Source organism: Neoarius graeffei, chromosome 4, assembly GCF_027579695.1.
Source record: "Neoarius graeffei isolate fNeoGra1 chromosome 4, fNeoGra1.pri, whole genome shotgun sequence".
Classification (NCBI taxonomy): Eukaryota; Metazoa; Chordata; class Actinopteri; order Siluriformes; family Ariidae; genus Neoarius; species Neoarius graeffei.
The window spans coordinates 84,064,463-84,325,509 of record NC_083572.1 but is presented as its reverse complement, the minus strand read 5'-3'; the positions used below and the strand labels follow the sequence as shown (position 1 = coordinate 84,325,509).

General features: G+C 41.7%; 1 protein-coding gene and 1 non-coding gene across 2 annotated transcripts; both read right to left on the bottom strand.

Annotated features, from left to right (window-relative positions):
- Window positions 1–15,668: 15,668 nt before the first annotated feature.
- Window positions 15,669–15,832, bottom strand: LOC132885556 (U1 spliceosomal RNA). Its single transcript, XR_009654606.1, has one exon. It is a non-coding gene; the product is annotated as a U1 spliceosomal RNA (small nuclear RNA).
- Window positions 15,833–50,267: 34,435 nt separating this feature from the next.
- Window positions 50,268–180,590, bottom strand: shroom2a (shroom family member 2a). The gene is made up of 11 exons (XM_060919875.1): window positions 180,572–180,590; window positions 179,584–179,825; window positions 117,805–117,953; window positions 74,892–75,014; window positions 72,296–74,792; window positions 71,825–71,907; window positions 58,597–59,145; window positions 55,267–55,827; window positions 54,575–54,767; window positions 51,808–52,080; window positions 50,268–51,397 (listed from the first exon to the last, which is right to left on the bottom strand). The coding sequence occupies exons 2-11, from the start codon at window positions 179,791–179,793 to the stop codon at window positions 51,125–51,127; spliced, it is 4,911 nt and encodes a 1,636-aa protein (XP_060775858.1). The 5' UTR covers window positions 179,794–179,825; window positions 180,572–180,590; the 3' UTR covers window positions 50,268–51,124.
- Window positions 180,591–261,047: the final 80,457 nt, after the last annotated feature.

Here is a 261,047-nt window from a genome sequence, read left to right as displayed (position 1 = left end):
CCTTGTTAAAGTCACTCAGATCCTTACGCTTGCCCATTTTTCCTGCTTCCAACACATCAACTTCAAGAACTGACTGTTCTCTTGCTGCTTAATATATCCCACCCCTTAACAGGTGCCATTGTAATGAGATAATCAATGTTATTCACTTCAGTATAAAAAAAAATCATACAACATGAAGGTCAAAGATGAAAAACCTGTGCATATACGAGTCTTTAGCTAAATCACTCAAAAATAATTCCAGACAATAGTTAGACATGCTTCTTTGAATAAAGCAAGAAGAAATAAGACGTTTCCTGGTGGGGAGAGAGATTTTCTTGCAATGTCGAACAAAAGATAAAGAATGACAGAAATTGTACTGGATTTTTTTTAACAATTACAATTAGGTTCTATCCTCAACTTCTACCATTTTTAGCTTTTAACACGTCTCAAATTGTGTTAGATGTTCCTAGTTACAGAGATATTCTTCAATAAAAGCTTCTAGCTGTCGCTTCTGTTCTTGTTTAATTAGTTGTCATGAACATTTCAGGAACCTCAACAGTTTACACACAGTAAAAAATGATTATGTCAAACCACAGAACCTAATTTTACACTAATCCCACATGACTACTCTGTGTAAATTAAACATTTTCTTGCTGTTTGATAAAATCTAATTAGAAGATTAGTACAATGTAAGAAAAGTCAATAAAGGAGACCTTCACCTCAGCAAATGTCGCAGTCTGAAGTGACAAAAACCACACATTCCTAACGCAACTTCCACGTCTCAGTCAATAATGAACTATACGTGAACTTAAGTCACGCAGATCACTGCTCTGACTTAACATGAGAAGATTAGAAGTGTAGTCAATAATTAATCATCTGATTTATTAAAGCTAAGCAAGCAAGGAATTGCTCAGTCCCGTCAATTTAGAATAATCTGCATGGTTTTCACTTGTCTTTGAGTTCTTTTCTCTTTTGTAATATGATGTATTGTTCTGCGAAGCATTTCATGCTATGGTGTTGTCATATTCACAAATTTCAAAATGTTTTCCGTGATATATAAGTGTAATATATTTTTATTGCATCTTTTAAATCACACTATACTGTTTTGAGCACATTATACTTTGAACCTAACCTTGAAGGCTGATACAAGGGTCACTGGCTTCATTTAAAAAAAAAAACTCATAAGGAAAGCACTTGATTGATTGATTGCTTTATTCCGAACAGTAAAGAAGATATAAAAACAAACCAAAAAAAAACAAAAAATAAAAAATGCAATCATCAAAACATTGTCATAAACAGAATAGCGTAGCCACAAAGCAGTAACATAATAATGTTCGGAAAGGATTAGGAAGAAGTAAATAACTTATCAAATCCTAACCCTCTATACCACCGTTAATCAAACGTCACTTTCCACCATAATAAACTATATATACAAAAGAAAGCAAAATCAACAACAACAAAAAAAAACATACCAACATACCAAGACATACCAACATGGTATAATATCACCCAAATCAAATCATATATATACAAATACTTATGCTATGCATATATACATACATACATACAATACACATATACAGTACATACATATACACATACCTATAACTATACACATCCATACGTACACAGACGCCATATCATAATTATGCATATTATGCTTATATATTATATACAATTATAAACTATATACACACACACACACAAATACTCACTTTTTATATAATATATCCGAATGTACCCATACCCACATATATACACTTATATTATCAATAGCATGTTATTGTAATTCCTCCTCCCTATACCTCATAAAGATCTGTTCCTTATACCTTTTTTTGAACTGGTTTATAGTTGTACATTTCATGAGCTCCACATTCAAACTGCTCCATAGCTTTACTCCACAAATAGAGATACTGAACATTTTTAACGTTGCCCTAGCACTGTGAATTTTACATTTCAATTTCCCCCTAAAATTATAGCCCCCCTCTCTATCCGAGAACATTATTTGGATATTCCTTGGTACTTTATAATTCCTTACTTTGTACATTACTAAGGCAGTTTTATATTATATAATATCCCTGAATTTTAAACATTTTGAATTTAAGAATAGTGAATTAGTATGATCTCGGTAACCAGCACTATGAATTATTCTTATAGCTCTTTATTGAAGTATAGTTATTGCATGAAGTGAACATTTATACGTATTTCCCCACACCACTGAGCAGTAATTTAAGTACGGTAAAACCAGGGAACAGTAAAGAATGCGGAGTGAATTATAGTCCAGGACATGCTTAGCTTTACTCAACACAGATATGCTTCTTGATAGTTTCATTAGTGTGTATTTTATATGTGATTTCCAATTAATTCTATCATCTATTATTACCCCATGAAATTTATTATTAGAAACTCTTTCAATATCAACACCATCTACCTGTACATTTATTGCACTATTTTTTTTATAATTATTAAATAACATGATTTTTGTTTTAGACAGATTTAATGACAATTTATTTCGATCAAACCAACTTTTTAACCTGCACAATTCTGAAGAGATTATGTTTTCTAACTCATGTAAATTTGTTCCAGAACAAAACATATTTGTGTCATCTGCAAAGAATACCATCTTAAATATCTTTGATACATTGCACATATCATTTATATAAAGAATAAACAGTTTAGGACCGAATACTGACCCCTGAGGGACACCACAATCAATATTCAAACGAGTTGAGACAGAGTCACCCAACTTCACAAATTGTGTCCTGTTGCTCAAATAACTTTGTATCCAATTTAATACAACTCCCCTTATCCCATATTGTTCCACCTTATTAATTAATATATCATGATTAATAGTATCAAAAGCTTTTTGAAGATCACTAAATATCCCAGTGACATGTTTCTTATCATCTATAGAGTTACTGATTTCTTCAATTGATTCCATTAGTGCCATCTCTGTTGATCTATTTGCTCTAAATACCATATTGGCTATCACTGAGTAGTTTGTATTTTTCAATGAATTTATCTAATCTGTTATTGAATAGTTTTTCAAGAATTTTGAAGAATTGAGGAAGTAAAGAAACAGGTCTGTAATTTGTGAAGTTGTGTTTGTCCCCAGATTTATACAATGGAACTACTTTTGCTTTTTTCATATTGCTTGGAAATGTATCGGTTTGAAATGACAAGTTACAGATGTATGTTAATGGTTTAGAAATACCCCCAATAATAGTTTTCACTAGTTTCATATCAATATCATTACAATCTGTGGATATTTTATTACTACATTTATTAACTATATCAATAATTTCCTTCTCATCTACTGGTGTAAGAAACATAGAACAAGAATTCCTCTTTATAATATTATCTATACAATCATCATTTGTTACTGGATCAGAGATATTTTGAGCTAATCTTGGTCCAACATTAACAAAAAAAATTATTAAAACTATTAGCAACTACATCCATGTTATAATTTTTTGATATCTTTGTCATTAAAGTAGGGTAATGTATTTGTCCAGAACCATCTTTAATAATACTATTTAATATATTCCATATTCCTTTAATATTATTTTATTATATATTAATTTACCATAATAATCCTTCCTACATCTCCTTATGATACTTGTTAACTTGTTTTTATATTTTTTATATTTATTTTCTGCCTCTTTGGTTCTTAATTTAATAAATTCTCTATATAAAGTGTTTTTCTTCTTACAGGCATTTTGTAATCCCTTAGTAATCCAAGGTTGGTCATTATAGTTTTGTTTTGTACTATATTGCTTCAGTGGGCAATTTTTATCATATAATAATTTGAATATATTTAAAAAGTTATCATATGCTCTACCAATGCTATTCTCTATATAAACTGATTCCCAGTCTTGTATTAATAAATCATTATTTAATGCAAACATGGCCTCCTCAGTCCGAACTCTTCTATACTTAAGTTTATGCTCTGTCACATTTCTCTTATGATTACAGTCATAAATTGTAAAAACTGGTAGATGATCACTAATATCATTGATTAATATTCCACTTATAATGTTATTATCTATATCATTGGTAAATATATTATCTATTAAGGTAGCACTATGGTCAGTAATTCTGGTGGGTCTGGTAATTTTTGGGTGGAGACTCATACTGTACATGGTATTAATAAATTCCTCCGTCATACTGTGCTTATCAGGGTTCAACAGATCAATATTAGTATCCCCACAAATGAAGATAACTTTTTTATTATCTACTGTAAATGTCTTTTCTATCCAGTCCTTAAACGCCTCTATACTAGTTTCTGGTGCTAATTAATACATTTCTACTTTTTTCAATATTAATTTCGATTGTTAAACATTCTAATAAGTTATCAATCACTGTTGTCATGCCATCTATTAACTTATAATTTAAATTACAGTCCACATACACCGCCACTCCTCCTCCACCTTTATTTTTCCTGTTTATATAATTAAATTCATATCCAGCCAGTTCGAAATCCACTCCTTTCTCCAGGTCAATCCAGGTCTCCGATATGGCAATTATGCTGAATGGATGAGTAAACTGGGCGGCACGGTGGTGTAGTGGTTAGCGCTGTCGCCTCACAGCAAGAAGGTTAATTCAACACTGCCACTTCGAGCCCCGGGGCCGGTGAGGGCCTTTCTGTGCGGAGTTTGCATGTTCTCCCCGTGTCCGCGTGGGTTTCCTCCGGGTGCTCCGGTTTCCCCCACAGTCCAAAGACATGCAGGTTAGGTTAACTGGTGACTCTAAATTGAGCGTAGGTGTGAATGTGAGTGTGAATGGTTGTCTGTGTCTATGTGTCAGCCCTGTGATGACCTGGCGACTTGTCCAGGGTGTACCCCGCCTTTCACCTGTAGTCAGCTGGGATAGACTCCAGCTTGCCTGCGACCCTGTAGAAGGATAAAGCGGCTAGAGATAATGAGATGAGATGAGTAAATTTCTTGATGTGTTTGAAGTTAGTGTACATGCTTCTGCTGTTGAAGTGTATTATTGATAATTTCCCCACAGCCTCAGTGGACTGATTGTACTGTTCCTCTGTGTAATATAGTGGCAATTGTCATTAATGGTTGAAAAAAAGTTATTGTCCAGGTCGATGTCATTTTCTGTATCCAACAGTTTATGGTCAGTGAATTCATGTGCACAGCAAATTCCTCAGTGTTGAATTAACACCCAGAGTGTTTATATAGGTCCAATTGGATCTATACAAACACTCTGGGTGTTAATTCAACACTGGGAATTTTGCTGTGATGGTTTCAGTTCCAGGTTTTCATAATCAACAAGCATTTGTGTGAGCCGTGTTCCGAGTAATGGATGAAAGAGTTATTTCGGTGTGTCATGGCTGGGTTTGGTGTAGTGTCAGGTCGGTATTGATTACCGTACAGTCCCGATATTTGTCCAAGTCCTCGATGTTCCGTATGACCAGAACTCTCGCCTCCTCCGGTGTCCCGTTCAGCTTGATGAACACTTTGCAGTTGGTGATCCATGTCGATTGAATTTTATTTTCCTTCTTCACATGTCGTGCTTTTCTGGTGATGTCAGCATTGCGTTTTGTCAGGCGCTCTTTGATGTAGACGTTTGTCCCTTTCAGTTTCCTTCCTTGTTTCAGAAATGTAGCTTTTTGTTTCCGGCTGATGAATCTCATGATGATGGTCTGTTTGTCTCTGTTTGGCTCCTTGGTAGCGGGTGGCAAGCCTGGATGTTATCGCAGTCCAGGTGAATTCCCTTGGACTGCAGGAAAGCAGCTACCTGCTGCTCCGTGGAGCTCCCATCCAGCTCCCCCGGCTCCTCCCCGCTGATAGCGGTCACCGCCCGAGCGTCTGCCGAGGTTTTACCTGGAGGAGCCCGGTGACGACAGCGTCCTTCATTCTGGAGTATTAATGACTTGAATTGTGCACTGAAATTATTAGGGACTTTTTAAGATATACACAAATCCAAAATAACTCTGGGTTTCTCATCTCATTCTCCTGTCTTCTGAGCACCATGTTAACTCATCGGCAAATTTTTTAGCACCAAATTATCAAAATTTATCTCTGCTTGAGGCAGAACATATTTTAACATAATTACTGGGAGACCAAATGATCTCCCAGTGGCCAGATTTGGTCTCCTAGTCAATGCCAAACCAGCTTCACTGGGAGACCAAATTTTAAACCAATTTATGTCTTATCATTTGGTTCAATCACTTGCAATTAATTAACCCTTTGATGCAAAACATATGCACACCCCTTCTAATGCACAACATGGGTCAAAAATGACCCGCATTCATTTTCCAGGTTATTTCATGCTGACTGAGTTTTTCTTTGCTCTATCTTTTGAAATCAATTTATTTTATGATTGAATATTCCAAGTATTCTTTAAATATCTTGTTTTTAATTACCACAGATCATTAATTTAATTTTTTCTTTCCTACTTTATGAACAAAAATACTTTTTATATTACTACACATGGGTCATCCAAGTGTGATTTAAAATTAAATGTCTTAATACTATAATAATAATTTGTTTCAAGTAATTACTTTAGCAGTGAATGGGGTCAGTTATTTATTTATAGTTAGCTAAGCCAACTACAATAAAATTAGCTAACTAAAGTAGAATATGTCAACAGCTCGGTAGCTAATAGTAATTACTCGAAACTTTCTGACAAGTAATCTACTCACTCTCAAGGTAACCTAAACATAATCAGTTTTTTTCTATGGTGATGTTAGAACAATTGAAAAACATTACTTACATGTATGAGATGGGCAAAGGGTGCTGTGCTGAGCTGTGAAATGTCTGACACAAGCACAATTCACAGTTCCCACCAAACGCTGTAGTAAATGCATGCGGGTCGGTTCTGACCCATGTGTGTAAACTTGATGTAGAATTACAAAAGCTGTGCTTGTTCATAACTTAAGAAAGGAAAAATAAAAATGATGATTTGTGCTAAACAAAAACAAGATATTTACTGCATATTTGGAAAAGTAAATGACAAAATGAATTTATTTCAAAAGTATATCATAGAAACACTCAGCCATACATGAAATAACCTGGAAAATTAATGCAGGTCGTTTTTGACCCATGTTGTGTATTAGAAGGGTAGTAATACAAAAAGGGTTTTTATTCAAAAAGTAAGAAAGGAAAAAATAAAATAAGGATGTATGATGATCAAAAACAAGTTAATTGAGGAATACCTTGAATACTGAATGATGGAATTAATTTATTGCAAAGATATAGAAGAAAAAAACTCAGCCGGGTCACTTTTGACCCATGTTTTGCATCAAAGGGTTAACCAAGTACCATGTATACATTTAACAAGGAAAATGAAGATCTATGTTATAAGATATACACCCAAGATCATGTTGGTTAAGAAAAACAAAACTAAAATTTGGTTACTGAGATGGCCGATGTCAGAATCCGATGTCATTACTGTGTAACTTTGAGTGTCTTTGACATAACATATTTGTGCTTGGTAATTGCTCTTGATAGCTGTGTAGACTGTAGTGTGTTTGTCTATATGGTGATTGGTGAACCATTTTGCATCACAGAATATGCCGCAGCGGTGCAGCCGCATGGACTCTGGGGCCTGTGATTGTATTGCCCAGACCAGTTGGTCTCCTAGTGGAAAATCCTTAAAAAATGCTCTGGCTTGAGGACATCTAAGGATCTCTCAAACCTTGAGAGTGAGGCATGACAAATGTCCAGGTTGTTTTTTTTTCCTCTTATTTTTATTTGTGCAAGGGTACCACAAAGGAGGTTTTTAATTTGCCATCACTACTTTCTACAAATGTGTCTATTATTCTCTCTCCAGCACATACAGAAATGACAAAAAATACACTATGGTATTTACAAGACCAGTCAAAAGTTTGGACACACTTTCTTACTTAATGTTTATTTTTTATTAATTAAAAGACACTTCATGACTTAAAGTAACGATGGATGTCATTTCTCTTTACTTAGTTGAGTGGTTCTTGACATAATATGGATTACTACAGTTGTGGAATAGGGATATTTACTGTATTTTTATTATTTACTATTTGATCTCAAACACATTAAGAAGGCAAGAAATTGCACTAATTAACTTTTGACGAGGCACGCCTGTTCATTGAGAAGCATTCCAGGTGACTACCTCATGAATCTGGTTAAGATAATGCCAATGGTATGCAAAGTGTCATCAAGGTAAACACTGGCTACTTTGAAAAATCTAAAATATGAAACGTTTTGTTTTTAACACTTTGTTTACCACATAATTCCATATAGATTCCATATGTTATGTCATAGTTTTGATGTCTTCAGTATTGTTCTACAATTTAGAAAATAGTCAAAATACAGAAAAACCTAAGAATGAGTAGGGGTGTACAAACTTTTGACTGGTAGTGTAGATGACAGTAATATTTGCCCTAAAGTAAATTATTAAAGAACATTTTTATAATTAGGTACATGGTGATTTATTTTCTTGTATTTCTAGAAGTTTAGTGCATGTGGCAAGGAAGGCAAGCCATTTATTAAGCTAGGTTATGTATGAACGGTAGCACTAGAGCCCCATGGCATTTATTTATTTATTTTTTTCTGCACCTGAGGCTCAGTGTGTGAAATTGAGAATCTGATCAGAAAGGATTCAAACTAAAACCATTTTAGGAAATGAAGAACTTAACAAATATGAAGAATCCTTTTTCTAAGGATGTACAAATAAGGGTGCACACACACACACACACACACACACACACACACACACACACACACACACACCAACCACTGCCATGACCACACTTTCTTCCCAAACCAGTCTTAATTCTCATCAAAGTAATAAACTTCATACAAATGTAGATTTGGATTTATTCAATCCAAGGAAATCAAATTATATTGAATCACAGGGCCTGGATTATATTTTTGAAAGTTTTTATTTGGAAACAAATTGTAAACAAGTAAGCATAACTTATTTACTTATCATTAGTCCAAAAAAAAGTGGTTTGTTTAAAGACTCTTAATAATGAAAGTCCTACTGTATATACAGTTGTGATTAAAAGTTTACAGACAGCGACATGAATGTCATGGCAATATTGGGCTTTCAGTGGTTTCTTTGAACTGTTTGTTTTCTGTGGTAGAATGATTGCGCAATATACACCTTTATACAGGACAAAGCGGCTAGAGATAATGAGATGAGATGAGATATAATAACCAAGAACTTGGTGCACAGGTTTTAATTTATTTTGGGGTTTCTGAAATCAACACAGGGTCAAAATTATGTTGCAGCAAAGTAAGAGAGCAGTTACCTTATCCTGCCTTGAACCCAGGTTTACAGGATACCAAACCTGCACCCTGACCACAACACCCAAGAGCCAGGCTCATTAGTATGGCACTCAGAGCACATACTCAACTGCAGTGACGGGCACTCCCATACACACACACATATATATATATATATATATATATATATATATATATATATATATATATATATATATATATATATATATATAACACAGTGTAAAAAATATACATGGAGCTCACCTAATATTTGGTTACATGTCGCAGTGTCTTAGCACAGTGTCTCTCAACCATTAGTGGGCCGCACTAATTTCACTAGGTATTGTACCATCGATTAAACAAAAACGAACTAAGCACTACATACCCACTAATTTGGAATTAAACATTACAGAGAGCAACAACTGGGCCATGCTAGATTGAAAGTTTTGAATATTAATGGTTTGTTTGTTTGTTTGTTTGTTTGTTTGGTGCTTTGTGGCCATTAGTGAGCTGCAAAGCACCATCTAGTGGGCCGCAATTGTTTTTTCAAGTTGAAGCTAAGTTTTACTCGTAGTACAGTACAATTGCTGGGTTGCATCTGACTTCACGTCCGCCTCATTAAGCTACAGTCACACCACAGCTCACAATGCTTTGCGATGGGTTAGCAATGAAAATTAGATGAATTTATTAACCTAATTAAGAAAATCATTAATCATTTTAATTTTATCTCTCCAATTTTGGGAGAGCCCTTATCCCCCCCCCCCCCCCCCCCCCCCCCCCCCCATGAAATTAAATATGGTACCAAAAATAAGGCGCAAGTATATAGCCTCAAAAACTATGGTCAGTGTTTATTTTGAAATTTAAGTGGGAAGGTCGCCAGCAACCTGCAAAAGGTTGTGGGTTTTCCGGGCAATGCCCAGCTTTCCTCCCACAATAATGCTGGCACCGCCGTCATATAACTGAAATAATCTTGAGTAGGGCATAAAACCCTAAGCAAATAAATAAATAAATATCTTGAAATACATGTAATAATACATATTTTGCACTGTAAAAATTTAATTATTTGATTTGATTGAACCTAACAACTCAACTTTCCATATCTTTGCAGGTTGCCATCTTGCTAGAGCTGGTTGGCAATTGGTACTCAGCCAAAGTGTCAAAGGCACCAGGAAAAGAAAATATCACAGACCAAGAGCTGTTTTGCTACTGCCAAAAGGAAGACAGTGAAAGCTTAAAGTGCATATCCTGGACCAAATTCGTTTTTATATATGAAAGTATGTCCCTTTACACACTCGTCCAGAAGGGTAATTTTGCACAAGGCCATCTGTCTACAGCAGAAAAAAATAACAAAACTCGTCTGAAAAAATCTCAAGGGAGTCTGGAGCCAGATTCGTAACGTCACCTGCGGAAGCGCCAGCAGGCTGCGCGAGCTTGGACGGTTTCAGTGCACAACCTGTGTAGACCAAGTTTAGCAGCTAGTGATTTTGCATTGAAATATGGAATTGTCACCTGAGCGCAATGTGGGAAACGATGAGTACTAATCCCATCATGATTGGTGTTGCTACACCCTCCTACGATACATCTGTTAACCATTTTAATAATTACATGATAACGTTGAAGAAATTTGCAGAAAACCACTGGGTGGTTTTCTCATAAACAAACCAACACTGACGTAGGATTCAGAGGGAGGCGTCCCGCACGTAATGTCACAAAAATCAGTGTTTGCCGGGAAATCCAAATGCCAAATTTGGACCAATTCACCTCAAATGGCTTGATTTCAACTGAATTTTTCTGATATTGCACAAGGTAAAAAAAAATTGCATAAAATGCAAAATCTGACAGATATTTGATCTTGCTCCTGAATTTACCCATGATATGCACTTTAATGGTTGGGTGTGACAACAGTGATTGTCCATGGAAATGGTTTCATATTACCTGCCTTGGACTAAAGAAAGCCCCAGAAGCTGAGACTTGGCTGTGCCCAACATGTCACAAATTACCAGGTCTGAAAAAAAGGAGGTGATGTGCAGCCAAAACCACTCCTTTAAAGCAGGTCAACCTTTCCAATGTACTTGCCAACTCATGCTGACAGTGCTGGACTTCAATTTGTTCCCCCCAAAAAAGACTATTTTAAATTATGTCAACCTGTCCATAGAACTGTGATGTTTACAGTATACTGTATGTCTGTGGAGGTTTTCAAATGTACATGCCAACTATTAGTGTGATATATGCGCAGAGGTTTTCCAGTGTTCCTGCTACATACATGTTGGAATAAAATGTATATTGTTATTGTCATATACACGTGTGTTCTGTTAGGGGAGAGAGTCAGTTTCTATTTCTGGTTAGTGTTAAAAGTCCAGGCGTTTTACAGTAGGATGTTATGACTCTACAGTATAATTAATATTATAAATTAATAGTCATCAAATTTACACATGGTAGTAGTATAGTACATTTTAATGTCTTTTTGTAAATATGAAAATATATGTATATATTAAATCTTTAATATTTATAGGTTCAAGATTGGCGGCACGGTGGTGTAGTGGTTAGCGCTGTCGCCTCACAGCAAGAAGGTCCGGGTTCGAGCCCCGTGGCTGGCGAGGGCCTTTCTGTGCGGAGTTTGCATGTTCTCCCCGTGTCCGCGTGTGTTTCCTCCGGGTGCTCCGGTTTCCCCCACAGTCCAAAGACATGCAGGTTAGGTTAACTGGTGACTCTAAATTGACCGTAGGTGTGAATGTGAGTGTGAATGGTTGTCTGTGTCTATGTGTCAGCCCTGTGATGACCTGGCGACTTGTCCAGGGTGTACCCCGCCTTTCGCCCGTAGTCAGCTGGGATAGGCTCCAGCTTGCCTGTGACCCTGTAGAAGGATAAAGCGGCTAGAGATAATGAGATGAGATGAAAAACCAAAGCCTACACGTGTATCATTAATATTATAAAACAATTCAGCTCATGGTCTCATGAACTGAATCAAGAAGGTGGTGAGACAGGTCCAATAGCACCAACGACCATGACACGGTCAAAGTCACTGGGTTCACAGGTATGCTGAAAAACCAATGCACTCCTATATGTTCACACATGACCATAAGGAGGGTGTGTGTAATACAGCTCTGCTCTTCTATGGCAGAAAGAAAAAGCAGCATGGATTGTAAGTTAGTGTTTTAGTTATTTCACTCCAATCTACTTTAACAAAGCAAAACTTAATGGACGAATGAGTGTTTAAAAGTATCATTATGGATATTGGTTTATTAGTCTTGTCCAACCTCTAGTTGGATATTTAACCTCATTTGTAATTATCATAATGGACTTTGGAATAATTATAATTCTTAATTGATAAATAGTTATAGTTGCTATCATAAAATTGTCTGCCAATAACAAGCTACTCTGTGATATTATATTAGCTTCTGTTTTGTGTGATAGCAGCCTTACTTTTTTTTCTGCTTGGATGAGTTCTAGGGTCATATCAGGATGTAGGTGTACGGGTCCCAACAATAGTTTAAGCCCAGGGGTCCACCACCGCCCTAAATCTGCCCCTGTCTAGTACCCATCTCAAATCCTGCATTCCCTGCATGGATTCCTCCAGCAAGGAGCTATAAATCTTAGGCTTACATCACATGTAAATATCAAGCTGTCCGCTAAAAGGAGAAAGAAGAAAAGTAACATATTGATATTACTGCTTCTAAGTGCCATTACAGGAAATGTATTATTAGGGTTGAGCAATGTGATCATGCAATACTGATATGATAAATTGTCAACAATACATATTTGAAAGATCGCAGCTGTGATATCTTTTTCTAACATTTATTCATTTTCAGTTACAATTGTACTGTAAGAATGTATTTTTCTTCCTATTCGTCCATCTTCACTCAGCATTTTATCCTGGTCAGTCACTGTGGATCTGCAGCATATCCCAGGAACACTGGGTGTGACCCTGTATGGGAAAGTCTCATCTCATCTCATTATCTCTAGCCACTTTATCCTGTTCTACAGGGTCGCAGACAAGCTGGAGCCTATCCCAGCTGACTACGGGCGAAAGGCGGGGTACACCCTGGACAAGTTGCCAGGTCATCACAGGGCTGACACATAGACACAGACAACCATTCACACTCACATTCACACCTACGGTCAATTTAGAGTCACCAGTTAACCTAACCTGCATGTCTTTGGACTGTGGGGGAAACCGGAGCACCCGGAGGAAACCCACGCGGACACGGGGAGAACATGCAAACTCCGCACAGAAAGGCCCTCGCCAGCCACGGGGCTCGAACCCGGACCTTCTTGCTGTGAGGCAACGGCGCTAACCACTACACCACCGTGCCGCCCGCCTGTGTGTGTCATTGTTTTTCAAATATTTCCAACACTTTGGAGTAATGGAGTATGTGTACAATAGAGTGCACCATCTGTCTGCCAGATTGCTTTATTTTCAGAGTCAGAGAGAAGAGTGAAATTATTCAGGTGTCAATATTCATTTAAAATTTTTTCAGTATTGTAAAGTACCACACCGAAATACTGCATCTCATCTCATTATCTCTAGCCGCTTTATCCTTCTACAGGATCGCAGGCAAGCTGGAGCCTATCCCAGCTGACTACGGGCGAAAGGCGGGGTACACCCTGGACAAGTCGCCAGGTCATCACAGGGCTGACACATAGACACAGACAACCATTCACACCTACGGTCAATTTAGAGTCACCAGTTAACCTAACCTGCATGTCTTTGGACTGTGGGGGAAACCGGAGCACCCGGAGGAAACCCACGCGGACACGGGGAGAACATGCAAACTCCGCACAGAAAGGCCCTCGCCGGCCACGGGGCTCGAACCCGGACCTTCTTATTGTGAGGCGACAGCGCTAACCACTACACCACCATGCCACCCGAAATACTGCATTAATACCATAATATTCCTAAATAAACTGCCATGTTATGATATGACTGGACTTGTCTATATTCCTTTGGTAATGATGGAAAACTATATCTAAAATTCCTGGCTTCAGACACTGGGCACGCACTGCCAGTTTCTGGAGCTTCCCTGATCTACGTCACAACGCCGCGATACAGTTCCCGTCTGCTCCATTGTGCTGCTTGGTGTATTTTTCCCCCACTTTTTTTTTAAATAATCAAAGGTTTATTATTCACAATAGCATTGTGAGCGAAAATGATCAGAACTGCCTTTATTTTTATGCAGTCATAGGAAAGAATGAATTTATTTGGGTGTCTGTATTACTTTAAATAAGGAAGAACACAGTGTATGCTGTAAATAATTAATGTGATGCGTTTATAGAAAATTAATCACCATCTGACTAATCAGAGTTGAAAACTAAACAGTACTGTGATATACATTCATTGGCCACTTTATTAGGAACAGCCATCCAAGGACTAAGGAATGTGGGTAAAGTTGAGAAAACAAGAGGGGGACAAAAAAGTCTGGAAATATTTTTCTTGGGGCAAATTTGATTGGAGACGATGGTTTAACACACGGGAAGCACGGTGGTGTAGTGGTTAGTGCTGTCGCCTCACAGCAAGAAGGTCTGGGTTCGAGCCCCGTGGCCGGCGAGGGCCTTTCTGTGCGGAGTTTGCATGTTGTCCATGTGGGTTTCCTCCGGGTGCTCCGGTTTCCCCCACAGTCCAAAGACATGCAGGTTCGGCTAATTGGTGGCTCTAAATTGACTGCAGATGTGAGTGTGAATGGTTGTTTGTCTCTGTGTCAGCCCTGTGATGACCTGGAGACTTGTCCAGGGTGTACCCCACCTCTTGGGATTTATATCTGAAACACACCTGGCCGAGAAGAAATCCTCAGTGATGTGCTCCAGCAGAGAAGACCCCCACCCAGGATCGAGCGGACTGATTGACCCCTGGAATGGAGAGTTGCCGAGTTTTCACTTCAACAACAAGGGCTTTAAACACCGCATTATTACAAGAAAGGGTCAAAAATAGCACTAAACAGGCAGAAATGCTATCAGGAATATAGTGAACAGTGTTAAGAGGGGTTTTGGTCTAACTGACATGTTCCTTATTGTTTGGCGAATCGGTTTACATCCATGATAACGAGCCTAAAGTTAGCAGCTAGTCATAAAAGTTGGATTGAGTTGCTAAGCTAAGAAGAAGAAGAAACCTTTATTCGTCACGTGCACACTTCAAGCACAGTGAAATTCATCCTCTGCATTTAACCCATCTGAAGCAGTGAACACACTCAGAGCAGTGGGCAGCCACACCAGAGCGCCCGGGGAGCAATCAGGGGTTAGATACCTTGCTCAAGGGCACCTCAGCCCAAGGCCGCCCCATGTTAACCTAACCGCATGTCTTTGGATTGTGGGGGAAACCGGAGCACCCAGAGGAAACCCACGCAGACACGGGGAGAACATGCAAACTCCACACAGAAAGGCCCTTGCCGGCTGCTGGGTTCGAACCCGGAACCTTCTTGCTGTGAGGCGACCGTGCTAACCACTACACCACCGTGCCGCCCAAAAATTAGGTGAAAGTGGAGAGCGTGAACACAGTCCCCCACTACCAGAAACTATGCAGTTGAGATTCCTGCATTTGAGGAATTCACAAAGGTCAGCACAGCCTGAGTGCAATGGCTGGGCCTCACTTTGGGCAAACCACCTTCTTGATCATGGTGTTGCCACTGCCAGGTAACGAGCTGTCAGGATTAGCACATTACTGTTTGAGTATGAAAGCTATAATGGATAAAAACACTGCAGATAATTTTATAATCGTTAAAAACACACACTGAAAATGTCAGTAATTGTGTTAAAGTACAAAACAACAAACGGACAGAAAAGGGGAAAAAAGTATTGTTTTCAGAAATGATAACGTGGGCAGAAATGAACCATTCGGCTAAAGGTTTGAGAGCTAATTATTTCTCTAACTTAACGTTAGTTTGTGTGTTTGCTTGAAAACTCTGATAGTTTACTTAAATTTTATCAAAAGTTAAATAGTTACTCTTAGGAGGAATATTAATGAAGCTAAGGTTATCTAGGCAGCTACTTAGCATAGTTAATGTCATTAAATTATTGTTTTTCAGTGTTTCATTTGTGTTTTGCTTGGGCTGTGAAACAGTGAACAGACCCTCTGGGGAAATAATAACCACATTAAAGCAGAAAATGTTTTCAATAAGTTGAAATGTATCTGAGTTAATTACTGTATAGACCCCTTCGCAGTAAACGTCATTCATACGAAAGCGGAAATTGCGCGCGCAGCCTGGACCCAAAAAAGACTCAGAAATGCCTAGTTGTTGTGTTGTCGGGTGTCAGAATCGTAGCAGTGATGGGGTTAAAATGTTCAGAATTCCAGCAGGATCTCACCCATTCAAAAAAAAATCACCGACGTCTATGGCTACAAGCCATCAAACGTGTAGACTGGGATGAAAGCACCATCAAAAATGCGCAGGTTTGCAGCGCCCACTTCATCACAGGTAAGATCAGGCTATTTATTAAATCTCTCTTTTTTATTCTTTCTAGTCTTTGTTTATTGATGTAGCAAAATACTTTGGTAACGTTTGTCTGATTAGCTGGGTCATAGTTACACAATGTAATGAATATTGTTAGCATGTTAACTTAGCTTTGCATGCAATTTTGTTTGTAGGAGAGCTCTCGCTTGACTCAAGCAGTCCAGATTTTGTGCCATCATTATTTGTGTATGCCGAAAATCACAATTTTAAAGCAAGGATGGAAAGGTAAAATTGTGTGCCCTCACTCTAAATGCCAACTTGCGTTGACTGCTCTAACCTAGCTCCCGCCCCGTTCAGTTTCATTTCTGCTCTCTGCCTCTCGCTTTTTACGCAGCTCTGATTTCTCTTAGCTGCACTCTTTACACTATCATTCCTTTCATGCCATTACCTCCTGCAAATTGCCGTTTAGTGTTGGTATTTGCTGTTGTAGCTAAAGCCACATTGCCATCACATCACTGGCATAATTTGATTAAAACAAAATGAATATGAATGTCCCATTGTTAATCAAGTTGTACATGCCCGCACATAACATAGTCATATGCGTCTAAAGACTTGTAGGCACGAAGTTTTTCGTGGGTGTACACTGAAGTCTTGTCAATAAGGTACGAGTATATATCTGGCCATTGTATACCAGGGAACTTACTAACATCGTCCGTCCACTCTTTAATTAAATGTGGCTCCGGTAGGCGATGTCCACTTGTTAGAGTTAACTTATTTATGTAGCATTCTCGATCTTGTAACGACAATTATTTGGCATAATCTGACAGCTCATAATGCCGGTCTATGGGCAGCGCCATTGTTTCTGGGTCCAGGCTGCGCGCGCATCCTGGCAACGGTAGGTTTGTTTACAAACATGCGAAGGGGTCTATTGAGTTGTTCATTGGTGCGGTTCAGAAAACTGCTGTAGAACTACTAGGAAAGAAAACCATGTGTAAGTGAGCAGAAATGAGATTATAAACAGCGTTACAACAACTGAAAGGATTAAAACATTCAGTCAAACATTTTTAGAAATGCCCACAGTGTGATAACTAAGTGTTGAAATGGTTTTATTGAGGTGATCATGGTATTGAATCAGGTTTAAAAATACACAGGTTCGCAATGAAAACTGAAGGGAATGTTTATTACAGATTCTCTGTAGATAATTGTCTTTGCACATCTTGATGTATTTCTCACAGGGGCGGGGGGGGGAGGCTAAAAGTGTTTTAGTTCATGTGTGAGTTTTTCAGTAACATCAGTCATATAAATGTATTTGGTGTAAAGGATGTTTTGAGTGAGGATTTCCTGCTGTACAAAACAGACTCTACTTATAAAAAAGGTTTCAGAAAGGTTCCTGATTCATTAGACGAGACGTGCACACGTGTCTCATTGTCTTCATCTCTTTGGACACAGGAAGGACGTTTCCTGTCATCGTGCTTGACAACAGCACAGAAGAGAGTGACAACCAGGATGAAGACCACAGGCCTGATCAGAATGAGCAAGAGGATGGTGACGAGTGTGTAGTGATTTTGAGAATCCCATTCCCCTTTTAGTACCCTGTCCCCCTTATGGAACCTGTCCCCTTTTGGCAACTGGACCCCATGCCCTTTGAGGACTTCCTCCCATTTGTTGGATCTGACCCCCTCATGTCACCCATCCCATTTGAAGACCCAATCCCCTTTGAGGATGCCATCCCCCTCATGTGGCCTGTCCCCTATAGAATAGAATAGAATAGAATAGAATAGAATAGAATAGAATACCTTTATTGTCACTGTACACATGTACAATGAGCTTAAAGCATTTCCAATAACAGTGCAAACAGCGTGTAGAGAGAGGGGGGGAAGGGGGAGAGGGTGGAAGGGGGTTAAGGTGCACAGTCCTGCGGTGTATGTGTTGTGTTACACATTATGGAGTGAGGTATTGCTCATTGCACATTATAAAGTATTGCACATTATAAAATAAAATATTACGCATTATGAAGTATTGCAAGGTAAGGTAAGGTGCACAGACTTGAGGTGTATGTGCTGTGTGTAAGGTTCACAGTCCTGAGGTGTATGTGTTGTGTGTAAGGTGCACAGACCTGAGGTGAATGTGTTGCATTTCACATTATGGAGTGAGGTATTGCACATTATAAAAGTATTGCACAGAGAGAGTCACCTTATAAAGTACTGCACATTATAAATTATTGCACGAAGAGAGTCACATAGTAAAATAAATAGACTATAAAGTCAGAGCATATCTAAGTTCAGGGTGGTTATGGCTTTTGGAAAGAAGCTGTTTTTGAATCGATTTGTCTTTGTCCTGATGCACCTGTAGCGCCTCCCTGAGGGCAACAGGTCGAACAGATCAAAGCCAGGGTGGGAGCTGTCCTTGATAATGTTCTTAGCTCTGCTAAGGCAGCGGGAGGTGTAAATGTCCATCAGGGAGGGGAGAGGGCAGCCAATGATCTTCTGTGCTGCCTTAATTACCCTCTGGAGCCTCTCCCTGTCTACAGCAGTGCAGCTGCCGTACCATACTGTAATACTGATCCTGGTGAAGGTAGGGGCGAGCTGGTGGGCACACGCTCTGAGCACCTTACCAGGTACTCCATCTGGGCCGGCAGCTTTCTTGGGGTTCACTGCCAGGAACACCCATCTGACATCATGCTCCTGTACAGTGAATGGGGTGATGTACGAACTGTGTGGTGGTGGGGGCAGGGCTGGAGCAGATGAGTGCTGCTGAGATGTTTCAAAGTGAGCAAAGAAGCAATTTAGCTCCTCTGCCAGCGGCGCACTCCAGTCTCCTGTTGATGCATCACAGTCTCTGAAGTTCGTGATGTCTTGTATGCCCCGCCACACCTCCCGTATGTTGTTGCTGGACAGGTGGGACTCTATACGCAGCCTATGGTCCGCCTTGGCTTTTTTAATTTCTCTTTTTAGATCAGCTCAAGTGGCACTGTACAGAGCTCTGTCACCTGACCTGAAGGCAGCGTCGCGAGCCCATGTGAGAGGATCACATATATATTTATAGACTCCGATCCTCTCACATGACCCATCTCCTTTATGGACACCAATCTGTCCATGCCACCCGTCCCCTTTATGCACCCGAGTCCCATCCCCTTTAGGGAACCCTATGAATACCCCATCCTCCTTACGGAACCAGTCCCCTTTTAGTACCCTGTCCCCTTTTGGCAACTGCACCCCATCCCCTTTGAGGACCCCCTCATATCACCCGCCCCATTTGAAGACCCCATCCCCTTTGAAGACCTCCTCATATCACCCATCCCATTTGAAGACCCCATCCCCTTTGAAGACCTCCTCATATCACCCGTCCCATATGAAGACCCCATCCCCTTTGAAGATTCCATCCCCTTCATGTGGCCCGTCCCCTTTATGGACCCCAGTCCTCTCACATGACCCATCTCCTTTATGGACACCGATCTGTCCATGTCACCCGTCCCTTTTAGGGAACCGAATCCCATCCCCCTTACGGAACTAGTCCCCTTTTAATACCCTGTCCCCCTTATAGAACCTATCCACATCACCCTTTGAGGACTCCCTCCCATTTGTTGGATCTGACCCCCTCATATCACCCGTCCCATTTGAAGATGCCATCCCCCTCATGTGGCCCATCCCCTTTATGGACCCCGATCCTCTCACATGACCTATCTCCTTTATGGACACCGGTCTGTCCATGTACCAAATATTCCGTATAAAATGTGTGGTAAGTATCTGAGGGAAGCATTTTACTCCTAGGCTCTCTTTCTTTCTATTTGTGATAATCATTTCACCCCTTAAAACCATGAGGTAGTATAATAATGCACCAATTGTGAAATTCTAGGCCGATACCAATTTTTAAAATAAGAATTTGGCCGATAACCAATAATATACTGATACTGAATGTTGGGTGGTTTTTTATTGGGCTTTTTTTTTTTTAGATTGTTTCCCTGTGGAATAAATAAAACTAAAATCATTCTAAAGAAAAATAACTGTATTGTTTCAAAGCATTTCAGCCCATCATTACAGTATCTTGGAATGAGCACATACTCCGTTATACAACTTCATGAAAATATTTAAATCCCTTTAGCCTGTTATACAATTGCCTACTTAAGAAGAATTTTCTGTACTTCCATAGCCCAACAAAAACATCCTTTTGGTGAAACATGAATCAAATATAAATGTAACAGGGACTAGAACAGAAAAATAAAATATAATTTAAAAATAGTAATAAGTCAAATAAATTGGGCTCTTTTACATTGTGTTTCATACAGAACCCGCTTGTTTCTATCGAGCACAAACAAAGTAGGCTGGAACATGGGGCTGAACACGGGCCTCTTCACAAAACAAAAGTTGTACTCTTGGGAAAAATTGTCCCATAATTTGAGATGGGGAGAGAAAAAAAAAAAAGAAAGTGACCATTACCTAACAGTCTATTTCTGAGTGAGATGCACGTTTTTCTTTACAAAGATGAGCATCTCTGCCTTGTTGCAGCTCAAGCCATTTCTCTTTTCATCCAAGATATGAGACGCAGAGCTGAACAGCCGCTCGCTGTCTGTACTGGTACATAGATCACTCGGGTATGTGCGCGCCAGTGCTGAAAAATGCAGGGAATTGTTTCTCCAATATCCTAGTGTACCATCATTCCTGGGAATGGGAGGCTCTGTAAAGTAAGTGTCCAGTTGCTGTAATGCCTTTGTCCTTGGCACTTCTGGTCTGTTTTCCTCCAGAATCTCCTGAAACAATCATGCAGAGTGGACTGTGCCCTGTCTGTGCACACCCTCTTGCTCTCTTTATCATCTGCAACACCGGCAGCAGGTTGACCGATAAGTTGTGCACCAAGCGTTGCTCGTGCGAGTTTTACGTCATCAAAGTAGCAGTCGTTATATCTGGTGTCCAGTGAGGTTGCAATGGAGGAAATTGGATCGAACTCTATTTGATCAAATCACTTGTTTACAGTCTCCAATAATGTGATTTTTGTTGTTTTCACACCGTGGTCTGTGTCGGTCTCCTTGCTCAAAAGACATCTCAGGGCTCTCACCGAGGGGATCACGTCAGCAGCCGATGAGCTGATTTCTCTTTTCAGTTGTTCATACAGGGAGAGAAGTGCGCTAAAGTTTTCAACTAATCCCCACTGGTGTGCAGTAAGGGTTGCTGGGAGGTCATAGCCTGCAGCATATGTAGCAAGTGCATGCTTTTGCTCAAGAAGGCTCTGCATCATGTAGAACATACTATTCCATACAGTGGCCACATCTTGCTGGAGCCTTTTTGGTTTCATCCCCAACTGGATCTGTACTGCCTGCAGGCGGGAGTAAACACAAGGAGAGTGTTTAAAGACCAACTATCTGTAGCCCACTTCTCCCTATTAAGTCAGAGAGGGGCCCTGAGTCTGTATAACACCTAATTTCACTTGTAATAAAACACTCCAAATAATATTTCTGAATCTCTCCTAAGTTATAATGCTAATAATTGTCTTGGGTTACTTTAATAGCAGAGCTTGTGAGCAGAGCCCCATAGGCATAGAGTGTGGATACATTACTAGTGGCCAGTCTCAGTAATGGCCAGTCACACGCGCCGCCTAGTGGCCAGTCTCAGTAATGGCTAGTCATACACGCCGCCTAGTGGCCAGTCTCAGTAATGGCCAGTCACACACGCCGCCGAGTGGCCAGTCTCAGTAATGGCCAGTCACACTCGCCGCCTAATGGCCAGTCACACACGCCGCCTAGTGGCCAGTGTTGCCGGTAAAGAAATAAAAGAGGCTGGCTATGATGTAAGAAAATTCTACAACTCAGAAATAGATGGGAGCTCCACTTTTAGGCAGTGCCTAAATCTATATAATTATTTTCCTACTAAGCAGCATTAATGATAGAATTTCACTAAGTTGAACTTTAACTTAAGAATGTGTGACAAAACTGAGGTAAATATTACACCAGACAGTTTTAAAAAATCATCTCATCTCATTTCATTATCTCTAGCCGCTTTATCCTTCTACAGGGTTGCAGGCAAGCTGGAGCCTATCCCAGCTGACTACGGGCGAAAGGCGGGGTACACCCTGGACAAGTCGCCAGGTCATCACAGGGCTGACATATAGACACAGACAACCATTCACACTCACATTCACACCTACAGTCAATTTAGAGTCACCAGTTAACCTAACCTGCATGTCTTTGGACTGTGGGGGAAACCGGAGCACCCGGAGGAAATCCACGCGGACATGGGGAGAACATGCAAACTCCGCACAGAAAGGCCCTCGCCGGCCACGGGGTTCGAACCCAGACCTTCTTGCTGTGAGGCGACAGCGCTAACCACTACACCACCGTGCCGCCCCTTTAAAAAATCATACATCAATTATTTACTTAGACGTAAACCAAACCGAAACTAAAGTTGTGTTACAAAAATAAAAAAGTTAAAACATGACCATAGGTGAGAGTCGGAACATAGATCGACCGGTAAATCGAGAGCTTCGCCTTTTGGCTCAGCTCCTTCTTCACCACGACAGACCGGTAAAGCGACCGCATCACTGTGGAGGCTGCACCGATCCACCTGTCGATCTCACGCTCCATCCTTCCCTCACTTGTGAACAAGATCCTGAGATACTTAAACTCCTCCACTTGAGGCAGGACTTCTCCACCAACCTGGAGAGAGAAAAGCCACCCTTTTCCGGTCGAGAACCATGGCCTCGGACTTGGAGGTGCTGATTCTCATCCCAGCCGCTTCACACTTGACTGCAAACCGCCCCAGTGCATGCTGTAGGTCCTGGTTTGAAGAAGCCAACAGGACAACATCATCCACAAAAAGCAGAGATGAAATCCTGTGGTTCACAAACAGGACTCCCTCCGGCCCCCGGCTGCACCTAGAAATTCTGTCCATAAAAATTATGAACAGAACCGGTGACAAAGGGCAGCCCTGCCGGAGTCCAACATGCACTGGGAACAGGTCTGACTTACTGCCGGCAATGCGAACCAGACTCCTGCTCCGTTCGTACAGGGACTGGACAGCCCTTAGCAAAGAGCCCTGAACCCCATACTCCCGAAGCACTCCCCACAGAATACCATGAGGGACAAGGTCGAATGCCTTCTCCAGATCCACAAAGCACATGTGGACTGATTAGGCAAACTCCCATGAACCCTCGATCACCCTATGAAGGGTATAGAGCTGGTCCAGTGTTCCAGGACCAGGACGAAAACCACGTTGTTCCTCCTGGATCCGAGGTTCGACTATTGGCCGAATTCTCCTCTCCAGTACCCTGGAGTAAACCTTCCCGGGGAGGCTGAGAAGTGTGATTCCCCTATAATTGGTGCACACTCTCCGGTCCCCTTTCTTGAAAAGAGGGACCACCATCCCGGTCTGCCACTCCAGAGGCACTGTCCCCAACCGCCACGCGATGTTGCAGAGGCGTGTCAGCCAAGACAGCCCCACAACATCCAGAGACTTGAGATACTCAGGGCGGATCTCATCCATCCCCGGTGCCTTGCCACCAAGGGGCTTGCAAACCACCTCAGTGACTTCGGCTTGGGTAATGGACGAGTCTACCTCTGAGTCATCAGCCTCCACTTCCTCAATGGAAGACGTGACAGTGGGATTGAGGAGATCCTCAAAGTATTCCTTCCACCGCCTGACAATATCCCCAGTCAAGGTCAACAGCTCCCCACCTGCACTGTAAACAGTGTTGGCAGAGTACTGCTTCCCCCTCCTGAGGCGCCAGACGGTTTGCCAGAATTTCTTCGAGGCCGACCAATAGTCCTCCTCCATGGCCTCACCGAACTCCTCCCACCTCTCACCTATGGTCATGAGCTTTGGGTAATGACCGAAAGAACAAGATCGCGGATACAAGCGGCTGAAATGAGTTTCCTTCGCAGGGTGGCTGGGTGCTCCCTTAGAGATAGGGTGAGAAGCACAATCACTCGGGAGGAGCTCGGAGTAGAGCCGCTGCTCCTCCACATCGAGAGGAATCAGCTGAGGTGGCTCAGGCATCTCTTTCGGATGCCTCCCTGGGGAGGTGTTCCAGGCATGTCTCCCTGGGAGGAGGCCCCGGGGAAGACCCAGGACACGCTGGAGGGACTATGCCTCTTGGCTGGCCTGGGAACACCTCGGTGTTGTTCCTGAGGAGCTGGCTGAGGTGTCTGGGGAGAGGGAAGTTTGGGCTTCCATGCTCAGACTGCTGCCTCCGCGACCCGGCTCCGGATAAGCGGAAGATGAGATGAGATGAGATGAGAAGTTAAAGCATTTCTTTTCCCTTATTCTTACAAACAAAAGGTGACAGAAAAAAATTCCTTTCACCTTAGGTCAATTAGGTTCACCTTCAATTATACCAATATTTAACCATTTTAGTTTTCACAAATGGGCGGCATGGTGGTGTAGTGGTTAGCGCTGTCGCCTCACAGCAAGAAGGTCCAGGTTCGAGCCCCGTGGCCGGCAAGGGCCTTTCTGTGCGGAGTTTGCATGTTCTCCCTGTGTCTGCGTGGGTTTCCTCCGGGTGATCCGGCTTCCCCCACAGTCCAAAGACATGCAGGTTAGGTTAACTGGTGACTCTAAATTGACCATAGGTGTGAATGTGAGTGTGAATGGTTGTCTGTGTCTATGTGTCAGCCCTGTGATGACCTGGTGACTTGTCCAGGGTGTACCCCACTTTTCGCCCGTAGTCAGCTGGGATAGGCTCCAGCTTGCCTACGACCCTGTAGAACAGGATAAAGCAGCTAGAGATAATGAGTTGAGATTCCACAAATTTACCCTTGAAGTATAACAGCCAAGAGAGTCAAATTCAGTGTTATTCTCTAACAAACTCAAATTCTAGCTCAGTGGGCCCACACTCAAAACACACACATGGCAAACAAAAGAAACCCCTCATTGCAGGCTTGAGCGTGAGGAAATCCACAGTATTTATCCACTCGGTGCACAGAGTGGTGTTAAAAATGTTTTACCTCTGAGTGAAAATCAAGTCTAAACAGTCTATCCAGTCGGAGTCTCTGGTGAAGGGTGATGCTGTAGGCAGGTGCAGTCTCTCCCAGGCAGCAAGCAACAACATCCGAATGATGACCTGTTGCACACACTAGCAGCGTTTCAGATAAATCCTCAGGGTTCCGTGTTGAAACGATGAGTCACAGCCAATAGCGTTAGCTGTATTAGCTATACAGCGGCTAAGAGTCCATCCGCTTTTATGAACGAATGCTAGTGACACACTCTGAACTAGCTTGCTAGCTAAACACGTGCACAACTAAAAAAGAAATTTCGAGTAGAAATGTCTCTAGTTGCTCACAAACCAGGTGTAGCTCAAGTATTCAGCTTCAGAATGTCGAGCAGACAGTCTTTTAGATACTGAAAACTACACACCCGCTGTGATATGACTCCGCAAAACTACATTTTGCCGCCTATGTAGTCCCCTATTTATACAAATAGGAGTCATTCAGGATTCAGTCATGTTTTTGATCAGTGCTTTTGCTCAACCAAAGTTATACAGTATTATGACCATTATATTGCATAAATAAAGCCATTTGGTGAAACTTTGAAGAAGAGATTGTACTGGTTTAAAGTTTTTACCTAACATAATATTATGTATTAGGATAACATGGTCCAAAATGGGCCTCATTAACTAATGTGATCAAACTGTTAGCAAGTTAGAGGTTTTTAGCTTTCTCCTGAAGTGTTTTATTTTATTTTGTCTTCCTCAGGGTAGTAAAACTCGCTTTCACTGTGAACACTCTCGTTATCGCGATCCATGATGTAAAATTAATACTATTCTCCTGAGAAATAATATATTTTTTTTTCTTTACCAAATTCTAACAGAAAACGAGAGCGCTCAAAAGGGAAAACTGAGCTGAGCCGCCATTTTGAATCCTCATTCACGGCTGTGATACAAATTGCTTCCTCCTCGATATACAAGTGCACTTCCATGGCAGGAAAAAAAAAAAACTACATTTTGCTGCCTATATAGTCCCCTATTTATACAAATAGGAGTCATTCAGGATTCAGCCATGTTTTTGCCCTGTGTTAGTGAATTACAGTTTTTAGCTTTCTCCTGAAATTTTTTCTTTTATTTCTTCTTCCTCAGGGTAGTAAAACTCGCTTTCGCTGTGAACAGTGTCGTTATCGCCTTCATCTCATCTCATTATCTCTAGCCGCTTTATCCTTCTACAGGGTCGCAGGCAAGCTGGAGCATATCCCAGCTGACTACGGGCGAAAGGCGGGGTACACCCTGGACAAGTCGCCAGGTCATCACAGGGCTGACACATAGACACAGACAACCATTCACACTCACACCTACGGTCAATTTAGAGTCACCAGTTAACCTAACCTGCATGTCTTTTGGACTGTGGGGGAAACCGGAGCACCCGGAGGAAACCCACGCGGACACGGGGAGAACATGCAAACTCCACACAGAAAGGCCCTCGCCGGCCCCGGGGCTCGAACCCAGGACCTTCTTGCTGTGAGGCGACAGCACTAACCACTACACCACCGTGCCACCGTTATCGCCTTCAATGATGTAAAATTAATGCTATTCTCCTGAGAAATGCTGGCAAAAATTTAAGATTTTTGATAATCTTATAAATAAATCTGGTGGCACGGTGGTGTAGTGGTTAGCGCTGTCACCTCACAGCAAGAAGGTCCAGGTTCGAGCCCCATGGCCGGCGAGGGCCTTTCTGTGCGGAGTTTGCATGTTCTCCCCGTGTCCGCGTGGGTTTCCTCCGGGTGCTCCGGTTTCCCCCACAGTCCAAAGGCATGCAGCTTAGGTTAACTGGTGACTCTAAATTGACCGTAGGTGTGAATGTGAGTGTGAATGGTTGTCTATGTATCAGCCCTGTGATGACCTGGCGACTTGTCCAGGGTGTACCCCGCCTCTCGCCCGTAGTCAGCTGGGATAGGCTCCAGCTTGCATGCGACCCTGTAGGACAGGATAAAGTGGCTAGAGATAATGAGATGAGATAAATAAATCTTATAAAAAAAGATAAATGTTGACAAAAAATGCTACCATGTTTGTTGTTATGAACGAGCGAGTCGCCAGAGGTCCGTAACTGGGGTCCGTACCGTAGTATACAGACCTGCTCGCCAGCCAATCAGAGTGCAGGATTTGGATCGTGAAAAAAATAAAAGGAATTATTTTTTTCGCGGTCCAAATCCTGCGCTCTGATTGGCTGGCGAGCAGGCCCGTATCCTATGGTACGGACCTCTGGCGACTCACTTGTTCACAACAACAACAAACATAGTAGCATTTTTTGTCAACATTTATCTTTTTTTTATAAGATTTATTCATATGATTATCAAAAATCTTATAAATTTTTGCCAGCATTTCTCAGGCGAATAGCATTAATTTTACAACATGGATAGTGATAACAACAGTGTTCACAGCGAAAGCGAGTTTTACTACCCTGAGGAAGAAGAAATAAAATAAAACATTTCAGGAGAAAGCTAAAAACCTCTGTTGCCAACGCCGAGCAAAAACATGGCTGAATCCTGAATAACTCAATTTTGTATAAATAGGGGACTACATAAGCGGCAAAATGTAGTTTTTTTCCCTGCCATGGAAGTGCACTTGTATACCGAGGAGGAAGCAATTTGCATTACAGTCATGAATGAGGATTCAAAATGGCGGCTCGGCTCGGTTTTCCCTTTCAGGTGCTCTCGTTTTCTGTTAGAATTTAGTAAAGAAAAAAATGAATGTCAGTTGTAAAACTGATGGCAGGGATGTAACAAGCCAGTAGTTCATGAACGTGTGTGGCCACAGCGTTGTACATTTCAGGGAGAGAGATGTTGGCAAAATGGCGGTGGCTTGGCAGTGTGTAGCGGGGCTCCATTTACTCCATCAGGCCTCTAAATCCTGTGTCTTCTCCTTCAGAGAAAGGCTGATCACCTAACACAATGAATTCTATCACCTTTTTAGTAATATATTTAGCTTTAGCGCTGTCTGGGGGAAGTTTTTTCCCTTTCTCAAATGCTGTGCTAATCAAGGACCGAGTCCTGCTGGTGGCGATCTGTTCCCTCTTACTGCCCTACATCTCTGTTTTTTATCCGCTTTCAGGTAATTGTTGTGTTCTCCCTCATGTCTGTTTTTCAGATGGTTGATGAGATTGTGTTAATTCTTAGATGTAGCACCTCCTCTTGAAATGTCACTAAAACATGTCTTACAAACTGCATATCATGGATTTGTCTATGAGATGGTGAAATGCTCCCACGTGGCCGACGTTTGTTACTCACAAGCCACAGGTGCACTCGGCCCTTTGTGCCATGTGCAGCCAGTTCTGTCTTTGTAGGTTGCTACTGTTGAACTACTGAGTCTAAGCATCCGACCGCAACCAGAACATCAGCAAATTCGATCTTATTTACCGATAGGACGATGGTAGTCAACAAGGGGAATATCGGTGCAGCCCTTAATAATAATAATAATAATAATAATAATAATAATAATAATAATAATAATAATTTTAGAATAAAGCAGTTATCACAATTATTTTTACAAATCAGTGTGTCAGTTCATATTTCTGGTTAGTGTTAAAAGTCCAGGCATTTTACAGTAGGATGTTATGACTCTATAGTATAAAGAGTATTATACATTAATAGTCATCAAATTTATACATGGTAGTGGTATAGTCTATTGTATGTAAATATGAAAATATATGAATATATAACTCTAATATTTATAGGTTTAAGATTATGTACATTATAAAGTGCAAATATTATAAAGTTTACCAATATCTAATAAATGTATTGGTTATGATTTGGATTTTTTTTTGCTTTTAAATAATCAATAAACTATCTTTTTATTCAACACTCATATCTCAGTCCCATTTTAGTACCCTGTCCCCCTTATGGAACCTGTCCCCTTTTGGCAACCAGACCCCATCCCCTTTGAGGACCCCCTCATGTCCCATTTGAAGACCCCATCCCCTTTAAGGACCCCAACCCCCTCATGTGGCCCATCCCCTTTATGGACCCCTACAAATACCCCATCCCCCTTACAGAACCAGTCCCCTTTTAATACCTTGTTTCCCTTATGGAACCTGTCCACTTTTGGCAACCACACCCCATCCCCTTTGAGGACTCCCTCCCCTTTTTTGGACCCAACCCCCTCATGTCACCCATCCCCTTTGAGGACCCCGACCCCCTCATGTGACCCTTCCCCTATGAGGACATCAGTCCTCTCTCATGACCCATCTTCTTTTATGGACACCAATCCTCTCTCATGACCCATCTCCTTTATGGACACCGATCTGTCCATGTCACCCGTTCCCTTTATGCACCCTGACCCCCCTGTGCCACCTGTTCCCTTTATGCACCCCGACGCCTTCACTTCATCCGTTCCCTTTATGTACCCCGACCCCCCTGTGTCACCCGTTCCCTTTATGCACCCCGACGTCCTCACTTCACCCATTCCCTTTATGCACCCCGACCCCACTGTGTCACCTGTCTCTTTTATGGACCCCAACCCCCTCACGTCACCTGTTCCCTTTATGGGACCTGACCCCCTCACATCACCCATCCTCTTTCAAGACCCCATCCCATTCAAACCCCTATGTTATGAATCCTGTAGACTGTCTCGTTAACGTTATCCAATGTCAGGGGATAAGGAGGAGGGGGGATGCATACAGGCCGAAGGTCAAAGTCACCAGACCAGTCCAGAAGCAGGTATGGGTGTGGCCAGAGGGTGCTTCCTCAGCACTTCAGGACTGCTTTAACATCACAGACTGGAACATGTTTAAGCAGGCAGCCACTTACAACCACCAGATCAACATCCAGGAGTATTCAGACACTGTTACAGCCTACATTAGTAAATGCACTGATTATGTCATGGACATTAAGACCATCACAGTACGGGCCAACCAGAAACCATGGCTGACTGGGGAAGTCTATCGGTTACTGAAAGCCCAGAACGCTGCTTTCAGAGCAGGTGATGAGGCTGGTCTGAGATCAGCAAGAGCCAACTTGTCCCGTGGCATCAAACTAGCAAAGAAGCAGTACAGTAGCAGGATAGCCCATCATTTCACTGACAGCAGAGACATAAGGAGCCTGTGGCAGGGGATACAGACCATCACGGACTATAAACCTCAACCACAGACCTGTAACAAGGACATCACTCTGCTGAACAGTCTAAACAACTTATTTGGACGGTTTGAAGCTGACAACAGCATGCCTGCACAGAAGACATCACCCCTTCCGGATGACCAGGTGCTGTCCCTGTCTCCAGCCAGTGTGAGGAGATCCCTGTCCAGGATCAACACCCGCAAAGCTGTAGGACCTGACAACATTCCAGGTCGTGTGCTAAAGGACTGTGCAGAGGAGCTCACAGAAGTGCTCACAGACATCTTCAACACCTCCCTGAGCCAAGCTGTTGTCCCCACCTGCTTCAAGAGCACCACCATCATCCCTGTTCCAAAGAAAGCCTCTCCATCCTGCTTCAACGACTACCGCCCTGTGGCACTGACCCCCATCATTATGAAGTGCTTCGAGTGGTTAGTCATGCAGCACATCAAATCCATCCTCCCTCCCTCCATGGACTCGTACCAATTTGCATATCAGGTCAATCGGTCCACTGATGATGCAATCTCCACCGCTCTCCACTCAGCTCTCACTCACCTGGACACTAAGGACTCTTACATGCGGATGCTCTTCTTAGACTTTAGTTCAGCATTTAACACAATCATCCCCCAGCAGCTGATACAGAAACTGGACTGTCTAGGACTAAACACCTCCCTCTGCAACTGGTTGCTGGACTTCCTGACCGGAAGACCACAGGCAGTCCGGGTCGGCAGCAATACATCCAGCACCATCATACTGAACACAGAGGCCCCCCAAGGATGTGTGCTCATCCCCCTTCTCTTCACCCTGCTGACCTACGACTGCACACCAACACACAACAGCAACCTCTTCATCAAGTTTGCGGATGACACGACTGTGGTGGGACTCATTAACAACAATGATGAGTCATATTACAGGGACGAGGTGAGCCAACTGGCCACGTGGTGCAGAGACAACAATCTCTCTCTTAATGTGGAGGAGACAAAGGAGATGGTTGTTGACTTCCGGAGAGCCTCCACCCAGCATGCTCCACTGACCATCAACGGTGCCGCTGTGGAGAGAGTGAGCAGCACCAAGTTCCTGGGTGTGTACCTCACTGAGGATATCTCCTGGAGCAGCAACACCACATCACTGGCCAGGAAAGCTCAGCAGCGCCTCTACTTCCTCCGCAGACTAAAAAGAGCTAGAGCACTAGTCCCTATCATGCAGACCTTCTACCGCAGAACCAATGAGAGCATCCTGACCAGCTGCATCACTGTGTGGTACGGCGGCTGTACTGCATCCTGCCGGAAGACCCTGCAGCGCATAGTGAGAGCAGCTGAGTAGATCATTGGTGTCTCCCTACCCTTCCTTCAGGATATTTACAACACACGCCTGGCCCGCAGAGCACTCAGCATTGCGGGCGACTCCACCCATCCCAACCACCACTTCTTCAGCCTCCTGCCTTCTGGGAGGAGAATGAGAAGCCTCCGGGCGAGAACCAGCAGACTGAGAGACAGCTTCATCCACCAAGCCATCAGGATGCTGAACTCCCTCCCAGGCCAGTACCCCCTTCCCTTAATACACAAACCAAATGTCACCAGCCACTTTAACGAACTGTAACGAAATTCAATTACACTATGTAAAAACTGTTTACAATACTGTCTACACTTTATACATCTTTTATCTTTGATAGACTTCACTGCTATACTGTTTATACTGTCATATCTGCCATATTTATACTTACACTGTAAATTCTGCTCATACTGCCATTTATTTATTTATATTTATACTGATAATTCTGTTTATATCGTGCTGTATTGCCCTAGTATACTGTCAGACTGCTGTTCCCGTTTACATTGTTCATTCTGCTTATATTGTCATTCGTCACATTTAAATTTATACCGTTAATTCTGCTCATACTGCCACATTTGCCATATTTATACTTTCTGGATTGCCACTGTCTTTTCTTAGATAGCTTTAGCTTGTGTGTGTAAATATACCCCCCCTTTTTTGTTTTTTAAGTTTATATCTTGTACCTATATTTTATATTTCATGTTTATTACTGTTTGCACCGCGGATAAGAGGGAAACGCAATTTCAATTCTCTGTATGTCCTGCACATATGGCATTATTGACAATAAAGTTGACTTGAACTTGAAGCTGACTGCACTGAAGCCGTTCCTCATAGAAGGCAGAATTTGGACCTTCATTAAGATTCTGAGGAGGCTTCATCAGGAGTTTCATCCCAATCCCAACTAATTATGAGTGAGCAATAACCCTCAACACCTCATATTTGTCACCAAATATTCCAAAATGTATGGTAAGTATCTGAGGTAAGTATTTTACTCCTATGCTCCAGGAATAGGCTTTTTAATTTGTGGTAATCATTTCACCTCTTAAAGCTATGAGGTGCAGTATAATAATAATAATAATTATTATTATTATTATTTATTATTGTGATAGGGATGCACAAATTGTGTGATTCTAGGCCGATACCAATTTTTAAAATAAGAATTTGGCCAATAACCAATATATATTGAGACCTAATGTTGGGTGTTTTTTGTTGGGTTGTGGGGTGGAGTTGTTGTTTTTTTAAGGTGAAATGTTTTGTTATTTCACAGGGGAACAAAGAAATCTTCTTTCTTTATCTTCCACTCGTACTCTAAGGTGTTATGGGGAGGCGGAGACGGTGGTTGATGGCTTGATGGGATGCTTCTATGACACAGACCATGGGACTTGAGTGTTTCTACCACACCCTCAATCCAGTGCCTTCGTGGTCGTCCTCTGGCTCGGACACCAGAGCTCTTGAGGTTGTATGCTCGGAGCGCTGGCTGGTCGGGTGCCATTCTTATCAAGTAACTAAACCACTTGATTCTCTGATGCTGGATGTGTGTGTGGACTGGTGTTGTTCCGACCATTTCTTGGATTCTCTCGTTTCGGATCATGTCCCTCCTCGTCTTGCCTGCTGCTCGTCTAAGGCACCTCATCTCACAGGTTGCGATCTTCCTCTCCTGGGCCTTGATGAGTGTCCATGTCTGGCACTGGTAGGTCAGCGTCAGCAGGAAGTTTGTATTAATAAGCCGCACCTTGGTGTCCATGGAGATATTGGGGTGTTTCAGGAGGGGAGACAGCTGGAAACTAGCATTGTTTGCTTTTTGAATGCGAGTCTCAATCTCTCTGTCTAGCTTTCCATCTTCAGTAAAGATGCTGCCCAGGTATTTGAACTCCTTGGACTATTTAAGGGTGGTGCCGTTGATGGATATGTCCATGGTCTTTGGTGTTTGGCTGACTGTCATGACTTCCGTCTTCCTGTGCTGATGCGCATGTCATGATTTTCGCACACAGCATTCAGCATGTTGACGTGCAGTTGGAGGTGGTGTTGGTTTTCATTGAGCAATCCTTGGTCGTCAGCGAAAAGTAGCTCATTCAGGGTTTGGGTTTGCCTCCCTGGTGATCCTGTCCATGTAGATAATGAACAAAAGCGGTGACAGGACACAGCCTTGCCTCACTCCTGACGTCACCTCGAACCAGCTGGTCAGTCTGAACAGTGTTCTTACAGCACTTCTGCTGATGGTATACATGGCTCTGATGTTGTCAAGCAGCTGACCCGTGATGCTATAGTCTTCTAAGATCCTCCATAGCGTTGCTCTGTTGACTCGGTCGAACGCTTTCTCTTGGTCAACAAACACCATGTGCAAATCCTTGCTGTACTCGATGGCCCTCTCACTCAGCTGCCTTAGGGCAAAGATCACATCAGTGCATCCTCGGCCCTTCCCGAACCCAAACTGTGCATTGCTGAGCTGGGGCTCTGGCCTGTCACACTTAGGATGACAGGTCTGTGGTCCGTGTTCAGGCCGGTGTTTGGTATGGCTCTCGAGTCTCTAATGAGCGGCCTCGTTGTCACCCTTGCTAGAATGAAGTCTATCTGCGAGGCAGTCTGAAGATGGTTCCACCTGTACCAGGTGTACACCTGGCTTGGCCTGTGCTGGTAGAAAGTGTTAGTCACAAACAGCTGGTACTCTGCACACAGGTTTAGTACATGCTCACCATTATAATTACAGTCTGTTGCATGAGGGTCAAGATACGGTTCCCACGGTGTTCTTCTCTTCCCTGTTCTCCTGTTAAAAGATGTCCTCAGTGTCTGGAACCTTGTCTATCACCCGTGATAGAGTCTCAAAACATTCATCTTTCTCCTCATTTGTGTAGCTGTCATTGCAGGGGGCATATACCTGCATGTAACTGGGATGTCCTCTGTCCTTGCTGCACTCTGATCTTCATGATGCACTCTGTCACACACTGTGTCCAAGAGGTTCTTGACTATGTCAGGATGTAGAATGAAAGCCACCCCATGGGACGCTCTTTGCTGCATGTCTATACCAGACCAAGTGATGACATATCTGGAGTCTAGTTCTTTCATTCCTCTTCCTTTTTTTCTGCAGTCTGATATCCCCATGATTGAGATTTTCTGTCTCTGCATAAACACCACCACTTCTGGCTCCTTGTCTTTAAGTCCACAAACATTCCACGTTTCTATCTTATGTTCGCAATGGCCTTTTCATCATCTGTATTCCGGTCCAGTCCGTTTTGATCCGTCCGTTTCGTTCTCCTTTTATTGTCTTGAGCAATTTTAAATCCACTTCCGGCTTGGTAGGCCCATCGAAGTTTCACCAGAGCCCCGTTAACCATCCATTTCAGGAAAAAGTTCCCTACTCTGTCCGCTTCCACCTCCCACGACAATGGACGAGGGGTTGGACTTTGGGAGGCACAAAGTAATCATTCTCAAGAAAAATAACTGAATTGTTTTATAGTATTTTAGCCCATCATTACATTATCTTAGAATGAGCACATAGTTGTACAACTTCATGAAAACAATATTTAAATCCCTTTAGCTTGTTATACAATTGCCTCCTTAATAAGAATTTTATGTACTTTTTATAGCCCAACAAAAACATCCTTTTAGTGAAACATGAATTTATTTTTTATATTATATAAAATAAGAAATGTAAACATGACCTAGAAAAGAAAAAAAAAATTTTTAAATAATAAGAAATCAAATAAATTGGGCTTTTTTACATTGTGTTTTTTGTACAGAATGCAAATGTTGTTGTGTCTATTGAGCACAAACAAAGTAGGCTGGAACATGGGGGAGAACATGGGCCTCTTCATAAAACCTGTGAGTTAACAGTGATTTTTTATTTTATTTTTTTTAGTTCTGGAACAGCTTTTGTTTTTGTGAAGAGGCCCATGTTCTGCCCCATGTTTCAGCCTATTTTATGTTTGTACTCAACAGACACGAGCATTTGCATTCTCTACGAAAGACACAATGTAAAAGAGCCTAATTTATTTGATTTATTACTATTTTTAAGATTTTTTTTTTCTTTTCTAGGCCACGTTTACATTTTTTATACAAAATTTTATGTTTCATCAAAAGGTTGTTTTTGTTGGGCTATGGAAGTACAGAAAATTCTTATTATTAAGTAGGCAATTGTATAACAGGCTAAAGGGATTTAAATATTGCTTTCATGAAGTTGTACAACTGAGTATGTGCTCATTCTAAAATAGTGTAACGATGGGCTGAAATGCTTTAAAACAATTCAGTTATTTTTCTTGAGAATGATTTCTTTGTTTCTCTGTGGAATAAATAACAAAACATATTACACCCCCCAAAAAAGGAAAGAAAAATCAGTAACCTCATAGTCTATTTCTTCGTGAGATGCACTTTTTATTTTATATATTTTTAATTTTTTTTTTCACTTGAATAAGCATTGTGGTGCTTTCTCCTTCAGTCACTTAGGAAACGACTGTAGCTTTTGGCCAGGAGATGATGTCATCAGGTGATTGTTCAACTTTCATCGGGCGTTTCAACCGTAAGGCACAACGCCCTCCAGTTGGCAGGTCGGCAGTGATAGCCAGTCACTACCCAACTTCTCCTGGCCCCCAGCTTAACTCCTCCCTCCTATTCCAAAGCCAGCTGAAATGGCTCTCTCCGCTGCCTCGGACAGCTATCTTCCTCTCCTTTCCTACTATTCCCAAAGCTGTGAGCGTGTTCCACACAGACTGTGCCGGGAAGCCCCTGCATCCAGCCTCAACTGGGAATAGCCAGGCCTGCCATCCTTTGTCCCTACATTGCTGGATCAGGTCCTGATACTTGGTGGCTTTACGCTCTGAGGCCTCAATGTATCCATCTTCCCACGGGACTGTCAGTTCAATCAAGACAATCTTCTTGGCCTCCTCAGACCATATGACCATGTCAGGCCTCAGGGTGGTTTGAATCACCTGAGGAAAGTGTAGTTTCCTTCCCAGGTCCACCCTCATCTCCCACAGTGGTGCTGTCTGCAGGAGACCCTTCTTGGTCTTCTTGGAGGATAGTGGTTTCTCCCCCTCCCTGATGAACTGAATAGATGGTGTTAGTCTCACGTGGACTTAATACTTTTTCCATCTCTCTTGCTCCAAGATGTCAGCCAGTGCTCTGAGGACCTTGTCATGGTGCCATCTGTATCTTCCCTGGCTTAGGGCAGTCTTGCAACCTGCCAGGATGTATGCCATCGTTCCTCTCTCCCCACATAACCTGCACAATGGGTCCTCACTCATTCCCCACCTGTGCAAGTTTGTTGGAGTTGGGAGGGTATCATACACTGAACAGAGCGGGAAAGAGATGCAATAAGGGAGTTCAAGCCAGGTGATCTTGCGCTTTGGCAGGTCCCACTTCATCCAGGCTCCTTGTGATTCAAGCTCCACAGCCCTAGCCCTTATCCCCTCCTCCTCTAGCTGTCGGACCTCGGCTTGGATCATGTCTCTCGTCTGCCTTGGGTCTGCTTGCGCCCATTGCTGGAAATGGGTGGATCAGAGTCCCTGGCACCCAGTGCATGGGTTCCTAATGATGTCCTTTAACTTCAGCAGACTTTCTGCTTGTGCCACTGATGGTGTCTGCTGCCCATTTGCGTCTGGATCTTGTGGTGACGCCTGCGCCTCTGACCTTTCCATCAGTTGAGTCTCTGAACATCATCACGGCCCTGCACTTTGCAACCTTGAACTCTTCAACCACCGATGATGAGGGCAGTTGCAGCTGACCAGACCTTATGTATAGCTCTACTTATGTGAAGCTTGGTGGAATACCAAGCCACCTGTGGAGGTGTTTGTTAACGCGCCTCTTGAGTCCTTCCACCATTGACATAGGAACTTCATAAATTGTCAGTAGCCACAAAAGTCTTGGTAGCAGACCATACTGGGATAGCCAGGCCTTAAGCTTGCCTGGTAAGCCTGAACTCTCAATCTTAAGAAGCCATTCCTCTGTCTGCTTTTCTGTCCTGGAACGCTGCCTCTATCATTGAGGGATGAGCTGTGCCGCTTGCCCAGGCATTTTATCGGGTTTTCCTCGATATAGCTTCCCCCTGAATTTGGAGCTGTAACTTGTTTGTAATTTTACCATTCCTGATCACCATGCTTCTCGACTTCTTTGGCTTGAACCTCATTCGAGCCCAATTTGCCATGTTGTCGAGTGCCTTCAGGATCCACCTTGCTTGCACATGGGTTGCTGTTGTAATAGCGAGGTCATCCATAAAGCCTGTTACTGGAGGTTGGTGAATACCGGACTCCATTATTGGCCCTCTGGATTCCTTCCCTGTTGCTGTTATAAGCAGATTCGTTCCCATTATGAGCAAGATGGGGGAAATGGCACAACCCGTTGTGATTCCCTTTTCCAGGACCTGCCACTGAGTTGTAAAATGGGCGGTCTGGAACCGTAACTTAAATCCTTTGAAGTAGCTGGTGATCATTCCCTTGATGTGGTTGGGGATATGGTAATGTTCCATAGCTGCGTTGATGAGGTCGTGAGGGCTTGATCCATATGCATTGGCCAAGTCGAGCCAAACAACTATTAGATGTCCCTTGCTCTTCTTGGTCTCCTGGATCAGCTGCTTGAGGATGCCCATATGCTCCAAACACCCAGGGAAGCCAGGGATGGCACCCTTCTGGATTGATGTATTGAGGTACTTGTTCATCACCATATAGGTGGTCAGTCTTCATGCCAGGACAGAGAATATTTTGCATTCGGCACTTAGGAGAGAAATGGTCTGGAATTGGCCAATTTCAAAGGAGACCATTTCTTTCAGTACAAAACACCCATTTGCTCTCTTCCAGGATGATTGGAATTATGCTTTATGCCCATATCCTCCTCAACAGTTTCCATAACCTGTGGAGAAGCATCGGTCATCTATTGTACACTTTGTAAGGTATAGCATTTGGTCCTGGGGCTGTCATGCCTGGGGCAGATGATGACCAGGCTTTCTGTACGATGTCATGGATTTCTTGCCATGTTGGCTCTTTGATATCAAGCTGTTTCTCAGGAGTTTTGCTCCTTCCAATCCTTGGATGTCCTTCCAAGGCTTGGCCCCTAAGAGCGTCACTGTGACTTTCTTTGAGGAACTCCTCCACAGCTTCCTTGGGGCTGGTCAGTCTCCCAGATCTTGTTTCACCCCAACAGGGTTTTGGTGAACATGTATGGGTCCTTGATAAACTGAGCTCTCTTTGCAAGTGCCCTCAAAGTCCAGTGGTCAGGTCCTTGATGCCTTCCTTTTCTTTGGAACTTGCTAGCTTGTACTGCTTGTTGAGAGTCTCAATGATCTCCCTTCTCAACTGCACAATCTCTCTTGCCCTCCTGTTTGGTCGTTATCCGGGTGCTCTGCTGCTGCCTTTCCTCTCCTCAGTGCTGAAGCGTTCTCTGGCCATGGTGCAAACAATTGCTGTCATGCCGTCGATTTTCTTTTCATCTGGTCCTGCCAATGTGGCCTCTAGAACTCTGTCGATGTCCTGCTCTAGTTGGTGCCATGCGATGTCATTCGTTGGGTGCCTGGAGAACTGTTAAGAGAGTCCCTCCTTCGGCTTTGGGGTGGAACAGATGCTGAGAGGTCTCCTGCACTGTGGGGTGCTTCCTGACTGGAGTCCTCCTGTGGCTCACTAAGTGTCTCCACCATGCGCTGCATCTGTTTCTCCCTTCTTCCACAGGTGGTCTTCAATTGATGTATCTTGAGTCCCCTTGTACAACCATGATTCCAAAAAAGTTGGGACAAAGTACAAATTGTAAATAAAAATGGAATGCAATGATGTGGCAGTTTCAAAATTCCATATTTTATTCAGAATAGAACATAGATGACATATCAAATGTTTAAATTGAGAAAATGTATCATTTAAAGAGAAAAATTAGGTGATTTTAAATTTCATGACAACACCACATCTCAAAAACGTTGGGACAAGGCCATGTTTACCACTGTGAGACATCCCCTTTTCTCTTTACAACAGTCTGTAAACGTCTGGGGACTGAGGAGACAAGTTGCTCAAGTTTAGGGATAGGAATGTTAACCCATTCTTGTCTAATGTAGGATTCTAGTTGCTCAACTGTCTTAGGTCTTTTTTGTCGTATCTTCCGTTTTATGATGCGCCAAATGTTTTCTATGGGTGAAAGATCTGGACTGCAGGCTGGCCAGTTCAGTACCTGGACCCTTCTTCTACGCAGCCATGATGCTGTAATTGATGCAGTATGTGGTTTGGCATTGTCATGTTGGAAAATGCAAGGTCTTCCCTGAAAGAGACATCATCTGGATGGGAGCATATGTTGCTCTAGAACCTGGATATACCTTTCAGCATTGATGGTGTCTTTCCAGATGTGTAAGCTGCCCATGCCACACGCACTAATGCAACCCCATACCATCAGAGATGCAGGCTTCTGAACTGAGCGCTGATAACAACTTGGGTCGTCCTTCTCCTCTTTAGTCCGAATGACACGGCTTCCCTGATTTCCATAAAGAATTTCAAATTTTGATTCGTCTGACCACAGAACAGTTTTCCACTTTGCCACAGTCCATTTTAAATGAGCCTTGGCCCAGAGAAGACGTCTGCGCTTCTGGGTCATGTTTAGATATGGCTTCTTCTTTGAACTATAGAGTTTTAGCTGGCAACGGCGGATGACACGGTGAATTGTGTTCACAGATAATGTTCTCTGGAAATATTCCTGAGCTCATTTTGTGATTTCCAATACAGAAGCATGCCTGTATGTCATGCAGTGCCGTCTAAGGGCCCGAAGATCACGGGCACCCAGTATGGTTTTCCGGCCTTGACCCTTATGCACAGAGATTCTTCCAGATTCTCTGAATCTTTGGATGATATTATGCACTGTAGATGATGATATGTTCAAACTCTTTGCAATTTTACACTGTCGAACTCCTTTCTGATATTGCTCCACTATTTGTCGGCGCAGAATTAGGGGGATTAGTGATCCTCTTCCCATCTTTACTTCTGAGAGCCGCTGCCACTCCAAGATGCTCTTTTTATACCCAGTCATGTTAATGACCTATTGCCAATTGACCTAATGAGTTGCAATTTGGTCCTCCAGCTGTTCCTGTTTTGTACCTTTAACTTTTCCAGCCTCTTATTGCCCCTGTCCCAACTTTTTTGAGATGTGTTGCTGTCATGAAATTTCAACTGAGCCAATATTTGGCATGGAATCTCAAAATGTCTCACTTTCGACATTTGATATGTTGTCTATGTTCTATTGTGAATACAATATCAGTTTTTGAGATTTGTAAATTATTGCATTCCGGTTTTATTTACAATTTGTGCTTTGTCCCAACTTTTTTGGAATCGGGGTTGTATTATTGCAGATGTTCCCGCAATGGCACTTCACTTCAGACACTTCCCCTGTTGGTGTGGTTTGGGTGAGCCGTCTTGTTATCCGTGTGCTTGCTGTAGCCCTCACCATTGCATCTGTCCCATTGAGTTTCTCATCCCCCCCCCCCCCCCCCCATCTTTACAGCCTTTCCTGGAAGTCACTGGTATCCCAGATGAATAACACTTAAATACACATCGTGGTGCTTTCTCCATCAGTCACTTAGTAAGTGACTGTAGCTTCCGGCCAGAAGACGAGGTCATCAGGTGGTGTCCAAATTTCATTAATATAGTAATATCAGTATGTTACTTTTCTTCTTTCTCCTTTTAGCGGACACCTTGATATCTACATATGATGTAAGCCTAAGATTTATAGGTCCTTGTTGGAGGAATCCATGCAGGTAATGCAGGGTTTGAGATGGGTACTAGACAGGGGCAGATTTAGGGCGGTGGTGGACCCCTGGGCTTAAACTATTGTTGGGACCCGTACACCTACATCCTGATATGACCCTAGAACTCATCCAAGCAGAAAAAAAAGTAAGGCTGCTATCACACAAAACAGAAGCTAATATAATATCACAGAGTAGCTTGTTATTGGCAGACAATTTTATGATATAATGGCAACTATAACTATTTCTCTATCAATTATTAAGAATTATAATTATCCCAAAGTCCATTACGATAATTACAAATGAGGTTAAATATCCAACTAGTGGTTGGACAAGACTAATAAACCAATATCCACAATGATACTTTTAAACACTCATTCGTCCAATAAGTTTTGCCTTATTATTGTAGATTGGAGTGAAATAAATAAAACACTAACTTGCAAACCATGCTGCTTTTTCTTTTTGCCATAGAAGAGCACAGCTGTATTACACACACCCTCCTTATGGTCATGTGTGAACGTATAGGAGTGCATTGGTTTTTCAGCATACAGTGGTGCTTGAAAGTTTGTGAACCCTTTAGAATTTTCAATATTTCAGCATAAATATGACCTAAAACATCAGATTTCCACACAAGTCCTAAAAGTAGATAAAAAGAACCCAGTTAAACAAATGAGACAAAAATATTATACTTGGTCATTTATTTATTGAGGAAAATTATCCAATATTACATATCTGTGAGTGGCAAAAGTATGTGAACCTCTAGGATTAGCAGTTAATTTGAAGGTGAAATTAGAGTCAGGTGTTTTCAATCAACGGGATGACAATCAGGTGTGAGTGGGCACCCTGTTTTATTTAAAGAACAGGGATCTATCAAAGTCTGATCTTCACAACACATGTTTTAGGAAGTGTATCATGGCACGAACAAAGGAGATTTCTGAGGACCTCAGAAAAAGCGTTGTTGATGCTCATCGGGCTGGAAAAGGTTACAAAACCATCTCTAAAGTGTTTGGACTCCACCAATCCACAGTCAGACAGATTGTGTACAAATGGAGGAAATTCAAGACCATCGTTACCAGGGGCGTAGCCATCATTTTAGAAGTGAGGGGGACAAATTGTTCAGAGGTCTGTTGAGTGATTTATCATCCTCTCGCATTCAATTGCACCTCTCCTTAGCAGCTAAAGAACCACATAACCACAAACAGCACAGCACCAGGGAACCGACTTTAGTTCTTTAAAATTATATACTATCAAAATCTAAAGTCAAAATCTATAAATCTATAAAGTAAAATTTATAAATAGAATTAAGAATAGTAGTAGTGACATAGCTAGTTATATTCTCTTCTCACCTGTGACCCTGCATAATCATCCCTATTGGCCTCTGGTCCACTGTCTCCTCTCTCACCCTGCTCTTTCTATTGTGGCAATAAAGATAAAAAAATATGTGGAAAGCAACATTTTGAAATAGAATTAGGAATACAGTAATAATAATCAGCAAATTCATGTACTTTAAACTTTAACTACCACAAAAATAAATTAAATCTTTACAAAAATAAAGGAACACAAATACATTTATATTCTTATTTTCTACCCAGAAGTGAGTAATCTTAGAGTAGCCAAAATAGTAACGTTACTCAAGTAAGAGTATTGTTACTTTAGAATAATATTACTCAAGTAAAAGTAAAACGTATTTTGCAACAAAACCACTCTTAAGAGTACAATTTATCCAAAAAGTCACTCAAGTAAATGTAACGGAGTAAATGTAACTAGTTACTACCGCCTCCAAGTTAGCTAGCTAGCTTAACTAACTAAATTGACATCTGTCATCTTTTAGCTAAACATTATCTACATTCAACAGCATTACTCAACTTACACGGTTTGTTTGGAAAAAAAACCCGTCTAAAATCTTTAGCCTCTTGGCTGGTTTGCTGAACATACAGAAGCGCTGCCCAGATCTGAATCACACCAAAGATACTCATACTATATTTTCTAAAGCGTCTCTGATCACACACGGCAGCGGGGTTTGTTTGCCGCCTTAGCTCCGCCTGCTCATGATGCGTTTAGAGGTGGCTCGGAAAAATGCGTTTCCACATGTTAAAAATGAATTGAGTGGTTGTAATGGCTGTAAAAAGTGCAGGGGACAGAGGGCACAAATACAGGAAGTGCGGGGGACATGTCCCCCGCGTACCCTACGCCCATGATTGTTACCCTCCCCAGGACTGAACAAGGGTGTGCATGGCAGGGTTGCAACGAGAAAGCCACTGCTCTCCAAAAAGAACATTGCTGCTCGTCTGCAGTTTGCTAAAGATCACGTGGACAAGCCAGAAGGCTATTGGAAAGTGTTTTGTGGACAGATGAGACCAAAATAGAACTTTTTGGTTTAAATGAAAAGTATTATGTTTGGAGAAAGGAAAACACTGCATTCCAGCACAAGAACCTTATCCCATCTGTGAAACATGGTGGTGGTAGTATCATGGTTTGGGCCCGTTTTGCTGCATCTGGGCCAGGACAGCTTGCCGTCATTGATGGAACAATGAATTCTGAATTATACCAGCAAATTCGAAAGGAAAACGTCAGGACATCTGTCCATGAACTGAATCTCAAGAGAAGGTGGGTCATGCAGCAAGGCAATGACCCTAAGCACACAAGTGATTCTACCAAAGAATGGTTAAAGAAGAATAAAGTTAATGTTCTGGAATGGCCAAGTCAAAGTCCTGACCTTAATCCAATCGAAATGTTGTGGAAGGACCTGAAGCCAGCAGTTCATGTGAGGAAACCCACCAACATCCCAGAGTTGAAGCTGTTCTGTATGGAGGAATGAGCTAAAATTCCTCCAAGCCGGTGTGCAAGACTGATCAACAGTTACCGGAAACGTTTAGTTGCAGTTATTGCTGCACAAGGGGGTCACACCAGATACTGAAAGCAAAGGTTCACATACTTTTGCCACTCACAGATGTGTAATATTGGATCATTTTCCTCAATAAAGAAATGACCAAGTATAATATTTTTGTCTCATTTGTTTAACTGGGATCTCTTTATCTACTTTTAGGACTTGTGTGAAAATCTGATGTTTTAGGTCATATTTATGCAGAAATATAGAAAATTCTAAAGGGTTCACAAACTTTCAAGCACCACTGTAGGTGCACTGATTGTGCCTTAATCCTGTGCAGGTGTAAGTCATTTGTGGTGTGTGCCCTGGCCAGAACATGCCCGAGAGTCAGTCTGATGCACGCAGGTGCGACATCGTGTAGATCAGGGATTCTCAACCTTTTCTACTTTAAAGTGCTGATGACACGTTTTTGACATCTTTGGCGATGTTTTATAACATAAAAAGTAATTCCCGATGATCCATATATTAATTCACAAAGGCGCCTATTTTACAAGTTATGATAAAAAACGCGGCTATTTGGGCAAATTTGACGGGGCTGCAGCACCCAGGAGACGAATGAGGAGGAGGAGCTCCATGACGTCAGCGAAAGAACCTTCCTCCTAACTTACCAGTTTGTTGTTGATGCGACAGGTGTTCAGTTTGTCATTATTAGTATATAAGTTATTATGCCTTCACGTTGTGTTGCCGGCTTTTGCTCCAAAACCCACAAGGATGGGGTAAGTTTATTCAAGTTTCACAGAGATCCCGAGCTGCATGCGAAGTGGGTGAAGTCAGGCCACTCGTGACAAGTGGGAGCCCTCACCAACATCCGTCCTGTGCTCTGAACACTTCGATTTGGATTGTTTTGACACCCTTCCCAGCTTAAAAGAATCTCTTGGGTGTTCAGTTCAGCACAAACGTGTGTTACTACCATCAGCAGTGCCTACACAGTGTTGCCAGATTGGGAGGTTTCCCGCCCAGTTGAGCGGTTTCAAGTGCATTTTGGTGGGTTTTGAACATATTTTGGGCTGGAAAACGTCAGCAGTATGTGTTGCCAGATACTGCTGAAGTTTTCCAGCCCAAAATATGTTCAAAACCCACCAAAATGCACTTGAAACTGCTCAACTGGGCAGGATTCCTCCCAATCTGGCAACACTGGCAGTATTCCGGAGGGGGTCTACTAGTAGCTATGCCAGATCCAAAGACAGTCCTCCTGTCAGAACGTGTTGTGAAACGACATAAGATAAAGGTACGTAGAGCTATAGATTCTACATGATAATCATAAATGTAATCATAAAGTCGGCGTGATATCAGTCATATATTTGCTTGTGAAAGCTTGTGGCTTTCATGTAACTGCCGCCTAGCAACGAGAGGCAAAGGGTAAAGAGGGTAGACTATCATAGATTCTATTCGGAAGAGATCAACACAATTCTAGACTCCCAGAAGAGGAAGAGCTAGCACTAGAGAGTTCACCGGCGTTTTCATGCGCCATTTCCATTGAGTAGAACCAGAGTAGAACAGCCAGTGAACCGCAGCGTGTTCTTCCGCTGACGTCACAACATGGCCGCGAGCCACGGACCCAGTTTTCTTGCGCTGTGCAATTAAAAGTTGGATATTTGCGTAACAACAGCTTCTTTTCATGTAATTATAACAGAAATCTAACATGTTTGCCATGTTGTATAGTTTATTTAAGAAATTGCATAGAGTCATGTTCGTGTCATCAGCCCTTTAAGGCCAACCTATTCAAACTTGTAATGGGTCAAGGCCCACTAAAAAGATCCCCAATTATTTTGGCTCATCTATTCTATTAGAATCTAATAATCTATTGTAAAGTGTATTAATGGAATGCAACATCACTCCCTGCTACACATGGGAGCCCAGGAATTAAATAAATGCAATAAACTGTTTAATTGTAGGTATTGTATTTAAAACTGTATGGATGTGCCAGAAGCCAAACCATGCATGCAGAACATTCTCAGTTAAAAGGGATTAAAGATCCAATGGTGGTGTCTGGTCCATTAACACAAGAACTTATTGCTATGTTTATGTACAAGAACCAAGTTATTAAAACCAAGAAGTACACTCAAAAGAAGTGGATATAGAACCCACTCAGTGGGATTAGATCCTTACATATTAACAAAGAAGGATTTTTCCTACGAGTTGGAAAATTATCCATCCGTTGAGTTCCCCGACTTCTTAAACTACCTGGTGCTGCAGACATTGTTCAAACAGATGAAAACCTGGGAGAGCATGGAGGCATACAACTTTTTATATGTGGCTGGGTTAAAGCTCTTTGGGGGGGGAGATCAGGACACTACAAGATAGATGGTGGTAGACGGATCTAAGTCCAGGAAGTGTTTATTAGCAGGCATGATATTTAAGTCACGTTAATTTTTAAAGCACGTTTAACAGTAGACATTGTTGCAAAGCAGCTTTACAGAGAAGTAAATACTTTAAACCGGGGCTAATTTTATCCTTAATCTCTCCCCAATGTGCAAGCCGGTGGCGAGGAAGAAACCTCGAGAGGAACCAGACTCAAAGGGGAACCCATCCTCATTTGGGTGATAATGTGATTATAAATAACTTGCTTCTATAAGTGTCCTATAGAGTCACAGAGTACAACTGCGTAACCAGGAAATTCATTATAGTTTTAGCATGAAGTCTGTTTTGCTGGAGTTATAAACTGTTTATGTCGGCTGTAGTTCTCAGACATAAATGCATTACTGTAAGTGTCCAGAGCATCTTCCAAATGTTTTTTTTTTTTAACAAAGCAAAACAGAAAGCAGAGTATTTAAACAGCATTTTAAACATGGCTAGAAACAAACAAATGTTTTCGCACAGCCTCTGTGAAAACAGCTTCTGTATCGGTGCGTGCTGATTTGCACTCAAATCAGTACCAGGTGTTTCCCATAATGACCGGGTCCCAAGCACACGCACAACGCGCTCCATGAGCACATGTGGCCACGCGAGCTGCGCCACACTCGAGTGCATGACAGTCAAATGTTCATCTGCTGTGTTACCACAACTTTTAGCTGATGCCATCAAAACGCCTCATTTTCATCGATAACCCATCGCAAAGCATTCCGAGCTGTAGTGTGACCACTTTTTTTTTTATTAATCAAAGGCTTATTATTCACAATCCCATTGTGAGCGAAAATCATAACTATACTTTCATGGAGTCATAGGGAAAAATGAATTTATTTTGGTGTCTATTACTTTAAATAAGGAAGAACACAACAGTATGCTGTAAATAATTAACATGATGCAAAACTGGCACTGCTGTCAGAGATGCGTTTATAGAAAATTAATCACCATCTGACCAATCAGAGTTGAAAACTAATCAATCAGCCCAGTGATATACATTCACTGGCCACTTTATTAGGAACAACCATCCACCTGCTGGTTTATGCAGTTCAGCCAATCCCTTAACAGCAGCACAATGCATACAGTCATACAGATACAAATCAAGAGCTTCAGTTTAATGTTCACTTCAAAACACCAGAATGGGAAAAATTGTGATCTCTGTGACTTTCACGGTGGTGTCGGTGCCAGATGGACTGGTTTGAGTATTTCAGAAACTGGTGATGTCCTGGGGTTTCCCCACACACAATGGTGCGAAAAACAAAAAACATTGAGTGAGCGACAGTTCTGTGGCTGGAAACAAACATCTTGTTGATGAGAGGTCAGAGGAAAATGGTCAGAGTGGTTTGAGCTGCCAGGAAGGATACAGCAACTCTTTACAACTGTGGCGAGCAGAAAAGCATCTCAACATACAACAGCAGACGACCACTTTGGGTTCCACTCCTGCAGCCAACAACAGGGATCTTGAATCAAGAACAAGTTCCTATTAAAGTGGCCAGTGAGTGTACAGTGGCGCTTGAAAGTTTGTGAACCCTTTAGAATTTTCTATATTTCTGCATAAATATGACCTAAAACATCATCAGATTTACACACCAGTCCTAAAAGTAGATAAAGAGAACCCAGTTAAACAAATGAGACAAAAATATTATACTTGGTCATTTATTTAGTGAGGAAAATGATCCAATATTACATATCTGTGAGTGGCAAAAGTATGTGAACCTCTAGGATTAGCAGGTAATTTGAAGGTGAAATTAGAGTCCAGTGTTGTCAATCAATGGGATGACAATCAGGCGTGAGTGCGCACCCTGTTTTATTTAAAGAACAGGGATCTATCAAAATCTGATCTTCACAACACGTTTGTGGAAGTGTGTCATGGCACGAACAAAGGAGATTTCTGAGGACCTCAGAAAAAGCATTGTTGATACTCATCAGGCTGGAAAAGGTTACAAAACCATCTCTAAAGAGTTTGGATTCCACCAATCCACAGTCAGACAGATTGTGTACAAATGGAGGAAATTCAAGACCATTGTTACCCTCCCCAGGAGTGGTCGACCAACAAAGATCACTCCAAGAGCAAGGCGTGTAATAGTCGGCGAGGTCACAAAGGACCCCAGGGTAACTTCTAAGCAACTGAAGGCCTCTCTCACATTGGCTAATGTTAATGTTCATGAGTCCACCATCAGGAGAACACTGAACAACAAATGGTATCCATGGCAGGGTTGCAAGGAGAAAGCCACTGCTCTCCAAAAAGAACATTGCTGCTTGTCTGCAGTTTGCTAAAGATCACGTGGACAAGCCAGAAGGCTATTGGAAAGTGTTTTGTGGATGGATGAGACCAAAATAGAACTTTTTGGTTTAAATGAGAAACGTTATGTTTGGAGAAAGGAAAACACTGCATTCTAGCACAAGAACCTTATCCCATCTGTGAAACATGGTGGTGGTAGTATCATGGTTTGGGCCTGTTTTGCTGCATCTGGGCCAGGATGGCTTGCCATCATTGATGGAACAATGAATTCTGAATTATACCAGTGAATTCTAAAGGAAAACGTCAGGACATCTGTCCATGAACTGAATCTCAAGAGAAGGCAGGTCATGCAGCAAGACAACGACCCTAAGCACACAAGTCATTCTACCAAAAAATGGTTAAAGAAGAATAAAGTTAATGTTTTGGAATGGCCAAGTCAAAGTCCTGACCTTAATCCAATCGAAATGCTGTGGAAGGACCTGAAGCCAGCAGTTCATGTGAGGAAACCCACCAACATCCCAGAGTTGAAGCTGTTCTGTACGGAGGAATGGGCTAAAAGTCCTCCAAGCCGGTGTGCAGGACTGATCAACAGTTACTGGAAATGTTTAGTTGCAGTTATTGCTGCACAAGGGGGTCACACCAGATACTGAAAGCAAAGGTTCACATACTTTTGCCACTCACAGATGTGTAATATTGGATCATTTTCCTCAATAAATAAATGACCAAGTATAATATTTTTGTCTCATTTGTTTAACTGGGTTCTCTTTATCTACTTTTAGGACTTGTGTGAAAATCTGACGATGTTTTAGGTCATATTTATGTTGAAATATAGAAAATTCTAAAGGGTTCACAAACTTTCAAGCACCACTGTAAATACTACCAAACCCCTTCCTTTTGTTCTACCATGCTGGAAAACTTATTTTACGGAATAACCTCATTTCAAATGCACAAACTGCCAAAATATTTCTGAAGGTTTTCTGATACCCAGGTCATAATGGACATGACAGTAAGTAAGAGCTTGGACTTCATGAAGACACTTAAGTCATACAAGAGATTGCTATTTAAACGGTCATTAAATGAACACTATACCAGGGTCTGGGCTTGAAAATGGTGAGCTAAAAATGTTATGTACTGTATACACCAAAAACATCACTCAAGACACAATATATTGAGCAAAAGGCAGTCAGTATTTTATAGACAAGCATTCGATTCTCAGTGAGAATATTGCATTGCTCAGGCAGTCCCTCAAATACTTTACAAAAAGCAGGTGTTGAGGTGGCTCTAATTCCAACATTATACTTTACTATGTATATACACATTTCTTTTTAAAAATGCATGTAACCTAGAAGGAATGCTTTCTGGCTAAGATCAAGTTAAGTGAAAAGGTAAATACTAGCATATTCTAGTCTTATTTACAGATTTAAAAGTCTACAATAAATTACTAAAACCAACATGAAATTGTTTTAGACATGAAAGGCAAGGACTGATCCCAACAATGCACCGTCATTAAAATCTCAGAGTTAAATATGGGAGAAGGGTTACGAATCGGAGCTGTAAATGGTCATGTTCGAGTCTTCTACGCTAGTATAAGGGATGAGTGGAAAGTGGTTTGTACCATGTGGTCAAGGCAAATGTGACCATCTTCCACCACCCACTAGTGGTCAAAAAGCGAAATTACAGAAACATTGGATACTGATAAAGTAACTGGGACAAGCTTGGGGTAATACATCAGATAAACAGTTACCTGGTCTTAAACAGTAAGCGCTTTGAAATTCTCATTTCATCTGATACAGCATCGTTTATAAAATCACAAATCGCACAGTATTGAACGGTAACGATGCAGCCCAAAGTTGGGTGTGGTTCTAAAACAGTCCAAAAGTGATGATATGGCTCTGTTCTCAAAAGCTGAGCAAGAGCATCCTGAAAACACTGGCAGCATCTGGGTCTCAGCAACGCCAGAGTCTGTTTAATCTGTTCTGACTTTGAAATCTGGACGTAGAATCACCTTGCAGTGTAAAGTCCGTTAGCAGTGTGACCTCTGATCTGGAGGCAAACTGTCCATCAGACACTTAAGCTGCTCCTCGCCGAGTTTGATCTTATCCTCCAGTTTGCGCTGTTCGATGATGAGGGCCGACTTCATCTTGACGAAGTGTTCGTAGTCGGCCAGGTTCTCTTCCTGCAGGTAGCTGGCCAGGATGTCGTAGACGACTCGTTCTCGCCGGTCCAGGTTGTCCTTCAGCTCCTTGGCGTCCTCGTGCTGTCGGATCAACAGCTTGCGCTTCTCCATCAATGTGCGCTGTAGAGGAATGATCAGATTGCTGTTGAAGTTTTTAGTAGAAAAAACATCAAACGTATCGGTCTGTTCACCTTGAATATCTATTACAACCAAGTCAATCAGAATATAAAAGTTAGTATATAAAAAGTCACCTCATGCATAAGGCAGTACGAGGGATATAGCTGTTATTATCTAAGACACCAAGCTGGTAAATGTATGTTTGCCTCCTCCCCCCAAAAAAACCCCCACATCCCACTGTATTCAGTTCACAATTGTGTGCTGCTGTGCCATACTGCTATGCAATAATGGTCTCATGATCAATATGCCTAGAGAACAGATGCCAATCAAATTCCTCACTTCAGATCTTTACATAACTAATTCTGAACATGTAATCCACTGAGCTCGTCTCAGCTGTCCTGTTATCTCCTCACCCTTTCCTCGAGCGGGGCATCCTCCTCCAGGCTGTTGAGGGCGTTCTCTACACGTGCCAGTCGTCCAGACAGAGACAGCAGCAGGCTGACCACTTTGTCCAGGTCCCCGACGAACATGCGGAACTTCTCCAGCTCGTTGGGTTTGCAGACGGTCTGCACGGTGGCCTCTACCTCCTCGCCCAGAGTGTTGTTGTCCTGCATGTCCTCCTGCAGACTCTCTCGTGCCTCCCGCAGCACCTGCAGCTTCTTACTGAGGCTCTCGATCAGTTCATGCTGCACATGAAAACAGAGAAGTGTGTGAATGCAGTCAAAGTCTCCTACTACAGCTCTCTCTGAACCTTTCTTGTAGTTTAAGTATGTAATCTTTATTTACTTGAATATATGTGCCAAGTTTTTTTTTTTTTGATTGGGAGGACAAAAATAAAAAAAAAGTACATGTCGGGGAAGCCATGGCCTAATGTGTAGAGAAGCAGCTTTGGGACCAAAAGGTCACCAGTTCAATTCCCTGTACCAGCAGGAATGGCTGAAGTGCCCTTCACCTAATCCCCAACTGGTCCCTGGGCTGCTCTGGGTAAATCGCATCTTGCATGGATAAGAGCATCTGTTAGATGCCTGTAATGTAATGTAATGTAATTAATTTTTTTCGCAGTGCGGTTTCCGTCAAATCCTGCGCTCCGACTGGCTGGCGACCGGGTCCGTATCCTACGGTACGGACCCCAGTTACGGACCTCTGGCGACTCGCTCGTTCACAACAACACAAACAGTAGCAATTTGTGTCAACATTTATCTTTTTTATAAGATTTTTATCAAAAATCTTATACATTTTTGCCAGTATTTCTCAGCATAATAGCATTAATTTTACATCATGGATAGTGATAACGACAGTGTTCACAGCGGAAGCGAGTTTTACTACCCTGAGAAAGAAGAAATAAAAGAAAACATTTCAGGATAAAACTAAAAACCTCTAACTGTTGCTAACGCTGAGCAAAAACATGGCTGAATCCTGAATGACTCAGTTTTGTATAAATAGGGGACTATATAGGCAGCAAAATGTAGGGTTTTTTTTCCTGCCATGGAAGTGAACTTGTACACCAAGAAGGAAGCCATTTGCATTACAGCTGTGAATGAGGATTCAAAATGGCGGCTCAGGTCGGTTTTCCCTTTCGGGCGCTCTCGTTTTCTGTTAGAATTTGGTAAAGAAAAAAATAAATATATTATTTACCAGCTTAAGGTCGGTCCGTATAGTGAAATACCGTGACCTCGGCCTTGAATACTGACCTTGGCCCAGAGGGCCTCGCTCAGTACTTTTAAGACCTCGGTCACAGTATTTCACGATACGGGCCTCCCAGCTGGTAAATAACATATGTCTTTGTTGTGCAGCACAGTTCTTACACACCAGGGGTCGGTTCCAGAAAGCAGCATTTCTTTCATCTAAATGTTTAATAAGTAGGTTACACACTATTATAATCTTATGCCTTAACTGTCAGCCGTTTGTTTGAAAATAAATTAAATTGTGAAAAAATTTAAGCACCATGATTTCAGCTGAATGCAATACATTTTTATACCCCCCCCCAAAAAAACCCCCAAACAAACAAAAAACCCACCCAGCTCCTATTTACCAGGGCTACAACGATCCACTAAGACACCGATTCGATTCAATTCAATTCGGCAACTAAATATAAAGGACAAACAAACCTCAGATTTTAAACTTTAACAAAATCCCATTGAAATTTGTCTGGAAAGCTGAAAACTTTCCAAATGCTGACTAGGGAATATATGCAAGTATAAAATGCTTAAAACAAAACCATATATAAAATAAAAGTTAAAATAAGGATATTTTGGCAACTTGAACTGATGAATTCTTGAGCATTTGCTGAAACATGTACTACTAGGAATGGAATATCTTGGCTCAAGGACATTTATCATGTTTTTAAACCCATCATTCTGTACGGTACAGTATGGCCGCATATCATACGCGAGGAAGCCACCAATAGCCTTCAAAATAGTTTTATTTCTAGTTTCATTCAGTTTTGGTCTGTTAACGTCATCAGTCAGGTTTAACTGCCCCCATGTATCTGGTTTTACTACTTTCGTAACACTTTCAGTTTTCAATTCAGCGGCACTTACTCCGTTTACATCCATGTTGTGTTTTCGCTTTAAATGATTTGCGAGGTTTGTAGTTGACCCTCCCTTACACTTCACATCAGCGTAACATGTGTGGCACGTTGCAATGTCCTTCGTGTCTTCTCGAAACCCAAATTGTAGCCAAACTTTTGATTTAAGATGAGATGAAGGATTTTTAAGCTTGGCTTCCACCATTTTGGTGCCCAGCAATGGCGTTGCCCATGTAAAGTGTTGGCTACTCTGATTGGACAAGAGCAAGGACCGAAACCAATCAAACTGCACATTTTATTTAGAAGCAAAGCTGTGCTCCATTCCGACTGATTGCTTTCTTGCATCGGTTTAACAATACAAGTGCAATGGTTACGCAGTGTGTTTATAAATCAGTAAAAATTGAAATAAAAAAAATGTCGGCAAATCGAACTGAAAATACAGCTACATGAATCGGTAAGGCAGGTATGAACTTGATTTTCAGTACACTGTGGTGAATCGTTGCAGCCCTACCATTTACATAAATAGTAATCCAATTTCAACTATAGCTTATAAACACACAAATACAACCAGAGAAATTGTAGTCAGATTTCCAGTTTGTTTGGATGCGGTGTTGTGGTGAATCAGCAGTGTGTTTACTATGAGCGAACCCTACCTTCTTGTTAGCGAGCTCAGTGTCATTTTCCTCCTCCAGCTCCTCTTCAGATTCGATCTCTACACTCTGTTCCTGCATGTCCTTCATTTTAATAAGTAGCTCCGCTTTGGGAGCTGACGTGCTGTAATAAGCTGAGCTGGTCGCCAGAGCCGCTGCTGCAGCGGCGGCCGCCGCCATGTCGTCCTCCTCCCTCCTGAGAAAGCAAGGACAGGTATCAGTACTGAACACCGAACAATTGTGTTGTCCGAAAAACAGTACAGAGAAAGATTCACAAGGTTGTGTGTGTGTCAACGTGTTTGTATGCACTTAATAGGAATAACAAATTTAATCATGAACACATCAAAAACTAATTCAGAATTCTACATCCAAAAGTATGAAGTTGTCATTCTGCATTCAATCACCAGGGGGCCACAACTTTCATAACATTACTGCCATGTACAAAGACCAGTACAGACACAGTGTTGGAGACAGGAACTATAAAAACAATACAAAAACAAAAAGGCACCTCAAATATTTACTAAATAATACTATATTCATAATCTGGAAGTACATTTCATTCTTATGAACCCTTAGCCTATATTTCATAACCAAGACAACACGTACAACTGAACACTACAGACACCAGAGTGCAAACCCCCCCCCCCCCCCCCCCCCCCAAATAAATAAATAAAAGGGTAAAACCATGATCTGACCTCTCTTCAGAGCTACGTGAGGACAGTCTGGGCACAGCTCTCCTGCGTTGGTGCGCCTCCTCAACCAGCTGCTCTCCTTCTGGGAAAATCCCTTCCATCAGGTCCATAGTGGTCCTCCTCTTACTCTGGTCCAAAATGTCCGCCAAGGACTTATCTTTGTCTATGATGTCCCTGGCCAACACCGCTCTCTTCTCATCTTCCTCAGAGTGACAGGAAGCACCGAGGCTGCCTGAGGAGACTCCGTTAGTGCTCTGATCCACACAGGGGCCTTTCTGTGGCTCCTGAGGTCCTGAGACATCAACATGAAGCTCCTGCTCCTTCTGAGAGCCCACGGTTTCCTTTCCTGGCTCTCTTTGACGTGTGTATGTGCAAAATGGAGAGGAGGATTGCTCTGGGGCTCCTAGACTGGTCAGAGACAAGACTGTGGGTTGTGAGCTGAGAGGTGTCTTGGTGCTTGGGTGAAGGTACTGTCGATTTTCTTTCTCTGTACTGCTTTCAGAGTGGACGATCTTGATGGGCACTTTTTTCACAGTGGTGCTATCGTCAATCGCCTTGTCCATCCTAGAACAGAATACGCACGGTGAGAAATCATGCTGGAGACTGCAGTGATGCCTTGGAACAACTGATGACTCTAAATAAAATTTTCTAGAACAACAACAACTTCAAGAACAAAATCACATGCTTGTGAAATTCCTCTCTGCATTTAACCCATCTGAAGCAGTGAACACACGTGTGCACGCGCACACACACGAGCAATGAGCACACACACATACCCAGAACAGTGGGCAGCCATGCTAACAGCACCCAGGGAGCAGTTGGGGGTTAGGCTGCCTTGCTCAAGGGCACCTCAGCCCAAGGCTGCCCCGTATTAACCTAACCACATGTCTTTGGACTGTGGGGGAAACCGGAGCACCCAGAGGAAACCCACGCAGACATGGGGAAAGCATGCAAACTCCACTGGGCTCAAACCCAGAACCTTCTTGCTGTGAGGCAACCATGCTAACCACTTACACCACTGTGCCGCCATATTTCATGAGCAATATTCAAGATTAAAAATGCAAAAACGGAGAAATCAACACTGATGTCGAACTCCAAATACCTGTAGATTAAGCCTGTACATGAACATTGATTCCCCCCCTCCAATTTTCTCCCTAATTTGGTCACTTGCCAGCTTGCCAAGCCCTACCCACTAGCTAGCTTTCTCCTAATTACTTTCGATCAACGTCCGCTAAAAAACAGGGAGGGTGAAGACTGACAAACGCTTCCGCTGATGCACGTAAAACCATGCTCTATCATTTCAAACTGTTACTCATGCTCAGTCACTGGGTAATAAAAACACGCATAGAGGAAAGCACTACCTACCCTCTTTTGCATACATGCCACTCAGGACCATTAAAATATATTGCGAGATGGGCAATTCCATGTAAATGTCAACCTCACCATGCAAAAATAAAGCAACATGTAATACATCAAAACCACTCCCAGAGATCTCACCTAGGCCTGTATTTTACAGATGTGAATAAGTTGAACCAATTTGTAACCAACCTAATATGTCACTGTCAGTCTTTCTTTCTTATAATGTAAAACCCAAGCTAAAATCAACTTTGATCATGTACAATTCTATATTATTGCCACAAGCCACAGAAATGTATGCTAAAATCCACAAAACAGCAAAACAATAGCCATCCTAAATATTTAAGAACTTTGATAGTTTTAGCTGATATTTAGAGAGTTTTTCAAAGGGTTATGGTGGTTAAATTGCTGATTTTCTAAACATATGCCATGTCTATTTCAGACGCGTCACATCCATAACGGAATTTCGTCACATCCATAACGCTGACTTTTCCTTCCGAAACTCTGCATGAAATACAAAATATTTTAAACAAAGATTTTTTAATATTCACCTTGGACCCCTCTATCAAATGGATATCTCCATTTCGACATTAGGTTTACAATTTCACAGAGTTTGATAAAAATGTACAGTCACCCAAGAAAAGTGATACTTTTTCTGTCACATCCATAACGCATCTTTTATTGGCGTTTTCTGGCATGCCCTAGATGTACTATGGGAATTGTTCTTGTTCTATCACTTCTCCAGTATGGTACAGCCTTAAAATATGCAACACCTGTTTAAATACTGGGAGACAATAAAACATGCACTGGGTCATTTGTTGCCATTTTGAGTTCAAGTGTCACGTCCATAACGCTGGAATTGCTCAGATGCATCATGTAGATCATTGTACATCATGCACAACTTCAAAAATAATAGCTCCAAAATTTACAATAAAACAAACCAAAAAAGGCCAAGGAGAAAAAGGGGAAAAATAAATCTTAATGTTTGTTATTTGTTACAAAGAGTAGCAATGCATATAGAAAAGCACAAAATCACCAAAAAAACCACACACTAAAAAACCCCCCAAATCTTAGACTGTCCTTCCCACCCTCTACATGAGGAGCTGATCAGCCACAGGAGCACGTTCAGTAAACGGCTGATTCTTCCACGCTGCACAACCGAGAGACACAGGAAATCATTCCTACCTGTTGCAGTCAAGCTGCACAATGCCACTGTATAACTGTGGTACACTGTCTTACCATGTATACTGCATCCTTAACTCGGGTGCAATATATGTATATAGGAATCATTGTATATAAAAATCACTTCATTTTGCTTTTACTGAAGTTATTGAACTTACTTAAATTCATTTTATTTTAATTTATTCTTTTTTCAGACAATTTTATCTTCCATTTTTAGACACGTTTACTACTACTTTGATTCAAGAGCTTGGCAGCAAATTTGAATTTCCCTCTGGGGATTAATAAAGTGATTCTGATTCAGTATTATTCTGATTCTGATATATACATATATATTCATTCCTGCCTTCAAATGATGGTTTTTTTTTTCCTCATGCCCAATATAATAGCACACTCCAACTTTGGACTCCTCCCTGTGAAAGGAGTTCTGGGAACTCGCAGAAAGGCCTGTACAAAAATACTGCTGGTCTTCAGAAAAAAAAAAAGACAAACAAAAAGCAAGACTGAGAACTTCTAAATGTGAGACATGCATGGAGAACTACTGAATCATTCAGTAACCATTTCCAGCACAGACGTATATGAATAAGTTTCTTGTACGAGATCGAGCACAACAACAAGAGCAGAGTCGTAATTAAATCACCGCTCTGAAGATCAGCATAACTTCCAGTGATCGTTTGGAGAGTGCAGCTGAAACAGAAATCCAGCTGCGGTGTGCCAGTGGAAAACCTTCATGAGCTCCAACTCCTCATCCTGCTGCATTAAGTGGTGGTGTTACTAAGATCTGGAGGAATGTCTTACCTTCCTGTAGCTTCATCCTGCTGAGAGACAGAGACAGGGGGCTTGTCAGTCAGTCTCTGAGGAGCGAAGTGAGGTGATGGTGAACGCTGCCCTTCCATGCTGGGTGGAGTCAGGTGGGCAGGAGGCTCAGGAAGAGGAGGAGGAGGAGGAAGGGGTATGGACTCTGGTTGAGTCTCCTCCTCTCTTTTTGAACCCTTGCTATGCCCTGGGGCCTTCCACGATACTGGGGCGTCTTTAACAGGAGAGTGAGAGACACCGGTTCCACCCTGGGAGGTGAAGAGAGGAGCACTGGCCTCGGGGCGTTTGGACTTGTCCAGGCGCGTCAGAGGAGGTCTCAGAGAAACTGAGCCTTTGTTCTTCGTATTGGAAGAGGGATCGGTGAGGATGCTACGATCGGAGAAATGCTGAGAAGGACCAGCAGGGATGGGAGGAGATTTACAAGTGGATGGTGGATCTGAGAAGTTTCTCTCCAACTCTCCTCCTGCCAAAAGTGATGCTGGTTCTTGATTCGACTTGGGCAATAAATGCTTGTATCCTTCGTCACTTAACCTGAGGGAAAATACGTATAGATATTTCAGTACATGTACACTGGATCTGCAAAAGCACATCAAAAGCTGAAACTGTGAATGTGCTCGTCCTTTCTAATGCACAAAGCTTTACAGTGTGCTGCATAAATCGATAAGAAAGCAGACATTGCTCCCACATTTCACCATCTCTCCATGGTAACTCCCAGGCTGGTTGTCATACCCTACATATTTCTGTTCCCACAAGCCTGTCACAATCTGGGTAATGAATGTTCTTTCCCTGCAGCTACCGGCCAACAGAGCACTTTTCTCCACTCAGTCTCAATTGTTTGGCTTTTTTTTTTTTAAATACTCTCTTTGCTGTCAGTGTTCGTAGATTTATATGTCGTGGCAGCAAAGAGGGACAGCAAGTCTCTTGTGGAGCTGTTTTATGTAGGAATGGTAGGTTACTGAGGGCCTTTTATAAAACATTTCAGACATACAACACACACATTTGGTATAGAGAAGAGCTAGAGATGGACTAAATACTTCTGTAAAAGAAACATTCCAAATCATAATTATTATTTTTAAAAGCTAACATCCATTCACAAAATACAAGTTGAAACAGCTTCCTAAGTAACTTGGCTTACTTGATTTTAAGAGTTGAGCCCATTTTCACTACACTAAAATATTTCTGATCCTCATCATTTGAAATCATACTCTAGCCTGACCACAATTCACGTCCACATAGACGATTCAAATACCTGTTAGGCACAAAGCAGCAGCAGCTGGACTTTGCAGAAAGAGACAAAGTGGCATTTTCTCTGAAGAATAGAAAAGAGAAACAGGAAAAAAAAAACCTAAACAAACAAAAAGATAATGGAATAGCCTGTGTCCGGACACAGGGCGGGAAAAAAAAGCAACAGGACATGCAAAGACGTGCACAGGCTGTGAGACTGATTAATAAAACAAAATAAATAAGTATGAACTACAACTTTTAAACACCACATGCCATAAGAAGAGAAAATCCGTTTTGACATACAGTACTGTGCAAACGTCTTAGGCACTCTATACATTTTTTTTTTCCATACAAACTGTTATAGATTTCTATTTTATGACTTCTACATTGAGTCAGTACAAAAACATTTTAGAGCTCCAAATATTCGTTTTCCAGCACAAAATTAAATGTTTCCATCTGAGCAGCATATTACAAAAAGAGAGCACTTTTCAGATTAAAAAAGAAAACATAATGAAGGCTGCTGGGTTTTGGTGCAAAATTAAGAAGCGAGTGTGACAGTCAAAGTGTCCAGAAGAACTGTGGCTGGTTTTGTAAGATGCTCAGTAAGGTGATGTTTACATTAGACCGTATCCGTCTCGTTTTCGTCGCGGATGCACTGTCCGTTCACATTAAAACGCCGGGAAACGACTCCACAGGCGGAACAACTTGAATCCGCCAGGGCCCACGTATTCAATCCATTACGTATCTGGTCTGGTGCTGTGTAAACATTGAGGAACGAGGATACGCTGTGCTGAGCTCTAGCTGACGTCGTCATTAGACAACGTCACTGTGACATCCACCTTCCTGATTCGCTGGCGCTGGTCATGCCACGTTGGTCATGTGACGCGACTGCTGAAAAACGGCGCGGACTTTCACTTCCTGCTATTTGTCCCGAATCACTGCTCGTGCGCTTCACTCGCGCGCTCTGTGAGCTGCGCAGGGCCGGAGTGCGCACCCTCCAGAGGGCACTTGCTGTTCAGGGCGGAGTGATTTGGAGCGCAGGATGCCTGCAGAGCCGAGCGTATCCGTGTATTGGCGTTGCTGTGTGCACGCGAATCGTTTTAAAAACGTTAATCTGATGATCCGCTGATACAGTCTAATGTAAACACCACCTAAAACCTACAGCTCATTTCCTTATAATATGCACTCAAATGTACCTGAGACTACTATTTATTTTTTAAGCAAAGGGTTGTCTCACACCAAACATTGACTATTTCATTTCTTATGGCTTACTACGGTTTATAGTATTTTTTATTTTTTTTTTAAATGTTGAAACATTCCATTTTTGAAAACCCATTTTTGGTCTACAGCATTTCTTTACACGCGCCCAAGACTCCTGCACAGGACTGTACAGTACGTGCAGTTTGACAGAGTCCGCAGCCTACGAGTTGGAGTCAAACATGCATACAAAGAGGCAGAACAGATGACTGAATCTGTTATTTGTGTGTAATACACGTGCTGAGCAAAATAGGTGTGTGTTTAATGTCAGCGTGCACAGACATGCAGTGAACCACCAATTAAGTCTTGACAGTCTGTAATCACCGAGTGCACAGAAACAAGAACAATACTAACCAATCTCAGTGCTGGTCACTAATTCTCACCAATCTCAGACACATTACTTAGCTACGATGAGAATTATTAAGCTTCTCTGTTACAGCTCAAACAAGCAACCCCCCCCCGAAAACTAAAAGCAGTGCTCCTTACCAGCACAAACCCCTCAGAAATTAAGACTCAATATTACAGAAAGAGCTCTCACCACGGCCGTCTCATTGTTCCAGAAGATCTAGCTGTTTGGACTTGCAGGTGCTTCTTGGAGCACAGCATCTCTAAGCTCACCTGGGTGGGGCCACTTGCAGTGCAACCCTGGTTTTACACTCTTTCATGCAAGTTAGGTTGTGTGACACAATGAAAAAGTTAAGTTAAAGTAGGCTACTTAAATGGGATTCTTAACCGCTCCAAGTTTCACTTGAATCAGCTAACAGGTTTCACTTTAAGTCACTGCGCACCCCCCTAAAACAAAAACCTGTGAGACACAAATCTGCATGCATATTGGAAAATAACATACTAAAATACAGGTTTTTTTTTTTCCCTAAAAACAGGTCTTTACGAATGACAGGTCTGGGTAATATCAATTTTTTATCTGACTACAATATTAAAAGGTTGCTGTTGAATCGAACGAGTTAACCTAAACAGCTTTCTGAGAGCTTCAAAGTGACTTGCGGACAGCACGAACAGTAAACATGCTCTTCACAACACCTTAATTACAGGCAGGAGAAGACATGATAATTTTATAGGGTGCAATTTAACAAGCTTATGATGATGGATGTTTTGTTTAAAAGGGCAACATGCCAATTAAAGTGAACCACCCCTTACTTTTACCCAAAGGAGACAGAGTGAGAATGAAGAGAAGCCTGCAAATCTGACAGATGATGTAGAAAGACAGACAGAATGAAAAATAACTGCAAGGTCAATACTGTCTGAGAAAAACAGCACACAGAAGCAGAACATACTTTATACAGAGCAATTGAAACAGATTAAAAAAAAAAAAAAGGACTAGAGCGGCAGCTACAATTCTTGACACCTTAATCTTTTGGCTGGTGCAAAAGTAGAAGAGACTTTCAATATGTAAATTGTGCATGAATAATTACTCAGACTTCCACTGGAAAAAAAAAAAAAAGGAGTCGATTCCTGGTTACTTAGCGCATCAGATCACATGACACTGTTCAATTATTGACACCCAGATTATTTATATTAAAAAGAAAAAAAATTGGTAAGTTAACAAAATAGTTACACACACATTTAGTACAAAATCTCTTCTATAAATATATCGATGTCGGTGCTTACGTAAATGAGGAAGTAATTCTAATGTTCGTAAACAAATGAACTGATGTTTAACCTGTCAGAAAATCTTTTTGTTCCACTTTAAGTATTTTCGTAGATCACATTTTGTTAATCATTCATTGTCGTTTGCATTAATTTCTAGTTTACCAATAAACTAGAGACAATTGACATTGTAACCCCATGAAAATCCAGCTCAAAAGGTCACGTCATTCCTCAAACCAAAACTTATTACATCTAAAAATATAAAATGTCTACTGATACAGTAATATGTGGTAAATATTAACAACAAACTGCGCCAAAAAAAAAAAAAGATCGGAATGGAACAGAAAAATCTGAATATTTCAAGGATATAACTTTTTATATGCTATGAATTTAATTCTGATCCAATTATTGCAATAGGATACCAAATGCTCTATAAACATTCCATTCTGTTATGGATCAGAAAATCAATCACAGCACTTTTATTTTTTTAAAAAAAGTACTTCATCTGCTTCAACAATGTTACACAAAGATCGATCCATAACAGTTGTAAATGTCACTTAATTCCACAGGGTGTCGATAATGGTGGACACCGGTGAAAGCGATCGCAATTATCGACACCTCACATGATTTCTCAAATGCGCGTTTAGATACAAAATGGCGACTGTCAAATGAAAAAGAGTAAGAAAAAGCCTAGGTCACAACCGGACGTACGATTTTTTTGGCCGTGCGATTTTTGGCGTTTCCCCAAATCGCTGCGTTTTTTTTTTTTGTTCGTGGAGAAAGCTGCACGTTGGCCGTAAGTTTGTCTTGCAACCTGAAAAAAAGTAGGCACCCGTAAAGTTTGTTTGACATGACAAAGAACCTCTACGGCTCAAAAATCAGCATGTCACACACGCGCCCTCCGTGCGTTTCACACGTGCCCTCCGTGCGTTTCTTGCACGTAGACCGGCCGTAGGAGCACGTATGGCTGGTTGTGACCTAGGCTAAAAGTAGGTTTTGACAAGAAGATCATGAAATATCGGTGAATTTGATGAGTAAAAACATGTCCATGATCTTTCCACCATGTTTACCTGTGATGATAACGTCTGGGTTTTCCTCAAATTGCTGATCGTGCTTAAAAAAATAAATAAATAATTCCATCTCAGGTAACGAGCGGTGTCATTAGACAAGATCAAAGGGTGAGGGGGGTCTTCTGGTTGATTAATTTACCAATAATCACTGCTGTAACTGAAAAAGGTGTTTATTGGTAAATCTGAAAAGCTGTCGATAATTATGGACTGTCGATAACTTCACTGGCGCCATCTGCGTGGGGGCACGGACCTTTTTGACCCCCCCAAAGATAAAGTTGGGGGGGCAAAAACACCCCAATAATGAAACGTGAAAAAGTAGCAAACAGCACAGATGAATTCATGTTAACTGACGACTGAAACCAACTAAACAAATAATAGCCTAGCTTTGAATGCAAAATAAGTAAATCTATAGAAACGTCACCTAAAATGTTATGATCGGACATGACCCGCCCCCTTTTCCGCTTGCAATATTCCAATGGTTGGTAGTGAGTGATTGACAGGTTGCACTCTGCAAAATTTACACGTCCTTTAGTGCTTTGCGCAGACTTAAGACCTACCTGCGGAGCACCATGACTGCTCCGAGACTGAATCACTTGGCTGTTCTTTACACACGCAAGGAACATACAGACCACATTGATTTGAAAAAAATTACCAATAAGTTTATCAGCGCTTGTGACAGAAGGAGTGATGTTTTTGCGAAGTTTTAGGTTCTGATGGGCTATTAGGGTGAATATGATTTTCTCATGTCCTTATATTGCTTATTTCGTTTTACTGCCTACTTGTTAATTTCCGTGGCCATGAACGAGATGTGTTGTTAAAGTTTGTAAGTAAGATTAAAATTAACTTTGTCATATCCATTAACTCTTAACAGAAACTACATTCATGTACTTAGCCGTTTTTCTACCCAAGAATGGTTGGCCACGAGGTAGCCTTACATGCGGATATACGAGTTTAACGCGCTTAAGCCTTTTTATGGAGTATGGTGCACGTTTTTTTTTTTTTGCACTATTCTTGTCAGTTGTCTGCTGAATTCATCTCAAAGAAAATTGCATTAAACTAAATTTGTTTACTGAATAAATTGTGTTTCATACAATGTTTAAAGTCGTGAGATTTTTTTAATGCATCATAATAAGTTATCGTTAAAATGGGCGCTTCCCACTTGCAACGGTGAATAGTAATGAATGAAAATGACTTACAACTGAGTCTTTGATATTCAACTACATACACTGCCGACGTCATGGTGCAAGAACATAATTCTGACCCCCCAATGTTGACATGAAGTTGGCGCCTATGGATAACTTGTATATAAAACTATACTTTTATATAGACCAAAAATGATAAATCGTATGACAGACTGAAAAAAATTTCCATCTCTACTTTTACAACCTAATCTACTTCTGAAAAACATTACTGCCCACATTTAAAGAATTAAAAACTTATTTAGAATGGATACAAGCTGAGGATAAAGCCATTCGTTGCATTTAAATCGGAGCCTCATCATCAGCATCTTTTCACATCACTGATCTCTGCTCCCTCGAACACCAGTGCTGAAATAATCAGCGACCATTTCAGTCAGTTGATTAATTCAGACCTCCACAGAATTAAGATGATCATCAACCATTGTTGCCACCACAGCTTGAATCGAACAGCTCTCAAATTCCCGTCAATTACATTAATCAAAATGGGCATACCGCAGAGGGATCTAACGGATGAAAAACTCTTTGCAACGTTGGAAAGGAAAAGCAGCTCACGTTTGTGTGGAGTGAAAACTAGTCTTTAGAAAATAAAGCAAAAGTGCGACATCCAGCTTACACCGACTGTTCTGTGCATGGTTAACGCATTACCACAGCACCAGTATCGCACACAAAAGCCTTTTATTCCTGACATGGTCTCACATGGTTTTGATATTCACACAGTTCTGTATGGCGTTTTAAGCATCACATTTCACCTGATTAAATATTTAGGAGCTTTGCAGTTTGGCATGAAATAGACGCTCAATTGCAGATGTGTATGCTTTGGAAGCAGGAAGATATTACCCCTGTCTTATAAACTTGACAACCTTCTGCAATATGACGATGACTTCAAGACAATACCTTCGACCACTGCAATACATAAATACGTTAGATTTCAGAGATACCTCTTTTTACCGCATATTGATTATAAGATCTTAGATGATCACTCTCGGTTTTAGGTTCACCCGTTGAATCCGGTGTTGAAATTGTCCACCACACACACACACAGCACAGGATTTCACGCAGGCTTATACTGCAATATGACAACACTTTCACATGTTGCCCTTGAGAGCTTACAACTGCACGACTGTGCAAAGTTGTACAGAACAGTGGCAGAAAAATCAACTCAATTACACAACACAAAGCAGTTTCTTAGGAGACGAACAAAGTACAGTACAGAGGAAAGAAAATGTTCTCAATGACGAATGACTGAAAGGTGTTTAAAAAAAAAAATCTTTAACACAATGTCATGTTCTCACTAGTCATGTGAAATCAGATTCTTTTCGCATTTTTGGAATTAACCAATTCAGGCACTCAAATGCCTACAGCTCACAGTTGTGTCCTCATCATACAAACCCCAGACACTGAGGACTGCTGTGTTGTCACAGCTGGGTCAAAGCGATACTGTAGTCACGCCTGTGAGGTCGACAAAGGGGCCGCTGTTCGGTCTAACAGCATACTACTGGCTTTGTTTTACCAAGACAGTTTTAACCAAGGGTACTTAAAGCAACACAATACATAAAGAATAAACAGTGTTATTTAGAAATACTAATTAGACAAATTGCATAATTTGCAGCTGCTTTTCCTGTGTACATAAATAAGACATAATTCAAATTCAGCTGCAAAACATTAAAACTGCATTTTCATGAACGCAAAATGGCTGCCAAATTTAAAATGCAAGTCTGAATTTTTATTTTCAGTGTATAAACTAGTAGTACGCTGCCATATTGAAAAAGCAATAGCAATCCTTATATGTGATTTTGCACTTTTTCCTTCCACACACGGCAGTGCCAAAAATATAAAAACACAAATGTAATCCTATTTGCATTTTGACTGTCTGCGAGATTCATCCACCAATTAAAAGGTTCTGACTGCAAAGTTGAATTCTGGGCAAAAAATGTTCCATTTCTGTTCCCGTTGTAGTTTCAGGATGTTTCGCTGCTGCACACACCGTGCAGCCGATGTGTAAATGTTTTGCCGAGATAAAACGCAGCCTGCATTTTATGATTCTGGAGATTGCTGAAGCAAGTGAGCAACAATATCACATGACCACCGTGGGGCGTTTGACCTACTTTTAACCAAAACTAGTCGGCGTGGGTAATCATGGTGGACTCGGCTCTCCCGCCAGCTAAAAGCCAGTGGAAAAGAAAAGGAAAGCCTGTCTAGTGAGTCTAACTACAAGACAGAGCAAGGTTAGAGGACACAATTTTTCTGGACAGATAACTAAATCAAGCCCTGTGATGACCTGGCGACTTGTCCAGGGTGTACCCCGCCTTTCGCCCGTAGTCAGCTGGGATAGGCTCCAGCTTGCCTGCGACCCTGTAGAAGGATAAAGCGGCTAGAGATAATGAGATGAGATGAATGAGATAACTAAATCATTCTAGCTAGCGCTTAGCTATCTTAGCCTTAGAATGCATGGGTTCAAGTCCACGGTAGCAAGTATGAAGTTATCCACCTAATGTTTTGATCTCACAGAGAAAGAAACGAGAATACAAAAGCAGTAACAGAGAAAAGATATATTTGTCTTTTGTTTTTGGATCTATTCACCAATGTCAACCACAAATTACATCCCTGCGACTCAAAACTCTCCGAGGTCGATGCAGTGTCATGCTGTTTTTTTGGGCGTCGCCATCTTGGTTTGACAGTTCCATAGTTATGCAAATTGGCTAAAGCTCCTCACGTTCAGCTGTTTCTGTAATACCATATTGTTTACCTCAAAAGGTAGGACATTCGATCCCAAAACGGACAAAAGCGACCCTCAACGCATCAAAATGATCACATCTCGTCCACATGATATTGTTCTTGCGAGACAGAGGAAAATGCCATGCACAATAAAAAAAAAATAATAATTTTTTTTTTTTTTTTAATTTTCAGATGACTTTGAAGTCAGTAACATTATGGATGAGATCTTTGGAGGAAATGGATTTGTCAGTAATATACTTTTAGAAACAAAAGACCTCTGGCCTGAAGACCTGTGTCAAAAAACTTAAAAGAACAGCTTTATCGTGGTTACAAAACACTGACGCTGGAGACTCCTTCCATAAACGTGGGGGGGGGGGGGGGGGGGGCTTCCAAGCATAATCATTAATAATTATGCGTTTATATTGGTTAAATAACGTTTCATTGGTTTATTAGGCTTCAATTAGGTGGAGTGTCTGACATACAATACCCTACGAATTAGTCATTACTATAGAAGCAATAAGATTAGAACAGGCACATTCACATAAACGAGATTTTCACTGCAGCTAGCACTACTGCTGTTATAGAAAAACTAAATCAACACCTTCTGACCAACCAGAATTGAAAATTTAGCAGCACTGTGGTATTAATAATTAGAATAAATACAGAGGTGATTATAGAAAATTGCACGCACTGATTATCGAGGAATAGTCTGAATCTCTCGACCAATCACCTCGAGCGACTCGACAAAATGACGGCCAATTGCTTCGTCACCATAAGTGAGGAAGAAACATAAATTATGAAAGAAAATGCTGTCCCTAAAAGAACTAAAGATGCTATAAAGTTTGGTCTAAAACTATTCAAAGGTAAGGTAGAATTGAGATTCATTTTATCCATTTCAAAGCAAAGTATATTATGTGAGTCGGTGTAGATAAATGACAAGTCTGCGCTCATTACATTTGCATGCTGCTTTTGAAGACTGAAATAAAGGATTTTTAAAAAATGTTTAACATCTCATTATCTCTAGCCGCTTTATCCTGTTCTACAGGGTCGCAGGCAAGCTGGAGCCTATCCCAGCTGACTACAGGCGAAAGGCGGGGTACACCCTGGACAAGTCGCCAGGTCATCACAGGGCTGACACATAGACACAGACAACCATTCACACTCACATTCACACCTACGGTCAATTTAGAGTCACCAGTTAACCTAACCTGCATGTCTTTGGACTGTGGGGGAAACCGGAGCACCCGGAGGAAACCCACGCGGACACGGGGAGAACATGCAAACTCCGCACAGAAAGGCCCTCGCCGGCCACGGGGCTCGAACCTGGACCTTCTTGCTGTGAGGCAACAGCGCTAACCACTACACCACCGTGCCACCCCATGTTTAACATCACCTCTGTATTTAAACTAAAACAATTATCCGCCTGAGGCTCAGTGAATAATAACCTTGACTTCACCGCAGTTATTATTCACCAATATTCACCTCTCCTTCTGCAAATAATTGTTAATTATACATACAGGGTTCTCCAGAAAATCTGAAGTTTAAAAAAAAGGCTGTAGGTGGCGCTAAAATGTGAGCATGGGAGCACGCCCTCCCAGAAAATTTTAAGATTTACATGCCTTCTAGTGGCTTCTGGTGCATTCTCAGCTAATAAATTACTAACCATTTCCCTGTAAAATACTTGCAAAATGTGTCCGAAATTTCTCTCCAGATGTGTGCGCTTGGTTTTCTCAGTTACCTTCTGTAGTACGCTGCCTGGTTCTGTAACATAACTACATACGCTACGGCGCGGTCACGTGGTCCGGCTCAGCCAATCAGAGCGCGGGAATCGATCAACAAATATGGTGTCACTTCTGGTCATGCTAGACCTTAATCCAAGACAATTTTGTGGTGGAATAATTGGATTTGCAGCAAATTATGGGCAGCAGAGATGATATATTTACAACCCCAATTCCAAAAAAGTTGGGACAAAGTACAAATTGTAAATAAAAACGGAATGCAATGATGTGGAAGTTTCGAAATTCCATATTTTATTCAGAATAGAACATAGATGACATATCAAATGTTTAAACTGAGAAAATGTATCATTTAAAGAGAAAAATTAGGTGATTAAATTTCATGACAACAACACATCTCAAAAAAGTTGGAACAAGGCCATGTTTACCACTGTGAGACATCCCCTTTTCTCTTTACAACAGTCTGTAAACGTCTGGGGACTGAGGAGACAAGTTGCTCAAGTTTAGGGATAGGAATGTTAACCCATTCTTGTCTAATGTAGGATTCTAGTTGCTCAACTGTCTTAGGTCTTTTCTGTCGTATCTTCTGGTTTTTTGATGCACCAAATGTTTTCTATGGGTGAAAGATCTGGACTGCAGGCTGGCCAGTTCAGTACTCGGACCCTTCTTCTACGCAGCCATGATGCTGTAATTGATCCAGTATGTGGTTTGGCATTGTCATGTTGGAAAATGCAAGGTCTTCCCTGAAAGAGACGTCGTCTGGATGGGAGCACATGTTGCTCTAGAACCTGGATATACCTTTCAGCATTGATGGGGTCTTTCCAGATGTGTAAGCTGCCCATGCCACACGCACTCATGCAACCCCATACCATCAGAGATGCAGGCTTCTGAACTGAGCGCTGATGATAACTTGGGTCGTCCTTCTCCTCTTTAGTCCAAATGACACGGCGTCCCTGATTTCCATAAAGAACTTCAAATTTTGATTCGTCTGACCACAGAACAGTTTTCCACTTTGCCACAGTCCATTTTAAATGAGCCTTGGCCCAGAGAAGACGTCTGCGCTTCTGGATCATGTTTAGATACGGCTTCTTCTTTGAACTATAGAGTTTTAGCTGGCAACGGCGGATGGCACGGTGAATTGTGTTCACAGATAATGTTCTCTGGAAATATTCCTGAGCCCATTTTGTGATTTCCAATACAGAAGCATGCCTGTATGTGATGCAGTGCCGTCTAAGGGCCCGAAGATCACGGGCACCCAGTATGGTTTTCCGGCCTTGACCCTTACGCACAGAGATTCTTCCAGATTCTCTGAATCTTTTGATGATATTATGCACTGTAGATGATGATATGTTCAAACTCTTTGCAATTTTACACTGTCGAACTCCTTTCTGATATTGCTCCACTATTTGTCGGTGCAGAATTAGGGGGATTGGTGATCCTCTTCCCATCTTTACTTCTGAGAGCCGCTGCCACTCCAAGATGCTCTTTTGGTATAAAAAGACATGACTGGGTATACAGTCATGTTAATGACCTATTGCCAATTGACCTAATGAGTTGCAATTTGGTCCTCCAGCTGTTCCTTTTTTGTACCTTTAACTTTTCCAGCCTCTTATTGCCCCTGTCCCAACTTTTTTGAGATGTGTTGCCGTCATGAAATTTCAAATGAGCCAATATTTGGCATGAAATTTCAAAATGTCTCACTTTTGACATTTGATATGTTGTCTATGTTCTATTGTGAATACAATATCAGTTTTTGAGATTTGCAAATTATTGCATTCTGTTTTTATTTACAATTTGTACTTTGTCCCAACTTTTTTGGAATCGGGGTTGTAAATAAATAAATCAAATCGCTTGAACGTTGAAAGGCAAGTTGTTATTTTTTTTCTGGGATTGAGTAGCCGGCGCAGACCGTCTGCGTAGGTGGAGAAAACCGCAGGTCGCCGGCGCTTGTGGACATCTCCGTACGTATAATTGAGCTTTTAATTTTACTTGCAAATGGTCATGTGTCTAGCTTTGTTTTAAATTTCCTATTAGGCCTTTTCGGGAATTAGGTAAATTGCTTTATATCAAATTTAACAAAAACTTTGCTTTGAAACCTTTACTATGCATTTCAAATATGTCACGTTGTATTTCTTGTCGCCGCCTTTCCATAAAACCGTCCTCTTCCATTCTCACTCCATGATAGACAACAAGATCGTTCCAACAGGTGCATATTTCATCCATAGAGTCAGTAAGTGTGAAAGGTTTAATCTGACTAAAATATAAGGTTTTAAAATATTTCCCTGTCTACCGAGACATTTGATAAAGCATTCATAAAAACACAGTTATCTGTAAAAGTAGGAACGTTACATTTTTGTTTGCATAAATAAATAAATAAATAAATAAATAAAATGTGTTCACCCACCTTGATGTCGAGTTTTCACGATCTGAGCGCTTTCTCTCAGGTGGGCAGTACTCGGCTGACTTCCTTCCTTGCACTCGGATGTTCTGAAGAGAACACAGTGCATACAAGTTTTAATATTCTATAACCTGCATCAATGCATGCTCTTGTCTTGTATCAAACAATGGAATGGTTTTACTGTTTCAAAGTGAGATTAACTTACAGTATACCGGGTGACTACTTTGACACTTGCTACTTTTCTTGTCCGAGGGCGTGACTTTCTGTTTAGATATGGCTTAATGTTTGACTAAGGCCCTGCCTTTATTCTCATACTAGTCATACAGCCACCCTGTCTAAACAGGATTAAAAGCAAACAAACTTTCTAAAAGGGCAAAACAGAGATAAATCAACAAAACATGGAACACACGATAAGGCATAGGTTTCAGATAAAACAAAAAAAAGTTTTTGGAAATGTCAAAAAGGTACAACACTAACCTGACCATAGAAGTCCTCTGAGGGAGAGGAGCGTGACCTCTCATGGAAATAAGAGGGCTTACGTCGCTCATCCACTGCTGGATCGAGGATGTTATCAGCTGAGTGGTACCTTCCAGATGTCCTGGGATCAGAGTTTCTCTGTGTTTTCCATGTGGCTTCATACTCTGCAAACGTGCCCAGTCTCTGTGAGGAATTCGGGCCACTATCGCCATCCTTCTTGGTGAGATCACTCTGTCCACACGGAGGCAATTCTCCAGGCTTGTTCAAATTGGAGTCTTCAGATATTTGTAGATTTTGCTTCAACGTGGGTTTGCGATAAGCAGGTTTTCCTGTTGCCTCAAAAACTTTACGCCTGTTGATTAAAGATACGTCACTATCTTGTGGAGCTGGCTCCTCATCGACACCAACCTCATTAATTTTTTCAGGCTCAGAGTAAGACCGTACTTTCTTCTCTACTGGAAAACGTTTTCGGCCACATATACGGGGTACGTGGTTTGTACCCGAAGCGGGCTTGCTTGATGGAACCTCCGAGACGCTTGGCAGAGATGGTGCATCCTTGCGAGAAGTCGACAAAACTTCAGCTCCTGTGTGCTCTTGTAACACTGGCTCCAAGTCCCTCCTCATGAAAGAAGTAGCTTTAAGGACTCGAGCTTGGGCTTCCTTTAGATGGTCTTTATAGGCACTAGTGAAGGAACCATCAAAGGAAGGTGAAGAGACATCTGTGGCCTTCCAAACTGAAGGCTCTTCTTCAGGATTAGCGGACCCACTCAAAACTGCTGCACTTCGACTCTTCTGAAGCCGAGCTCTCCTCATCTGGATCTCATTTCGCAATGTGGTAGCAAAACGCTCAGCACGTCGAACCTGCTTGCCATTCTGGGGATCAACGAACTCCTGTTGTCCATCACCACTACCCATTTCACTTTGTACATCAACCGATCTACTGCTGTCATGTGATAGAGAGTGCAGCATAGGGGTTTTCTGGGGGCATATTGGGATCTCACTTTTAAACACTAAATGTTCGTTGGCGGATTCTCCCAATCTGTAAGATTCAGAAATCTTTCCCTGCTCATAGTGCTTGATGAAATGGCTATCTGAGTTTGTCACAGTGTTTTGCTTTTGGAGTCCTCTGACCTCTGACGCTTTAGTTGTTGCATCATCAAAAGGAGATCTATTAACTGCTGTGTACGCCCGATGCTGGCTGTCAAGCTGTCTGTAATATCCATTGCTGTCTTTGTTACTTGGGGGCTGCAGTACCTGAGATGTAGTGAACCTATCCTTGAGCGATCCTTGAGAGCTTAAGGAAGCTCTATCACCTCCACTTTGGGCAATTTCCATCAAGGAATTAGCATTCCTGTCCTCCACCCTCAACAAAGAAGCCTGGGACCCTCCCTGAGGGGGCTGTTGAGATGTGACACAGTAATACCTGTTGGAGCTTTGACTGTCAGGGTTTTGGTCAATAGCAGTGCTGGTCAGCGATGTAACGTGCCTTCTGATCTGGTTCTGGCTATAGTGTGGAGAAGCATGGCTGTTGGTGGGTAACTCCTGCATGCTGCTATGGCAACTCTGAGACGTGCCTGTAGACAGGGTCCGGGGCGGTGCATGAAAAGTGCTCTCATCACTGTACTGACGTTGATGATAGGGAAAGCGAGTATAGGATGGATCAGTGCTAGATGGTGAGTACTTCTTGTTCGAGTTTGGAGGAGGAGTTTGTTGACTATAGCCATCACCGACAACATGTGGATTATTTGTGCTACTTTTAAGTTGCGGGTTGTAGTTTGGATCCGTTTCAAGGCCTGACTCAGTTGAATGGTAAATCTTTTGATTGCTTTCAGACATCTCTATTCCTGGCTTTAATCCTTTGCCCTGGATCTTTGACTGGGTGTGAATCCCAGGATTTTCAGTGTAGCTGGAGACCAGACCCTTTTCATGAACCTTGGTTGCAGCAAAACTATCACTGCGTGTTGGTGGTGCCGGTGGTGGAGGTGATGGGGCCTTGGCCTTCTTCATATCAGGAACATGCCAAACAGGCGCAATACTGGACCTTCCAGAAGCAGAATGCCGGTAGCCTGGCTGCTCCTCAGTCCTTGGGCTTTCTTGCGCACTGCTTACTGAAGGTGGCTGCAGATAACCGAGTCGGTCATCCTGTCGGACCCCTTCGCTTAGGCTTTGACTGTGTCTGCCGTTGCTAGGCCGACTTCCTGAGTCCCACTGGTTAACTTTATACAACATGTTCTCCGTAGAAGCTGCGTTGCTTTTGGACAGCGTATAATCAGGCGTCCCTGAGCTGGTTGAAAAAGAGCTATAGGCAGAATCTCTCTTTCCACCCACTAAATGTTCAACGCTGTTGCCATTAGATTTGCTCGGAGACAGGCGTCCAGGTGGGTAGGGGCAAGAGCCATGTTCTAAACTATCCATACTGCCCAAGGAACTGAACTGGTCCGACACTCTGCGCAAATTAGGCTGGTCCCAACCAGTAGTGAGGTCGGAGGAGAACGAACTAAGGAAATAGCATACATTTTAGACTGCACAAAATAACAGTGGAAGAAAACTACTTGATTTAAGCATGGTATAATGATATGTTTAAAGTGTTCTTTACCTTGCATCATATCTTGTTTGCCAGACTGGAGAGGGTGTAGACTGTGTTTTGGCAGTATCTGATTGGTTCTCATTGAATTTGGTGGAATGCCAGGAGTGAGGCCTGCTCATGGGTTCATTTTTCCTGAAAGAAGAGGGACAGAGAAGGGAGACAGAAAAAGAGATCAGTGAGGAAAATGCTTTGCAAAGCAAAGCATCTACATAACTGCTGCCACAAAGTCATAAAACCTACCTTCAGGATCATAGCAGTACATGATGTTGGCACATGATCTTTTTAAATGTATAACATAGAACTGACAAAAAATAAACTTTATGTACCAATCATGCTCTGTTGCACATCTCTTCCAAAAACTTTAATAAATGGTTACTTAAAAATATTAATTGCATTAAAACATACCCCCTGAAATGGTTCTTTCTGCAAAGCATGCAGGGGAAAAGTCATACATTAGTGAGACAAAACCTTATCAAATGAACTAAGCTTGAACAAAGAACCACATAATATATTTTGATGACACTTTAAAAAAAAAAAAAACGAAACAACAACAAAAACAACATTCTACAGGGAAGCCCCGGGAAAGGCTACAAACTACCACACAGAGCAACAGTGGAAACTACTGCAAGCCTTAAGAATTGCTGCAATCAGGATATTTGGAGAAAGGATGACAAAGACAACATGGGAAGAAATGAAGTCATGGAGCAGATCTGGAATGAATGGGATGGCACAGGAAAAGGGTGGATTGGCCGGTGGTTACATCAATACTATACCTCATTGAACTTCGCAAAATCTTCGTTAGAAAGCTCCGGGCCACATGAACGTCAGTCTCTGATGGCATTTTCTGTGCTACAATATCCACCATTTTCATCCTCCTGAAGGGGGTTAGAGGGAGGGGGACACAGACTGAATCTCTGACCTCAGTGGAGACTGATGGACAGGAACTCTAGCACTAAGCGACTGGCTCAGAGAATAAAAGGACAGCAGTACAAACTAGTGCTATGGACAATCTGCACGAAAAAGGTAAATGCAAAACGCGTTAAATGTAGTTCTTCCAGTCACATTGATATTTAAAAAGACATTACTGTGCCATATTGAAGAAATGCGTTTAGATTTCAGCCACACAGTCCCAGAGGGAATCCGGTATGTCCAGCATTGATGGGGGTTCAGAGGCCTAAAACTGTTCATAGCACCAGATCTGCCACTCTCTAGCGCCCCATAAAGTGCCTTGGCCTTGAGCCTTATACATGTGCTGTATGAATTCTTATGCATGAGACACGGCAAACTGACAGGAATTATAGGAGCCTGGAGCCCTCTTGTGGTGAAAAAAAAAATTATGCATGATGTCACTATATAGAATATAATAATTTTGTGTAGATTATAAATGCATGCAAGTGAAATACTTGCAGTGAATTTTATTCAGTAGCTAATACCAATTTAACTGATCAAAACATGGATTATACAAATGTGTTAAACCCATCTAAAGAAAAAAAAAGTCTACAACATAACCAACTGAGTTTCATCAAGAGCTAAAAAGCCTTTACAGAATTAAAATCATTTAATTTGAGGAATAATGTACATTATCAATTTATTGTTTAATTTTATCACTCACTTACACAAAACTGACTATAAACTGTCCATAAACCGACATTCCCTCAACAGCCTCAATTTTCCTAATATGACCCCCCCCCCCAAAAAAAAAGCAAAGCACAAAAGTACACTGTTACTATAGAAACATATTCGAAAGATCACATTAATATAAAGCTTGCAAATGGAGTTACTGTAATCCACATTGTTACAGAAAATTAATCAACACCTTATGATCCATTTGAGTCAATTGTTAAGCAGTGCTGCACTATAGATTTTACATTATAATTCACGTCCAGTTTAAGAAACGAAAACTAACCAATTTGCGTGATGGGGAGAAAAAAAAAAAAAAATTCATGCTACATAGAACAGACCAGACTCCAGAGTCAGTGTTGAACCATGAACATAATACAAAAACTCATGAAATCACAATATGAATAAAGCTTCTGACAATTGCTTTATACAAATTCTTCCCAGGGTGTTCACACAGACCTGCACAATGTCAAGCAGGTGCAATGAACAGTTATTCCACAAAATCGAGTTGTATGGGGGCGCTGTTGAGCAGGATATGGAGTAAGACACGCTTTGGGAAGCTCTGCCAAAATCTAAGTTTAAAATTGTATTTGAAGCGCTTTATACTTCTCATATTGGTCGACTGAAGTCACGTACATGTGGCCAGTGAGCTGATCTGTATTTTATGTCAATGGCGAGGAACCTACGACAATATTCTTACACTCCTGGGCGGAAAACGGCTAATAGCAAACAAGCTAGCATGGAAGATCTCAAGACCGAAGTTCTTGCCTCTCTTAAAGATGACATCTCAACACTAATCAGGTCAGAACTAAAGGACATTCTTACTGGCGAATTCAGCGCGGTAAAAAGTGAAATTCAGGCTGTTAAGACTGAGGTCGTGAACAGTGTTTCTCGACTGCGCACCGACCTAGAAACGGTGACTACCAAAATGGCTGACATGGAGCACAGTCTGACAACGTGCTCAGACGATGTTACAACTCTACAAGCTACAGTCGAACAACTTCAGGCAAATGTGTTGGACTTGCAACAAAAATGCATGGACATGGAAGGCAGAATGAGGAGATCAAACATCCGAATACTAAACGTCCCAGAGGAGGCTGGAACGGGCGACCCGTCATTCGTCACACAGCTACTGAAGGAGGCATTCGATTTGGATAAAGACGTGTTGGTTGACAGATCGCATCGACTCGGAAGGGCTTCGTCATCAAAGAAATCTAAACCTACGCGAGAGAACAGCCCTACTGCAAGCCAGGAGAAGCCCCGGGCCATAATCGCAAAGCTCCATTATTATCAGGATTGTGTGGACATACTTCGCCGAGCAAAGGAAACAGGTGATGGCTTGCGCTATGGAGGAGTGTCTATTTCCATCTTTCCGGATTATCCTCCAGCCGTCGCGCGAGCAAGATCTGCGTTCAACGAGGTAAAACAGCTGCTGAGAGGCCGCGAGGATGCCCGCTACGGAGTGAAGTTCCCTGCCAAGTTATGCATCACTTTCAAAGGCACCAAGAAAGAATTTTTGGACCCGAGAAAAGCGATGTCGTATGTGAAATCGACAATACTTGTGGAAGACAGGCTTGTATCGTCAGAGTAAACGTTGTAATCATGATGACATGTCCGAAAGGTAGGCTAAAATCTATTTAGAAATTGAAAGTGATCGCGAGTGAGAGAGAATTACTGTAATCAATAGAACCACTGATGTTTGGACTGGCTTGATACAATGGACAGTCGACTTAACGTATTGGAAGCGCTTTTCATTACTGCTTAATTGGCAGAGCCCCCTGCTCGAGTTTGAGTTCCCCCATCACAAGCACATAGTCTATGTGTGGATTCCATTGTAAAGGGTTTAGTGTTCACCTCATTCTAGGTGACAAGGGGAGGGACTTAATCGCACCTGATAATCTTTTTTGTATGGTTTTAATGCTTATTTTTCTCACCTTTTTTATTTGTATTTTTTTTTTGGAGGAGGACCTTTTTTTTTTTTTTTTTTGCACCAATATCTGGATACATTAATATGCTTTTATATAATGATAAATGGCTAACACACTGTTGAGAGGTAATACAGGATGCCCAGTTAACTTTGTTTCCTGGAATGTGAAATCTTTAAATCACCCTGTTAAACGCAAGAAAGTTCTGTCGCATCTCAGCCAGCTTAATGCTGGACTGGCCTTTCTCCAAGAAACACATTTACGTCAATGTGATCATAGTAAACTAAGAGGCACCTGGATAGGTCAACTCTATCATTCCAATTTCAACAGCAAGTCAAGAGGCACAGCTATTTTGATAAATAAGAATGTTCCATTTGTAATGTCAAAAGTGGAGGCAGATAACTATGGAAGGTATGTTATAGTTACAGGAAGATTATATGAAACCCCAGTTGTCCTAGCTAACATATACGCCCCCAACTGGGATGACGAGTCATTTTTTTCATCCTTTTTTTCTCGCTTGCCAGATATAAACTCTCACTACCTTATTTTGGCAGGTGATCTGAACTGTGCCTTCTCCCATTTAGACCGTAGCTCAACTAGAATGGTCCCTCAAACTAGAGCAAGCCAAACCATTGATTTATTTCTTCAGACTTATGGGATTACAGATGTATGGCGCTTTCAGAATCCTAACTCTAGATGTTACTCTTTTTTCTCCCATGTTCATAAAACCTTTTCCCGCATAGATTATTTCCTAATGGACAACCGCCTTCTCCCCATAGTGAGTAAGTGTGAATATCAAGCAATTATTATATCTGATCATGCCCCATTATTGATGACATTGGATATACCAACCTCACAAGATGTTTATAGACCATGGCGATTAAATAATTTATGGCTCAGTGATCAATGCTTTGTTGATTTTATCTCATCTGAAATATCATCATTTATGGAAAATAATAAAACACCAGGTATGTCATCATCAACAATATGGGAGTCTATGAAGGCATATCTAAGGGGACAAATTATATCTTATTGTGCCCAAAAGAAAAAGGGTGAAACAGCATATCTTAAGAAATTAACTGAGGATATTTTGCATGTCGATAGGTTACTTGCTCAGGCGCCATCCCCAGACTTATATAAACACAGGCTCATGTTACAGACAGAATTCAATCTTTTATCATCTAAATATATTACCAACCTTCTCAATAAATCACATCATAAAATTTATGAACACGGTGAAAAAATAGGTACAATTCTTGCACACCAGCTGCGCCAAAGGTCTGCAGCCCAAAGTATAACTGAAATAAGTGATGAGACAGGCAATAAGCATATCAACCACCTTGAAATTAACCAGACTTTCCATAGGTTCTATTCTAGGCTGTACAGTTCTGAATCACATCAGGATAAAAATCTGTTTCAATCCTTTTTTCACAATTTAGATATTCCTTCAGTACAGAAGCAAGTTGCCTCTGAACTTGATGAGCCATTCACTGAAGAAGAATTTTGCTTTGCTGTGAAAACTATGCAAAATGGCAAATGCCCGGGGCCAGATGGATTTCCTAGTGAATTTTTTAAAAAGTTTTCTAAAGAGCTAGCACCTCTTCTACTCTCTGTGTTTGAAGAGTCATTCACAGCTGGGTCACTGCCCCCAACAATGCGTCAAGCTGTTATATCACTTATTCCTAAGAAGGACAAAGATCCCTTAATATGTGGCTCTTACCGCCCAATTTCTCTTTTAAATGTTGACAATAAAATACTTGCCAAAATGTTAGCCTTGCGATTGGAAAGAATACTTCCATCACTGATATCAGAGGATCAGACAGGATTCATTAAAAATAGACAATTATCCTCTAATGTACGTAGATTGCTTAATATTCTTTACAACTCCTCACCATCCAAAAGCAAAGAAGTTTTGATATCACTAGACGCCGAAAAGGCCTTTGATCGAGTAGAGATGGACTATCTTTTCTTTATTTTAGAACGTTTCGGGTTTGGACCACAATTTATACAGTGGATTAAGGTATTGTATTTCCTACCTATGGCAGCTGTTCGAACTAATAATAACCTCTCACCTTTCTTCAATTTACAACGTGGCACTAGACAAGGCTGCCCCTTGTCGCCCCTACTATTTGCTTTAACTATTGAGCCACTGGCAATTGCACTGCGTAGCAATACTGACATCAAAGGAGTGTTGAGAGGCGGATTAGAGCACAAGGTTTCACTATATGCCGATGATATGCTCATATATATGTCAGATCCTGAGGAAAGTCTACCTAAGATGCTGGAGGTGCTACATTCATTTGGTAGGATTTCAGGATACAAGGTTAACATGCAAAAAAGTGAACTTATGCCTATTGACCCCTCCTATCAGCTTACTACAAACCAATCATTTTCTATCAAGATATGCACACATAAATTTAGGTATTTAGGAATTTGGATAACACGTAGGTTTAAAGATTTATATGAAGCTAATTTTGCCCCACTTTTAAAAAGTCTAAAGACAGACTTAAGCCGCTGGAACCTCCTCCCGCTATCCCTAGGGGGAAGAATCAACGTTGTCAAAATGAATATCATGCCTCGTTTTTTGTTTGTCTTCCAATGCCTCCCCATTTTCTTAACTAAATCTTTTTTTGGAAATATAAACAAACTTATATCTGGCTTTATTTGGAATGGGAAAAATCCACGTATACGTAAAGAAGTACTGCAACGACACAAACAACATGGTGGGTTCTCCTTGCCCAACTTTCAATATTACTATTGGGCAACTAATATTAAAAACATACTTTTTTGGATCCACTCTGCTACTTATGAAAACTGCCCCAGCTGGTTGCAGCTAGAAATAGCATCTTGCAAACAGGTCTCATTACATGCAATAGCCTGCTCCAAAATTCCCCTTGAAGAGCCCATGTCCAAATTCTGCAGCAATCCCATTGTGAAACACTCTTTTAAAATATGGGCACAATTTAGACGGGCCTTCTCTTTATTTGACATGTCTAAGAATAACCCTTTGGTTGGAAACAATATGTTTACCCCATCTATAAATGATAATGCCTTTAAGGTCTGGTCTGAGAGGGGACTGAAGACAATCAAAGATCTCTATGTTGGTGGGGTGTTTGGATCCTTTGAATATTTCCAAACACAAAACCGCATTCCTAGCACACACTTCTACAGGTATCTGCAGCTCCGTAGCTTTGTTTCTACACACTTTCCATCTTTCCCATCACCACAGACAGATTCTCTTTTAGATACATTAATCAAAATCCTTCCTCAATTTAAAGAAACAATAGGAATAGTTTATGGTGTACTTAATACAAGCAACTTAGAACAATTAACAGTGTTAAAAAGCAAATGGGAGGAGGAACTGGATACAAATATATCTGACACACAATGGCAATCCGCTCTCAAAAATATACATTCATCGTCAATTTGCCTCAAGCATGCTGTTATTCAATTTAAAGTTTTCCACCGGTTACATTGGTCCAAGACAAGGTTGGCTAGGATTATGCCTAATATTGATCCAACATGTGACAGATGTAAAGTTGAACCTGCTACACTCGTACACATGTTCTGGAGTTGTCCAAAATTATTTGAGTTTTGGAATTCAATCTTTGTGTTTTTGTCTAAAGCTCTGAATGTGGATATTGAACCCTCTCCATTGGTTAGTATTTTTGGAGTAGCACCTGAAGAACTAAGCGGCATAGGCGACTATGGTAAAATTGTTATAGCATTTACAACACTAATTGCCAGACGTATTATATTAATGAAGTGGAAAGACAAATCGCCCCCTACATTTAAGCATTGGATTAATGATGTAATGCAATATCTGACACTTGAAGATATCCGATTTCATATCCAGGGTAACAGTCTCAAATTCTGCTATATTTGGCAGCCTGTCCTCACTTTAGTGGGAAAGCTTGATTCTAATGACATTGTTATGTAGTAAATTCTATGGAAGTCCTCCTCCTCCTTTGTGTATTTTATTTATTTATTTTTCATTATTGTTTTTTTTTTTTTTTAATTATTATCTATTATTATTTATGTCATATTGTTTTTTCTTCTTGTTGTTGTTAATTACTTTGAATTGGGGTGCGACGGGGTTGGGAGGGTTGAATGTTAATGTTTGTTCTGTACTTAACACAAAAATAAAAAAGACTTGAGATTAAAAAAAAAATCGAGTTGTATGTGAACTGATAGCCAATGAGGCACATAGCACAGAGTTGGCTATAAGCCATGTACGATGAGATCGAGTGGAATAACTTATTCTATCCACATTGACTGGATTTTGAGAAACAGCGCATTATTTTTTTTCAAATTCGATAAATAAAAACGTCGTACAAAATCAATTCCACTTAGAATGTAAACAAACCGGCGAAATGACCATAGCAATTTGTGGAAAAAAAAAGGAGGAGGAGAAGGAAAAAAAAAAATGTTCTTATCAAATACTTTCATCCCATATTTTGTTGCCTTTTTATTTTTGGGAATTTTGTTTTCGAGTAGTGTTTTTATTTCATCCTCAGTTTGTTCAGTAACACGGCTGACCATTTTGTTTTTCTCTACTCACGGTATATGAGCGGATAACCTAGTAGCAGAGTAGCCAATCGGAGCACTCGATTGCTCATATCCCGTGAATATGGGTAGAATAAAGTTACATATCTATACTTGCCTGCATTTTAAAGGTCTGATGACACGAACATGACTCTATGCAATTTCTTAAATAAACTATACAACATGGCAAACATGTTAGATTTCTGTTATAATTATGTGAAAAGAAGCTGTTGTTACGCGAATATCCAACTTTTAATTGCACAGCGCAAGAAAACTGGGTCCGTGGCTCGCGGCCATGCTGTGACGTCAGCGGAAGAACACGCTGCGGTTCACTGGCTATTCTACTCAATGGAAATGGCGCATGAAAACGATGGTGAACTCTCTAGTGCTAGCTCTTCCTCTGAACAAAAGAACAACCAAATACTGGTACTTTAAGCAGTGATCATGATGGCATGATTTTATCTGATTTTAAATAAATGAGATTGATAATAATGTGAATGTTCACAACTAGTACATACAAACTCTGCAGCTTCTGATTCAGCAGCTGCGTCATACTCCGCAAAAACATCAGCAAGAACCTACAATATAAATGGAAATGCAATACACTAAGCTCAAATGACTTTTGGAAAGTATAATTTCTAAATTTTTTCTACATATTCTTGAAGTCGGTCATTGTTCCCTAACAACGCATGGCAAAGGGTAAAGTGCAGTGTTGCTACGAGTACTTGCTAAAGCCTCCGGTGGAAGATCCTCGATGTGCTGATAAGACATACAGTTCTATATAACACAAAAGTGTCACGATAATCACAAAACAGATGCAAATTGTTAAAATACCTAATTTTTAAGCAATCATGTGTTGATCTCTTCCGAATAGAATCTATGATAGCCTACCCTCTTTACCCTTTGCCTCTCGTTGCTAGGTGGCAGTTACATGAAAGCCGCAAGCTTTCACAAGCAAATACATGACTGATATCACGCCGACTTTATGATTACATTTATGATTATCATGAATGTGTACTCTATGATGTGTACTCTATGAGCGCTCTGGAGCGAGTGACTTCCAAGATGGCCGCGCAGACCGCAGTGTTACTATTTTTAGCATCATGTTGGAGCACTCTATAGCTCTACGTACCTTTATCTTATGTCGTTTCTCAACACATGTTCTGACAGGAGGACTGTCTTTGGAGGAGTCGCCTTGTCCCAGGCGACTGCTGGATCCGGCATAGCTACTAGTAGACCCCCTCCGGAATACTGTAGGCACTGCTGATGGTAGTAACACACGTTTGTGCTGAACTGCACACCTAAGAGATTCTTTTAAGCTGGGAAGGGTGCCAAAACAATCCAAATCGAAGTGTTCAGAGCACAGGATGGATGTTGGTGAGGGCTCCCACTTGTCACGAGTGCGCCTGACTTGCTTCACAGCTCGGGATCTCTGGGAAACTTGAATAAACTTACCCCATCCGGAGCAAAAGCCGGCAACACAACGCGAAGGCATAATAACTTTTTTATATATATATATATATATATATATATATATATATACATACACACACACACACACACACACACACACACACAGTGAGAGTAAAAAGTATTTGATCCCTTGCTGATTTTGTTGGTTTGCCCACTAATAAAGACATGATCATTCTATACTTTTAATGGTAGATGTATTTTAACATGGAGAGACAGAATATCAAAACGAAAATCCAGAAAATAACTTTAAAGAATATATTTTAATTGATTTGTATTTCATTGAGGGAAATAAGTATTTGATCCCTCTTGCCAAAAGCACTTAATACTTGGTGGCAAAGCCTTTGTTTGCAAGCACAGCGGACAGACGTTTGTTGTAGTTAACCACAAGGTTAGCACACATATCAGGGGGAATTTTGGCCCACTCTTCTTTGCAGATCCTCTCTAAATCATTAAGGTTGGTGGGCTGTCGCTTAGCAACTCGGACCTTCAGCTCCCTCCATAGATTTTCGATTGGATTGAGGTCCGGAGACTGGCTGGGCCACTCCATGACCTTAATGTGGTTCTTCTTGAGCCACTCCTTTGTTGCCTTTGCTGTATGCTTCGGGTCGTTGTCATGTTGGAAGACCCAACCACGGCCCATTTTCAACTTCCTGGCAGAGGGGAGGAGGTTGTCCCTCAGGACTGCACGGTACATGGCTCCATCCATCTTCCCACTGATGCGGTGAAGTAGCCCTGTGCCCTTGGCAGAGAAACACCCCAAAACATAATGCTTCCACCTCCATGCTTCACGGTGGGCACAGTGTTCCTGGGGTCATAGGCAGCATTTTTCTTCCTCCACACATGACGAGTAGAGTTTAGGCCAAATAGTTCAATTTTGGTCTCGTCTGACCACAGAACCTTCTCCCAATCACTTTGTACATCTTTGAGGTGATCATTGGCATACTTTAGGCGGGCCTCCACATGTGCCTTCTTAAGCAGGGGTACCTTTCGGGCACTGCAGGATTTTAATCCATTGCGGCGCAAAGTGTTGCCAATTGTTTTCCTGGTGACTGTGGTCCCAGCTGCCTTGAGGTCATTCACTAACTCCCGCTGTGTGGTTGCAGGCCGATTTCTCACAGTTCTCATGATAGTTGCCAACCCACGAGGTGAAATCTTCTGTGGCGCACCAGACCGAGGTCTATTGATGGTCATGTTATACTTCTTAAATTTTCTCACAATTGCACCAATGGTTGTTACTTTAATACCCAGCATCTTGCTAATGTTTTTGTAGCCCATTCCAGATTTGTGCAGGTCAGCAATCCCGTCTCTGAGGTCCTGAGAGAGTTCTTTGGTCTTACCCATGTTGGAGAGTTTGGAATCTGTCTGATTCTGTGAACAGGTGTCTTTCATACAGGTGATTAGTTAGAACAGGTGTCTTCAATTCAGGTAACAAGTTGATTGGGAGTGTCTAACTGGTCTGTGAAAGCCAGAACTCCTAATGCATACTAGGGGATCAAATACTTATTTCCTTCAATGAAATACAAATCAATTAATATACATTCTTTAAAGTTATTTTCTGGATTTTCTTTTTGATATTCTGTCTCTCCATGTTAGAATACATTTACCATTAAAAGTATAGAATGATCATGTCTTTATTAGTGGGCAAACCAACAAAATCAGCAATGGATCAAATACTTTTTACTCTCACTGTGTATTTTATATATATGAGTGATTCCACGCTTATGGGTACTGAAATGGGGACATTAACTTATTTTTAAAAATTCACCTAAAACCATTTCTTTTTTTTACCATCAGGTCACAAAACATGTAATCTTTAATGAATGATATGTTAAAAGATAACTTTAATTTTCTGAGATGTAATAAAAACATATTTATATGCCAAAGTCAGAACGTAACAGAAGTGTTGTGGACATATATATTCTCAATTTTAACAATGTAGAATTACTTTTTGAAACATAGGAAGGTGATGTTTTAGCAAATATAATTAATAAACATGTGTAGTAGAATAAACATACACATTCTTTCAATAAGATTAACATGGTATATAGCTAGATTGTAATTAATTTGTAACAGACGCGAGATGGACAATCGTAACAGAAGTAATGTAACAGACATCATTTTGGAACTCATAGGCTTGACTTTGGCATATAAATATGTTTTTATTACATCTCAGAAAACTAAAGTTATCTTTTAACATATCATTCATTAAAGATTACATGTTTCGTGACCTGATGGTAAAAAAAAAGAAATGGTTTTAGGTGAATAAGTTCATGTCCCCATTTCAGTACCCATAAGCGTGGAATCACTCATATTTTTTATATATATATATATATATATATATATATATATATATATATATATATATATATATATATATATATAAAAAACCCCTCCTAGAACTGCCACCTTATTGTGGTGGAGGGGTTTGTGTGCTTGAATGATCCTAGGAGCTATGTTGTCGGGGGCATTATGCCCCTGGTAGGGTTTCCCAAGGCAGACAGGTCCTAGGTGACAGGCCAGACCAAGAGCAGTTCACCAAAAACCCCTATGGAGAAAAAATCCAGGACCGTGACGTCGCCTGGTAGGACGCAGCCGGGGCCCCACCCTGGAGCCAGGCCCGGGGTTGGGGCTCGTATGCGAGCACTTGGTGGCCGGGCCTTTGCCCATGGGGCCTGGCCGGGCTCAGCCCGAAGAGGTGACGTGGGCCCGACCTCCTGTGGGTTCACCACCCACAGAGGTAGCAGTAGGGGTTTGGTGCAATGTGGATTGGGTGGCAGTCGAAGGCAGGGGCCTCGACGACCTGATCCCCGGACACAGCGGCTGGCTGTTGGGACATGGAATGTCACTTCGCTGGGGGGGAAGGAGCCTGAGCTTGTGCGGGAGGTTGAGAGGTACCGGCTAGAGATAGTCGGGCTCACCTCCACGCATAGCTTGGGCTCTGGAACCCAGCTTCTCGAGAGGGGCTGGACTTTCCACTTCTCTGGAGTCGCCCATGGTGAGCGGCGGCGGGCTGGTGTGGGCTTGCTTATAGCTCCCCAGCTCAGCCGCCATGTGTTGGAGTTTACCCCAGTGAACGAGAGGGTCGCCTCTCTGCGCCTTCGGATTGGGGAGAGGGCTCTTGCTGTTGTTTGTGCCTACGGGCCAAATAGCAGTATAGAGTATCCGGCCTTCTTGGAGTCCCTGGGAGAGGTACTGAGGGGTGCTCAGACTGGGGACTCCATTGTGCTACTGGGGGACTTCAGTGCTCACGTGGGCGACGACAGTGACACCTGGAGGGGCGTGGTTGGGAGGAACGGCCTCCCCTATCTGAACCCGAGTGGTGTTTTGTTATTGGACTTCTGTGCTAGTCACGGTTTGTCCATAACGAACACCATGTTCGAGCATAGGGGTGTCCATAAGTGCACGTGGCACCAGGACACCTTAGGTCGGAGGTCGATGATCGACTTTGTAGTCGTTTCATCTGATCTCCGGCCCTATGTCTTGGACACTCGGGTGAAGAGAGGGGCTGAGCTGTCAACTGATCACCACCTGGTGGTGAGCTGGATCCGCTGGCGGAGGAGGAAGCTGGACAGACCTGGCAGGCCCAAACGTATGGTGAGGGTCTGCTGGGAACGTCTGGCCGAGCACTCTGTTGGGGAGGTCTTTAACTCCCACCTCCGGGAGAGCTTTACCCAGCTTCCGAGGGAGGCGGGGGACATTGAGTCTGAGTGGACCATGTTCTCTACCTCCATTGTGGATGCAGCTGTTCGGAGCTGTGGCCGCAAGGTCTCCGGTGCCTGTCGTGGCGGCAATCCCCGAACCCGGTGGTGGACACCGGAAGTAAGGGATGCCGTCAAGCTGAAGAAGGAGTCCTATCGGGCCATGTTGACCTCCGGGACTCCTGAGGCAGCCGACGGGTATCGGCAGGCCAGGCGTGCTGCAGCTCGGGCAGTTGCGGAGGCAAAAACTCGGAACTGGGAGGAGTTCGGGGAGGCCATGGAGAAGGACTATCGGTCGGCCTCGAAGAAATTCTGGCAAACCGTCCGGCGCCTCAGGAGGGGGAAGCAGTACTCTGCCAACACTGTTTACAGTGCGGGTGGGGAGCTGTTGACCTCGACTGGGGACATTGTCGGGCGGTGGAAGGAATACTTTGAGGATCTCCTCAATCCCACCGTCATGTCTTCCACTGAGGAGACTGAGGCTGATGACTCAGAGGTGGACTCGTCCATTACCCAAGCCGAAGTCACTGAGGTGGTTTGCAAGCTCCTCGGTGGCAAGGCACCGGGGGTGGATGAGATCCGCCCTGAGTATCTCAAGTCTCTGGATGTTGTGGGGCTGTCTTGGTTGACACGCCTCTGCAACATCGCGTGGCGGTCGGGGACAGTGCCTCTGGAGTGGCAGACTGGGGTGGTGGTCCCTCTTTTTAAGAAAGGGGACCGGAGAGTGTGCTCCAATTATAGGGGAATCACACTTCTCAGCCTCCCAGGGAAAGTTTACTCCAGGGTACTGGAGAGGAGAATTCGACCAATAGTCGAACCTCGGATCCAGGAGGAACAATGCGGTTTTCGTCCTGGTCGCGGAACACTGGACCAGCTCTATACCCTTCATAGGGTGCTCGAGGGTTCATGGGAGTTTGCCCAACCAGTCCACATGTGCTTTGTGGATCTGGAGAAGGCATTCGACCGTGTCCCCTGTGGTATTCTGTGGGGGGTGCTTCGGGAGTATGGGGTTCGGGGCTCTTTGCTAAGGGCTGTCCGGTCCCTGTACGAACGGAGCAGGAGTCTGGTTCGCATTGCCGGCAGTAAGTCAGACCTGTTCCCAGTGCATGTTGGACTCCGGCAGGGCTGCCCTTTGTCACTGGTTCTGTTCATAATTTTTATGGACAGAATTTCTAGGCGCAGCCAGGGGCCGGAAGGAATCCTGTTTGGGAACCACAGGATTTCATCTCTGCTTTTTGCGGATGATGTTGTCCTGTTGGCTTCATCAAACCAGGACCTTCAGCATGCACTGGGGCGGTTTGCAGTCGAGTGTGAAGCGGCTGGGATGAGAATCAGCACCTCCAAGTCCGAGGCCATGGTTCTCGACCGGAAAAGGGTGGCTTGCCCTCTCCAGGTTGGTGGAGAAGTCCTGCCTCAAGTGGAGGAGTTTAAGTATCTCGGGATCTTGTTCACGAGTGAGGGAAGGATGGAGCGTGAGATCGACAGGCGGATCGGTGCAGCCTCCGCAGTGATGCGGTCGCTTTACCGGTCCGTCGTGGTGAAGAAGGAGCTGAGCCAAAAGGCGAAGCTCTCAATTTACCGGTCGATCTACGTTCCGACTCTCACCTATGGTCATGAGCTTTGGGTAATGACAGAAAGAACAAGATCGCGGATACAAGCGGCTGAAATGAGTTTCCTTCGCAGGGTGGCTGGGCGCTCCCTTAGAGATAGGGTGAGAAGCACAGTCACTCGGGAGGAGCTCGGAGTAGAGCCGCTGCTCCTCCACATCGAGAGGAACCAGCTGAGGTGGCTCGGGCATCTTTTTCGGATGCCTCCTGGACGCCTCCCTGGGGAGGTGTTCCAGGCATGTCCCCCCGGGAGGAGGCCCCGGGGAAGACCCAGGACACGCTGGAGGGACTATGTCTCTCGGCTGGCCTGGGAACGCCTCGGTGTTCTTCCCGAGGAGCTGGCCGAGGTGTCTGGGGAAAGGGAAGTTTGGGCTTCCATGCTTAGACTGCTGCCTCCGCGACCCGGTCCCGGATAAGCGGAAGAAGACGAGACGAGACATATATAAAAAATAATGTATAATAATAATACTAATGGGGGCGTCGTGGCTCAGGTGGTTAAGGCGCCATACCATGAATGCGGGCGACCCGGGTTCGATTCCGGCCCGAGGTCATTTCCCGATCCCTTCCCATCTCTCTCTCTCCCGCTCGTTTCCTGTCTCTACACTGTCCTATCCAATAAAGGTGCAAAAAAATATCTTAAAAAAAAAAAAAAAAAAAAAAAAATAATAATAATACTAATAATGACAAACTGAACACCTGTCGCATCAACAACAAACTGGCAAGTTAGGAGGGAAGATTCTTTCGCTGACGTCATATAGCTCCTCCTCCTCATTCGTCTCCTGGGTGCTGCAGCCCCGTCAAATTTGCCCAAATAGCCGCGTTTATCATAACTTGTAAAATAGGCGCCTTCGTGAATTAATATATGGATCATCGGGAATTACTTTTTATGTTATAAAACATCGCCAAAGATGTCAAAAACGTGTCATCAGACCTTTAAGCTTTAAGCAATATATCCATACTGATATGTAAAACTATGCATTTGAAAGAGCATACTCGTGGTGCAATATTTCACTAATTTTACTGCCAAGTTCACAATAATCCTTTGAAAAACTGAATTCGCTCTGTAGTGCCCATAAGAAATTTTAGAAGCACATGAATGCATGTGGATATAATCAGCTTATTTTATAAAAATGTTACTCATGCCAAGCTAAGGCTTTTCTTAAAACAGCAGCCCTGTAACCAGTTAGACTGAGCTACTTCATTGTTAAGGGGTCTTACAGACAACCTGAAACATTATTAAAATAATATAGTTTATGTATTATGGAAATGAAAGTAAGAATGAAAAGTTAGACATAACACATACTGTATGAAATGTCTATCAACACAAACTCATGAATTCCAAGAAAAGCATAAAGATTATTCTATCCAGAGTCACTGGATATGAGCAATTGTGCACTCTGACTGGCTACTCGACTACTAGGCTATCAGCTCATATACCGTGAGTAGAGAAAAATAAAAAATGGCAGAGCGTGTTGCTGAACAAACCGAGGACGAAATAAAAACTCTACTTGAAAACAAAACCCCCAAAATACAACAAAAGCAACAAAATATGGAATAAAAAGTATTTGATAAGAACATCTTTTCTTATTTTCAAGAATTATCACATTTTTCACAAATTACTACGCTCATTTCGCCAGTTTGTTTACATTCTAAGCGGAAATGATTTTGTTGGACGTTCTGTATAAAGTTTTTATTTATCGAAAAATAAAAATGCTCCATTTCTCAAAATCCAGTGTTATGCGGATAGAATAAAACAGTTACTCCACTCAATCTCGTCCTACATGGCTTATAGCCATATACGACTCAATTTCTTGGAATAACTTAAAACATATGAAAATCAGTGGTAACGGTAGTAATTTACCACGGAACTGAAATGTTAAAATTAGCACTTGAGAGAAGTGATTAAGTCATAAAACTGCAGAGGACAAGACCACAGGCTGCATTTTTGCTTTCACCAACTTTGAGCCAGTTTGAATGAAAATTCCTCCGCACTTTAGCCTTTTGTTTAACACGAAAAATTTCACTTGCAGTTGGTCCGTGAGCTTGCCTCATATCCTAGTCTGCTATTAGATATCCAACCTTGTGATTTAACTCTGTTTCAAGTACGTTAAAATACTTTAAGACAAACCTTCCCAGCTAATTCAAATGAGAGAGTCATGTTTCACGTAACAAAGATTCCAAAACAGATTAATAAACAACAAATTAAGGAAAGAGAGATCCAAAAACGAGAGATTCAAAAGGGAACAGCTTCCCCTGCTGTTCTGTTTCACAGTGCACTGTTTCAAGTGCCTGTGCGCTAGCCACACATGGCGCTAGCCATTCAGATGCTAATGTGGCTGCCATTGTCAGGGCTACAGCTGGTCCAGCGCAGATATGCCAGTGGACTGGATCAGCAAAGCCCACGCAGAACGGGGGCCAAGGAGGGGGCTAGCAAAGGAAAATCCCTTCGCATTTTTTTTTGCCCCAGAGACACGTTTAAAAAAAAAAATAATAATTCAAAGAAAAGGCAACAACCAATCTGACACTTTCATACAAAGCATTCAGAGTGCACTCTGGCAGTCAGTGGTGAAAAATTTTAAACTCCTTTTTCGAACAATGTGCGGTGTATTGTAATGTCTTAGCTTTTTGTTATTTTCTTTTTTTTTCACTTTTTTTTCCATTTTCTTTCTTTTGTATGTACAAATAGTTACATACATTTTTATACATGTTCGAAATAAATAAATTCATAAATTCATAAACCTCACATAAATAAATGGGAATTAAAAAAAAAAAAAAAGAAGCTTTTCAGACATCAGCACAGATGATCAAACATTCTCTTACATAGGTCAAGGCTATGAAAAACAGATCAAGAACCACATGCAACAGGCTGCACATTTTCACAGCCACTCCCCCACTCACTGACTTGTGAGGAAAGAGAGCTGTACCATTTCATTAAAGGTTAAGCCAAACAGATAGCGAGATAAAAAGGCATGACCGGTATGAGACAAAATGATGCTGGAGTAAACAAGAGGAGCTAATAAGTTTCTAAACTCACCAAACAGACCCCTCAGAGCAAAAAGACACAAAAATTCCTAATCAAGCTTCACAGAAAAGCAAATCTAATTCCGGGTTTGTTCCATTTGACTCCTTCGGCACTGCATTCCACATTCACATCAAAGACTGGGCAGGACAATAGGTGACCAGTCCCTAGTGAGTGGGGGAGCTTTTTCAAACATATACAGCTTCCATTTAAAAAAAAAAAAAGAAAAAGCAAGCTATAGAAGCAGGTCGTGAAGCCCATTTACATGCCTGGAACCTAAATCTAGATGTCTTGTAGTCTGTTTGTATACTTCAACCAGGTTAGAGCTCCACTCACACTGTGGTGGCTTTTACTCAAGAAAGGATCTGAGGAGGGGGCTATTGTAGTAGCCAGTCCCCTTTAAGCAATCTAGCAGCCTCCACTTCCCCATTGGCTCAAAAATAGTATGTTAAATGAGCAGTCGAGAGGGTTGGACACTGTTGGACTGTCCCCTGTTGAGCTGCAACCCTACATGTCTTCTATTACCATGGCAACATGGTGATTTTTGCAGAGTGCACTTGTTTCTCAAACAAAGAGTGTATAACAGCATTCAAATGTTCTGACAGCTAGGAGATTGAACAGTAAACCCCTATAAGGCACCCCCTTTTATCAAAGTTGATAAACGTATAAAGTTTCTAAAAGAGAAAGTTTTCCGTGGGCTACTTGACACCAGAGCTGCCCTCTTCATTCTTGCGTGGGGCGCCTCTTTCTGGCGGCAGCAGGCTTCACCAAACATGCCCCCTGACCTCAACCCCTCCAGATGGATCAAGTGACTTTGCTGTGTGAGACTGAACGTCTGAGGCTCTGACATGCGCCATCTGGTATTAACAGCAGGTTAGAACCACAAACAACCTACAGAGCTGCTCTTTTACACTAAGGCACGCTGTACAGGTGATGACCAAGAGGAGGGCAGAAGGTAAACTGATCAGGGCTTGACCTACACAGTTTAGGGCTTGATTAAAAACCTGTCCTCCTCTCTGTACAAGCAGTCAGGCGACAGCCAAGAAGATTACAAATTATTATAGCACACAGTCGATAGGGAGGTTTAAAAAAGGATTAATTTAAAAAAAAAAAAAACCTTTCAAACAGCAATATTATAAGCTGTTATTATAAGATGATTTACGTTATGAGAATAAAGTTGATTATTCTATCCACAGTCACTACATATAAGCAATCACGCACTCTGATTGGCTATTCTACTACTAGGCTATCAACTCGTATACCATGAGTAGAGAAAAACAAAAATGGCATAACGTATTGCTGAACCAACCGAGGATGAAATAAAAACTACTCGAAAACAACCCCCTCCCCCCCAAAAAAAAGGAATAAAAGCATTTGATGGTAAAAACATTTTATTTTTCAAGAATTATCATCACATTTTTCACAAATTGCTATGGGTCATTTCGACGGTCCGTTTACATTCTAAGCAGAAGTGATTTTGTATCAAGTTATCAAATTTGCAAAAAATAAAAATGCTCCGTTTCTCAAACTCCAGTGACTGTGGATAGAATAAAACCATTATTCCACTCAATCTTGTCGTACATGGCTTATAGCTGACTTGTCGCTATGCGCCTCGTCGGATATCAGCTCATGTACGACTTGATTTCATGGAATAACTCCTCAATTATTCTCATAGAAAACAGCACTGCACAGTGTTTCATGCCTCTTATGACATTTTATATCATATATTTCCCTTAATTTAAGAACATCATATGTCTACTGGTTAATAGCTATATTTAATCTTGTGCAGCATTTGGAGTTCATTGGTTCCTGTTATCACCCAAATCATCAAATCATTCCCTCACTTGTCGCGTTTTTTTTTTTTTTTTTGGGGGGGGGGGGGGGGGGGGGTGTTTCGATGGTGACCCAATTTGCAGAAAAGAGCCTGGAAAGTGCAATGTCCTCCATCAGATATTTTCCAAATGATGGAAATCTTGCTAACACTGGAGACTCCTTCCATAAACAGTTTCCTTAGAGAACTTTTTTTAAACCAAAACAAACATACATTTTATTTTTTAAATAAGCAACCCACTAACTAGGAAGGACGAAGGCCATCATGTTTCAGAGCCGTACTGTTATACAAAATTAATCAATAACCTCTGAAATGAGAATTCAATAGTGCTGTGGAATAAACGACGAAAGACAAAGCAGACTGACATTTCAAGGCTTGAAACAAGATCTCAGAAAGTTTGCTTAAGGGAGTGGTAAAACTAGGCGTAAAACGACTAAGAAAGCTAATTTAAAAGACTGCTCGTGCTCTTCCCAATAAAACACTTGTATCTAATAAAGATAGTTGTGCACATTTAATAGCCTTTGCTCAAGAAGCAGAAGGAAATAGTAAAAAAAAAAAAAGTCATTAACGGTAACAAACCTGAAAAACGATGCTCAGCATACTGAGCTATGTAGGATTCAGCCATTTTCCTAGTTTTTTTTTTTTTTTTAAATAGCCAAAACAAAGGCTTTTTTCAGCTACTACCTGAATCGGACCTCTGATACAAGACTGAGAGGCCAAGCGTATGCTGCCCATAACGACCAACACATTCCTGGGCTGCATGTCATACCAAGCGTCAAGTTCGTGGCTGTACACTTGGCTGGTTCCGCCTGTTCGGAAAACTGGAGCTCTTCTGTGTATAACGTTATACATGACATAGCTTTAACATCACCACTCCCCACACACTGTTCCTTGTTCTTGTTTCATGAACAATCCAGCCATCCTTCAGGGGCTGTTCAAAGACACCTGAAGATGTCTACAATACCTTAAGTTATAAATAACTGACATTATAAACTGACAAATAATACCTTTACATGTCAAAGGTTTCTTTTAGTATGACCTTATTTTGCAGTTCCGACACCCTTATGACATTTTTGGCCCAACGTAAGAAACCGGCTTATCATGAGGCCGTGTATGTGAAATGTCAGCGATGGGTCCTTAAGCCTTTGAAATGTACTGACTGAGCCAAGTACAGGCAGACAAATCCCTCATCACGTCTTCCCTGTGTTCTGTTCACACAACAGCTGGGATCCATGGATGGATCCCAGTATCACAGCACTGAGGAGGTGAAACGGGTTCATACTCCTTAATCAAACACTCAGAGTAAGCAAGATACATTTCATTAGAAAGGTGATGTTCTCGCCAACTATACCTGCTAACAGTCATCACTTCACTAAATTTCAGCAGAAAAACGTTCCCAAACGTTAATTACTCATAGCTTTTAAGCCAGTCTCTCACTGGGCTGCGACAAATTGCGAACGTCATTCGCGCGAGTGTTTCAAAAGTGTCTTGAAACATTCGCAGGGCTTCTCAATTTCCTCGCATGAGTCGCAAAGTGTCGCTCCTTCGTTGCTGAAATTTTGAACATGTTCAAAAAATTCGTGCGACAAAATTTCTCTCAAAATAGCCGCAAACGCGTCGCTAAGCCGTCACGAACCCTTCTCAAGTCAGTTTCCGTGAGACAGGAAGTGCGAGTGTATCTCACTGGGCTGCGACAGCCTGCGACTAGTTGGAGGCAACAATTGCGATAAAATAGCTATGCGAATATCAATTCAGTGTGATTCCAAGTGAAAATTGTCGCCAATTCGCATATTTTATCGCAATTGTGTCTCCAACTAGTCGCAGCCCAGTGAAATACTACCCTTAGGGTCAGAAGCTGCCCGAGTTTGGTGCAATTATCCTGGTTGTAATGATCCTTGCTTGATTCTTTTGAAAACAACTTTTTTTCTTTTATACTAATAAAAATGCCTCTAACTCATCTTGCTGACAAACACCTTCGTTCATTTAAACGATTAATCCTCATCAGCACTTAATAGCCTTAAAAGTTTTTTTTTTTTTAAGCAACCTGTCAAATGTTTGGACACACCTCCAGTGGAGTTTCTTTATTTTTATTAATTTATATATTTAAAAAAAAGACTTCAGGTCTTAAAGTAATGACGGACGTTTCTCTTAGTTGAGCGGTTCTTGACAATATGAATTACTACAGTTGTGAGATGGCTATTTACTGTATTTTTATTATTTACTGTTTGATTTCAAATGCAGGCGTGGAACTGCAACGCTGAGCTCTATGTAAAAATCTGGAATGCTCATAGCCTATTCCCTGCTGTGGAGATGAGTGAAACCACCTGGCCACCATCTTACCACTCACATTGCGTGTATTTGGCTTGTGTGTGTTAAACCGTCGTATCTGAGCAAATCTGCCCCAAGAAAACTCTCTCCTGACCAAGGGCAGCTGGTGCATAAGGGCGATTGGGCGACGCACTGCCAAAACAAACAAAAACAAACAAAAAAAAAAAAAAAAAAAAAAAAAGGGTTTTTTTTTTTAAAACAAACTTTCACCAGCGCTGCTCGAGGCCGTTTTAATCTAGCCTGGGCCCGCCCATCCTAAGCGTGACGCAACACGAGGGCCTGTTGCGAGCTTAGTCTGGCCAGGCAGGCTATCTACAGCTCTTCCAAGCTCCCGAAAAATCGGGAACCAATCAACTTTGAGCATCTCCAACGGCCCTGGGTAGAGGCGTGTTCAAGGCACTGACGTAGTAGAACTGCGACCAGAAGCCATAGATTGTTTACAGAATCTATGCCGGAAGCGCTTCATTCACGAATGCTGTATTGAAAGCATTCAACGGGAAGTTCTCATTGAAAACGGAGCAAAGAGCAGCCCTGGAGGTATTTATTGAAAGGAAGGACGTTTTTGCCTTGCTTCTGACTGGCTTCGGTAAAAGTTTAATAATAGGATGTCTATGGTTTAATCTACCAGTTAGCCCCGTCACGTCGCATACGTCAGAGGAAAGAGTGATGTGATTGGTTTAAGCTTCGTCACAGCCTTTTCTGGCTTCGACCAGTAGCAAACTGAGGCATTTTAGGGAGGCGGGTCAACCACGGGCTCTGGGAAACGGTTGGGCTTAATATCTTGGCCAGACCAATAGCTCGTAGAGCTTTGCAGTCGCGTTAGCCAGACTAGTTTTAATCTGTCTCTGGGCATCATTGTCAAATCAGGGTAGTCTTGCTTCTAGAGTACTGCCCCTTTTGGGGCAATTTCAGTCACGCTGAAAATTGCCCAAGAGTTCACTGATAGAGTCCCATGTTAATATATTTTTTTTCTCCTGACTGACACTTCAATGCAATCTCTATGGGTTCCGGGGGGGCTTGCCCTAACGTGCTTACGTCACTGCGAAGCGCGGCAAAGTTGCGTTCGATCCGCTCAGTTTCTGAGGTGAGATGGATGCGGACATAGACATATAAACATAGACTCCGCCTTCTGCGTAGAATCATACGTCATCCTCGCCGGCATGTTGGATGTGGCAAAGCGGAGATTCTTCAACCGTCTCTGGTATAGCGTCTAGACAGTAGCCGAGAATAAAGATGCCTCATTCATGTGCTGCGTTTAACTGTACCAACAGCTTTACCGTCCGAACGAGATCACATGGGATTACCTTTCACAGGTGAGACTGGAAAAATACTTTTCAATACTGTTCCTTCAGTCTTCAGTTTCCCAGCTCAGCTCCACCGGGTAGGTGTAGAGTTATAAGCAGTGAGAATTAGAGAATACAGTGCCACACTATGATGAACGTTTTTGAACGTATGATGAATGTTTTTAACCTTTCTGAATGTGAAGGAATCAGTGATGTATTTTGTTTTGGTATGACGTTAGAACCTGGACGAACTCCGTTTGGCGGTCATTCAGCTCACTTTATTCAACGACAGTAGGTCTGTGTGGTGACTCAATAAATAAAACAGTACATTTTTATTTTCATTCACTATTTCCATCATTTATCATATTCAGTCTTGTAGGTTGGTTATTGTGGCCTCAGGTTTTGGTAGCTTGCTACGGTATGCTGACTGATTAGCTTACCTGAGCTATCTATCGCGTATCTGCCGCTAGTTTGCAGTGTACAGGGTATTTCGCACACCATTTATAACCATCACATTAAAAGTTATACGTGTTGTTTTGATGCCTGTTTGTTTCCCAAATATATACGTGTGTCTTAATGGGTGAATAAAAGGCATCGAGTTAAATATTATTGTAGAAAGGGGCTTTATGAAGTTCAGTCCATTTACTTGCATTGGTTTATGGGGAAGATTTGCCACATCAAATGTGGCGGACACTCTGACGTATCCCAGCAACGGGACCACCAGCTCAATGCGGCGTCTATGTTTATATGTCTATGGATGCGGAAAGCAATTCAGTGCGGTCCTTAAAAGAAGTTCCATTTAGTCAGCGATCAAATCAAGCTAAATTGGCAACAAAACAAGCTGGACCCCCCTCGACCAAATCTAAACATAAAACAAATTTCGACGGGGGGGGAATCATATACTCGAGGTTTTACTTCAACATGGTCCCAGCGCAAATCCTGGCGAGCTGGCTGCGAGGACGCCTCAGCGGTTTTCTGCTCCTCCTGCTTACTTTCCACCCTGGAGGTGGCTTCACGGACAACACTGCTTGGACGGTCACTGGAGTTTCGGACATGCATCATTTGTTGGAGAAAAAAAAAAAAAAACATGAATCATCAAAGATTCACATGGGCAGCTGCCTGAAATTTTCGGCTTTTGGGAGAGTGAACATCGCTACACAACCGGATGAGGGCTACAGGCTAGCAGTTCACCGCCACAACGATGAGGTGAGCAAGAACAGGCACATATTAAACCGGCTCATCCAACGCGTGAAATTTTGTGGCGTGTTCGAGTTAGCTCTACGAGGCAAAGATGAAACTGAGGGCTCCAGTCACCGTGGTGTTTTTCTGGGTTTGGTTGACTATTGACTTGCTACCTAGGTCAATTTACTTCAGTCCTGTGGACATTTATGGTCCGTGTAGACATAACGGGGGAAAATTGCCCCCCCCTGAAAAAAAAAATTCAGGAGCCGCCACTGCTCCTGACACCCCCCCCCATTTACTCCTCTTTTCAACTTTACCCACATTCCTTACACATCTTTATAGCGCTCCCCTTGTCCTCCCTCCCCTTTCCAGTTCAGTCTCCAACCTTTTCTTGAACAACTCTTACTACTATAATTATTTTTACGAAGATTTCAGTTTATCTTTGTACAGGAAATCATATAAATCGGACGCTGTCTGGGAAATAAGCTGTCGAGTGGGAGATATGACCAACCCTGAGTACTTATCAATGTAAACTACAGACAAAAATCATGCCCATTTTGTCAATTTGTGCAAGTGGGTGTGATGTGTAGATGATCTCCATTGTGCTTAGCCTTAGGTAAATGAAAAGAACTACTGACCAGACTAGAACAATAACATCTCTCTTTTTATTTGCATCCCTCACTGCTATTTCTGCCCAAAGCTATGGCCCTCGTTTCATTGGGGCTACTGAGGCCAATTTACTCCGTTCATTTTTCTTTTTGAATTTGAGCCGTTGAGCTTGAGCTCTCACATTCAATATCAAACATGTCTAGACTTTGATCTAGTCTGGGACATTTCCATCGAAAGTCTGACATAGTCACAGTGTTCATCCCAGAGATCAATGTCAGATTTTCAACAAAAACAGACAAAACGAGACATTTTCTGTCCCCCCCTGCAAACGGTCATAAAATGCTGTAGCGGCTCCACACAAAATGGCACTGTGTGCGCGCGCACACGTAAAAATGATCACACACTATCAATACTCAGAGGTGAAAGGTCTGTCCACAACCTCTGACTTGACTGTTTGTACAGTTCACTGCCGCACATGCAAGCGTTTTTCTAATAATTTTTCTTACCAACTACATTAATAACTTGTCCAGTTTTGTGTAGCTTCCAGTAGCCTAAATAACTGTTCCGCTTCGCAGTGTGAGTGGTAAGATGTCGGCCAGATGGCTTCACTCTGATGAGCCTATGAGCTCTCCAGATTTTGATGTAGAGCTCAGCGAATTGCACTAAACTTTTGACGAGGCACATCTGCTAACTGAAAAGCATTCCAGTTGACTACCTCATGAAGCTGGTTAAGGCTACATCCACACGACAACAGCAACGAGATTTTTTTTTTTTTTTTTAAATATCGCGTCCACATGGGCAACGGATCAGTAAAATTTCAGGTTCGTATGGCAATGCAACGCTTGCTGAAAACGATGCAATACACATGCCACACCACTACGTGCGCTGTAAGACGGTCCCATCAGAGACACCAGAACAATAGAAGTAGTAGACGCATGCGCATAAACCCCTTCTTCTGTAGCATTAACCACAAAGTTTTGATTATTAATCAGTAGCGTAAAACGAAAGACACGGAAAGAGGAATGAATGGGCGTAGATGGAAGCCGGTACGCCAACATTCTGATATCCTCCAGAATTCTTTAATGGTCCGGAATAAATTGAATGCTACACGTTGATGGATTACTTTGTTCTTCTACGCCCTTTATGAGGAATGTATTGTCGGACTTAAACCAACATCTGAAGAGGTGAGATCGCTCCTTTTTTTTTTCTTCCTATGTTTGCTGGCGGGATTGTTTTTGTTTTTGGAAAGTGCACGGGTGGCGCATGGGCGGTGCACGGTTTGGTACTGCTTCCGCAGTGTTTGGACTAAAGACTCTGCCCTAAGGGCTATTCTCTCACTCTCTCTCTCTCTCACTTTGCACCATTACACAACAAATATTCACAGTGAAAATATTTTGTAAGCGCGTTTCATGAACCAAGTTATAGGATTTGTTGACAACTCGCATCGAGTTCGTTACACTTCTACCCGGCGTGAAGCACTGACAGTCATGTGGTTGTGACGTCATCGTAAACAATCCGTTCTACTCATCCAGAAGACTTCGCAATGGCGCCGTTGCCAGATTTTTTCACTCTGGAACCCGTTCTCAAAAGATTTCGTTTTGGGGCACCCAAAACACCGGTGCCGTGTGGACGCCAGGCCGAAATGATAAACAATTTTATCAGATTCACCTGAATCCGCTGCCGTGTGGACAGGGCCTAAGATAACGCCAATAGTGTGCAAAGGCAGCAAAAGATCGACAAAAAACAATTGGTGTATCAGTGACGGATAACTAACTAACAGTGCATGGACACGTGCTCCGTTACTCGTTAGCATAATAAACAATAACAGGAACAGGTTTTCCAGTAACAGCAGGTCACGAATTGTTTCACTGCTCTTCTACCACAGCAATTTGTCAGCAAAGCAATTTTTAAATCAAATCAACATGCCATACTTTTAACTGTTTATAGTTTCACTCAACGCTACGAAACATTCACAAGACAAGTTAGTTCTCGTCATCACTTACATTGTAGCAGCTTTAAACAGGTGTTCTCTCATCCACAACTTTTTCTCTTAAGACTCATGTTACTGACAAACAGGAAAGTGCAAAGTCCTCCGGTCTGACACCCGAGACGCCTTCCATAAAGGTTAAACAAACATTATCTTCCAGAAAGCTTCATCATAGCAATGACTACACATCTTCGTTAAATAAACTATATTTTAGAGCTGTTTATTAGACATGCTGTGGATGCATACAAGCCCCTGTGAATTGTCACTACAGAAGTGATTAGAATGCATCAGAACGATTGCATTAATATAAACCTGTGACTGGAATTAAACCCGGACCTACCGTTACAGGAAACGAATCAACACCACCTGACTAATCTGATTTGAGAATTTAACAGTGCTTGGAAGAATAGACCAAATCATTGTGAGATCCAGATATTATGATTTTTGGAATAAAATGACATCGTATCCAGTGGGCAGGTGCTTTATCCCCAACGTCTAATGCAAGCACGCAGCGCAGACGGCATTTACACCTGCCTGAAATCCAATCACACTGCCAGCCAGACGTGACCTGGATGATCCCACCACATTCCAAACTGCCTTTTTGTGCAATCAAATGTTATCTGATCACCAAAAGCAAGTCTCACCACAAAGTGAAGTCAATCAGTACTCAGGTTGTCCTTTGTATTTTTTAGATTGTGTTACAGGAAAAATAAATCAACAGTCTAAAGCAAGTAAAGTGGAAGTTACGCGTGTTGATGCTTAAACTGTCCGTGCTCAATCGCACACCAATAAAACGTGTTGTAGCATGTAACTTTTCGTTCTATTACTCACTTGTACTGTGCTGTATACTAAATATTAAATGCAGTTTACCAAATCTATAACCTGGCCATTCTTATTTTCATTCTACTTGCATTTACATGGACACATTCTCCCATACCCACCAGATGGCAGTAAGAACACGGTGTCTAAATCTGAGCACGCACTGGACTGCTGAATGAGCCGTTCCTTTTAGCAGTTAACCAGTGCTCTGAAAATCACTGGACGTTTGAATCTGCCTGCCTGATTAGCCAATAGCATTTAAGAAACGTCACATCTCTATCAGATCTAAACAAAACTCAAAACTGACAGTTTCGTGAGCTAGCTTAAATTTGGAGAACCATGAAGAGCTGAGAGACGGGCTTTTTTTTTTTTAATTGTGTGTGTGTGTGGGGGGGATTTCTGATCACTGCTTTCACCCATGCCTGTCAAATTTAATGAGGATAATACCCTTGATGACAAGATGCTACATGGTTTCGTTCTGTGTGTTTGAGGCAGTGGCACCAACAGTGACGGAGATGGGTAGAGGGAACAGTGTGTTGAAGGATGTCCAGCCAAAATTGCACCATCCACGTCCGAGACTAATGTAGAGGAAGACCCACGCCTGGGAGTCGCACATACATACTATATTACATAACGTTACATGGCATTCAGCAGACACTCGTACACGAAGTGCTGAACTTCTAGCCAAGGACGTTCTGGTGCAAACTGAACAAGTAATAATACTTGGAGTAACATTCTGTTGAAGTACCAATACTCGGCAAACAGCCAAGGAAATAAACCAACCATACAAAGTACTACTAAATAGAGAAAAACAAGGTCAACTGTGAGCTGACTTACGTATCCCCCCGCCCTCGCTTATATCAGAATGCAAGCAATCGAAGGAATAGGACACTTATTATCAATGCTGACTTCAACAAATAATGAACCCTGAAACAAGTAAAAGAGCCGTGTTCTCCCCAGGGATTTCAAATAGCATCCTGATAAACTGTCATTTTGAAATAGCATTTTGCTTCTTGAAATAGTGTCAAAAGTCACCCTACAAGTTCCGTAAACATTCAGGCGGTAAACAGGAAGTCAACGTGCGACAGACCTGAAAAAGGTATACACTGTGTAGAGCCTCAAGCTGAAGCTCGGTACCAAATATCAAGCAGTTGTGATTTGTAGTTGCTGAGAAAAGTGTTAATTTTGTAAATCCACGCCATATTTCATAAAATACATTAAGGAAGTCAATGATCGACAGACCTGAAAATGGTATACACGGTATAGAACCCCAAACTGAAGTTTGGTACCAAGTAGCTAGGATTTGTGGCTGCTGAGTAAAAGGGTGTTTCAGACAGATGGAGATACGGACGGACAGAGGTAAACCTCTGGACCTCTCCTTTGGAGCAGGGGTATAATAATAAAACACCAAGAGCTAACCCCAGGCAAGACAGGAAACAGCCTGGGTTGGTCTAGACTGATATGCAGTTACACAGTGAGCAGGGAAGCGGTTCAGCCTGAAGAGGAGAGTCTGCGCTTGAAGGTGGTCAGGCAGTTCTGACCTCAACGGGAAGATCATTCCACCCAAGGGGAACCAGGACAGACAGCAGTCTTGAGCGGGCTGGGCAGGAGGGGAAAGGAGGAGGGACCAGGCAACCAGTAGTAGCAGCAGAGCGTAGGGATCTTGCTGGCATGCTGGCCCTAACCCCTTGACAGCCTGGCAAGCTAGCACCAATGTCAAATTTGATACAAGCTGCAATAGGTAGCCAGTGCAGGTTGGCAAGCAGAGAGGTGACACCAGGCGATGTGGTGAAAAGTATACGGACACCTGACATCCCAACCCATATGTGGTTCTTTCCCAAGCTGTCGCCACAAAAGGTGGAAGCCGAGAAACCTCTACAACGTCTTTGAATGGTGTAGCATTAAGACGTCTCCTTCATTGGAACTAAGGTGTCGAGCTCAAATGTGTGTCCCATGAAGGAATGGTTTGTGAAGGGTGGAGTGGAATGAACAAGCGTGGAGTGGACAGAGCCCTGGCAGGCTGAATTTGGGATGAATGCTGACTGCACCCAGACCTCCTCCCCCTACATCAGTGTCTGGCCTTACTAATACTCTTGTAACTGAATGGATAAATCATATGGGTGTCCACAACACAAACAAATCAAATCCAAAAATCAAACAAACAGTCAGTCAATCATTTAGTCATTTCTGACTGCACCTCATCAGCATCAACGCCTGAAAGAAAATACCACTAATCTTTCGCTGTATGACTCGGCAGTACAATTAATCCATCCCAGTGTGTACATAAAGGGATGATGGTGGAACAACGCAAGCTTATAATCAAGCTGCCAGGTTCTGTAGTGATGCTGAGAACAGTAGCTGGGCACTGTGCTGTCATGTGAGGCAACACTGACGGCCGCCTACCAGCTAATTGTGTCCTCACAAGCTCATGAGCACCTCAGATGACCAGAAAGTCTACTGGGCACTATGGTTGCCCGGAGCAGCAATGGAGCAATCCGAGGACACTTTTGTCTCAGTGGGTCAGTCTGCGATACACTCACTCAACTGGAATGGAGACTTATTTTGTGGTGTGCTAACAAACATAGCCAAGTGGTGGCAATAAATGGGTCAGTTACTTTTACTTCAAATCATTTTGGCGTCTTCCTTTGTGCTGGCTGCATTACATTTTGTAGAAAATAGAATACAAAAGCAGCACTGCAGACTTTTCCAGTTAAAGTACTGGCCTCTAATCCTTCACACACTTCAAACTGCAAACCAGACAGATGGTCTGTAAGACAAGGTGTGAGAAATAATGCAAAACAAACTGCCTTCAAATCCCATTTTAAATCCCAATGAAGCATTTCCAGCCCTGCAAGAGTGCGTTTTGAAAACTGGATCCCACACAAAACTGCTCATGTTAGTACATGAGTAACAGTTCAAGATAAATTTGTCAGATTAATTTAGTCAAGAAAAACAAAAGGCTTTTGCTAAACAAATGGCTTTTTACCTACTCATCACACCTCCAGAGCTGACAGGAACAAGCCTGTCAATTCGTTCCTTTCTATATGACTTCACAGTTTCAAATGAGGTCAGCGTATGCAAACCACTGACAACGCCCTCAGATGTGAGCAAGTTCTGACAGCCCTATTTCCTCATTAGTCACAGATAAGCCAGTCTCGGTGGACACAGAGTACCTGCACAGATATACAACTCAAAATATCAGCATAATAAAGGATTAGGGATTAGACAGTTGGAGGTCTAGACAACCTTTACAGATCCCAGTTTCTCAACAGGTTAACAAACACAGGCAGGTCAGATAAACTACAGATTCAACCCACTTGGATGAAAGAGGGGGAAAAAAAAAAAAGTCTGATACACACACCCTTCCCTGTTTGATCCCAGTGCCAAGAAAACTGCCTTCCAGTTTGAATACAAATTTGTTACAAAAGCAGAAAGGTGGTGCTGTTTGCAAAACACACACACACACACACAAAAAAAAACCCCAGCCAAAAAATCCTAAATGAACATTTATTTAAAACCTAGGGGTGGACAAATCAGTAGCCTGGGACAAGGAGATTGTGTCTAGGCTGTTAGCTTTTATTCACTGTTTTGTTCAAGTAGGCTATTGGCTCCCCCCGCCGCCTCCCTCAATCACCCACCAGAGAAAGGAAAAAACAAAAACTACTCACTACTGCCTTTGGTTAACAAAGGTTTTCACTTGGTATGTATCTTCAAACAAAAGTGCACCTCACAGTGATAACATGCACCTGTACAGTGGGGCAAAAAAGTATTTAGTCAGCCACCAATTGTGCAAGTTCTCCCACTTAAAAAGATGAGAGAGGCCTGTAATTTTCATCACAGGTACACTTCAACTATGAGAGACAAAATGGGGGGAAAGAATCCAGGAAATCACATTGTAGGATTTTTAATGAATTAATTGGTAAATTCCTCGGTAAAATAAGTACCGTATTTTCTGGACTATAAGCCGCTACTTTTTTCCTAGGTTTTGAACCATGCGGCTTATACAAAGGTGCGGCTATTCTGTGGATTTTTCTTCCACCGCTAGGGGCGCTCTAACCGGAAGTAGAATCAAAAATAAGATAGACGAAAAATCAATACAAAGAAGAATTAGCAGATCTTTAGCAGATAGAACACGCACGACAAATTACTAACTGGTAATTATTTTCAAATCCAGCGAAGATGATTAAGGTGACTTGTGGTTTCAAACACAGGAGAAATGAAGGTAAATAAATACCGGTTATTTTCTCTTGGTTCTGTTCCGTTTTAATCAGCAAAGTTGCTGCCGTGTTAAAAGGCACTGTTCGGAAAGAATCTGTTCAGGTACATACATGTACATTTACAGTACAAAATCGTTCTGTACATGCAGTAAATATCTAATTTTTCAACATAGATATCTGTGGCTTATAGCCCAGTGCGGCTTGTATATCTTTTTTTAAATTTTTTTTTAAAAATAGAGCGGATGCGGCTTATATACAGGTGCGCTCTATAGTCCAGAAAATACGGTATTTGGTCACCTACAAACAAGCAAGATTTCTGGCTCTCACAGACCTGTAACAACTTCTTTAACGCTACGTTCACACTGCAAGGCTTAATGCTCGATTCCGATTTTTTTGTGAGGTCGTTCACATTAACAAATATATGCGACTTGTATGTGATCCTCAGTATGAACGAAAAGCGACCTAAAAGTCCGCATGCGCATTGCAGGATACGACGACGTCACACGCAGTGAGCATGGCCAGTGTTTACGGAAGTAAAACCGCCCGGTTGCGGTATGACCCATCCAATCTAGCTTGAATAGCTGTATCCCCCCCCCAAATGGAAATCAGCTCCCTAACCTCTGCGTCCTTCCATTGAGAAGATTCAGAACCTTCACAGCCCGAAGCGTCCCTCGCATTGATGTCATGCGCAGGGGCGCAGATACGTTTTTTGAACTGGGGGGGACAAAGCTGCCAGCAAACCAACCCCAACATGCCTGTCAAACTTGTTGTGGGTTACCATAGCAACCAAGCTCGAGCTCGCAACCTGTGCAGTCTGCGCAGCTCAACCAACTGAATATCAGTCTTTGTTTTGTTTTATGTGAGTTGTTGCAACTATGTATACACTGCCGTGCACCTCAATAAACCGAATGGTAATTAGTCTTTTGATTTTTCCGTGAGGTTTGCCTTATGCAAAGAAAGACAGCATAGACTTTTTTCCTCCCTATAAGTGGGGGGGACCGAACTAAGTGAATTTAAATCTGGGTGGGACGAATCCCACCCGTCCCACCCTCTATCTGCGCCTGTGATTATGCGTCATGTTGTTGTAACTTTTTTTTTGAGAGACCCGCCGCCTACTTCAGCGCAGAATAGTGACGTTTGTGGCTTGTTGATGACGTGTAAGTCGGATGAATGCGACCTGGCAGTTCAGACTGAAGTCGCATATGAAAAGAGCGGATAGGAATCGGAATTAGGACCACATATCCAAACGGCCTGGGTCGGATTTGAAAAAAATCGGATCTGTGTCGTTCATATTGTCGATAAAAGATCGGATACAGGTCACATATGGGCGAATAGATCGGATTTGAGTCACTTCAGCCTGCAGTGTGAACGTAGCCTTAAGAGGCTCCTCTGTCCTCCACTCGTTACCTGTATTAAATGGCACCTGTTTGAACTCGTTATCAGTATAAAAGACACCTGTCCACAACCTCAAACAGTCACACTCCAAACTCCACTATGGCCAAGACCAAAGAGCTGTCAAAGGACACCAGAAACAAAATTGTAGACCTGCACCAGGCTGGGAAGACTGAATCTGCAATAGGTAAGCAGCTTGGTGTGAAGAAATCAACTGTGGGAGCAATTATTAGAAAATGGAAGACATACAAGACCACTGATAATCTCCCTCCATCTGGGGCTCCACGCAAGATCTCACCCCGTGGGGTCAAAATGATCACAAGAACGGTGAGCAAAAATCCCAGAACCACATGGGGGGACCTAGTGAATGACCTGCAGACAGCTGGGACCAAAGTAACAAAGGCTACCATCAGTAACACACTACGCCACCAGGGACTCAAATCCTGCAGTGCCAGACGTGTCCCCCTGCTTAAGCCAGTACATGTCCAGGCCCGTCTGAAGTTTGCTAGAGAGCATTTGGATGATCCAGAAGAGGACTGGGAGAATGTCATATGGTCAAATTAAACAAAAATAGAACTTTTTGGTAAAAACTCAACTTGTGTTTGGAGGAGAAAGAATGCTGAGTTGCATCCAAAGAACACCATACCTACTGTGAAGCATGGGGGTGGAAACATCATGCTTTGGGGCTGTTTTTCTGCAAAGGGACCAGGACGACGGATCCATGTAAAGGAAAGAATGAATGGGGCCATGTATCGTGAGATTTTAAGTGAAAACCTCCTTCCATCAGCAAGGGCATTGAAGATGAAACATGGCTGGGTCTTTCAGCATGACAATGATCCCAAACACACCACCCAGGCAACGAAGGAGTGGCTTCGTAAGAAGCATTTCAAGGTCCTGGAGTGGCCTAGCCAGTCTCCAGATCTCAACCCCATAGAAAATCTTTGGAGGGAGTTGAAAGTCCGTGTTGCCCAGCGACAGCCCCAAAACATCACTGCTCTAGAGGAGATCTGCATGGAGGAATGGGCCAAAATACCAGCAACAGTGTGTGAAGACTTACAGAAAACATTTGACCTCTGTCATTGCCAACAAAGGGTATATAACAAAGTATTGAGATGAACTTTTGTTATTGACCAAATACTTATTTTCCACCATAATTTGCAAATAAATTCTTTAAAAATCAGACAGACAATGTGATTTTCTGGATTTTTTTTTTTCTCATTTTGTCTCTCATAGTTGAGGTATACCTATGATGAAAATTACAGGCCTCTGTCATCTTTTTAAGTGGGAGAACTTGCACAATTGGTGACTGACTAAATACTTTTTTGCCCCACTGTATGCTCATGAGGCTATCACTAGCCATCAGCCACTTAAAGAAAATCTTGAAAAATATAAATACAAATTAGCCAAAACTATATTTCTTTTGATTTACTGTATATTACACACACACACACACACACACACGTGTTCTAATATAAAACTGGACTAGTATTCCAGTACTTCTCTGAAGGTGTGTGGTCATATGACCGTTGAGCTCTCATTAGTACATCGAGGGCTGATACCTTCGTGATACTCGGTTCAATAGGACTCTCTCCGGCACCTTCCTCTTCTAATTCTAGAGTCAGATACCTGCAGCCAAAATCTCAAACTAACATTACTGCAGGCATGTTTAGCATGGCCCTGGTTAAATTGCTACCTTCTCTCTGTGAACCAAAGATCGTTTTGATCTTTTCATTGTTTATCTTCAACACTTGAGACAAAAATCACTCACGCTTTGGTCGGTGAGACAATGAAAAGATTTTTGTTTACCACGTTATGCTTACATAGAGTTGAGTCGATGGCTTGGAAGCCATGCGGTCAGCATCAGCCATGATCAGCACGAGGTTTATACTGTCGTAAAGCAGTCGTAAACTATCCTGTAGAATTTACAACATTCGAATCTAACATTCAAGTGAAGACGCAATGTTGTAAATAGTTCCGTTTTCTGACTTGGCTGAAGTGGATATATACACAACACACTTTGTCGTTTGTATTTATGATTTTTCCTTTTAACTTGTGACAAATAGGATCTAGTACTGGGGATACAATGCTGTTACAAGAAAAATGTGTGACCCAAAAATCGTCATTTCTTTTTGTACGTTTTGGCAGTTCAAATAAAAATAAAAACACACACACACACACACACTATTTTTTCAGCGGTAGTATTTAACTGCCGTTGGCGGATCCGTGATCCGAAAAATTTAACACAACCAACAAAAAACACAACAACCCCCCCACCCACACCCAGAGACAGACCTTATATCTAGATGTTGGCCAATGGCCTGCTGGCTTTTTGCTGATGGAACAAACACGTGCTACTTCAGACGCTTTCTTAGAAGAGGATAATGATAGTAATGTAGGTGGCCCCGAAGAGGGAATTTATACACTCAAATGTGTTCATGCTAATGCATTTAACTAGCTAACTTTCTGATGTTAGCTACTATTTTTAATCCTAGTCAGTTAGATTCTGGACACACAGAAACAGGATGAGGCAAACATTTTATTTATTAAATAAATAAATAAAGAAAGAAAGAAATCCACCCAAATATGGGTAACCTGCAATATGAATTTTAACCAAGGTCTTCAAACAAAGGACCATGCTTCAAGACTTTTCCCACTCATTCTTTCGTCTTCCTTGCTATACGCCTGTAGTGCCTGATGAACTTAACGAATCTAGCCAAACTGGCCTTTCCAGGCTTTAACGATAGACAGATTGCCTGGAAATGAACAGCAATTACTCATTGCCTGAGAAAGGTTTCTATTTAGTGGTCACAGACAATAAAATCCAGAACTTAAACGGAAGTTGGACAAGGATCTACCTTTTCCTGATCCAGACAAATAAAATCAGTCAAGTTTAAGGGAACTCACCTAATCCTTTTCCTACTTCCTTGTTCTTTCACAATATATAGACCCCTTGCCCTGACGTCACCCGAAACCGGAAGTAAACAAACCCTGCGCCATATTGGAAGGCCAACAAACTCGTGATTAGGGGGAAATAACGGCAGCGGGCAGTATGTGAACCCACGAGGCACCTGATTCATCAAAAACCTACAATGGTAAACTTTTGTGCTGTGTTAGGGTGTTCTAACAAAGCTGATGGGAAAGGTGAAAAGAAGTCTTTCTTCAGAATACCAGCTGTGATTGAGACACAAGGGGAGCAAACCAAGGAGCTTTCTGCCAGGAGACAGAGAGAGTAGCCTATCTAGCTGCTTTATGTAGAGCGGATCTGAATACTTCAAGTCTACAGCAGTACAGAATATGTTCAGAACATTTTGTTACTGGTAAGTCACTAGGCTAGAGTGTTGTAGAACATTTTTTTAAATGTTTACTGAATAAAAACATCCTTAATTTTATCACATTTATGTTATACATTTCATTTCTTTTTTTTGTTTTAATTTTCTTCCCTCCATCCCTCTTTGGATTTTAAATATAGTTTTTCTCCATGTCCAAATAATTCAAAGATCCTTATGTTATAGAAAATTAGTATAAAAACGGAGGTGATTATAGGAAACCGCGTGTGCTGATTGATCAAGAAATTCACCATTTCTCAATAATCACCTCAAGCGACTCGACAAAACGGCGGCCGATCGTTTTGTCACCGTAAGTGAGGAAGAATTACAAATTATGAAAGAAAATGCCGTTCCTAAAAGTTTGCTCTAAAACTATTCAAAGGTAAAGGTGGAATTGTGATTTATTTTATACATTTCAAAAGAAAGTATTTTGTGAGTCAGCATAGATAAAGTGGCAAATCTGTGCGAATTCATTTGCATGCCGCTTTTGACGAATCAAATAAATGATTTTTTTTAAAATGCGATTTACTCATTTTAAACAAACTCACCAGTGTATTTGTACTAAAACAATTACCCACCTCGGTGAATAATAAGACACAAAGTCGGGATTATTATTCACCGATATTCACCTCGCCTTCAGAGAATAATTGTTAATTAATTAACCTTCTGACCAATCAGATTTGAGAACAGCAGCACTGTGGTACTAGACACTTTAATGCACAGTAATCGCTCATTATTAGCCACCAACATTCTGCCCGAGTGTTTCACCTGCATATTCAGTTCAGCACATAATGAGAAAAATGTGCCGCAGAGAAGCATGAAAAACAGGCTAGTTTAAAACAATGAGTTCTCTGTGACTTGTGCGAATTAGAGCACAGATTTATTAGTGCAGAAATGGAGCATAATTTATAAACTACTTTATATCGTCATATACTTTACTGTGTCAGTGAAGGATGTGTTTATTGGAAGGTACTAATATTGGATTCGCGAACACGAACTGTTCGAACAGCTTGCTTACACACACACACATTCAAGCATGATTAGTGCTCAAGTTAATTACTGAGGCGGGAAACTAATATTTTAGGTAAAGGGTGGCTAATAGTGCGATTAGTTGAACCAGATGTCTTAGATTAAAGCCAACTCTGAAGTCTACAGGCCAACGGAGCTGACAGCATGTTGCTCAAAGAGGCCTGGTTTATTTCGGCAGTTCCTCAGGGTCAGTAGGTGTCCAAGCTGGAAAAGTACTCAGCTCTAGTTTTAGCTAACGCACACTGCAAACACACCTTGGGTTATGTTGAAGATGAAAATCAAAACCTAGGCTGAAAAATTAATTGTATAATACTGGCCATGAATCTAAAATAAATAAATAAATATCTTGAGTTGTGGGGGGGAACTATATTTGAACAATCATGTGTGTCAAAGTTGGATACATATCTAATGTATACTGAGTGGGATCCAAAAGTCTGAGACCACACTGAAAATCCAGGATTTCTCTTTCCATCTAAAACAGGAAACAGAAGGTTTTAGAATTTAAGTATTTAAAACAAAAAGTAAATGTTTAAATATTTTTGAATAATCAAGATTCTGCACTGTTTCTAGGTCCTTATTTAAATGGAAGTAAATGCGTGATACGGACCATGTTAACTACTTTGTATAAAAGATCAGATTTTCCTTACGCCCAATCTCTTATTTTGAAGCATGTGTTCAGATGACACACTGATGGATTTGATTCAAAATAAATTACAAGGTTTTGCACAAACTTGGAATCCAGAGGCACTTTCGGATTGGAGGAACGTTTTATAGTTCTTGGAACTGTTGTAGGATGTTCCTCCCCCCCTTTTGTGTCTGCACTGCAGGAGCTGAGGATGATCATCGTTCTTGGAATGCCATTTTGAGGACCTCCCCCCCCCCCATCATTATTTCAGGGTAGATACTCTCCCAGGCCAAGAGGAATCACAACTTATGTAAGCATACAGTTCACTTCAGCGTTCCTACTGGTGGTGCGAATGCAGACAAACAAAAGCCCTTGAAGGTGCATAGTTCTCAGAGGAGCTCCCCAGTGAGAGACTTCATAAGTCCCTGAAACTGTTTGTTCTGAAAGTACATCAGGCCAGCTTGACTGCACACCGTTGTCGGGGGGGGGATTTGGGGGAGATACTAAGAAACTCAAATTCATGTAAATATTTCAAAAGATTCTAAGCTGTTAATAATATAATTTGTAATGAAAACATTTGTTTTGAATTAGAAAAGAATGCACAATAGAAGTATTTTCACTCGCGCCCTCACACACTTGGACTCCACTGTAGACGGAACTGAGAAACCCGATGCATACGCATCCTGAGTCTTTTCTCCTGCAGCCATGACTGCAGCAAAAAAAAGAAGAAAAAAAAAAACTGGATTTGTCTTTTTCCATCACATCATTCCTATGATGATTGTCTCACACACATTTAAAAAAAAAAAAAAAAGGGTCAGCACACAGATCTGATCACAGTAATGACAATGGGTTACTAATAAACACAGGTGGAGCAACTGGGCGCAAGTATTTAAAAAAAAAAAAAACACACATGCAAACAAACAAAACACAGAACTGAGCAGTAAGGTGTGTAATGAATCCGAGACTTCTGTATCAACAACTTAATGTTTGCACACTAGTTCCACAGTACGATAAAGATCTGTTATTGATAATGTAGAGTCCAAAAGTCCAAACCAAGAACCTTTAAAATTTAAAAACAAGATTATTCATTAAGTCCAAAATTATGCAGAAATGGAAAAAGGCCAATGGAGTTGGAACAGTTTATAAAAAAAAAAAAAGGGCGCAAACAGAACATTTAGTAATTTTACACCACTCCTGAATTTTTAAATCTAATTGGTTTGAACGTGGAGGAGATTATTTTTTCCTAACCGCAGTCCTGTCAGTAATCCCGGCTGTAATTCAAATCACAGGTTAATACACTCGTTTAAATACATTCTCCAATTCTATAGTAACGATGTGTACAGAAGACACTTCGCAATCCAAGACAAATAATAAACCGATGAAAAACGTGCTAACAAAAAAAGGGGAGACAAAGAAATTTTATGGAAGGAGTAGGCATGTAATGATCTATCGTGTTATGACCATGCCAAATTTATGACAATTTGAATCAAGGGAGACAAAAGAAAACACTAAATCATGAATTATATTTTAATCAGGCTGCGTAATTGGCGTTTTTCCTAGCTGCAATTACATTCTTCAGACAGCACAGACAACAATAAAACAAAAATTGAGGGATGGCCCCTGACTTCACTCCAGGCAGAAGTAACACAGCTCTAATGCTGTGAGAAAACACAAAGAACAGATCTAAAATAGGAAAGAGCTGTTTGACTGACTGTACAAATGGACTGAACAAGAAATCTGAGCCATCTGTTTACAGGCTACTGAAAGCTAAAGAAAAGAAAAATGGAGGTAGTGCAAGTGTTCAAAAATTTTATTAAGGCCTACATGAATATTTTTTAATAGGCCATTATATTTTACTCCAATCTTCACAAAATGTGGTAAAAAAAAAAATTACTGCTGTTAAGAAAACTAAGGGTTTTTTTTAAATAAAAAAGGAATATTTAAGTTGATAAATGTTTCATATTTTTGGAAATAAAATATCCCCCACCCCCCCACCCCAATATATCGTAGGAAAACTGAATTGTGGACTCGAGTCATCAAATCAAACTATGAATTGGGCGAATCGTTACATGCCTAGTAAAGAGATGTTTATTTAACATTTATGGAAGGACTCTCCAGAGTTAGGGTTTTATTTAAAAAAAAAAAAAAAAAGACTGATTTCTGGACAAAAGCGTGTTCAGTTTCTCTGCAGCCTTTTTTTTAAACTTCTAAACTTTAATTTAAAAAAATATATACCCCACCCTGGCGAATGAACAGCTGTCTCACAATATCAAATGCAACTATAAATGAATAAGGAGTATGAAGTACTTATAACTGCTGTCAAATTACTGTGGTATAAGCAAGAATAAAACAGTTCAGGTTGTGCTACTATAGTAAAATCTACTTTGGTGTCGTAATGGCATCTAACCACCTTGTTGTTGATTATTTTCCTTTAACAGCCAGCATGCTCTGTTCTACGATGGTGTGTTTGTGTCCTTGTAGATTTTATTTCTCATTTTATATTAGTGCTGTCAAAGTTAACGCGATAACGCGATCTCAATTTATCGCGATTAAAAAAAAATAATAATAAAATAGTGCCGTTAACGCAAATTCTAATTTGGCCCTGCGAGTCACCCGTAGTTCCTGTTGAGGCTTGTCGCGCGCTGCTTCAATAAGAGTACGTGAGTGATGGAGAAAGGCATAGACATATAAACATCCTCGCCGCCATATTGGATGGGGCAAAGTGGAGATTCTTCACCCGTCTCTGGTATAGCGTCTAGACAGTAGCCGAGAATAAAGATGCCTCATTCATGTGCTGCGTTTAACTGTACCAACAGGTTTACCGTCCGAACGAGATCACATGGGATTACCTTTCACAGATGATACTGGAAAAATACTTTTCAATACTGTTCCTTCAGTCTTCAGTTTCCCAGCTCATCTCCACCGGGGAGGTGTAGAGTTATAAGCAGTGAGAATTAGAGAATACAGTGCCACACTATGATGAACGTTTCTGAACGTATGATGAATGTTTTTATTTTTATCTGTTTTTTTTCTTCTTTTATGGCAAATACTTCTCTTCAAAAGAAACTAATGAAGAGTAAAATAAAACATTTTTTTATTTTCACAGTGATATGAGACAGTGATATGCACTTTATTTTTCATCCCTTGGTTTTCTCATCTAATATGGAAGTTATGGATGTCAGTGGCTGTGACAAGACATGTTATGCTCTGCAATTAAAAAAACAAACAAACATTGGTACAAAGCAAGCCCATTCACTTTTTTATGCTGATAAGATAATTACAATGGTTTTTCATGTGACAAAAATGTGCGATTAAATTGCGATTAATCGCGAGTTAACTATGACAGTCGCAACATTAATCGCGATTAAATATTTTAATCGCGTGACAGCACTTATATATATATATATATATATATATATATATATATAAAATCTATAGAAACGGAGGTGGCGGAACAGTGGTGTAGTGGTTAGCACTGTCGCCTCACAGTAAGAAGGTTCTGGGTTTGAGCCCAGTGGCTGACAGGGGCCTTTCTGTGTGGAGTTTGCATGTTCTCCCCATGTCTGCGTGGGTTTCCTCCGGGTGCTCCGGTTTCCCCCACAATCCAAAGACAAGTAGGTTAGTTTAACATGGGGCAACCTTAGGCTGAGCTGCCTTTGAGCAAGGCACCTAACCCCTGGGTGCTGTAGCATAGCTGCCTACTGCTCTGGGTATGTGCTCATTGCTCACGTGCATGCCCGTGTGTATGTGTTCACTGCTTCAGATTGGTTCAACGCAGAGAGGACTTTCACAAGTGCATGTATGATGAATAAACTTGCTGTTCCTCTTTTTGTTTTATATATAAATGTATGAGCTGGGGGAGGGTGGTTAAAAACACCCCTACCCCAAAGATACAAACAAAAAGAAAAACCAAACAACCACAACAAACCACCACCACCCACACTCACAAAGAAGCACAACACACCCTCAGACTTTACAAGATTAAAGTCATGTTTACAAGAGGAAAAAAAACCCTCATTCTGAGACTGCAGTCATACATTTACAAGGAAAAAAAAAAAAATTTATGAGAAAAAAAAAAAAAAAAGGTCAAATGGTTAAATAAAATCATTTGTTGGTAGCGACCTCAGTATTTTGACCTGTGCTCTAATGTGAATGTGATGTAATTTTAGCTGTGAAGGAAAGATTAATGGCTGTGAGCTGTGTGGCACAGATAGTGCCTCATGCTCTTATAATGCACACGGCGAACATGACAAAACACACACTGAGCACACAGAGGCAGTCTGCACCACCACAATTCATCACTATGGTAGCATTTAAAACGTAGCCATGGAGATGGGAGCTGTCAGTGCACAGGGAACAGGTGTGTGAGGTTTTGCATGCGTGTGCGCGCGTGCACGCCGAGATTACCTTTTCACCACCAGAGTAAGAGTCTTGTGGGAGCCCTTGACTAAGCAGATGGCCTCCTGTCTGTAGCCGCTCAGGGGAACTTCATTGATGTTTACGAGCTCGTCTCCTACCTGGAGGCTTACAGCCGCCGCCTTGCTGCCTTCTTCAACCTGAAAACACAAGGAGAAAATTCTCTTATTAAACACTGCGAGGAATATACAGCACGCTTTGACGTGTATACACAATGAGGTGGTCTAAATGGTAGTAAATGAATGTCTGAATGATGAGTTTAGAAACAGACAGATGGAGTAAGAGTTTTTCAGGGCTGGCCATACACACGCCATGAATATAAAATCATACGCCCTCCAGAATTATTGCCACCTTTCATGTAATAATATCTAAAATGGATAGGGCATGCAATAAGTGATATTTAGCCACCAAACACACAGGGACACTGTCCGGCTCTGTGCCTGGACTGGACAATTCTTGATAAACACACCCACTCAATAAAAGCAAATGAAAGATGAGAAATAAAATGAGCTAAATGTCATGTTTTACAGTTTAAGTATAAAGCTCTGACTACTGTTACAGCTGCAGAATATAGAAGATGCAATTTAATATGCTAGCATGAGTGATGAATACATGTCTAGTTACAACATGCAATGTGAGGGTGACGGGTATCATCACTGTTTCATATTGATCATGTCGGTTTCATACCCGAGAAGACTGACGACAAAACAAATGTGCTAAATATGGTGTGGAAGCCTCTCTCAATACTTATCGGCTCTCCAGGCAAGTTTAAGTTCAAGTGTCCGCGTGGGTTTCCTCCGGGTGCTCCGGTTTCCCCCCACAGTCCAACCTAAGACCTGCCACCTTAAAATAAAGTTGCTGTATTACTATAACTGTAATGATTTAGAATGTTTCTGATGCAATTACCGTAATATGTGTATTCTAAGATACACTGAAAAGTAAGGCAACTGCATATTATAAAAGTTTAAATGTTGGCACTTTATTAAATGGACTGGATTAAGATTAAAACACATTTAAAAGAAAACTTAATTCATACATTTATGTTTGCAGAAAGATTCTGTACTTATAGAACACTTCATGAAGGGAATTTGTTAAGTGTCAAATGTAGCATAATTTTGAATAATAATGATAAGCATATTTGTCAGTGTGATGTCACTGCGAGCCTTTAACACAGGAATAATCCGGAGCCGCCTTTTGTTAAATGGATCCCAGTGACATCACACTGCCAAAAATGCTTAAGATTATTATTTGAAATTATGCTGCATTTGACACATTTGGACAACTTCACTTTGTGAGAGCGTTTATAAGTACATAATCTTTCTGCAAACCCAAACTAATGAATTAAAGTTTTCTACTCCTTTAAAGCAGATTAATTCTCCTTGGCTTTTGCTTGGCCCAATGTTGGGCAACCCTCTCATAGTCCATCTCGCTGTCACCCATGCTGATGTGGATCAAATTGTCCAGCGAGTGCTTTTTGAGCCAGTCGCTGTGATCAAAATTGACCATGTTTTCGTTGTCGTGACAGTTGTCTGGTTTTGTGCGCCATCACTCACGTGGGTTTGTTGATGTTTAGTCAACCAATCTTTGATTGGAGCCATAACGATAATAGACTAGGTCAAACTTTTGTGATTAAAATCAGTCAGCTTTGTCCGTCTGGTTGGGGAAAAACATCGGCAGCCAATGAGATCGCTCATCATGAATCAGAAAATTCCGGGATGTCTGACGTTTTCTTTCGATGTTTTTATTGGACAGTTTGAACACGTGATCTTGACATAACCAACAGATTACAGTTTGTTTACATTATACCACACAGACATATTACTTTGACAGAATCAACACAAACATCGGGAAAAAAAAAAGTGCTTGTTTAACACAAATATCAATCAATATGTAAATGGTTCTGTTATTTGCTCTCCTATGTATCTAGTTACTTGTGGGTAGGAAAATTTAACATATATCGGTATAAACCTAAGCGTATCGGATTTTAACTAAAGTGACTAAGCGTATCGGCAGGCAAAGCAAGCGTATCGGGCCCGAAACAAAACATGTTTAATTTAAAAACTGAATGCAAGTAGCTGATGTGTTCAAATGTACTTAATCTTAAAATAAACGATTCATTTAAAAAATTGATAATTTAGTTTAATAAACTTATTTATAGCAGTTTTTATGCAACTAATATACTCATTAAAATTTTATTTTTTTAAATTATTTAATGAATGTACAAATTTGGGCGGCACGGTGGTGTAGTGGTTAGCGCTGTTGCCTCACAGCAAGAAGGTCCGGGTTCGAGCCCCGTGGCCGGCGAGGGCCTTTCTGTGTGGAGTTTGCATGTTCTCCCTGTGTCTGCGTGGGTTTCCTCCGGGTGCTCCGGTTTCCCCCACAGTCCAAAGACATGCAGGTTAGGTTAACCGGTGACTCTAAATTGAGCGTAGGTGTGAATGTGAGTGTGAATGGTTGTCTGTGTCTATGTGTCAGCCCTGTGATGACCTGGCGACTTGTCCAGGGTGTACCCCGCCTTTCGCCCGTAGTCAGCTGGGATAGGCTCCAGCTTGCCTGCGACCCTGTAGAAGGATAAAGCGGCTAGAGATGATGAGATGTACAAATTTTGTTTTGAACAATTAAATGGCATTGCAGAAAATGCATCTTCCTGGGAATTGTAATGGTTTCTACATACTTGGCTGGTTGAACATTAAACATCTGCAAATATAGGATACAAAAGTGGTGTGTATCATCTTACAAAACACAAATGAAGTGCTGCTTCGGATACTGTACGCAACATAACGAGCTGATTTGCATACATGCACTCGGTCAACTTACGCACACCTATTTAATCAGGCAGTTACAAATTTAAAAAAAAAAAAAAAGTGAGTAAGCGCACGATTTTGACTCACGCCATTTGCTCAAGGCATAAGGTTTGACATGAGAGTTTGTAATTCACCAGTAATGCTTTTATGGCTGAGGCCTACAGTTGACTTGCTAACTTTAGGACTGCAGTTGTCATGAACAGTTTTGCACTCAAGTTTTCATTGATGAGTTTATATCATCACCGAAATTGACTTCATGTTAAAACGGTTATAATCATGTTGTCTGTTATCACCCAAATGAGGATGGGTTCCCTTTGGAGTCTGGTTCCTCTCGATGTTTCTTCGTCATGTTGTCCGAGGGAGGAGTTTTCCCCTCGCCAAAGGCTTGCTCATTGGGGATAAAATTGGCTCATGTTTAAAGTCATTCAAATTCTGTAAAGCTGCTTTGCGACAATATCTATTGTTAAAAGCGCTATAGAAGTAAACTTGACCATGACACTCTTTGACACACACCGAAAGACCTACAGCAGAGAAGCACGCCTATAACAAAACATGCTTATGCAAAGAGCTCATGCAAAAAATGTGTTATAGATTATGTTCTATTTGAAATGAAAGAAGATTCCTTTAAAGCTCCAAGCGATGGCTCTGGTGTAAGTTACTGTTCTAAGAGTTGTGGTCTGAATGACTAAACTGGAATGGCATGTTCTGCTTACTAAATGAGCACAGCGGGGGTCAGTCTCCAGCAGAGCCTGTTAGCACAGGTTAATCATATGCCTTTTACTTATTCTCTCATAAAAGGTGGCTTTGGAGGAGTCCAATGGGAAGGTGAAGGCTTTTGGTCAGAGTGAATTCTTGAAATGATGTGTAATAAGCCAAAATGGGTGCTGGTATGCTATCTGAGGTCAAGACAAGGTGCTGGTTCGTTAGACTAAACATTAACCCTTCAGCACACCAAAAGATGCGTCCGTGCAAATGCCGGGCTTTGTAATGGCGCAATGTTCCGAGTTTCTCAGGTAGCTTTAACGTTCACCCGGGATTTGTTTGCAGACAACACTGAACAGTTTTAGAGATTAGGAAAAGTAGGCTGCATTCCTTTTGTTGAACATCATGAGGTGCAATTGCGTCAGCATACTGAAGGTGCTTTTCCATTTGCCAAACTAATGAGGTCACCCTAAAGCTCATAGGCTTCATTTATGAAACACATTACAAGAAAGAATGGAATGTGGCTCTCTCCCCCCTACAACGGGATTAGAAAATACTCTTCAACATAGAACACACCTTTATATACACATGACTGAATTCTGCCAAGCTCCATTACAGCACTGTGGATAGCATTATAATGGACACTACCAGAGTATTTGCCAGTACTTTCCAATATTTTCACATCAAGCTTAAGTTTTTAAGCCCAATATTGTTTGAATCCTCATCTGTACTAGCAAAACTGTGGAAAAAAAAAAGTCCCAAGTCACTCATTCACTACTCCCTATCTAGGGAATTCTATATATAGGACTATATAGTGAGCTCATTGGTAAAAATGGGGGGGGGGGGGACGACAAAAAAACAAAAACCCACAACTTTCGGACACTCCGCCACCGCACAATTAAAACATGCCAGATCAGTTGGCTGGTGGGTTTTCAAAATAATACGTGTGTATTTTGGTGATAAATCCATATTCTACTGAGCGCATTTCCCACATTAATAAATACAAAGTACGTTGTGTCTGCTGCATCTTTCAGTGCTTTTAAATCAAGGCCGAATACTTTTCTTTGCCGCTGCCTTTTATTACATCAAATTTGAGTCTTTTGATTAATTCCTCACTGCAGTGTAACTTTAATTCTTGCATTTTATCTGTCTTATTCTATTTTAGGGCGGCACGGTGGTGTAGTGGTTAGCGCTGTCACCTCACAGCAAGAAGGTCCGGGTTCGAGCCCCGTGGCCGGCGAGGGCCTTTCTGTGAGGAGTTTGCATGTTCTCCCCGTGTCCACGTGGGTTTCCTCCGGGTGCTCCGGTTTCCCCCACAGTCCAAAGACATGCAGGTTAGGTTAACTGGTGACTCTAAATTGACCGTAGGTGTGAATGTGAGTGTGAATGGTTGTCTGTGTCTATGGCCAAGTTTACATTAGACCGTATCTGTCTCGTTTTCTTCACGGATGCACTGTCCGTTTACATTTTTTTAAAAGATTTTTTTGGGCTTTTTGCACCTTTATTGGATAGGACAGTGTAGAGACAGGAAATGAGCGGGAGAGAGAGAGACGGGGAGGGATCGGGAAATGACCTCGGGTCGGAATCGAACCCGGGTCCCCGGATTTATGGTATGGCGCCTTATCCACCTGAGCCACGACGCCCCCGTGTCCGTTTACATTAAAACGCCTGGAAACGCCGGGAAACAGGAATCCGCCAGGGTCCACGTATTCAATCCAGATCGTGTCTGGTCCGGTGCTGTGTAAACATTGAGAATACGCGGATACGCTGTGCTGAGCTCTAGCTGGCGTCATCATTGGACAACGTCACTGTGACATCCACCTTCCTGATTCGCTGGCGTTGGTCATGTGACGCGACTGCTGAAAAACGGCGCGGACTTGCGGCTTGTATCACCTTTCATTAAAGAGTATAAAAGTATGAAAATACTGCAAATACTGATGCAAATACTGCCCATTGTGTAGTTATGATTGTCTTTAGGCTCACCATCCTTCCACTTGCAAGTGGTAAGTGACTTGCGCACAGCAGCTCAGTCCCGAATCATTGCTCGTGCACTTCACTCGCGCGCTGTGTGAGCTGCGCAGGGCCGGAGTGCGCACCCTCCAGAGGGCACTCGCTGTTCAGGGCAGAGTGATTTGGAGCGCAGCCGCTGAGGAGGAAGCGATGAGCCGCACTGACACATTTCTCAACTTGCGTGCCGAATTAGTCATGTGATTAGCGTATCCGTGTATTGGCGTTGCTGTGTGCACGCGAATCGTGTATTGGCGTTGCTGTGTGCACGCTAATCGTTTTTAAAAACGTTAATCTGATGATCCGCTGATACGGTCTAATGTAAACACCACCTAAGTGTCAGCCCTGTGATGACCTGGCGACTTGTCCAGGGTGTACCCTGCCTTTCGCCCGTAGTCAGCTGGGATAGGCTCCAGCTTGCCTGCGACCCTGTAGAACAGGATAAAGCGGCTACAGATAATGAGATGAGATTCTATTTTAGTTTTTCTTTTATTTCCTTACTGTTTTTAATTGTGCTTGAATGTCTGTTTATAATGCGTTTTTTCCTCCATCCATTCACCCCAACACTTTTTTTTTCCCCTTTCAGCACGACCACAATGTATGATGGTACTGTATATATTGCTTGGTTAGTGATCATCGGTTGCACACTACTTTTCATGATGAATTGTGGGATACTTTGAGTGCACTATATAGGGTGTAATAATTCTCACTATACATTCAGACAGCACCACAAAATGGCGAGCTCACGAAGTAGTGTATGATTTCGGACACAGGGTCAGTCTCAAACACCCTCAAAGCTGTTAGCAACATTATTTAAAACTATTTAAAAAAAACAAAACAAAAAACCTTCAGACACCAAAAACATGTCTTATCTGATTGTGTGGTACTTGTGAAGTTGAATTTATTTGTTGCTATTCATCTGAAGGACTGTGGGGAGATTTTTTTTTTTTTTTAAGTTGCAAGACTCAAACCAAAAGCTATTTGGCTCGAAATGTCCAGGAGATTCCTGAACAACATATCCTAAACCATCCAAAATAAATAAATAAAGTGTGCGCTTGTTAAGAATGGACAATGTTTTACTTCTGGCCTGTGTACAATGCATGCTTCGTGTTTATTATTTCAGAACGTGCAGGATTCTGTAAACCCAGTGTTCATTTCGAGAACATAAAACAAGGAAAAGGCTTCAAAATGCCTGAACAAGCAAAGGCTTAAAATAACCTCAAAGGATAATCTAAAGCAGACACTCCAGTGGATGCCCCCCCTCCAACAGGCCGTACCATACTGAGAGGATAAATGACAAAGAACAATAGAAAAACACTTTGCACAGCCAGCGCAGTCAAGTTATCACCCGACAGCACAAGGCACAGCAGAGTGCGAGGAAGGGACACGTGATACGATCCACTGTGACAAAAAAGTTACACACCACACTGTGCCTGGTATTTCATTCATTATATTTGAATTCTAGTACACCGCGAGTTGACCTAGTGGTTAGCATGTCCACTTCTCGATCAGGAGATCGCGAGTTCTACTCACGGTCGGGTCATACCAAAGACCATCATAAAAATGGTACCTACTGCCGTCTGGCAAGGCAAGGCACGCTGCAATACAGATGCGAGTGGGGAGTCAAACTCTCACGGTTACCAGAGAACTAGCCCCCCGACTGTAACCCTAGCTATGTAATAGGTGAGAGGCCGAGGGCTACAGAAACGGAGATCGGCGCCGCCCTATGCGCCACGTGGCGTAGGAAGGACTTTGATATGAATTCTAGTATATACACAAAATCCTGTTAGAATTGTACTAACGACAAAATTACATTTTCATGTCACAGTAAATCACCTAAAGAATTAAAGGTTTACAATGTCACAAAACTGTTTGGCTGCTAAATAATCAATTACTATTTTAAATATTTTATGGAGTAATTGATTAGTTTCCAAAATATATTAAAATGCCAAAAATATTTAAATATTTATTTGCAGCATTTCAGTGAGCTGTACTCCACACTGCAAAAACCCGGCTTACAAAAACAAGAAAAAAAAAGTAATAAAATGAGGAATATTTTAGTTAAAATAAGCAAAATTATCTGCCAACAGAACAAGAAAATTTGACTTGGCAAGATTTTTAAAAACAAGTAAATATATCTAGCTTTAGAAACCCCACAGATGTCTTAAAACTAGTGTATTTATACTAAAAACAAGTAAAGTTGTACTCCTCATTTTAACATGCTAGATACTTTGTCCCCCAACCAACAGTTTGACTATTTCATCTGGGCATATTGGTGTGCTCTGTTTAAGTAAGTGTTTATACCAACTGAGACCGCCAAATAAATCAAAACAACAAACCAATCCATTTTGTAGCCTATGTTTGTTGCCAGATTGACAATACAACAATTCATTTCATTTAGTTATCTGTTTTGTGTTAAGAGATTAAAAGAAAGGATAAGATGCTTGAAATAAGAAATTCTGACTTTGACAAACTTGTCATGGTTAATATAACACCGATGAAATTATGGTAATTCTCATTTTAAGACAGAACTTACTCATAACCAGTAATAAAATCTCAATAACAAGTTATAATACCTTATTAAGATAATTGAGGGAAAAAATGCTTAAAGTAAGTGAAATACTCTTACACAAAACCTGCCTGGAAAGGAGAATTATCTTGGCAGACAAATAACAAGCATATTTTGTCTTGATTTAAGATATTTAATCTTGGTTAGATTTTACTTTTTGCAGTGCAGAACTCAATACATATGGTTATTTACCAGCTGGGAGGTCCGTATCATGAAATACCGTGACCGAGGTCTTGAAAGTACTGACCGAGGCCCTCTGGGCCGAGGTCACGGTATTTCACCGTGCAGACAGACCTTAACGAGAGCGCCCAAAAGGGAAAACCGAGCTGAGCCGCCATTTTGAATCCTCATTCACAGCTGTAATGCAAATGGCTTCCTCCTCGGTATACAAGTGCACTTCCATGGCAGGGGGGAAAAAAAAAAAAACCTACATTTTGCCACCTATGTAGTCCCCCATTTAGACAAAACTGAGTCATTCAGGATTCAGCCATGTTTTTGCTCAGCGTTACCAACAGTTACAGGTTTTCAGCTTTCTCCTGAAATGTTTTCGTTTCTTCTTCCTCAATGTTGTAAAACTCGCTTTCGCTGTGAAGACTGTCGTTATCATTATCCATGATGTAAAATTAATGCAATTCTCCTGAGAAATGCGAAAATAAATGTTAGTTGTTGCTGTGAATGAGCGAGTCGCCAGAAGTCTGTATCTGGGGTCCGTATCGTAGGATAGGGACCCGCTCGCCAGCCAATCAGAGCGCAGGATTTGATGGAAACCGGACTGCGAAAAAAATGACGTTTATCAGATAATCTGTCACAGTCTGAGAATGTTATTTTTATATTGACACTGCCATCAAGCAAATGAGAACCTCAAACTGACTAACTGTATTCAGTCCTTTTTTGTTGTTTTGAACTAGCTCCCCATACTTTTTTTTTTTTTTGCACAAATAGAGTAGCAGTCAAAAGTTTGGATGCAACTACTCCCTCATAGGTTTTTCTGCATTGTGACTATTTTCTACATTGTAGAACAATACTGAAGACACCAAAACTATGAAATAACAGAACACATATGGAATTAGTGTTAAAAAAAAAAAGAAGTTTCCCATTTTAGATTATTGAATGTAGCCAGCGTTTACCTTGAGGACGCTTCACACACTATCGGCATTATCTTAACCAGCTTCATGAGGTAGTCACCGGGAATGCTTTTCAATTAACAGGTGCCTCGTCAAAAGTTAATTAGTGCAATTTCTTGCCTTCTTAAATGTGTTCAAGATCAAGCAGTAAATAGTAAACAAAAATACAGTAAACAGCCCTATTACACAACTGTAGTAATCCATATTACGTCAAGAACCGCTCAACTAAGGAAACAGAAACGACATCCATCATTACTTTAAGACATGAAGTGTCTTAATTAATAAAAATAAAGAAAAAACACTGAATTAGAGGTGTCCAAACTTCTGACTGGTACTGTGCAGATCTTTTCAAGTGCATTTCAAGACCTGATTTGTCCAATTCCTACCAGACAAACCCAAAATAAATATCCACTGGCTGTCTCGCTGACTCAAACATTCTGATGCCAAATTCATTTTCAGTGTGTGGAATCAACTCCCAAAAAAAAAAAAAGTTCTGAATCTGACTCCTAGTTTTCAATGCCTGGAGTCAGTGACTATTTTTGGGATCGACTGTTGTGGTGAACCAAAAGCATGAGGACGACTTGACACACAAAACATATCGTGTATGCTAAGCAAAGTAAACAATATTTAAAATCAACACTACTGGGTATAAAAAAAATAATAATAAATAAAATGTTTAACTACTTACAAGCTAATAGATCCGAATAGCTTTGAGATGTTGTTTTCTGATGAGCTAGAAAAGTTTGATAAATATGTGATATAGATAGAACCTTGGAAGGTGCAAGAACACCAGAAAGAAGACACAATTAAAAAGGCACGGTGAAACCAGGGACATCGCACGACCATCATTTCTTACATTGACCATAAATGAATGATTACAAGTCAAAATGGGAGGGGGGGGGAGAGATATGGCAGGAGGCCAACTGTGGCGTTTTATATATTATTTTATATTATATACCAGCTGGGAGGTCCATATCGTGAAATACCATGACCGAGGTCTTGAAAGTACTGACTGAGGCCCTCTGGGCCGAGGTCACAGTATTTCACCATACGGACCGACCTTAAGCTGGTAAATAATATATTTATTTTTTTCTTTACCAAATTCTAACAGAAAACGAGAGCGCCTGAAAGGGAAAGCCGAGCCGCCATTCTGAATCCTCATTCACGGCTGTAACGCAAATGGCTTCCTCCTTGGTATGGACCCTTTTCACGTGACGTCACGACAAACGCGGCCGCCATTTTGGACATGTACTACCAGTAGTTTACCACAGCCAGCATTGAGGAACGGCAGCAAAGAAAGTGTTTATTTTCAGCAAGACTTCCATCATGCCACTATATTGTTGTGCACCTGGATGTAGTAACCATCAACACACAAGGCAAGGGTTATCATTTTATCGGATCCCGGTAGATGCTGACCGACGGAGAAGATGGATAGAGGCCATTAACAGGAAAGATTGGCAGCCCTCGGCATACCAGCGCTTGTGCAGTGACCACTTTGTTGGAGGTAAGACGAATAAAATTAGCCAGAAAAGGCATTACATTGCTGTTAACATTCTGTGGCGGCGAGTGTGTAACCAAATAGGCTAAAATAACCCATTGTAACCTCTTTGTTCTTCTGTAGTAGCTATTAGCTAACAACATTAGCTAACGTTGTGTTCCTTTGCTGTTGGTAGACTGTAGGACAGATCAGAGGCAGTGTCCTACAAACAGCGCTTAATTTGAGGGGGAGCAAGCCGGAGCACGCTCCGGAACCTCGGGCGTTGGCTCCGGCAGCTATTTACACTGGATCCGGTGATCTGACACCTCTTTTGACTATGTAACAAAAAAAAAAAAACCAAATAATTAAATTTAAAAAATGCAAGTTTATTTAATGTCTGATTTTGATATCTGTCTTGTTGGTGATTTCTCTCATGAAACGACATCCACAAAATATCTGCAGATGAACTTAATTTGCAGTGTTATTACAAAACATGCCCAGAAGCACAGCGCCGCGCCCCCCTCCCCCCTCTTTTTTCCGCACCGGAGCCGCTCATCCTCTGCGCTCCGGGACCTCCCACTTTACAAATTAAGCACTGCCTACAAATAAAGTGTTCAAAACAAAAGGAACATGTATTTGTCTCTTAAATCCAGGCCGTTCCCTGTAATCTGTAACAACGGTTGGAGAAAGTAATGGCAAATAGTGAGTGCACAAACCATAGAAGGGAAACTGTACACAGCGCCAGGGCAGTGTGATGGTATGTCTACTTTTAGATTGTGTTAGCTCATCAATGAACACACTTGTCACTCGACGAGTTTCACGTCTTTACGACGGATACTTACAGTAAATGTGTGTTAGGTATTATTGTTGCAGTCTAAGCAGTCATTGTAGCAGCTAGATGAGCAAGAACCGAAAGGGTCTGTGCCATAAACCGTTATTTCTGTACGTCTGTAAACAATCCAGGCGGAAGCAGATAAACGTCACTCTCTAAGCCTGCTAACCTCAATTTTTGCAAATGCCTCTCCCTCTGCTCGCCCTGTAAATGCCCTACGTCGCTGGATAGTGAAGGTGTTTTCTGCATCTCGCTCCTTTTTCTTGTATGTTCTCCGTTTGTCGCCTTCCTCGCATTCAAACCAATTCGGGCCGAAGTCCGCTACATGTCCAAAATGGTGGTCGCGTTTACGAAGGTCACATGACTGAAAAGGGTCTATACAAATGCACTTCCATGGCGGGGGGGGGGGGGGGGGGGGGGGGGACCCCACACACTACATTTTGCCGCCTATGTAGTCCCCTATTTATACAAAACTGAGTCATTCAGGATTCAGCCATGTTTTTGCTCGGCGTTAGCAACAGTTAGAGGTTTTTAGCTTTCTCCTGAAATGTTTTCTTTGATTTCTTCTTCCTCAGGGTAGTAAAACTCACTTTCACTGTGAACACTGTCGTTATCACTATCCATGCTGTAAAATTAATGCTATTCTCCTGAGAAATACTGGCAAAAATGTATAAGATTTTTGATAAAAATCTTATAAATCTTATAACAAAAGAAACATGTTGACAAAAATTGCTACCATGTTTGTTGCTGTGAACGAGCGAGTCGCCAGAGGTCCATAACCAGGGTCCGTACTGAAGATACGGACCCACTCGCCAGCCAATCAGAGCGCAGGATTTGATGGAAACCGCACCGCGAAAAAAAAAATTAATTATTCCATGAAATCAAGTCATACATGAGCTGATAGCTGATGAGGCATGTCGCACCGAGTCAGCTATAAGCCATGTACGATGAGATTGAGTGGAATAAATGTTTTATTATATCCACATTCACTGGATTTTTAGAAAGGGACCATTTTTAGTTTTAGCAAAATCAATAAACAAAAACTTCATACAAAATGTCTGACACAGCAAATTTGACAAGATTTACAATCAACGAAAACACATTTTATTGAAATATTAAAAAAAAAGTTTCAAATTTGAGTTTTTATTTCATCCTCAGTTGGTTCAGCAAAGCACTCCACCATTTTGTTTTTCTCTATTCACGGTAGAGGAGCTGATAGCCTAGTAGTAGAGCAGCCAATTAGAGCACACGACTACTCATATCCAGTGGATGTGGACAGAATATACAGCATTTCCATACTTCCACGCAGAGCAAGTGCTGCTCTCCCATGGAGCATTCATTTCTGTAGTTTAAGTCACTGCTTTAGTAAAACTAGCACGCAAATTACAGTGAATTAATTAATCCGGGCCCATTTTCCTCCATCCTGCCCACGAATATCAAAGTGGATGCAGTCTTTTAAACTATGTGGCAGTTATAACTTAATTACTTAACTATTACTCAAATATCGAGCTGATGTAATGACTCAGTAACACCTTTGGAGTGTTCAATAATATTTCTGTTCATTATTTCATTAGATTAATTCAAAAACACAAACGTATGCACTGCCACAGACAGGAGGGGCGTTTAATTGCAGTGGAAAAACGACGACACTTGATTAAACCACATTAAACACCCTTTTTCCTTTCTTCATCATATGTAGATGTTAAATTAAGCAGAAAGTGCAAACTTGTTGTAGAGATTAAATACATATGATACAGCAGATACGAACTATGACAATACTAAGGTCAATGACATTCTAGTATCTCATCTCATTATCTCTAGCCGCTTTATCCTGTTCTACAGGGTCGCAGGCAAGCTGGAGCCTATCCCAGCTGACTACGGGTGAGAGGCGGGGTACACCCTGGACAAGTCGCCAGGTCATCACAGGGCTGACACATAGACACAGACAACCATTCACACTCACATTCACACCTACGGTCAATTTAGAGTCACCAGTTAACCTAACCTGCATGTCTTTGGACTGTGGGGGAAACCGGAGCACCCGGAGGAAACCCATGCAGACACGGGGAGAACATGCAAACTCCACACAGAAAGGCCCTCGCCGGCCACGGGGCTCGAACCCGGACCTTCTTGCTGTGAGGCGACAGCGCCAACCACTACACCACAGTGCCGCCACATTCTAGTATTTTCTCAAAAAAAAAAAAAAAAAAAACTGCCAGAGTTCTGGGCTGAAACTACAACTACATTTTAAAAAAAAAAAAAAAAAAAAAAAAATTGAGCAAAGCTTGATACTGTTTCGAGACTGACATTCTCGGAGTAACTGAGCCTCTCTGTTGACCAGTTTTGTGAAACGTTACAGATCGGATGGTGAGGTGCTTCAAGACAAGCTGTGCCCTGTTCACATACATGATCTGTGTAGTTTCAGTCAACGTCCGTGAACTAGATCAGGAAAGCATTAAACCTGATACAATACAAGTTCAGCATCTTCAGCTGAACTTCACCAGTCCTACGCTCAGTATCAGACTCGCACCTCCTTAATTAAACTACATTTACACCTATAAATGCAAGAACAAATTTCCAAACTAATATGTACAACCAGTACATGCCTAGATCACAGCTCCAGTCCTCCACCACTGCGAAGGCACATTTTGGGGCTCACTGCGGTGAGGGGAAAGGATATGGATCTGTGGAATGAGTGTGTTGTGCTGACTGTTGTCCTGTGTGCAGTGCTGAGTTGACAGCTTGTCTCTGTCCCACAGCGCCCCACCACCACCACCACCCACAGAGCTCACAATTTATCCCACAGCTTCAAACACACACACACACACACACACACGCTTTTGTCTTGCGCATTTATACTAGTACAATACCACATATATTCTTTGGCATCAACAATATCAACCACTAACCACATGTGTGCAGGTCAAGAGAGATGCCTTTATTAACAGCGCATTTAAGATGTCAGACGGTAAATTTAGAACAATTAGTCTAAAACTACTACGAATACTAATAATAATAATAAAAGTCAACATGGCACATAAAAAAATAAAACAAGGAAAAATGAAAAAAACCGAGAGACTATATTAGAACTCCATCACATATTTTAAAAATGCACCGAGGTCCCATATCCTGTGTGAATCATTATAACCTGCTCGACTATGAAAATGAAGTACTGAGAATTTAATATGGAAATAGTGTCACTGCCTGTGGGAAGACTTGAAACAATGACAGCGGGATAAGCCGAAACCTTTGCCCCCCCCCCGATAACACGAGACAACAGCCCACATGCTTTACATATTCCCACTCATACCATACAAATGGCGTCTTTCAGCGCCTTAAAACACACTAACACTATCTTTGAACTTTTATATTTTTCATCCAAACATCATTCTTCCCAGTGCTCAGCAGTCCGGTAGAGACTAAACACTAGATTTGCGTGCTCATTCCAGGACTCGTCACATGGAGGTGGGTTATATGACAATATCATCAAAACATTTCTACAAGACATGATATTATGCTGAAAGTCATGCTGCATTTAAAAGACTACTGGCCCTTTTCCACTACCCTTTTTCAGCTCACTTCAGCTCGCTTCAGCCCGACACGGCTCGCGTTTCGACTACCAAAAAACAGCACGACTCGGCTCGCTTCAGCCCTGCTTAGCCCCTAAAACTCGCACCGTTTTGGAGTGGGGCTGAAGCGAGCCAAAGCGAGCCGAGTGAGTCTGGGGGCGTGAGCAGACACTCCCCTGTGCACTGATTGGTGAGGAGGAGTGTCCTCACATGCCCACACATGCCCCGCGAGCACGCTGGGATCTGTAAACACCATAAACCTGGAAGAAGGAGAACTACGAGAATTTCTGAAGCCTTATGCGCCTCGCCTCATCTATACGCTCTTGCTAGTATCTGTTTGCGTTGTCGGTGACAACAAGCCACAGAACCAAGACCAGCAACACTAACGACTCCATGTCCTCCATGTTTATTGTTTACTATCCGGGTCGTGAGACTACCGCTTAAAAGATCACTGATGTCACTGTTTGCGCTGCTTAACGACATCACGTGATGTCCACCCACTTTCGCTAACTCCACCCAATGTGTCCACCCACTTCCAGCCAGCACGGTTCAGCGCGGTTGTAGTCGAAATGCAACTTCAATAGCCCCGCTCAGCTCGACTCAGCACGGCACGGCTCAGCCCGACTCAGCCGCGTTTGTAGTGGAAAAGCGGCATTTGTTCAAGGACACTTTAATGTTTAGAAAACTTAAAGTGCATATTCTGGACCAATTTTGTTGGGTTTTTTTTTAATAGGAAAGTATGTCCCTTTACACACTCATCCAGAAGGGTAATTTTGCACAAGGCCATCTGTCTACAGCAGAAAAAAATAAAACAAAACACGTCTGGAAAAATCCCAAGGGAGTCTGGAGCCAGATTTGTGACGTCACCTGCGGAAGCGCCAGCAGGCTGCACGAGCTTTGCACGGTTTCAGTGCACAGCCTGTGTAGACCAAGCGCTCCCATTTCTCTCTCATTGTCCGGTCTTTTGGGAAACGATGAGGACTAATCCCATCAAGATTGGTGTTGCTACACCCTCCTACGATACATCTGTTAACCATTTTAATAATTACGCAATAACATTGAAGAAATTTGCAGAAAACCACCAGGTCGTTTTCTCATAAACAAACCAGCGCTGACGTAGGATTCAGAGGGAGGCGTCCCGCAGATGACGTCACGAAAATCAATGTTTCCCGGGAAATCCAAATGGCAAGTTTTTTCAGAGGCGGACCAATTCGCCTCAAATGGCTTGATTTCAACTGAATTTTTCTGGTATTGCGCAAGGTAAAAAAAATTGCACAAAATGCAAAAAATGTGACAGATATATGACCAAAGTTTAATAAAAAATAGGAGAATTACATTGATCTTACTCCTGAATTTACCCGCGATATGCACTTTAACATTGAAAAGAAGGGGGGGAACCCACAGGAACAAAAACTTAACATCTAAACAGCTGCTTGTCATCAGACTTCATAAAATGTTATTAAAATTCTGATCTCCCCCCCCAAAAAAAAGGGTATTGTGACAATTTAAAAAAGCATCACCATTATATCATAGAGCACACATCAAGCGACTTTGACCGTGGCATGACTGTTGGTGCCAGACTGGCTGGATCACTGTTAATCTCCAAGGATTTTGACTCAACAGTCTCTAGAGTTTACACAGAATGGCGTAAAAGACAAAAAACATCTAGTGAGTGGCAGCTGTTTGGGCAGAAATGCCTCGTTACTGAAAGCAGTCAGACGAGAATAGACTGGTTTAAGTGGACAGGAAGGCTACAGTAACTCAAATGACCATTCTTTACAACCATGGTGAGCACAAAATCATCTCAGGACATGCAACAGAGCAAAACATGAGGCATGTGACTTGCAACAGGAGATGATCACATCAGGTTATCAGCATTCCCCCCAGGTTCTGAAAAATCAAGTCAAAGAAGTATGCTTGACTTTTTTTTTTTTTTAAACTTTCTTTACTTGGTCTGTATTTTCTTAGTTACTGACCTATCAAAGTGGATTTAATACAGGTTTATACCAACCAAACTGGCACAATTTAGATATTTGTACAAATACAGCTAGGCCTCTCCAATACATATAAAATTTGGGCTCCACTCCAGCCTCTAATAAGAAAGACTTGATTTTGGGCTCCCTGTGCACCATCAACCTAAAATAAACCGCTTTAGTTTGAGCTTACTTAAAGCATATACGCAGAGCGACGGCCTCACTTTTTGTTTATAAATGCCTCGAGACCTCAAGAATGGCACAGGAATAGTTTTAAGCATTAACAATAAATCTAATATAGTAATTTTTACAATTAAAATGATTTATATAGGTAGCAGTCTGAGTAAATGACCTTGACGTCACTGCAAGAAGTCCATCAGTCTCATCGGCATTTCCGCTATACTAAAACACAGAGCTGACTGCAGCTTCAATCCTCCATTTTGAGCTAATTTATCACTATGCCACGTAGATGTGTTGCTGGCCGGTGCAGCAACATGGCAGAAGGTGGATTTACAGTACATTCATGGCCCAAGAATGTTCAAACTGCAAAGATTTGGACACGTTTTGCGAGAAGTTCACGGGCACACTGGGCGCCTACGAAGTGGTCTCTCCTCTGCTCTGCACATTTTACTGAAGACTCATACGAGACCTCTGATCTGTTGAGATGCGTTGGCTAAAAGCCCGTATTGAAAAAGAGGGTGCAGTACCAACAATTAAAGGAAAAGAAAACTACAAGAAAAGGAAAGCAAGTTCAGTTGCACCAATTCTCCCGGAGTGAGAGTCAAGGGGGTTGTTGTTAAAACTTGGGACATATCGCTCGGGTAGTGACCTCCCCACGGTTGTTGCTAAAACCGGTGACGTCCCGTCCCGGGTTTTAGTAATTGCCTGAGCCGAGCAGTCATGGTGGAGAACTCCGTATGGAGAAAATGGAGAATGATTGGACCAGCTGTCTGATTTCTCCACTGGATATGCTTGCCTCAGCAGCAATATCTCACCCTTGCGTGGAAGAAGCGAATGAACGGAGAACTGAACGAACAACTGAAAGTCAGATTGTTTCAAAACAATCGGCCACAAGAAGCGAGAACACAGATGGGCAAGATGCAACTCATTTAGATACAAAACACCACGTTTAATCTAAATGCAGGTAACACACGTAACTTCTATTGTGTGTTTAAGTTACCGGTATAAGAGTATTTAATTTGCTTCAGAATGTGATTCTCAGTTCATCTGATTATTAAATTAGCCTTTTACATTTTATCAGTGAAAATGCATGCATGTATGTTGCATAAATTATAAACACCTATCCTGTTTTAATGAGAGTCAACCCACAATCAGTGAAGTCTTAGTCGAGCAAGTCAGTAACGGTATTTCTTACTTTCACCATAATTTTTTTAATATGACTTTGGTCTATAGCTGTCAAAGGTTCTCGGCCTTAAAACCGGTTATCGCTGTGACCTCACGCACTCAGGGCTGGCTGGCTCAGCTCGAATGCCAACTTGGCGGTCAATTTTAACTCTCAAAAAATATATAAAATAAACTTTATAAATTCCCATTTATGCAGCAAGGATGGAGATACTATCCACGCAGAAATGTATTTAAAAATAAAAGGTTCTGTGCATCTCCTTTAAGGTTATTTTAGCATGGAATTATTCAAAAGAGGTATTAGGACTCCCTTTAGCCTTTACTTAAACACAAAACTTGATTTATAATTGAACAGAGTCAAGAAGAGTCTTGGAACAGCTAACAGTGAAGCAATCTGATTTTCCCATCGATTTACAAACCGGACACTGAACGACATCATGTTTTACATCATACGTTATCCAATGGGAACTCAACACGCCGTGCTGCCTGAAACATGGCTCCCTTCAGTTGCTTGCTGGCTGACGGCACTTTCACTTTTTTTTTTTTTTTAAACCGAGCCCTGTCCGATGTTCTTGAGGATGGTAGGAGCTCAGTGTGCCTCCTCTGTGGCTGTTTCAGCCCTTAAAATCATCTTCAGTGCTTGAAAAAGCCACCCAAAAAAGAACTTTGTCAGCTTAGACTGCGCTATTGTTTGGTTCATGCAGATATAATTACACCATCACACCAGGCCCATTAAGACAGATTGTGATTGGTCAAAAGTTTAGTGCTCATTTGGTCATTATGTGTAGTTGATTTTTATTGCCCACAAGCGTGTGCTCATTGTTTACACTCTGGCTTCCCGTTATCTCTTTGCTGGGGTTGGGTTTCGGCAAATGGAGGGATTTCTAGAAAAGATGACTTATGATAACGATGACATACATTCGTCACTGTGACAACTGCTAGTAATTTTCTCTTCATCACTGATGGCTTGTCAATGACGAGCATCAGTGGGAAACCCTGGGCCCATGTTTACATTAGACCGTATCAGCGGATTATCAGATTAACGTTTTTAAAACGATTAGTGTGCACACAGCAACGCCAATACACGATTTGCGTGCACATAGCAACGCCAATACACGGATACGCTCGGCTCCGCAGGCATCCTGCGCTCCAAATCACTCCGCCCTGAACAGCGAGTGCCCTCTGGAGGGTGCGCACTCCGGCCCTGCGCAGCTCACAGAACACGCGAGTGAAGTGCACAAGCTGTGATTCGGGACTGAGCCGCTGTGTGTGTGATCCCAGCGCATATCACTTACCACTTGCAAGTGGAAGGATGGCAAGCCTAAAGACAATCATAACTACACAATGGGCAGTATTTGCATCAGTATTTGCAGTATTTTCATACTTTTATACTCTTTAATGAAAGGTGATACAAGACGGAAGTCCGCGCCGTTTTTCAGCAGTCGCGTCACATGACCAACGCCAGCGAATCAGGAAGGTGGATGTCACAGTGACGTTGTCCAATGAGACGCCAGCTAGAGCTCAGCACAGAGTATCCGCGTATTCTCAATGTTTACACAGCACCGGAGCTGACACGATCTGGACTGAATACGTGGACGCTGGCGGATTCCCGTTTCCCGGCGTTTCCAGGCGGTTTAATGTAAACGGACAGTGCATCCGTGAAGAAAACGAGACAGATACGGTCTAATGTAAATGTAGCCTGGGTTGTACTTCTGCCAATCAGGAACAGAAATCAGGATACAATGAGCACAGGCTGATCAAAACTGGACAGTGGAATATTGGACAAAATGTTGGCTGATCTGATAAATCTCAATTTCTGCTGTGAATGTGCTGTGCAAATGGTGGGGTCAGAATTTAGCGTAAACAAGAATCCGCAGACAGAACCTGTCTCATGTCTGCAGTTCAGACTGGTGTTGGTGGCACCACCTTTGGTAGAAAGCTGAGATCGGCAGCACAAATGTGCAGCTCACAAATGTGCAGCAATTATGTGATGCATTCATGTCGACATGGACCACAATTGTTTCCAACACCTTGTGGAATCCATGTCATGAAGAATTAAGTCTGATCTGAGAGCAAGTGTGCATCCTACCCTGTATTAGTATAGTATTCCTTTATATAAAACAAAAACAAACCAAAAAAAAACCCACCCACACACAACAACAAAAAAAGGATTAAGGCCATTTTCATAATGCCAAGTTAAACTGCCACAAATTTTATTTTAATTTGCTAAATGCGTGACAGATCCATCATTTGCTTTCTGTGCAAACACAAAGAGCAGATTTGAGATAAGCTTGTTATTATAGGCTTTTATTTGGTCTCCCTCTGCAAGACTGTCAACTTGGCAGGTTTTTCTATGATGGCGTAATATTAAAGTGCATAATCTGATCCATATCTCCATAAACGAACATGCACACAGTGAATTTAAAAGACAGATGGGGTCTGCGAAAAAAAAAAAAGGGTTCATCCAACATGTAAACGGTGTAACAGGATTACTTGGGATCATTTAAAAGAGGGATTTAAAATAAACATAATGAAGACCTTTGGAAAAACCAAAAGATATGAAAGGAATGTGGGGAATTTTAATTAGTTCCAGTTTTCTCTTGCTTTAACTCAAACACTTGCCATTTAAATAAAGCCAGCTTCCTGGCAGTTCGATATTCCAGCACGTTTATTTCTGTTAATTAGTGAAACTGCAAAACAACTAAACTTAATTCATAAACAAAGCCTCTCAGTGAACGCTAAGTCTTCCACAGTAATCTAACAATGAATGGTTAGGTGTATACAAAGTAAAGAACCAGGACACAAATGGGAGCTTGTCACTAATACCATTTATCCTCCTCTTTAATACCAACAGGTATGAATGAGAACAACTTTCACATTGTTACTGGCTTAAAACAAAACACTTGCTTTCCGAAATAACGGGAAACTTAATGCCTTAAAACGCAAGTCCTAAAAACCAGTCGGGTCCTTCAGAGGTTATGAAGATCTCAGCAAGTTCTTGAGGGGAATGAAGAAGTGCAGCACAGTGTGTACACAGCCTTCGTTTAAAAATTTAATGGCTAAATTCCAAGTGAAGGTTAGCCTATAAAAGTTGTTCAGGTCTCGCAAATCCAAGCTAAATTTATCCCAGATGCTAGATTGTGCCTTGCCAACTGGCTTCGGGCTGTCAGATATAATTCAGAACATTTGGAGAATACTGCAAAAGCTCTGACATTCCATGCATGTTCCTGGCACTGCCAGTTTACTTGAGGAGCCTTGATGAACACTGAGAAATCTGATGAAAACGCAGTGCAAGCAGAAGTGTGTGCACCCCCCCCCCGGAGAAAGATGAGGAAACCACAACAGACGTATATTTTGCCTTTAATCAATACTGGAGCATTTGCATTGACTTCTCATCAGGTGACAAACAACTGATTAGACAAACTCTAAAGTGATTAATACCCTGTCCACACTAGGGATTTTGTACCGACGATACTACTTTCGTACCGCAACACCTGTCCACACTAGCAACTATACCGGTACTGTAGCGGTATAACTGTATTGGTACGAAACCTACAAATGTATGGGTTTCGTACCGGTACAGTAGCGCTTCGCTGTAGTGTGGACAAATGAAGCGGTTCTGTATCGATACAAATATAATGCGCACAGATTTTTTTCTAGAAAAATTTAGTATGAGGGCGCGCACCATGGCGAGGGAGCGAAGCGGGGGGGGGGGGGGTGGGGGGGGGGGGGGGTGCCGGTTGTCCCCCACCCCGCCGTGCAAAGCCTTTGAAAAATGCTCCAATGGGACATTCTGAGGCCATCTGAGAGGGAAATTGTAACAAATTGTCTGTCAACACTGAAAAAGAAAGAAGTAATCATCTTCTGCCCCGGACAGCCTTTGGCTTTCTTCCGCTTCGTGCCGCGGGATGACATCTTTAAATGCCCAAGTGTCAACAAAAACAACTCGCGAACTACTTCTGTCAAAAGCTCCCGCACCGGTGGGTGAAAGGTCATTCAGTCTCGAGAAATCTCGCTCTACAAGTCAGCTGACCTTGTATGTAACCCATGTCAAATCTCGCGAGAGCAGCCGCGACAAGTAAACAACATGGCGCCTCAGTCTGGAAAATGCCAATTCGGATTGTTTTTGCACCGTCTGGCGGTGTATCTACTATGATTGGAATATTTTTGGAGCAATTATAACATATTTGATGATCAGACACATCGTCACGTAGTGTTGCTGGGATGTTTTCACGGAGTCGGTAAGGGGGCGCACGCCGAGAGTAAGAGGGCACAGCGCCCCTGTTCCCCCGTTTAGATGAAAGCCTGGCGCATGTGCAAAGTCGCACACCTCAATCGATGTCTTCGCTGAATAAAACAGTGAAGAACGGAGATTCGTTTTCTTTGTTTCTTTCTCAACTGCCTGGCGTGTTTTATACGATTCGACTGAATAAATGACCACCAGAAATACAGACTGTACATTGACAACAAAAAGCACACACATGTTTCATCCGCCATATTCTCGGAAGGAAGTTACTCGGTAACCACGGAAACATTTCGCGCACGCGCATTTCAACTACCGTGAAAGAAAACCACAAAGATTTCTCTCTAGTGTGGACAGATGCACTAAACTGTACCGGTATACTTTATATCGATACAGTTATACCACTATCGTACCGGTATATATGTGAACACAGCTTAAAGGAACTCACTGTGGTGATATTAGTGTATTGACGGAGTTCTACTTCACACAGACACAGTACAGCCATTACACTCTACAAACATTACCACATTCTGAAGAAACGCATAACACGTCTAAATCCATTCCTTATTTTCCCTGTAGTGCATATTTGGGGTGCAGATGTTTCATAGCATTGTCCAAATCCTCAGTGGACAAATTATATCTATGCCAGAACCAGTGTTGCAGTCGAGTCATTAAACCTTGAGTCACAGTCCAGTCTCGAATCACCAGTGTTCAAGTCTGAACCATTAAAGAAAATTGAGTCGAGTCAAGTCTGAGAACAAGACTCCAACTGCACCATTTGACGCTGGCTGTTGCTGCCTTTATGTGAAACCGTCTCTGCTACCGTGTTGGACTAACGTTACTGCTTGACTGCCACATTTTAGTTAATAGGCTACAGATAAGCTTGTTCATCGCTCAGCAAGCCCCACCCACTATCAACAGGGCAAATAACATGAGAGTTAAGACTCGCTAGTTTATCACTCAGGCCCACTTTACACGGGGACGGTCTGAAACAAAAACGCAAAAGTCCGTTTTCGTTCTCACTTTTTTCTGCGTCTACACGACCGTTTTCAAGGAGGAAATCTGCGTCTATACGGTGACGCATAAATGTGTGGAATTCAATTGGATGTGCATGCCAGGCGGCTAGGTGGTGCTGTGAAAGACCTCCGCTATGTCTGCACGCATGCGCAACGTCTTCCGTCTTGTCTGATCTGCACATCTGCGCCGCGAAAACTTTGACTACTCTGGCTATGGTAAGTAAGAAAGTAAGTAAAAAAGTAAGAGCATGCTATACCCGCCTCTGTTCATTAACGGTATATGTGCAGATTCGGTATAGATGTTCGAAGGACTCCTGGACGTTTATTAAAGCTGCCAGAGCAGCTTGAAGGTCCGTTGGATCGATATAATCAGACATGCTCTTACTTTTTTACTTACTTTCTTACTTCCCGGGCTGGCATGTACAGTATATGACATATGTATGACGTAAACGCGTACCCGACGTGAGCAGATCCGAGCAGAGTTACGCGTATTGGGTAGTTTAGACGGATATGCAACAGGGGCCGTTTTTAACTTATCCACTCTGGAAGGCGTTTTCAATTTTTTCCGTTTTTCAGCCTTGGAAACGCCGTCCGTGTAGACGAAAGGCACTTCCGATAAAATATTTAGTCGTTTTTACCCGACAGCGTCCTCGTGTAAACGGGCCCTCAGCAAGCCCCGCTATCAACAGAGCAATTAACATAGCATATCACTTCTTTCTCTGGGTGGAGTCTTGCCAAATGACGATTGAAGTTCGAGGTTGTCCCCGTCGTCTCCTCGATAGTTCTTCTACATATGGAACACATGGCAGTGCATTTTTTCCCCCCACTGCACGAGAAGTCTGTATAAGCAAAGCGGACAATCCTAGGGGCTTCTCTCCAGGTATTTTAGCACCATTAACGTTAGTTTGTTCCTGAACATGACGTACGAACAGATGAATGTGCATTCTCCTGCACAAAATTAGTATAAAAATTAATGTAGGTATAAATATCTTATGCCAAATTATTATGGCACGTTACACACACACAAAAAAAAAAAATCCAGTCCTCGTCTCCAATTTACGAGTCTGAATGCAGTTAACGCACGAGTCAAAGTCTGAGTCATCCGTTCTCAAGTCCAAGTCAAGAGTCCTTAAAATTAGGGCACGAGTCGGACGAATCCGAGTCCTGATCTAAAGTACTACAAGCCTGGCCAGAACTGCTGAAATCCCAAATACAATTGCTCAGCTGGCCCTGTTTACATTATTCTGAATCAGCGGATCATCAGATTAACGTTTTTAAAACGATTCACGTACACACACAAATAGCAGGAAGTGAAGTCCGTGCCATATTTCAGCAGTCGCGTCACATGACCAACGTGGCATGACCAACGCCAGCGAATCAGGAAGGTGGATGTCACACCAGCGAATCAGGAAGGTGGATGTCACAGTGACGTTGTCCAATGACGACGTCAGCTAGAGCTCAGCACTGTGTTTCCTCGTTCCTCAATGTTTACACAGCACCGGATCAGATACGTACTGGGTTGAATACGTGGGCCCTGGTGGATTCAAATTGTTCCGCCTGTGGAGTCGTTTCCCGGCGTTTTAATGTGCACGGACAGTGCATCCGCAACGAAAACGATACGGATACGGTCTAATGTAAACACCACCTGTGTTAATATCAGGGCTTTGAACCAGAATTTTTTCCTATTCGTTCGTTCCGAACAGAAACGGAATTTTAACGTTTCCGGTTTTGGGTTCCACCATTAAATAGACTTTCCCGAACCGGTTAGAACAAAAAAATTTCGTTCCCGGAACGGTTAATTACGTTCCCTGTCAGCAGTTTAACAAATGGCTATAAAATTATGTCTCTGTCTCATCCAGCTTAAGCCAAATGTAGGCTAATTCTATTACAACCTTCATTAAATAAGACAAGAAATAATTCAAAACAATTATTATTTCAAATGTTGGCGATTTGGATTCTCAGTATGTCTTCCCATCTACACAAACAGAAAAAGTGCCAAAAATGAAAGATAATTCGTTTAGTGTGTTACCAAAGGCTAGTCAGGCCCTATGGAGGGCTACCGCATGACGTCACCGCGCCGCGAGATTTTGTTAGGCGCTATATTGGAAGACCAAGTACACATCTATGCAAGTACATACATACATAAAACAAACTACACCTGAAATGTAGCCAGGGCAGGTTCTGCCCTAATCTGGACCCGGGTGCAACATCGCACCCCCCCCCCAAAAAAAACAAAAAACAAAAAAACACCAGTCTAAATCAGGACAACCATCACATAACTATAACCATTTTATATCAACTATTTTAACTAAATGGGCTATAATAAATAAGCCTGCAGGCAGCCACGGCGGGCTGCCTCAGAAAAGTAACCATTCAATGACAACTGAAAGCCTGCAGCCACGGCGGGCTGCCTTAAAAAGTAACCATTTGTCCTACCTTAAAACTCGTTTTGCATTTTCTGCCTCCTTTTTTGTATTTTCAACCCTCCATTTATTTTCTTTCCTTTTCTGAAAACCCGATTTGCGTCCAGACATTTTGTTCTGCTACCAACGAACTAACTCGTCAGGTCTCGTCTCTTGAGCCCGCGATGATTCCCGTGGGAAGGGCAGCAACTGATACATTTTTACAAACAGCCAATAGGGAGGTTGCAACGTTCAGGCTCTTCTTTGCTCAGACACTCAGTAATGGAGACGTGATAGTAGTCCACCTTCCCGCTCTCTCCATTCAGTCAGCGAACGTCACACAGGAAGTGAACCCCAGCGGGTCATAGAAACTTGCGCAGGAGAAGAATGGCTTTTTTATTTGTAGGCTACGGAAACTTTGAGGAACGAAATAAAAACCGGTATTAACCGGTTACCATTATTTTTAATAAGCGTTTCTGTTCCGGAACATAAAAAATAATAAAGTTTCTGGTTTCGTTTCTGTTCCATGTGAAATAGAAAAAGTTCCCGGTTTTCGTTCCTTGAACCGGTTCAAAGCCCTGGTTAATATTCTAGAACATCATGGCTCAGATTAGAAAGCATTTAAAAAAAGGGAGGGTGCACTTATTCTGATAGCTCTTATTGTTTGTGAAATGCAACAGATAAGGCAGGCGGCCTGGGAGATAAACTGATAGCGATACGTATTGGTGAATAGCAATAAGAATACTGCTTGACAGCCTGTTTGCTAGTTATTTAAATGTATTAAATAATTCAAGTGCTGAAACTATTTTTACTTTAACTATTTAAAAAACACCTAGTTAACTACTTTTTTGCATTACTTGACTAGTAAACATCTGTACTTGTGAAACCCCTAATACAGAGCTATAGTGTGTGCACTTGGATGTTTAAAAAAAAAAAAAGGCAACATGAGATGCCCACAATACACTAGATATCAGTGTAAAGCCTTGGTCACAACTGGCCGTACGTGCTCCTACGGCCGGTCGACGTGCAAAAAACGCAAGAAACGCACGGAGGGCGCGTGTGACGTGCTGATTTTCGAGCCGCAGAGGTTCTTTGTCATGTCAAACAAACTCTACGGGCGCTTACGTTTTTTTCAGGTTGCAAGACAAACTTACGGCCAACGTGCGTCTTTCTCCACGAACAAAAAAAAAAAAAAAAAAAAGCAGCGCTTTGGGAAACGCCAAAAATCGCACGGCCAAAAAAATCGTACGTCCGGTTGTGACCTAGGCTTAACTGACACTGGCCTTGTGAAATGCAACAGATAAGGCAGTAGGCCTGGGAGATAAACTGATAACGATATGTATTGTTGAATAGCAATAAGAATATTGTTCGACAGACTGATAGTTTCATTTAAAAAGTGTATTAAAATAATAAAATTATATATAAATAAAAATAAGCACATAATGAACACCCAAATTTCAGTTGCATGAACAAACCCCAGGCCTGCTCCCTCTCGGACTCAAACAGCCCATCATATCCCTTGATAATGAAGCATGCAATGAGTGACACGCAAAACAGCCAATCATTTAACAGGGTTGCTGTTCGGTTGCACCACTGACAGAGTGTGAAGTGAGGAAATGAGGAGTGTTTCTCACAGGTCTTAAATATACTTGTGGTGGTAACTGGCAGAAACGGTCAGTATTACCTGCCAACACACACAAAAAGGCTTTACCTCACATGATTTTGGATCGCGCTGGAATTTGTTCCACTCAGACTGGTCAGTAAATCACACGTTATCCATCAGCGACAACCACAGGTTGCTTTTAAAATTTTGCATTTGCAATTTCTGATCAAAACAAAACTTGCATTTTAAATTTCTGTTACTGACACAAAAATAATGATGAAATGCACACGGACCTTTAAAGGCAAGTAAAACCCAAAAAGTAAACTCCTTTATACTGACAGATATCATATCATCCATCCAACACATGTTCCAGTGTTCCCTTGTTCATATTTGTGCCGTGTACAGGTTGTTTTACTTTTAAAACAAAATGCCCCTGGGTGCAGCCATCTTACTCTCGCTGAGGTTCAAATATCACACTGCGACTACAAATGACGCAAGAAAATTAGATTTGTGACATCACTTATACGTCACATGACTTTCCGACACGGAGAGCTAGTGAATACATCTCTTCTAAATTGTTGTAAACAACCCTAAAGATGCCCAAGTGTCTGGCTGTTAAAAAATACGCCTGATCACTGAAACAGTGAAAAAACACACACACCCTTCCTCCCTTTGGGAGCCTTTTGCTGCATACCGGACCCCCCCCAAATAAATGTCCTTGTATTTGTGTGTGACATGCATTTGTTTGCTTTTATTCACTGAGAAAAGGCAAATATCTTTTTAGACAGCAAGAATCACATTGCTATGACAACAGAGATTGTTTACTAGCATCTGCGTCAGTACTGCATACGCATCTCACCAAGTGAGATTCAGACTTCATAAACGTGAAGTCTGTTGACTCATATTTTTCAGTCAGTAACAATCACATGGTTACAGAATTTCTAATTAGATTTTTAGAATTAGAAGCCTCCATCATGTATAAATTACAGCACAGTGAAGTTCTCTCTCTGCACTTAACCCTGCTGAAGCAGTGAGCGCGCAAACACACAATACTCCAGCACACAGATTTTTAAGAATTGGAAGCCCTTATTTAATGGCTCTGTGAAATGAAGGGAAACGGCGTACTAGTGTGCTGGTTACGTCAAGCAGATATCCAGCTGGCGGCAAGGTGGTGTAGGGGTTAGCACCGTCACCTCACAGTAAGAAGGTTCTGCGTTCGAGCCCAGCGGCCGATGGGGGCCTTTCTGTGTGGAGTTTGCATGTTCTCCCCGTGTCTGCGTGGGTTTCCTCCAGGTGCGCCGGTTTCCCCCATAGTACAAAGACAGAGTTAGATTAACTGGCTACTCTAAATTGCCCATAGGTGTGAATATCTGAGCACGAGTAATATGGTGGCTGACAGCGGTGCCTCTGTATGCTTTCGACGGCGGTCATTTGCATTACAGCCGTGAATGAGGATTCAAAATGGTGGCTCGGCTCAGTTTTCCCTTTTGGGCACTCTTGTTTTCTGTTAGAATTTGATAAAGTAAAAAATAAATACATTATTTACCAGCTTAAGGTCGGTCCATATGGTGAAATACCGTGACCTCGGCCCAGAGGGCCTCGGTCAGTACTTTCAAGACCACCTCAGTCACAGTATTTCACGATACGGACCTCCCAGCTGGTAAACAACACACATATACATTTTATATATATATATATATATATATATATATATATATATATATATATATATATATATATATATATATATATATATAAATAAAATTTAAACAAGGGGGGCACATCAGGGCACTTGCCGTGATTGGCAAAGTGTTTATTCTGGGGTTTTGTTTAACTTTAAAGCTGTACTGCCTTTCAGATTTTTCAAGTGTAGGTCATAAAAAGAATTTTCCGCGACATTATTTTTGTTTAGTGGACTGAAAGCTACCGAATTCAAATAGCAGACTTCCAATTTTATTAGTTTATTTTAAAATAGAACAATTAAGAATTTAGGGCCACATTACCCTAAATTCTACACTATTTTTTCCTGCTTCACTATGACCCAATTCAAGATTTTACGCCCTGCATCACGTGGTGGGCTTTCCCCGTTCGCGCAAGGCATTGTGGGATACAAATTTGAAACAGGAGAGAAAAATGGAGGATGCGAATGAAATGTGAAAGACTGGCTACAGTAACGGAAAGTGAGAAGAAAAGACGTTATGTTGCGTAGGAAAGGAAATGCAGGACCAAACTAATAAATATCGGCGGTCAGCGAGCACCTTGGTGTGATCAGCTGTTTGTTTAAATGAAAGAAATGATGTAACGGTCAGTGCATGGTCAAAGGTAAACCTGTAGATGGCAGTGACGCAACACTGGATACCAGCTGCCGTAAAACCCAAAAGAAGAAGGTGGTAAACCTGCGCATGTGCACACGGACTTCCTCTGTCTGCTTGACTGTGCGAAGCGAGCGATTTCATGCACATTATTTGCTAGGGAATCTCCTCAAATTAAATAACTCCCCAGCCACAGAATGTCCTGATAATTTTGTTGTTTTTTTGAGATATTGCAGAAATGAATACATCACAATAACCAAATTTCAGAGGGAAATAAATTTCACCAATTTTATGAAATTGAAAGGCTGTATAGCTTTAATGTCCTTTTAACATTTGGTTAAATCAGCTGGGGGGAGGGGGGGGCACACTATTAGAAAGCTGAATGCGCTGACTGGACTCAAGTGCTCCATGTTGTCATGGTAACATTGACAAGAGCATGTAACGTGCACACTGATTAAGATTGTCTATAGCATGAAAGCTCTTTGCTCATATGGTCTGCTATTTGGCCAATCATTCCAGGACAAGACAGAGCCTTTTAATGATACATCATGTTCGTTATTATTTAAATCACCCACAAAACACTCTTTCTTCATATGTATTTGTTAAATGGGTCGGCAAATATACTTTAGTGGCTGTTAATATCCCTGGGCGGGCCGCTCAAGTAAAGTCTCTGTGTGAAACTCTGTGCAGACGATGAGGAAATTGTTGATAAAAGTAAGGTTTTTAAAAATTCAAAATAAAAGTGGTTAAAAGAGATACGCAGAACCTTTATTTTTAAATAAATTTGAGTGGATAGTATCTCCATCCTTGACTCTTGTATGCTGCATAAATGGGAATATATATGAGAGTTAAAAATCGAGGGCCGGCACGGTGGTGTAGTGGTTAGCGCTGTCGCCTCACAGCAAGAAGGTCCTGGGTTCGAGCCCCGTGGCCGGCGAGGGCCTTTCTGTGTGGAGTTTGCATGTTCTCCCCGTGTCCGCGTGGGTTTCCTCCGGGTGCTCCGGTTTCCCCCACAGTCCAAAGACATGCAGGTTAGGTTAACTGGTGACTCTAAATTGACCGTAGGTGTGAATGTGAGTGTGAATGGTTGTGTGTCTCAATCAATCAGTGCGTTTACATGCACATAGAGAAAATCGAATTTCTGTCGTTGCTCGACTGAAATCGAAGTTCTAAATGCCATGGAAACACCTTAGCTTGGCTGAAATTGAACCGAACTTGATTTCTCGCAATCGAGCTACACGACCTAGATTATGCGATTTTTGCCGAGCTACTTAGTGCATGTAAACCCTATCGAGCTACATAGTCGAGCTAGTTACTTCAGCACTGCCCCTTCCGGAAGTGACAAGACCACAAGCGGGAAACACAACAGCCTCGGTATGACACTTCACCTTAGCCGCCCACTTTATTAGGAACACTTCTGTTCGTACATACAAACTACAAACACTCTTCTTAGAGTTTAGAGTTTATTTTATTTTTAAAAGGGACAGTGTACAAATTAAACATTATCCTTGTGGTAAGGACAGATGTCTGTACCAGGTTACAGCAGTACATGCTAATTTCCGCCTGTAGTCCCTTTGTTTATACTCTTGAATAGCTCTTCTTCATGACGACAACCGGAAGTGTACCAACACAATGGGGTGTGTAGCGCCACCTGTGGCTCGGGTGCACAATGCACCTCACACAATAGCTCGATTTCACAGTATTCATGTAGGATTGGATTTCTCCGGCACCCCTGCTGGGACCCTTAGCTCGATTACCGACAGTAGCTCGATTTGGATGTGCATGTAAACGCACTGTGTGTGTCAGCCCTGTGATGACCTGGCGACTTGTCCAGGGTGTACCCCGCCTTTCGCCCGTAGTCAGCTGGGATAGGCTCCAGCTTGCCTTCGACCCTGTAGAACAGGATAAAGCGGCTAGAGATAATGAGGAAAAAAACGACCGTAAAGTTGGCATTCGAGCTGCCCCGCTGAGCCAGCCATGCCGGAGTGCATGACATCACTGCAGTAACTGGTTTTAAGACCAAAGTCATACAAGTAAATAATTTATGGGGAAAGTAAGAAATAACGTCACCGACTTGCTCAACTAAGACTGATTTGACTTCATTGATTGTGGGTTGACTCATTAAAACAGCATAGGTGTTATAACTTATGCAACATACATGTGCATGCATTTTCACTGATAAAATGTAAAAGGCTAATTAAATAAAATCAGATGAACTGAGACAATCACATTCTAAAGCAAATTACATAATCTTATACCTGTAACTTAAAACACACAATACAAGTTACATGCAGTAATCTAACGCTACGTTCACACTGCAAGGCTTAATGCTCGATTCCGATTTTTTTGTGAAATCCGATTTTTTTGTGAGGTCGTTCACATTAACAAATATATGCGACTTGTATGCGATCCTCAGTATGAACGAAAAGCGACCTAAAAGTGTTCCGCATGCGCATTGCAGGATACAACGACGTCACACGCAGTGAGCATGGCCAGTGTTTACGGAAGTAAAACCGCCCGGTTGCGGTATGACTCATCCAATCTAGCTTGAATAGCTGCATCCCCCCAAATGGAAATCAGCTCCCTAACCTCTGCGTCCTTCCATTGAGAAGATTCAGAACCTTCACAGCCCGAAGCGTCCCTCGCATTGATGTCATGCGCAGGGGCGCAGATACGTTTTTTTGAACTGGGGGGGACAAAAAACTGGGGGGGGACAAAGCTGCCAGCAAACCAGCCCCAACCCCGATATGCCTGTCAAACTTGTTGTGGGTTACTATAGCAACCAAGCTCGAGCTCGCAACCTGTGCAGTCTGCGCAGCTCAACCAACCGAATATCAGTCTTTGTTTTGTTTTATGTGTGAGTTGTTGCAACTATGTATACACTGCTGTGCACCTCAATAAACCGAATGGTAATTAGTCTTTTGATTTTTCCGTGAGGTTTGCCTTATGCAAAGTGGGGGGGACCGAACGAAGTGAATTTAAATCTGGGTGGGACAAATCCCACCCGTCCCACCCTCTATCTGCGCCCGTGATTATGCGCCATGTTGTTGTAACTTTTTTGAGAGACCCGCCGCCTACTTCAGCGCAGAATAGTGACGTTTGTGGCTTGTTGATGACGTGTAAGTCGGATGAATGCGACCTGGCGGTTCAGACTGAAGTCGCATATGAAAAGAGCGGATAGGAATCGGAATTAGGACCACATATCCAAACGGCCTGGGTCGGATTTGAAAAAATCGGATCTGTGTCATTCATATTGTCAATAAAAGATCGGATACAGGTCACATATGGGCGAAAAGATCGGATTTGAGTCACTTCAGCCTGCAGTTTGAACGCAGCCTAAATGCAGGTAAACAACGTACTGTTTTTTTTTTTTTTAATCCAAATGAGAGTTGGAGCTTACCCATCTGTGTTCTCGCTTCTTGAAGGCCAACCTTGTGGCCGATTTGTTTTGAAACAATCTGACTTTCAGTTGTTCGTTCAGTTTTCTGTTCATTCACTTCTTCCATGCAAGGGTGAGATGGCAGCAATATCCAGTTTAGAAAGAAGATGGCTACTCCACTCATTCTATAATTTTGTCCATACGGAGCACTCCATTACTGCTCGGCTCAGGCAATTACTAAAACCCAGGGGGTCACCGGTTTTAGCAACAACCGCGGGGAGGTCGATGTGTCACATCCCGTCCCGGGTTTTAGCAACAACCCTCGGCTCACTCCGGGAGGACTGGTGCAACTGAACTTTGCTTTAAAAAAAAAATTTAAATACTTTCCTTTTCTTGTAGTTTTCTTTTTCTTTAATTGTTGGTACTGCACCCTCTTTCATTACGGGCTTATAGCCAACGCTCCTCAACAGATCAGAGGTCTCGTACGAGTCTTCAGTAAAACGTACAGAGCAGAGGAGAGACCACTTCGTAGCTGCCCAATGTGCCCGTGAATTTCTCGCAAAACGCGTCCAAATCTTTGCAGTTTGAACATTCTTGGACCATGAAGGCAACGTAAATCCACCTTCTGTCGTGTTACTGGCGGGTGCAGCAACACATCTACGTGACATGGCGATAAATTCTCAAAATGGAGATCGAAGGAGTTGCAGTCAGCTCTGTGTTTTAGTATAGCGGAAATGGCGATGAGACCAATAGACTTCCTGCTGTGACGTTACGGACGTCAAGGTCATTCACTCAGACCGCTACCTATATGAATTACTTTAATCGTAAAAATTACTATAACAGATTTATTGTTAACACTTAAAACTATTCCTGTGCCATTCTTGAGGACTTAAGGCATTTATAAACGAAAGTGAGGCCATGGCTCTGCGTATATGCTTTAAATTCAAACTTTTTTTTTTTCCCTCCTGGTAATTATTAAAAACAATTTAAAATGACCAATATTTTTGATAGAGCGAAATGAACCATTTTATCAGAATACTGACAAGCCCCAAGTTAAGAGAAGGTATTTTCACTGCCAAAAATCAATGGCATGTTTTAGGAACAAAAAGCCTGGTACCTAAATCTATGCACTACTATTGCAACTGAACAACTATTACATTGATAAATGTAATAACACACACACACACACACTTATCGGATTTTGTGGGAATTTCAATTAGCCTTCATGTCTTTCTTGGCCCTGCGAAAATGAAATGACAAGATTGTCTATATTTCATTCAGAAGACTTAACAAGGTCAGCTGTCAGCTACTGCTAACTTACATATCCCCCCCCGCTCTCACTTATATCATCAGAATGCAAGCAATTGAAGGAATAGAACACTTATTATTGAATGCTGACTTCAACAAATAATTAACCCAGAAACAAGTAAAGAGCAGTGTTCTCCCCAGGGATTTCAAATAGCATCCTGATAAACTCATTTTGAAATATTTTGCTTCTTGAAATAGCGTCAAAATCCACCCTATATGTTTTGTAAATACATTCAGTCGATGGACAGGAAGTTGATGTGCGACAGACCTGAAAACAGTATACATGGCATAGAACCCCAAGCTGAAGCTCGGTACCAAATATCAAGTAGTTGATGAGAAAAAAGTGTTACGAAAATTTTGTAAATCCATGCAATGTGTTTTGTAAATGTATTCAGTCGGTAAACAGGAAGTCGATGTGCGACAGACCTGAAAAGAGTAAACATGGTATAGAACCCCAAGCTGAAGTTTGGTACCAAGTGGCTATGATTAGCGAATGCTGAGAAAAAGGGCGTTTCGGACCGAAGTAAACCAGTATTACACCCCTCCGGAGTGGGGGTATATAAAAAAAAAAATAAAACCCCACCCCACCCCTTACACAGTTGAAGTGGACCTCATGAAAATTTCAAAATTTCTACAACAAACAGGCCGGAATCGTCTGAACTGTGAGAAACATGACATGTAAAACTTGGTTAATAATCTGAAGTGTTACTAGATCCAGTGAGTGATTTCCATAAAAGGCAAAATCGACAACAATAACAACAACATGCTGATCTAAGAGTATAATATTAACTGAGCTCACCACCTGCTGAGAGGTGTGACCAGGACCCCAGGAGGTATGGAAAAATGCCAACGTTCCCTGCTGAGCAAGAATCTCAGAAGGTGAACAACAGAATACGCATTCAACCTTAAACTCAAAAGCATCTTCTCATGGCGCCAACCATTCAGAAAATCTCAAAGGGTCCAGCCTAAACTTCTGATCTGCTTAAGAACCTTAGCAATGGCAGGAATTCTACTTCCGCAGGTCACATGGCTTTCAAAAGCTCAGCGAGAAACACAGGGAGAACATGGACTCTGCTTCAACAGATGGACTTTGGAAGAAGATTTAGCTAAAAAGAGTACACAGTCAAAGCATGTAGGTCGTTCTAAATCCACAGTGAATATATAATACACCCCGAAATCTACCAGCAAGGTCTTTGCGAGTTGATAATTAACCAGTCAAAACACAGAGGAGTTTCGACCTCTGTTCTAAATGAGTTGCCAAAGAATGTGTGTTTCAAGGCTGAAAACGCAGTTTCCATTTCAGTCCGTGTGAATAGATGCAGAACACACTGGGCCCCTTTTCCACATGCCATCTAGTCTACACTTCCTCCCTAACTCCCAATAGATCATATAAATGAATCCCAGAGTGGGTTTAATGCGTGCCTCTTTAAAAAAAAAAAAAAAAAAAATTATGAGAATTGATAGCCTGTCAAATATGTCTGCAAATTGAATGATCAATTCCATATTACAGGGGGGATAAAACTGTGGCCCAGACACTCAAGACATGCAGGTTGTGTGTTTGGGATACATGCTTTTTTTTTTTTTTTTAATTCATATAGTTTCCAAGTGGGGCGGCACGGTGGTGTAGTGGTTAGCGCTGTCGCCTCACAGCAAGAAGGTCCGGGTTCGAGCCCCGTGGCCGGCGACGGCCTTTCTGTGCGGAGTTTGCATGTTCTCCCCGTGTCCGCGTGGGTTTCCTCCGGGTGCTCCGGTTTCCCCCACAGTCCAAAGACATGCAGGTTAGGTTAACTGGTGACTCTAAATTGACCGTAGGTGTGAATGTGAGTGTGAATGGTTGTCTGTGTCTATGTGTCAGCCCTGTGATGACCTGGCGACTTGTCCAGGGTGAACCCCGCCTTTCACCCGTAGTCAGCTGGGATAGACTCCAGCTTGCCTGCGACCCTGTAGAACAGGATAAAGCGGCTACAGATAATGAGATGAGATGAGTTTCCAAGTGGACAAGCAAGTTAACAACCAGAGAAAGAAAATAAAAGTAATCCATACCGACATTCGCAAAAACAAACATTTTAATTCAGCATGTGTATTTAAACTTAACATGCTTCAAAGTGGTGCAAAGCATCTCAAATAAATACATACAGTGTGCACATTTGGAAACTTGTGGGTATGTCGAAACACGAAACTGGGTTAGTGATGAAGTCGCCATGTAATTCTCTTGCTTATTACACACAGTCACCTCCTAGTTAAATACATCTAGAGAAAACAAGAGACACTATCCAGACACAAAGAATATCGCACTTAAAAGATAGTTATGCTGTCATAGTTAGTTGCTGGAGTCCCTGCTTGTACTCAGTGCAATATGTATGTATACTCTTCCTACTTATTCAGGTGACATTGGGCATACCCAACAACCTGTGTTTTCTCTCTCCCTCAAAATCTGTCCCTCTGAGTTACATGTTGGTCCTGGGATTGAGATGCTGACCTCTTCTGCTCCTCGGACCTGCTTGATCCATCCTGGTGCCGTGTCTGGTTGGAGTCTCATCGCATCGCTCCTGTGGAGGACGGCCCCATGAGGACAGTTGAAAGTCGCGCCTGGAGGACGCTCTGGACTCTTACAGTAATACTTTTATGGCTGAGGACTACAGTTGACTTGCTAACTTTAGGACTGCAGTTGTCATGAACAGTTTTGCACTCACGTTTCCATCAATGAAGAGTTTATAACATCAGTGAAACTGACTTCATGTTAAATCTGTTAGTCATGTTGTCTGTTGTTGCCCAAATGAGGATGGGTTCCCTTTTGAGTCTGGTTCCTCTCGAGGTTTCTTCCTCATGTCGTCTGAGGGAGTTTTTCCTTGCCACCGTCGCCACAGGCGTGCTCATTGGGGATAGATTAGGGATAAAATTAGCTCATGTTTTAAGTCGTTCAAATTCTGTAAAACTGCTTTGCGACAAATGTTTATTGTTAAAAGCGCTATACAAATAAACTTGACCACCAAATCTCAGACAAAAAACACTGGCCAGGGTTTTTCTTGACTTATGCCGCTTTTCCACTACAAACGCGGCTGAGCCGTGCCGTGCCGAGCTGAGTCGAGCTGAGCGGGGCTGTTGGAGTTGCATTTTGACTACAACCGCGCTGAACCATGCTGGCTGGAAGTGGGTGGACACATTGGGTGGAGTTAGTGAAAGTGGGTGGACGTCACGTGATGTCGTTAAGCAGCGCAAACAGTGACATCAGTGACAGTGGCGGAACAAGTCAGAGCCGGGCCGGGGGCGGGGCAAATGACCGGGCCCTTTATTAAAGCTTATCATAACATCATTTTAGGCTACAAAATGTCCGCAACTGCGGTGTTTACCAATTTCAACACTACCGGGTGCAACTATATGTTATTTAGTACATCAAGTCCTTCAAACGAACATGTAACTCAGAAACAAAAAACATTAGGATACTGTACATGGCTCATAATAAAACATCAATAGCCTATACTGCGCACATTATTTGAAGGGCATACGAATGAGCGCTCAGAGGTTGCAACGGTGACAGGAAGAGTCAGAAATAAAAGGAGGGCGGTGCAAACCTCACTGAATGCACTGTGTTTACCAATTTCAACACTACGGGGTGCAACTATGTTATTTTGTACATTAAGTCCTTCAAACGAACATGTAACTCAGAAACAAAAAAAACCATTAGGCGACATACTGTACATGGCTCATAATAAAACATCAATAGCCTACTGCGCGCATTATTTGAAGGGCATACGACGAGCCTTGCGCTCCGCGAACTCGTCCACGATGCTCTGTATATGTCACTGATTCAGTGATCTTTTAAGCGGTAGTCTCACGACCCGGATAGTAAACAATAAACATGGAGGACATGGAGTCGTTAGTATTGCTGGTCTTGGTGCTGTGGCTTGTTGTCACCGACAACGCCAACAGATACTGGCAAGACCGTATAGATGAGGCGAGGCGCATAAGGCTTCAGAAATTCTCGTAATTCGTAATTATTATTCTTCCGGGTTTGCGGGGTTTACAGATCCCAGCGCGCTCGCGGGGCGTGTGTGGGCATGTGAGGACACTCCTCCTCACCAATCAGTGCACAGGGGAGTGTCTGCTCACGCCCCCAACCTCACTCGGCACGGCTTGGCTCGCTTCAGCCCCACTCCAAAACGGTGTGAGTTTTAGGGGCTAAGCAGGGCTGAAACGAGCTGAGTCGTGCTGGTTTTTGGTAGTCGAAACGCGAGCCGTGTCGGGCTGAAGTGAGCTGAAGTGAGCTGAAAAAGGGTAGTGGAAAAGGGCCATTAGCTGATGGTCCAAACACAGCATGATACATTAGAAACTTTAGATGACAAATAAGTACTTGTTCATTTCGCTTAGCCTACATTAATCTACTTGGCTCACCAGCTTATCGCATGCTGTTGCATTAGTTACCCTTTTTTTTTTTGCCTAGTCAGTTACAACCCCAAATCAGAAAAAGTTGGGATGCTATAAAAAAAAAAAAAAAAAATGCAAATTAAAAACAAAAAACACAGTGATTTCTAAATTTACTTTGACTTGTATTTCATTGTAGACAGAATGAACCCAAGATCATGCTTCTTGGTCAGCTTCATTTCATTTGTTAACATACAGCACCCTCTATGATTATTAGCACCCCTTGTAAAAAGGAGATACAAGGAACTACCTAAAAGTGGAGCTCCCAATGAGTGTAAAATCAGGTTAGTAATCAATCACCTTCTTTTAAAAGCAAATTAAAAATAAGTGCTGGGTAAAAACCTCTCTCTCTTATGTAATAAGAGTGCTACATCCCCGAGGATTAAGTCCAGGGAACGGGGGAGGTAACAAAGTACATCAACCGAGAAAAGAAGAAGAGAAAAAAAAAGGAGGGGAAACGGAAATACGAGTGAGTGAGTTTATTTATAAAACAAAAAAAATAAAGGGGCATAACAAAACGGAAAGCAAAACCCAAAACCACTCCCTATGAAGTCAAGGTTGCGCACCGCGTCACCACTATTAACAAACACACAGCGTAATCGCTGTTATCAGATTTCAGTTATCCACACAGCATAACTGCTGGAATCCAACAACACCAAAAAAAAAAACCACACAGAGTGATCTCTGTAATACAGGGTTAAATTGTGCGCGCGCACACCATCCACACTGCTGTCTGGCCAACGGCCCTGTCCGTAGGTTTCCCCAGGTCTTTTAAAACAGCCGTAAGCGCCAGCGCAGCTAACCACTCACAGCAACGGTGGAGGGTGGTACCTGGAGAGAGAACAAAAAAAAAAAAAAAAAAAAAAAAAAAGACCGAGACAACCCCAACACCACAGCCGTAACCAAAAAAAGGACAAATTCCGATGTCTGGTGGTCAAGTGTTTGCAATACGTTGCCTTGCACTTACAATCGGGTTCCCTGTGGCGGTACACGTTCATACAAATAGACGTCGTATGGTTGCAAAAGCCGTCAAAAATCAGTTCGATGCATTCCCATATTCTCTTAAGTATGGAGCTTTGCTCCATGAGTAAAAAAGGTTGGGGGGGGGGGGGGGGGCACACAACCCCACTACTCGCCTGAAAATGTTCATTTCTATTGTTATGACAATACTGAAAAAAAGAAAAAAAAATTAACAACACCAACTGGAACTGTTACAAACTTGCCTGGAAGAGGATGCATCAGAGACCACCTCTATGCCAACAGATTATTTGGAAGGCTTGCCAGGGTGGGGGGGAGCCTTTTCTGTCAGTTAACCACAAATGTAAGCATTTGAAGTTTGCGAAGTGTTACAACAACTTTGACCGGAACCATGTTCTGTGGTCTGATATGATAAAAACGGAGCTTTTTGGCAATATACACCAAAGGCCCTTTGGTTTTCCTCCAAAGGCCCTGGAAACCTTGTTAAGGTACATTGCATCATGGACTCCATAAAATACCAGGACATTTTAAATCAAAATCTGGCTGCCTCTGCCAGGAAACTAAAACTGGGTCGTCACTGGATCTTCCAGCAGTAGATGTCCAAAATCAACACAAAAATGGTAATCTGACCACAGATTCAAGCTTCTGCCATGGCCATCTCAGTCCCCTGACCTGAACCCCAGTGAAAACCTGTGGGCTGAGCTGCAGAGGAAAAAGTGTACAAGAGAGGACTGAGGACCCTGGATGATCTTGTGTGTGTGTGTGTGTGTGTGTGTATATATATATATACACACACACACAGAGTGCAGAATTATTAGGCAAGTGAGTATTTTGACCACAACATCCTTTTAATGCATGTTGTCCCACTCCAAGCTGTTTAGGCTTGAAAGCCTACTACCAATTAAGTATATCAGGTGCTGTGCATCTGTGTAATGAGAGGGGGTGTGGTCTAATGACATCAACACCCTATATCAGGTGTGCATAATTATTAGGCAACCTCTTTTCCTCTGGCAAAATGGGTCAGAAGAGAGATCTGACAGACTTTGAAAAGTCTAAAATTGTGGGATGTCTTGCAGACGGATGCAGCACTCTCGAAATTGTGAAGATGTTGAAACGTGATCACCGAACAATCAAGTGTTTCATTGCAAATAGTCAACAGGGTCGAAAGAAGCGTGTGGAAAAAAAAAAAGGCGCAAAATAACTGCACATGATCTGCGGAAAATCAAGCGTGAAGCTAACAAGCAGCCATTAGCATCCAGTTCTGCCATATTCCAGAGTTGCAACATTCCTGGAGTGTCAAAGAGTACAAGGTGTGCAATACTGAGGGACATGGCCAAGGTAAGGAAGGCTGAAAAACGACCACCACTGAGTAAGGCACACAAGATAAAACGTCAAGACTGGGCCAAGAAATATAAGACTGATTTTTCTAAGGTGCTGTGGTCTGATGAGATGAGAGTGACTCTTGATGGGCCAGATGGATGGGCCTGTGGCTGGATCAGTAATGGGCACAGAGCTCCACTCCGACTCAGACGCCAGCAAGGTGGAGGTGGAGTACTGCTATGGGCTGGTATCATCAAAGACGAGCTTGTTGGACCTTTTCGAGTTGAGGATGGACTCAAACTCAACTCCCAGACCTACTGCCAGTTCCTGGAAGAAACCTTCTTCAAGCAGTGGTATAGGAAAAAGTCAGCACCTTTCAAGAAGAACATGATTTTCATGCAGGATAATGCTCCATCTCATGCGTCCAAATACTCCACTGCGTGGCTAGCCAGTAAAGGTCTGAAAGGTGAAAAAATAATGACATGGCCCCCTTGTTCACCTGACCTAAACCCCATAGAGAACCTGTGGTCCATTATAAAACGTGAGGTCTACAAAGAGGGAAAACAGTACACCTCTCTGAACAGCGTCTGGGAGGCCGTGGTTGCTGCTGCACACAATGTTGGTCGTGAACAGATAAAGAAATTGACAGAATCTATGGATGGAAGGCTTTTGAGTGTCCTCATGAAGAAGGGTGGCTATATTGGTCACTGATTTGTTTTTGTTTTGTGTTTGAATGTCAAATATGTTTATTTGCAAATCTGGAGTTGTCATATCAGTGTACCTGGTGAAAATAAATAAGTGAAATGGCTACATATTTGGTTTTTATTAAGTTGCCTAATAATTCTGCACAGTGAAAGTTACCTGAACACATACATATTCTCCTAAAATGGCCAAAACTAAAAACGCCCCACTCCAACTTCCATACATATTCAGCTTTGATATTTATGAGTCTTTTTGGTTGATTGAGAACATAGTTGTTGTTCAATAATAAAACTAATCCTCAAAAATACAACTTGCCTAATAATTCTGCACTCTGTGTGTGTGTGTGTGTGTGTGTGTGTGTGTGTATATATATATATATATATATATATATATATATAAAAAGAGGAATGGTCGCAGATTCCCTGCTCTGTTCTCCAACCTTATAAAATGTTTAAGGAGAGACTCAGTGCTGTTTTACTGGCAAAGGGAGATTGTACAAAGTATTGAATGCAGGGTGCCAATAATAGTGGCACGTGATTTTGCTGAAAATATTTGAGAGATTCATTTTTCCCTGACTAAATTTAATTTCAATTAAAAGGTTGGATTTCTCTCATTTTTTCAGTGACCAATAAGTCTACTTCACCAAAAGGTAGATTTTTTTCAAACCCTTTTCACTAATTTTTACAAGTGATCCCAATAATAATAATAATAATAATAATAATAAAACTCAGTCGAAGAGGGCTCTGTACAGCTATTCCTGCATTTCAGGCCTGCAAGACTTAAATAAATAAATAAATAAATAAAAAGGTTGGGACAGGGACAATTTAGGGCTAGTAATGAGAAACAAGGTGATGTGAACAGGTGACAAATCATGATTTTCTCATCTCATTATCTGTAACTGCTTTATCCTGTTCTACAGGGTCGCAGGCAAGCTGGAGCCTATCCCAGCTGACTACGGGCGAAAGGCGGGGTACACCCTGGACAAGTCGCCAGGTCATCACAGGGCTGACACATAGACACAGACAACCATTCACACTCACATTCACACCTACGGTCAATTTAGAGTCACCAGTTAACCTAACCTGCATGTCTTTGGACTGTGGGGGAAACCGGAGCACCCGGAGGAAACCCACGCGGACACGGGGAGAACACGCAAACTCCACACAGAAAGGCCCTCGCTGGCCACGGGGCTTGAACCCGGACCTTCTTGCTGTGAGGTGACAGCGCTAACCACTACACCACCGTGCCGCCCGAATCATGATTTTGTACAAAAAACAAAAACAAAAAAAAAACAAAAAACACAGTATCCAGAAAAGGCCTAGTCTTTGAGGAGCAAAGATGGGATGAGGATCTCCAGTTTGTCAACAAATGCATGAGGAAATTATTGAAATGTTTAAAAACAAAATGTTCCTTAAATATAGATAAATATCTAAAATCCCTTTCTTTCACACTCTATGGTACACATCAGTAAACAATTCAAAGAATCTGGAGGAATTTAGGTTCGTAAAGGGCAAGGGCACAAGCCTAAGCTGAACATCTGTGATCCCTGATCTCTCAGATGGCACTGCAACAAGAACCATCATTCATCTATAGCTGATACAACCACATGGGCTCAGAATTACTTGGCAAATCTTTGTCAAGAACAATAATATGGAGTTACATCCACAAATACCAGTGAAAACTTCACTGTGCAAAAAAGAAGCCTGATGTTAACTGTGTCCAGATGCTCAGAAGCATCTGGAATGGACCATCACACAGATGAAATCAGTATTCCAAGTCTTTTTTTGTTAGAAACGGATGCTGTGTGCTCCGGACCAAAGACGACAAGGACCGTCCAGACTGTTGCCAGCAACAAGTCCGAAAGCCAGGGTCTGTCACGATATGGGGTTGTCTCAGTGCCCTTGGCAAAGGTGACTTACACTTCTGTGATGGCAGCACTAATGCAGAAAAAGTACAGTGAGATTTTGGAGCAACATATGCTGCCTTCAAGACAACATCTTTTCCAGAGATATTTCAACAAGACAATGCAAAACCATATTCTGCACACATTACAAAGGCATGGCTGTGGAAGAAGAGGGTGCCTGTCCCCTCGGTCCACCATAGAGAAAGTGTGGTGAATTTTGAAAAAATTTTTTTTGGGGGGGGACCTGTTTGCAGGAAGAATGGGCTAAAACACCTGAACCACTTCATCACTTGGTGTCTTCAGTCCCTAAACATCTTAAGTGTTGTGAGAAGGAATGGAAGCATTACAAAGTGGTAAACGCTTTACCATCCCAACTTTTTTGAAATGTGATGCAACAATTAAAATTGTTTATTTTGTGTTTTATTTTGGGAGAAAAGGGGGAAAAAAAAAATCTCAATGTGCTGTTGTAGATTTTTGCATGCAATACATCAAAGAACATTTACAAATCATTATTAATTTCAACATACCGTCCCCAACTTCCTGATTTGTGGTTGTAGGTTTCTTACCAAATCAAAGCATAGGTATGGGCATCACAGTGGAGCTTTCTCTTGTCTGGTGGGGGAGAACATTTTTTTTTTTTTTTTAGGGCTGTAAGGATAGAATACTGTAATGTCCAATAAAAAGCTCTCAATTCTGGATCTGTATATTGAAAGTTACATTAAACCGATAAACGAGGCTTTGGTGTCATAAAATACTACTTGTTACATAAAGGTGAAAACACAAATTTAAAATCAAGCCTACACAGCCTTGAATCACGGCAGCTGGGTTACAGGGTTGTGCTTTTATTATGACAGAAGGGTTAGTTTTGAAACAACTAAATCAGAAATGCTTGTGTACTAACTCGTTTCCAACACAAAGGGTTAGGAAAAAAAAAAAAAGACACACACACACACACTTTTCCCCATACATAAAATCTTTGAGCTAGTTTCACATCTTTTTGCTTAGCTTTTGAGATGAAGTTTGGATGGAAATTTTGCTCAAACCTGGCAACCCTACAGACTAACCATTAAGTTTCACTTTTATCATGTTGAATAATCAATGGAAGTCTGTCCACCTCTGCATGAGGTTAGAAATGATGCCCCAAAGTCTGTCTATGAAACCTCAAATATAAAACTTGTCAACTGCCAGCTCTTCCCATTCATCAGAAGTGTGCACAGTCAATAGAGGCTTTGCACAGTCATGTGACCCCCATAGCAACGGTAACCAGGGCGCCATGACAGGGGTCATGCTTGGAGAGCTCCATTCAGCCGAGTTAGTTGTTATTGATAGGTATGGGAAGGTTTTGCTGCGTTTTTGGATGTGCAAATCATTTTGAACGAAACAAACATCAGATTTTTTAAATTTACCAAAAGTAAGTCATCAAAGGGGGTAAAAAAAAAAAAACAGATGTGTAACGGAGAGGTCAAAAACCCCATGTTATACACCCCCAATGTCCACGAAGGTAAGAATTCCAAAAATAATTAATTAATTTCACAACTACAGCAAGGTGCTCAGGGCAGCACGGTGGTGTAGTGGTTAGCGCTGTCGCCTCACAGCAAGAAGGTCCGGGTTCGAGCCCTGTGGCCGGCGAGGGCCTTTCTGTGTGGAGTTTGCATGTTCTCTCTGTGGGTTTCCTCCGGGTGCTCCGGTTTCCCCCACAGTCCAAAGACATGCAGGTTAGGTTAACTGGTGACTCTAAATTGACCGTAGGTGTGAATGTGAGTGTGAATGGTTGTCTGTGTCTGTGTCAGCCCTGTGATGACCTGGCGACTTGTCCAGGGTGTACCCCGCCTTTCGCCCGTAGTCAGCTGGGATAGGCTCCAGCTTGCCTGCGACCCTGTAGAACAGGATAAAGCGGCTAGAGATAATGAGATGAGATGAGCAAGGTGCTCACTCTGCAGAGTCATTTTCAGAGAGGTGCATTTACATTTGGGGATCCTTTGGAGCACATTGCGCGTGCCCTTGGGACCTAATCGTTATGGGGAAACACCTGATACTGATTTGAACGCAATCAGTACACTTTCCACAGAGACTTTTCAAGTATTCTGTCAGGTATGTGGAGGCAGACAGACGCAAGTGCAGGAAGGGTGTTTATTAGCAGGCATGATATTTACAAAGACACAAGTGAAACCGAAAGCAGAGTCATAAACATGGCGAGAAACAAACATGACCGTGATAATGATAATACTTCAAAGCCCGTGTCCTTATATGCATATGCTGACTGTGCTCAAATCAGTATCGGGTGTTTCTTAGAACGACTGTGCGCACACTTGGGACCCAATGTGCTCTGAAGGATCCCTGAAAGTAAATGCACCTCAGTGAAAGTGGCTCTGCAGAGCCGCTGTGTTGTTACTCATGTTCACGTCACCGTATAAGAATGAGCACCTTGCTGTAGTTGTGAAATATATACTTTTTTTTTTTTAAATTCTTACCTTTGTGGAAAAGAAGTGAGCATACCATAGGGTTCTGACCTCTCCTTTCGACATGGAGTCCTGTTGAAAACCCGCCCCCCCTTCTACATTTAGAGATTTCTCCATTTCCCCCCCCCGATTAATCACTTTTGGTAAATTAAAAGATCTGATGTTTGTTTTGTTCAAAACGATTTGCATGTCCAAAAACACAGCAATACCTTCCCATGCCAACCAACCAATAACAACTAACTTGGCTAAACAGAGCACTACAAGCGTGCCCCCAGTCATGGTGCCCTAGTTATCGTTGCTATGGGGTCACGTGAAGGTGCAAAGCCTCTATAGTCAACAAGTCAGCAGAACAGTAGCCATTCGGTCTTGGCCAGTAAGAGCATTTTTAACTACTACATTGTGATATGTAAACAATTTAAAAGTAATGCAGCTCTCTGTTCCAAAACATCACCACTTATAAAGGAGCTTGAAAAAGGCACCTTCAAAATTATCTTCACTTCTACAAAATCACTGAAACGATATCTTTGTTTCAATGACAAATGTGCGTGCCAAGGCTTTTACAGCAGGGCTTTTCAAAGTGTGGGGCGCCCCCCCTGGGGAGGCGCCAGAGTTCTTCAGGGGGGGCACAACGTGAGGAAAAATAAACCAGAATAAAGTTACTATTGCGGACATTTAGTGAACTTCAGCTAGCCTTTACCAGAGACAAAATGGATCGATTTTTAGTACCTAAAGCTACAGTGAGTGAGGAGACAGAGTCTGGCCCAAGCAAAAAAACAGAGCCTCCAGGATGTTGCGATTTGCAACTTCAACCAATCCCCGCGAATTCAGGGCGGTGTTGCAATTATATCCAATCACCGCAACTTTCCTGCAAATTTGACCAATCATTGGTGTCGTCTTGAGGTGACGTCGACAAACTACCTTCTGCCTTACTTCCGTGTATACGTTCAAGAGAAGCAGCATGCGCGCAGTGTTGCCAGATTGGGCGGTTTCAAGTGCATTTTGGTGGGTTTTGAACATATTTTGGGCTGGAAAACGTCAGCAGTATCTGGCAACACTGCATGTGCGAGTCAGTGTTTATACAGGCTTAAATTCTGTTACTGAAAGTGTGTTATGTTTACAGTGAAGGACTGTGTGCACTTTACATTATTTTTTTACTTAATACAAGAAATTAATGGATGCCAACATTTTTGCCAAAATGGTATTTTATTTTCCATTGTTTAGGCAGCTTCAGCATCATACTGTGAGATTCTGTTCAAATTGTTTTTTTCTTCTATGAAGCCTGAGCCATTTATTTTATTAGTTTATAATTATTGTTTAATTTAGTCTTCAGGAGAGACTGCCTGCACACGGTACTAGTATTAATAGTTTTTTTTATTACATGAAAGCTGAGGCATTTATATTATATTTTAAGGTAACTTCATGTTGTGCTGTGAGGTTCTATGCACTTTAACTTTTGAACCAACAGGTGCATTTGGATAAGTAAAGCCTATTTTTCTGCATTTTTGTAGTCCTGGTAATCTTTTATATTGGTAAAGTTGTTTATAGGACCATTTCTGTGTCTTTGTTTTTTTAAATCAATAGTTTTTCGGTAATAACTTAATATTTAACGTCACTCAATTTTAATCACAAAAAGAGAAAATCGCAACAATTTCTCGCAACTTTCACTTCCTCCCGCAATGTAATCGCAACAAAAACCTAAAAAACACCGCAACTTTCATCGCAATTTTTTGGAAACCTCCGCAACAGACATTTTAGCCCGCAACAATCACAAAAAAGGCCCGCGGAATCCTGGGGGGACTGAAAAAAGAAGGAAGTATGACCACGATTATTTAAAGTTTGGATTTTCATGGATTGGATCTGAAGATGCTCCACTGCCACAGTGTGTTGTCTGCCAAGAGGTGCTAGCTAACGATGCTATGAGATGTTTAAAATGTGTAAAACAAGATGTTTTAAAAAGCACAGATGTTTCAAATGTGAAAAAGAAAAAAAAAATGTGTACAACAACCATTTTTTAAAAATACGAATGGAACATTAAAGTATAGCAACAACAAAAATTGTAAGGGGGCGCTGTTGTTTATTTGCTCTCTGAGGGGGGGCTGACTCTCCCACACTTTGAAAACCCCTGTTTTACAGTATATGCTTGCAGTCCGATAGAAGGAATGATATTGAGGACGCATCATACTGCGATACTTTATCATTTTGCATTGCTGATATTTGCTGAAACCAGCAAAACTGCAATGCTACATCAAAACCTCTTAACAGCAATTGTTAAAGTGAATAAGGACAGTCATACTGTTTCATTAGCTTTCATTTAGGTGAAATTAAAATGTATTATTTCTTTAGGAAAGCGCTTTTTCAGGAATATTATGGCTGGAACAACTGCTCATATTCTCATGTTCATATTTACATACTGAGGAGAGCAAATAAGGTTTACTACAGTAGCCACAGCATGTCGTCTGGATGCGTGTCAGTACCCTACAGCAAACAGTGCTGTCGTTTTAAATGACAAGTTGAAAATATGTTCCTGAACCAATACCCATTCTGCCTCAGTACTTCAAATCGTCAATAAACTACAGCTCCCTGACTAGAGGGAAGTCTTCATTTCACTTATTTTAAATAAGTGTTCCTTGTTGAGAAACTGGAAATTCCAGGGGAGAGGTTTCCTAGTGCAAAGAATGAAAACACAAACCAGTGTACTGTGAATATCCTTGAAATAACTTCAGTTTAAAATAACACTTGTATTTAAAAAAAAAAAAATAGGGGTTTGAAGAACAGGACATCTTCAGGAAACTTGAGTTACTAATATTTCAAAAATGTTCTATAGAATTTTAAAGTCAGTTATATAATGAATATTTGACTAGTTGCCTGGGCGTCACTAGTTACCACCTGGATTACACCAATAAAGCTCTTATGACCTTTAACCGTTTTACCACCAGTCAAAAGTTTGGACACGCTTTCTAATTCAATGTTTTTTTTTCCCTTTATTTTTATTCATTAAAATGCACTTCCTTTCTTAAAGTAACAATGTCATTTCTCCTTACTTAGTTGAGCGGTTCTTGAGAAAATATGGATTACTACAGTTACTGAATGAAGGGACTTTCACAGGACGTCATCGCAACTGCAGATTTGTTTACGCGGCCATATTGCTGTGCAAGCTTTGTGTCGTACAACGATGGGCACAAGTGTACGCGAGTGACTGTAAGCCCAATTCAATAAACAACGTCCACAGATAAACTTGTAGAAGTTCCATCCAAAAGAACAAACGCCAGAGACCTGTAGTGCTTTTGGATGCAATAACAGATGTGGAGATCAAGCTGGTTTAACTTTTCACCACTTCTTGATGAACCCAGAAAGATGAGGAAAAAAAGGCAAGCTGCAGTTAAACAGGAAGACTGGATGATAAAGTATTCCCATGTGCATGGAGAACATTTTCTCTCAAGTTCGTGTGAAAGCTCTGTGTAACATTAAAATGTATATTTGGATGTAGGCTTTGAACGTGAGATATATTTTTTGATCTAATGCTTGGTGAGACAAACAGGCTTGTTATGTACTGATAATGTAGACGAGGCTAAACACCATAAAATATGCTAGATCTAAGCCCTGGCTTGTTTGTTACTGTTAGAAATCCACATTTGAGCTTACCTTTGGTCATAATAAAAGGTATTTATCAGGAATTTCCCATAACATTCCGGCACAAAACCTGCCTCGAAATATCGGAAGGCATCCGTACTTTTGTATGCCTTTAGCAGCTGTGTATTTTGAAGTCCCAAATACTAAATTAGTTCAGGATGTCGCAGTGTCCCAAATCCAGTAACTGGATTGCTGAACACTTTTCAAGTGGAATAAATACACCTGTAGGCAAATTTAGAAGAAAGCTGCCTTTATTTTTGTCACATGTACACTCGAGCACAGCAAAATTCCTCCTCTGCATTTAAACCATCTGAAACAATGAACAAGCACACATGCACACAGAGACAGAAGAATAAATAAATACATTTGTGGGTAAATTATATGGATCTGTGATGCCTGCATGTTTCAGCTTTTGTACGTAATGTGATCTGCTGGTATTATTTAAATTTTCAATCATTTCAGAGAGATTGTACTCCGTGCAGTTCTCTAAATTTTCATTATTAACTGTCACGGCTGTTTCTTTGTTTGCCCAGCAATATGGCAGACACTGCATGATAATCCATGACGTCAGTGAAAGTCCTCTATGGGGCCATTTATTGTATTTGCATTATTTACCATTTACTGTGATCTCAAACAGTCTAAGAAAGAAATAAATTACACCAAATTAACTTTTGACAAGGCACACCTGTTAACTGAAAAAGCATTCTAGGTGACTCATGAAGCACACACACACACACACACACACACACACACAAGCAATAACGTTAAAGGTAGACGGCCTTTCAGATTTTAAGCGTAGGTCATAAAAAGAATTTTCCCCGACACGCAATTATTTTTGTTGAGCTACCAAATTCAAATCACAGAATTCCAATTTTATTTTTTTAAATAAAAACAATTAATTAATTTAGGGCCATGTGGCCCTAAATTCTCCATTATTATTTCCTGCTTCACCATGACCCAATTCAAGATACTACATCATGCATCACATGGTGGGCTTTCCCTGTTCACGCAAGGCATTGTGGGATACAAATTTGAAACACAAGAAGAGAAATGGAGGATGCAAGTGTGCAAATGAAATGTGAAAGACCGACTACAGTAACAGAAAGCGAGAAAAGATGTTATGTTGCGAAGGAAAGGAAACGCAGGACCAGACTAATAAATATCAGCGCTCGGCGAACACCTCGGTGTAATCAGCTGTTTGTTTAGCCACTAATACCCTGTCCACACTAGGGATTTTGTACCGATACGATACTACTTTCATACCGCAACACCTGCCCACACTAGCAACTATACCGGTACTGTAGCGGTATAACTGTATTGGTACGAAACCCACAAATGTATGGGTTTCGTACCGGTACAGTATCGGTACTGTAGGTCGTGAGTCACATACTGCTGTATTGAAAAAGGTGGATTTGTTACATTCATGATGTTTTTTCGTCATTCAATTGCAATTTTCTTGAGAAGTAGGAAAGCTATGGAGGGGAGATAGATATCACTTTGAAGCTTGTTTTGTTAGCTTTCAAATGACACCAAATTCAAAGCAACACACTTAATAGTAATGGTACTGGCTGATGAAAAAGAAAAAAGTCAGTGGGGGAGCAGGCGGCGGTGGAGGTGGTGGTTTGGTGATAGCTGTTTTCACTGTTTCTGTCAGCAGCATTTCAGTCTAGTTCATTGTTCTGACACCAGATGTCACTGTTAGTGAAGCCATAAAGCCCAGGAAGCCATTTTACCATGTGGGTCACCTCAATTCAGTGGAGGCAATTGAAGCCATTCGAAGATTTTTATCGCATTTTCTCGAAATCCGGACCTGTCAATTGGTAAGCAACATGATGTCCTATGTGATCTACTGCATTATCATGCTATTTGTAAAATGTTTTAAGCCTTTAGCCAGATATTGCATAATCCACATGCAATGCATTGGAGCAAGTACATGAAGTGAACATTTCTCTGGTGCTTCATTAGGGCCATTGCGCAGGTCGTTGTCAATGTAGAAAATTTAGGATTGGAATCATGCCATGGTTAAAAACAGTATTTTAAAAGGCCCTCCAATGTCAAGCATACTGTCAGGAGAGAAACTTAAATCCAATGATAGGGTCCTTAACCCTTTTTAAACCTACCACACAATTTGAACTCACAAACTGGGTTATGGATTGATGGGTTTCTTGTTTGATTTCAGGTCTTACTTCCAACACACCAGTAAATATGTCATCTGATCCAAAAGAGACAGGGCATCATTGCAGCATTTGTCTGAAGTCTTTCCGCAAAGGCTCCCTTTGTAAGAAATGTAAGGATCTTGCTGTCATTCCAGCTGGTTGTGTTATATATGTTGGCACAGAAATGACACAAGATAAGGATCAGAATTACATTCTTGAAAATGTAGACCATGAAGACATCATGTGTGGAATCTTTACTCTGTAAACTTGTTTTAACTGTTTAAAGTAGGCACACACATCAGAAAAGAGGCAACATTGACTGGTTGAACTTGCCTGGTGACACTGAGTCATTATTAGAAACCTTACGTTTTCAGGGAAACAGGGTTGCGTATTTTCTTACTCATGTTCCCCTTGCCACATCAACCCTTTCCCTTTAAGATAGGGAAAAGTGACTTAGTGCATTTGATAGAGCAGACTCTCCTCTCCAATATGCAACAAACAGAACTTAGTTAGATAAAATATTAAGGTTTTTACAAACAATCTTCTGACGGTGTTCCATTTTGAGAAAATAAAGAAAACGTTTCTATCTTTTAACTCATTTTCCTATTATTTCCTAATGCTTAATTAGCATTTTCTCATTAATGGATGATAATTGATGAGAAAGGAATACATTTTCTGAAAGCCCTTGAGTAGCCTGTTGACATACCCAAATATCAAAAAATGGCCATTTTTCACCATGTAACACAAATTACCAGCAGTTTGTGACTTGCGCATGCGCAAAGTCACACACCTCAATCCATGTCTTCGCTGAATAAAATAGTGAAGAACGGAGATTCGTTTTTTGTTTCTTTCTCAACTGCCTCACGCGTTTTATACGATTCGACTGAATAAATGACCACCAGAAATGCAGACTGTACATTGACAACAAAAAGCACACACACGTTGTTTCATCCGCCATATTCTCGGAAGGAAGTTACTCGGTAACCACGGAAACATTTCGCGCACTTCAACTACCGTGAAAGAAAACCGCAAACATTTCTCGCTAGTGTGGACAGATGCACTAAACTGTACCGGTATACTCTGTATCGATACAGTTATACCACTTTCATACCAGTATATACGTGAACACAGCTAAAATGATGTAACTATCAGTGCACGGTCAAAGGTAAACCTGCACATGCGCACACGGACTTCCTCTGTCTGCTTGACTGCATGAAGTGAGCGATTTCATGTACATTATTTGCTCGGGAATCCTCTCAAATTAAGTCACTTCCCAGCCACAGAATGGCCTTATTTTTTGTGATATATTACAGAAATAAACATGCAAAATCACAATGACCACATTTCAGAGGGAACTAAATTTCACTGATTTTATGAAATCGAAAGGCCGTCTCGCTTTAAAACCACCCGCCTAATATTGTGCAAGTCCCCGTTGTGCCACCAAAATAGCTCAGACGCATCTAGGCATGGACTCCACAAGACCTCTGAAGGTGTGCTGTGGCATCTGCAAACAAGACATTAAGCCCACCGCACACCTTCCTGATTCGCTTAAGATTCTGTCGGGCCGATTAAATCGCTTGCGAATTGTAAGTGTGTGCGGGGGCACCTCGTAGCCTAGTCTGGCTAACGCAACTTCAAAGCTCTGCGAGCATTGGTCTGGCAAAGATATTAAGCCCAACCGTTTCCCAAAGTGCGTGGTTGACCCGCCTTCCTGAAATGCCTCAGTTTGCTACTGGTCAAAGCCAGAAAAGGCTGTGACGAAGCTTAAACCAAATCACATCACTCTTTCCTCTGACGCATGTGATGCGACAGAAACTGCTTGAGTAACAGGAAGATAAATACCTCCAGGGCTGCTCTTTGCTCCGTTTTCAATGAGAACTTCCCATTGAATGCTTTCAATACACCATCTACCGCTGTGTTAAAGGCTTGCCGCTGCTCCATGTTCATAATGCTTCTAGTGAATGAAGCGCTTACGGCATAGATTCTGTAAACAATCTATGGCTTCCGGTCGTAGTTCTACTACGTCACTGCCTTGAACACGCCTCTACCCAGGGCCGTTGGAGATGCTCAAAGTTGATTGGCTCCCGATTTTTCGGGAGCTTGGAAGAGCTGGAGATAGCTTGCCTTGCCAGACTACATTCGCAACAGCCCCCCGTGTTGCGTCACACTTAGGATGGGCGGGCCCAGGCTACTCGTAGCCGATTTCATCGGTTCTCGGTTCAGATCAAACTGGTCTTGATATTTTCAGACACGATCCCCTTGTACGCAACACAATCAGTAGTGTGTGCGTTGTTACTACGAGCTCATCGGTTATGATAAATTTTAAACAGCCAATTGGAGTGCCAGGATTGATCGCACGTGGACTGCAGACCGGGAAGCACAACTTCGGTCACTTTAGGAAGCATCCACTTGTCTTTATGATATTAGTTCACCTGATTACAGCAAACGGGAAAAGAAGAGCGAGGCTATGGCTGTAATCATGTCAGCTTTGAAAATGCCTGGTAAAGTATTAAAGCATTGTCAGTGGTACAGAAATCGCTTGTCCGGAATCCCAGAACAAGTAGAATTTTAAGAACGACTGAAGAAAATAGAATCAATTCTTATTGATTTGTCTAGTTGGGATTATTATCCCTTTTTGTACCATCATGTGATATCTTGAACACGTGACCATCTATTCGGACTGAACGTGTACGACGTCTTGCAAACATGTGAGGGGAATTTTGAACCGATCAAATCGGGCCCGTATACTCAACCGATCGCCCAACACAGGCAGCCCCGATGAAATCAGGAAGATGTGCACTGGGCTTTAGCAGCATCCTTCAATTCCTGTAAGTTGCAAAGTGGAGCCTTCATGGATTGGACTGCTTGTTTGTCCAGCACATCCCACAAAATATTCGATTGAGATCTGGGGAATTTGAAGGCCAAGTCAACATTTTGAACTCCCATTATGTTTCTCAAACCATTCCTGAACAATTTTTGCAGTGCAGCAGGATGCATTTACTAAGAGGCCACTGGCATTACAGGGGATCGTTGCCATGAAGGGGTGTTCTTGGATTACAGTCACGTTTAGGTAGGTGGTATGTATCAAAGTAACATTCACATGAATGCGAGACCAAAGGTTTCCCAGCAGAGCATCAGGCTGCCTCTGCCAGCTTGCTTTCTTCACATAGTGAATCCTGGTACCATCTCTTCCCCAGGTAAGTGACACACACACACGCCCAATGGTCCACATGATTTAAAAGAAAGCATGATACATCAGACCAGGCCATGTTCTTCCATTGCTGCAAGGTTCAGTTCTGATGCTCACGTGACCATTGTAGGCACTTCTAAAGGTGGATGGGGTCAGCGGGGGCACTCTGACCAGTCTGCAGCTACGCATCCCCATACATAGCAAAATGCGATGCAATGTGTGTTCGGACACCTTTCCAGTTTAGCCAGCATTAACTTTTTCAGCAGTTTGTGCTACAGTAGTTCTGTGAGATTGGACCATATGGCTTAGCCTTCACGCCCCATACGAATCAATGAGCCTTCGACACCCATCACCCTGTTGCCAGTTCCCTGGTTGTCCTTCCTTGGACCAATTTTGGTAGGTACTAACCACTGTATACCAGGAACACCCTACAAGATGTGCCACTTTGGAGATGCTCAGACCCAGTCATCTAGCCATCACTATTTAGCCCTTGTCAAAGTCGCATGGATCCTTACACTTGCCCATTTTTCCTGCTTCCAACACATCAACTTCAAGAACTGACTGTTCTCTTTCTGCCTAATATATCCCACCCCTTAACAGGTGCCACTGTAATTAGATAATTAAATAATATTGGCTGGCTTTTTTTTCGTGGTACATCAGATGTATTCCATTCAGCTAGCATGATACTGAATGAGTTGAACACAAAGTTCAAGATCATGCTAGCTGAATGGAATACATCTCCTATACCATGAAAAAAAGTTATTTACATGCACATTCCTTTTGGGTGTTCAACACGTCTTTCCCTTTCAAAATTCTCTCAAAATCTTCTGTATTTAATGAAGCAAACTTGGCGGCCATGTTTGTTTACAAGTTCTCACAGTCGTTCGCTAGCGCGGAAGTTTTACATGTAATACGTATCTTATGGGGGCGGCACGGTGGTGTAGTGGTTAGCGCTGTCGCCTCACAATAAGAAGGTCCGGGTTCAAGCCCCGTGGCCGGCGAGGGCCTTTCTGTGTGGAGTTTGCATGTTCTCCCCGTGTCCGCGTGGGTTTCCTCCGGGTGCTCCGGTTTCCCCCACAGTCCAAAGACATGCAGGTTAGGTTAACTGGTGACTCTAAATTGACCGTAGGTGTGAATGTGAGTGTGAATGGTTGTCTGTGTCTGTGTGTCAGCCCGTGATAACCTGGCGACTTGTCCAGGGTGTACCCCGCCTTTCGCCCGTAGTCAGCTGGGACAGGCTCCAGCTTGCCTGCGACCCTGTAGAACAGGATAAAGCGGCTAGAGATAATGAGATGAGATGAGACGTATCTTATGGCATTTTCAATTCACTGTGACACCGTTTACTGCAGGCACCGCCGGCGAGCAAAGAAACGCTTCTGCGCACGTGTAACAGAAAACACTCATATTGAATATTCACATCAGCTCTGACTTGTGACATGTCTTGACAACCATGCAATATCGTAAACCATATTCAGCGCTCATTCTCCATTGGGTGGAGTGACAATACACGTAGGATTAGCAACATGCTAACAATATTGCATACTATCAAACCAAATGAACGAGGCCCGCTAGAAGGGAATAGAACATGTTTTTATTCCATCGAAAAAGTGTCCTGTATGTATAATAATTCCTGATATTTCACTCTGATGACATCACTCCCAATGTTTTCCCACTGACGAGATGCACGCTGGCAAAATGACAAACCAGGGCTAAATTAAAATCTTTTGGTTAACTTTTTTTTTTTTAGGGGATGTGTCCATATAATATAAAGAACATAATACAGTGTTGAAAATATTTTCACTCGTTCTCTTCGCTCACTCTACAAGATAATTGTGAGCTTTGCAACTATGCTCAGTTTTTGAACATTACTTAGTTCGAAAGATGCTGGAAGCCTGGTTCGTGATTTCATTACCTTGTGCTTAGATTAATGTAATCTCCAATTCAGCGTCATTTCTGGTAAAATCCTAAAACAGACTCCAACATCACAGCACATACATTGAGTTGCCAGCGTGAGCAACCAAGCTGACATGTTAAGTCGCCTGTCGGTTGCCAGTTGCTGACTCGTAACTGTAGTTTTTGTGGCATGCTTTTGCACCACTGACACTAATTATACCCATCAGTGATGGCTGAAGTTGCCAATTCACCCAGCAGTCACACTAACAAACAAAAAGCAATCATTCAATTTCTATAGACAGGCTCTACACAGAGCTGCAATTTCAGCAACAAGCAATTCAGAACAGAGGCTTTTTTCCTCCCTCTCTTTTTTTTTTTTTTTAAAACCACAAATACTGGGTCTTCCAGTTTTCTTTAAATTATGAACACACGCACTTCCTGCCAAGTTACCTTCTTTCCCACAGGCACAGAACGCATGTACATAACCATTAGTTGTCTATAGCATGTTCTAGTACACTGTAGAAGATATGAAGCAAACCGAGATCAATTAATCAGCTTTGACTGGTGCTGGTTTGTCAGTGTCTTGACCCCAAGAACAGACCGTTTTAACCTCAACACTCAGCTCAGCATTTTAAACCACTTTTCAACTTGGTCCACAACAGATATTTAAAGCTGATGAAAACAATTTGTGGCCAGATAATTGTCATTTCTTCTCATTTACCAAAACACACGCATCAAATGAGGTTTAAAAGCAAAGCTCACTAGTGTTGTGAGACCAATTATCAGAAAGTAATCTGTTTTTTTTTTTTTTTTGGGGGGGGGGGGGGGGGGGGTTAGAAATGCTCAGTAGGGTGCATCAGTTGCCCCCTAAAAATGAAAAGTTCCTCCAATCATGATGCATTTTTGTTTTTATGTTCCTTTTGGTAAGAAAATACACTGGGTGAAATATTTTGACAAAATTCAAAAGTTTAATGGTGGTACCAGGAGCTCAAAGTTATGGAAAAAGCTGCTATTTTATGACTTATGACAAAATTTCGATCACTTTCCATGAAACGTTATGGCACCTTATAGAGTATACCAAATATCTTAGATACATATTTTTAGTACATATTCTAAATATATTATCAAGCACAGTTTGAGTTTTAGCTGTTCATTGAATCATTGTTCAACAACTTTTAAACAATACAAATGTATTATGAATCACATTAATGCTTCTCAATCCCTTGCAAAGGTTCTTAACATGATCTCTGGGTCACAAGAAATCAATAAATGGAGTCCAACATTGTGATTCAAACCTTACGCGAAAACATAAAATAAGCGTTTTTTTGGCAAAAAATGAACCTCATGGTGCCACCATTAGACTTTTGAATATGGTCAAAACATTTTACAGGATGCCTTTATTGGTGAAAAGGAACACCCAAACAAAAATGCATCAGATTTTATGAAAGTGAGGGCAACTGATGCACCCTAATGCTCAGTACAATTCAGAAAGCGGCATTTACTTAAGTTTCAGTATATCATCATTTTTGTTTAATAAAAACTGTCAAATGTTTCAATATTTACATTGAATATATCAATGACGTGCAGTAACAGCTCGAAAACAGCATCATGTTTGAGTCACATCAGTGAGGCCCTGATTCTGATTGCATAAATTTATACTAGCCAGTGATTTCAGTTATTAGTATTTTAGCTTACAAACAAGAAAAAGCAAGATAATTTCTGCTTTAGAGAGAAGACAATCACCACCGTGTATGTTTTTCATCATCAAACTATTAAGTAAAGGTCTCATGCCATGTGCAGGTAGGTGGGGGTCATCATGGAAGAGACCGCTCATCAGGACGGAAATGTTTCATCATAGGATAAAGCTGATCAATCACAAGACGATTGTACTTGTAAAGGCAGCAACGTCTTTGTATTCTGCAGCATCACAATTTCCCTTCACTGGAACTAAGTGGCCCAAACACGGTCCAGCATGAAAGTGTCACTGTAGATAAAGCGAGCTCCATGAAGACAAAGTCTGTCTAGCCTGGAGTGGAAGAACTCTAGTGTCCTGCACAGAGCCCTGACCTCAACCCCACTGAACTCCTTTGGGATGAACTGGAACACTGCACCCCAGACCTCCTCACAAATCAGTACCTGACTTCACTAATGCTCTTGTGGTTGAACAAACAAATCCCCACAGCCACATTGCAAAATCTAGTGGAAAACCTTCCCAGAAGAGTGGAGGTTATAATCACAGTAAAGGGGAAATAAATCTGGATTGAGATGTTCACAAAGCACATAAGTGAGATGGTCAGGTATCCACAAACACACAAGAGGCGGTTGAGCAAATTACTTTTTAAGACAGGGAAGTGAAACGAGTGATATTCCATAAGAAACAGACACGTAATGTAGCTAATACTGTAAAGGAAGTGAGAAGTGATATGCCATAAGACAGACAGGCAATATTGTAAACTGAAGTGAGGGGAGTGATATTCTATAAAGATAGCCAGACACATAAGTAATACTGTAAGGAAGTGAGATACGTGATGTGCCACAACACAGAGATATGTAGCCAATACCGTAAGGAAGTGAGGTGAGTGATGGTCCATAAGAAAGATAAACAGACAGACATGTAGTAAAAAGAAGTGAGATGCCAGAAGACAGAGATACAGGGAATACTGTAAAGGAAGCGAGATATCCCATAGGACAGACAGACACTACTGTAAAGGAAGTGAGAGGAATGATATTCTATAAGAAAAAGACAACCAAACATGTAAGTAATACTGTAAAAGGAAGTGAGATACGTGATGTGTCATAACACAGACAGACAGACAATACTATCAAGGAAGTGAGATGAGTGCTACTCCATAGGAAAGAAAGACAGACATGTACTGTAGCTAATACTGTCAAGGAAGTGAGATAAGTGATTCCATAAGACTAAAAAGACACACACATGTAGGTAGCCAATAGTGTAAGGAAGCAAGACATGTGCCATAAGACAGACAGCCAATCGTGTAAGGAAGCAAGATAAGTCATATGCCATAAGACAGACAGACAGACAGACAGACAGACAAGTAACCAATAGTGTAAGGAAGCAAGATAAGGTCATATGCCACAAGACCGACAGACAGGTAGCCAATAGCGTAAGGAAGCAAGATAAGACAGACAAGTAGCCAACAGTGTAAGGAAGCAAGATAAGTCATATGCCATAAGACCAACAGACAGCCAACAGTGCAAGGAAGCAAGATAAGACAGACAGAAAGACAAGTAGCCAATAGTATAAGGAAGCAAGATAAGTCATATGCCATAAGACCAACAGACAGACAGGTGGCCAATAGTGTAAGGAAGCAAGATAAGTCATACAGGTATGCCATAAGACCAACAGACAGACAGGTAGCCAATAGTGTAAGGAAGCAAGATAAGACAGACAAGTAGCCAACAGTGTAAGGAAGCAAGATAAGTCATATGCCATAAGACCAACAGACAGCCAACAGTGTAAGGAAGCAAGATAAGACTGACAGACAGACAGGTGGCCAATAGTGTAAGGAAGCAAGATAAGTCATATGCCATAAGACAGACAGACAGACAGACAGGTGGCCAATAGTGTAAGGAAGCAAGATAAGTCATATGCCATAAGACTGACAGACAGACAGACAGATGGCCAATAGTGTAAGGAAGCAAGATAAGTCATATGCCATAAGACTGACAGACAGACAGACAGACAGACAGACAGACAGACAGGTGGCCAATAGTGTAAGGAAGCAAGATAAGTCATATGCCATAAGACTGACAGACAGACAGACAGACAGGTGGCCAATAGTGTAAGGAAGCAAGATAAAATTCATATGCCATAAGACAGACAGACAGACAGACAGACAGCCAACAGTGTAAGGAAGCAAGACAAGACAGACAGACAGACAGGTGGCCAATAGTGTAAGGAAGCAAGATAAAATTCATATGCCATAAGACAGACAGACAGACAGACAGACAGGTGGCCAACAGTGTAAGGAAGCAAGACAAGACAGACAGACAGACAGACAGACAGACAGAAACAGACAGGTGGCCAATAGTGTAAGGAAGCAAGATAAAAGTTATATGCCATATGACCAACAGACAGCCAACAGTGTAAGGAAGCAAGATAAGACAGACAGAAAGACAAGTAGCCAATAGTATAAGGAAGCAAGATACTAAGTCATATGCCATAAGACCGACAGACAGACAGGTGGCCAATGGTGCAAGGAAGCAAGATAAGTCATATGCCATAAGACAGACAGACAGACAGACAGGTGGCCAATAGTGTAAGGAAGTAAGACAAGACAGACAGACAACCTAAGCAAAGTGAGATAAGTGGCATAAGAAAGGTAAACAGACATGTAGCTAATACTGTAAGGGAAGTGACAGACCACCAGAGGCAGACAGACAGACAGGTGACAGTAAAGGCTTGGTGCTGTACCTTGGTGATGATGAGCGGTTCTCGGTGCTCTCGTCCTCCTCTCAGAGTGAAACCCCACGGAGCTCCTCCAAACAGAGACACGCACACTAATCTCCATCCGTCCCCACAGTGTCCACTCTGAGCGGAAGTCCTGTCCGAGTCAGAGAGCAGCCTGTGATCCCGGACACCGAATCCCGAGTCCAAGCCCACATGCTGATCCACAGCGTCCATCTCTCTCTCAGCTTCCGCGTGTCCTTAACACACTACAGCACAGTTAATTGGCTAAATCTATCCCTGGTTGGTGAAAAGAAAAAAAAAAACAGGGACGCACTTCCGTTAAAACCTTTTGATTAAAACTCTCACCAACACCTGCTAAAACTCTGCAGAATAAACGAGAGGATTCAACACCATCATGCTGACTTTAACACCATAAACGCATGTTGATGCTGAACTCGGCTTTTCTTTCCCCCTTTTTTAATTCCCCTGACCTCAAACCACAGCCTGCATTTCCAACCGAGATGTCTCAATAATTGTGTTCTTCTCGGACACAATTTGAAGAAGAAAAAAAAAAAAAAACTCGTCCTACAATAAACTTTTCGCTGCCACTTGTTTTGAGTCGCTAGCGAGGCTGTAGTTAGCCTGTTAGCTCGGAAACGGTTAAAATAAAAGTAACGTAAAGCTTTAATCCTCTAAAAGTAGATAAAAACCAGATTAAAGCAGCAATGTTTATATTTATACTGAATTTACAAAACGCTAATCAACGACTTGTCAGGATTTAACCGTTAAATAAAATCTACAAACAAAACCTCCGCCTCAGAGAGAAGCGAGCACAGCCGGTTAGAGGTTTCCAAGCTAACGCCAGGATATTTCGCGTCACAAAAAGGTAAAATACCTATTATTATCCATATAGATAAATGTATTCATTATTCCTAAACGTGTATCCAGTGAACATTATACAAAATTAATTTTAAAAAATTGCTGCAAATGAAAGAGTTCGTCGGTTAGCAACCTAATAAAAGTCAGAGGACTTGTTGCCAAGGCTCCTTCTGGATTACAGGAGACAACCTGGGCTGAATCTCGAATTCCACTATACTCCCTATATAGGGGTACTACGTAGGGTATGAAATAACAGCTTTTGCAGCCTGCGTAGCACACTTTCTGTCCAATAGGGGGCCATTTTGAATTCAAGCCCTGGATTGACCAGCAGAGGCGCGGTTGGGAAGTCTACCTGTGGCTATGTGATGCAGTTTCTTATCAAATCAAGTGCAGTGTCTCCCCCTGCTGGTTACTTGCAATTACTACACAGTACTTCATGGCTGATGCTGAGAGGCTATTTCTACATTCTGAAGGGATTTTTTTTCACAGTTCTTCTCATCTCATCTCCTCTCATTATCCTGTTCTACAGGGTCGCAGGCAAGCTGGAGCCTATCCCAGCTGACTACGGGCGAAAGGCGGGGTACACCCTGGACAAGTCGCCAGGTCATCACAAGGCTGACACATAGACACAGACAACCATTCACACTCACATTCACACCTACGGTCAATTTAGAGTTACCAGTTAACCTAACCTGCATGTCTTTGGACTGTGGGGGAAACCGGAGCACCCGGAGGAAACCCACGCAGACACGGGGAGAACATGCAAACTCCGCACAGAAAGGCCCTCGTCGGCCATGGGGTTCGAACCCGGACCTTCTTGCTGTGAGGCGACGGCGCTAACCACTACAACACCGTGCCACCCCCCCCATCAAATACTTTCATTCCATTTTTAAAAAAAAGCTATTTTGGGGTTTTGTTTTCAAGTAGAGTTTTTATTTTATCCTCAGTTGGTTCAGCAACACACACCGCCATTTTGTTTTTCTCTACTCATGGTATTTGAGCTGATATCCGAGTAGTACAGTAGCCAATCAGAGCGAGTGGATTGCTCATATCCAGTGAATGTGGAAATAATAAAATATATTATTTTTTCGTGGTCCGGTTTCCATCAAATCCTGCACTCTGATTGGCTGGCGAGCAGGTCCGTATCCTATGATATGGACCCCAGTTACGGACCCCGGTTATGGACCTCTGGCGACTCGCTCATTCACAACAACAACAAACATAGTAGCATTTTTTGTCAACATTTATCTTTTTTTTATAAGATTTATTTATAAGGGCGGCACGGTGGTGTAGTGGTTAGCGCTGTTGCCTCACAGCAAGAAGGTCCTGGGTTCGAGCCCCGGGGCCGGCGAGGGCCTTTCTGTGCGGAGTTTGCATGTTCTCCCCGTGTCCGCGTGGGTTTCCTCCGGGTGCTCCGGTTTCCCCCACAGTCCAAAGACATGCAGGTTAGGTTAACTGGTGACTCTAAATTGACCGTAGGTGTGAGTGTGAATGGTTGTCTGTGTCTATGTGTCAGCCCTGTGATGACCTGGCGACTTGTCCAGGGTGTACCCCGCCTTTCGCCCGTAGTCAGCTGGGATAGGCTCCAGCTTGCCTGCGACCCTGTAGAACAGGATAAAGCGGCTAGAGATAATGAGATGAGATTTATTTATAAGATTATCAAAAAATCTTATAAAATTTTGCCAGCATTTCTCAGGAGAATAGCATTAATTTTACAGCATGGATAGTGATAACAACAGTCTTCACAGCAAAAGCGAGTTTTACTACCCTGAGGAAGAAGAAATAAAAGAAAACATTTCAGGAGAAAGCTAAAAACCTCTAACTGTTGCTAACGCCAAGCAAAAACATGGCTGAATCCTGAATGACTCAATTTTGTATAAATAGTGGACTACATAGGCGGCAAAATGTAGTTTTTTCCCTGCCATGGAAGTGCACTTGTATACTGAGGAGGAAGCAATTTGCGTCACAGCCATAAATAAGGATTCAAAATGGCGGCTCGGCTCAGTTTTCCCTTTCGGACGCTCTCGTTTTCTGTTAGAATTTGGTAAAGAAAAAAATAAATATGTTATTTACTAGCTTAAGGCCCACTTTACACGGGGACGGTCTGAAACAAAAACGTAAAAGTCCGTTTTCGTTCTCACTTTTTTCCGCGTCTACACGACCGTTTTCAAGAAGGAAATCTGCGTCTATACAGTGACGCATAAATGTGTGGAATTCAATTGGATGTGCATGCCAGGCGGCTAGGTGGCGCTGTGAAAGACCTCCGCTATGTCTGCACGCATGCACAACGTCTTCCGTCTTGTCTGATCTGCACATCTGCGCCGTGAAAACTTTGACTACTCTGGCTATGGTAAGTAAGTAAAAAAGTAAGCGCATACTATACCCGCCTCTGTTCATTAACGGTATATGTGCAGATTCGGTATAGATGTTCGAAGGACTCTTGGACGTTTATTAAAGCTGCCAGAGCAGCTTGAAGGTCCGTTGGATCGATGTAATCAGACATGCTCTTACTTTTTTACTTACTTTCTTACTTCACAGGCTGGCATGTACAGTATATGACATATGTATGACGTAAACGCGTACCCGACGTGAGCAGATCCGAGCAGAGTTTGGCGTATTGGGTAGTTTAGACGGATATGCAACAGGGGCTGTTTTTAACTTATCCACTCTGGAAGGCGTTTTAAATTTTTTCCGTTTTTCAGCCTCGGAAACGCCGTCCCCGTGTAGACGAAAGGCACTTCCGATAAAATATTTAGTCATTTTTACCCGACAGCGTCCTCGTGTAAACAGGCCCTAAGGTCGGTCCGTATGGTGAAATACCGTGACCTCGGCCTTGAATACTGACCTTGGCCCAGAGGGCCTTGTTCAGTACTTTCAAGACCTCGGTCACGGTATTTCACGATACGGACCTCCCAGCTGGTAAATAACATATATATATATATATTTTACATAATAGCTGTCTTTGAAAAACAGTTTTTATTCCAGAACCATAACAGCACTGAACATGGACACTCAAACAGCATGAACACCCGAAATGTGCAATATCTTTTGAATATGTGTATTTGGAAAGTGCAATATCTTTTAAATATGTGTATTTTTTTAAAATATGGGTCTTAATATTGATCTTTTATTTAATTTTATGTTATCTGCACCAACAAAGGACAGCGAAACAATTTTGTTGTACTATACTTGTGCATTATAGTCACAATAAAGGTCTCGCTCTCTTTCAGGAAGTAATGTAGATTAAGAAAATTGACATAATTGCTCTGGCCACACTGTATGAATTATTGTGGCCTCTCTTTAATCTTTCATCACCAGTAAGTGCTTTAATTTGTTCAGTTGAACTTGTTTCAATTTGAATGGATTATAATTTCATGAGATCTTTTCTACAATCTCATGCTGTGCCTCACAGACTAATTGAAATCATCAACAAAAAGTCTGCTCACAGAAAGTTGTCTTCTTTATACAGCTAGGTCAAACTGTTACTCGAGATGATACCTTTAATGTGTAATGCTTACACATGGGAGACGGTGGATGAGTTTGTTAGCCTTGTTATGATGCTTCATTGCAAATCCAGCAGTTATTGGATGACCTATCAGAGTCTGATTCGAGGAATCAGGAGCAGACCGCCATTACACTCATTCCACACACCAAGCACCAAGTATTTAATATACGTCGGATTTGTTTGAATGCAGCTTTTCCCACACAAATAACTTTGGATGTGTATCTTTTCATCTGTGCTGATTACACTGAATATTAAAGATTTACAGAAAAGAACACACTGCTGCGAAGTCAAGTCAGGCCAAGTTTATTTTTGTAGCGCTTTTAACAATAGACATTGTTGCAAAGCAGCTTTACAGAAAATTAAAGACTTAAAACATGAGCTAATTTTATCCCTAATCTATCCCCGATGAGCAAACCTGTGGCGACGGTGGCGAGGAAAAACTCCCTCAGACGACATGAAGAAGAAACCTCGAGAGGAACCAGACTCAAAAGGGAACCCATCCTCATTTGGGTGATAACAGACAACATGATTATAAATAACTCGCTTCTATAACAGTGTCCTATATAGTCACAGAGTATAACTGTGTAACCAGAAAATTCATTATAGTTTTAACCTGAAGTCTGTTTTGCTGAAGTTATAAGCTGTTCATTGATGGAAACTTGAGTGCAAAACTGTTCATGACAACTGCAGTCCTAAAGCTAGCAAGTTAACTGTAATCCTCAGCATTACTGTAAGCGTCCAGAGCATCTTCCAAGTGCGACTTTCGACTGTCCATATGGGGCCGTCCTCCACAGGAGCGATGCGATGAGACTCCAGCCAGACGTAGGGCATCAGGATGGATAAGACGAGTCCGAGGAGCAGAAGAGGTCAGTACCTCGATCTCAGGATTGACATGTAACTCAGAGGGACAGATGGGGGGGGGCACACACGACAGGTTGTTAGGTATGTCCAATGTCACCTAATGAGTAAGAACAGTATACGGTACATTTTGCGCTGAGTGCAAGCATGGACTCCGGCAAAACTAACTATGACAGCATAACTAAAACGGGAGAGCCAGAAGGTAACACAGACATGAGGGCGCCCCAGGACAAAGTAAAGGACATGGGCTTGTAACTGAGCAGAGATTATGCACAGCATAACAGAGCTTTAACTCAGGAGGTCATTCACGACTTATAGTTGGACAGTTGGAAATTATAATATCCTACTACAGGTGATATTTAGACTCCATGTTGGTATGTTATTAGAGTCGAAGTACAATTGGCATTTAATAAACAAACATTCCAATATAGATAGATAGATAGATAGATAGATAGATAGATAGATAGATAGATAGATAGATAGATAGATAGATAGATAGATAGATAGATGTTTTCAGGCATATGCTGATTGTAGCTCACTGAAAAGGTGCCTTAATTATATTGTAAAGCCTGCTTACAGATAGTGGTACAGGAAAAGAATGCTGAATATGTGATAATCAGCAAGATATAACTTTCAGAGGAGACCCGAGGGGAAGATTTGCCAGGTTCATTGAGAAGATACCTTACCCAGCAATTCTTCCTTCCTCCTATCTGTAGCTATAATATATCCATGTGCATGTACATTTTATGGCCAAAAGTTTGTGGATACCTGTCCATCGTACCTTATGTGCTTTTTGAACATCCCATTCCAGATTAGATTAGATTCAACTTTGTCATTGTACAGAGTACAGGTGCAAAGCCAATGGAATGCAGTTAGCATCCAACCAGGAGTGCAAAATACAGTATTATTATTATTATAAAAGACAAATAAGTGCTGGAAGTAAGTACTGCAGATGAACAATATACAAATATGTTTGTAAAATTGAAATGCATATTTAAAGAGGGGAATTGGACAGGATTACAAAGTATGTAAGGTTGTATGTACAGTTAGCAGTAGTTAACATCTGTACAGATGTTTATATGTACACTAACGTGGCAGTCTGTGCAGCAGTGGTATGAACATATGGACAGTTATTTATGTGTACAGTAATACTGCATAAGTGGCATAGTTTGTGCAACAATTTAAGTGGTCCATTTTGTGCCAGAGATTAACAGTGCAAATGGCCTGTTAAAGTACCGAATAGTGCAGGATGAGTGCAGTTATGTTAGTAGAATGGTAGTGTGCAATTCAGCATGGTTACCGCCTCAGGGAAGAAGCTCCTCCTGAGCCTGCTGGTGCGGGAATGGAGGATTTGGTAACGTCTGCCAGATGAGAGGAGGGAGGAAAGCGCATGGTTAGGGTGGGTGGGATCCTTGATGATGTTACTTGGCCTGCCCAAGCATCGCTTGTGATAAATGTTCTCAATGGAAGGCAACTGAGTGCTGGTAATCCGCTGGGCAGGTTTCACCACCCACTGGAGTGTTTTACGGTCCGATACAGAGCAGTTGCTATACCATACTGAGATACAGTTCGTGAGTATGCTCTCAATGGTACAATGGTAGAAGTCCACCAGTATCCTGAGACAGAGGTGAGCTTTCTTAAGGCTCTGTAGAAAGTAAAGACAATGTTGCACCGTTTTGTTGTTGTTTTTTTTACCAGAATGGAGGAGTTTAGGGACCAGATGAGATCATCAGAGATGTGGACACCAAGGAACTTGAAGCTCAACACACTCTACAACAGCTCCATTGATGAAGATGGGAGTGTGTGCATGGCTCCTTTCCTGCCTGAAGTCCACAATGATCTCTTTGGACTTTTGTGTGTTAAGCACCAGGTTGTTATTGTCACACCATGTGACCAGATGCTGGACCTCATCCCTATAGGGGATGAGGTCTAATCCTTAATCCCTAATGAGGTCTAATCCCTAATCCCCCTTTACTGTTATAATAAGCTCTGCTCTTCTGGGGAAGTGGGTTTTGTACTAGATTTTGGGGCGTGGCTGTGGGCATTTATGCTCATTCAGCCACAGGAGTGAGTTCAGGTGTTGATGTCAGGCCAGGATACCTGGAGTCCAGCCCCTGTTGGGGTTGAGGTCAGGGCTCTGCGCAGGACATTCAAGTTCTTCCACTCTAAACTTGGCGAACCAAGTTTTCAAGGAGCTCGATTTGTGCACAGTGACACTATCGTGCTGGAACAGGTTTGGGATCCAGAGTTCCAGTGAATGGAAATTGTAATGCTACAACACACAAAGACATCCTATACAATTGTGAGAAGTGGGTTCTTCATGGCAACTGTTTGTGGAAGACCCACATATGGGTGTGATGGTCAGGTTACATTACATTACAGGCATTTAGCAGACGGTCTTATCCAGAGCAATGTACAACATACTCAGAGCAGCCCAGGGAGTTAGGAGCTTTGCTCAAGGGCATTTCAGCCATTCCTGCTGGTCCATGGAATCAAACCGGCAACCTTTTGGTCCCAAAGCTGCTTCTCTAACCATTAGGCCATGATTTTTCTTTCAGGTGTCCAGAAAGTTTCAGGTGTCCAGAAACTTTTGGCCGCATAGTGTACTTATGTATAATAGATCCATAGCTCAGATGGTAGAATATGTTTACAGGACAACCATAGCCTAGACACTATACGAAGCTGGGCTCTATGGAAGAATGACAAACCATATACACTCCTGTTTGGAGTTTGCCAAAATACTCAGCAAACATATGGGAAAAGGTTCTCCAGGCTTTATTTGACAGGAAACTCAACACTGCTCATCAACCTGAAAACACAGTCCCCACGGTGAAGCATGGTGGTGGTTACATCATGTTGACTTGAGAGTTAATAATCCGCTCTTTCCCAGGTGATTAACATTGGGTGGACAGCTTCTTCTAGGTAGCATCACAGTTGGCATATTTTTTCAATTTTTTTAACAATATGACAGGGCTGCCAACTTTTCAAAATTCCTTGGAGTAAGATTTTTTTTTGGGGGGGGGTCGACGGCAAAATTTTTCCGCACACCACGCAGTAAGTGGGAATTTTGTATTCAGTTTGATATTCACTTGTCCCCCTGCATTCTGGTGTTTTGTTTGTGGGTTGTCCAGCTGGAGATGGACAATGGGGGGGGGGGGGGGGGGGGTGTTTGAGATTTTGGATTTAGTAGATGTTCCTGCATTCTGGTGGATTTTTGGAGTGGCCTGCTGTGCCATACCTACATTCTTACACACCCTGACTTGCCAAGCCTTCAGCTTGTGGCCAACAAAAGCACCAAGTTTTGGCTTAAAAGCCCCCACACTAGAAAACTACAGATGACTGCCAATGTTCCTGTAGCCCTATAGACCTGTGTTTCAGATTTAAAGGCAAGTTCATGTTTGAAAATATTTCATCAGCTAAGCTTAAACACCTTCTTAATTGAAACTAAATGTTAAGTTTTTAATAACTGTTGCAAAAATAAGATTGTCCCTCACTGACTATTCATTATGCTTTTAAGGGCTTTCCCCACCACTGTTTAAAGTTTATTTACTTTAACTGAGCAATTACATACATCATAAATAATTAAAAATAAATACCCTGTAAATAAACAATAGGTATGGTGGCTAATGGCTCTTCTTGCATTTGTAATATTATCTCTTACTTGCTTTATTTTACAACATTTCCAGTATGGCTTCAAATAAAGTCATAAAGTATGATAACATACAGTAAACAAACTAAAAATGCGCCTTAATAAACGTGTGCTAAGGAGGTGCTCTCCCGTGCTGCTTGTTGGGGAAGATAGAGGCTGTGGCACAGTAGTAGGCCTATAATGATTTAGCATGCCTAGTACACAGCTCTCGATATGGCATTAAATATTCTCACAATACTTATAGGCTAAAACGATTAAGAAACTTTATATAAGTTCATAATTACGCCAGTAATGCCACACATTGGCGTGCATATGTACAAACTTGTCTGAGACACCCGTCTTCAACTCGGATACCTTCTTCTCCCTCCTCTTCCTCTAAATTGACGGTAGGCAATTATCCAACTTCCGGTGAGTGCAGCATCATTAGATGCGCCACCTATCATAGGGGAGTGTGTACAGAAGGGAACACCTCTCTGCCTGTTTAGCCATGCGTAAGGCATAATTGATCGATTGCAAGTGGTTGGCGCGACACAATGGGTAGCCTAGATCAGATAGATAAACTAGATTTTTTTCTAGCGTGAGAAATCGGAGGTATGGCGTGTGAGCGTGTGAAGACAGTCAAATGCGTGTGTCTCATGCTCATTGCGTGAGAGTTGGCAGCCCAGATATGATGTTACATGTTGTGACATCCCGAGAGGCTGCGTCTTGGAGGGGCGCTATATTCCACAGAGATGGCTTCAACCACTGGCAGCTATAACTCCATCTGGTGGTGGAGTTGGGAACTTCACCCCCCAGCACACAACATAGCAACACACCTGTGGCCAATGAGGGCCTAATGCAGGGGTCTTCAATCCTATCCACAAAGGGCCAGTGTGGCTGCAGGCTTTCATTCCAACCAAGCAGGAGCGACACCTGATTTCACTTGTTTAATCATTTCACCCTCGTCTCCAATCAACAATCAAGTGAGCCTCCAATTTGGCTGTAATGAAAGCCTGCAGCTACACCGGCCCTTTGCGGATAGGATTGAAGACCCCTGGCCTAATGAGTAAGAGGGCTTTGTGAGAGCTCAAAACTCTCAGTGTGAAGGTGGAGGAGAGAGGTTCATGGACTCTCGTTGCTGAGGGGAACCTGCTGAGCGGAGTATTTGTTGAAAAGCTTATCTGGAATTCTTACCTGAAGGATTTTGCACTGAAGTACTTACCTGTGTTATGAACACCTGCTACTGGACTGCCACCAGGCCGAAGACTACAGGGATTGTTAACTGGACTCAAAGTAAGACGGAAGATTTTGTTTGTTCTGTGAAAAGGATATTGGACTGAAGGAGACCTGCCTATAATTCTGTTGTTCTAAAGCCAGAGACATTATTTGAGTTTGACTTTTGGGAATCCATCTTCATTTGAACATTGAACTTTGAGATACGTTTTCTGTTTAATCTCCTGGCATAACGTTAAAAATCTTGATTTATTTTAACCTTTGTGTCCTTGCACTGATTGAAGGGTCCCGCTGAGAGCCAGCCAACCTCTCGTGATGTCACAATGTCAAGTCAAGTTTATTTTTATAGCACATTTAACAGTAGACATTGTCACAAAGCAGCTTTACAGAAAATTTAAGACTTTAAACATGAGCTACTTTTATCCCTAATCTATCCCCAATGAGCAAGCCTGTGGCAATGATGGCAAGGAAAAACTCCCTCAGACAACATGAAAAAGAAATCTTGAGAGGAACCAGACTCAAAAGGGAACCCATCCTCATTTGGGTCTGCTTTGTTGAAGTCATAAACTGTTCATTGATGGAAACTTGAGTGCAAAACTGTTCATGACAACTGCAGTCTTAAAGTTAGCAAGTTAACTGTAGTCCTCAGCCATAAAAGCATTACTGTAAGAGTCCAGAGCATCTTCCAAGTGTGACTTTTGACTGTCTATATGGGGCCATCCTCACAGGAGTAATGTGATGAGACTCCAGCCAGATGTAGGGCATCAGGATGGATCAGGCAGGTTTGAGCAGCAGAAGAGATCAACATCTCGATCTCAGGATTGACATGTAACTCAGAGGGACAGACAGAGTGGGGGGTGGGGACACACAGGTTGTTAGGTATGCCCAATGTCACCTAATGAGTAAGAACAGGATACATTTTGTGCTGAGTGCAAGCAGGGACTAAAACTAACTATGACAGCATAACTAAAAGGAGAGAGCGAGAAGGTAACACAGGCATGAGGGAGCCCCAGGACATAAAGCAGCAGCCACTACACCGTCAACAAACTCGAGTGAGCAAGTGAGAGGGGGACTGACAGCATCCATACATCCCAGTTTACCAAAACACTCTGTCTGAGGACCCTCCAGATCTACACCTTTACCAAATAAACGCTATTAACAAAAGGCTTGACTAAACAGATATGTTTTCAGCCTAGACTTAAACACTGAGACTGTGTCTGAGTCCCGAACACTACTTGGAAGGCTGTTCCATAACTGTGGGGCTTTGTAAGAAAAGGCTCTGCCCCCTGATGTAGCCTTCACTATACGAGGTACCAGCAGCTAGCCTGCACCTTTTGATCTAAGTAGGTGTGGCGGGTCATAGAGGAGCAGAAGTTCGTTCAGGTACTCTGGTGCAAGACCATTCAGTGCTTTAAAGGTCAATAGTAGTACTTTATAATCAATAAGAAATTTGATGGGGAGCCAATGCAGTGTGGATAAAACACATGATCCACATGTTCCACATGATGTTCAATGTTTGGGATTCTTTTCTGTAACTAAGCCCTTATTGAAACTTTTTTTTTTTCCCAGAACTTTGTCCTTTGTCCCAATGTGGTGGTGGAGGTTGTCAGATAAGATAATATGAGATGAAAACCCAGGTTAATGTGTTCTCACATTTTGACCTAAGGTCACTAACAGTGCCATAATCCCAAAACATGCAGTGTGTATAGGTAATACCTGCTGTTCCAGTATTACAGATACTGTATTGGTGTTTATACAACCATCAGCAAGCAGACACACACAACGTCCTTGGTTTATATGCAGGTGGATAAAGTACAACCCCGATTCCAAAAAAGTTGGGACAAAGTACAAATTGTAAATAAAAATGGAATGCAATAATTTACAAATCTCAAAAACTGATATTGTATTCACAATAGAACATAGACAACATATCAAATGTCAAAAGTGAGACATTTTGAAATTTCATGCCAAATATTGGCTCATTTGAAATTTCATGACAGCAACACATCTCAAAAAAGTTGGGACAGGGGCAATAAGAGGCTGGAAAAGTTAAAGGTACAAAAAAGGAACAGCTGGAGGACTAAATTGCAACTCATTAGGTCAATTGGCAATAGGTCATTAACATGACTGGGTATAAAAAGAGCATCTTGGAGTGGCAGCAGCTCTCAGAAGTAAAGATGGGAAGAGGATCACCAATCCCCCTAATTCTGCACCGACAAATAGTGGAGCGATATCAGAAAGGAGTTCGACAGTGTAAAATTGCAAAGAGTTTGAACATATCATCATCTACAGTGCATAATATCATCAAAAGATTCAGAGAATCTGGAAGAATCTCTGTGCGTAAGGGTCAAGGCCGGAAAACCATACTGGGTGCCCGTGATCTTCGGGCCCTTAGACGGCACTGCATCACATACAGGCATGCTTCTGTATTGGAAATCACAAAATGGGCTCAGGAATATTTCCAGAGAACATTATCTGTGAACACAATTCACCGTGCCATCCGCCGTCGCCAGCTAAAACTCTATAGTTCAAAGAAGAAGCCGTATCTAAACACGATCCAGAAGCGCAGACGTCTTCTCTGGGCCAAGGCTCATTTAAAATGGACTGTGGCAAAAAACTGTTCTGTGGTCAGACGAATCAAAATTTGAAGTTCTTTATGGAAATCAGGGACGCCGTGTCATTCGGACTAAAGAGGAGAAGGACGACTCAACTTGTTATCAGCGTTCAGTTCAGAAGCCTGCATCTCTGATGGTATGGGGTTGCATTAGTGCATGTGGCATGGGCAGCTTACACATCTGGAAAGACACCATCAATGCTGAAAGATATATCCAGGTTCTAGAGCAACATATGCTCCCATCCAGATGACGTCTCTTTCAGGGAAGACCTTGCATTTTCCAACATGACAATGCCAAACCACATACAGTACTGCATCAATTACAGCATCATGGCTGCATAGAAGAAGGGTCCAGGTACTGAACTGGCCAGCCTGCAGTCCAGATCTTTCACCCATAGAAAACATTTGGTGCATCATAAAACGGAAGATACGACAAAAAAGACCCAAGACAGTTGAGCAACTAGAATCCTACATTAGACAAGAATGGGTTAACATTCCTATCCCTAAACTTGAGCAACTTGTCTCCTCAGTCCCCAGACGTTTACAGACTGTTGTAAAGAGAAAAGGGGATGTCTCACAGTGGTAAACATGGCCTTGTCCCAACTTTTTTTGAGATGTGTTGTTGTCATGAAATTTAAAATCACCTAATTTTTCTCTTTAAATGATACATTTTCTCAGTTTAAACATTTGATATGTCATCTATGTTCTATTCTGAATAAAATATGGAATTTTGAAACTTCCACATCATTGCATTCCGTTTTTATTTATAATTTGTACTTTGTCCCAACTTTTTTGGAATCGGGGTTGTAGTATAAAAATATGTTTTCAATGGATATTATGGGTCACCAAAAAATGGCAAACATTTAACTGTAAATGTTATACCACATTAAATACAGTAAATCCTCTAATACTGGCCTGTATTCCATTACTGGCCGGGACTCTAATATTGGCCGGTCTCGCTGTCGGAGGAGGTAAATAATGGCCGGACTCTAATACAGGCCGGGGCTATAACCAACGATGTTTCTGAGATCATAGTGGCCTTACACAATCGTTCCGATCTGAAAGACAATTGTGATCAGTGGCGCTGCCAGGCGTATGGCCGTACGCACTAGGCGTACCTTGGGGAGAGAGAGATTTTTTTTAATTATAATTGTTACCTGAATGCTTTGGCAATGCAACATAATTTGAGAGAGAGAGAGAGAGAGAGAGAGAGACGTGTGTGTGCCGGCGCATTTGTGTGCTTCAGGAGTGGGCGGGGTGTGCGTGACCAAGAAAGCTCATTGGTCAATGCAGATATACTTTTCTTGCACCACTGAGATTCTCTCCAGTTTTGAGAAACGGAGACAGACAATCGTCAGTAGTCAGAGCTTGTGCGAGAATTTATTGAGAAGCGAGTCAAAAATGAGTAAACGAACCCTGAAACAAACGAGCTTGTTTCAGACTTTTACGAAAAAGTCCAAAAGCAGTGATCCAGGGGTGTCATCTGCTTGCCAGTCCTCTCCAGTATCAGCGAGTAACACGGCACCGGCAGCTTCCACTCCTCCGCAACCGAGCGGCAGTGCGCTGCAGCTGGATGCGAGCTCAGTTCCTTTGAGGGAATTGCCTTCATCTACCTCTGAGTTTGAAACTAGCCATACATCCAGTGAATTTCATATAAGAACACCTACATCTCCCCATGTCCCTTACGATCAGAAGTAGATGGTTGCTCCACCTTGCTGACAAATGAGCCATCAGATAGCTTTACTAATGAGCCACGAGTCAGCCCGCTATCACTGACATCACATTTATCACACATAGGTAAACTTCAACCAGATGCCTTAAAATGTGCACCGGACTCTGTAAAGCTCAGTGTCCTACAGAACCGCTTCAAACCAGACAGAGGGTGGGTGGCTCCTTCTACTCTGATTTTCGGTAAACTCAGAAAAATACCCGAGGAGTTTTTCAGCGAGTCTGTGTACCCCACGTTGCGCTACAGTGTGTGTCAGAGTCGTGCGTGCGGTAGTGCTGAGCAAGTTCACTAGATTCTAATCGAGGCTATAAAGAGTTTATTGTTTATTGTCGTGTGTAGTTCACATATGTTGTTCAAATATCAGCCTGTGTTCATGGAAGGCTATTGTTCAATTTCAAGTTAAAGTTCTATCGTTGTTTTGTGTATAAGCCTATAGATCGACTCTTCATAGAAACTGCAGCACGCAAGCGTTTTTTTTTTTTTTTTTTTTTGGGGGGGGGGATTACACCGCTAGTGCGTACCTTACAGTTCAACCCTGCAGGCGCCCCTGATTGTGATTACCGGTAGGTCTGGTGGTAACCAGGCAACCAAGCATCAACCTATTTTATAGGTTCAAATAGACACAAAATCTCGTTTTTATTCATTCCACTGGTAGTCTGTTTTGCTCAAATAGAAATAGAGGCCTGCCTCTAATTCTGGCCTCCTTCCAATAATGGCCTGGACCAAGATGCACTTGAGTGAAATAAAGGCCCCGGCCTATATTAGAGGATTTACGGTATTTAGAAAGTAGCTGTGAGAGTTCTGTAGAAATCTTCTAAACCTAATACTGTATAAAGATAGTACAATAACAATCTTCTGTTTTATCTTGTTTTCATGAAACATCTCAATAAATAATCTCAATAAATTCAATAAAACTGACAATCTCAAGAAAAATGTAAATAAACTACGCAAATGAAAGAGGAATAACAGGTCAGTGGCTCAGAGATGAAGTTTATTCAGTCAATCGATGCAACATGAAATGACACTGTAATACCATCTTGGAATATTTATTTATTTATGACCCATATATTGGTATTAAATGTATTTATTCCAGGGCTCGAAATTCTTTTTTTTTTTTTCACCAGCCAGCCAGACTAGTTACCTTCCAAAGTAACTAGCCAAACAGAAAATCAACTAGCCAAAATTTGTTCATGTATGAATTTTACTTCTGTCAAAAATAACGCAAAAGAGAGTCGTTACTATTGTTCATGACTAATGTGCATTTATTTCAAGACCTGAGTATTTTGATACTGTTGTTAAATACATAAATGAGAACAATACAGAGCACCATAATATAATATCAACAAATAATAATATATTGGAAAACTTGGCAACTTGGTGTATGAGTATTGAAAGCAAATATACTTACTATCATGACAATAGCACCCAAAATATGTCCAACATGCTTTCTGTATTTAACCATTTATGAGAGAGAAAGCATTAGGAGCTTCATATTGACTAGGAATCAACTTGAAAAAAAAATTATTCCATAAAAATCGTATTGCAGCCAAGGCCTACCCTGCTTCCACGTTTGCTTATAAGTCCTTTGTCGTTTCTCCTCTTCAGACCGAGGTCGCTTTGTCCCCGTCTCTGGCGGTTTCTGTACACCTTTCAGAAAATTCCACATCGCAACGTAGCTTTTGGCAGATGTAGATGTAAACAACAACAAAAACACGTGTTTAAATGGGCGATAATGTGGCCACATCTACTGAATTTGATAACTTGATGTGGCAGTGGGGGCGTGGCCAAGCGTCGGTCTGTGAATGGAGGGCGGAGACAGGGAAGGTAAGTGGTGGAATCATTGCACCTGATGGGGATTAACCTGTGTTTGTGTATCTTCCCCAGTGACCACGCCCTTTAAAAGGAGAGGAGAGCAGAGAAAGGGAGCTCTCCCCAACCAGAACACGTGTGTGTGTGTGCACGCGCACGCGGCTGGGAAGTGATAAAAGGCTGAAAAGCTAGCAATAAATAGTTCATTGAGAACTCAGTTCTGGCCTTGTGCTCCACCCACCTGGTCCAATACTACACGTGATTACCGTGATATTCAACGAGACGCGTTATATGCATGCGCAGTAGTGAAAAAACAGACAGCCTAACTCGTACACGATATGATTCGGAATTCTTCGGTATTTTCCGTCCAGCCGATAAACACATCGATTAACACAGACACGGCATGCGCTTAATATGTGGCGACTTTAGTTGACGGTGTGTCTGAATCTTCGCTTCATATATATTTTTTTATTTTCAACTAGCCAGCCGGGCTGGCCAGTGACAGGAATTACCCGCCAAATGACAAATTAAGTCACCTTGGGCGACCAGACCACTGCGAATTTCGAGCCCTGTATTCTTTAAGATAGAAAAAATTATTGGACTTATGCCTTGCATAACTATTCACCCTCAACGAATTTACACACACACACACATATATATATATATATATATATATATATATATATATATATATATATATATATATATATACGGAGTGCAGAATTATTAGGCAAGTTGTATTTTTGAGGATTAGTTTTATTATTGAACAACAACTATGTTCTCAATCAAACAAAAAGACTCATAAATATCAAAGCTGAATATGTATGGAAGTTAGAGTGGGGTGTTTTTAGTTTTGGCCATTTTAGGAGAATATGTATGTGTTCAGGTAACTTTCACTGTGCAGAATTATTAGGCAACTTAATAAAAACCAAATATGTAGCCATTTCACTTATTTATTTTCACCAGGTACACTGATATGACAACTCCAGATTTGCAAATAAACATATCTGACATTCAAACACAAAACAAAAACAAATCAGTGACCAATATAGCCACCCTTCTTCATGAGGACGCTCAAAAGCCTTCCATCCATAGATTCTGTCAATTTCTTTATCTGTTCACGACCAACATTGTGTGCAGCAGCAACCACGGCCTCCCAGACGCTGTTCAGAGAGGTGTACTGTTTTCCCTCTTTGTAGACCTCACGTTTTATAATGGACCACAGGTTCTCTATGGGGTTTAGGTCAGGTGAACAAGGGGGCCATGTCATTATTTTTTTCACCTTTCAGACCTTTACTGGCTAGCCACGCAGTGGAGTATTTGGACGCATGAGATGGAGCGTTATCCTGCATGAAAATCATGTTCTTCTTGAAAGATGCTGACTTTTTCCTATACCACTGCTTGAAGAAGGTTTCTTCCAGGAACTGGCAGTAGGTCTGGGAGTTGAGTTTGAGTCCATCCTCAACTCGAAAAGGTCCAACAAGCTCGTCTTTGATGATACCAGCCCATAGCAGTACTCCACCTCCACCTTGCTGGCGTCCGAGTCGGAGTGGAGCTCTGTGCCCATTACTGATCCAGCCACAGGCCCATCCATCTGGCCCATCAAGAGTCACTCTCATCTCATCAGACCACAGCACCTTAGAAAAATCAGTCTTAAGATATTTCTTGGCCCAGTCTTGACGTTTTATCTTGTGTGCCTTACTCAGTGGTGGTTGTTTTTCAGCCTTCCTTACCTTGGCCATGTCCCTCAGTATTGCACACCTTGTACTCTTTGACACTCCAGGAATGTTGCAACTCTGGAATATGGCAGAACTGGATGCTAATGGCTGCTTGTTAGCTTCACGCTTGATTTTCTGCAGATCATGTGCAGTTATTTTGCGCCTTTTTTTCCCCACACGCTTCTTTCGACCCTGTTGACTATTTGCAATGAAACGCTTGATTGTTCGGTGATCACGTTTCAACATCTTCACAATTTCAAGAGTGCTGCATCCGTCTGCAAGACATCTCACAATTTTATACTTTTCAAAGTCTGTCAGATCTCTCTTCTGACCCATTTTGCCAGAGGAAAAGAGGTTGCCTAATAATTATGCACACCTGATATAGCGTGTTGATGTCATTAGACCACACCCCCTCTCATTACACAGATGCACAGCACCTGATATACTTAATTGGTAGTAGGCTTTCAAGCCTAAACAGCTTGGAGTGGGACAACATGCATTAAAAGGATGTTGTGGTCAAAATACTCACTTGCCTAATAATTCTGCACTCAGTGTATATATATATATATATATATATATATATATATATATATATATATATATATATAAATAAATAAAACCATTACAGGTATTTAGCAGACACTCTTATCCAGAGCGACGTACAACATACCCAGAGCAGCCTGGGGAGCAGTTGGAGGTTAGGTGCCTTGCTCAAGGGTACTTGAGCCATTCCTGCAACAAACTGACAACCTTTTGTCACCAAAGTTGCTTTTCTAACCATTAGGCCATGGTCCCCCCCCCACACACACACACGCACCATAACCAAGTGGCTGGCATAGTGTACAGAAACATCTGTGCCGAGTATGGACTGGAAGTCCCAAGGTCAAAGTGGAACACACCTCCAAAGGTGGTTGAGAATGACCAAGCTAAGATCCTGTGGGCCTTCCTGATACAGACAAACTGGTAATGGCTAACCAACCGGATATGGTAGTAGTGGACAAACAGGAGAACAAGGCTGTGGTGATAGATGTGGCAATACCAAGTGATAATAACATCAGGAAAAAGGAACTTGAGAAGTATCAAGGGCTGAAAGAAGAGCTAGAAAGATGTGGAACATGAAGACAACAGTGGTCCCTGTTGTGATAGGAGCCCTCAGTGCAGTGACCCCCAAACTGGGAAAGTGCCTCCAGCAGATCCCAGGAACAACATCCAAGATCTCTCTCCAGAAAAGTGCAGTCCAAGGAACAGCTAGGATACCGCACAGGACCCTCAAACTCTCAGGCCTCTAGTAGAGGACCCGAGCTTGAGGCAAAAAAGGACTGCCTGAAGGAGGGGCGAGTGGGGAAATTCTAAATATATATATATATATATATATATATATATAAAACAGGCATTTAGCAGACACTCTTATTCAGAGCAACATACAACATACCCAAAGCAGCCTGGGGAGCAGTTGGGGGTTAGGGGCCTTCCTCAATGGCACCTCAGCCATTCCTGCTGGTTCAGGGAATCAAACCAGTGAGCTTTTGGTCCCAAAGTTGCTTCTCTAACCATTAGGCCATTGCTTCCCCACAAATGAAAAATGGAACATTTTCAACATAATATCTCATTATCTCTAGCCACTTTAGAGATGACCTGTTCTACAGGGTCGCAGGCAAGCCGGAGCCTATCCCAGCTGACTACGGGCGAAAGGTAGGGTACACGCTGGACAAGTCGCCAGGTCATCACAGGGCTGACACATAGACACAGACAACCATTCACACTCACATTCACTCCTATGGTCAATTTAGAGTCACCAGTTAACCTAACCTGCATGTCTTTGGACTGTGGGGGAAACTGGAGCACCCAGAGGAAACCCATGCGGACAACATGCAAACTCCACACAGAAAGGCCCTCGTCAGCCACGGGGCTCGAACCTGGACCTTCTTGCTGTGAGGTGACAGCGCTAACCACTACACCACCATGCTGCCAACATCTCATCATCTCTAATCACTTTATCCTCTTCTACAGGGTCGCAGGCAAGCTGGAGCCTATCTCAGCTGACTACGGGCGAAAGGCAGGGTACACGCTGGACAAGTCGCCAGGTCATCACAGGGCTGACACATAGACACAGACAACCATTCACACTCACATTCACACCTACGGTCAATTTAGAGTCACCAGTTAACCTAACCTGCATGTCTTTGGACTGTGGGGGAAACCGGAGCACCTGGAGGAAACCTACGTGGACACGGGGAGAACATGCAAACTCCACACAGAAAGGCCCTCACCGGCCACGGGGCTTGAACCCGGCCTTCTCGCTGTGAGGGGCCAGCGCTAACCACTACACCACCGTGCCACCCCTGCAGCCAACATAATAATAATAATAATAATAAGAAGAAGAAGAAGAAGTTTGTTCATCACACGTACACTTGAGAAATTCCTGTCTGCATTTTATCCATCTGAAGCAGTGAACACACACATGTGAGCAATGATCACATACATAAATACCCAGAGCAGTGGGCAGCCACGCTAACAGCACCCTGGGGAGCAGTTGGGGTTTAGGTGCCTCGCTCAAGGGCACCTCAGCCCAAGGCCGTCCCATGTTAGCCTAACTGCATGTCTTTGAACTGTGGGAGAAACCGGAGCACCCAGAGGAAACCCACACAGACACGGGGAGAACATGCAAACTCCACACAGAAAGGCCCCCGTCGGCTGCTGGGCTCGAACCCAGAACCTTCTTGCTGTAAGGCAACAGTGCTAACCACTACACCACCATGCCACCCCATACATAAATCCCAACTATGCCCATTTCATTTCCAGATTGTAAAGATACAAAATATGTAAAATTTCAAGGGTATAAATACTTCTGCAAGGCACTGTATGTCCTAAAATGAAAACAACAATGCAGTGACCATTTTAAAACCTCTCAAAGCCTTCATTTTCAGCTAGCTCCACTTTTTGCAGGATTAATTACAATCATTCTCAGATCTTGCATTGTGCCCTCTTTCAAAATGTACAACGATGATAAATAAGCAATAGAAATGATTTTCTTATAGTCAACGACTTGAGATAAAAAAATGAAGAACAGCTCTTATGACTTTTTATATTCATTCCTTCCCTTCAGCAGTCCTCAGAAATCTGACTGTTGCTAAGCAACTGTAAAAATAAAGCAGCAACCTCGTAAGTCTGATAACCTCGAAACAGTTATGTGCTGGTACTGGAACTACACATGGCATAAACACGGCCTTCCAGTAAACTATTCACATGAGGAGATGGATCAGAGAATATGAGAGAAACAAGCATTCTCAATAAAGATGCAAAATTTAACACAGTTGAATATTTTATTTTATGGACAGATCTGAGTGTGTGTATTACATTCCCCTTATCCTCATCTCATCTCATTAGCTCTAGCCGCTTTATCCTGTTCTACAGGGTCGCAGGCAAGCTGGAGCCCATCCCAGCTGACTACGGGCGAAAGGCGGGGTACACCCTGGACAAGTCGCCAGGTCATCACAGGGCTGACACATAGACACAGACAACCATTCACACTCACATTCACACCTACGGCCAATTTAGAGTCACCAGTTAACCTAACCTGCATGTCTTTGGACTGTGGGGGAAACCGGAGCACCCGGAGGAAACCCACGCGGACACGGGGAGAACATGCTAACTCCGCACAGAAAGGCCCTCGTCGGCCACGGGGCTCGAACCCGGACCTTCTTGCTGTGAGGCAACAGCGCTAACCACTACACCACCGTGCCGCCCTCCCCTTATCCTAATGAGCTTTATTACTCGAGTGAGTTTTAAATGAATTGTTAACTCCTATACTATGGAACAAGCATTCTTTTTTTTAGACCCTTACTCATTATTTTATCTCATCTCATCTCATCTCATCTCATTATCTCTAGCCGCTTTATCCTTCTACAGGGTCGCGGGCAAGCTGGAGCCTATCCCAGCTGACTACGGGCGAAAGGCGGGGTACACCCTGGACAAGTCGCCAGGTCATCACAGGGCTGATAGACACAGACAACCATTCACACTCACATTCACACCTACGGCCAATTTAGAGTCACCAGTTAACCTAACCTGCATGTCTTTGGACTGTGGGGGAAACCGGAGCACCCGGAGGAAACCCACGCGGACACGGGGAGAACATGCAAACTCCGCACAGAAAGGCCCTCGTCGGCCACGGGGCTCGAACCCGGACCTTCCTGCTGTGAGGCAACAGCGCTAACCACTACACCACTGTGCCGCCCTCCCCTTATCCTAATGAGCTTTATTACTCGAGTGAGTTTTAAATGAATTGTTAACTCCTATACTATGGAACAAGCATTCTTTTTTTTTAGACCCTTACTCATTATTTTATCTAATTTTCAATTATTGTTACTCTTATCTCAAAATATAGAAACATTTTTCAGTAGGCGCAATAGTACTGATGTTAATCTACGGTACCTGTAGTGTATTCACACATATTTATTCATCAGACGCGTTTACCTAAAGCAACAAGTGAGACAGAAACATAATTGGCTAGGTGAGCTTGGACTAATAATAATAATAATAATAATAATAATAATAATATCTCACATACAGTATATTCCCCTCACATCAAATGGAGCTGACTAGTCAAGGTACAGTATGGTGTCTGAAGTTCACTATAGCTATGACACTAATGCAGCTAACAAGTATTATTCTATCCACATTCACTGGATATGAGCAATGGTGCACTCTGATTGGCTGCTCTACTACTAGGCTATCAGCTCATATACCATGAGTAGAGAAAAACAAAATGGCGGAGCGTGTTGCTGAACCAACCGAGGATGAAATAAAAACCCTACTCGAAAACAAAACCCCAAAAAATACAAAAAAAGCAAGAAAATGCGGATTAAAGTATTTGATGGTAAGAACGTATCTTTTTTTTTATTTCTCAAGAATTATCATTATCGCATTTTTCACAAACTGCGACTGTCACTTCGCTGGTTTGTTTACATTCTAAGCGGAAATGATTTTGTTGGACGTTTTGTATAAAGTTTTTATTTACTGAATTTTCAAAAAATAAAAATGCTCTGTTTCTCAAACTCCAGTGAATGTGGATAGAATAAAACAATTATTCCACTCAATCTCATCGTACATGGCTTGGTGCTATGCGCCTCATCGGCTATCAGCTCATGTACGGCTCAATTTCGTGGAATAATTGTTAAAAGTAAGCCTAGCATCATTCAAACAGCATGTCACTCACACTTGCATAAAAAAGACATCCTCTGGATAAATAGCATGATTTGTATATAAAGAGCTTCAGAAAATGGCAGACAGTCCACACTTACATAAATGAACTATACTAATTACACTACACTGTGATTGATTGGCGACCTGCCCAGGGTGAACCCTGCCTCTCAGCCGAAGTCAGCTGGGATTGGCTCCAGCTTCACCTGTGACCTTTACGGATAAGTGGTATCGATAATGGATGGATGGAATTACACTACAGGAGTGGATAAATCAGTAGCCCGGGTACCTGGGATGAGCAGATTTTGTGTTCGGGTTTAGTTCGTACTTGCTCTGAGGACAATAACCAAAAAAGGGGGAAAAGTACTTACAGACTTTCTTAGAACAAAGATTTTCATTTTGGTATGTAGCCATGTTTAAAGTTAAACGTGCATTAGGTAAAATTAGGTCTCGTACGGTTAGGTACGGTTTGATATTTGAATAATTAAAGTGTATGCTCATGAAGCTCCACCCTAGTGTCTATAGACTGACATCTAAAAACAAACAAGCATTCCTGACCAGAACTTAGTTTTCCACATGAGTTTTCTCAGTGACTTAAGGCTGAGAAAAGACTATTCTTTTTTTTATCCCCCCCCCCCCCCCCCAGCATATAATGTAGGGGGATGTAGCTATCGCTCCGTCCATCTGTCCATCCGTCTGTAAACATTTTAGTTTCCGGAGCATAACTCAAAAACTATTAGGATTTTTTTCACAAAACCTCACAGTTATGTTAAGCGACTAGAGGACTTGTGCCTTTGGACATTTTGGTATTTCTGTGATTTTTATTTTTTCCATATTTCCATGGCAACCAATTCAACTTAGGAAAATTTGGAGTGGGGTTTCATGTGGAGGCCGGGGAGATAAGTCATCTCCTGATGACTTATTTAATCTCCTTATGACTTGTTTAATCAAGTTCTACATATTATCTTCCAGCTTATTTGCACAAGTAAGGAATAAAAAAATAGACGACTGAACCTTAATGTGTTTCATGGTGATGTGATGCATCTTGATGCTGTAAATTTAGTGCACAGAACTCATTCTGAATCCCATCACCTGCTGCATTACACACATCACCTGAGCAGTGATCTGGGTATCGGTGGATTAATTAGCGTGCATGAAAGACAGACTTTCATTAACTTTTCATATTCAGGAACAGTGTGGAAACACTGAACCCAACTGTGCAAAATAAGTCCATCACAAAACCATCATATAACTCTTCTGCTTATTACATGCAGTCACCTCACAGTTAAAAGGGTCGAGAGAAAAAGGTCTTTTGTGTCAGAACAGAACACTACAGCTTATACCTAAAATGTTGGCCAACGACAGCACGATGTGTTACACGATCATGTACTTGTTTCTTTTCCTTTGACTGTATTAATGCAGTTAACTAATTAACCAGCTCATGATATGTTTTAGTCTCATCAGTTTCCAGACAACCAAAACACTGGACTGGGCAGTACACTGGAGGTTTTACTTTTCCAGCTGGTGGATGAGACAACGAACTTATCATTTGTCCGCCTCGGCACTGGAACTATATAATCATCTGAATCACTGCTAATGTATAATGGCACGCCTCCTGCCTGACTCTGACGTTTGTGCAGAATGATACCCAACAATGTCCTCAGGAAGAAAGTGACTCCAGCCAGTATGACTATTTTTAGCTTTATACGGTAATGTCCTTTTTGTAGACAACAGACTGTCATACAGTGACTGAGACCACAAAAACACATCTCTTTTTCGATTACTGCCCAATTTAGTTTGAGGCAAGAGGTCAGTGACTGAGATAAGCAGTTTTCTCCATGCTAAAGACGAGGCTGATTAAGTATACGCATGGTAAAGGGACAATGGTTTATTACATTTTGACTGAACTGAAAAAAAATAAAATCCATGCTATGGAAACTGTGAGAGGAGTCAACACTTAAAAGGGGGGTAGCCAAACTCCTCTGGGAAACACCAGATATACCCAGAGATTATCATATTATTCAGTTTGATGCGGATTCTTAGCAATATTAGTAATCCCTGTATTATTAATCAGATAAACCTGAGAAAGGATACATCTTTGAGAGTCTAAAACCTAATGTAAGAACATTTTCATGAATGCTAAATAGATTTGTCTTAACGTACTGTTAACTGTATCTTTTACATAATTTGGAAAAAAAAATCACCAACAAATTCTACACAAAAGCCTAAATTCAAACACTAAAGTATAATGTAAAACACTACAGGCCATGTGATTATAGTAAAATAATGCACAATAGGGGTATGAGATCATTACTACACCAAAATTGGCTTTTTTTTCCCCATAACAGCATGGCCTTAAGGCTTTTATTCCTCTTCTACCACCGTGATTTGCCAACGATTGCAATTTTTTAACTGTGTTAATGACATATTGTGCTTTTTTACTTGTTTATGTTGTGGAACATCCATAAGATAAAGTTAGTTCCTGTTATCACATACATCATAGCGGCTATAAAACAGCTGCTCCCTTCTCAGCCTTTCTTTTATTCGTTAATAAGATGAAAAAAAACCCCACAGCTTTCATGGTATAGCAAAACTCAAAAATAAAAAGTTCTGTCCTGAAGACTACGATGGCATAAAACTGACTATTACATTACTGACACTGGAAACTCCTTCTATAAATGTGAAATAAACATTCACCATATCAACATTATATAGCCTATAGTACCGTGCAAAACTATTAGACAATAGTACAAACTCTGGTATAGATTTTTTTTAATTTTATGACTTTTATAAACAGGGTGGCACAATGATGTAGTGGCAAACACTGTTGCCTCACAGCAAGAAGGTCCTGGGTTCCAGCCCAGTGGCTGACGAGGGCCTTTCTGTGTGGAGTTTGCATGTTCTCCCCATACTGTATCTGCGTGGGTTTCCTCCGGGTGCTCTGGTTCCCCCACAGTCCAAAGACATGCAGGTTAGGTTAATTGGTGGCTCTAAATTGACCGTAGGTGTGAATGTGAGTGTGAATGGTTGTTTGTCTCTCTGTGTCAGCCCTGTGATGATCTGGCAACTTGTTCAGGGTGTACCCCACCTCTCACCCATAGTCAGCCGGGATAGGCTACAGCTTGCCCATGACCCTGCACAGGATAAGCGGTTATGGATAATGGATGGACTTTTATAAACATTTTAGATTTCCAAACAGCAAGAAGGTCCGGGTTCGAGCCCCGTGGCCGGCGAGGGCCTTTCTGTGCGGCGTTTGCATGTTCTCCCCGTGTCCGCATGGGTTTACTCCGGGTGCTCCGGTTTCCCCCACAGTCCAAAGACATGCAGGTTAGGTTAACTGGTGACTCTAAATTGACCGTAGGTGTGAATGTGAGTGTGAATGGTTGTCTGTGTCTATGTGTCGGCCCTGTGATGACCTGGCGACTTGTCCAGGGTGTACCCCGCCTTTCGCCCGTAGTCAGCTGGGATAGGCTCCAGCTTGCCTGCGACCCTGTAGAACAGGATAAAGTGGCTAGAGATAATGAGATGAGATGAGATTTCCAAACATTAGTTTTCCAGCACAAAATTGAATGTTACGAAAAAGTTTGTTTGTCAGTAAAGAAAGCAGCATGTTATGTAAGAGACCACTGTTCAAACAAAAAACATAATGAAGGCTGTGGGGTTTTGCTGCAAAAAATAAGAAGCAAGTGTGACAGTCAAAGTCTCCAGAAGAACTTAAAGATGCTCAGCTCATTTCCTTACAAAACGGAACACACGGTGCCTGTATTTTTACTATTTTCTACAGTGTAGATACTGAAGACATCAAAACTATGAAATAACATCTGGAACATACATGGAATTATGTGGTAAACAACAAAGTGTTAAAAAACAAAATATGTTTGATATTTTAGCTTCTTAACAGTAGCCAGTGTTTACCTTGATGACGCTTTGCACACTATTGGCATTATCTTAACCAGCTTCATGAGGTAGTCACCTGGAATGCTTTTCAATTAACAGGTGCCTTGCCAAAAGTTAATTAGTGGATTAATTTCTTGCCTTATTAATGTGTTTGAGATCAAACAGTAAATAGAAAATAATAAAAATACAGCAAATAGCCCTATTACACAACTGTAGTAATCCATATTATGTCAAGAACCGCTCAACTAAGTAAAGAGAGACGACATCCATCATTACTTTAAGACATGAAGTGTCTTTTAATGAATAAAAATAAAGAAAAACTATTGAATTAGAAGGTGTGTCCAAACTTTTGACTGGTACTGTATATGTATGTATGTATGTATGTAGGTACCGATGTGCCTCAGTTCTGCTGTAATGAGTGCGGCTGTATTTACTTGTCAAACGCAGGGCTTCGAAGCCATCTCAGAAGTCATACAATCCACCCCCCTACAGACTATACACAGTTTGTTCCGGCAGACCCACTTATGTGTCATGTCTGCAGCAAAGTCTGCAAGAGCTGATCTGGACTTACAAGACATTCCAAAACTCATAAAGAGTCTCCACCCGACGGAACCAACCGTCAGGCCACAACCACAGACCTAGTTTGCAGTATTTGTGGCAAACTCTGTAAATCACTCACTGGCTTCAAAAGTCACTGTCGATATCATGTCTCATCTCATCTCATTATCTCTAGCCGCTTTATCCTGTTCTACAGGGTCGCAGGCAAGCTGGAGCCTATCCCAGCTGACTACGGGCGAAAGGCGGGGTACACCCTGGACAAGTCGCCAGGCCATCGCAGGGCTGACACATAGACAAAGACAACCATTCACACTCACATTCACACCTACGGTCAATTTAGAGTCACTAGTTAACCTAACCTGCATGTCTTTGGACTGTGGGGGAAACCGGAGCACCCGGAGGAAACCCAAGCGGACATGGGGAGAACATGCAAACTCCACACAGAAAGGCCCTCGCCGGCCACAGGGCTCGAACCCGGAACTTCTTGCTGTCAGGCGACAGTGCTAACCACTATACCATCATGCCGCCCTTGATCTCATGTGCGTCGGAATAATCAGCCATAGGTCAACTTGTCAGCGATGGTCTTGCTTGTCTAACGAGTAGACAGCCAGCATGTATATACATCCATCCATTATCTGTAGCTGCTTATCCTGTTCTACAGGGTCGCAGGCAAGCTGGAGCCTATCCCAACTGACGATGGATGAGAGGCAGGGTACACCCTGGACAAGTCGCCAGGTTATCGCAGGACTGACACAGAGACAAGCAACCATTCACACTCGCATTCACACCTACGGTCAATTTAGAGCCACCAATTAACCTAACCTGCATGTCTTTGGACTGTGGGGGAAACCGGAGCACCCGGAGGAAACCCACACAGACACGGTGAGAACATGCAAACTCCACACAGAAAGGCCCTCGCCGGCCGCTGGGCTCGAACCCAGAACCTTCTTGCTGTGAGGTGACACTGCTAACCACTACACCACCGTGCCACCCCCATCATGTATATATGCATGTTAAATCATATCCATTATCATAGCTGCTGTTATAGAAAATTAATCAACACTTTCTAATTAGTCTTCATTAATCAATGCCACTGTAGTATAAACAATATTATCCTGTTGTCGTATTTTGTCTTGTCTACATAGATGGACAGTTGAGATACTGTAGCTTAGTTGCCATGGTAGTGTCATGTGCAGTTGCATGGACACATTTCACACACATTTATGAAGGTTGTGTGCAATATGCACACGATGATGCATTTCTTGCCATGCACAATGCACACAGGTGATTGCACATTTGAAACGTTTACATCATTCGAGATTTCCCCACAGCTGGTATAGATGATGATATGCAATGCATCTCCTGACAGATGTGAAAGATGTTTGTAAGCGACACAAAACTCACAAAAGCTCACCTCCAACTTGTGTGATTGCCGGTGTGGGAGTGTGTGAGGAGGAGCAGCGTCGCGCACCAGTGCAGCCATTAAAGCCTCCAGCTACAACACACACACACACACACACACCATGGAGATGGAGCACTGAGCGCATTGTGCATTACCACGGAAAACCAGGACACATGAAAGACCGAATATGGTTCACTGAAAACGCTGTTTTTTTTTTCTTTCTTTGCCGGATTTCCAACGAGGTGCCACCAATTCCACCTTCGAAATCTCCGCCTTAGTGACCTTCTTGGTTTTGGCTTGCAAAATGAGCACAAAGCTCCATCCGGTATGTAGATCTTTGTTTTTATGATTTAGCTCAATACGTCATGTTTTAATGTTGTCCTCGCTTTTTTTCCCCCCCTCAAACATTCCCCATCATCTCAGCATCCCCGTGTCTGTGCATCTGCATCATGTTGGTTATGGACAAACTGACTGCTCTGGTTCAGTACCCTGGATAGCGCTGTGCATGCTGCAGGTGAAAAGCCTTGTCCACTTTTTTTTTTCTCCCTCCCACTGGTTTCCACACGCACCATCATATTAGGATTTCACAACAAGGGTCCTGAAACTTTTGCATCCCCCCTTTAGCTGTTTAAAAAAAAATCACCACCCTCAAAACAGATTTTTTTCATTAACTACTGAGAAATCAGACTCACAGTCAGGGTCACGGTACATCCCAAGAACACTTGGAATGCACCCTGAACGGGACCATCATACTCATTCGCACCTACGGGAAATTTAAAATAGCCAGTCCACCTACATGCGTGTTTTTGGGATGTGGGAGGAAACTAGAGAAGCCGGTAGAAACCCACATAGACACAGGTAGTACATGCATAACATGGCGTCCCATCCAGGGTGGATTCCTGCCTGTTTCCAGTGCTCAACAAGCCGATGGAACTGGGATCCAGCTGTTAGGCTACCTGCTGTACTACTGTGCCACCTTGAAATTTGACCTACAGTCCTGAAAAAGTCATGGATTGACGGAGCGCAACACAAATTTGCCTTTGAGTTGAAAAGGTTTAAAAAAAACAACAACACATTTTTGGAGCATAGGCAGGCTTTTTTTTTTCAAAATGTACTGTAGAAACCCCACGTATGTCTGTTTTGTGGGTACAGAAAGTATCCCAAAATCTGGAATCCTGGCACTGTGAGGCCTACTGCATCATCGTGCTACACTGTGTAGAATATTATTCTAGCTCTTTATTCGAGCCATATCTTTCTGTTGCTGAACTTTTCACTGACAGAACACATTAGGTCTACGTTGACATGTATGGTCCTGCTTTTTTTTTGTAGTCCATCCATCCATTATCCATCCATTATCCATAACCGCTTATCCTGTGCAGGGTCACTGGCAAGCTGGAGCCTATCCCAGCTGACTATGGGTGAGAGGCGGGGTACACCCTGGACAAGTCGCCAGATCATCGCAGGGCTGACACATACAGACAAACAACCATTCACACTCACATTCACACCTACGGTCAATTTAGAGCCACCAGTTAGCCTAACCTGCATGTCTTTGGACTGTGGGGGAAACCGGAGCACCCGGAAGAAACCCACGCAGACACGGGGAGAACATGCAAACTCCATACAGAAAAGCCCCTGTTGGCCACTGGGGTCGAACCCAGAACCTTCTTGCTGTGAGGCGCACTGCTAACCACTATACCACCGTGCCGCCCCTTTTTTGTAGTTATTAAGCTTTTTTTTTTTTTTTTTAATTAAACCCATTTAATTCAAGCAGGCTAATAACTGTAAGAACTCAATGATAGGTCATGATTTTCAGACCTCACTTTGAGAACCATTGCATTTGGGCATGATAACCTGAGCTTTTACTTCTCCACAGGATGATGTTCAAAGTCATGTATGATTCCAGAAATATCAAAAAAAGGTATCTTTGTATTTGAAGTAATTAACAAGTGCACCTAAACCCTTACCAGCTATAAAAGAGGTGTTTAGGAATCGGTGTTCCAAAAGCTTTAAAATGTGAAGAAGCTTAAAATGTGGAGTGCTTGTGGATTCAAACAGGGATTCTGTTACTGAGTGAATTTTAAAAGTAGCCAAATATATTCATCTATCCTTGAAAAACAGCTGGGACTTTTCTAATGCTAAACAACATTACAGGAAAACATAAAATAGAATTAACAGTTAAATACAGACAAACTGGTTTGCTCGAGCATGCCTCTCAGGAATTCAAATCTACTTCCAGATTTTTGTAATGCTACTTTATGACAATAATACTTGTTCACTTCTTCCAGATTGTCCCACTTATGTGTGTGGGGTCGCTGCCATGTGGACCCTATTGATCCACGTCATATTAATTGGAGCATAGTTTTATGCTGGATGCCCTTCCTGCTACAACCCTCCCATTTCTGGTCTTGGGAAACAACCATTCACACACATGGACAATTTAGAGTAGCCAGTTAACCTAAATATGTCTTTGGACTGTGGGGGAAACCGGAGCACCCGGAGGAAACCCACACAGACACAGGGAGAACATGCAAACTCCACACAGAAAGGCCCCCATCGGCCACTGGGCTCAAACCCAGAACCTTCTTGCTGTGAGGCAACTACACCACCGTGCCACCCTAATATAACAATAATGCTTGTTATAGAAATAAATTTCAATGGAATTGAAGTTTTAGTCATTCATTCACCATTTGCCAAAATAATCTAAGCAGACTGCCCTGCTAATTCCTGGCTGCAGGTTTTACGATTGAAATAAGCCAAAATCATTATTTCCAGTCTATGCTGAAATAGACTTGTAGTAGGTGGATTATGTATGGTTTCGAGTCCTCATTATTTCAGCATAAAGGATTCAGCTTGGACAATAAGACTTCTGTAAGAATTCTGTGCCAAACTGAATAAATCCAGGCAAACTGATAGAAATGAATACTGCCAAAATAACTATCGAAAAACCTACTGAAGATAAAACTGATTTCTTGGGTAAGGATGTAAATTAATCAGAATTCATTATTTGGCATGAACAGATAATTCATTTGAAATACATACAAATGCATATACGAATAGGAGGCACATTAGGGCAGGGATCCCATGGGACAAAACAAAAAAAAATATTTTCATAAGAACGTGAAAAAGAAAGACTGCATTCATTAACATAAACGTGCAGCACTGTGCTATGCATTTACAGCATCCATTAAATTCATCCTTAGTAACTGCCTGGTCAGGGTTGAGGTGTTTTAAATTATGCTATCTGTTTACTTATATTTTGGGAAATAGAACCAATTAAATTGACTAGAAAAGTATGCAGGCAGCTATAAACAAAATAATAATTATGTGAAAACAATCCTAATGTAATGCAGCTCATGCCCACTTTGGGTTTATATCCAAATCGAGATACGGATAGTTTGAGCACTAAACAGATACAGGTACAAATAGCGGCACTGCATTATAACCCTATAGTAAAGGTTTGCATGTTTTTAGATATTTGTGTTTCATTTCAGTAATTCTGTGCTTGCAGTGACTAAATCTAATCGGATTTTATTTTTGTAATAACTGACAGGTGTCTCAGGTTCTACCAAATTATTGTATATTATATTTAAAAAATATTGGCTGGGGTTTTTTTTGTGGTATATCAGATATATTCCATTCAGCTGGCATCATACTGAACGAGTCGAAGACAAGTAGCTGAATGGAATATATATGATATACCATGGAAAAAAGCCATTATTATTATTATTATTATTATTATTATTATTATTATACACTCCTTTCGGGTGTTCAACACGTCTTTTTCAAAGTTCTCTCAAAATCTTCTGTATTTAACGAAGCAAACCTGGCAGCCATGTTTGTTTACAAATTGTCACAGTCGCGTGCTAGCGCAGAAGTTTTACGTCTCTGATGTGTGACGTCATATTGTTTTGACAACTATGCAATATCGTAAATCATATTCACCGCTCATTCTCCATGGGGTAGAGTGACATAATACAAGTAGGATAAGCGATATGATAACAATATTGGATGCTATCAAACCAAATGAATGAAACCCACTAGAAGGGAATAGAATACACGTTTTTATTCCATCGAAAAAGTGTCCTGTGTATATAATAATTCAGCATATTTCAGTCCTGGATACAGCGTTAAACTGCATCCCTGGTCCTCCAGGTTGGAGGTTGGACAATAGGCCAACCACCCACTTCCCTTAAAAACTCATACGATTACTGAATCCAATCCATATTTCAGTGCAGGCAGTACCATGTCTTGGCGCAGCTGTTGAAAGATCTTGGCTTGTTTAAGTCTCAGTTTGCTGCATTCAGTAAATTCACTGCCAGTATGTTAATTAAAGAGAAACGGTGTATACAATTTATAGTAGCATGGGGTAACTGCAGTTTAGTGGAGAAATACTCTGTAGCTTATTTATGTGTTATTTGTTAGTCATACTGCTTTGCTAGGAGTGTGTATCTGTTATAAAGTACAGAATAGGAAGTAAAGTTACGTTTCTGGTATGAATAGGATATTGATTTTACTTTCCATTACTTTTTTAATAATGTGTGCAATCCAGTTCATAATCTGTATAAATTAAAGCAAATTTATTTTCAACAGCTATCATAGCTCATTCTCATTCTCATTATCTCTAGCCGCTTTATCCTTCTACAGAGTCGCAGGCAAGCTGGAGCCTATCCCAGCTGACTACGGGCGAAAGGCGGGGTGCACCCTGGACAAGTTGCCAGGTCATCACAGGGCTGACACATAGACACAGACAACCATTCACACTCACATTCACACCTACGGTCAATTTAGAGTCACCAGTTAACCTAACCTGCATGTCTTTGGACTGTGGGGGAAACCGGAGCACCCGGAGGAAACCCACGCAGACACGGGGAGAACATGCAAACTCCGCACAGAAAGGCCCTCGCCGGCCCCGGGGCTCGAACCCAGGACCTTCTTGCTGTGAGGCGACAGCGCTAACCACTACACCACCGTGCCGCCCCGCTATCATAGCTTGTAAATAAAAAAAAAATGTCTCTTTAAATTTTTGCCAATGATAATGTATAACATACACATAATCTAAGCAATGTTCAAGCCAGTGTGTTGCCACCGAGACTCCAAGTTTCCTCTTCCTTCATAACTGATGCTACCAGGTCAGAGCACCCGTGCCAAGAAAGGTTAAGCAATACTGCCACTACGGAGAACTTTTCTCCTTGTGAATATTGATTTTTAAGAAGTCTAATAGAAAGCAGGGAGTGAAGTGACTTTGCTGATCAGTTTCACAGTCTGTGAAAAACAGAAATCTAAAATAGAAATTCTAGAGCAGATAAAAATCTGGTTATAAATGTACTGACTTTTCAATAGTTACCATCTTTTATAGCTTTTAAATAACTTCTGCCAGTTTATTAGTGTGAGAATTATGTCCTATAATTTTTAGCCCCAGATTTGCAACAGTAAGACCAGGAGGAAAAAGAGATAACTTTTCACATACTGTTTGTTATACTGCTGTTGCATGCTGAGATGCTTTTCTGCTCACCACGGTTGCAAAAAGTGATTATATGAGTTACTATATCCTTCTTGGCAGCTTGAACCAATCAGAGGTGGGTTTCCCAAAAAGCATCGTAGCACAAAGCTCATTGTTAAATTGTAGAGCGAGCATCACAATGAACTCTCTCATAGTTAAGATGCTCTTAGCGTTAAGAGGCTTTTGGGAAACCCACCCCTGACCATTCTCTGACCTCTCTTATCAACAAGGTGTTTCCACTCACAGAACTGTCGCTCACTCAATGTTTTTTGTTTTTCACACCACTCTGTGTAAACTCTAGAGACTGTTGTGTGTGAAAACCCCAGGAGATCGGCAGTTTCTGAAATACTCAAACCAGTCCATCTGGCTCAAACCAACACCCACGCCACAGTGAAAGTCACACTTTGAGATCACAGTTTTTCCCATTCTGATGTTTGAAGTGAATGTTAACTGAAGCTCTTAATTTGTATCTGCATGATTTTATGCATCGTGCTGCTGTCGAGGGATCGGCTGATTAGAGAACTGCATAAAACCACAGGTGGATGGGTGTTCCTAATAAAGTGGCCAGTGAGTGTACATGGTTTAGCTGAATACCCCGGTATGTATGGTTATGTGTGTGCAGGGTTAATGAAACCCAAACAGACCTGGTTTGAATTGAGCTACTGAGCAAGGGAGTGGATTGCCTTAACAAAGCCAATCAGATTAAAGTAGGTCTTCTGTCATCTAGGTCACCCTGTCCTATATACACTCGTCCCATGGAAAATCCTCAGCAGGAAAGATCAGGAAAGGCTGTTTACTTATTTCATAATTATACAGAAGAAATGTGAAAAGCAAGGATAAGTATGATGCAGTTATCATATGTATACACTGTATGGCAGAGTGACATCACTTTTGTCAGGTGGCCTAATATACACTCGCTCTTTATGCTGCGTTCATGGACGTTGGGGTTTTTTGGGGTCATGTTTGAAAGACCGCAACATCTGAGCACAAGGGTACAGTGGGTAATGTGATGTGCATTCTGATCATCTATATATTTTAGAGAAAAGAGCCTTTTGTCTGGTTTTGTTACACATCATGAACACCAGGTCCTATATTTAAACCAACAATTCAAAATAATTGCAAAAGACAGACAGAGTCAGTGTTTTATAAATTTGCTTTTTGGGTAGATTTATTTATTTATTTATTTATTTTTTGATGTCCCACCAAATTTCCAAACATGCATGTGTTTTGATATTTTGTGAGTCACAAAATGACAGGGGTAAATACAAGCTGGAATTAAAAGGGATTTTTGAAGGGTTAGCACCATTTGATTTACACAACATGCCTACCACTTTAAAGTGCAAATCACGGGTAAATTCAGGAGCAAGATCAATGTAATTCTCCTATTTTATATTAAACTTTGGTCAAATATCTGTAACATTCTGCATTCTCTGCAATTTTTTTACCTTGCGTAATACCAGAAAAATTCAGTTGAAATCAAGCCATTTGAGGCGAATTGGTCCGCCTCTGGATTTCCCGGGAAACATTGATTTTCATGACGTCGCGTGCAGGACGCCTCCCTCTGAATCCTACGTCAGCGCTGGTTTGTTTATGAGAAAACGACCTGGTGGTTTTCTGCAAATTTATTCAACATTATCACGTAATTATTAAAATGGTTAACAGATGTATCGTAGGAGGGTGTAGCAACACAAATCATGATGGGATTAGTACTCATCGTTTTCCAAAAGACCGGACAATAAGAGAGAAATGGGAGCGCTTGGTCTACACAGGCTGTGCACTGAAACCGTGCAAAGCTCGCGCAGCCCACTGGCGCTTCCGCAGGTGACGTCATGAATCTGGCTCCAGACTCCCTTGGGATTTTTCCAGACGCGTTTTGTTATTTTATTTATTTTTTCTTCTGTAGACAGATGGCCTTGTGCAAAATTACCCTTCTGGATGAGTGTGTAAAGGGACATACTTTCATATTAAAAAAAAAATGAAATTGGTCCAGAATATGCACTTTAAAGGTGCAAATCGTTTTTTTTTATTTTTATTGTGACACAAACAATAATTAAGATGAGAAAAAAAAAACAGAAATGTGGAGTGTGCATAGGTATTCACCCCCTTTCACATGAAACCCCTAAATACAACCCCGATTCCAAAAAAGTTGGGACAAAGAACAAATTGTAAATAAAAACGGAATGCAATGATGTGGAAGTTTCAAAATTCCATATTTTATTCAGAATAGAACATAGATGACATATCAAATGTTTAAGCTGAGAAAATGTATCATTTGAAGAGAAAAATTAGGTGATTTTAAATTTCATGACACCAACACATCTCAAAAAAGTTGGGACAAGGCCATGTTTACCACTGTGAGACATCCCCTTTTCTCTTTACAGCAGTCTGTAAACGTCTGGGGACTGAGGAGACAAGTTGCTCAAGTTTAGGGATAGGAATGTTAACCCTTTCTTGTGTAATGTAGGATTCTAGTTGCTCAACTGTCTTAGGTCTTTTTTGTCGTATCTTCCGTTTTATGATGCGCCAAATGTTTTCTATGGGTGAAAGATCTGGACTGCAGGCTGGCCAGTTCAGTACCCGGACCCTTCTTCTACGCAGCCATGATGCTGTAATTGATGCAGTATGTGGTTTGGCATTGTCATGTTGGAAAATGCAAGGTCTTCCCTGAAAGAGATGTCGTCTGGATGGGAGCATATGTTGCTCTAGAACCTGGATATACCTTTCAGCATTGATGGTGTCTTTCCAGATGTGTAAGCTGCCCATGCCACACGCACTAATGCAACCCCATACCATCAGAGATGCAGGCTTCTGAACTGAGCGCTGATAACAACTTGGGTCGTCCTTCTCCTCTTTAGTCCAAATGACACGGCGTCCCTGATTTCCATAAAGAACTTCAAATTTTGATTCGTCTGACCACAGAACAGTTTTCCACTTTGCCACAGTCCATTTTAAATGAGCCTTGGCCCAGAGAAGACGTCTGCGCTTCTGGATTATGCTTAGATACGGCTTCTTCTTTGAACTATAGAGTTTTAGCTGCCAATGGCGGATGGCACGGTGAATTGTGTTCACAGATAATGTTCTCTGGAAATATTCCTGAGCCCATTTTGTGATTTCCAATACAGAAGCATGCCTGTATGTGATGCAGTGCCGTCTAAGGGCCCGAAGATCATGGGCACCCAGTATGATTTTCCGGCCTTGACCCTTACGCACAGAGATTCTTCCAGATTCTCTGAATCTTTTGATGATCTTATGCACTGTAGATGATGATATGTTCAAACTCTTTGCAATTTTACACTGTTGAACTCCTTTCTGCTATTGCTCCACTATTTGTTGGCGCAGAATTAGGGGGATTGGTGATCCTCTTCCCATCTTTACTTCTGAGAGCCGCTGCCACTCCAAGATGCTCTTTTTATACCAAGTCATGTTAATGACCTATTGCCAATTGACCTAATGAGTTGCAATTTGGTCCTCCAGCTGTTCCTTTTTTGTACCTTTAACTTTTCCAACCTCTTATTGCCCCTGTCCCAACTTTTTTGAGATGTGTTGCTGTCATGAAATTTCAAATGAGCCAATATTTGGCATGAAATTTCAAAATGTCTCACTTTTGACATTTGATATGCTGTCTATGTTCTATTGTGAATACAATATCAGTTTTTGAGATTTGTAAATTATTGCATTCCGTTTTTATTTACAATTTGTACTTTGTCCCAACTTTTTTGGAATTGGGGTTGTAAGAGCTGGTCCAACCAATTCATTTCATAAGTCACATAATTAGTTGATTAAGATCCACCTGAGTACAATCAAAGTGTCACATGATCTGTCACATGATGTCTGTATAAATCAACCTGTTCTGGAAGGACCCTGACTCTGCAACACTACCAAGCAAGCAACATGAGAACCAAGGAGCACTCCAAACAGGTCAAAGACAAAGTTGTGGAGAAGTATAGATCAGGGTTGGGTTATAAAAAAAAAATCCCAAACTTTGAATACCCCAGGGAGCACCATTAAATCCATTATAGCAAAATGGAAAGAATACGGCACCACTACAAACCTGACAAGAGAAGGCCGCTCACCAAAGCTCACAGACCAGGCAAGGAGGGCATTAATCAGAGATGCAACAACGACACCAACGATAATGCTGAGGGAGCTGCAAAGATCCACAGCGGAGATGAGAGTATCTGTCCATAGGACCACTTTAAGCCATACACTCCATAGAGTGGGGCTATATGGAAGAGTGGCCAGAAAAAAAAATTGCTTAAAGAAAAAAATAAGAAAACATGTTTGGAGTTTGCTCAACAGCATGTGTCAGACTCCCCAAACACATGGAAGAAGATTCTCTGGTCAAATGAGACTAAAATTGAACTTTTTGGCCATCATGGGAAATGTCATGTGTGGCACAAACCCAACACCCTGAGAACACCATTCCTACAGTGAAGCATGGTGATGGCAGCATCATGCTGTGGGGATATTTTTCATCTGTAGGGACAGGAAAGCTGGTCAGGACTGAAGGAAAGATGGATGGCACTAAATACAGGGCAATTCTGGAGGAAAACCTGTTTGAGTTGGCCAGAGGTTTGAGACTGGGACGAAGGTTCTCATTCCAGCAGGACAATGACCCTAAACATACTGCTAAAGCTACATTGGAGTGGTTTTAAGGGAAACATTTAAATGTCTTGGAATGGCCTAGTCAAAGCCCAGACCTTAGTCCAATTGAGAATCTGTGGCATAACTTGAAGATTGCTGTACACCAACGCAATCCATCTAACTTAAAGGGGTTGGAGCAGTTTTGCCTTGAGGAATGGGCAAAAATCCCAGTGGCTAGATGTGCTAAGCTAATAGAGACATACCCCAAGAGACTTGCAGCTGTAATTGCAGCAAAAGGTGGCTCTACAAAGTATTGACTTTGGGGGGTGAATACCTATGCACACTCCAGATTTTTTTTTTCATCTTAATTATTGTTCATGTCACAATAAAAAAAACAATTTGCACCTTTAAAGTGGTAGGCATGTTGAGTAAATCAAATGGTGCTAACCCTCCAAAAATTCATTTTAATTCCAGCTTGTAATGCGACAAAACAGGACAAACACCAAGGGGGAGGAATACTTTTGCAAGACACTGTGTGTGGGATAATCCAACAGGTTTTTTTTTAAATGTGTGTAATTGTTGGTAAAGTGGTTTACTCTCAGGAGATGTTTATTTAACATTTATGGAAGGAGTCTCCAGTGTCAGCACTTTGTAACAATCAGATGTAAAGCTGTAGCTTTGTTTTCACCCCACGCTGGAGTCTTCAGGATGGAGGACTTTGGGCTTCTTAGAAACATGACAAGCTGTTTTTGTTTTTTTGTTTTTTTTCCTGGATGCTCCACAACATGAACTGTAACTGTAAATGAATATGATTTATGATTGTGTTCTATAATAAATAAAACTTTCTTAGTGTTAGAAACTTGCTGTGATATAACAAGGGTCACCCAGACATGCTATTCAGGAAAATAATCAACTTTCCTGGTGGTAACGGTAATGCAAATAATATTAAAGTAGCTCTTAGAGTTTTTATAAATAAACTTCAGACTAACAGAAACAGTTTGGGTAAAACTACTTACATTAGATGTTACACTGTTTTGCAAATTTGGTCATATAGTTCCTCCAGTACAGACAGTAACTACACATTACCTTATAGTTATGATCCCATATGTGACCATTTCATTTGAAAAGCAATTTTACCCCAGGTTACACTTCTAAGTCATGAAAATAAACTGAGTTTCCATGCATCCATTATCTGTAGCTGCTTATCCTTACAGGGTCGCAGGCAAGCTGGAGCCTATCCTAGCTGACTATGGGCGAGAGGTGGGGTACACCCTGGACAAGTTGCTAGGTCATCGCAGGGCTACCGAGTTTCTATTTTAGTCTTAATTAATCACTAAATGCCTGAGACCTAGCAATGGCTCATTAATACAGTTACTGTGGTGTTTTGTCACTGAAACAAATTGCTGCTATTTTCACCATTGAAAAAAAAAACAACTATGAATGCTTTCATTTCCTTTTAGTACAGCACTAATGCTCGGCTGCATGTTAGGACTTCACATCACAACAATGCCTACATAGTAAGGCCATGTACGTCCACTATTACTGCTGTTTTAGCAGCATATAAATTTAAGTGGTTTAGAGAATAGACAAATTAGTCAAATAAATAAAACTACAGTATCTCATGATACTTTAAAATGCATGTTGTGAGGAAGACATTGGATATGAAATTTGTATACGCTATTTAATTTATCTTACTGTTTTATATCACTATATGGCTTTACTCTGGCTTGAAATGTGAGGTTTTAAATATGTGTGAATTTATTATATTGATTTACTACATTTAAAGTAAATGATTAGTTTAACATTGTAACATAAATTTTTAACATCAATTTAAAAAATAAGGCAACAAAATATTCAACATGGGGTAAATTCTTCAAGACAGAATTTTTGAAGCCCCCACACATGAAAAATAAAGGCTTAAATCTACAACTCTGATTCCAAAAAAGTTGGGATGCTGTGTAAAATGTAAATAAAAACAGAATGCATTGATTTGCAAATCTTTTTCAACCTAAATTCAGTTGAATACAATACAAAGACAAGATATATAATGTTGACACTGATAAATTTTATTTATTTATTTTTTAAATATACACTCATTCTGGATTTAATGCCTGCAATACATTACAAAAAAGTTGGGACAGGGCAACAAAAGACTGGAAAAGTTATGGAATTGTAAACACACACACACACACACACACACACACACACACACACACACACACACACACACACACACACCTGTTTGGAACATTCTACAGGTAAACAGGTTAATTGGTAGTTGGAAAGGATCAGTTCTTCTCAAGTACACTGCAAAAAATGATATCTTAGCAAGTGAAAATATCTTGAAAATACTTGAAATGATCTAGCATTTTCTATTAGAAGAATACAAGACACCAATTCTGAGATTATTAAACCTAGTTCGAGATTGCAACCAACTTATTCTAAGATGTCTTATCAAGTAAAAATATCTGTCCATGCAGCAAGATAATTTCACTATTATTAAGTAACTTTCTGCTCAAATTCACTTTTCAATTTTTTGCAGTGTAAGGATCGTGTGAGGTTCACCACTTTGTGAAAAACTGTGTGGGCAAATAGTCCAACAGTTTAAGAACAACATTTCTCAATGCAAAATTGCAAGAATTTAGGGATTTCATGATCGACAATCCATCATCAAAAGATTGAGAGAATCCAGGGAAATCTCTGCATGTAAGGGACAAGGTCGAAAACCAACATTGAACACCTGTGACCTTCAATCCCTCAGGCGGCACTGCATTAAAAGTCGACATGACTGTATAAAGGATATTACTATATGGGCTCGGGAACACTTCAGAAAATCGTTGTCAGTAAACACAGTTCATTGCTGCGTCTAGTATACAAAACGAAAGCCTTATATCAACAACATCCAGAAACACCGACAAGTTCTCTCAGCTTGAGCTCATCTGAAATGGACTGACACAAAATGGAAAAGTGTGTTATGGTCCACATTTGGAATTGTTTTTGGAAATTATGGACCTTGTGTCTTCCGGAATGAAGAAGAAAAGGACCGTCCAGGTTGTTACCAGGACAAAGTTCAAAAGCCAGCATCTGTGATGGTATGGGGGTGTGTAAGTGCCCATGGTATGGGTAACTTGCACATCTGTGAAGGCACTATTAACGCTGAAGGCTACATACAGGTTTTGGACCAAAATATGCAGCCATCCAGACAATATCTTTCTCAGGGATGTTTCTGCTTATTCCAGCAAGACAATGCCAAGCCACATTATGTATGTGTTACAACAGTTTGGATTTGTAGTAATAGAGTGCAGGTGCTAAACTGCCTCCTATTGAAAATGTGTGGCACATTATGAAGTGCAAAATACAACGGAGACCCTGGACTATTGAGCAACTGAAATTGTATATGAAACAAGCACGGAAAAGAATTTCACTTACAAAACTTAAATTATTCTCCTCAGTTCCAAACCATTTACCAAGTGTTGTTAAAAGACAACGTGATGTAACACAGTGGTAAACATGCCCCTGTTGCAACTTTTTTGGAACGTGTTGAAAATATCAAATTCAGAATGAATGTTTATTTACAAACAAAAAAACAATAATTTATCAATTTGAACATTAAATATTCTGTCTTTGTATTATATTCAATTGGATATAGGTTGAAAAGGATCTGCAATTAATTGTATTCTATTTATTTATTTATTTATTTTATGTTTTACACAGGGTCCCAACTTTTTTGGAATCAGGATTGTAGAACCCTGCAACATTTTTACTCATATAAAAATGTTTTTTTTTAAATAAATAACTTTGTCTTAATATGTGTTCAAAACCATGCAAAACATTATAACAACAAACAAACAAACAAACAAACAAACAAACAAACAAACCCTTCTGCAGGTTGCAGTGTCTAACTGCTTAACTGGTTCTGTTTGTCATCACCTCATTTATAAAATTGCAATGTTTAATTCGAAGGATCTATTTGTCTCATTTTTATTTCAGGTTCAGACACTGAAATTAAGGCTCTATTAATTCGAGACAGTTTGATTAAGTATCTCTGTGTAAATCTCAGCTCTCTTTGTCTCACCCTCTTTTCGTTTCACTTCAACATGGCCACTGGAGTTGGCAGTTTAATTCTATGGTGCATCTTCGCACTCATATCTGTCAGTGAGTCGCTGCATAATTAGCTGTGAATATCTGCACAGGTTTCCATGGTGCAGCATCCTCTCTTTGCAAAGAGGCCAGCCCACACACACACACACACACACACACACAGAGTGCAGAGCTGAAGCTTTAGCACGTTATTATGATTATCACCTTCTACTGCGGGTTTGGCATGTCCTAACACACTGTGTGGCTGCCAAAGTGACTGAGAAATTTGGCCCTAAGGCTCAGCAGTCGGGAAAACTGCTGCATGGCACGCTTTCTAACAGGTGATCTGTGCAGAGGCATATTTGGGTTCTTTAAACAATTTCTGCTCCTTATGTAGGACAGTCTATTTCCCATCAGCTGTGCAAAAACAAGGCCCTGAAATGGACTGCAGTGTTTCAGTTCTGAAAGCCACACCAACCACCCACATTTTTATCTTGCGATTTGTCAGATTTTGAGATGATATGCGTGAGCTACTGCAATTTTCTTTCTTTCCTTTCTTTGTTTGATAGTCTTTGATCCCATCTGGTTGTTCACGCCATTGGACCGGGCCAGGAAGGAGATTCTGAGTCTGTATCCTGTGTTTCTCTTAGCAGTGCTGTTTTTGGCTATGAATATGCAACATAACCTTCTTTTGCATTCTCTCTCTCTCTCTCTCTCTCTCTCTCTGCCGTTCTGTTGCACTCCTTCTCTCTTTGCAACATTTTGGCTTTTCAGCCTACAGATGAGCTTCCATTGAAGCAGTGAGTGGGCGTCTGAAGCGGGAGTGCGTTCTCTGCGGAGAGAGAGTAAGGGCTTATGGTTATGCTCTGCTGCAGGGATGCAGCATAGAGGCAATTTTAATGGTAGACCTGAGCTGCAGTGTTCAGGTTCTTTCGCATGTTTTTCTCCTTGGTCACTCACTCGCTCACACACTCGCTCACCTCAGACTCATCGCTGTTCAGAGCTAAGGAATAATCTTGAGCAGTCTTATACTCAGCTTTCAGTTGCTGCCATTAGATTCAGTGAACTAAGTAAGAACTAAAACATGTAGGGGCATTCTGATACAGGAAAATAAATCAACTAAGGAGGATTGTGATGCGGTGTGACACAAGTTCGAGTTACTGTTACCACCCTGAAGTTGATTATTTTCCAATAACAACATCTCCCAAAGTCCTTTGTTCCTCTTATATCTCAGGAATTTGTGAGCAGTTACATTTTGAATTAAGTTAAGAATGGTGTATAATTTTTATCCATTTATAGTTACATTTAGTGTTGTGAAACTCAATAACCTGTCTCTTTTTCTCTTTTGAATTTAATAAAACAAACAAAAGCAGCTGATCGTGTTATAGACAAACTGCAAAGCCTTCCATCATCCGTCCTGAAGACTTTAAGATGATGGTCAGATTTACAGACCTAAAGTTACAGCTTTATCTCTGACTGACAAACCACTGACACTAGAGATTTCTTCCAAAAATGCTAAATAAATCTGCTCACAGAAAATAATCATATAACAATTAATAAATATGTTTTTTAAAAATCTGGTTATGTGGTATGTCCATGGGTCCCTGTGTAAGTTGTTACTAAAGAAACATTAATGTATTAATGATTTACACTGCAGCCATAACTACTGTCCAAGACATGTTGTTTAGTCAAAATTATTCAATACCTCAATACCTTCTGACCAATCAGGACTGAGTATTCAGCAGCACATTATATATATTGGACACATACACTCACTGGCCACTTTAACAGGAACTTGTTCTTGATTCTAAGATTCCTGTTCTTGGCTGCAGGAGTGGAACCCAATGTGGTCGTCTGCTGTTGCATGCTGAGATGCTTTTCTGCTCACCATGGTTGTAAAGAGTTGCTATGAGTTACTATATCCTTCCTGGCAGCTTGAACCAAACTGACCATTTTCCTCTGACCTCTCTTTTCAACAAGGCATTTGTTTCCACCCACAGAACCGTCACTCATTCAGTGTTTTTTGTTTTTCGCACCATTCTTATAAACTCTAGAGACTGTTGCGTGTGAAAACCCCAGGAGATCAGCAGTTTCTGAAATACTCAAACCAGCCCATCTGGCTCCAACAGCCACACCACAGTGAAAGTCATACTTTGAGATCACAATTTTTCCCATTCTAATGTTTGAACACTGACTGAAGCTCTTGATTTGTATCTGCATGATTTTATGCATTGTGCTGCTGTCAAGGGATTGGCCGATTAGAGAACTGTATAAAACAGCAGGTGTATGGGTGTTCCTAATGAAGTGGCCAGTGAGTATGTATGTATACACAAACGCCTTACAGTGCAACCCAGACACATCATTAGTGATGTAACCTGGGGCCATCGGGTGTTTCGGGTCTTTCAACATCATACACCCTCGCCCAGGTGACCCAGCCAGAGGTGATCAGTCCCTGACTTGTGTCTGGGTCACTTGTGTAGTCCACAGATCGCCCCATTTGATCCACAGCCATCTGGATGCTTTCTCCACAGCATCTGTGATGTTCTTGATGGCTTTCTTGTTGTGCAGTCCTCTAATCCCCAACAGTTTCAGGGCTCTGGAGATTGACTGGCCGGTGAATCCACGGCAGCCGGCCTCAGTGGGGTAGCAGTAGGTTCTCCATCCCCCGCTATGGCATTCACCTGCAAGCTCCTGATATTTGGCCCTCTTCCTCTCGAAGGCCTCTACCATCCGGTCTTCCCAGGGCACAGTCAGTTCCAGCAAGACCACCTGCTTTGATGCTTTGGACATGAAAACAATGTCCAGCCTGAGCATGGCCACTGCAATGTGTGTGTGTGTGTGTGTGTGTGTGCAAGGCTCGAAATTCGCAGTGGTCCGGTCGCCCGAGGCGACTTAATTTGTCATTTGGCAGGTAATTCCTGTCACTAGCCAGCCCGGCTAGCTAGTTGAAAATAAAAATATATATATATGAAGCGAAGATTCAGACACACCATCAACTAAAGCCGCCACATATTAAGCGCGTGCCGTGTCTGTGTTAATCAGTGTGTTTATCGGCTGGACGGAAACTACCGAAGAATTACGAATCATATCGTGTACGAGTCAGGCTGTCATTTTTTCACTACTGCGCATGCATATAACGCATCTCGTTGAATATCGCGGTAATCACGTGTAGTATTGGACCAGGTGGGTGGAGCACAGAAGCACGGCAGGCCAGAACTGAGTTCTCAATGAACTATTTATTGCTAGCTTTTCAGCCTTTGATCACTTCCCAGCCGCACGTGCGCGCACACACACACACACACACACACACACACACACACACACACACACACACACGTGTTCTGGTTGGGGAGAGCTCCCTTTCTCTGCTCTCCTCTTCTTTTAAAGGGCGCAGTCACTGGGGAAGACACACAAACACAGGTTAATCCCCATCAGGTGCAATGATTCCATCACTTACCTTCCCTGACTCCGCCCTCCATTCACAGACTGACGCTTGGCCATGCCCCCGCTGCCACATCACGTTATCAAATTCAATAGATGTGGCCACATTATCGCCCATTTAAACACGTGTTTTTTTTGTTGTTTACATCTACATCTGCCAAAGCTACGTTGCAATGTGTAATTTTCTGAAAGGTGTACAGAAACCGCCAGAGACGGGGACAAAGTGACCTCGGTCTGAAGAGGAGAAAAAGACCGCTGATAAAGCATACGAGAAGCAGAAATGACAAAGGACTTATAAGCAAACGTGGGAGCAGGGTAGGCCTTGGGTGTGATACGATTTTTATGGAATAATTAATTTTTTTCAAGTTGATTCCTAGTCAATATGAAGCTCCTAATGCTTTCTCTCTCATAAATGGTTAAATACAGAAAGCATGTTGGACATATTTTGGGTGCTATTGTCATGATAGTAAGTATATTTGTTTTCAATACTCATACACCAAGTTGCCAACTTTTCCAATATATTATTATCTGTTGATATTATATTATGGTGCTCTGTATTGTTCTCATTTATGTATTTAACAACAGTATCAAAATACTCGGGTCTTGAAATAAATGCACATTAGTCATGAACAGTGGTAACTACTCTCTTTTGCGTTATTTTTGACAGAAGTAAAATTCATACATGAACAAATTTTGGCTAGTTGATTTTCTGTTTGGCTAGTTACTTTGGAAGGTAACTAGTCCGGCTGGCTGGTGAAAAAATATACGAATTTCGAGCCCTGGTGTGTGTGTGTGTGTGTGTATATATATATATATATATATATGTATGACACCATATGTCATCTCTTAGGACTAAGGTCCTAATTGGTTCTCCATATTGGTTTCAGCTCTAAGTGCTTATGATGTGCCAACTTTCCCCTTTTGCATCAAACTTCAGTTGACCACAGTGGGAAAACAACCCACCATCTTTCAATTCATGGCTCCTTATTAAAACACTCTGGAGCCAGCCTGGTCGTAGGAGGAGAGGCAAGTAAATGAGAGGCAAGAGAGCGGAGTAATGTGACTGGAATGCATAGTGATTCCCCTCACATCTCTCTCCTTCCATCGCCCTTCTCTGTTGTGGCATTTAAATTGAAAAATTTTCACACAGTTTCAGAAGCAACAGGATGTGCAAAAAGACTCATTATTACTTATTCCATATTCACTCATCAATTTGGCAGAAGCAGAGCTTGCACAGTTTACATGGTACTCAGATATTCATAGATTGCATGAATATTCATAGCTGGTTTGAATAACAGAGGCTGTATGGTATGTGGGGTAGAAATCTCTCTATACGTGAAGACTTCAGTGCTTTCTATCACGACACTTTTAAACGCTTGATTTTGATTGTTCAGAAGATGTGCATTAATTCGCTGTGACCGTAAGGTTTCCAGCAAATTTCCAGCTGCAAGATTCATATTTATGTGCTCTTTAGTAACTTATACAGGGACTTGTATGGTAGAGCTAACACATTTTCAAAACGTACTTGTGTATTTGTTGATGTGGTGGAGTTTTCTTTGAAGTAGTGTTTACTTAGTGCTTTGGGAAGTGTCATCATGTAAAATTAATTTTGTTTATCACTATGGGGCAGCACGGTGGTGTAGCAGTTAGCAATGTCAACTCACAGCAAGAAGGTTCTGGGTTTGAGCCCAGTGGCAAACAGGGGCCTTTCTGTGTGGAGTTTGCATGTTCTCCCCGTGTCCGTGTGGGTTTCCTCCGGGTGCTCCGGTTTCCCCCACAGTCCAAAGACATGCAGGTTAGGTTAATTGGTGGCTCTAAATTGACCATAGGTGTGAACGTGAGTGCGAATGGTTGTTTGTCTCTGTGTGTCAGCCCTGTGATGACCTGGCGACTTGTCCAGGGTGTACCCCGCCTCTCACCCATAGTCAGCTGGGATAGGCTCCAGCTTGCCTGCGACCCTGCACAGGATAAGCAACTACAGATAATGGATGGTTTTTCACTTTGGGAAAGTGTTTGTGGTTTCTCTATAACATGACAAGCTGTATTTCTTTTTCAACTTGTTAACTTCAAGAGACATAAACAAGAAAGACTGGTGCGGGAATGACTGTTTATAACATCCATAAAAAAAGTTATAACAAGAACTAAGCTGCTTCATGGATGCTCTATGAAATATTAAACATAACTATATTGTCTAAATAAAAAGCATGACATTCTTTCATTGAGAAAAATTGTAATCATTGGGGGCGGCGCGGTGGTGTAGTGGTTAGCGCTGTCGCCTCACAGCAAGAAGGTCCTGGGTTCGAGCCCCGGGGCCGGCGAGGGCCTTTATGTGCGGAGTTTGCATGTTCTCCCCGTGTCCGCGTGGGTTTCCTCCGGGTGCTCCGGTTTCCCCCACAGTCCAAAGACATGCAGGTTAGGTTAACTGGTGACTCTAAATTGACCGTAGATGTGAATGTGAGTGTGAATGGTTGTCTGTGTCTATGTGTCAGCCCTGTGATGACCTGGCGACTTGTCCAGGGTGTACCCCGCCTTTCGCCCGTAGTCAGCTGGGATAGGCTCCAGTTTGCCTGCGACCCTGTAGAAGGATAAAGCGGCTAGAGATAATGAGATGAGATGAATGAATGTAATCATTGGCAGATTTTTTGCAGTATAAGATGTATGAGAAAATAATCAGCTTTGCATCACACTACACTGTCCTTGAGTAGCCTGTTTTCCTATAGCATCACACCATTCGTGTTTCTTTTGTACTTGTGGCAATTTTCATGGGTAATGTATACATGTAAAAGCATAAATTTCTTAAGTTTAGTCTGAGATACTTTCTGTTCTTCACCACGTCACGCCATAGTCACATAATACATCAATGCTTTCTTTTTAGAGAATACATCATCAACAGTCCCCCATCGAGAGTGCATCAACGGTCAGACATGACTTAGTCATTTAGAATTATAAAACAGCTTTATATCTAATTTCCATAGTGGTGCGTGTGTTAAATTAATTCCCTTCGATAAGATAAGATGAATATGTGTTGTGTGTGACACTCTTGAACATTATCTCTGGAACAAACCAGACTTGTGATGATCTAATGAGTGTCTCGGCTTAGAAAATGGGAAGCGCCATTCAGCCCATTGGATCAGACTCTGTTACTAATCATAAGAACTTGAAATATATGTCTAATCATCTCTCTGATACCTGGCAAATGCACTACCATCAGCACTGCCATGCAGCAGCTCTACTTAACTAGCAGTAACATCATCCCAGTCTCTGTGAAATGAGCGAGAGAAATTTGATGTTGATTTTCCCTCTCATTAAGTCCTTCCCTAACGAGTAATGTTTGACCAGCAAATACCATCTGTTAATGATTTTTGGCGCTGCTTAATGTGTGCTGTTTTATAGAAGATAATGAGGCCACCGAAATGATCAAGGCTGGGGATTTGTTTGCACGGAACTGGAAATTGTAGCCTGGTCAACTGGGTCTTGCTTAATCTTTCTGTGAAATCTGGTCTTTCTACGATGACCAAGCATTTCTCTGTACTGCTCATCTGCTTTTCTGAAAGGGCAACCCTTTGTTTCAAGATTTGAAGTACAACCTTTAAGTGTTCCCCAATGGAACAACAGCCAAAGAACCCATTAGACTGCTAGTTGGAATCTTATTTCTAATTCATTCTTAGAATTAAGCGTAGCCCAGGGGCTCTTGTTTAGTTTTATGAAGAGGTTGATGTGGAACATTTTCTTCAAGTGAACTCCTTTCTTCAGTCTTTATGTGCTCCCCAGACAAATTGAAAGACCCTTTTGGATACTATTTGGAACCATTTTTCTGAAATGGTATGTTTCTGAACATCACAATCCTGGATAGCTTTCTAAAGGAGTTCTACATTTACTCTTTTTTGGGGTAACCACCTGTCATAGGGTTCCATATAGAACTTTTAAAGGAGAACTGAAGGCAAATTTTTTATAATCAAAATTCTGTTTCTCATTTTATTAAATATAGGAACGCATTTTTGATAGCTATTTTGTCACTGCTATAGCAAGTTATGAGTGTTTGAAATATGCTATGTAATATATCAGTCCATATGTCAAAGCAATGGCCGTAAACGAGATTCGTTGAGACCTGTGCGAGACATTGTAGGACGGAAGTAAAACGTACAGCAGAAATCAAAGTGACCAATATCTGCTGACGTTGTCAAAAGACGCACACGCCCTCCTTCGAATGCTGATGTAATCAAGCTGGAAGTTTTGTTTGTTTTGATAGCAATCAGGAAAGTTTGAAAAAAGTAGGCAGTAATCGTCATTTAAACTCGTTTTTGTGCAATATTTCATTTGGAAAACAGTTCATTTGTTGGAATAAATGTGACACAAAATGCCGAGGACACCTGGCTGACATGTCATGTTTCAAAGTCTCGCACAAGTCTCGTGAAGATCGTGCAGATAAGTGACGCCTGCCGTGGACCAAACGAACTACATTCAACATGGCTAAAAACCGAATAGGCCAATAAGTAGAATATTTAATTGCAATTAGTTGCCAATACGAGTCACGATATAAGGTTACTAAAACTGAAAACGTAATTGAATAACATGTTAATTAAGAAATAAAGCAAGTTTAAAAATGACTTCAGTTCTCCTTTAAGGTTCTCCAAAGGGACAAACCGTAGAGCATCAAAAGTGCTAGTTGGAATACAACCCCGATTCGAAAAAAGTTGGGACAAAGTACAAATTGTAAATAAAAACGGAATGCAATGATGTGGAAGTTTCAAAATTCCATATTTTATTCAGAATAGAACATAGATGACATATCAAATGTTTAAACTGAGAAAATGTATCATTTAAAGAGAAAAATTAGGTGATTTTAAATTTCATGACAACAACACATCTCAAAAAAGTTGGGACAAGGTCATGTTTACCACTGTGAGACATCCCCTTTTCTCTTTACAACAGTCTGTAAACGTCTGGGGACTGAGGAGACAAGTTGCTCAAGTTTAGGGATAGGAATGTTAACCCATTCTTGTCTAATGTAGGATTCTAGTTGCTCAACTGTCTTAGGTCTTTTTTGTCGTATCTTTCATTTTATGATGCGCCAAATGTTTTCTATGGGTGAAAGATCTGGACTGCAGGCTGGCCAGTTCAGTACCCGGACCCTTCTTCTACGCAGCCATGATGCTGTAATTGATGCAGTATGTGGTTTGGCATTGTCATGTTGGAAAATGCAAGGTCTTCCCTGAAAGAGACGTCGTCTGGATGGGAGCGTATGTTGCTCTAGAACCTGGATATACCTTTCAGCATTGATGGTGTCTTTCCAGATGTGTAAGCTGCCCATGCCACACACACTAATGCAACCCCATACCATCAGAGATGCAGGCTTCTGAACTGAGCGCTGATAACAACTTGGGTCGTCCTTCTCCTCTTTAGTCCGAATGACACGGCGTCCCTGATTTCCATAAAGAACTTCAAATTTTGATTCGTCTGACCACAGAACAGTTTTCCACTTTGCCACAGTCCATTTTAAATGAGCCTTGGCCCAGAGAAGACGTCTGCGCTTCTGGATCATGCTTAGATACGGCTTCTTCTTTGAACTATAGAGTTTTAGCTGGCAACGGCGGATGGCACAGTGAATTGTGTTCACAGATAATGTTCTCTGGAAATATTCCTGAGCCCATTTTGTGATTTCCAATACAGAAGCATGCCTGTATGTGATGCAGTGCCGTCTAAGGGCCCGAAGATCACGGGCACCCAGTATGGTTTTCCGGCCTTGACCCTTACGCACAGAGATTCTTCCAGATTCTCTGAATCTTTTGATGATATTATGCACTGTAGATGATGATATATTCAAACTCTTTGCAATTTTACACTGTCGAACTCCTTTCTGATATTGCTCCACTATTTGTCGGCGCAGAATTAGGGGGATTGGTGATCCTCTTCCCATCTTTACTTCTGAGAGCCGCTGCCACTCCAAGATGCTCTTTTTATACCTAGTCATGTTAATGACCTATTGCCAATTGACCTAATGAGTTGCAATTTGGTCCTCCAGCTGTTCCTTTTTTGTACCTTTAACTTTTCCAGCCTCTTATTGCCCCTGTCCCAACTTTTTTGAGATGTGTTGCTGTCATGAAATTTAAAATGAGCCAATATTTGGCATGAAATTTCAAAATGTCTCACTTTCGACATTTGATATGTTGTCTATGTTCTATTGTGAATACAATATCAGTTTTTGAGATTTGTAAATTATTGCATTCCGTTTTTATTTACAATTTGTACCTTGTCCCAACTTTTTTGGAATTCGGGTTGTAAATAAATAAATAATAAAACCCCCAATATTAATTATTTTTTAAATTAGAATTATAAGTACATCAGTGTTTCTTTGGGTGGTTAATGGTTTAACTTTACGAAGAGTTTCTTGGAACTTTTTTGAATAGTCGACCCCTGTTATAAGATTATACATAGCACCTTTATGGGTTCCCTAAAAATTGCAGAATCTGCAGGGTGCTATTGAGGCCCTTTTTGCCTAAAATGGTGCCTGTTTCTGAAACTGAATTCCTAGGACAAGTGCATTCGTCAAGGATTTTTTTTGGGGGGATGGTCATTGTTTGTAGCTTTCTAAAAGATTTCTACTTTTATCTTTGTTATAGGGTTCGACATATAGTTCACTGGGTGGATGAACCTAAGAACCCTTTAGGGAGCTAACTGGAATTTAAAAAAAAAATACATTTCTTAAGATTGCTTGAACATCAAGTCAGGGTTTCTTGCAGTATTTAGTATTTTAGCTTTGTAGAGAGGTTCAGTGTGGAACCTTTTCTTACAACCCTGATTCCAAAAAAGTCGGGACAAAGTACAAATTGTAAATAAAAACAGAATGCAATAATTTAGAAATCTCAAAAAACTGATGTTGTATTCACAATAGAACATAGACAACATATCAAATGTCGAAAGTGAGACATTTTGAAATTTCATGCCAAATATTGGCTCATTTGAAATTTCATGACAGCAACACATCTCAAAAAAGTTGGGACAGGGGCAATAAGAGGCTGGAAAAGTTAAAGGTACAAAAAAGGAACAGCTGGAGGACCAAATTGCAACTCATTAGGTCAATTGGCAATAGGTCATTAACATGACTAGGTATAAAAAGGGCATCTTGGAGTGACAGCAGCTCTCAGAAGTAAAGATGGGAAGAGGATCACCAATCCCCCTAATTCTCATCTCATTATCTCTAGCCGCTTTATCCTGTTCCACAGGGTCGCAGGCAAGCTGGAGCCTATCCCAGCTGACCACGGGCGAAAGGCGGGGCACACCCCGGACAAGTCACCAGGTCATCACAGGGCTGACACAGACAACCATTCACACTCACATTCACATCTACGGTCAATTTAGAGTCATCAGTTAACCTAACCTGCATGTCTTTGGACTGTGGGGGAAACCGGAGCACCCGGAGGAAACCCACGCGGACACGGGGAGAACATGCAAACTCCGCACAGAAGGCCCTCGCCGGCCACAGGGCTCGAACTCGGACCTTCTTGCTGTGAGGCGACAGCGCTAACCACTACACCACCGTGCCACCCTCCCCCTAATTCTGTGCCGACAAATAGTGGAGCAATATCAGAAAGGAGTTCAACAGTGTAAAATTGCAAAGAGTTTGAACATATCATCATCATCTACAGTGCATAATATCAAAAGATTCAGAGAATCTGGAAGAATATCTGTGCATAAGGGTCAAGGCCGGAAAACCATACTGGGTGCCCGTGATCTTCGGGCCCTTAGACGGCACTGCATCACATACAGGCATGCTTCTGTATTGGAAATCACAAAATGGGCTCAGGAATATTTCCAGAGAACATTATCTGTGAACACAATTCACTGTGCCATCCACCGTTGCCAGCTAAAACTCTATAGTTCAAAGAAGAAGCCGTATCTAAACATGATCCAGAAGCGCAGATGTCTTCTCTGGGCCAAGGCTCAATTAAAATGGACTGTGGCAAAGTGGAAAACTGTTCTATGGTCAGACGAATCAAAATGTGAAGTTCTTTATGGAAATCAGGGACGCCGTGTCATTTGGACTAAAGAGGAGAAGGACGACCCAAGTTGTTATCGGCGCTCAGTTCAGAAGCCTGCATCTCTGATGGTATGGGGTTGCATTAGTGCATGTGGCATGGGCAGCTTACACATCTGGAAAGACACCATCAATGCTGAAAGGTATATCCAGGTTCTAGAGCAACATATGCTCCCATCCAGATGACGTCTCTTTCAGGGAAGACCTTGCATTTTCCAACATGACAATGCCAAACCACATACTGCGTCAATTACAGCATCATGGCTGCGTAGAAGAAGGGCCCGGGTACTGAACTGGCCAGCCTGTAGTCCAGATCTTTCACCCATAGAAAACATTTGGCGCATCATAAAATGGAAGATATGACAAAAAAGACCTAAGACAGTTGAGCAACTAGAATCCTACATTAGACAAGAATGGGTTAACATTCCTATCCCTAAACTTGAGCAACTTGTCTCCTCAGTCCCCAGACGTTTACAGACTGTTGTAAAGAGAAAAGGGGATGTCTCACAGTGGTAAACATGACCTTGTCCCAACTTTTTTGAGATGTGTTGTTGTCATGAAATTTAAAAATCACCTAATTTTTCTCTTTAAATGATACATTTTCTCAGTTTAAACATTTGATATGTCATCTATGTTCTATTCTGAATAAAATATGGAATTTTGAAACTTCCACATCATTGTATTCTGTTTTTATTTACAATTTGTACTTTGTCCCAACTTTTTTGGAATCGGGATTGTAAAAGGAAACTAAATGGGTTTTAAATATAATTTTTAAGGGTTCCCCAGGGGGACAAACTAACGGGCCTTTAGGGTGTGATTTAAGATTTTTTCTAAATCAGTACCTGTTTCTGAACCTGAACATTCCTAAAACTCCTAGAACATCCATCCATTATCTGTAGCCGCTTATCCTGTGCAGGGTCGCAGGCAAGCTGGAGCCTATCCCAGCTGACTATGGGCGAGAGGTGGGGTACACCCTGGACAAGTCGCCAGATCATCGCAGGGCTGACACAGAGACAGACAACCATTCACACTCACATTCACACCTATGGTCAATTTAGAGTCACCAGTTAACCTAACCTGCATGTCTTTGGACTGTGGGGGAAACCGGAGCACCCGGAGGAAACCCACGCGGACACGGGGAGAACATGCAAACTCCACACAGAATGGCCCTCGTCGGCCGCTGGGCTCAAACTCAGAACCTTCTTGCTGTGAGGCGACAGTGCTAACCACTACACCACCGTGACTCCTAGAACAAGTTATTATTATTATTATTATTACAGTATGTTAACATTGAAACTTGGACGGTTTTCTTAAAGGGCAACCCCCTATTATAGGATTCTACATATAACCTCAGAATCAAGGATAACTCAGGAGTTCTTTGGTGTTTAATGAAGACATTCTATATGGAACATTTTCTTAAAGTAAAACCCTCAGTTGTCAGATCCTACAGATAACCTTTAAGGACTACCCAGAGTCTCAAACTTTTTAGGGTGCTAAATGTTACCTTTCCAAAGTGAAACCTGAGCTAGGATATGATGATATAATATCGCATTATGTTGTGATAATTATACCGTCCACATGCAAAGCAGTTATGCTCACAGTGTCAATAACAGTGTTAGCCTACAAGATTCTTAAAATATTAGCTGCCTCGCTTTTCTTCTGACTAAACGATTTACCATTTTCCCTTTATTCTGGCTAACCCATTAAACATTGACGGTATTGTTCAAGGGTTTCCCTGAAGGCAAACTATTCATTCAGTACATTGAGACTAATAGGAAAGGTATGCAAATATAGGCATGATTAATGTAACCTCAGCCCACCAACATGTCCTGGGTGTGTAAAGGGTTAAAAGGATGATTGCATCAGAGCTCCCACATCAACCATTACCTCTGTTTCAATGATGAATCTGTGTTTCGGCTGGATTGTTCCATTTGTGAGAGGCGATATTACGCCCTCAGATGGCCAGCCTTTTTTCCTTTTTTTTTTTTTTTTAAATGTATGAAAAGCTGTCGTCTCTCAAACTATATTTTTGCCAGTATTTGATCTTTGGAAAAAAAAACTGAAGCAAATTTTTATTATAGATATTTGGGGATAGAGGCCTGATGAATGAACCTGATGAATTTGATGTGACGTATGGATTAATAAGAGTTTTCTCTCTTCATCTTCAGTCTGGAGTGCACCAATAAGCTTTGACGAATACATAACATGTCCTTGTCATGTCCACCTTAGAATATATGGAACATTTCAGTATTGTGGGTCACGCATACTGTACTAGACCGTACTGGGCACCGAGCAGAGTATGAAGACAGTTACACTAAAAAATGGCAAACAGGTTTTGGGTATTAAAAGAGGCATTACCAAAAACTACGCCATTGGTGTGTAAACTGGATATTCAACAAGGTTTCAATTTCATATCAGCCTTTTTCAACTAAAAGCAGTACTGGTACTGTTTCCTGAAACAGAAACAGTAGTTATTTGATTAACTGACCTCCAAGATGGTATGTGAACCTCTATACTGAAGTGTTAACCATAATTTTAGTCAGTAACCACTGAAAAACATGCCTTTAACAATAACTGACAGTAGCTTGAGTGTAAATATTAATAAACTGAAAAGATGAGCAGGAACATGATGAAGATCTGCAGTGCTGGAGAATCAGCAGTATACTGTCCATCTCTGTCCATCTCTGCTCAGTAGATGGAGCCATGGCTGCATTTTGAAATCACCATCATGTCTGTTTTTGCTTTTTTTTGTTGTAGACGTTATCTGCATTATGATACCTGTGTGAAAATATCATCCACAATGATGTACTTGCTTATTTGCTGCTTTTGAGATTGCGTGAAACATATCAGCTCTGTCCCGCTTCAGCATCTTATTGCCTCTAAATAGAGTAATGAAAAGTCAGAGCCTCGGCGTTTCACAGATCAAATTCATTCAGTGCAGTAAAAACAATTCCTCATAGTAGCCTGTAAAGTGGTTCTTTCATGTTAAAAGTGAGTGCTTTTGTGGGCCTCGTCATAATTTGCATGCTCTTGGCATTCTACTGTAGGTGATAAACTGACAGAACTTTAATGCACATCCGCTGTCTTGCACTTTCTCCCCCGTTCCCTGCAGTTTCCATGGCAACTCTGTGCAGCATGGCCGCATTTCGGCCCACTCAGGCAGCGCCGTTCGCTGTGGAAGTCACGAATAAAACGTAGTCTCTGTGCACCTCATCGTGAGCACTGCAGCACACGCTCGGGCATTTCCGCCTGACCCCATGCACTTAATCAGCTCTTCCAGACATTTATCTCTCTCCCTCTCTGTCCTCTTCTTTTTCCGGTCTGGGGAAGCAGTCCTAAAGGAAAATGTGTACATGAAGTGATATGTCATCTTTTTTCAGGGTCACTGCGAAAGGGCGCAGACGGCTGTGGTGTTACATTCATTATCTTGGGGTTGTAATTTTATCAGGTGACTTCACTTGTCTTGGGGCTGTAATTTGGATCACTGCTTATAATAAACCTCAAATTATAATAATACATCTTACATTAACACCACCCTGTGTCATATGCTGTCAAGAGTTGGCACATTCAATGATATTACAGGTATTGTAACTTATGATAGGGGCCTTAATTTTTTACTGAAAAAAGCTGAATATTGCAATGAATCTAGTTAACATAGGCAGTGTAATGGTTAGCGCTGTCACTCACCTCACAGCAAGAAGGTTCTGGGTTCGAGCCCAGTGGTTGACAGGGGCCTTTCTGTGTGGAGTTTGCATGTTCTCCCCGTGTCTGTGTGGGTTTCCTCCAAGTGCTCCGGTTTCCCTCACAGTCCAAAGACATGCAGGTTAGGCTAATTGGTGGCTCTAAATTGACCGTAGGTGTGAATGTGAATGGTTGTTTGTCTCTGTCAGCCCTGCGATGATTTGGTGACTTGTCCAGGGTGTACCCCGCCTCTCGCCCATAGTCAGCTGGGATAGGCTCCAGCTTGCCTGTGACCCTGCCCAGGATAAGCGGCTACAGATAATGGATGGATGGATCTAGTTAACATCTTATGACAGCTATTATAGTATGCAGTGATAGCTGGTGGTGATATTAAAAGAGAGGACTAACTTGTAATATTCTAGCCACATTCACTGGCTTTGAGCGCTCACGCACTCTGATTGGCTACTCTACTACTAGGCTATCAGCTCATATACTGAGAGTAGAGAAAAACAAAATGGCAGAGCATGTTGCTGAATCAGTTTTTCACAAATTGCTACTGTCATTTCACCACTTTGTTTACATTCTAAGCAGAAATTATTTTGTCGGATGCTTTGTGTAAAGTTATCAAATTTGCAAAAAATAAAAATGCTCCGTTTCTCAAAATGGGCGGCACGGTGGTGTAGTGGTTAGCACTGTCACCTCACAGCAAGGTGGTCCTGGGTTCGAGCCCAGCGGCCGATGAGGGCCTTTCTGTGCGGAGTTTGCATGTTCTCCCCGTGTCTGCATGGGTTTCCTCCGGGTGCTCCAAAGACGTGCAGGTTAGGCTAATTGGTGGCTCTAAATTGACCGTAGGTGTGAATGTGAATGGTTGTGTGTGTCAGCCCTGCTATGACCTGGCGACTTGTTCAGGGTGTACCCCACCTCTCACCCATAGTCAGCTGGGATAGGCTCCAGCTTGCCTGCGACCTTGTAGGACAGGATAAGCGGCTACAGATAATGGATGGATGTTCCTCAAAGTCCAGTGAATATGGATATAATAAAACAGTTATTTCACTAAAGTCTCGTTGTACATGGCTTATAGCTGACTTGGCACTACGCACCTCGTCAGCTATCAGCTCACAATTTCGTGGAATAACTTGGAGATCTTTCATTAGCTTGACAATGAAACTACTGGAGTTGAACAGTGTAGTATACCACAAAGTCTCATTGATGAAATAATGTAGGACAAGCTCTCACACACACAAGCAGATAGACAACTGCATTCATGTTTTCTTTATGACCTGTGGCTTCATGCTGAGTTTCCTCATAATACCAAACATGTTAGACAGAGAAGTTTAACTTGTGTTCAAACCAAAAAAAACACTAACATACATGTCCGTCATCTGCCCTTTTGCACGGTTTGCAATTTGTTTGGGTGATGCATGCTTAATCTCTCTCCTTTTAGTTTTTCCTTCAAAGGTATTTCAGGCGAAAAGAAGAATAAATAATCCAAAACATTCATGTTCATTACACCCACGACTGTATTTCACATGTGCTCTCTCAAACACTGCTGATGTGTTACAGATGTGTCAGTGACAAATCTAGGGGTTGTTTCACTCTAATTACCTGACAACTGTCACTGATAGGCAGAGGGAGTACTAGGGACTATGGTGCTAGGGACAACTGGATTATACCTAGGGACCGATATACCTTTATCAGACAATCATAAAAGCATTTTAGAATATATTTCATAGTTTTAAGATATTGCAATTACACAATCCCCTGAGCTAACAAGCTAAAAAGTTGGGACAATATGGAAAATGCAAATAAAAAAATGAAAGCAGTGATTTCTAAATTCACATTGACTTGTATTTCATCACAGACAGTATGAACCCAAAATATTTCATGTTTTTCATGTAACTTCATTTCATTTGTTAATATACATCCATTCCTGCATTTCAGGCCTACAACACATTCCAAGAGAAATTGGGAAAGGGGCAATTTAGGGCTAGTAATGAGGTAAGACAGGTGATTGTAATCATGATTTGGTACAAAAGCAGCATCAAGGAAAGGTCTAGTCTTCAAGGAGCCAAGATGGGCAGAGGATCTCAGGTTTGTCAACAAATGTGAGAAAATGGTTGAAATGTTTAAAATCACTGCTCCTCAAAGAAAGGAAGAGATTTGGATATTTCACCCTTTACATTGCACATCATTAAACAATTCAAGGAATTTCAGTTCATAAAGGTCAAGGGCACAAGCCTAAGCTTGAACACCCGTGATCTCCGATCCCTCAGACAGCACTGCATCAAGAACGGTCATTCATCTATAGCCAATATAACCCCATGGGCTCAGGATTACTTTGGCAAACCTTTGTCAAGGCCTACAATACAGAGTTACAGCCACAAATGCCAGTTAAAACTTTGTGAACAAATGAAGGCTGATGTTAACTGTGTCCAGAAGCACAATCAACTTCTCTGGGCTCAGAGACATCTGGGATGGACCATCACACAGTGGAAACATGTATTGTGCTCATACAAAGTCAGTATTCCAGATTTTTTTTTTTGTTAGAAATGGACATCGTGTGCTCTGGACCAAAGATAAAAAGGACTATCCAGACTGTTACCAGCAACAAGTCCAAAAACCAGGGTCTGTCATGATATGGGGTTGTGTCAGTGCCCTTGGCAAAGGTAACTTATACGCCTGTGATGGCAGCATTAATGGAGAAGATTACATTGAGATTTGGGAGCAACATGTGCATCATTTAAGATGAATTTTTCCATGGATATCTCAACAAGACAATGTAAAAAGCACATTCTGCACACATTGCAAAAGCATGGCTGTGGAAGAAGAGGGTGCCTATCCCCCTCTGTCCATACTATAGAATGTGTGGTGAATTTTGAAATGAAAAATATGATGACCCCATACTGATGCACACCTTAAGACCCAGTTGCAGGAAGAATGGGACAAAATGTTACATCCCAGCCTAGGGGAAACCTGAGTAACATTTAATTAAAAAAAAAATAAAATTATTATATATATATATATATATATATATATATATATATATATATATATATATATATATATCCCCTTTTCCCACTCAAGGACAACCAGTGCCACATATGACTATAGTCCAAAATATAACTTGTTTATTTCAGCAAAGGTAAGTTAGCATCAGGGTGAGCATGGCCCCAAATAACAAAATCTGTTTAATAACCTAACTTACCTGGATAACAAAGAAAAACAAAAGAAATACAGGGATCTTACCTAACAAACAGGAGAAAAAATAGAATGCAACAAAAAAGGCTTCTCACACCTACAGTTACCTGGACTGCCTTAGGAAAATATTTACAACTTAAGCACTTTAATCAGTAAGCTATACAAACCACAATCCTGTTAGGAACCAAGAGAAAATGAAGCACAGCCATCTTCTTTAGAGAGCGTTTTAAAGCTGGTGCAATCAATCATGGTCCAATCAGCTGCCACCACCTACAACTGAAAACAGGAACATATGAACACCACCCCCCTCAGGCAGGGAGGGAAAACAGCAACAACAAAAAGTAAGCAAACATATTATGACCTAGGGTAGGGTAGGGTAGGGTTGGGTCGGGTTGGGTCGGGTCGGGTCGGGTCGGGTCATCATCTCTAGCCACTTTATCCTGTTCTACAGGGTTGCAGGCAAGCTGGAGCCTATCCCAGCTGACTACGGGCAAAAGGCGGGGTACACCCTGGACAAGTCACCAGGTCAGGGTTGACACATAGACACAGACAACCATTCACACCTACGGTCAATTTAGAGTCACCAGTTAACCTAACCTGCATGTCTTTGGACTGTGGGGGAAACCAGAGCACCCGGAGGAAACCCACGCGGACACGGGGAGAACATGCAAACTACGCACAGAAAGGCCCTCGCCGGCCACGGGGCTTGAACCCGGACCTTCCTGCTGGTCGTAGCAAAAAAAAAAAAACAAAAACAAAAACTTAATTACTTCATCACTTGGTGTCTTCAGTCCCTAGACATTTTTTAAGTATTGTGAGAAGGAATGGCAATGCAGCAGATTTTTTACTGGCCCAACATTTTTTGAAATGTTGCAAGGATCAAAATTGAAATAAGTGTTTATTTTGAGAAAACAATAAAATTCATGAGGTAAAACATCAAACAACATGCTGTTGTGTTGTTTTGAGTGCAATGCATGTCAAAGATGGAGACACGGTGGTATAGTGGTTAGCACTGTTGCCTCACAGCAAGAAGGTTCTGGGTTTGAGCCCAGTGGCCGACAGGGGCCTTTCTGTGTGGAGTTTGCATGTTCTCCCCGTGTCTGTGTGGGTTTCCTCCGGGTGCTCCGGTTTCCCCCACAGTCCAAAGACATGCAGGTTAGGCTAATTGGTGGCTCTAAATTGACTATAGTTGTGAATGGTTGTTTGTCTCTATGTGTCAGCCCTACGATAACTTGGTGACTTGTCCAGGGTGTACCCTGCCTCTCGCCCATAGTCAACTGAGATAGGCTCCAGTTTGCCTGCGACCCTGCACAGGATAAGCAGTTACAAATAATGGATGGACATGCCAAAGATGATTTATAAATTATTGTTTTCAGTTTTAATTTCAATTTTAACATACCGTCCCAACTTTTTCTGATTTGGGTTTGTAGATTGGAAATCAAGATGGTAGTATTATGGTTTAATTAATATCATTTAAACAGACCTATACAGATAATGGATTATTATAGGAAATAAATGTATTTACATTTATCACTAGTCATGGATTATACAAGGGGCAATGCCAAGAAGCACACCGTGAGTTGGCCTAGTGGTTAGTGTGTCAGCCGCTCAACTGGAAGCTTGTGAGTTCTACTTGCAGTCAGGTCACACCAAAGACCATTATCAAAATGGAACCTACGGTCCTCTGATGAGGCATGCCACAATACAGATGTGAGTAGGGAGTCAAACTCTTGTGGGTACCAGAGGACTAGCCCCCCACTGTAACCCTAGCTATAGGCAAGCGGTCAAGGGCTACTGAAACAGAGATCGGAGCTACCAATATACCTCAAGGGCCTGGTTAGTACTGGGACAGGAGGCTGCCTGGGAAGATCAGGTCCTGGCATGGGAAGGCCAAGATATGTACTTTTCTTTTAAAAATAATTATTTCCTTAATCCAAACAGTGAACATATAGGTTTTTAATAATGCTTTAATGCAATGAACCAGCTATAGTATAAATGTCTGAAACTGTTCGTGCTTTATCAAGCTTTCCAGTTAGCCAATCATGTAGGCTATATTTGGTAAAGTGCTGGGTTTTATATTCTGTATAAAATGACAAATTCTCCTCTATAAGCTATCTAAATAATTAGCATCACATGCTCCAAACAGAGTGCTAACTTCTAGCTAGCTGCTTGATTGCCAAAATGACATTGGACTATTGTTGCTCACATCATTAATTACTTCATTATTAGATTACCTTCACCAGTGACCACAGTTCTGCTTCCTCTTTTCCTCTTCTGGTTTCCAGAGAGATAAATTCTCTTTATTTTGAAATGTGTGACGTCTACAGTGATTCTACAGTCTGGGTTAGAAAGAAATCATGCCCATCATCACTTCTTCATACCATTCCATGTATTTTTCTTTTTACTGCTGATATTGCTATTGCACTGGTTTCCACAAAAATAATCCACCTTAATCCATTTGTTTAAGACAGCAAATAATTTGATGTGTACGCTAAAATCATTATCATTGAAAGACAGGAAGGGTTTACCCCTGTTAGCACATTTATACCAACCATTTTTGATGGTATACAGTATTTTATGGCCACTGGACCTCATTTTGTACCATGTCCACAGAAAATATATGGTTTTGAGAGTATGCAAGTACACACCATCATCTGTCATAAAACACATGATTGCTAGAGAACACACACACACACACACACACACACAAAAAAAAGCATGTGATGTCAAACATTAAGACAGCTATCATGACAATTACAGGTAATGGTAAGATGGCACACCTTGGTCTTGAGAGTGTATGAGACTTTAAGTGCATAAGTGTATTCAGGGTTTGGGTAAATTATTTAGTTTTTTAGTGCTTTTCAGTAGACCAAAGACACTTACAAATGATAAAACTTGACACATGTATGAACATAGTGAAAACATGAATGAAAATACAGTAGTGCGTGTTATAACGCAGTATAGTGTGCATGTTTTTTCTAATTCATCCTGAATTTTTTATGTGCACTACTTCTCTTCCTTAATATACAACATTAGCAGTTGTAAGGAAACTCTTTCTCTGTATGGTGACCTGGGAAAACGTTTCACATGCTGAAATTTGTAGATAATTTCAATTATACTGGATATACTTTTGAAGACTACAGACTTTTTCTTCTGCATGTATCTCAATCAAAAATAAAACGCGAGTATTTTAAAGTGTGGTTACTCCAAAAATTAAATGAAGTTGCATTTAAAGCGCTCGTTCTGACTATGGGGCAGGAACATTATGAATTTCAAATGGAATTGATTTGACTTATGTCACCATTTTCTCTTTTCCAACAACTTGATCAAAGTGGGGTGGCATGGTGGTGTATTGGTTAGCACTATTGCCTCACAGCAAGAAGTTTCTGGGTTCGAACCCAGTGGCTGACGGGCCTTTCTGTGTGGCGTTTGCACGTTCTTTGCGTGGGTTTCCTCTGGGTGCTCTGGTTTCCCCCACAGTCCAAAGATGTGCAAGTTAGGCTAATTGGTGGCTCTAAATTGACTGTAGGTGTGAATGTGAGTACAGCTTGTGATGCTTTGCGATGGGTTATCAAAGAAAATGAGGCATTTGTTGGTGATGCTGCCTCAAGTTTTGAGAAGTATTTCCAAACCTGGGAGTATTTGCTGCTTAGTTTGCCAACGAAAACATTGCCACCAAATTTCTGTGCATGTATTAAATTTTTTCTTGATGTTTTTGGCCACTCAAGGGGTGGAGACACACCAAAAAACAACTTGTGAAGCTTAGAGAACATTCGCTGTGCATCGCACGATTAGTAGCAATGCTACCAGTTTTTCACCGCCACATAATCGCAAACTCATTGTGAGCTGTAGTATGACCAAGGCCTAAGGAAATTACACTTAGCCAGCAAGCCACTTGACAAAAAACTGTCTCCTTAACCAACATTTTCTTTGTCTTTGTCCAACATTAATTTAGTCTGGCCAAAACTCCTTTTCCTGTCATTTTTTACTGTAATTCAGAATTTAGAATTCAACCACTGCAACATTTGACTGGTTTTCCCAGGCCACCACACACACTACTCTCACAGAATAACAGTCTAGTACTGGTACTGCAATGGTAAATCCTTCAGCATCCTTGGAGGAGAACTTTAAGCAGCCAGATTATCACAAGACCCTGCAGACATTGGCTTGGCTATATCACTTAGCAGGGATGGAGCATCGTTGTCATTGTGTGGTCTGTAGGCCATGATTCTGAGCTCTTACTCTGAGTCGTGATTAAGTACATGACATTTGCTCTTTAAAACTGAAAGAAGCATGTGGTTGGTTGCAATGACAAGATGATGATTCTTGTCTGTTTCTGCTCCAGCTTGGGAGAAAATGGGGTCCCGGCACATTATTTTGCCATTAGAAAGTCATTCTTGCTTTTCAGACCAAGATGAATAGCTTCAGTAATAGCAAAATATATCAGCTTCCTTTTCAGGCTAAATGGGATTTTTGTTTGGAAGCCACAGCACTAATCACCTAGTGCATAGAACATGTTAAGTGAGTTATTAAGACTGATATACTGTCTTGTAAAAAGTGCCGGAAACCGTTCTTTCGACCAGTGCCATAGAACAATCGTTATTTGGTTTCCAAAAGATGATGGATTTTTTTTTTGGTGATAAAAACTTTCCTAATATCACTGTCAGCATTATGTGAAAGGATCTGAGTTCACAACAAAAAAATAAACCAGTAGGTTCATTGGAGAACCATAAATTGTTCTTTAGGAAACCAAAGTGCTTCTGCTATGGCTTTTCTTGCATCAGTATTAGGCCTACTATTTATATGCCACTATATTTTATGTCCACAATATTTGACTTGGCTTAGTACTTAATGTAGCCATCTGTATTCAACACAGTACAGAACATTTTATCCCTTTAGTATTTTGTTGCGGTTTCTGAGAAGTCAGTATAGTTACAGAAGTGCACAGGTAGATAATCAAAGTAGCCAAAGATTATGTTGTGTTTATTACTGGATGGGTGACACGGTGGTGTAGTGGTTAGCACTGTCACCTCACAGCAAGGAGGTTCTGGGTTCGAGCCCAGTGGCTGATGGGGGCCTTTCTGTGTGGCATTTGCATGTTCTCCCTGTGTCTGTGTGGGTTTCCTCCGGGTGCTCCAGTTTCCCCCACAGTCCAAAGACATGCAGGTTAGGCTAATTGGTGGCTCTAAATTGACCGTAGGTGTGAATGTGAGTGTGAATGGTTGTCTGTGTCTATGTGTCAGTCCTGCGATGATCTGGCAACTTGTCCAGGGTGTACCCCGCCTCTCACCCACAGTCAGCTGGGATAGGCTCTAGCTTGCCTGCAACCCTGCACAGGATAAGCAGTTACAGATGATGGCTGGATTATTATTGGACTGGCTGTTAAATGTCTAGGTAGATTTTATCCATCAAAGTCTCAAAACTCTGTTCAAACCTCTGAAATTGGTGTGTGTTGTGCTTTAAAGTCATTTTAATTAGATTATCTGGGGAACACTGGAGGTGAGGTGGGAATACACCCCGGATGGGATGCCAGAGCTTTACTGGGCACCATGAACAATCTTTCACTCATTAATTCGTATCTAGGGGGATTTTAAAGTCAATCCAACTACCAGCATGTTTTTGGGAAGTGAGAAGAAACTGGAGAACCCAGAGGAACCTCAGATGGACTGAGGTACATCCAAGGTGTATTCCCGCCTCTATCGCAGTGTTGGAGGATATCCACATGGACATGAAGAGAAAATGCAAAAATCCACACAGGTAGTAACCGTGACCCTGTTACTGAAGACAGAAGAGTGTATCTTTCCAGGGCTCATTTTTTGAGCGTACCATTTCTGTAGAAAGGTTACAGTTGGAAAATACAGGACACCTGAAAATCAAAATAGGTCAGTGCAAGGCAGTCTGGGATGCCTGGATTTTAGCTTCTGGGTTTTACCCACAGTCTTCTATATAATATTACTTTCACTCATCCCATGTTTGATAACATTCATAACACTTGTCATGCAAGTGCCTTAGTTGCCTTGGTGACAGCATGCAGTCATGTACAGTATGCACATAAAATTAGGATTATGTATGTCATATTTAAGTGTTCTCGCAGTTTCACTCCATGTTGCCAAGTAGCTGTTTCGTTACTTGTGATTTCTCATCCAGATATCTTGCTATATGAGTATGTATAGCACAGGCCAATCTGAGTCAGAACATCTTTTAAAGCTCATCCACAAAAAATTCAGTCCTGTCTGAAATACACAGTACAGTCATTTTCAGATGACAAAAGGCACACCATATCCTTTTTTCTTTTCAGAAACACAGAGATGCTTCAGGCAGCTGCATGAAAGAAATCTACTTTGTGAGAGGCCATATGGGCTTCGTTTAGTGCCTGAAGGTACACTTGTTTTAGTGATTCAGTGACCCCACTGTTCATGTGGCAACCTTGGTTATCCTCATTGCTTGCCCCAGGCCATCAGCACCAGATGAGAGTGAGTGTCCACTATAAACATATGAATATCTCTCAGCACTTGCAGTACCTCGATGGAAGCTGTGTTGATGGTACGTCCCAGAAATGCAAGACCTGGGGGACGGTTGCTCCACTTTCCCCTCTGCAACCTTTATTAATTTATTTCTGTTTTGTTTGTGCCAGGCTCTGACTGAATTGTACCTTAGTAGCTGAACTGCATTTTCAAGAATGGTTCATTGGTTCATTATACTTATTTAACGATTTTGACTTCATCTGAATTTGACCACATTTCTTTCATAGTTGCCTCTCTGATAAATTGGTAAAGGACAGCGCTGCTGTTTACTCTAATAGGCAGATCTTTGTATACGATTGCAAACATACAGGAAATGTAAAATGGTCTTATTTTATCGCTGCTTATAGAAGAGTCTGTTCAATATTCTTGAATAGGAGAAGAGACTGAAGGGTATCCGGGAGAGTACTAGCTCTGATCTCCATCATTATTTTTACACTGAAGCAGTAATTTAGCCACTCTTCATCTCCGTCTCAAAGTCAGAGTTTTAACCAGAACATTCAGTGTGTCTTGGGAATCTATAAAATGCAGACAGAGCCTCAGGTGTGGAAAACCAGCTGGCATTCGGAGGCCATTCTGGAGACTATATCAGTACTCTTACTGAGACATTTCAAGGAGACTGTTTAATATAAAGACACGCAAATAATGACTTGCCTTACTGTCTCATTATAGTGATATATGATATAAGTTCAAAAACAGATAGTACTTTGGTGCCATGCCTTTACAGTACCAACGGATTTTTAAATGTTTTTGCTCACTGGGGGGCACTACAGGATGAGTGTCCATATCTTGGCAATACTTTTGCACATTGACATAAAATTTTGTGCATCTTGGGTACCAGTACTTGTTAAAGGAGAACTGAAGGCACATTTTTTATTTATTTATCTCATTTTATTAAATATAGGAATGCATTTTGATAGCTATTTTGTCACTGGGGCAGCACGGTGGTGTAGTGGTTAGCGCTGTCGCCTCACAGCAAGAAGGTCCGGGTTTGAGCCCCGTGGCCGGCGAGGGCCTTTCTGTGCGGAGTTTGCATGTTCTCCCCGTGTCCGTGTGGGTTTCCTCCGGGTGCTCCGGTTTCCCCCACAGTCCAAAGACATGCAGGTTAGGTTAACTGGTGACTTTAAATTGACCGTAGGTGTGAATGTGAATGGTTGTCTGTGTCTATGTGTCAGCCCTGTGATGACCTGGTGACTTGTCCAGGGTGTACCCTGCCTTTTGCCCATAGTCAGCTGGGATAGGCTTCAGCTTGCCTGCGACCCTGTAGAACAGGATAAAGCGGCTAGAGATAATGAGATAATGAATTTTGTCACTGCTATAGCAAGTTATGAGTGTTTGAAATATGCTAAGTAATATATCAGTCCATATGTCAAAGCAATGGCTGTAAACGAGATTCGTTGAGACCTGTGCGAGACATCGTAGGACGGAAGTAAAATGTACAGCGGAAATCAAAGTGACCAACATCTGCCAATGTTGTCAAAAGATGCATGCGTCCTCTTTCGAATGCTGATGTAATCAAGCCGGAAGTTTTGTTTGTTTTGATAGCTATCAGGAAAGTTTGAAAAAAGTAGGCAGTAATTGTCATTTAAACTCGTTTTTGTGCAATATTTCATTTGGAAAACAGTTTTCAAAATGGCGACACTGACACCTGGCTGACACTTCACGTTTCGAAGTCTCGCACAAGTCTCGTGAAGATCGTGTGGATAAGTGACGCCTGCCGTGGACCAAACAAACTAAATTCAACATGGCTAAAAACCGAATAGGCCGATAAGTATAATATTTAATTGCAATTAGTTGCCAATACTAGTCACGATATAAGGTTACTAAAACTGAAAACATAATTGAATAACACGTTAATTAAGAAATAAAGCAAGTTTAAAAATGACTTCAGTTCTCCTTTAATACCAGCATACTTTCATGCCCTTGGGTTACTTGATTTTGGAAATAGGAAATCAGTCCACATCTCAAAAATGCCCTTAATACCTACATCAAATTTAGTATATATATTTTTTACAGTGCTACCCAAGATCCTTTATCCAGATTTTGAAGCAGTATCTTGGAAATACAGTTGTCCTTTGACTGAGGAATTTCATTAGAAATAACACCATCATCATCATCATCATCATCATCTTCTAACCTTCACATCGATACAATCCAGCTCATGGTGCTTGGATCCCTTAATTGCTGATTGCAGCTGCAATATGTATAAAGATGTATAAAGTCATGAAGTGTCATAATGCCTAGGTTTTTTTTCCTCCCCTCCAACTTTGCAGTTATGATTTTAGAGCAGTTGAAAGTTATTACTTTGCAAAGCATGTGACTCCTCTGAATTGATAGAGCAAAAATAGTGCATGGTTTAGACCTTGGATTTGGGTTTTTCAGGACATATCTACAAATAGCCACATCTCTGTGGCAGGGTATCTCTAGCATCATTCACATAACCTTCTTTATCCTCACGAGGAAGTTTAAAGGGATTTTCAACAATCCCATCTCATTGCTATGACTCACTCACTGTCTTTCTAAAGGCATGTTCAGACCCATTGACAGAGATCCATGTTATAGGAACAGCTGCCAGTTTATGCTCTTATTTGTGTGTCCTGTGGTATGTCTTTCTGTTCTGGATTAGTATCACACCAAGACCCCAGCCATGTTATTAGAGGCTGATTTGAAGTAATGATGTCCTGAGGGTGTGTGGAAAATGAACAGCATTGACAAACACATAAACTGCAAAAGAAATCAGTTTGCTTTGTTCCTTAGCATTGGTTATAGCCTGTCTCCATCCCCTTTATCCCTTATTAAATATATAATGCCAGTACACTCTTTGATAATGTATACATACTGTAGTAATATAGTATGTCTATAGTAATATGAGTAACATGCTGTATACACAGCAATAAAAATTACTCTTTATCAATGTGACAATTATGTATCAGTACACACATAGTATATTGTGCAATCTGGACATATTTATTGCTATATGTTTTACATAGAGTTGGGAAAACTCACTATGGAATATAAAGCAAGCTTATATTTTCTGTAGTGTTTCATGTCCTCTGGTTTTATATTGTCACCCAAGTCAGAAAAATGTATTCTGAGAACCAAAACTGTAGACTTATACGTATGTTGAAGAATATATTATGGATTTGATAGTTATCCTTATCAGCTAATGCAGAATGAATATGCTAACTGAATATACATGGTGCTTGAAAGATTGTGAACCCTTTAGAATTTTCTATATTTCTGCATAAATATGACCTAAAACATCATCAGATTTTCACACAAGTCCTAAAAGTAGATAAAGAGAACCCAGTTAAACAAATGAGACAAAAATATTATACTTGGTCATTTATTTATTGAGGAAAATGATCCAATATTACATATCTGTGAGTGGCAAAAATATGTAAACCTTTGCTTTCAATATCTGGTGTGACCCCCTTGTACAGCAATAACTGCAACAAACATTTCTGGTAACTGTTGATCAGTCCTGCACACCGGCTTGGAGGAATTTTAGCCCATTCCTCCATACAGAACAGCTTCAACTCTGGGATGTTGATGGGTTTCCTCACATGAACTGCTCGCTTCAGGTCCTTCCACAACATTTCAATTGGATTAAGGTCAGGACTTTGACTTGGCCATTCCAAAACATGAATTTTATTCTTCTTTAACCATTCTTTGGTAGAACGACTTGTGCACTTAGGGTCGTTGTCTTGCTGCATGACCCACCTTTTCTTGAGATTCAGTTCATGGACAGATGTCCTGACATTTTCCTTTAGAATTCGCTGGTATAATTCAGAATTCATTGCTCCATCAATGATGGCAAGCCGTCCTGGCCCAGATTCAGCAAAACAGGCCCAAACCATGATACTCCCACCACCATGTTTCACAGATGGGATAAGGTTCTTATGCTGGAATGCAGTGTTTTCCTTTCTCTAAACATAATGCTCCTCATTTAAACCAAAAAGTTCTAGTTTGGTCTCATCCATCCACAAAACATTTTTCCAATAGCCTTCTGGCTTGTCCATGTGATCTTTAGCAAACCAGATGAGCAGCAATGTTCTTTTTGGAGAGCAGTGGATTTCTCCTTGCAACCCTGCTATGCACACCATTGTTGTTCAGTGTTCTCCTGATGGTGGACTCATGAACATTAACATTAGCCAATGTGAGAGAGGCCTTCAGTTGCTTAGAAGTTACCCTGCGGTCCTTTGTGACCTCGCCAACTATTGCACGCCTTGCTCTTGGAGTGATCTTTGTTGGTCAACCACTCCTGGGGAGGGTAACAATGGTCTGGAATTTCCTCCATTTGTACACAATCTGTCTGATTGTGGATTGGTGGAGTCCAAACTCTTTAGAGATGGTTTTGTAACCTTTTCCAGCCTGATGAGCATCAACAATGCTTTTTCCGAGGTCCTCAGAAATCTCCTTTGTTCGTGCTATGATACACTTCCACAAACATGTGTTGTGAAGATCAGGCTTTGATAGATCCCTGTTCTTTAAATAAAAAAGGATGCCCACTCACACCTGATTGTCATCCCATTGATTGAAAACACCTGACTCGAATTTCACCTTCAAATTAACTGCTAATCCTAGAGCTTCACATACTTTTGCCACTCACAGATATGTAATATTGGATCATTTTCCTCAATAAATAAATGACCAAGTATAATATTTTTGTCTCATTTGTTTAACTGGGTTCTCTTTATCTACTTTTAGGACTTGTGTGAAAATCTGATGTTTTAGGTCATATTTATGCAGAAATAGAAAAATTCTAAAGGGTTCACAAACTTTCAAGCGCCACTGTACCTCCAGTTGTCCATTCACTTTCCTACTCCTTCAATTACAACCCAATTCCAAAAAAGTTGGGACGCTGTGTAAACTGTAAATAAAAACAGAATGTAATAATTTGCAAATCATGGAAACCCTATATTTCATTGAAAATAGTACAAAGACAACAGATCAAATGTTAAAACTTAGAAATTTTATTGTTTTTTTTAATATATGCTCATTTTGAATTTGATGTCAGCAATACTTTTCCGAAAAGTTGGGACGGGGCAGGTTTACCACTGTGTTGCATCACCTTGACTTTTAACAACGCTCTCTGTAAATGTTTGGGACCTGAGGAGACCAACTGCTGAAGTTTTGAAAGAGCAATGTTATCCCATTCTTGCCTGATATACAATTTAAGTTATTCAACATTTCGGGGTCTCCTTTGTCATATTTTGTGTTTCATAGTGCACCAAATGTTTTAAATGGGAGACAGGTCCAGACTGCAGGCAGGCCAGCTTAGCACCCGGACTCTTTTACTACGGAGCCATGCAGTTTTAATATGTGCAGAAAGTGGTTTGTCATTGTTTTGCTGAAAGAATGAAGGCCTTCCCTGAAAAAGATTTTGTCTGGATGGCAGCATATTGCTCTGAAATGTGTTTATATCATTCAGCATTAATGAGGCCTTCCCAGATGTACAAGCTCCCCATGTCATGTGCACTAATGCCCCCTCATACCATAACAGATGCTGGCTTTTGAACTGAGCACTGATAACAAGCCGGTTGGTCCCTCTCTTCTTTAGCCTGGAGGATGTGGTGTCCATGATTTCTAAAAAGAATTTCTAGTTTTGATTCATCAGACTTTGGGACAGTTTTCCACTTCGCCTAAGTCCATTATAGTTTCTGGGTGTGCACATCTCTGAAGACCTCTGAACAACACCGCATCACTGGCCAAAAAAGCCCAACAGCGTCTGTACTTCCTCCGCAAACTGAGGAGAGCAAGAGTCCCGGCCCCCATCATGCACACATTCTACAGAGGCACCATCGAGAACATCTTGACCGTGTGGTATGGCGCCTGCACCGTGTCCTGCTGCAAGACTCTACAGCGCATCGTGAGAGCAGCTGAGAGGATCATTGGTGTCTCTCTCCCTTCTCTAATGGATATATATATATATATATATATATATATATATATATATATATATATATATAACTTCCGCCTCACCCACAAAGCCATCAGGATTGCAGGTGACCCCACCCACCCATCTCACAGCCTCTTCAGTCTGCTGCCGTCGGGGAGGAGACTGCGGAGTCTCCGGGCCAAAACCAGCAGGCTCAAGGACAGTTTCTTTCACCAGGCGGTCAGGAGGCTCAACTCCCTCCCTGTTCTGCCCCTCCTCCCCCCTCTGCCCCCTGCCACAGATTCTGCCCACACGCACCCCTGCCCCCCATTCAGCATCTGACATGTCACCCTCACAGTTCCCACCCCCTCAACACACACACACACACACACACACACACACACACACACACACACACACACATATATATACTCTCAACGTTCATTAACACACTGAACTCAGGGACTGCACATTTCACTTTACCTCGCTCACTTGCACTATTCCGCACTACCTCATCTTAACAGCTATTAGTTTGTTTATTCTGCTTATCTCATGTTTACCTGCTATACCTCAAGTGCCCTTGAATGTTTATTTGCTTCAATATGTATGTATGTATATGTGTGTGTGTGTGTGTGTGTGTGTGTGTGTGTGTGTGTGTGTGTCTAGTTCTTATCTAGAGTGTTTGATACTGTTTGTGTTGTTTATTTCAATTATTCTATTTTTATTTATGAGTGTTTAGTCTATGTCCAGTTTTTATCTAGAGTGTTTATACTGTTTGTATTGTTTATTTCAATTATTCTATTTTTTATTTATTGCATTGCCTGTTTGCACCGTGGGTCAGAGAGGACTGTAATTTCATCTGTGCTGTATGTCAAGCATGTCTAGCATATTTGACAATAAAGTTGACTTGACTTGACTTGACTAAAAGAGCTCGGGCCCAGAGAAGGTGGTGGTGTTTCTGGATATTGTTTATATTTGGTTTTAACTTGCATTTATGGATGCAGTAATGAACTATTTTCACAGACGATGGTTTTCTGAAGTGTTCCTGAGCCCATACAGTGATTTCCACTACAGACACGTGTCTGCTTTTAATGCAGTGTGGCCTGAGGGCCTGAAGATCACAGGCATCCAATGTCAGTTTTCAGCCTTGTCTCTTGCATACTCTGAATCTTTTAATGATGTTATGTACCATGGATGACGTGATCCCCAAATTCTTTGCAATTTTACATTGAGGAATGTTATTCTTAAATTGTTGCACTGTTTGCCCACACAGTCTTTCACAGAGGGGCGGCACGGTGGTGTAGTGGTTAGCGCTGTCGCCTCACAGCAAGAAGGTCCGGGTTCGAGCCCCGTGGCTGGCGAGGGCCTTTCTGTGTGGAGTTTGCATGTTCTCCCCGTGTCCGCATGGGTTTCCTCCGGGTGCTCCGGTTTCCCCCACAGTCCAAAGACATGCAGGTTAGGTTAACTGGTGACTCTAAATTGACCGTAGGTGTGAATGTGAGTGTGAATGGTTGTTTGTGTCTATGTGTCAGCTCTGTGATGACCTGGCGACTTGTCCAGGGTGTACCCCACCTTTCGCCCGTAGTCAGCTGGGATAGGCTCCAGCTTGCCGGCGACCCTGTAGAACAGGATAAAGCGGCTAGAGATGATGAGATGAGATGAGATGAGTCTTTCACAGAGCGGTGAACCCCTCCCCATCTTTACTTCTGAGAGACTCCGCCTCTCTGGGATGCTCTTTTTATACCCAATCATGTTACTGACCTGGGGCGGCACGGTGGTGTAGTGATTAGCACTGTCACCTCACAGCAAGAAGGTCCGGGTTTGAGCCCCGTGGCTGGCGAGGGCCTTTCTGTGCGGAGTTTGCATGTTCTCCCCGTGTCCGCGTGGGTTTCCTCCGGGTGCTCCGGTTTCCCCCACAGTCCAAAGACATGCAGGTTAGGTTAACTGGTGACTCTAAATTGACCGTAGGTGTGAATGTGAGTGTGAATGGTTGTCTGTGTCTATGTGTCAGCCCTGTGATGACCTGGCGACTTGTCCAGGGTGTACCCCGCCTTTCGCCCGTCGTCAGCTGGGATAGGCTCCAGCTTGCCTGCGACCCTGTAGAACAGGATAAAGCGGCTACAGATAATGAGATGAGATGAGATGTTACTGACCTGCTGCCAATTAACCAAATTAGGGGTTGGGTTTTTTTTAGCATTGCACAACTTTTTCAGTCTTTTGTTGCCCCTGTCCCAACTTTTCTGAAAAGTACTGCTGACATCAAATTCAAAATGAACATATATTTTTCAAAAACTCATAAAATTTCTCAATTTCAACATTTGATATGTTGTCTTTGTATTATTTTCAGTGAAATATAGGGTTTCCATGATTTGCTAAACTTAACATTCTGTTTTTATTTATGTTTTACATAGTGTCCCAACTTTTTTGGAATTGGGGTTGTAATGATGTTTTCTGTGTATAATTTGATAGACTGTTGGTAGATAATGCCATTCTGACAGTAGTTCCGATAGCAAGGCAAATCAAAGGTTAATATTAATATTTTATTGTTTCTCTGGTGACATTTCACACAAAAACATGTACAGTGCTGCCTGAAAGTTTGTGAACCCTTTAGAATTTTCTATATTTCTGCATAAATATGACCTAAAACATCATCAGATTTTCACACAAGTCCTAAAAGTAGATAAAGAGAACCCAGTTAAACAAATGAGACAAAAATATTATACTTGGTCATTTATTTATTGAGGAAAATGATCCAATATTACATATCTGTGAGTGGCAAAAGTATGTGAACCTTTGCTTTCAGTATCTGGTGTGACCCCCTTGTGCAGCAATAACTGCAACTAAATGTTTCCGGTAACTGTTGCTCAGTCTTGCACACCGGCTTGGAGGAATTTTAGCCCATTCCTCTGTACAGAACAGCTTCAACTCTGGGATGTTGGTGGGTTTCCTCACCTGAACCGCTCGTTTCAGGTCCTTCCACAACATTTCGATTTGATTAAGGTCAGGACTTTGACTTGGCCATTCCAAAACATTAACTTTATTCTTCTTTAACCATTCTTTGGTCGAACGACTTGTGTGCTTAGGGTCGTTGTCTTGCTGCATGACCCACCTTCTCTTGAGATTCAGTTCATGGACAGATGTCCTGACATTTTCCTTTAGAATTCACTGGTATAATTCAGAATTCATTGTTCCATCAATGATGGCAAGCTGTCCTGGTCCAGATGCAGCAAAACAGGCCCAAACCATGATACTCCCACTACCATGTTTCACAGATGGGATAAGGTTCTTATGCTGGAATGCAGTGTTTTCCTTTCTCCAAACATAACGCTCCTCATTTAAACCAAAAAGTTCTAGTTTGGTCTCATCAGTCCACAAAACATTTTTCCAATAGCCTTCTGGCTTGTCCATGTGATCTTTAGCAAACTGCAGACGAGCAGCAATGTTCTTTTTGGAGAGCAGTGGCTTTCTCCTTGCAACCCTGCCATGCACACCATTGTTGTTCAGTGTTCTCCTGATGATGGACTCATGAACATTAACATTAGCCAATGTGAGAGAGGCCTTCAGTTGCTTAGAAGTTATCCTGGGGTCTTTTGTGACCTCGCCAACTATTGCACGCCTTGCTCTTGGAGTGATCTTTGTTGGTCAACCACTCCTGGGGAGGGTAATAATGGTCTTGAATTTCCTCCATTTGTACACAATCTGTCTGATTGTGGATTGGTGGAGTCCAAACTCTTTAGAGATGGTTTTGTAATCTTTTCCAGCCTGATGAGCATCAACAACACTTTTTCTGAGGTCCTCAGAAATCTCCTTTGTTCGTGCCATGATACACTTCCCCAAATATGTGTTGTGAAGATCAGACTTTGATAGATCCCTGTTCTTTAAATAAAACAGGGTGCCCACTCCCACCTGATTGTCATCCTATTGATTAAAAACACCTGACTCTAATTTCAACTTCAAATTAACTGCTAATCCTAGAGGTTCACATACTTTTGCCACTCACAGACGTAATATTGGATCATTTTCCTCAATAAATAAATGACCAAGTATAATATTTTTGTCTCATTTGTTTAACTGGGTTCTCTTTATCTACTTTTAGGACTTGTGTGAAAATCTGATGTTTTAGGTCATATTTATGCAGAAATATAGAAAATTCTAAAGGGTTCACAAACTTTCAAGCACCACTGTATGGCAGTTGTCTGTGAGGAGATATTTAATTCGTATTTTCGAAGGGGTCTCCAATGTCAGCACTTTGTAACAGATTAGAGGTAAAGCTATGCCTTTGTTTTCACAGGAAAGTCCTTGGAATGGAAGGTAACAGGATAACCTGCAACTTAGGGTGCTTTCATACTAGAGCTTTTGGTATGGACCAGGGTCCGCTTGAGCTGTTAGTTAAGTTTGGTTTGTTGATGTGAACACTGTTTTCCGAACTTGGATGCGCACCAAGGGATTGTATCCGAGTCTTCCAGAAAACGGGGGTCAGGGTTGCGGTTCACCTGAACTCCAACGTGGGTCATATTTGTTGGGAAAGCTATCGGATCTAAAACCCAGTAGTAAAGGATATTGATGATGTGTAATTTGTTTGACGGTTGCACAATCATGAGCAGGAAATGTGCACTATGGTCAGCAGAGAAAATCTCCTGTTTATTAGAAATTTGGTGGATGAAAATCTCATCTCATTATCTCTAGCCGCTTTATCCTGTTCTACACAGTCGCAGGCAAGCTGGAGCCTATCCCAGCTGACTACAGGCGAAAGGCGAGGTACACCCTGGACAAGTCGCCAGGTCATCACAGGGCTGACACATAGACACAGACAACCATTCACACTCACGGTCAATTTAGAGTCACCAGTTAACCTAAGCTGCATGTCTTTGGACTGTGGGGGAAACCGGAGCACCCGGAGGAAACCCACGCGGACACGGGGAGAACATGCAAACTCCGCACAGAAAGGCCCTCGTCGGCCACGGGGCTCGAACCCGGACCTTCTTGCTGTGAGGCGACAGCGCTAACCACTACACCACCGTGCCACCCCGGATGAAAATCTAAAGTGTCAAATGGAGAATACTCACAAAAGCAACCAAAATGTTCAAAATTTTCAGAGACCAGCGGGGAAATGGGGACAGGGGAATATTCACACTCGAGTTTGGACCAACAAAATAAGCTATGTGTGGAAACAGCCTTCAAGAGAAATTTAAAAAGAGGCTGTTGAAAGAACCAGCTTTAACTTAACAGGATAACAGGAACTAACTTGTTTCAAGGACATAATGGATAAAAAGTGTGACGTGCAGTTATTTATCTCATCTCATTATCTCTAGCCGCTTTATCCTGTTCTACAGGGTCGCAGGCGAGCTGGAGCCTATCCCAGCTGAATACGGGCGAAAGGTGGGGTACACCCTGGACAAGTCGCCAGGTCATCACAGGGCTGACACATAGACACAGACAACCATTCACACTCACATTCACACCTACGGTCAATTTAGAGTCACCAGTTAACCTAACCTGCATGTCTTTGGACTGTGGGGGAAACCAGAGCACCCAGAGGAAACCCACACGGACACGGGGAGAACATGCAAACTCCGCACAGAAAGGCCATCGCCGGCCATGGGGCTCGAACCCAGACCTTCTTGCTGTGAGGCGACAGCGCTAACCACTACACCACCATGCCACCGCAGTTATTTATACAACGCCGATTCCAAAAAAGTTGGGACAAAGTATAAATTGTAAATAAAAACGGAATGCAATAATTTACAAATCTCAAAAACTGATATTTTATTCACAATAGAAGATGGACAAAATATCAAATGTCGAAAGTGAGACATTTTGAAATTTCATGCCAAATATTGGCTCATTTGAAATTTTATGACAGCAACACATGTCAAAAAAGTTGGGACAGGGGCAATAAGAGGCTGGAAAAGTTAAAGGTACAAAAAAGGAACAGCTGGAGGACCAAATTGCAACTCATTAGGTCAATTGGCAATAGGTCATTAACATGACTGGGTATAAAAAGAGCTTCTTGGAGTGGCAGTGGCTCTCAGAAGTAAAGATGGGAAGAGGATCACCAATCCCCCTAATTCTGCGCCGACAAATAGTGGAGCAATAGCAGAAAGGAGTTCGACAGTGTAAAATTGCAAAGAGTTTGAACATATCATCATCTACAGTGCATAATATCATCAAAAGATTCAGAGAATCTGGAAGAATCTCTGTGCGTAAGGGTCAAGGCAGGAAAACCATACTGGGTGCCCGTGATCTTTGGGCCCTTAGACGGCACTGCATCACATACAGGCATGCTTCTGTATTGGAAATCACAAAATGGGCTCAGGAATATTTCCAGAGAACATTATCTGTGAACACAATTCACCGTGCCATCCGCCGTTGCCAGCTAAAACTCTATAGTTCAAAGAAGAAGCCGTATCTAAACACGATCCAGAAGAGCAGACGTTTTCTCTGGGCCAAGGCTCATTTAAAATGGACTGTGGCAAGTAGAAAACTGTTCCGTGGTCAGACAAATCAAAATTTGAAGTTCTTTATGGAAATCAGGGACGCCGTGTCATTCAGACTAAAGAGGAGAAGGACGACCCAAGTTGTTATCAGCGCTCAGTTCAGAAGCCTGCATCTCTGATGGTATGGGGTTGCATTAGTGTGTGTGGCATGGGCAGCTTACACATCTGGAAAGACACCATCAATGCTGAAAGGTATATCCAGGTTCTAGAGCAACATATGCTCCCATCCAGACGACGTCTCTTTCAGGGAAGACCTTGCATTTTCCAACATGACAATGCCAAACCACATACTGCATCAATTACAGCATCATGGCTGCGTAGAAGAAGGGTCCGGGTACTGAACTGGCCAGCCTGCAGTCCAGATCTTTCACCCATAGAAAACATTTGGCGCATCATAAAACGGAAGATACGACAAAAAAGACCTAAGACAGTTGAGCAACTAGAATCCTACATTAGACAAGAATGGGTTAACATTCCTATCCCTAAACTTGAGCACCTTGTCTCCTCAGTCCCCAGACGTTTACAGACTGTTGTAAAGAGAAAAGGGGATGTCTCACAGTGGTAAACATGGCCTTGTCCCAACTTTTTTGAGATGTGTTGTTGTCATGAAATTTAAAACCACCTAATTTTTCTCTTTAAATGATACATTTTCTCAGTTTAATCATTTGATATGTCATCTATATGGAATTTTGAAACTTCCACATCATTGCATTCCGTTTTTATTTACAATTTGTACTTTGTCCCAACTTTTTTGGAATCGGGGTTGTAAATAAAATAAAATAAATGTTAGTTTTGACTAATTGTTGTGGTGTAAGTGGAATAAGACTCTTTGGGATATGCTATTATTGGAAAACATTCACTTATTGGTTGTTCTACATCACACCGCCTCATCATTCATTATACCTTTCTGATATGTTCTGACTTTTATGTGCCTGGACAGATACTTCAATGGGATTTTCAGCACTTGCCATTTCATGAAAGAAAGCAGCTTAATTGCTATCGAGACAGTTTTCTTATTTTTCACAAATGAATTTC

What these genes read in the sequence shown, in the direction of transcription:
- shroom2a (XM_060919875.1), bottom strand. Translation starts at nt 179,793, where the DNA reads ATGGACGCTGTGGATCAGCATGTGGGCTTGGACTCGGGATTCGGTGTC. An exon ending in CAGAGGACTTCTATGGTCAG is followed by an intron (nt 71,908 to 72,295) that starts GTTAGTGTTGTA and finishes TGTTCTCTTCAG; the next exon opens with AACATCCGAGTGCAAGGAAG. An exon ending in CAGGATGAAGCTACAGGAAG is followed by an intron (nt 55,828 to 58,596) that starts GTAAGACATTCC and finishes ATTCTGTTCTAG; the next exon opens with GATGGACAAGGCGATTGACG.